Raw genomic sequence first — 288,358 nt, 5'->3', positions numbered from 1 at the left:
TGGTTTTTCTACGTGTATCTTTTATTGACTCGAAGGCAGTGGTTGGTGGCTGGATCTTTTATCCTGCTACTCTGCTGAATCTTTCTGTTAGTTCCAGCAGTTTTCTTGTGTAGGCATTTGGGTTCTTCATGTACAGTAATTTTACTTCTTCCTTACCAGATTTGGATGTCCTTTATTTCTTTTTCTTGCCTTATTGCTCTAGCTAAGACTTCCAGCACAATGTTAAATAAGATTGGTCTTCTTGTTTCCGGGGGGGATGTTTTCATCCTCTCTCTGTTAAGAATGATGTTGGCTGTTGGATTTGTATGAATGCCCTTTATTATGTCAAGAAATGTCCCTCTATTCCTGTTTTGCTTGGTTGGTATCTAGCGGAGGCTGTCTTAAATGCTAGATTCAGGTTGTTGTCCAATATTGTTTGTTTTCTAACTGAAGGACTCCGTTTAATAATTCTTGTAAGTTTGGTCTGGTTTTTCCATATTCCTTTCATTGCTGTTTATCTGGAAATATCCTAATTTTGCCATCATAGTTGAGTGAGAGTTTTGCAGGATATATTATTATTGGTTGGCAGGTTTTTGCATCACTTGATTTCCTGACTGCTGTTTTCATGGGTGTTGGTTGTGAATCCAACTAAAATGAAATCATCGGCAACTTCAACATTTTCTCCTTTTATCATGATATTGCTTGTTTGTCCAGTTTTAGGATTTTTGTTTTCTCTATGTTGAGGTTTAATCCACAAAAAAGTTTATATGCACTGAAAATGCACTGGCACTTAGTCTGGTAGGTCTGAACCAAAACCAAACTCACTGCCATCTAGTCAATTCCGACTCATAGCGACCCTCTAGGGCAGAGTAGAACTGCCCGATAGAGTTTCCAAGGAGCGCTTGGCAGATTCGAACTGCTGGCCCCTTCATTACCAGCCATAGTACTTAACCAAAAAAATTTAGTGTGATTAGATTATTGAGGTAAAAATTCTATGTGTGTCATACCTAAAATAACTTTTCAAATCACATCGATAGTTTAGAATCATGAACTATAGGTGATTCTGAGGCAGATGTTTCATATAGGATTTTCTTTTTTTAGTATAAGCATTTATGTGATCAGATATTTACTACATAAAGATTTCTCTGCCAAATGTCCTGAGGTTAGATTTTGAGATGTTTGTATTTAGAAAGACAAGTTGGAGGGCCAATGCTTTAAACTCAATGAGGTATTCCAAATGTTTAAAACACAATAGTGGCAGTGAATCGAAAGCTCAGGGAGTGAACTCAAGAGATGTTTAAGAGAACAAACTGGGGGAAAGTATTGAACATTTGCATATCTGGGATAAGCGAAAGAAAGTTATAAAATGTTTGTTCTTGGGCCTAACCTACTTTCTACATCTGCACGTAAACACTCAAGTATTTAATATCTTTTAAAAGAGAAAGCTTTATTAATACACTGTCAGATTTTTAAAAAATCACCTGCAAAACATATGAGGTTCCAAACTGGATATAATTTGGCATAACAGACACATGAGTGAAGAATTCACTAGACGTTTGATGGTGTAACTATTATATATATGGGCCTGAATAGATATCATTTAAGTTCAGATTTGTGTTGAAATTTGTTTTACAAACTTTCAAAGGAAGCATTGTGGGTCATCTACTTTTCCTTGGCAGAGAGAAGAGTGTGAGGTTATGTGATTATATTCAAGGCCCTGAGAACCTCCATCCACACTGAGTTTGTTTCCTCAATTAGTTCCTTAAAAAAAAAAAAAAACTAGACCCTTTAACTTCTTGCACAAAAATCTTTCCAATAAGCAGAGAAAAGAAAATCCTTGCTTTTAACATATAAAGAAGTAATTTGTGTGACAGTATTTTTACAAAGAATAAGTGGGACAGAGACTTATTAAATATTACTGAAAGTAAGGTATTGTTAATTTGAATTTGTTCTAAGATGCTAAGTATAATCTTCACAGACTTTTTAAGAAAATAATATAAAATATACATTGGAAAATATACAACAGGAAATTTTAAAATTACACTAGAAATTACTGATTTAACACAATAGGTGCCTGGAATCAAGAAATAGACGAACTAAAAATAACATAAGACATATAGAAAATAAATTGCAAGAAGGAAAACAGAAGCCATCTATTTAAATTAAATTTAAATAGTGAATAGAGAAACAACTCAATTGAAAGGCAGAAGTTGGAAAAATGCATGAAAAAGGAAACATGATACAAATATGCATCAGTCTACAACAGATACACCTAAGATGTGAAGACACAAATCGGGTGAAAATAAAGAACGGTGAAACATAAGCCATCTGCTGTGAATTGAAAGTGTCACTGCAAGTGATGAAGTCTTATCCCTTATGCCTGTCAGTGTAACCTTGTTTGGGGAAATAGGGTTATTCTTTCAAGATAGTATCAGAGTAAGGTAGGTTCTGATCCTAATAACTTCTGATAGAAGCATTATAAAAGGAGAGAACAGACAGGGAAATGTAGAGAGTCACACAGGCAACAGAGACACCATGTGAAGATAGAGGCCAATGAGCCTACATGTATCCAAGGACTGTCAAAAAAAGCCAGGGGCTACAAGAAGCCAGAAGAGAGAGGAGGATATTCCCCTAGAACAAAAAGAGAAAGATAATAGCCCTGCCAGTACCCTAAATTGGACCTCTAACCTCCAAAATTGTGAGAGAATATATTAATGTGTTATGGAAGCCCTAGGAAACTAAGACACCAAGCGAGCAGTATCAAAAGAAAGCTGAATTAGCTATACTAATATCTGACATTTGAGTAAAAAAAAATTACCAGACAAAAAGAACACTTAAAAATTATAAAAGTGTTAATCCATTGGGAAGATCAAGCAATTAGGAAAATATATATGGGAGTGGAAGCCAAGATGGAAGACTAGTCAGATGCGCATCAATCCTGGATCCCTGAACCTTAAATGAAGAGTTAAAGTATTAGATGGAAGTTACTGAGGAGAACAAGAAACATATAAAATGGAGCAGGAATAGAGAGAGATACAGAGTGGAGATTCCCTTGCCAAACGGCATGACTCAGCGTGGCCATCTTGGAATAAAACCAACAACCCCACATACAGAAAGGCATCTCCACAGGATTCCCAATAAGAGATAGAAGCACAACACAGGCATACCCAGGGCTAAGTAAGATCATATTTTCTGCCTGCAACTCAAGGAGGAGACCAAAATCTTTCCAGTGGAATCCTGCACCCTCCACCCCTCTGGTGAACAGCAGCTATAACTGCCCCATCCTGGCAACCCCAAATGCCAGGAACCACAGTACCAACCCACCATGTTGCCCTCCTCCATTTAGCATCCTCTGCCCCTGCCTTTGCCCCCCCCACCTCTTTCTTCCACCTTCTGGCCGTGGCCCCAGTGGGACCTGGCCCGGACCACTGGCCCTTTCCTGCAGGCTCCAGATGACTCCTGCCACCCACTGTGGCCCCAAGGGGACTTGACATGAACCTCAGGCCCTTCCCTGCCAGCTCCAGACACCTACTGCCACCAGCCTCACCCCAGAGGGTACACAAGCAGGATTCCAGACTCTCCCTCACTGGCTCTGGGCCCCTTGTGCTGTCCACCATGGCCCCAAGGAGACCCGGTTAGGAGCCCAGGCCTCTCCCTGCCTGCAACAGAAACACCAACACCACCCATCTGGTGAAAGAGATCAAGGAAAATTCACACAAAACTAACCAATATGTAGCCAAAGAAAACACAGACAAATTAATAGGAGAATTCAGAAAAAATAATACAGAATAAAATTTCAAAATAAATAATTAGAAGTCTTACAAAAACAGCAATTACAAATCAAAATGATAATCAACAAGATCTCAGAAATGATAGTGTCATAAAAGCTTTGAGGAGCAGGTTTGAAACAATGGAAAACAGGATCAGAGAAACTGAAAACAAATCTTTGGATACCAATTTGAGAAAAACTCAGAAAAGAATGAAGAAGAATGAAGAAACCATGAGAACGATGTGGGGATACAATCAAGAGCAAGATTTTGTGAGTAAATGGAATTCCAGAATAGGGGGAGAAAATGGAAAACACAGAGAAGATCATTCAAGATTTGCTGACTGAAAACTTTCTTAGTATGAAAGATGAAATCTAATTATCTGAGAAGTTCAAAAAACCCCATATAGGATTGTTGTTGTTTGGTGCTGTTGAGTCAGTTCTGACTCACCGTGAGCCTATGTACCACAGAACAAAACACTGCCTAGTCCTTACCATCCTTATAATCATTGTTATGCTTGAGGCCCTTGTTACAGCCACTGTGGCAATAGATCTCGTTGAGAGTCTTCCTCTTCCACTTACCCTGTACTTTACCAAGCATGATGTCCTTCTCCAGGGACTGATCCCTCCTGACAACAAGTCCAAAGTATGTAAAACGCAGTCTTGCCATCGTTGCTTCTAAGGAGCATTCTGGTTGTACTTCTTCCAAGACAAATTTGTTCATTCTTTTGACAGTCCATGGTATATTCAATATTCTTTGCCAACACAATTCAAAGGCTTCAATTCTGCTTCACTCTTTCTAATTCGCTGTCCAGCTTTCAAACACATAAGATGTGACCGAAAATACCAAGGCTTAGGTCAGGTGCACCTTAGTCTTCAAGGTGACATCTTTGCTTTTCAACACTTTAAAGAGGTCATTTGCAGCAAATCTGCCCAATGCAATGCAGCTTTTGATTCTTTGACTGCTCTCTCCATGGGTGTTGATTGTGTATGCAAGTAAAATGAAATCCTTGACAACTTCAATCTTTTCTCCATTTTTCAGAATGTGGTTTATTGGTCCAGTTGAGAGGATTTTTGTCTCCTTTATTTTGAGGTGTAATCCATCTTGAAGGTCTTTGATCTTCATCAGTAAGTTCTTCAATTCCTCTTCACTTTCAGCAAGCAAGGTTGTGTCATCTGCATAATGCAGGGTGTTAAGGAGTCATCCTCCAATCGTGATGCCCCGTTCTTCATATAGTCCAGCTTCTCAGCATACAGATTGAAAAGGTATGGTGAAAGGATGCAAACCTGACGCACACCCTTCCTGACTTTAAACCACTCAGTATCCCCTTGTTCTGTCCAAACAACCGTCTCTTGGTCTATGTACAGGTTCCTCATGAGCACATTTAAGTGTTCTGGAATTCCTATTCTTCATGATGTTATCCATAATTTGTTATGATCCACACAGTTGAATGCCTTCACATAGTCAATAAAACACAGGTAAACATCTTTCTGATATTCTTTGCTTTCAGCCAGGATCCATCTGACATCAGCAATGATATCCCTGGTTCCATGTCCTCTTCTGAATCTGGCCTGAATTTCTGGCAGTTCTGTGTCAATATATTGTTTCAGCCACTTTTGAATGATCTTCAGCAAAATTTTGCTTACATGTGATATTAATGGTATTGTTTGATAATTTCCTCATTAGGTTGGATCCCCTTTCTTGGGAATAGGCATAAATATGGATCTCTTCCAGTCAGTTGGCCAAGAAGCTGTCTTCCAAATTTCTTGGCATAGATGAGTGAGCACTTCCAGTGCTGCATCCATTTGTTGAAACATCTCAATTGATAGTCCATCAATTCCTGAAGCCTTGTTTTTCCTCAGTGACTTCAATACAGCTTGGATATCTTCCTTCAGTACCATTGGTTCCTGATCATTTGCTACCTCTTGAAATGGTTGACCACCGACTAATTCTTTTTGGTGTAATGACTCTGTGTATTCCCTCCATCTTCTTTTGATGCTTCCTGCATTGCTTAATATTTTCGCCAAAGAATCCTTCACTACTGCAACACGAAGCTTGACTCTTTTCTTCAGTTCTTTCAGCTGGAGTAATGCTGAGCATGTCCATCCCTTTTAGCTTTCTATTTCCAGCTCTTTCTACAAGCCGCCCTTTGAAGTCTTCTGTTCAGTTCTTTTACTTTGTCATTTCTTCCTTTTGCTTTAGCTGCTCGATGTTTGAAAGCAAGTTTCAGAGTCTCCTCTGACATCCATCTTGGTCTTTTCTTTCTTTCCTGTCTTTTCAATGACCTCTTGCTTTCTTCACATATGATGTCCTTCATGTGATTCCACAACTCATCTGTCCTTCGGTCATTAGTGTTCAATGCATCATATCTATTCTTCAGGTGGTCTGTAAATTCAGGTGGGATATACTCAAGGTCATATTTTGGCTCTTGTGGATTTGCTCTGATTTTCTTCAGTTTCAACTTGAACTTGCATATGAGCAATTGATGGTCTGTTCCAGACTCAGCCCCTGGCCTTGTTCTGACTGATAATATCAAGCTTTTCCATCATCTTTTTCCACAGATGTAGTTGATTTGATTCCTGTGTATTCCATCTGGCGAAGTCCATTTGTATATTCACTGTATTTGCAAAGAAGAAGTCATTGGTCTTGGAAAAACCTGTCATTCAATCTCCAGCATTGTTTCTATCACCAAGGCCATATTTTCCAAAGTCCAATCCTTCTTCTTAGTTTCCAACTTCTACGTTCCAATCACCAGTAATTACCAATGCATCCTGATTGCATGTTCGGTCAATTTCAGACTACAGAATTTGGTAAAAATCTTCAACTTCTTCATCTTTGGCCTTAGTGGTTGGTGTATAAATTTGAATAATAGTCATATTAATTGGTCGTCCTTGAAAGCATATGGATATTACCCTATCACTGATAGCATTGTACTTCAGGATTAATCTTAAAATGTTCTTTTCAATGATGAATGCAACACCATGCCTCTTTAAGTTGCCATTCCTGGCATGGTAGACTATATGATTGACCTATTTGATATTGCCAGTACCAGTCCATTTCAGCTCACTAACACCTAGAATGTTGATTTTCATTTTTGATGATTTCCAATTTTCCTATATTCACCTTTCTTACATTCCAGGTTCCCATAATTAATGGATTTTGCAGCTGTGTCTCCACATTTTGAGTAGTGCCATATCAGCAAATGAAGGTCCGGAAATCTTTACTCCATCCACCTCATTAAGGTCGACTCTACTTTGAGAAGGAAGCTCTTGCCCAGTCATCTTTTGAGAGCTTTCCATCTTCTGGGGCTCATCTTCTGGCACTATGTCAGACAGTGTTCCGCCACTATTAGTAAGGTTTTCACTGGCTAATTCTTTTCAGAAGTAGACCTCCAGTTCCTTCTTCCTAGTCTGTCTTAGTCTGGAAGCTCAGCTGAAACCTGTCCTCCATTGGTGATCCTGCTGATATCTGAATACCAGTGGCATATTTTCCAGCATCACGGCAACATGCAAGCCCCTACAGTATGACAAACTGACAGACACATGGGGGAATGAGATGAATTAGTGGCAGTTATACTGATGAGATCTACAAGATTAGATAGTGTCTTAAGCCAATCTCTTTTGAGATATAAAAGAAAGAAATGAGCGAAGAGACATGGGGACCTCATACCACCAAGAAAGCAGCACAAAGAGCAGAGCACGTCTTGTGTGCCTGAAGTTCTTGTGCTGAGAAACTCCTAGACCAAGGGAAGATTGATGACAAAGACCTGACAGAAAGAGAAGTCCTTCCACTGGAGCTGAAGCCCTGAATTTTTTCTTCCAGCCTAAAGACTATGAGAGAATAAATTTCTCTTTGTTAAAGTCATCCACTTGTGGTATTTCTGTTATAGCAGCACTAGATGTCTAAGACACTCCCCAAATAGAAGCTCTTACTCTATATAGATATAGAAATATATAGATATATCGATATATAGGTATATCAATATTATATTGATATATCGATATATATGGATATATATATAGTTGTAGTTAGGGGCCGTCGAGTCGGTTCTGAATCATAGCGACCCTATACACAACAGAACGAAACACTGCCTAGTCCTGAGCCATCCTTACAATCGTTGTTATGCTTGAGCTCATTGTTGCAGCCACTGTGGCAACCCACCTCATTGAGGGTCTTCCTCTTTTCCACTGACATATATATACACACACACACATATATCTCTTAATCTATTACACATATTTGTCTCTGTAGAAAATCTTTCATATTGTACTCTCACAAATTCAAGATGTTGGTTTTTTTCCAGTCATTTTTTACACATTTAAACTATAGTTTCTCGGTAAAGAATAAATACGAAGGGTTTAGTTTCCCGTATTTTGCGTAATAATGTACACAAGAAGAAATCATTTCCATGGTTTAGAGGACATATGCACAGATTTCTAGCTACTTTATTATCTAAAGGTATTTTATTTAATTTCAATTATATAATTAAGTGCTTTCCAAAACATCGGCTATGCCGTTTCCCCTGGTTACCATATCAGCCTATAATATTTCAACAAAATATTTCTTTTAATTTGAAATTTATTGGTATATAATAAATATTTCATTGTGAGGAGGGTAAAAAATAGTATATCGGGTCTCAGTAATATATATTATGAGCTGAGTGGTGAAGATTCAGAAGACTAAAGATCATAGACTATGTTGTCATTAGACAGAGGCCAACATCACTATCTTGATTCTCCTTTTCAAATGGAGAATGAGAGAGCTCTAGTTTTCTTCTCTTTGGACCAGTCTCAGCTCAGATACACTGAAAAACTTCAAGTTATAATGTTGTTTTTTTTAGTTGCCCTCCAGTCGGTTCCAAATCTTGGCAGCCCCATGTGGGCAGAATAGAACTGCTTCAAGTTATAATGTTGTTTTTTTTAGTTGCCCTCCAGTCGGTTCCAAATCTTGGCAGCCCCATGTGGGCAGAAATCACCAGGCTGTGATTTTCCGAAGTAAATCACCTGACGTATCTACCGAGGTGCCTCTGGATGGTTTCCAATCACCAACCTGTTGGTTAGTAGTCAAGTGCTTAACAGTTTGCACCACCCAGGGTATCCCTTTTAATTCCCACTGTGGGAATTAGACTCCACTTTAACTTTTTTTTTTAACATTAATGCTTCAGATTTCCCAACAGATCCCATAAAGATACTTAAAGATGTTATTTATTTATTTATTTTAAGTTCATGATAAGGATGGCCAATTAGCATCTTCTCCACAAGAATCTCCAGGGCCTTATGCCAGAGTAAATATCCTCTTTGTTTACTATCCTTTTTGTTAGGCAGAGATAAATCTACTGTGGTGTATTAAAGAGAGAATCAGAAAATCTATTGAAAAAATACTGTTATTGATTCTGTGTAAATAGCTTAATTACTAGGCTGTTAGGATGAACGCATTTGAAGAGACATCAGAAAAAATCTCTGTAAAAGCCCCCTGTGTGCTGATTAGAAAGAGACAGAGATCCAACAAGGCTTACATTTGTTATTAAATGTTCCTGGATTTTAATGTGAGCAATGTCTCAATGACTTGGAGAAAGCAAAGAAAAATTATGGGTTTGGAAGATACAAGTATTTTATTGCAAACTTCATTCCTATTACCTTTTAGGTTAATGATACAGAAGAAACAATTCACAATGTGTCTGTAAACAAAACTCTTGTGGAATTCATAGACAGTAATTATTTTTAGTATTCTGTTGTTTTGTGTACAAAGCAATTACTACAGAATCCATTACATTGTGAGGGCTAGACCATAGTATTAAACCAATTAAATTCAGAATTACAGCAAAAGAAAACTTTTGTGTGAGTCATGATAAAGTTTCAATGAACATATCTGAAAGGGCATTTTCATTCATCTAATAGAATAGCTCCGTGAACAAAAATTCACAATAATTTTCATTAAAAATTCCAATGGCACACATTTATGCATTTAATAAACGCTTGGGTACATTATTGGTGCCCTGATGGCACAGTGGTTAAGAGCTCAGCTGCTAACCAAAAGGTCAGTGGTTGAAATCCACCAACTGCTCCTAGGAAGCCCCATGGGGCAGTTCTACTGACACGATTCGGCTCGATTTAGTTTGATTTGGCTGTATTCGGCTCGATTTGGCCGTATTTGGTCCTATTTGGCACTATTCAGCTCTATTCAACTCTTTTCTACTCTATTCATTTCTGTTCGACTCCATTCCACACCATTCTATTCCTTTCTACACTATACTATTCTACAGAACCCTACCCCACCCTTCCCTATCCTAATCTAGTCCGTTCTTTTCTATTCTATTCTCCTTTTTTATTTTCTCTATTCCATCCTATGCTACTCCACCATACCCTACACTAAACTAACCTAACCTGACCTATGCTGTTCTATTCTATTATCTTCTATTTTCTCTGTTCCACGGTATGCTACCCTACCCTGTGCTACCCCACCATACCTTACCTACTACTACTTAGGGGTACTCAATAAGGGTACTAATTAAGGGTACTAGTTCAGGCAAGGGGACTACTTAAGGCAAGGGTACTAGTTCAGGATACTAGTTAAGGCCAGGGTACTAGTCACGGGTACTAGTTATGTAAGGGTATTAGTAAAGGGTACTAGTTAAGGCCAGGGTACTAGTTAAGGCTACTAGTTAAGGTCGTGCTACTAGATAAGGCCAGGGTACTAGTTAAGGCTACTAGTTAAGGCCAGGGTAGTAGTTAAGGGTACTAGTTAACGCTGGGGATCTAGTTCAGGCAAAGGTACAAGTTAAGACTACTAGTTAAGGCAAGGGTACTAGTTAACACTAGTAGTTAAGGCAAGGGTACTAGTTAAGATTACTGGTTAAAGCAAGGTACTAGTTAAGACTACTATTTAAGGCAAGGGTACTAGTTAAGACTACTAGTTAAGTCAAGGTTACTACTTCATTCTACTAGTTAAGGCAAGGGTAATAGTTCAGATTACTAATTTAGGGTACTTAAGGCAATGGTACTATTCAAGGCTAGTTGTCTAGGCTACTGATCTATGCCACTAGTCTAGCTGACTGGTCCAACTTACTAGTCAAGGCAACTACTCTAGCCTTGTCTACTCTACGGTAGCCTACTTTCGTCTACCCTATCATAAACTACCCTAACCTATTCTATTCCATTTGATTCAATTCAAAGCATTTTGATGCGATTGGACGCGATTATACTTAAATCGGCTCGATTTGGCAACATCAGCTCGATTTGGTTCGAATTGCTTCGAGTCAGCTCGTTTCAACTCGATTTGTCTCTGTTCAGCCTTATTCGGCCCTATTTGGCTCAATTCGACTCTTTTCTACTCTATTTGTCTCTTTTAAACTCCATTTGGCTCCATTCTACTGCATTCTACACTATTCTGTTCTACCCTACCCTACTCTAATCTAATCTATGCTAATCGATTCCATTGGACACGATTCGAAGCAATTCGACGCAATTCATCTCGTTTTGTTTCCATTTGGCTCAATTTGGCTAGAATTGGCTCTATTCAGCTATATCCTGCACTATTTGACTCTATTTGACTCAATTCTACTCTTCTCCGCTTTACTCTCTACTATACTACCCTACTGTACTATATTATATTCTTTCTATTCTGTACTGTTCTGTTCTATTCTACCCACCCGCCCCTCCCCTACCCTTCTCTAATCTATTTGATTCGATTCAACTCATTTCCACGCGATTCAATGCGATTAGGCTTGAATCAGCTCAATTCGGTTCAAATCGGCTCTATTTGGCTCGACTTGGCTCCATTTCACTCCGTTTGGCTCGATTTGGCTCGAATTGCATCGATTCTGCTCGATTAGGCCTTCTTTGGCCCTATTCAGCCCTATTCTGCTCTATTCGACTCTTTTCTACACTATTCATCTCTATCCGTCTCTATTGGACTCCATTCAACTCCATTCTATTGCATTCCACACCATTCTACACTATTTTCCACTATTCTATTCTACCCTTCCCTACCCTAATCTCTTCTAATCGATTCGATTTGATTTGACCCGATTCGACGCTGTTCGTCTAGTTTTGTCTCCATTCGGCTCAATTCGGCTATGATCTGCACTCCTTGACTCTATTCTATTCTGTTGAATTCTTTCTATTCTGTTCTCTTCTCTCCTATTCTGTTGTACTCTGTTCTATTCTACCCTACGCAACCCTACTGCACCCCACCCAAACCTACCCTACTTTAATCTATTTGATTCAATTTGATTCAGTTCAATGCCATTTGACAGGATTTGACTGGATTCGAAGAGATTTGATGAGCTTCCATATGATTCAATGTGATTCAGTAGGATCCTCTGAGTTTTGACGCAATTCGAAGTTATTCGACCTGATACGATGGGATTCGACACGATATGAAGCGAATTGACCTTGTTTGATTCAAAACAATGTGACTCGACTTGATTCGATTCCATTCGATTTGACACTATTCGGTGACAGTTGGTGAGATTCTGCTTCATTCAGCTCGATTAGGTGTGATTCGGCAGTATAAAGCTCTTTTCTGCTGTATTCAGCTCCATTCGTCTGTATTCGGCTTATTTGGCTCTATTCGACTGTATTCGACTCTACTCTTTTCCACTTTATTCTACTCGATTCTATTCCTTCTATTCTGTTCTAATCTCTTCTATTCCACTCTACTCTGTTCTATTCTACTCTCCCCTCCCCTCCCCTTCTCTAAGCTATACGTTTCGATTGGATTTGATGCATCGAACGCGATTCGAGGCAAAGAAGCTTGAATCGGCTCTATTCGGCTCGATTTGGCTCTATTCAGCTCAATTAGGCACCATTCAGCTTGTTTTGGCTTGAATCGCTTCGAATCTGCTCGATTTGGCCTTCTTCGGCCCTATTCTGCTCTATTCGACTCTTTTCTACTCTATTCGACTCTTTTCTACTCTATTCTTTTCTATATGGCTCCATTCTACTCCATTCTATTCATTCCACACTATTCACCTCTATTCTTCTCTACCGTACCCTACACCACTCTAATTTACTCTAATCGAATCGACACGATTCCTCTCATTTTGTCTGCATTCAGCTCTATTCAGCTCTATTCTACTCTATTATACTCTAGTCTACTCTTCTCTATTGTATTGTATTGTTTCTATTCTGTTCTGTACTGTTCTACTCTATTCTACCCTACCCTATGCTACCCAACTCTAATCTATTCTAATCCATTGGATTGGATTCAATTCAACCCATTTTGACGCGATTCACCTCGATTTGGCTCTGTTCAAATCTCTTCTACTCTACTCTATTCCCCTCTACTCTACTCTAGCCTACTCTTCTGTATTTGTTCTGTATTGCTCTATCCTGTTCTGTTCTCTTCTATTCTATTCTGTTTTATTCTATTCTACTCTACTCTATTCTACCCGCCCTACCCTACCATACTGAACCTCCCCTACTCTAATCTATTCAATTGGATTTGACGAATTTTGACGTGATTCAGGTCGAATCGATTCGATTCATATCCATTCGGCTCCATTTGGCTTGAATAGTGTCGATTCGGCTTGATTAGGCTCGGTTTGGCTCCATTAGGCTCGATTCAATGGATTCGGCTCGATTTGGATCAATTCAGCTTGATTTGGCTCAATTCACCTCGATTCGGCACTCTTCGGCACTATTCGGCTCTATTCAGCTCTTTTCTACCCTATTCGATTCCATTGCAGACCATTCTACTCCATTCTACTCTACCCTACTGTAATTGATTCGATGGGATTCGACGTGATTCAACGCGATTTGTCTCGTTTCGTCTCCATTCGGCTTGATTCGACTCTGTTTTACTTTACTCTATTCTACTCTACACTACTCTGCTCTGCTCTACCCTTTTCTACTCTATTCTATTGTATTCTTTCTATTCTCTTCTACTGTGTTCAATTCTACTCTATTCCATCCTACCCTAATCTAATCTATTCTACTGGATTCGATTCCATGCATTTCGATGCGATTCGGCTCAAATCAGCTCCTTTCCAATCCATTCATCCAGCTCAAATCGGTTCGATTCAGCTCTAATCGGCTTCATTCAGCTCTAGTCGGCTCTAATAGGCTCTATTAGACTCTACTCAACTCTATTGTCTCTTTTCGACTCCATTCGACTCCATTCAATTCCATTCTACACCATTCTACTCCATCCTACATTGTATTGTATTGTACTCTACCCTACTCTAGTCTATTCTCATCGATTGGATTTGATTTGATCAGATTCAATGAAATTAGGCAGGACTCGACGTGATACGGCACGATTCCGCGGGATTCGGCATGATTTGTCTTGATTTAGCTCTTTTTGGCTCCATTTGGCTGTATTCGGCTGTATTCGGCAATATTCGACTCTATTCTACTCTACTCTTCTATACTCTGCTCGTCTCAACCCTATTCTATTCTTTCAGTTCTGTTCTCTTCTCTTCTGTTCTGTTCTACTGCACTCTATTCTACCTTACCCTACCCTAACTTAGCCTACTGTAATCTGTTCTATGCTATTCGACACACTTGAATGGGATTCGACCTGATTCGGGTCCGATCGGCTCGACTCATCTCCTTTCTGCTCCATTAAACTCGATTCGGTTCTATTCAGCTCTTTTCCACTCTATTTGGCTCTTTTTGGCAGTATTCGACTCTATTTGACTCTACTCTATTCTTTCTGTTCTATTCTACTCTATTCTATTCTTCTGTACCCTACCCTAACCTTATCTTCCTTACACTAATCTATTTGATTCGATTCGACACATTTCGAACGACTTGACATGATTCACCTCGATTTACCTTGAATTTGGTCAATTCGGCTGTATTCAGCTCTGTTTGGCTCTTTTCGGCTCTCTTCAACTCGATTTGACTCTATTCTACTGGACCCGACTCTCGTTAATTCTATTCTGTTCTTTCTATTGTGTTCTAGTCTAGTCTCTCCTACCCTACCCTCCTATACTCTATTCGATTCAAGGCATTTCGACGCGATTCCATGTGATCAGGCTTGAATCGGCTCGATTTAGCTATATTTGGCTTGAATTGGGTCAATTTGTCTCGATTCTGCTCAATTCAGCATAATTAGGCTCGATTGAACCTTATTCAGCCCTGTTCAGCTGTACTCAACTCTTTTCCACTTTATTCGTCTCTATTTGGCTCCATTCAACTCCATTCCACACCATTCTACTCTGTTCTACTCCATTCTACACTATTCTACTCTATTCTATTCTCTTCTACCCTATCCTACCCTACTCTAATCTATTCTAATCGATTCGATTCATCGCGATTTGTCTCCTTTCCTCTCCATTTGACTCGATTCGGCTTGAATTGGATCTATTCATCTATATTCTGCACTACTAGACTCTGATTATTCCACTCTACTCAACTCTACTCCATTCTACTCTTTGTATTCTCATCTGTTCTGTTCTATTCTATTCTGTGCCCTTCCCTACTGAATCCCAGCCTAACCTACACTACTCTAATCTATTCAATTTAATTCGATTCCATTCAGTTTGACACCATTCGACTCGATTTGACACAATTAGACGGGATTCGGTGAGATTCTGCGAGATTTGATGCGTTTTGGTGGGATTTGATGGAATTCGACGAGATCCGATGCAATAGGATGCGATTAGGTGCAATTAGGCTTGATTTTGCTCGGTTCAGTTTGTCTCTATTTGGCTCATTTCAGCTCCACTCGGCTCCGTTCATCTCGAATCTGGTCGATTCGACTCGATTCGGCTCATTTCGGCCCTATTTGGTCCTATTCGGCGTTATTCGGCTCTATTCAACTCTTTTCTACTCTATTCATCTCTGTTCGACTCCATTTGACTCCATTCCACACCATTCTATTCCATTCTACACTATTGTATTCTACACAACCCTACCCCACCCTACCCTATCCTAATCTAGTCTGTTCTTTTCTATTCCATTCTCCTTTTCTATTTTCTCTATTCCATCCTATGCTACTCTACCATACCCTACACTAAGCTAACCTACCCTGATCTATGCTGTTCTATTCTATTTCCTTCTATTTTCTCTGTTCCACCGTATGCTACCCTACCCTATGCTACCCCACCGTACCATACCCTACTACTTAGGGGTACTCAATAAGGGTACTAATTAAGGGTAGTAGTTTGGGCAAGGGTACTACTTAAGGCAAGGGTACTAGTCCAGCCTACTAGTTAAGGCCAGGCTACTAGTTATGGAAGGATACTAGTTAAGGCCAGGGTACTAGTTAAGGCATGGGTACTTGTTGAGGGTACTGGTTAAGGCAAGGGTACTACTTCAGGCTACTAGTTAAGGCAAGGGTACTAGTTAATACTACTGGTTAAGGCAAGGGTACTTGTTAGGACTACTAGTTAAGGCAAGAGTACTAGTTTAGGCTAAGAGTTCAGGCGAGGGTACTACTTCAGATTACTGACTTAGGGTACTATTCAAGACTAGTCGTCTAGGCTACTGCTCTATGCCACTAGTCTAGCTGACTAGTCCAACTTACTAGTCTAGGCTTCTACTCTCACCTTCTCTTGTCTACTGTAATGTAGTCTACTTGCATCTACCCTAGTCTTCCTATCATAAACTACCCTACTCTAACCTATTCTAATCTATTCCATTTGATTCGATTCAAAGCATTTCGATGCGACTGGACACCATTATGCTTGAATCGGCTCGATTCGGCAACAGCTCGATTCAGCTCGATTTGGCTCGAATCGCTTCAATTCAGCTCGTTTCAACTCGATTCGACTCAGTTCAGCCTTATTCGGCCCTATTTGGCTCGATTCGACTCTTTTCTACTCTATTTGTCCCTATTCAACTCCATTTGACTCCATTCTACTCCATTCTACGCTATCCTACTCTATTCTGTTCTACCCTACCCTATGCTACTCTAATCTATTCGATTGGATGCGATTCGAAGCAATTCGATGTGATTCATCTCGTTTTGTTTCCATTTGACTCGATTCGGCTAGAATTGGCTCTATTCAGCTATATCCTGCACTATTTGACTCTATTTGACTCAATCCAACTCTACTCTTCTCTGCTTTACTCTCTCTACTCTACCCTACTGTACTATATTCTATTCTTTCTGTGCTGTACTGTTCCGTTCTATTCTACCCACCCGCCCCTCCCCTACCCTTCCCTAATCTATTTGATTCAATTCGATTTGACACATCTCCACGCGATTCGACTATATTAGGCTTGAATCAGCTCGATTCGGTACTAATCGGCTCTATTCGGCTTGACTTGGCTCCATTTCACGCCATTTGGCTCAATTTGGCTCGAATTGCATTGATTCTGCTGGATTCTGCTCAATTAGGCCTTATTTGGCCCTATTCAGCCCTATTCTGCTCTATTTGACTCTTTTCTACTCTATTCATATCTCTCCATCTCTGTTGGACTCCGTTCAACTCCATTCTATTCCATTCCACACCATTCTTCACTATTTTCCTCTATTCTATTCTACCCTTCCCTACCCTAATCTCTTCTAATCGATTTGATTTGATTTGACCCGATTCGAAGCAATTGGATACGATTCGTCTCATTTTGTCTCCACTCGGCTCAATTCGGCTATGTTCTCACTCTTTGACTCTATTCTATTCTGTTGTATTCTTTCTGTTCTGTTCTGTTCTCTCCTATGCTGTTGTACTCTATTCTATTCTACCCTAACCGACCCTACTGCACCCCACCCAAACCTACCCTACTTTAATCTATTTGATTCAATTCAATTCAGTTCAAAGCAATTTGATGTGATTTGACTGGATTCGGCAAGATCCGAAGGAATTTGATGAGATTCCATGCGATTCGACGTGATTCAGTAGGATTCTCTGAGGTTTGACGCCATTAGAAGTTATTGGACCTGATACGATGGGATTCGACACGATATGAAGCGATTTGACCTTGTTTGATTCAAAACGATGTGACTTGACTCGATTCGACCTGATTCGATTCGATTCGACGCTATTCGGTGACAGTCAGTGTGATTCTACTTGATTCATCTCGATTAGGTGTGATTCGGCAGTATACAGCTCTTTTCAGCTGTTTTCAGCTCCATTTGTCTCTATTGGCTTATTCGGCTCTATTCGACTGTATTCGACTCTACTCTTTTCCACTCTATTCTACTCAATTCTATTCCTTCTATTCTGTTCTAATCTCTTCTATTCCACTCTACTCTGCTGTATTCTACCCTCCCCTCCCCATACACTTCTCTAATCTATACATTTCAATTGGATTTGATGCATTGAACACGATTCGAGGCGATGAAGCTTGAATTGGCTCGATTCGGCTCGATTCGGCTCAGTTAGGCCCCATTCAGGTTGTTTTGGCTTGAATCGCTTCGATTCTGCTCGATTCTGCCTTATTCGGCCCTATTCTGCTCTATTCGACTGTTTTCTACTCTATTCGTTTCTATTTGACTCCATTCTACTCCATTCTATTCATTCCACACTCTTCTACACTATTCTACTCTATTCTGCTCTACCCTACCCAACACCACTCTAATTTATTCTAATTGATTCAACACGATTCCTCTCATTTCGTCTGCATTTGGCTCTATTCTACTCTATTGTACTCTAGTCTGCTCTTCTCTATTCTATCGTATTGTTTCTACTGTTCTGTACTATTCTACTCTATTCTACCCTACCCTATGCTACCCAACTCTAAGGTATTCTAATTCATTTGATTGGATTTGATTCGACCCATTTCGACGTGATTCAGCTCGATTTGGCTCTGTTTGAATCTATTCTACTCTACTCTATTCCCCTCTACTCTACTCTAGCCTACTCTTCTGTATTCGTTCTGTTCTGTTCTATTCTGTTCTGTTCTATTCTGTTTTATTCTATTCTACTCTATTCTACCCTACCCTACCCTACCCGAACCTCCCCTACTCTAATCTATCCAATTGGATTCGACAAATTTTGACCCGACTCGGGTCGAATCGGTGTGACTCACGTCCATTCGGCTCAAATAGTGTCGATTCGGCTTGATTAGGCTCGATTCATCTCCATTAGCCTGGATTCACTGGATTCGGCTCGATTTGGCTCAATTCAGCTTGATTTGGCCCTCTTTGGCCCTATTCGGCTTTATTCAGCTCTTTTCTACTCTGTTGGATTCCATTGCACACCATCGTATTCCATTCTACGCTATTCTACTCTACCCTACTGTAATTGATTAGATGGGATTCGACGCGATTTGTCTCGTTTCTTCTCCATTCGGCTTGATTCAACTCTGTTCTACTCTACACTATTCTGCTCTGCTCTACGCTTTTCTACTCTATTCTATTGTATTCTTTCCATTCTCTTCTACTGTGTTCAATTCTACTCTATTCCATCCTACCCTAATCTAATCTATTCTACTGGATTCGATTCCACGCATTTCGATGCGATTCGGCTCAAATCGGCTCCTTTCCACTCCATTCATCCCCAATTGGCTCAAATCGTTTCGATTCAGCTCTAATTGACTCCATTCGGCTCTAGTCAGCTCTAATAGGCTCTATTCAGCTCTATTAGACTCTACTCAACTCTATTATCTCTTTTCGACTCCATTCGACTCCACTCTACACCATTCTACTCCATCCTACTCTATTCTCTATTGTATTGTATTGTACTCTACCCTACTCTAGTCTATTCTAATCGATTGGATTTGATTTGAATTGATCAGATTCAATGCAATTCGACGGGATTCGACGCGATACGGCACGATTCCACGGGATTCAGCGTGATTCGTCTTGATTTCTATCGATTTAGCTCTTTTTGGCTCTATTTGGCTGTATTTGGCTCTATTCGGCAATATTCAACTCTGCTCTTCTACACTCTGCTTGTCTCGACCCTATTCTATTCTTCCAGTTCTGTTCTGTTCTATCCTGTTCTGTTCTACTGCACTCTATTCTACCCTACCCTACCCTAACTTACCCTACTCTAATCTGTTCTATTCTATTCAACAAACTTGAACGCGATTCATCCTGATTTGGTTTGTATTGGCTCGATTCAGCTCCTTTCCACTCCATTAGACTCGATTTGGTTCTACTCAGTTCTTTTCCGCTCTATTCGGCTCTTTTCGGCAGTATTTGACTCTCTTTGACTCTAGTCTACTCTATTCTTTCTGTTCTATTCTAGTCTACTCTATTCTATTTTACCCTACCCTAACCTAACCTTATCCACCCTACACTAATCTATTTGATTCGATTCGACACATTTCAACGCGATTCAACATGATTCGTCTCGATTCACCTCGAATTTGGGTGGTTCGGCTGTATTCAGCTCTGTTCAGCTCTTTTTGGCTCTATTCAACTCGAATTGACTCTATTCTACTGTACTACACCCTACTCAATTTATTCTATTCTTTCTATTGTGTTCTGTTTTGTTCTATTCTAACCTCTCCTACCCTACCCTCCTCTACTCTATTCAATTCGATTCAATGCATTTCAACACAATTCCATGTGATTAGGCTTGAATAGGCTTGATTTAGCTCTATTTGGCTTGAATTGGGGCAATTTGGCTCGATTCTGCTCATTTCAGCATAATTAGGCTCAATCCAAACTTATTCGGCCCTGTTCAGCTCTATTCAACTCTTTTCTACTTTATTCATCTCTATTTGGCTCCATTCGACTCCATTTCACACCATTCTACTCTGTTCGACTCCATTCTACACTATTTTACTCTATTCTATTCTGTTCTACCCTACCCTACTCTAATCTATTCTAATTGATTCGATTCATCGCGATTTGTCCCGTTTCCTCTCCATTCGACTCGATTCAGCTCGAAATGGATCTATTCATCTATATTCTGCACTACTCGACTCTGCCTATTCTACTCTACTCAACTCTACTCCATTCTACTCTTTGTATTCTCTTCTGTTCTACTCTATGCTACTGTATTCTATTCTTCTGTGCGTTACCCTACTGAATCCCAGCCTAACCTACACTACTCTAATCTGTTCAATTTAATTCGATTCCATTCAATTCGACCCGATTTGACACAATTCGACCGGATTTGGTGAGATTCCATGAGTTTCGACGGGTTTTGGTGGGTTTGATGGAATTTGATGAGATTCGATGCAATAGGATGGGATTAGGTGCGAGTTGGCTCGATTTAGCTCAGCTCATTTTGTCTCTGTTTGGCTCGTTTCAGCTCCATTCAGCTCGAATCTGGTCGAATTGACTCGATTCGGCTCGATTCAGCTCTATTCAGCCCTATTTGGTCCTATTCGGAACTATTCGGCTCTATTGAACTCTTTTCTACTGTATGCATCTCTGTTCGACTCCATTAGACTCCATTCCACACCATTCTACACTATTCTATTCTACAGAACCCTACCCCACCCTTCCCTATCATATTCTAGTCTGTTCTTTTCTATTCTATTCTCGTTTTCTATTTTCTCTATTCCATCCTATGCTACTCTACCATAAAAAAAAAAACGTTCTATTCTATTCTTTTTTGTCTGTTCCACCGTATGCTACCCTACCCTATGATACCTCACTGTATCTTACCCTACTATTTAGGGGTACTCAAAAAGGGTACTAATTAAGGGTACTAGTTTGGCCAAGGGTACAACTTAAGGCAAGGGTACTAGTTCAGGCTACTAGTTAAGGTCAGGGCACTAGTTAAGGCAAATTTTCTAGTTAAGACTACTAGTTAAGGCAAGGGTAGTAGTTAAGGGTACTAGTTAAGGCAAGAGTACTAGTCAAGACTACTAGTTAAGGCAAGGCTATTAGTTAAGATTCAGCTTGATTTGGCTTGAATTGCTTTGATTCAGCTCGTTTCGACTTGATTCGGTTCGGTTCAGCCTTATTCGGCGCTATTCGGCTCGATTGGACTCTTTTCTACTCTATATTTCTCTATTTGACTGCATTGGGCTCCATTCTACTCCTTTCTACTCTATTCTGTTCTACCCTACCCTACTCTAATCTATTCTAATGGATTCGATTCGATGTGATTCGAAACAATTCAACACAATTCATCTCGTTTTGTTTCTATTTGGCTCGATTCGGCTAGAATTGGCTCTATTCAGCTATATCCTGCACTATTTGACTCTATTTGACTCATTCTACTCTACTCTTCTCAACTTTACTCTGCTGTACCCTACTGTACTATATTCTATTCTTTCTATTCTGTACTGTTCTATTCTATTCTACCCTCCCTGCCCCTCCCCTACCCTTCTCTAATCTATTTGATTCAATTCGATGTGACGCATTTCCACGCAATTCGACGCGATTAGACTTGAATCAGCTCAATTCACTTCAAACTGGCTCGATTTGGCTCCATTCGGCTCTATTTGTCTTGAACTGCATCGATTCTGCTGGATTCTACTCGAATAGGACTTATTTGGCCCTATTCGGCCCTATTCTGCCTATTCGACTCTTTTCTACTCTATTCATCTCTATCCGTCTCTATTTGACTTCATTCTATTCCGTTCGACACTATTCTTCACTATTCTCCTCTATTCTATCCTACCCTTCCCTATCATAATCTATTCTAATTGATTCCATTTGATTTGACCTGATTCAAAGTGATTCAACGCGATTCTTCTAGTTTTGTCTCCATTCGGCTCAATTCGGCTATGTTCTGCACTATTTGACTCTATTCTACTCTATTCTATTCTGTTGTATTCTTTCTATTTTGTTCTGTTCTCTCCTATTCTGTTGTACTCTATTCTATTCTACCCTACCCAACCCTACTGCACCCCACCCAAACCTACCCTACTTTAATCTATTTGACTCAGTTCGATTCAGTTCAACGTGATTTGACAGGATTTGATGGGATTGGATGAGATCTGAAGGAATTCGACGGGATTCGAAGAGATTTGACTAGATTCTATGCAATTCAACGTGATTCAGCAGAATTCTATGAGATTTGACACAATTCGAAGTTATTCAAAGTGATACGACACGATTCGCCGTGATTCAATGACATTCGACGCGATATGAAGTGATTTGACCTGGTTTGACGCAAAATGATGTGATTCGATGCAATTCGACAGTATTCGGCGACAGTCGGTGCAATTCTGCTTGATTCAGCTCGATTAGTTGCGATTCAGCGCTATACGGCTCTTTTCAGCTGTATTCAGCTCCATTCAGCTCTATTTGTCTCTAAACGACTGCATTTGACTCTACTCTTTTCCACTCTATTCTATTCTATTCCTTCTATTCTGTTCTAATCTCTTCTAATATACTCTATTCTACCCTCCCCTCCTCTCCCCTTCTCTAATCTATACGTTTCTATTGGATTTGATGCACTTAACGCGATTCGACGCGATTAAGCTTGAATTGGCTTGATTCAGATTGGTTTGGCTCTAATCGGCTCAATTAGGTTCCATTCAGCTCGTTTCGGCTTGAATCGCTTCGATTCTACTTGATTCGGCCTTATTCGGGCCTATTCTGCTCTATTCGTCTCTTTTCTACTCTATTCATCTCTATTTGACTCCATTCTACTCCATTATATTCATTCCACACCATTGTACTCTATGCTACTCTATTCTGCTCTACCCTACCCTACACCACTCTAATTTACTCTAATTGCTTCGATGAGATTCCTCTCACTTAGTCTGTATTCGGCTCTACTCTATTACACTCTAGTCTACTCTATTGTACTGTAATCTACTCTTCTCTATTCTATTGCATGGTTTCTATTCTGTTCTATTTCTAGTCTTCCTTGCCGTGCTGTGCTGTGCCCTGCCATGCCGTGCCCTGCCTTCCCGTCCCCTTCCCTCCCCTCTCCTCCCCTGCTCTGCTCTGCCCTGCCCTGCTTTTCAGCGCAAATCGGCGTGAATCAATGCAATTTTACCCATTTTGACACCATTCGGCGTGATTCAACTTGATTCAACTAGATTCTATTCTATTCTATTTTTCTAATCTCTCTGTTCCACCCTTTACTACCCTACCCTGCCCAAATCTAGTCTGTTCTTTTCTGTTCTATTCTCTCTATTCCACTCTATGCTACCCCACCATATGCTACCCTAGCATGCACTACAACTATCCTACCCTATTCTTACCCTACCATACCCTACCCGATGAGTCAAGTCTTCTAGTCAGGGCTAATTTCACTCAGCATAATGCCTTCCAGATTCATCCATGTTATGAAATGTTTCACAGATTCATCACTGTTCATTATCAACGCATAATGCCCCATTGTGTGACTATACCATAATTTATGCATCCATTTATCTGTTGATGGGCATCTTAGTTGCTTCCATCTTTCTGCTATTGTAAACAGAGTTTCAAAGAACATGGGCGTGCATATATCTGTTCGTGTAAAGGCTCTTATTTCTCTAGGATATATTCCAACAAGTGGAATTGCTGAATCATATAGTATTTCTATTTCTAGCGTTTTAAGGAAGCGCCAAATCAATTTCCAAATTGGTTGTACCATTTTACTTTCCCACCAGTAATGTATGAGTGTTCCAATATCTCCACAGCCTCTCCAACATTTACTGTTTTGTGTCTTTTGGATTAAACCACCCTTGTTGGAGTAAGATGAAATCTCATTGTAGTTTTGATTTGCATTTCTCTAGTGACTAATGATCTTGAGCATTTCCTCACGTATCTGTTAGCTACCCTTCTTTAGTGAAGTTTCTGTTCATATCTTTTACCCATTTTTTAAATTGGGTTGTCTTTTTGTAGTTGAGTTTCTGCAGTAGCACGTAGATTTTAGATCAGGCACTGATCAGAAATTTCATAGCTAACAACTTTTCCCCAGTCTGTAGGTAATCTTTCTACTCTTTTGATGACATCTTTGAATGAGCATAGGTGTTTGATTTTTAGGAGCCCCCAGTTATCTAGTTTTTCATCTGCATTTTTAGTAATGTATTGTATACTGTTTATGCCATGTATTAGGGGTCTTAACGTTGTCCTTTTTTTTCTTCCAGTGGGATGCAGACCCCAAATTCTCATAAAAAGGCCAGACTTAACAGTCTGACTGAGACTAAAAGGACCCTGGTAGTCATGACCCCCAGACCTTCTGTTGGCCCAGGACAAGAACCATTCCCAAAGTCAACTCTCCAGACAGGGATTGGACTGGACAATGGGTTGGAGAGGGATGCTGGAGAGGAGTGAGCTTCTTGGATCTGGTGGACATCTGAGACTATGTTGGCATCTTCTGCCTGGAGGGGAGATGAGAGGGTAGAGAGGGTTAGAAGCTGGAGAAATGGACACAAAAAGAGAGTGGAAGGAGGGAACACGCTGTCTCATTAGGGGAAGACCAATTGGCAATATGCAGCAAGGTGTATATAAGATTTTGTATGAGAGACTGACTCGATTTGTAAACTTTCACTTAAACCACAATAAAAATAAAAAAAAAAAGATTGGAAGAAAAGCCTGCAAGTGGTCAACTAAGATACTCCATTCGTCTCACCCCTTCAGGAGCAAGGAATAATGAAGAAAACTAAAAATACAAGGGAAAGATTAGTCCAAAGAACTAATGGACCACATCTACCATGACCTCCACCAGACTTAGTGCAGTAAAACTACTTGGTGCCCGGCTACCACCACTGGCTGCTCTGATAGGGATCACAATAGAGAGTTTCAGACAATCCTGAAGAAAAATGTAGAAAAATATTCTAACTCACAAAAAATACCAGACTTACTGGCCTGACAGACTGCAGAAACCCCGAGTGTATGGCCCCCAGTCACCCATTTAGCTCAGTAAAGAAGTCACTCTTGAGGTTCACCCTTCAGCCAAAGATTAGACAGGCCCAAGAAACAAAATGATACTAACGGGGCACAACAGCCAAGGGGCAAGGGCCGGAAGGCAGGAGGCGGCAGGAAAGGCAGTAATAGGGATCCCAAGTTTGAGATGGGACAGTGTTGACATGTTGTGGTGTTGGTAACCAATGTCATAATATAAGTATTAGCTGTTTAATGAGAAGCTAGGTTGTTCTGTAAACCTTCATCTAAAGTACAATAAAAAACAAAGGTGGAAACAATCCAAGTATCTATCAAAAGATATTGAATATGCAATATGTGACATAAAGATACACGTGATATGTTGCAGCCATAAAGATCAACAATGTTCCATTATTTGTAATAAATTGATGGACCTTGAATACATTCTTCTGAGTGAAATAACTGAAATCCCAAGAACAATTACTGCATAATCCCACTTATACGAAAATCTACAGTAAGCAAAATACACTGTAGATTAAAGACTAGGATGGCTGGAGGCAAAAAAGCATGGGGAGTAATTGTTAAAAACAAAATAACAGCAATAAAATGAATATTCCTAACCTAATGAAAAGGAATCTACGAAATATTGTATTTAAACTAGGTGATATTTCCTATACAAAGGCAGGCCAACCACCATTCTGCCAACAAAAGAGCACATAAAAACTATAAAACGGAGTCGTCATGTTGGAAATAACATACACAGCAGGCTGGTTAGGCTACAAGTAATCCATTTGTACTACAGAGAAGCAGTTACTGGATCATTCCAGAAAGAGGTGGCAGTATACTTTTGGGCAGTAGAATCCACTAAAAGGAAGGAGACTCACCATAAGGTGCAGCAATCCTTGGGTGGGTACAAGAGAGGTAGGAGGCCTGTGTGGAGTCAACTGGGGTCCATAATGGTCACCTGATACCCTATGGTGTGTTTGTAGTTGCACATTACATGGGGGAAAATAAAGAAGGTCAGGTCCCCCATCAGAAAAACAGAACGCTGACATGAGCCTACTAATGCCAGCAGCATCCTAATGGCTTCAGAAAAGAAAGGAGTCAGGAAAGTAAGAGTCATTTCTATTCACAGGTGGGCTTCCCCATGCTCTCTAGATCCAAGCACCCTCTCTCAGGGCCAGTGCTTCCCCATGCCCTCCCTTGTCACTTATCTGACCCTAACCCTTGCCTTGCTTCCTCCACTCCCACTGAACTGGCACCAAGTCTACCATGGAGAGTGGAGATCAGAACCAAGAGATGAGACACACCACAGAAAGTGAATACATTCTCTCTTTGGAGTCCTAAGGCCTCCTGTGACAGAAGAGACAAGGGGTGTGACTGGGAAGCCCTACTACAAGAGGGATCTGTCATATTCTTCCAGATTGTTCAAGGAACACACACCCAGTTCCTTATCTCCCTTACCTGTCAGTTCCCCTGAGCCACCAGAGTGAGGCCCAGCCCCACATACCTGCTCAGGTTTCACTGAGACTTTCACCTGGATCTCAGGTCTCCCAGCACAGGAGCATATCAGAAGGTTCACACTGCCCACAGCCACGGTTGGAGAAATTCTGGCTGTGAAGGTCTGTATGTGGCTGTTTTTCAGCCAGCTGAGGGCCCCTCAACTCAGGGTCCTTGGGGCCTTCTCTTCCCAGGCCCAGGTAGTAATATTATATTTTCCTACCTCCTGGTTACTGGTGCTCTCTGACTCTAGAAAGGCTCCCCAGCTCTGAGGGGCAGCCTTTTGGTGGGACTTCCAAGTCAGGCTTGCCACAGGTGCACCTTTCTTACCAAAGTGACCTCTTTCATCTTTACAACTTTAAGGGGGTCTTTTGCAGCAGATCTTCCCAACACAAGACGTCCTTTGATGCCCTGATTGCTGCTTCCTTGGTTACTGAATGTTGATTAAAGGGTCATGAAATCCTTGACAACTTCAAATATGTCTCTATTTCCTTTGTTAGTCCAGCGTGACAATTTTCATTTTCTTTATGTACAGGTGTAATTCATATTGAAGCTGTGATCTTTGAACTTCGTCAGGTAGTTCTTAAAGTTTTCTTCATTTTCAGCATGCGAGGTTGTGTCGTCTTCATATCCCAGGTTGTAAACGACACTTCTGCAATCCTGATGTCCCATTCTTCTTCATATACTCTGGCTTGTCAGATTATTTGTTAAACACAGAGATTGAAAAATTAGGATGAAAGAATACAATATTGCTACACCTTTTTTCCAGGAACACATGGAAGGGTCTACATCCCCCAAATGCCCCACTCACAATCTCTGATAAAGTACCCCAATGATGTCTAAGTGTTCTTGCTTAGCACATTCTAATTGACACACAGGCACATACACAGATATACACACACACTGACAAGTGTTGTAAATATTTATCAATTCACTCTCCACTGGGAGCACTGCAAGCCTTGATTTGTAAAGGCTGATAATTTACCTGATACAAATAATCCCCCCACGGCCCATTTCAAGGTGCCATCCTGATGTCACTGATCCACAATTGGGCACATATATGCTCCATCTACTCTCCCAAGTTAACAGGAACTGATTCCAGCATAACTAATCCACTTTCCTATGAGTATGTATACACACTCCACCTGCACCATGAGAAGAACCCTTAACTCACATCCCTAATATGTAAACCAAATATCACTATATACCTCCAGAACACACAACTCACAACTCTTGAACAAACACATACAAATACTATCCATACCCTGAATATACATACATACCACCTTTTAACGCCTAGAGTTTTACTGAAAATCTATGGTCCGTGAATATTCACAGCCATTCGTACAACTATATATGTGCTTTCCACACTTGCCTGAACAGGCACATGTACAACCAATAGTACCCATACATACTCAGTGACCACTGTACACACAATCAAACCATCTATCACCACCAAGGTCAAAATATCACCTCATAAGCCACCCTAATACAGACCCACACAAAATTCCACATCTCTAAAACACATATAATACACAATTCCCAAAAAGCATGCACATTTTATATAAACCTCTCAGTTTCCAAATATACATACTTAACCTCCTACATCCTCCAGAATAAACACCCTAGAAAACCAATGAAACCAAATACAAACACAGCCACATACAATCTATATTATAAATATATATAAGTACACCACACAAACACAGAAAATGCACATACAAGCGATACCACCAAATTCTGCAAGAATTAGACCAGAATAGGCGCAAAGAGGAACTCTGACTGCTTTCATACAGACAAAACCCACATACACTCACCCTAAACTCAACCATGAGTATACACCCCACACATTCAGAGATGCAGATAAAACTCTAAAACACTCCAATCCTAGCACTCTAGCTAATATACACACACAACCTACACCCCTACATGCCCAGGTGTGCACAACTACCAGACGCCACACACATGCACACACACAGACACATATATCCCCAATTCCTCAAGGTATACATGACCCGAAACACTATAGCACGTCTCTAGAACATAGCCTCACTTTCCCAACATCCACATATGCCCAAACACACATAGACGTACCCTAACATTCTCCAAAGAAATACAGGTAGAATACTCCAAGAATAATTCACGCATCCATTCATGACTTACACACACCAGTATATACTCCCCACTCACAATGAAATAGCTCTTACACATCCTATAGAAATACACTGACACTCCATTCCAGGTCCCATATCCCACGTTTCTCAAAATCTCACACATAACCATATCAACATGCCTCTAGTATGTGTAAATACAATTCCCCACTCTCTGTGCAAATACAGAACCCCATCTTTTCATCATATACACCCATCCTCATTTCCCAGAAAATACCATACTCCCTACTGAAAAATATTACACATAGCCCTAGAAAATAGTCACCTAAACTGCCATGCCCCTTCATGAAACACACAAACTGATTACATATACAGCTGTCCTCATACCCCAATTATAGCCTAAATTATCCAGGATACTAAACCTATGCTAAAATACGACCTTGTATCTTCCAATACTAATGTAACCTCACAATTGCCTATACATAATCCAACAATTCAAAATACTCAAACAGAAATCAATCCCCAATTTTCCAGAATACAGAATCATAGAAACCCCAGAATAAACACAGAAGGATGCATGTGCAACTCCAGAAAAGCACCCAAAGCAACACAACCATACGACATGCCGTGAGTACACACCAGTGACTCTCCCTCATTCCCCAAATATAGAAAAAGAACTGGTCCTACACCCAAACTGATATACACAGGTACACTCCCTCAAATGCCCCAATGGAAAGCAGAGAAACTCATTCCAAACCTGCCATTATGTACACGCAAAGACCCAAAATTCATGGCAGAAGAGCCAGACCTAAAGTGTTCCCCTGAGCCACAATTTGTAAAGCAGCTCACCTCCAAGTCTTCGAGCGCACATGCCTATATCTCATGCCCTGCACTCTCCCACAAAAACACACTCATATTGAACCCCAAATATTCATGTAGACACCACCAATCCACACACTTAATACAAATACAAACTTCCTGAGAACCCATTCAAAACATACACAGCCTCCAAACTGTGAATTCATATAAACACATTTCTAACAGAGCCCCTATAGGGGAGTAAAGCATAGTAGCAAAATTACTAAGAATGAGTTTGAGTAGCCTTTACCTTTGTTTGTAAGAGAATTGACAGGAGAAAGTGGAAGAGCAGTACACTGTTGTCTGCAGGGTCTGAGGTCTCGCCCTTGACAGCCCAGCCCAGCCACTAGACCTACCCTTAGGGACCCTGCCATTCCCTGCTCATGCCTGCGTGTCTCCCTGAAGAGGACCTTCTGCAACTGATGCCTGAGGCCTTTAGAGTGCAGAAGTTCCTGTCCCAGGAGAGGGTGCGTATGTGTAACCTCCTAAAGCAAGGCGGGAATGGGATTACCTGTGCCCTGCTGGCGCATTAGCTAAGTGCTAGGGCTGCTAACCAAAAGGTCACCAGTTTGAATTCACCAGCCATTACTTGGAAACCCTATGGGGCCGTTCTACCCTGTCCTATAGGGTCGCTATGAGTTGCAATCGACTCTAAGGCAATGGGTTTATGGAGAGCAGTGCAGGAGCAGAATACAGAGCATCTGGGGTGCACTCTGAGGCTTCTTGGGAAGCAGGCTACATCTCCTCACCCGGAAGCTCCACGTTAGCCCTTCCGCCAAGGGAGCATGTCTGAAGCCACCACTCATGCTTTGTAAAAATTGTGGTCATTGCTGTTTTGTGCCATGGAGTCGATCCCCCCTCACAGAAACCCTATAGGGCAGAGTAAAACTGCCGATTAGGGTTTCCTAGGCTGTAATCTTTATGGGAACAGATTTCCTGCTCTTTCTTCTCTAAAGCCAGAGCCTCAGTTGCTGGGTATTTGGTTAGCAGCCCAGCACTTAACCTTGCACCATCAGGGCTCCTTACCTAAAGCATACCCTTTGCCACGTAGTCCATTCCGAGTTACAGCAATCCTATAGGACAGAGTAGAACTGACCCATACGGTTTCCAAGGAGTGGATAATGGATTTGAACTGTCAAATTTGGGTTAGTAGTCAGGCTCTTAATCACTTGGCACCACTTAAAATACAGTATTCTGGAACTGGGAATAGTGCTCTTATACATTTAGATACACTTTGGACCACATTCGTTTCTTCTTCTGAATGGACTTTCAAAAAATACTGTTTGTTTTTCCTATTCACTTTGAAAGTTCTTTTACACAATGGCACGGCCAAAGAATTTTAGACCTGGGAAACACTGTAAGATATGTTTTCTTCTGACTCCATTCTTAGGTTTTTCCTACTGTATTTACTGTCACACAGTATTTTTCATGCTGTATTTATTTAATACATAGACATTTCACAATAAATATTGATGCACCAAGGTTTTGTCTGAAATGTGCTTGTTACCTTGACTAAGACAGTTGAGGGGCAGATCCCAGAAAGTAGCCCCTGGCCTCGCTTAGGTCCTTGCTCCTCACAAGCTGAATGGCTTAAGATGCATCCTTAGCATATACAAGTCAGATAATAAAATTTATGGAATTTTTATTCCAAAATAAATATTTATGGAGTGAAAACAACTCCATTTACAATAGCATCTAAGGGAATAAAATATATAGGAATAAATGTACCCAGAGATGTAAAAGGCTTCTACAGTGAAATTATAAAATACAGCTGAAAGATACTAAAGAAGACCTAAATAGATGGAAAGACATTCTCTGCTCATGGATTGGAAGACTTAATATAATCAAGATGTCAATACTACACAAAATGATCTACAGATACAACAAAACCCTAATCAAAATTCCTACACCATTCTTTACAGAAATGGAAAAAAAAAATCCTCATTTTTCTATTGAAAGACAAGAGACCCTGGATGGCGAAAGCAATTTTGAAAAAGAATGAAGTAGCAGACCTCACATTTCGTGACTTCCAAGCATATTACAAAACTGCAGTAAATCAAAGCAACCTGGTACTGGTTAAATGACAGACACACAGACCAAGGCAACAGAATTGAAAACCCAGAAATAAATCCAAACCTCTATGGTCAACTGATTTTCAGCAACTGAACCAAATCCATTTAAAGGAAAAAGAGGAGTCTCTTCAACAAATGGTGCTGGCTAAACTGGATTTTCCCAAGCAGAAAAATAAAACAAGAACCATATCTCGCACCATACACAAAAACTAAATCAATATGGACCAAAGACCTCAATTTAAGCCTAAAACCATACAGTTCTTGGAAGAAAATACAGGAGTAAACCTTTTTGGACCAAACTGATTTTCAGTGATAGACTATCAAACACAATAATGAATGCACAAGCATCAGAAAATATGTAAGTGGGACCTCATGCAAAGTTAAATACTTATGCTCATCAAAAGACAATAAAAATAGGGAAGAGGCAGCCTACAGGCCGAGATAAATTATTTGGAAAGGTTATAAGTGACTGAAGTCTAATATCTAAAATATATAGCAAACTTCTACAACTTAATAACAAAAAGACAAATAACCATATAAAAACTGGCTGAAGAACATGAAAAGACATTTTACCAAAGGGAATATTCAAATGGCCAACAGACACATGAGAAGATGCTCAACTTCATTAGCCATCAGGGAAATGCAAATCAAAACCACAATGAGATACCATTTCACTCCCACTAGGATGACTAAGGTAAAAAAAAAAATGGAAAATAACAAGTGTTGGAGGTGTCATGGGGAAATCTGAACCCCTCATCCATTGCTGGTGAAAATGTGAAATGATACACCAATTTTTGCAAAGCAGCCTACTGGTTCCTCAAAAAACTGGTAGTAGAGCTGCTACATGACCCAGCAATTCCACTGCAGGTATATGCCCTAGGAATCTGGTAGAAGTGACACAAACAGACATAAGGACACCTGTTTTCATCGCAGCACTATTCACAATAGCAAAATGGTGGAACAACCTAAGTGCCCATCGATCAATGGATAAGTAAACTGTCATACATACGTACAAGGAAATACTACTCAGTAATCCAGGAGTTCCTGAAACACCTTGGAACATGAAGGAACCTGGAGGACATTACTTTGAGTGAAATAAGTCAGTCACAAAAAAACAAATATCGTATGTTATTACTTTTTTGAAATGATATGAACAAATAAAAATATAGAGAAAAAAATGTTCATTAGTGTTACCAGAGATGGGGTGCGGGGAAATGAAAATTCACTCACTAGATAGTAAACACTTGTTATTTCTGGTGATGGAAAAGGTCACACCAAATGAGAGTGAAATGTGTACTGCTTGATGAAGGCAAACCATGTCAGTAAAATGTACACAAGGAAAAAGAACTTGTTGGTGATAGCATGTAATACATAATTTTGAAAGATAAGCAAAAACAACCAAAAAATATATATGCGAGTATATATATATATATATATATATATATATATATATATATATATATATATATATATGCACACAGGCATATATGTGCATAAGTATATATAAGTATACATAAGTATGTATATAGGTGTAAACATACATGTAAATACATCTATTGGATTCTATGCACACATATTAATGTATATAATAAATCACATAGAGTAAATAGTAATAAATATTTCTTAGATATAATCAAACACCTCACGGAATTGTTTTTCTGGATTTGAAGTGTTAGCACCAGAGTCTCGCGGAACATCTTGGTCCACTGGCATGACATAGTTCATAAAGTTATATTTTACCTCTTAGTTTGCTGAATGTTGTCTGGGATTTCAAAAGCTAGACAGCGGCCTTCTAAGTTACAACTATTGGTCTCTACTACTTGTCTGCAGCAAAACAGAATGTAGGAAGCCAAAGACTCAAAGAAACTTGTTTACAAGACAAATAGTCTACAGAAACCATGGCCTCATCTGCCCTGAGACCAGAAAAACTAGCTAGTGCCCAGCTATCGCTACCATTCCTTATGATTAGGGCCAAAATAGATGGATTCTGACAGAATGGGAGAGAAATGTGGAACAAAATCTCGAATTCATTAAAAAAAAAAAAAGTTTACTGGACTGGTTCAGATTTGAGGGCTCCCCAAAATCATTGCCCTGAAATACTCTTCAAATTTTGAACTTAATCAAACCCCTGAGGTCACCTTGTACCTGAATAACAGACTGGCTCCCAAAATAATGAACATCACCTGTAAACACTGTGCTCCTTAAAAATCACCTATATGGGACCAAACGGTCAACAATTTAAACAAAGATGAGAATGTCAGAGTCAGGGAAACGAGATTATAGGAAACAGAAAAACCAGAACGTAAATGAGGATAATGTTCAAGAATTGCGAAGAACGTAACCAATGTCACTGAACAAATTGTGGAGAAATTGTTGAACGGGAACCTAAAACACAGTAAAATATTATTTTTAAAAAAGTAATTAGCTTAGAAATAGACAGCGTTGGTGCTTGCACAACATGATGAACACAGTGTCACTGAATTGTGCATGTGAAGAAGGTGGGAATCACAAGTGTGTTGTTACATATATATTGACAATAAAAAGAAAATTTAAAATATTTATGGAATCAAATAAAGCTCCAGGATTCGTTATACTTTCTGATATATAAGACCTAAACAAATACACTCCCATTTAAGAAATGCACACTTGGTTCAAATCGTTCAAATCCAAAGATTGCTGCTTAAGAGGCCGTTCCTAAAATGAGAAATAAACTCGATTGAAATGTGAACCCTCTCAAGCTTGCTCTCTGTAAAGCCGCTGATTCCAGATTTAACCTCCCAGCCTTCCTACCAGACAGGGCAGACAGCTGTGCTGCTTCTAAAAAAGAAGAAATCCATCACCCAAGGGTTAGTTTTGCCTCAGGCAGCCCTGCTGTTCATTCAAACATCCCAAGCTGCCTTCCAATAAGAAATGCTTGATTTTCACATCACCTACCTTTGGCACTTCCTACTAAGTTGTATTAGCATTTTTACATGCACTATGTCTTTTTTTATGTCATACTCTCAGTGTCCCCTGGCTCTACAAATCTTCTGGGAATGAATGTAAGAGATCTCCTAAGGAAAAGGTCCTCAATATATGTACTTCATTTTACTTTTTCTTCTGTGTTGTGATTAGGAATACATGACAGCCAGTGTTATTTCCTTAATGCCTACACACTAGGTAATGTGGGAACATTTGGTTGCCAAGACAAAGGTGCCAGGAGAGGAGTTGTCACTGAAGAAGCTATCTGGAACTGTCTGACTTTTGAAATAATTATGTATAATTATTGAATTACACTCATTATCAGAAATACAAACTTAAAACATGAGTATAACATAAAATACCCTGAGAAGCAACAGGAACCTACTTTTGGTCATGGAATTAGAGGCTGCTGACCTTCCTTTGAGGCAGTGGAGCTTATCCGGAAAGAGGATCATGAGTAAGGCTGGTCAGGCTGGAGCTCCCAGAGCTTTCAGTAGTGGACAGGAATTTTGGGACACAAGGACTGCTTCCTAAACAATGATGCATACTGTTGTAGGTGAAAACATCACAAAGTTTAGTAAGAGCAAAAAGAAAGTTTTTTTGGCATACATTCAAAGAAGCAAAAGTTGAAAAGCAGCCAAGCATGCTGGTAGAACCATGTCTGCCCAAGTCCAAGGAAATATTACAGAATAAGCAAGAATGGGAAAATGGACAAGCATGCTGCCACAGCCATGCCTATCTGAGTCCGAAGAACATTACGAAGTCATCTGTATATATTAACACTACCACATGGGCAAAACCACTGAAAGCTTCACCTGTTCACAGGTTGGCTAGAAATTGTGATCCTACATTGCGACCTGTCCCTCTCAACAATCATTGGTACAGGTTTCAGTATTGACAGTTAGGCAGGTCTTCAATGGTCCAACAAATTTCTATTCACTAAATGTTCATAGAAAAAGATAAGAGTGGAAAGTCTTTTCTGTTCCGGCTTTTCCAAAAGGCCCCCTAAAAGATATTTTCCAAGATTATCTTAGCTATTGTCTTCATGCCTCGGGGCACAGTTGATGTGTCCTTGTGAGTTCTTGCAAGCCCTTGTGAGCCCAGCTCCAGCTGGGTCACCTTTTCTGTACTCAAGGAGAGGGAATAATGACTCTAATATTATTTCCTAAATCAATACACACACTGTGTGCATACACACTCGGAACACAATGGAACTTCTGAGACAATCCTAATTTCAAACCCTGAGTTTTCTTGTTGCCATGTGTACCCCAGCCTTCATTAGACAACATTTCCCAAATTTTGTACATGAAGTATTGGTGCCCTTGTAATAATGCAAGAACCTACCACCTTGAGCTAAGGAGCAGGGTGAGTTTAGGGGCACAAAAGTAGATACGTTGATAAGAAGTCTAGAGTAGAGCCTTTGTGCTGTGGATAAGAGAAAGAACCCACAAATGGCCCTAAGAGGTTCATACCACTTGTGTTGGCAATGTAATTTGAAGGAAAAAGACGGTAGTGGGTTTTTTTTTTTTTTTTGTAGCATTTTGCCTGTCAGGTCCCCTTCAGGAATATCTCCTCATCCCCACCTGCCCTTCACCCTCCCCCACTATGGAATGTCTGGAGTCCTACATTCTACACATGTTTAGATTCAAACTTCTCCCTCCTTTCCTTGGATCTCTGAGCATCTATTGGAGCCAGATCACGCTCTGAGTCCAGGACATGGCGACTTCACATGCTGAAGTTTGCCAGACAGCTGTGTTCAGTGACCAAGCCTGTGGAGATGACTTCAGCAGGAGGCAAGATGGTGGGGAGGGGGTGTGTTATCAGACCCTGCCACACCCTCAATCTTTGGAAATTCAAATTTGACACTTCCCTTGGGGACAAGCTCTCTGAGCAGGAGTAAGGAGTAAACCTTTGATACCTCCAAGGACATCCCACCAGGGGAGAATGAAGAGGCAGATGGGAAAAATGAAACAGGATGTTGGCAAAAAAGGAACGGGGTTTTATACCGTGCATCATGAAAAGAAACGCTAGGTAGCAGATGGGAAAACCAATCTTTTGAAGGCTCACTCCTTCAAGAAAGTCTGGAGGATGTCTTTCACTTTAGAAGGTCGCTTCCCTGCTGTTGAGCTTGCTGGGGGCATTTCAGACAGAGTGGATGTCAATCCTGTTCCATGTGTTGGAAAGAGCATATGAGGATGGCAGGGTGTCTCTCAGGAATTCCTGAGACAGGCTCTGTGAGTCAGAGACACTTTGGGTTTCTTACTTCTGGGTACTCAGAGGCCTGGGGGTCTGGATGAACTGCTCACAAGTTCTCTACTTGGAAACTTCTCAACTGGAGGGAAGGAACATAAAATTCACTGCAGGGACTTTTCCAATATTTACCATTTCCTCGTTCCATACTGCCACTCATCACTTGAGATTCATTGCGCTGATTCCCAGTGACCAGGCAGGGAATTCGGATGACCGAACACCTTGTTGCCTTTCCTCCACCTCTATTTGCACTTTTCCTTTGTCACAACAGCAACTCCAGTGCTAGGACCGAATATGACCATGAATCCTGGTGCCTCCACGTCTCCTTTCACTGCACTGCCCTTTCCCCAGCCCACTCTCGCACCCCCACACCAAACACTCTGGGAGCAGGACCCACTAACCGTTATGACTTTATCATGCCCTCACGTGTGCTGCAAGTCACTGTTCAGTGTTCCTATTCCCTGTTGACTGTGCTTTTCTAAAGGCAGAAAGAGTGTCCTTGTCTTCACTTGGACTAGGACATTAACACAAAACAACAATAATATTTGTATCTGCTATCATTTGCTGAATATTTCATGCGAGATTATCCTCAGTGATTGTTAAAAATATAGTCAAATGTCAAAATTATCTCATGATTTAGAGACCTTTCCCGTTGTACATATGGGGAACAATTCATCCGAGGTCACGAGTCAGTAAGGGGAAGCCAGGTTGGTTCCAAAAGAAAAAAAAAGCCGGTGTTGTTGGGTTAATTCTGATTCATGGTGATCCCATGCATTTCACAACCGTGTTCCATGGGGTGTTTAGTGATTGAGTTTTTTAAGGAAATCACCAGGCATTTGGTTCAGGAAGCCTCTGTGTAGGCTCAAACTACCAACCTTTCTATCGCTAGCCAGCTCCTTATTCCTTTGTGCCGGTGACTTCGCATGGTTTCAAATTGTATACTTTTACTGTTACAAATCAGGCATTGACACAGTTAAAAAAAAAAAAAAAGAATTCTTTCTGTTACAATTCATTTCCTCTGAAGTGTAATTTGCATGCAATGGAATCTGCCCATTTCAATTTATAATTTAGTGAACTTCAGGAATTTTAAATACCACCGTGTAACCATCATCTCAACCAACATTTACAGCATGGATTCAGATTCTGCATCACCTCCCTGTTTTCTTTCAGGTACTTAGTGAAGAACAGCTTCAGACTCTGCTGATTTTGGCAGTCACCATTCGTAGGCCACAGGGTAGAGCTGGTGAGAAGCCCCTGAGGACTTCTTATATTTTTGAACAGGAAGGGGATTGACATCTGTCTCTGTGATGAGATCTCTTTACCCATGGTCTCATTAAATGGCTGTGTGGGGAGTTCTTATTATAAAAAGACACCTCCACACTATTGATGAGCACTGTGATATTGGGAAAGTAGCTTCATTCAGAGAACATGCTGGCCCTACCCATCTCCCAAAACTGTGATGCTATGGACTCTGCTACCTTGACCCTCCTTGTGTCCTTGATGGCAGCCAGGCCACAGCCAAGCATGCTTCACTTTTCTCCATCATAGGAGGACTTGATTCTTCAGGGTACATTCTCTCTCCAACCCATGACATAGACCTCACAAAAATGAGCCCCAAATCTCCCAGCTCTGTTCATCACCAGCCCTTCCGGCAATCTCCTTCATGCAATCTTGATGTGGAATTTTCAGTCCTGGGTCAAGATGCTGAGAATCTCCTATTCCTCTCTCCTAAATCCCAGAATTCTTGTCTTACCACTTACAAATTCAGTAAAACAGAGAAAAACAAGCACGCAAGAACTCAAGAACATCTACCAAGTCTGTATAACATAAATATTGCAAACACACAGGGCTCTAAATATACAAAACAATTTGGGAAAAGAAGAATAAAGTATAGGGCTCACACCTCAAGATTTAAAGTATCACTACAAACACACAGTAAACAAAACAGTTTTGTACTGACATTAGGATAGACATAGAGACTAAAGGAATAGGGTGCCCAGAAATGAATTCATACATCTTTGCCCAATTTGTTTCAACAATGATGCAAGCCCATTCCGTGGGCAAAGAATCGTCCCTTCAACAAATGATGCTGGGACAACTGGATCTCCACATGGAAAAGTATGAAGTTGGACACATACTGTACATCAAATACAAAAATTAACTCTAAAAGGATCGATGACCTGAATATGAGAGCTAAAACCATAAAACCCTTAGAAATATAATCCAGGGTTATATTTTAGGATTTTTTTCCCCACATCTTCGTAGATATGACACAGGAAACAATAGATAAATTTCTCTTGGTGAAAATTTAAATCTTTTGTGCATCAATGAGCATTATCAAGAAAGTGAAGACAACTACTGATTGTGAGAACGTACTCGGAATCTCTACTCTGCTTAAGGATTTCATATCCAGATATATAGACTGCCTAGAGCTAAATACAAAAACACCAACAACCCATCTTAAAAAATGGACAAAAGACGTTAAGGCATTATTCCAAAGAAAATATACAAATGGCCAGTAAGCACATGAAAAGATGTTCAACATTACCAGTCAGTGGGGAAATGCAAATCAAAATGACAGAGAGATATCATTCCTTACCACATTGATGGATGTTGCCAGAATAAAAACAAACAAACAAGGAAAAAAAAAAAAAAGATTTGGTGAGGATGTAGACAAACGGGGAGTGCATTGCTACTGGGGATATGATGTGCTGCAGCCACTGTAAAATACACTTTGGTGGCTCCTCAAATAATTTAACATAGAATTATCATATGACCTTATAATTCCACTCCTAGGCATGTACACAAATGAACTGAAAGTAAGAAAACAGGTACTTGGACACTCACGTTCCTTGTAGCATTATTCACTGAATGAAAAAGGTGGAAACAACCCAAGTGTCCATCAAAAGACGATTGGATAAGCAAAACATGACAAATAGATACACGCAATATTATGCAGCCACAAGAGCAGTGGAGTTCTGTTACTTGCAATAAATGGATGAACTTTGAAAACATTGTTCTGCGTGAAATAACTGAAATCCCAAGAACAATTATCGCATGATCCCACTTACATGAAAATCTACAACACGCAAAGATATAGAGCAGATTAATGGCTAGGAGAACTGAAGGCACAAAGCATAGGGAGTCATTGCTAAAAACAAAGCAACAAGAAAAAGAATATTCAAAACCAAAGGAAAAGAAACGTATAGAACCTAGCATGAATTATTAAATATTGTATTTAAAATATGTGGTATTTTACATTATAAAAAAAGGTCAACCACCATTCTGCCAAAAAAAAGAGTACATAATTACTACAAAGCACGGTCGTCATGTTGGGAATAATGCTACACTGAACATATAAAGCAGACTGGCCAGGCTACAAGGGATCCATTTGTAGTACAAGGAAGTTACTTGATTATTCCAGAAAGAGGTGTCAGTACACTTTACGCAGTAGAATCCACCAAAAGGAAAGAGAGTCTCCATAAGGTGCAGAAGTCCTTGAGTGGGTACAAGTGAGGTAGGAGGCCTATGTGGAGTCAACTGGGGCCCATCATGGTCACATGACACCCTCTGGTGTGTTTGATGTTGCACACGACATGTGGGAAAATAAAAAAGGTCAGATCACCCTATCAGAAGAAGAGGACGCTGAGATGAAACCCGCAGGATTGGCTTTCTGGATTTTAAGTTATTAGGACCAGAGTCTCATAGAACATCTTGGCATGATATAGTTCATAAAGTTATGTTTTATATCCTCATTTGTTGAGTAGTGTTTGTGGTTTTAAAAGCTTGTGAGTGGCCTTCTATGATACAACAATTGTTCTCTGCTCATCTGCAGCAAAAGACAATGTAGAAAACCAAAGACTCAAAGGAGAAACTTGCCTACAAGACAAAGTCTACACAAACCTCGAGCTAATCTACCCTGAGGCCAGAAGCACTAGATGGTGCCCTGATACCACTACCATGCCTAGTGATCAGGGCCACAATAGATGGATTCTGATAGCATGGGAGATAAATGTGGCACAGAATTTCAACTCATTTAAAAAAAATTGGGGGGGGACCAAGATGGCTGACTAGGTGGAAGCTTCAGCTGACCCCTCTTGCAACAAAGATTCAGAAAAACAAGTGAAGCAATTACATACATGGCACTCTAGGAATGCTGACCATCAAACAGAACTAGGGAATTGACCTGAGTGACAGGGAAGTGAGAATCCATGCGCTGAAGGAGGGAGCAGGCCCAGAGTCGGGCGAGCTGCTCCCCAGCCCTGAGCCCTCCAGGGAATGAGAAACCGCTCGCTGAAGAAGCGACCAGTTCCAGAGCTGGGCAAGCCACGTCCCAGACCTGAACCCTTGCAGAGTCTTGGAGGCAGAGCTATGTAGATGATCGTGGCTTCCTGAGACAAGGCAAGCAGGGATGAAGCGCTAACCCCCTGGGCAATCTCCGCAGGGACCTAGCCAGTGCACACAGGCTACACACTCCTCCGGAATCTCAGATAAAACAGTCCTCACCAAACAAATGAAGTGAGTTTATCTAATTTACTACCTTTTTATCTATCTGATCCCTCCCTTCCCTGCCCCAGCCAGCTTCATTAACATTGGAATTCCCTGGGCCAGAGATTGAAGTGCTTTGCAGGGTTTTTTTTCTTTTCTAACCCATTCTCCTGGCCTGGAAAAGCATCAAATAACAATCAGGTGAAAAATCCTTTCCTGATTTCTCTAAACTGGAATAGCATTACAGAACAAGTGCCATCCAGGCATAAGAGATCCACAGTGTTTGGCTTTCACCCCTACCTGGAACCAGGTGGCTATTTTAATGCAAAGACAATTCTTTGAGATATCAGCTGTAATTTTTGTAGCTGAGCAGTGGGAAGGCAAGTTTTGGACCACTCTACGTATTAAACGGAGATCTCACTGATCTGTAGCATGGAACTGAGGGCTGAGGTTCCAGCCACACCACCTAACCACCTGCTAACGGGGTCAGAGGATAGCAATGACTGCCAATTTTTAGAGGTACAAGCATTGGGTGCCTAAGGTACAGATGCAGAGCCACCCACCAGAACACTCTAAAGAACATAGATGCTCCTTCCTCACTGGCACTTGGGGGAAGATTGTCAGCACCCTACCCTCCTCAGACTGTGACCCCCTGCTGTTACTAGAAACTGGTACATACAACCATCACCACTACTCCTCTAAGTTAGTAGCAGAGAGCCTACAACACACACTAGCTGACCCACTATCAGAACACCTGAGCTGATTCTATTCAAGAATAGTGAATGGACACATAGGCTCATATACTGGGTAACAGCTCAAACCAGCTGGTAACAGGAATAAGCAATTCAAATGCTTCAACAATTAAGTTAGCTCACTCTAGTAGCCCATCTGGGTGTATTGAAACAAAACAAGAAGATAAGACTCAGTAAGCAAACATAAAATAAATCATTGCAATAACTTATAGATGGCTCGGACACAGCAGTCGATATCAAATCACATAAAGAAGCAGACCATGATTGCTTCTACAAATCCCCAAATCAAAGAATCAAAATCTTTCCCAAATGAAGATACATTCCTGGAGTTGCCAGATATAGAATATAAAAAACGAATACACAGAATACTTCAAAACATGAGGGATGACCTCAGAAATGAAATAAGGCAATCTACAGAAAAAGTCAAGGAACACACTGATAAAGCAGTTGAAGAAATCAAAAAGATTATTCAAGAACATAGTGAAAAATTAATAAGCTGCAAGAATCCATAGAGAGACAGCATTCAGAAATCCAAAAGGTTAACAATAAAATTACATAATTGGACAACTCAATAGGAAGTCAGAGGAGCGGAATCGAGGAATTAGAATGCAGAGTGGGGCAGTTGGAGGATAAGTCAATTGATACGAATATAATTGAAGAAAAATCAGATAAAAGAATTTAAAAAAATGAAGAACCCCTAAGAATCACGTGGGACTCTACCAAGAAGAATAACTTGCATGTGACTGGAGTTCCAGAAAAGGGAGGGATAACAGAAAATACAGAGAGAATAGTTGAAGATTTGTTCGCAGAAAACTTCCCTGGCATTGCGAAAGATGAAAGGATATATATCCAAATGTTCATCTACCCCCATACAAGACAGATCCTGAAAGAAAATCACCAAGATATATTATCATCAAATGTGCCAAAACCAAAGATAAACAGAAAATCTGAAAAGCAGCCAGGGATAAACGAAAAGTCATCTACAAAGGGGAATCAATAAGAATAAGTTCAGACTACTTCGGCAGAAACCATGTAGGCAAGAAGGCAATGGGATGACATATATAGAGCTCTGAAGGAGAAAAACTGCCAGCCAAGAATCATATATCGAGCAAAACTCTCTCTCAAATAAAAAGGTGAAATTAAGACATTTACAGATAAACACAAGCTTAGAGAAGTTGCAAAAACCAAACCAAAGCTGCAAGAATTACTAAAGAAAATTCTTTGGTCAGAAAATCAATGATATCAGATACCAACACAGCACAAGGTCACAAAACAGAACATCCTGATATCAACTCAGATAGGGAAATCACAAACACAAAATATGATTTATTTAAAAAAGAAAAAATGCTCAAAACAGGGAATCATTGATGTCATTATGTAAAAGATTACAATAATCAAAAAAAAAAGCATTAAATACAGGAGGCATAGATCTTCCATATAGAGAGGAAACCAAGGCGATATAGGATGATACAAGTTAGGTTTTTACTTAGAGACATAGGGGTAAATATTAAGATAACCACAAAGAGGTCTAACAATTCCATACTTCAAAATAAAAACCAAGATAAACATAACGACTCAGCAAAAATAAATTCAACTACTATGAAAATGAGGAACACACAATTTACAAAGAAAAACTTCTCAGCACAAAAAAAGGAAGCGGAAAAATGAAATTGTCAACAACACACAGAAAAAGGCATCAAAATGACAGCACTAAACTCACACTTATCTATAATTACGCTGAATGTAAATGGCTTAAGTGCACCGATAAAGAGACAGAGAGCCACAGACTGGATAAAAAAACATGATACGACTGTATGCTGCCTACAAGAGACATGCCTTAGACTTAGAGACACAAATAAACTAAAACTCAAAGGATGGAAAAAATATATCAAGCAAACAATAATCAAAAAAGAGCAGGAGTGGCAATATCAATTCCTGACCAAATAGACTTTAAAGTTAAATCCACCGCAAACGATAAAAAAGGACACTACATAATGATTAAAGGGACAATTGACCAGGGAGATATAACCATATTAAATATTTATGCACCCAATGACAAGGATGCAAGATACATAAAACAAACTCTAACAGAATTGACAAGTGAGATTAGACACCTCCACAATTATAGTAGGAGACTTCAAAACACCACTTTCAGTGAAGGACAGGACATCCAGTAAGAAGCTGAACAAAAACACGGAAGATCTAATTGCCACAATCAACTAACTTGATCTCACAGACTTATACAGAACACTCCACCCAACAGCTGCAAAGTATACTTTCTTTTCTAGTGCACGTGGAACATTCTCTAGAATAGACCACATATTAGGTCATAAAGCAAACCTATATAGAATCCAGAACATTGAAATATTACAAAGCATCTTCTCAGACCATAAGGCCATAAAAGTAGAAATCAATAACAGAAAAACCAGGGAAAACAAATCAAATACTTGGAAACTGAACAATACCATGCTCAGAAAAGACTGGGTTATACAATACATTAAGGAGGGACTAAAGAAATTCATAGGATGCAATGCAACTTAAAACACTTCCTATCAAAACCTTTGGGACACAGCTAAAGCAGTGCTCAGAGGTCAATTTATATCAACTAATGAACACATATAAAGAGAAGAAAGAGCCAAAATCAAAGAACTGTCCCTACAGCTTGAACAAATAGAAAGTGAGCAACCAAAGAAACCTTCAGGGACCAGAGGAAAACAAATAATAAAAATTAGAGCATAATTGAATGAATTAGAGAACAGAAAAACAATTGAAAGAGTTAACAAGCCCAAAAGCTGGTTCTTTGAAAAAATCAACAAAATTGATAAACCATTGGCCAGGCTGACTAAAGAAATACAGGAAAGGAAATAAATAACCCAAAAAAGAAATGAGATGGGCCATATCACAACAGACACAAATGAAATTAAAAGAATCTTATCAGATTACTATGAAAAATTGTACTCTAACAGATTTGAAAACCTAGAAGAAATGGATGAATTCCTAGAAACACACTAACTACCTAAGCTAACACAAACAGAAGTAGAACAACTAAATAGATACATAACAAAAAAGATATTGAAAAGGTAATCAAACCTCCCCCCCCCAAAAAAAAACCCTGGTCCTGATGGCTTCACTGCAGAGTTCTACCAAACTTTCAGAGAAGACTTAACACCACTACTACTAAAGGTATTTCAAAGCATAGAAAAGGATGGAATACTCCCTAACTTATTCTATGAAGCCAGCATATCTCTGATACCAAAACCAGCTAAAGACAAAATAAAAAAGAAAATTACAGACCTATATTCTTCATGAACATAGATGCAAAATCCTCAACAAAATTCTAGCCAATAGAATTCAACAACATATCTAAAAAATAATCCACCTCAACCAAGTGGGATTTATACCAGGTATGCAAGGATGGTTCAATATTAGAAAAACAATTAGTGTAATCCACCATATAAATAAAACAAAATACAAGAACCACTTGATTTTATGAATTGATGCAGAAAAGGCATTTGACAAAGTCCAGCACCCATTCATGATACAAACTTTCAACAAAATAGGAACAGAAGGAAAACTCCTCAGCATAATAAAAGGCATTTATACAAAACCAACAGCCAACATCATCCTTAATGGAGACCTTCTGAAAAGATCCCCCTTAAGAATGGGAACCAGACAGGGATGCGCCTTATCACCACTCTTATTCATCATTGTGCTGGAGGTCCTAGCCAGAGCAATTAGGCTGGATAAAGAAATGAAGGGCATCCAGATTGGTAAGGAAGAAGTAAAAATATCTCTGTTTGCAGATGACATGATCTTATACACAGAAAACCCTAAAGAATTCTCAAGAAAACTACTGAAATTAATAGTTCAGCAGAGTATCAGGTTACAAGATAAACATACAAAAATTATTTGGACTCCTCTACATCAATGAAAAGAAGATCAAAGAAGAAATCATCAAATCAATTCCATTCACAGTAGCCCCAAAGAAGATAAAATACTTAGGAATAAATCTAACCGGAAACATAAAAGACCTATACAAAGAAAACTACAAGGTACTACTACAAGAAACCAAAAGGAACATACGTAAGTGGAAAAACATACCTTGCTCATGGATAGGAAGACTTAACACTGTAAAAATGTCTATTCTACCAAAAGCCATCTATATATACAATGCAATTCTGATCCAAATTCCAATGACATTCTTTAATGAGATGGAGAAACAAATCACCAACTTCATATGGAAGGGAAAGAAGCCCTGGATAAGTAAAGCATTGCTGGAAAAGAAGAAGAAAGTGGGAGGCATCACTCTTCCTGATTTTACAACCTATTAAACCACCACAGTAGTTAAAAGAGCCTGGTACAACAACAGGCACATAGACCAATGGAACAGAATTGAGAATCCAGATATAAATCCATCCACATATGAGCAGCTGATATTTGACAAAGGCCCAGTGTCAGTTAATTGGGGAAAAGATAGTCTTTTTAACAAATGATGCTGGCATAACTGAATATCCATCTGCAAAAAAATGAAACAGGACCCATACCTCACATCATGCACAAAAACTAACTCTGAATGGATCAAAGACATAAACATAAAGTCTAAAATGATAAAGATCATGGAAGAAAAAATAGAGACAACGTTAGGAGCCCTAATACATGGCACAAACTGAATACAAAACATTATTAAAAATGCTGAAGAGAAACCAGATAACTGGGAGCTAATAATAATCAAACACCTATGCTCATGTAAAGACTTCACCAAAAGAGTAAAAAGACCACCTACAGATTGGGAAAAAATTTTCAGCTATGACATCTCCAACCAGCACCTGATCTCTAAAGTCTACATGATTCTGCTAAGACTCAACCACAAAAAGACAAACAACCCAATTAAAAATGGGAAAATGATATGAACAGAGACTTCACTAAAGAAGATATTCAGGCAGCTAACAGATACATGAGAAAATGCTCTCGATCATTAGCCATTAGAGAAATGCAAATCAAAACTACAATGAGATTCCATCTCACTCCAACAAGGCTGGCATTAATCCAAAAACACAAAATAATAAATGTTGGAAAGGCTTTGGAGAGATTGCAACACTTATACACTGCTGGTGGGAATGTGAAATGGTACAACCACTTTGGAAATCTATTCGGCGCTTCCTTAAAAAGCTAGAAATAGAACTATCATAGGACCCAGTGATCCCACTCCTCGGAATATATCCTAGAGAAATAAGAGCCTTTACACTAACAGGTATATGCACACCCATGTTTATTGCAGCACTATTTACAATAGCAAAAAGATGGAAGCAACCAAGGTACCCATCAAAGGATGAATGGATAAATAAATTATGGTATATTCACACAATGGAATACTACGCATCAATAAAGAACAGTGAGGAATCTGTGAAACATTTCACAACATGGAGGAACCTGGAAGGCATTACGCTGAGTGAAATTAGTAGCAAAAGGACAAATATTGTTTAAGACCACTATTATAAGATCTTGAGAATTAGTTTAAACTGAGAAGAATGCATTGTTTTGTGGTTATGAGAGGAGGGAGGGTGGGAGAGGGATATTTACTAATTAGGTAGTAGATAAGAACTACTTTAGGTGAAGGGAAGGACAAGAGTCAATACAGCGGAGGTCAGCGCAACTGGACTAAACCAAAAGCAAAGAAGTTTCCTGAATAAACTGAATGCTTCAAAGGTTAGCGAAGCAAGGGCAGGGGTTTGGGGACCATGGTTTCAGGGGACATCTAAGTCCATTGGCATAATAAAATCCATTAAGAAAACATTCTGCATCCCACTTTGAAGTGTGGCGTCTGGGATCTTAAATGTTAGCAAGCAGCCATCTAAGATGCATCAATGAGTCTCAACTCACCTGGATTAAAGGATAATGAAGAACATCAAGAAAACAAGGTAATCACAAGCCCAAAAGACAGAAAGGGCTACATGAACCAGAGACTACATTATCCTGAGACCAGAAGATCTAGATGGTGCCCAGCCACAACCGATGACTGCCCTGACAGGGAACACAGCGGAGGACCCCGAGGGAGCAGGGGAACAGTGGGATGCAGACCACAAATTCTCATAAAAAGACCAGACTTTATGGTCTGACTGAGACTAGAAGGACTCCAGTGGTCATGGTCCCCAGACCTTCTGTTGGCCCAAGACAGGAACCATTCCAGAAGCCAGCTCGTCAGACATGGATTGGACTGGACAATGTGTAGTAAAGGGATGTTGGTGAGGAGTGAGCTACTTGGATCAGGTGGACATTTGAGACTATGTTGGCACCTCCTGACTGGAGGGGAGATGGGAGGGTAGAGGGGCACAGAAGCTTGCAAAATGGACACAGAAAAAGAGAGTGGAAGGAGGGAGTAGGCTGTCTCATTAGGGGGAGACTAATTGGGGGTGTGTAGCAAGGTGTATAGAAAACCCTGGTGGAGTAGTGGTTAAATGCTACAGCTGCTAACCAAAAGGTCAGCGGGTCGAATCCACCTAGGTGCTCCTTGGAAACTCTACGGGGCAGTTCTACTTTGCCCTATAGGGTCCCTATGAGTCGGAATCGACTCAACGGCAGTGGGTTTGGTTTTGGTAGCAGGGTGTATATAAGTTTTTATGAGAGAGACTGACTTGATTTGTAAACTTTCACTTAAAGCAAAATAGAAAATATATATTTATCATCAAATACAGAAGAAGAGGGGGGCTTACTGGACTGGTTCACACTTGAGGACTCCCTGAAATCACTGCTTTAAGATACTCTTCAAACTTTGAACTGAAACTAATCCCAGTAGCTAAATAACAGATTGGCTCACAAAGTAATGAATACCTCTCATAAGTAATGTGCCCCTTGAAAAAAATCATCTATATGAGAGCAAATGGTAAACGATTACTTTAAAAGAAAGATAAGAATGTAAGAGTCAGGGGAATTAGATTATTGGAAGCTTGCAGTTGCCTATCCAGGATACAACTATTGGTCTCTACTCCTCCAGAACAAAAGAAAGAAAGAAACCAAAGGCTCAAAGAAGAAACTAGTCTACAGGACAAATAGTCTACATGAGCCATGACCTCATCTACCTTGAAACCAAAAAAAACCAGATGGTGCCCGGCTACCACCTCCGAGCATTTTTATCAGGGCCACAGTAGATGGACCCTGATAGTATGGGAGAAAAATGTGGAACAGAACCTCAAATTCATAAAAAACTAAACAAAAACCAGACTTACTCGACTGGTTGAAACTGGAGGACTACTGTCCTGAGATACTCTTTAAACCTTGAACTGAAACTAGACCCTGAGGTTATCTTTTAGCTAAATAATAGATAGGCTCCTAAAATAAAGAATACCACCCATGACTACTGTGATCCTCTAAAAAATCATCTTTATGAGACCAAATAGTCAACAATTACTTTAAAACCAAGGTAAGAATACAAGGAGGCAAGGCAACTAGATTAATGACAGTGGAACAACCACAACAGAAATATTGAGAAAGTTCACGAATCATGAAGAATGTACCCAATGTCACTGAACAATCTGTGCAGAAATTGTTGAATGAGAACCTAAACTGCTGTGTAAGCTTTCACTAGAAACATATTATTATACTAAAAAGAGTATTTTCTAATTTCCTTTGTGATTTCTTCTTTGAATCAAGAATTATTTAGAACTACACTGCTTAATTTTCTACTATTTGGAAATTTATAGATATTTTATTGTTATTGGTTTCTAATTTCATAGCATTGTGGTCAGATAACATACTCTACGATGCCTATCCTCCTAAATGTAGTGAAAGCTGTTTTAGGGCAGTGGCATAGTGGTTAAGGGATGTGGCTGCTAACCAAAAGGTCAGCAGTTTGAATTCACCAGTGGCTCCATGGAAACTTCATGGGGCAGTTCTACTCTGTCCAATGGAGTCACTATGAATCAGAATCAACTCAACAGTATAAGGTACTTAAGGTCCCCTGGTGGTACAATGGTTGAGCACTCGGCCGCTAACCGAAGGCTTAGAGGTTCGAATGCACCAGCCACTTTGTAGGAGAAAGATGTGGCAGTCTTCTTCCCTAAGACTACAGCCTTGGAAACCCTATGAGGCACTTATACCCAGTACTAGGGTGGCTATGAGTCAAAACTGACTCAATAACAGTGGGTATCTAAAGTCCTTAGGTGGCACAAGTGGTTTGCTTTTGTCTACTAACCTAAAGGTTGGTGGTTCAAAACTACCCAGTGGCACCACAGAAGAAAGGCCTGGCAATCTGCTTCCATAAAGATTAGAGCCAAGAAAATCCTATGAAACAGTTCTACTGTAATACATGGGGTCACCATGAGTTAGAATTTGCATTATACAGTCTAGTTTGATGAATGTTGCATGTATACTTGCAAAGAATTAGACTCTGCAATGGTTAAGTGTATTATTTCTGTAAATGGCAGTTAGGTTAATTTGGTTGATAATGCTATTCAAGTCTTTATATCCTTTTCACTGAGAAACATGCAGGCTGCTGTTGCCTGTGCACTCTCTTATTTGGAAGAGAGTCTGCAGTTACACACTTTGAACTGTGGAAAGGCACCGGGGTTTGTTAGGATTTCCCCAGGCGCATTGTTTTCCCTGGGCCAAAGCGAGCCTTCACAATAGCTTAACGCTAACACTGCATACTCGTTCCACTTCCAGAATACGGCTACCACAAGGCACTTCTCCAGAGGAAAACTGCCCTTAGCCAAGGACAGATTGGCTGAGCTCATTGAGGGAAAGCGAAACCAAATGACGATTTTCTCCTTCTAACTGCTTTCATCAGAGGCGTGGGTGAAGGCACAGTGTTCTTTCTCTCACTGAGATACACACAATCTGATGTTGCCTCTGAGCTCCGTTCTTGGCAAACAACTGAAACTGACATAGATTCATGTGGGGAAAGACATGGCTTTGCTAGGATTTCTCCAGGCAATGTGATTTCCCTGGGCCTCACTGTACCAACCGTTTCTCATCAGGGCAACACTGCATAGGATTTACTCTGCCAGGAGAGAGTTACTCTTTTGTAGCTTGTGCCGGGAAACCTTGCTTTGGCCAGTGCGAATTGACCGAATTCAGGCAGAAAAGAGAATAAGAAAGGGCCTTTTCTCCCTGGGTGCTTTCCGAATATGTTAAAGCTAAAACTTTGTAGTTGCTCCTCTGGAAAGATACATGCATCCCGATGTAGTTTTTCAGAAGAAGCCTTACGTTTGCAAGAGCAAATGAGGAATTCATTGCAGGAAAGAGGAAGGAAAGAAAGTTTCTCTCCTTCTGCCTGCTTTGCTCAGAGAACTGGGTGAAGTCAGGGAGTTCTCCCTTTCACTGAGAAACATGCAGGCTGCTGTTGCCTGCACACTCTCTTATTTGGAAAAGAGTCTGCAGTTACACACTATGAACCGTGGAAAGGCACCAGGGTCTGTTAAGATTTCCCCTGGCGCTTTGTTTTCCCTGGGCTAAAAGGAGCCTTCACAATAGCTTAACGCTAACAGTGCATACTGGTTCCACTTCCAGAACATGACTACTGCGAGGCAGTTCTATCCAACCCTAACGCTAAACCGAACCCTAAGCCTAACCCTAAACTTAACCCTTAATCTGACCCTAACATTAACCCAAACACCTATCCCGAATACTAACCCTAGCCCTCATCCTTAACCTAAACTTCACTCTAAACCTAAACCTAAGCCTAACCCTAAACGTAAATTAACCCTAAACTATCCCCTAACTCTAGCCCTAACACTAAACCTAACCCTAGCTCTAAGTCTAAGCCTAACCCTAACCGTAACACTCTAAAACATCAGCTTAACTGTAAACCTAACACTAACCCTCACACGAACTCCTAACCCTTTCTCTAGCCCTAACCCTATCCCTAATCCTAACCTAAACCTAACCTGTACCGTAAGCCTAAACTTAACCCTAATCTTAAATCTACCCTAACAGTAACCCTAAACCTAGCAATAACTCTAAACCTGACCCTAACCCTAAACCTAAACCCTAGCAGTAACTCTAACTCTAAACCTAACCCTCACCCTAACCTAGCCCTACCCTTTACCGTAAACCTAACCTTAACCTTACCTTACCCCTACCCTAACCCTAACACTAACCCTAACACTAACCTTAAACCTAACACTAACCTTAACCCTAAGCCTCAGTATTTTCCGAAACTTCTCCTTAATCCTAACCCTAACTCTAACCCTAACCATAACAATTTGCCTAAACCCAAAACTTAACTGTAAACTTAACCCTAACCCTCACCCTAAGCCTTAAACTTTTCCCAACCCTAAACCTAACGCTATCCCTAACCTTATCCTTAACCCTAACCCTAATACAAACAGTAACCCTAATCTAACCCTAACCCTAACATTAACCCTAAACTTAACCCTACCCTAACCATAAGGATACTCCTAGGCCTAACACACTAAACCTAATGTCTAACAATAACTAAAATACTAACCCTTATACTAACCCTTGTCTTAACCCTCACCCGTAACCTAAACTTCACACTAATGCTAAACCTAAACCTAACCCTAAACGTAACCACAACCCTAACCCGAAACCTAAACCTAACCTTAACACTAACATGAACACAAACCCGAACTCTAGCCCTAACAATAAAAATAACCCTGCCCCTGTCCTAAACTTCATCCAAACCCTAACCCTAACATTAACCCTAAACCTTAACCTAACCCAAACCTTATCCTTAAACATAACTCTAACCATAATGCTAGTCCATATGTAACCCTAAACCTAACCTTAAAATAGCACTGAACCTAACCCTAAACCTAATCGTAATCCTAAACCTAGACCTAAACCTAACCCTAACCCTAACTCTAACCTTGACCCTAAATAGAACACAAACTGGACCTAAACCTAAATATTGCCCTACACCTAACCCTAACTCTAACTCTAATGATGATACTTACTCTAAACCCTCACCTTAACTGTAAAATTAACCATAACCCTCACCCTAACCCCTAACCATATCCCCCAAACCTAACCCTAAGACTATCCCTAAACCTAACACTAACAGTAACGTGAAACCTTGAGCCCTAATGATAACCCTAACCCAAACCCTAACCCTTAACACCAAAGCCTAACCCAAACCTTAACCCTAACTCTCACCCTAACTGGAAAACTAACCTGAAACCTAATCATAAACCTAACCCTAACCCTAAACCAAACCTAACCATGGCGAGAACCACAATGCTTAACTGGAACCCTCACCCAAACCCTAACCCTAAACTACACTTCTAACCCCAATACCGTACCATGACCATAATCCTAACCCTACCCAACCCTAACCATAAACCTAACCCTCACCCCAACCACAATGCCTAACACAAACCATAACCCTGACTGTTAATTTAATGTAACCCTAACCTAAAATCTATCCCTAACCCTAAAACTAAACAGAACCCATAAACTTAACACTAACCCTAAACATAACCTTAACACTAACCTCAAAACGAACCGAAACCTTAGCCATAACCCTAACCCTCACCCTATCTTAAACTTCACTCTATCCCTAACCTAAAACTAACCCTAACTTTAACCTTAAAGAAAAAAAAAACCCTACCCCTAAACCTAACCCTAACCTTAACCTTGGCCCACTTGTGACCCTAAACATAACCCTTACAATATCTCTGACCCTAACCCTCGCCCTAAACCTAATCCTAACCCTGACCCTAACCCTAACCTAACTTTAACCTAACTTTAAGCCTACCATAAACTTACACCTAACACTAATCCCTAACTCTAACCATAAACCTAGCCCTAACAGTAACACCCAAAACACTCAACTTAACTGTAAATGTAACTCTAACTCTTACCCTAACCCTAAACTTAACCCGAAATATAACCCTACCCTAAACCTAACAGAAACACTAACCCCTAACCCTAACTCTAACCCTAATCCTTAGCCTAAACCTAAACTTAACCTTAAGCCTAAACCTAAACACTGACCCTAACTCTAAACCTAACCCTAAACCAACCCCTCACCCTTAACCAAAATTTCACCCTAACCATAACACTAAACCTACCCTAACTTCATTCAAACTCTAACCCAAACACTAACCCCAACCCGAAACCTAAACATAAGCCTAACCCTGACCCTAACCTGAATCCTAAGCCCTAACCCTAAACCTCATGCTTAACATAAACTTCATGCTAACCCTAACCCTAAAACTAAAAAAGGAAACCAAAACATAACACTAAATCTCCCCCTGACCCTGACCCTAACCCTAATCCTAAGCATAAACCTAACTCTAACCCTAACTCTATCCCTAACCCTAACCGTAACACCCTAAAACATCAGCTTATCTGTAAACCTAACATTAAGCCTCACACGAACCCCTAACCCTTTCACCAACCCTAACCCTATCCCTAATCCTAGCCTAACCCTGACCTAAACCTAACTCTTACCCTAACCCTAAAATTAACCCTAACCTTAACTCTACCGTAACCCTAACCCTAAACCTAACGATAACTCTAAACTTGACCCTAACCCTAAACCTAAACGCTAGCACTAACTCTAACTCTAAACCTAACCATAACCCTAACCTAGCAGTAGCCTTTACTGTAAACCTAGACTTAACAGTAACCTTAGCCCTGCCCTAACCCTAAACCTAATCCTAACACTAACCTTAACCCTAACTCTAATCTTAACACTAACACTCACTATTAACTGAAACTTCACCCTAACCCTAATTCTAACTCTAAACCTAACCATAACAATTAACCTAAACCCTCTCCTTAAGTGTAAACCTAACACTAACAGTCACCCTAAACCTTAACCGTATCCCCAACCCTAAACATAACGCTATCCCTAACCTTAAACCTAACCCTAACTCTAACACGAACAGTAACTCTATCTAACCCTAACCTTAACATTAACCCTAAACTTAAGCCTACCCTAACCATAAACCTAACCATAACACCCTAAACCTAACGCCTAACACTATCTATACTCCTAACCCTAATCCTAACCCTTATCCTAACCCTCACACTTAACCTGAACTTCACCCTAATCCTAGCCCTATACCTAAATCTAACCCTAAAAATAACCCCTAACCCCAATCCAAACCCTAAACCTAACCTTAACACTAACGTGAACACAAACCCAAACACTAGCCCTAACCATAAAAATAACCCTCGTCCTAGCCTAAACTTCATCCAAACACTAATCCTAACCTTAAACCTAAACCTAATCCAAACCCTTACCTTAAACTAAGCATAACGCTAGTCCATCTGTAACCCTAAACCTAACCCTTCCAATAGCCCTGAACCTAAACCTAAACATAATGCTAATCCTAACCCTAACTCTAACCTTGACCCTAAATAGGACACTAACTCTAATCCTAAACCTGGACGTAAACCTAAACCTTACCCTACACCTAACCCTAACCCTAAACCTAACCATAACTCTAACTGTAACCCTAATTGTAACACTTACTCTAAACCCTCACCTTAACTGTAAAACTAACTGTAACCCTCATTCTAACCCCTAACAGTATCCCCCAACCCTAACCCTAATGCTAACCCTAGCCCTAACCAGAACACTAACCTGAAACCTCTAAGCCCTAACGATAACCCTAACCCGAACCCAAACCCTAACCCCTAACACCAAAGCCGAACCCAAACATTAACCCTAACTCTCACTCTAACTTTAACTCTAACCCGCAACCTAATCATAAACCTAACCCTAACACTAAACCAAACCTAAGCATGACCAGAACCACAATGCCTAACAAGAACCCTCACCCAAAACCTAACCCTAAACTGCACCTCTAACCCCTAACACCTTACCATAACCGTAATCTTAACGCTACCGAACCCTAACCCTAAACCTAACCCTCACCCCAACCACAATGCCTAACACCAATCGTAACCCTAACTGTTACACTTAACTCTAACTTAAAATCTACCCCTAACCCTAAAACTAAACAGAACCCGTAAACTTAACCCTCACCCTAAACATAACCTTAACACTAACCTGAAAACAAACCCAAACTTTAGCCATAACACTAACCCTCACCCTATCTTAAACTTCGCCCTATCCCTAAACTAATGCTAACCCTAAAATTAACCCTAAACCTACCCCTAATCCTAACCCTAACCTTAACCTTGGCCCACTTGGGACCCTAAACCTAACCCTTACAATATCTCTGACCCTAACCCTCGCCCTAAACCTAATCCTAATCCTAACACTGACCCTAACACTCACCTAAACTTAACCTAACTTTGAGCCTCTCATAAACTTAAACCTAACCGTAACCCCTAGCACTAACTCTAAACCTAACCCTAGCCCTAACCCTAACCCTAACCGTAACACTTACTTAAAACCCTCACCTTAACTGTAATCATAACTCTAACTCTTACGATAACCCTAAACTTGACCCTAAGTATAACCCTATCCTAAACCTAACTGAAACACTAACCCCTAAACCCAATCCTTAGCCTAAACCTAAACTTAACCCTAAACCTAAACCTAAACATTCACCCTAACTCTAACCCTAACCCTAAACCGAACCCTCACCCTTAACCAAAATTTCACACTAACCATAATCTGAAACCTACCCTAACTTCATTCAAACCCTAACCCTAACCAAAACTAACACTAACACTAAACATAACCCTAAACCTAAACCTGAACCTAACCCAGACCTGAACCTGAACCCTAACTCCAAACCCTAAACCTCACGCTTAACATAAACTTCGCCCTAACACTAACCCTAAAACTAAACATAACACTAAATCTCACCCTAACCCTGAACGTAGCCCTAATCCTAACCATAAACCTAACCCTAACCCTAAACGTAACCTTAACCCTGACCCTAACTCTAACCCTAATCCTAACGCTAAAACTTACCCTACACATTCAGCTTAAATGGAAACCCAGCACTAACCCTCACCCTAACATCTAGACCTAACCCCAAACCTTACCCTAACCCTATCTCTAACCTTAACCTAGTGCTAAACCTAACCATGACTTAACCCTAACACTTACCCTAACCCTAACCCTAAACCTAACCTTAACCCTAAACTTAATCCTAACCTTAACCCTAACCACTAACATTAACAATAAGCTCAACCCTTACCCTTAACTTAAACTTCATCCTAACCCTAACCCTAAACCAAACCCTAACCCTAACCCTAAACCTAACCCTATACCTGACCCTAACATTAACTGAAACACCTAAACCTAACCCTGACACTAACCCTAACCCTATACCTCACCCTAACCTTAACCCAAACACCAAACCCTAACCCTTACCCTAACCCTCATCCTTAACCTAAACTTCACCCTAAACCTTAGCCTAACCATAACCCTAAAACTAAACCTAACCCTAAACTATCCCCTAAATATAGCCCTAACCCTAAACCTAACACCCTAACTCTAACCCTAACCGTAACACCCTAAAACAGCAGCTTAATTGTAAACCTAACACTAACCCTCACACGAACCCATAACCCTTTCCCTAACCCTAACGCTATCCCTCATCCTAGACCAAACCCTTACCTAAACCTAACCCTTACTCTAACCCTAAACTTAACCCTAACTGTAACTCTACCTTAACCCTAACCCTAAAAAAAAAACTAACAATAATTCTAAACCTAACCCTAACCCTAGCCCTAATCCCTAGCACTAACTCTAACTCTAAACTTAACCCTAACACTAACCTAATCCTACCCTTTACCGTAAACCTAGCCTTAACCCTAACCTGACCCCTACCCTAACCCTAACCCTATACCTATCCCTAACACTAACATTAAACCTACTCTAACCTTAACCCTAACCCTGACTATTAACTGAAACTTCACCCAAACCTAAGCCTAACACTAACTCTAACCCTAACCATAACAATTACCATAACCCTCACCTTAAGTGTAAACCTAACCCTAATCCTCACCCTAACCCTTAACCATATCCCCAATCCTAAACAAAACGCTATCCCCAACATTATCCCTAACCCTAACCCTAATACGAACAGTAACCCTAATCTAACCCTAACCCTAATATTAACCCTCATCTTAACACTACCCTAACCATAAACCTAACCCTAACACCCTAAACCTAACGTCTAAAACTATCTATACTCCTAACCCTATTTCTAACCCTCAACCTCAACTTAAACTTCACACTAACCCTAAACCAAAACCTACCGCTAACCCTAAACATAACCCCTAACCCTAACCGAACCCTAAACCAACCTTAACACTAACCTGAACACAAACCCAAACTCTAGCCCTAACCATAAAAATAACCCTCGTCCTAGCCTAAACTTCATCCAAACACTAAACCTAACCTTAACCAAAAACCTAAACCTAACCCAAACCCTAACCTTAAACCTAACTCAAACCAGAACGCTAGTCCATCTATAACCCTAAACCTAAGACTTACAATAGCCTGGAACGTAACCCTAAACCTAATCCTAATCCTAAACCTAGACCTAATCCTAACCCTAAACCTAACTCTAACCTTGATCCTAAATAGAACAATAATTCTAACCCTAAACCTGAACATAAACCTAAATTTACACTATACCTAATTCTAACCCTAAACCAAACCCTAACTCTAACTCTAACCCTAATCAAAACACTCACCCTAAACCCTCAACTTAACTGTAACACTAACCGTAATCCTCACTCTAACCCCTAACAGTATCCCCAAAACCTAACACTAATGCTATCCCTAACCCCTGAAACCTAACACTAATGCTATCCCTAACACTAACCTGAAACCCCTGAGCCCTAACGATAACACTAACTCTAAACCAAATCTTAACCCCAACACCAAAGCCTAACCCAAACCGTAGCCATAACCCTAACCCTCACCCTATATGAAAATTCACCCTATCCCTAACCTATAGCTAACCCTAACTTTAACCCTAAACCTACCACTAAACCTAACCCTAACCTTAACCTTGGCAAACCTGTAACCCTAAACCTAACCCTGACAATAACTCTGACCCTAACCCTCGCCCTAAACCTAATTCTAATCCTAACCCTGACCCTAACCCTAACCTCACCTTAACCCTAACTTTAAGCCTACCAGAAACTTAAACCTAACCCAAACTCTAACCCTACACCTAGCCCTAACCCTAAACGTAACACTTACCCAAAACCCTCACCTTAACTGTAAACGTAAATCTAACTCTTACCCTAACCCTAAACTTAACTGTACTTATAACCCTACCCTAAACCTAACTAAAACACTAACCCCTAACCCTAACTCTAAACCTAATCCTTAGCCTAAACCTAACCTTAACCCTAAACCGAACCCTAACCACTAACAGTAACTCTAACCCTAACCTGAAACCGAACCCTCACCCTTAACCAAAATTTCACCAGAACCATAACCCTAAACCTACCATAACTTCATTCAAACCCTAACCCTAAGCAAAATTAACACTGAACCTAACCCCACCATAAACCTAAACCTAACCTTAAAGCTGCCTCTAACCTGAACCCTAAAACCTAACCCTAAACCTGACCCTAATATTAAGCCAAACACGTAACCCTAACCCTCATCCTTAACCTAAACTTCACCCTAAACCTAAGCCTAACCCTAACCCACTATCCGCTAACTCTAGCCCTAACCCTAACTCTAACCCTAACCCTAAGCATAACACCCTAAAACATCCAACCTAAACCTAACCCTCACCATAAGCCCAACCCTCACCCTAACCCCTAACTGTATTCCCAACCCTAAAGCTAACGCTACCCCTAACCCTAACCCTAACACGAACAGAAACCCTAATCTAACACTAACCCTAACATTAACCCTAAACTTACCCCAACCCTAATTTTTTTTAACCGTAAACCTAACCCTAACGCCCTAAACCTAACCTCTAACACTAACTAGAATCCTAAACCTAATCCTAAACCTTATCCTATCCCTCACCCTTAACCTAAACTTCACAAAAACCATAAACCTAAAACTAACCCTAATGCTAAAAATAACCCCTAACCCTAAACTGGACCCTAAAACTAACCTTAACACTAACCTGAACACAAACCCAAACTCTAGCCCTAACCCTGAAAGTAACCCTCACCTTATGCTATACTTCATCCAAACCCTAACCCTAACCTTAACCCTAAACCTAAACCTAACCCAAACCCTAACCTTAAACCTGACTCTAACCATAAAGCTAGTCCATCTGTAACCCTAAACCTAAGCCTTACAATAGCCCTGAACCTAACCCTAAACCTACTCCTAATCCTAACACTAGACCTAACCCTAACCCTAACCCGAACTCTAACCTTGACCCTAAATAGAACATTAACTCTAACCCTAAAACTGGACTTAAACCTAATACTTACCCTACACCTAACCCTAACCCTAACTCTAACTCTAACCCAATCATAACCCTTACCCTAAAACCTCACCTTAACTGTAAAACTAGCCGTAACCCTCACTCTAACCCCTAACCGTATCCCCAAAACCTAACCCTAATGCTATCCCTAACCCCTGAAACCTAAACCTAATGCTATCCCTAACACTAACCTGAAACCCCTAAGCCCTAACGATAACCCTAACTCTAACCCAAACCCTAACCCCAACACCAAAGCCTAACCCAAACCTTAACCCGAACTCTAACTCTAACCCAAAATCCAATCATAAACCTAACCATAACCCTAAACCAAACCTAACCATGACTAGAACCACAATGCCTAACCGGAACCCTCACCCAGACCCTAACCCTAAACTACACCTCTAACCCCTAACATCTCACCATAACTGTAATCCTAACCCTAACCCAACCCTAACCCTAAACCTAACCCTCACCCCAACCACAATGCCTAACACAAACCGTAACCCTAACCCTAACCGTAATACTGAACTTAACCCTAATCTAAAATCTACCCCTAAACCGAAAAGTAAACAGAACCCATAAACTTAATCCTAACCCTAAACATCACCTTAACACTAACCTGAAAAACTCAACCAAACCTTGGCCATAACAATAACCCTCACCCTATCTTAACTTCACCCTATCCCTAATCCAAAGCTCACCCTAACTAGAACCCTAACCCTAACCCTACCCCTAAACCTTACCCTAACCTTAATCTTGGCCCACCTGTAGCCCTAAACCTAACCCTTTAAATAACACTGACCCTAACCCTCAACCTAAACCTAATCTAATCCTAACCCTGACCCTAAACCTAACCAAACCTTAACCTTAACTTCACTCTACCATAAACTTAAACCTAACCCTAACTCTAACCCTAACCCTAGCCCTTACCTAAACCTAACCCTAACCATAACAATTACCCAAACCCTCACCTTAACTCTAAACAGAACTCTAACTCTTAACCTAAACCTAAATAGAACCCTACCCTAAACCTAACCAAAACACTAACACCTAACTCTAAATCTAACCCTGAGCTTTAGCCTAAACCTAACCTTAACGCTAAACCTAACCCTAACCACTAACCCTAATTCTAGCCCTAACCCTAAGTCTGACCCTAAACCGAAACCTCACCCTTAACCAAAACTTCACCCTAACCATAACCCTAAACCTACCCTAAATTCATTCAAACCCTAACCCTAACCAAAACTAAAACAAACCGTAAACCTAACCCTAACACTGACCCTAACCTGAACCCTAACTCCTAACCCTAACCCTCACGCTTAACAGAAACTTCACCCTAACCCTAAATCTAAAATTAAGCATAATACGAAATCTCCCCCTGATCGTGACCCTAACCCTAATCCTAACCATAAACCTAACCCTAACCCTAAACTTAAACCTAACCCTGAAACTAACTCTAAGTCTAATCCTAATCTTAACCCTAAATCTTAACCTACCCACTCAGCTTAAATGCAAACCTAGCACTAACCCTCACCCTAACCCCAACCCTTAACCTAACCCATTCTCTAACCTTAACCTAGCCCTAAACCTAACCATGACTTAAACCTAACACTCACCCTAAATCTAACTTTAACCCTAAACCTAATCCTATACTTAACCCTAACCCTAACCGCTAACCCTAACCCTAAGCTCAAACCTCACCCTTAACTTAAACTACAATCTAACCCTAACCCTAAACCGAACCCTAACCCTAACCCTAAACCTGACCCTAACATTAACACAAACACCTAACCCAAACACTAACCCTCATCCTTAACCTAAACTTCACCATAAACAGAAGCTTAACATTAACCCTAAAACTAAACCTAAACCTAAAAAAAAAAACCTAAACTATCCCCTAAATCTAGCCCTAACCCTAAACCTATTCTTAAACCTAACTCTAACCCTGATCCTAATCGTAACACCGTAAAACATCAGCTTAGGTGTAAACCTAACACTAACCCTCACACGAACCCCTATCCCTTTCCCTAACCCTATCCCTAATCCTAACAGGAACTCTGACCTAAACCTAACACTTACCCTGACGCTAAACTTACCCTTAAGCTTAACTCTACCCTAAACCTAACAAAAACTCTATACCTGACCCTACCCCTTACTCGAAACGCTACCACTAGCTCTAACTCTAAACTTAACCCTAACCCTAACGTAGCCCTACCCTTTACCGTAAACCTAGCCTTAACCCTATCCTTACCCCACCCAAACCCTAACCCTAACACTAACTTTAACCCTAACTTTAATCTTAACCCTAACCCTTACCCTAACCCTCACTAGGAACTGAAACTTCACCCTAACCCTAACCCAAACTCTAACTCCAACCCTAACTATAACACTTACCCTAAACCCAAACCTTCACTGTAAACCTAACCCTAACCCTCACCCTAATCCCCACCCTGACCCTAACCCCTAACCGTATCCCCAACCCTAAACCTAAAGCTATCCCTAACCCTATCCCTAACCCAAACACGAACATTAACACTAATCTAACCCTACCTCTAACATTAACCCTCATCTTAACACTACCCGAACCATAAACCTAACCCTAACATCCTAAATCTAACCTCTAACACTAACTATAATCCTAACCCTAATCCAAACCCTTATCTTAAACCTAAACCTAACCCTAAACCTGACCCTAACATTAACCCCAAAACCTAACCCTAACCCTAACAGTAAGTCTATCCCTAAGCCTAACCCTAACCCTAACCTGACCCTAACCTTAACCCGAACACCTAAACCTAACACAAAACCTAACCCTGACCCTCATCCTTAACCTAAACTTCACCCTAAACCTAAGCCTAATCCTAACCCTAAAACTAAACCTAACCCTAAACTATCCCCTAAATCTGGCCCTAAACCTAAACCTAACCCTAACCCTAACTCTGACCCTACCCCTAACAGTAACACCCTAAAACATCACCGTAAGTGTAAACCTAAAACTAACCCTCACACATACCCGTAACCCTTTCCCTAACCCTAAACCTATCCCTAATTTTGACCCTAAACCTAACCCTTACCCTCACCCTAAACTCAACCCTAACCTAAACACTACACTAACTCTAACATTAACCCTAAAATCACCCTACCCTACCCATAAACCTAACCCTAACACCCTAAACCTAACCTCTAACACTAACTATAATCCTAACCCTAATCCTAAACCTTATCCTAACCCTCACCCTTAACCTAAACTTCACACTAACCCTAAACCTTAATATAACCCTAACCCTAAATATAAACACTAAACCTAACCCGAACCCTAAAACTAATCTTAACATTAACCTGAACACAAAACCAAACTCTAGCCCTAACCCTAAAAATAACCCTCACCCTATCCTAAACTTCATCCAAACCTTAACCCAGACCTTAACCATAAACCTAAACCTAATCCAAACCCTAACCTTAAACATAACTCTAACAATAACGCTAGTCCACCTGTAACCCTAAACCTAAGCCTTTCAATAGCCCTGAACCTAACCATAAAACTAATCCTAATCCTAACCCTAACCCTAACTCTAACATTGACCCTAAATAGAACACTAACTCTCACCTTGAACCTGAAACTAAACCTAAATCTTACCCTACACCTAACCTTAACCCTAAATCTAACCCTAACTCTAACTCTAACCCTAATCATAACACCCTAAACCCTCACCTTAACTGGAAAACTAACCGTAACCCTCACCCTAACCCCTAACCGTATCCCCAACCCTAACCCCCTAACCCTAATGCTATCCTTAACCCTAGCCCTAACACTAACCTGAACCCCTAAGCCCTAACGATAACCCTAACCCTAACCAAAACCAAACCCCTAACACTAAAGCCTAACTCAAACCTTAACCCTAACTCTCACTCTAACACTAACCAGAAACCTAATCATAAACGAAACCCTAACCCTAAACCAAACCTAACCATGACCAGAACAACAATGCCTAACTGGAACTCTCACCCAAACCCTAAGCCTAAACTACACCTCTAACCACTAACACCTTACCACAACCATAATCCTAACCCTACAAAACCCAAACTCTAAACCTAACCCTCACCCCAACCACAACGTCTAACACAAACCGTAAACCTAACACTAACCGTAACACTAAACTTAACACTCCTCTAAAATCTAACCCTAACCCAGAACTAAACATAACCCGTAAACTTAACCCTAAACGTAAACATAACCTTCACACTAACCTGCAAACGTATCCAAACCTTAGCCATAACCATAACCCTAACCCTATCTTAAACTTCACCCTATCCCTAACCTAAAACTAACCCTAACTTTAACCCTAACCCTACCCCAAAACCTAACCCTAACCTTAACCTTGGCCCACCAGTAACCCTGAACTTAACCCTTACAATAACTCTGACCCTAAACCTCACCCTAAACCTAATCCTAATCCTAACCCTATCCTAACCCTAACCTAACCTTAACCCTAACATTAACCCTACCATAAAATTAAACCTAACCCTAAACCCTAACCCTAACTCTAACCGAACTCTAAACGTAACACACACCCAAAACCCTCACCTTAAATGTAAACGTAACTCTAACTCTTACAGTAACCCTAAACTTCACCCTAAATATAACTCTACCCTAAACCTAACCAAAACACTTACCTCTAACCCTAACTCTAACCCTAATCCTTAGACTAAAACTAATCTTAACCCTAAACCTAACCCTAACCACTAGCCCTAACTCTAACCCTAACCCTAACCTTAAACCGAACCATCACCTTTAACCAAAATTTCACCCTAACCATAACCCTAAACCTACCCTAACTTTATTCAAACCCTAACCTTAACCAAAACTAAAACAAATGCTAAACCTAAACCTAACCCTTCCCCTGACACTAACCTGAACCCTAAATCCTAACCCTAACCCTAACCCTCATGCTTAACATAAACTTCACCTTAACCCTAACCCTAAAACTAAACATAACACTAAATCTCCCCCAACCCTGACCCTAACCCTAATCTTAACCATAAACCTAATCCTAACCCTGACCCTAACTCTAACCCTAATTCTAACCCTAAAACTTACCCTACACATTCAGCTCAAAAGGAAACCTAGCACTAAACCTCACCCTAACATCTAAACCTAAACCCAACCCTTCACCTAACCCTATCTCTAAACTTATCCTAGTCCTACACCTAACCATGACTTACCCTAACCATAACCCTAAAACTAACATTAACCCTAAACCTATTCCTAACATTAAACCTAACGCTAACCCCTAACGCTAAACCTAAACTCAACCCTCACCGTTAAGTTCAACTTCACCCTATGCCTAACCCGAACCCTAAAACGAATCCTAATCCTAACCCTAAACCTGACCCTAACATGAACACAAACACCTAGCCCTAACCCTAACAGTAAGCCTAACCCTGAACCTAACCCTAACCCTAGCCTGACCCTAACCTTAACCCAAACACCTAACCCTAAAACTAAACCTAACCCTAAACTATCCCCTAACTCTAGCCCTAACCCTAAACCTAACCCTAACCCTAACTCTGACCCTAACCCTAACCGAAACACCCTAAAACATCACCGTAACTGTAAATCTAAAACTAACCCTCACACCAACCCCTTACCCTAACTCTGTCCCTAATTTTAACCCTAAACATAACCTAAACCTAACCCTTACCCAAACCCTAAAATTAACCCTAACCTTAACTCTACACTAACTCTAACATTAACCCTAAACTTAACCCTACCCTAAGCATAAACCTAACCCTAACACCCTAAACCTAACCTCTAACACTAAACTATAATCCTAACCCTAATCCTAACCCTTATCCTAACCCTCACCCTTAACCTAAACTTCACACTAATCCTGAAACTAAACCTAACTCTAACCTTAAACATAACCCCTAACCCTAAACTGGACCCTAAACCTAACCTTAACACTAACCTGAACACATAATCAAACTCTAGCCCTAACTCTAAAAATAACCCTCACCCTATCCTAAACTTCATCGAAACCCTAACCCTAACCTTAACCCTAAACCTAACCCAAACCCTAAATTTAAACCTAACTCTAACCAGAACGCTAGTCCACCTGTGACCCTAAACCTAAGCCTTACAATAGCCCTAAACCTAACCCTAAACCTAACGCTAGACCTACTCCTAACCCTAACCCTAACTCTAACCTTGAAACTAAATAGAACACTAACTCTCACCCTGAATCTGAAACTAAACCTAAATCTTACCTTACACCTAATCCTAAAGCTAAACTTAACCCTAACACTAACTCTAACCCTAATCATACCACTTACCCTAAACCCTGACCTTAAGTGTAAAACTAAGCGTAACCTTCACTCTAACCCCTAACCGAATCCCCCAGCCCTAACCCTAATGCTATCCCTAATCCTAACCCTAACACTAACCTGAACCCCTAAGCCCTAACGATAACCCTAACACAAACCCAAACCCTAACCCCTAACAACAAAGCCTAACCCAAACCTTAACCCTAACTCTCACCCTAGCTCTAACACTAACCCTAAACCTAATCATAAACCTAACCCTAACCCTAAACCTAAACTAAGCATGACCAGAACCACGATGACTAACCGGAACCCTCACCCAAATCCTAACCCTAAACTAAAACTCTAACCCCTAACACCTTACCATAACCATAATCCTAACCCTACCCAAACCTAACCCTCACCCCAACCACAATGCGTAACACAACCCTAACCCTAACCCTAACCATAACACTAAACACTAACCTAAAATCTAACCCTAACACTAAAACTCAACACAACCCCTAAACTTAACCCTAACCCTAAACATAACCTTAACACTAACCTGAAAACAAACCCAAACCTTAGCCATAACCCTAACCCTCACCCTATGTTAAACTTCACCCTATCCCTAACCTAAAGTTAACCCTAACTTTAACCCTAACCCTACCCCTAAACCTAACCCTCACCTTAACCTGGGCCCACCTGTAACCCTAAACCTAACCCTTACAATAACTCTGACCCTAATCCTCGCCCTAAACCTAATTCTAATCCTAACCCTCACCTAAGCTTAACCCTATCTTTAAGCCTACCATAAACTTAAACCTAACCCTAACTCTAACCCTATCCGCAGCCCTAACCCTAACCCTAACCGTAACACTAAACTTAACCCTAACCTAAAATCTAATGTTATCCCTAAAACTAAACAGAACCCGTAAACTTAACCCTAACCCTAGACATAACCTTAACACTAACCTGAAAACTAACCCAAACCTTAGCCATACCCCAACCCTAACGCTCACCTTATCGTAAACTTCACCCTATCCCTAACCTAAAGCTCACCCTAACTTAAACCCTAACTCTACCCCTCAATCTAACCCTAATCTTAACCTTGGCCCACCTGTAATACCCTAAACCTAACTCTTACAATAACTCTGACAATAACCCTCACCCTTACCCTAACACTAACCGTTACCCTAACACTAACCCTAACCGTAACCCTAACTGTAACCTTCACCCTTAACGTAACTTCCACTAACCCTAAACCTAAACCTAAACGTAACCCTAACCCCAAACATAACCCCTAGCCCTAATCCAAATCCTAAACCTAACGTTAACACTAACCTGAACACAAACCCAAACTCTAGCCCTAATCCTAAAAATAACCCTCACCCTATCCTAAACTTCATCCAAACCCTAACCCTAACCTTAACCCTAAACCTAAACCTAACCCAAACCATAACCTTAAACCTAACTCAAACCATAACGCTAGTCCACATTTAACTCTTAACTTAGCCCTTACAATAGCCGTGAACCTAAACATAACCCTAACCCAAAACCCTAAACCGAAGCCTAACCCGAAGCCTAGCCTGAACCCTAACCCAAAAACCTAAACCCAAACACTATCACTAGCCCTAGGCACCACCCCAAGTCCTAGCCCTACCCCAAACCCTAACACTAACCCGAGCCCTAAAACCTAACCCTAAACATTAAACCTAACCCTAACCCTGAACACTACCCCTAACCCTATCCACTAACCCTAACCCCAAACCCTAAAACCTAACCCTAACCCTAAACCCTAACACTAACCCTAACACTAACCATAAACCCTAACCCTAAGCCTAACCCAAACCCTGACCCTAAACCTAAACTCTAGCCCTAAAACCCTAGCCCTAGACCTAGCCCTAACACCAAGACCTAGTCCTAGCCCTAACCCTAACCCCTAACTCCTAACCCTAACCCTAAACCTTAAATCCTAACCCTAAACCCAAACCCTAAACCGAACCCTAACCCTAGCCCCTAACCCTGACCCAGACCCGAATCCTGACCCTAAACCCTGACAATGACCCTAAACCCTGACCATGACCCTAACCCTGACCATGACCCTAAACCCGACCCTGACACTAAACACTGACCCTGAACCTGACCCTAAACTCTAACACTAAACACTAAACCCTAACCCCTAGCCCTAACCCGTAGTCATAACCTTACCCCAACCCTAACCCTAAACCCTAACCCAAAAACAAACCCTAAACCTAACCCTGACACTAATCCCTAACCCTGACCCTGACCATAAACCCTGACCATGACCCTAAACCATGACCATGACCCTAACCCTGACCATGACCCTAAACCTGACCCTGACCCTAAACCCTGACCCTAAACACTGACCTTGACACTATACACTGACCCTGACCATAAACTTTAACACTAATCCCTAAAATATAACCTTAACCCCTAAACCCGATCCCTAACCATAACCCTAACACTAAACTAAACCCTAAACCCTAACCCAAACCCTAAACTGTGTAGGGAGTGAGGAGGTGGGAGGGACTAGGCTGGGCCCTGTGAAGGGAGTCAGGAGGTGGGAGAGACCATGCAGGGCCCTGTATAGGGAGTGAGAGACCAGGCAGGGCACTGTACAGGGAGTAAGATGGTGGGACAAAACAGACAGAAACCTGTGTAGGGAGTGAAGGCTCAGAGACCTTTGTAGGGATTGAGGAGGTGGGTGAGACCAGGCAGGGCCCTGTGTAGGGAGTGAGGAGGTGGGAGATACCAGGCGGGGCCCTGAGTAGGGAGTGAGGAGATGGAGGAGACCAGGCAAGGACAGGTGTAGGAAGTGAGGAGGTGGGAGGGACCAGGAAGGGCCCTGTGTAGGGAGTGAGGATGTAGAAGAGAACAGGCAGAGAACTGTGCAGGGAGTAAGGAGGTGGGACAGACCAGGCAGAGACCTTTACAGGGATGGAGGAGGTGGGAGAGAACAGGCAGGGCCCTGAGTAGGGAGTGAGGAGGTGGGAGAGGCCAGGCAGGGCCCCGTTTAGGGAGTGAGGAGGTGGGAGAGGCCAGGCAGGGACCTGGGTAGGGAGTTAGGCATTAGGAGAGACCAGGCACGGCCCTGTGTAGGGAGTGAGGAGGTGGGAGAGACCAGGCAGAGACCTGCATAGGGAGTGAGGAGGTGAGAGAGACCAGGTAGGATGCTGTGTAAAGAGTGAGGATGTAGGAGAGATTAGGCAGGGCCCTGTGTAGGAGGTGAGGAGGTGGGAGAGACCAAGAAGGGACCTGTGTAAAGAGTGAGGATGTAGGAGAGGCCAGGCAGAGACCTGTGTAGGGAGTGAGGAGGTGGGAGAGAATAGGCAGTAACCTGTGTAGGGAGTGAGAAGATGGTAGACAGCAGGCAGGGCCCTGTGTAGGGAGTGAAAAGGTGGGAGAACCATTCAGAGACCTGCATAGGGAGTGAGGAGTTGGGAGATACCAGGCAGGGCCCTCTGGAGGGAGTGAGTTGGCCAGAGATCAGGAATGTCCCTGTGTGGAGTAAGGATATGGGAGAGACCAGGCAGGGCCCTGTACAGGGAGTTAGGAGGTGGGAGAGAACAGGCAGAGACATATGTAGGGAGTAAGCAGAAGGGAGACACCAGGCAGGGCCTTCTGTAGGGAGGGAGGAGGATGGACAGAGCAGGCAGGGCCCTGTGTAGGGAGCAAGGAGGTGGGAGAAAGCAGGCAGACACCTGTGTAGGGAGTGAGGAGCTGGGAGAGACCTGTGTATGGACTGAGGAGGTTGGAGGGAACAGGCAGGGCCCTTTGTAGGCAGTAAGGAGGTGAGAGAGGCCAGTCAGGGCCCTGTATAAGGATTGAAGAGGTGGCAGATGAGGCAGGGCCCTGTTTAGGGAGTGAGGAGGTGGGAGAGGAGGCAGGGCCATGTACAGGGATTGAGGATATGGGAGATAAAAGGCAGAGACCTGTGTAGGGAGTAAGGAGGTGGGAGAGACCAGGCAGGGTCCTGTGTAGGTCCTGAGGAGGTGGAGAGACCAGGCAAGGTCCTGTGTAGGGAGTGAGGATGCAGGAGAGAACAGGCAGAGACTTGTGTAGGGATTGAGGAGGCGGGAGAGACCTGGCAGGGCCCTATGTAGGGAGTGAGTATCTTGGAGAGAAGAGGCAGAGACCTGCGTAGGGATTGAGAAGGTGGAGAGACAAGGCAGGGCCCTGTGTAGGCAGTAAGGAGGTGAGAGAGGTCAGTCAGGGCCCTGTATAAGGATTGAAGAGGTGGCAAATGAGGCAGGGCCCTGTGTAGGGAGTGAGGAGGTGGGAGAAACAAGCCAGGGTCTTGTGTAGAGAGTGAGGAGATGGGAGACACCAGGCAGGGCCCTGTATAGGGAGTGAGGAGATGGGAGATAGCAAGCAGGGCTCTGTGTAGGGAGTGAGGAGAAGGGAGATAACAGCCAGGAACACAGTGCAGGGACTGAGGAGGTGGGAGAGATAAGGCAGGACCCTGTGTAGGGAGTGAGGATGTGAGAGAAAACAGGCAGGGCCCTATACAGAGTAAGGAGTTGGAGAGACCAGGCAGGGCCTTGTTTAGGGAGTGTTAAGGTGGGAGAGACCATGAGGGCCCTCTGTAGGGAGTGAGGGGGTGTGAGAAACCAGTCAGGGCCCTGTGTAGGGATTGAGCAGGTGGCAGAGACTTGACAGAATATTGTTTAGGGAGTGAGGACGTGGGAGAGAATATCAGGGCTCTGTGTAGGGAGCTAGGAGGTGAGAGAGAACAGGCAAGGCCCTGTATACAGAGTGAGGATTTGGCAGAGACCAACCAGATACCTGAGTAGGGAGTCAGGAGGTGGGAGAGATCAGGCAGAGCCCTGTGTAGGAAGTGAGGAGGTGGGAGAGACCATGCAGGGAGCTGTATAGGGAGGGAGCAGGTGGGAGAGACCAGGCAGGGTTCTGTGGAGGGAGTAAGGAGCTGGAGAGACCAGGCAGTGGCTTGTTTAGGGAGTGAGCAGGTGCTAGAGAACATCAGGGCCCTGGGCAGTGAGTGAGGAGGAGGGAGAACACAGGCTAACACCTTTGTATGTAGTAAGAAGGTGGGAAAGACCACCCAGAGACCTGTGTAGGAATTGAGGAATGGGAGAGAACACGCAGGGAACTGTGTAGGGAGTGAGGAGGTAGGAGAGACTAGGCAGGGCCCTGTGTAGGGAGCAAAGAGGTGGGAGAAACAGGCAGAGTCCTGCATAGGAAGTGAGAAGGTGGGAGAGGACAGGCAGAGCCCTGCGTAGGGAGTGAGGAGGTGGGATTAACTAGGCAGGACCCTGTGTAGGGTGTGAGGAGGCGGAAGATTCCAGGCAGGGCCCTTTGTAGGGAGTGAGGTGTTGGCAGAGACCAGGCAGAATCCTGTGTAGGGAGTGAGGATGTGGGAGAGACCAAGCAGGGCCCTGTGTAGGGCCTGAGGAGGTTAGAAATACCAGGCAGGGCCCTGAGTAGGGAGTGAGGAGGTGGGAGAGAACAGACAGAGACATATGTAGTGAGTAAGCAGAAGGGAGACACCAGGCAGGGCCCTCATTAGGGAGTGAGGAGGATGGACAGACCAGGCAAGGCCCTGTGTAGGGAGCGAGGAGGTGGGAGAGAACAGGCAGGGCCATGTGTAAGGAGCGAGGAGGTGGGAGAAAGCAGGCAGACACCTGTGTAGGGAATGAGGAGATCGGAGAGAACTGTGTATGGAGTGCGGAGGCTGGAGAGAACAGGCATGGCCCTGTGTAGGCAGTAAGAAGGTGAGAGAGGCCAGTCAGGGCCCTGTATAAGGATTGAAGAGGCGGCAGATAAGGCAGGGCCCTGTTTAGGGAGTGAGGCGGTGGGAGAGGAGTCAGAGCCCTGTATAGGGATTGAGGATATGGGAGATAAAAGGCAGAGGCCTGTGTAGGGAGTGAGGAGGTGGGAGAGACCAGGCAGGGACCTGTGTAGGTCCTGAGGAGGTGGGAGAGACCAGCAGGGTCCTGTAGAGGGAGTGAAAAGGTGGGAGAGACCAGGCAGGGCCCTATGTAGGAAGTGAGGATACAGGGGAGAACAGGCAGAGACTTGTGTAGGGATTGAGGAGGTGGGAGAGACCAGGCAAAGACCTGTGAAGAGATTGAGGAGGTGGGAGAGACCTGGCAGGGCCCTGTGTAGGGAGTGAGTATCTTGGAGAGAAGAGGCAGAGACCTGTGTAGGGATTGAGAAGGTGGAGAGACAAGGCAGGGCCCTGTGTAGGGAGTGAGGAGGTGGGAGAGGCCAGGCAGAGCCCTGTGTAGGGAGTTAGGCATTAGGAGAGACCAGGCAGGGCCTGTGTAGGAAGTGAGGAGGTGGGAGAGACCAGGCAGAGACCTGTGTAGGGAGTGAGGAGGTGGAGAGACCAGGCAGGGTCCTGTGTAGGGAGTGAGGAGGTGGGATAGAACAGGCAGGGCCCTTTGGAGGGAGTAAGGAGGTGGAGAGACCAGGCAGTGGCTTGTTTAGGGAGTCACCAGGTGCTAGAGAACATCAGGGCCCTTGTAGTAAATGAGGAGGAGGAAGAAAACAGGCTAACACCTGCGTATGTAGTCAGGAGGTGGGAAAGACTACCCAGAGACCTGTGTAGGGATTGAGGACTGGGAGAGAACAGGCAGAGAACTGTGTAGGGAGTGAGGAGGTAGGAGAGACCAGGCAGCGACCTGCATAGGGAGAGAGGAGGTGAGAGAGACCAGGTAGGATGCTATGTAAAGAGTGAGGATGTAGGAGAGACTAGGCAGGGTCCTGTGTAGGGAGTGAGGAGGTGGGAAAGACCAGGCAGAGCCCTGTGTATAGAGAAGATGGGAGACACCAGACAGGGCCCTGTGTAGGGAGTGAAGAAGAGGGAGAGCCAGGCAGAGTCCAGCTTAGGGAGTGAGGAGATGGGAGAGACCAGGTAGAGCCCTGTCTAGGGAGTGAGGAGGTGGAAGAGGCCAGGCAGGGACCTGTGTAGGGAGTTAGGCATTAGGAGAGACCAGGCACGGCCCTGTGTAGGGAGTGAGGAGGTGGGAGAGACCAGGCAGAGAACTGCATAGGGAGTGAGGAGGTGAGAGAGACCAGGTAGGATGCTGTGTAAAGAGTGAGGATGTAGGAGAGACTAGGCAGGGCCCTGTGTAGGGAGTAAGGAGATGGAGAGACCAGGCATGGCCCTGTGTATGAAGTGAGGAGGTGGGAGGGAGCGGTCAGAGACCTGTGTAGGGAGTGAGGAGATGGCAGAGACCAGGCAGGGCCCTGTCTAGGGAGTGAGGAGTTGGAAGAGACCAGGCAGAGACCTGTGTACTGAGTCAGGAGGTGGGAAAGAACAGGCAGGACTCTGTTTAGCATGTGAGGGGGTGAGAGAGAATAGGCAGAAACTTGTGTAGGGAGTGAGAAGATGGAAGGCAGCAGGCAGGGCCCTGTGTAGGGAGTGAAGAGGTGGGAGAACCATTCAGAGACCTGAATAGGGAGCGAGGAGTTGGGAGAAACCAGGCAGGGCTCTGTGTAGGGAGTGAGGAGGCCAGAGATCAGGCAAGTCCCTTTGTATGGAGTAAGGATGTGGGAGAGACCAGGCAGGGCCCTGTGCAGGGAGTGAGGAGGTAGGAGAGAACAGGCAGAGAACAGTGTAGGGAGTGAAGAGGTAGGAGAGACCAGGCAGGGCCTGGTGTAGGGAGTGAGGAGGTAGGAGAGACCAGGCAGGGCCTGGTGTAGGGAGTGAGGAGGTAGGAGAGACCAGGCAGGGCCTGGTGTAGGGAGTGAGGAGGTAGGAGAGACCAGGCAGGGCCTGGTGTAGGGAGTGAGGAAGTGGGAAAGAACAGGCAGAAACCTGTGTATGGAGTGAGAAGATGGGAGACACTAGACAGGGCCCTGTGTAGGGAGTGAAGAGGTGGGAGAGACAAGGCAGGGCTCTGTGTAAGGCGTATGAGGTGGGAGAGACTAGGCAGGACCCTGGTAGGGGGTACTGATATTGTAAGGGTTAGGTGTAGGGTTTGGGTAGGGGTAAGGTTAGGGTTAAGGCTAGGTTTACCGTAAAGGGTAGGGCCAGGTTAGGGTTAGGGTTAGGTTTAGAGTTAGAGTTAGTGCTAGGGTTTAGGGTTAGGTTCAGGTTTAGAGTTATTGTTAGGTTTAGGGTTAGGGTAGAGTTAAGGTTAGGGTTAAGTTTAGGGTTAGGGTAAGGGTTAAGTTTAGGTCAGGGTTAGGTTTAGGATGAGGGATAGGGATAGGTTTAGGGAAAGGGTTAGGGGTTCGTGTGAGGGTTAGTGTTACATTTACAGTTAAGCTGATGTTTTAGGGTGTTACTGTCAGGGTTAGGGTTAGAGTTAGGGTTAGGGTTAGGTTTAGGGTTAGGGCGAGAGTTAGGGCATAGTTTAGCATTAGGTTTAGTTTCTGGGTTAGGCTCTGGTTTAGGGTGAAGTTTAGGTTAACGATGAGGGTTAGGGTTAGGGTTTGTTGTTTGGATTAAGGTTAGGGTTAGGTTTAGGGTTAAGGTTAGGGTCAGTGTTCGGTTTAGGGTTCGGGTGAAGTTTAGTTAAGGGTGAGGGTTGAGCTTAGGGTTAGCATTAGGGGTTAGGGTTAGGGTTAAGGTTAGGATTAAGTTTAGGGTTAAGGTTAGGTTTAGAGTTAGGGTTAGTGTAAGTGTTAGGGTTAAGTCATGGTTAGTTTTAGGACTAGGTTAAGGTTAGACATAGGGTTAGGTTAAGGGTTGCTGTTAGGTTTAGATGTTAGGGTGAGGGTTAGTGCTAGGTTTCCATTTAAGCTGAGTGTTTAGGGTAAGTTTTAGGGTTAAGATTAGGATTAGAGTTAGAGTTAGGGTCAGGGTTAGGGTTAAGTTTAGGGTTAGGGTTAGGTTTATGGTTAGGATTAGGGTTAGGGTCAGGGTTGGGGAGATTTAGTGTTATGTTCAGTTTTAGGGTTAGGGTTAGGGTGAAGTTTATGTTAAGCGTGAGGTTAAGGGTTACGGGTTAGGGTACAAGTTAGGGTCAGGGTTAGGGTTAGGTTTATGGTTAGGATTAGGGATAGGGTCAGGGTTAGGGGGAGATTTAGTGTTATGTTTAGTTTTAGGGTTAGGGTTACGATGAGTTTTATGTTAAGTGAGAGGGTTAGGGTTAGGGGTTAGGGTTCAGGTTTGAGTCAGGGTTAGGGTTAGGTTTCAGGTTTAGAGTTAGGGTTAAGTTTATGGTTAGTGTTAGTTTTGCTTAGGGTTAGGGTTTGAATGAAGTTAGGATAGGCTTAGCGTTATGGTCAGGGTGAAATTTTGGTTCCGGGTGAGGGTTCGGCTTAGGGTTAGGGTTAGAGTTAGGGTCAGTGGTTAGGGTAAGTTTAGGCTTAAGGTTAGGTTTAGGCTAAGGATTAGGGTTAGAGTTATGGTTAAGGTTTAGTGTTTCAGTTAGCTTTAGGGTAGGGTTATAATTAGGGTTAAGTTTGGGGTTAGGGTAAGAGTTAGAGTTACATTTACAGTTAAGGTCAGGGTTTTGGGTAACTGTTGTGGTTAAGGTTAGGGTTAGGGCTAGGGTTAGGTTTAAAGTTCGTGTTAGGGGTTAGGGTTAGGTTTAAGTTTATGGTAGGCTTAAAGATAGGGTTAAGCTTAGGTTAGGGTTAGGGTCAGGGTTAGGATTAGAATTAGGTTTAGGGCGAGGATTAGGGTCAGAATTATTGTAAGGGTTAGGTTTAGGGTTACAGGTGGGCCAAGGTTAAGGTTAGGGTTAGGTTTAGGGGTAGGGTTAGGGTTAAAGTTAGGGTTAACTTTAGGTTAAGGATAGGGTGAAGTTTAACATAGGGAGATTAGGGTTATGGCTAAGGTTTGGGTTTGTTTTCAGGTTAGTGTTAAGGTTATGTTTAGGGTTAGGGTTGAGTTTAGGCGTTGTGTTTAGTTTTAGTGTTAGGGTTAGATTTTAGGTTAGTGTTTAGTGTTATGGTTAGGGTTAGGGTTATGGTTGTCTTAGGCGTTGTGGTTGGGGTGAGGGTTAGGTTTAGGGTTAGGGTTGGGTAGGTTTAGGATTATGGATATGGTAAGGTGTTAGGGGTTAGAGGTGTAGTTTAGGGTTAGGGATTGGGTTTGTGTGAGGGTTCCGGTTAGGCTTTGTGGTTCCGGTCATGGTTAGGGTTGGTTTAGGGTTGGGGTTAGGTTTATGATTAGGTTTCGGTTAGTGTTACAGTTAGGGTTAAGGTTTTTGTTAGGCTTTGGTGTTGGGGTTAGGGTTTGGGTTAGGGTTAGGTTTATCGTTAAGGTCAGGGGTTTCAGGTTAGTGTTAGGGTTAGGGTTTCGGATAGCATTAGGGTTAGGGTTGTGGGATACGGTTCGGGTTTAGGGTGAGGGTTACAGTTAGTTTTATAGTTAAGCTGAGGGTTTAGGGTAAGTGTTATGATTAGGGTTAGAGTCAGAGTTAGGTTTAGGTTTACGGTTAGGTTTAGGTGTAGGGTAAGATTTAGGTTCAGGTCCAAGCTGAGGGTTAGAGTTAGTGTTCTATTTAGGGTCAAGGTTAGAGTTAGGGTTAGGGTTAGGATAAGGGATAGATTTAGAGTTAGGGAAAGGGTTAGGGGTTCATGTGAGGGTTAGTGTTAGGTTTACATTATGCTGATGTTTTAGGTTGTTATGGTTAGGGTTAGAGTTAGGGTTAGGTTTAAGGTTAGGGCTAGAGTTAGGGGAGAGTTAAGGGTTAGATTTATTTTTAGGGTTAGGTTAGACTTAGGTTTAAGGTGAAGTTTAGGTTAAGGATGAGGGTTCGGGTTAGGATTAGGTGTTTGGGTTAAGGTTAGGGTTAGGTTTAGGGTTAGGCTTAGCGATAGGGTTAGGTGTTTGGGTTAATGTTAGGGTCAGGTTTAGGGTTAGGGCTAGGGCTAGGGCTAGGGTGAAGTTTATGGGTGAGGGTTGTGCTTAGGTTTAGCGTTAGGGTTTAGGGTTAATGTTAGGAGTAAGTGTAGGGTTGTGGTTAGTTTTAGAGTGAGGGTTAGGGTTGGTTTTTGGGTTAAGTCATGGTTAGGTTTAGGGCTAGGTTAAGGTTAGAGATAGGGTTAGGTTAAGGGTTGGGTTAGGTTTAGATGTTAGGGTGAGGGTGAGTGCCTGGTTTCCATTTAAGCTGAGTGTGTAGGGTAAGTTTTAGGGTTAGGATTAGAGTTAGAGTTAGGGTCATGGTTAGGGTTAAGTTTAGGGTTAGGGTTAGTTTTATGGTTAGGATTAGGGTTAGGGTTAGGGTCAGGGTTAGGGGGAGATTTAGTGTTATGTTTAGTTTTAGCGTTAGGGTTTGGGTGAAGTTTATGTTAAGCGCGAGGGTTAGGGTTAGGGGTTACGGTTCAGGTTAGGTTCAGGGATAGGGTTAGGTTTAGGTTTGGGGTTAGGGTTAGGTTTAGTGTTAGTGTTAGTTTTGCTTAGGGTTAGAGTTTGAATGAATTTAGGGTAGGTTTAGGGTTATGGTTAGGGTGAAATTTTGGTTAAGGGTGAGGGTTCCACTTAGGGTTAGGGTTAGAGTTAGGGTCAGTGGTTAGGGTGAAGTTTAGGTTTAGGGTTAGAGTTAGGTTTAGGGTTAATTTTAGTTTTGGTTAAGATTAGCCTTTGAATGAAGTTAGGGTAGGTTTAGGGTTATGGTTAGGGTGAAATTTTGTTTAAGGGTGAGGGTTCGGTTTAGGGTTAGGGTTAGGTTTAGAGTTAGGGTTAGTGTTTAGGGTTAGGTTTAGGGTTGAGGTTAAGTTTACGCTAAGGATTAGGGTTAGAGTTAGGGTTAGGTGTTAGTGTTTCAGTTAGGTTTAGCATAGGGTTATATTTAGGGTTAATTTTAGGTTTAGGGTAAGAGTTAGAGTTACATTTACAGTTAAGGTGAGGGTTTTGAGTATGTGTTATGGTTAGGGTTAGGGTTAGAGTTAGGGTTAGGGGTTAGGCTTAGGTTTAATTTCATGGTAGGGTAAATTTAGGGTGACGGTTAGTTTAGGATTAGGGTCAGGGTTAGGATTAGGATTAGGTTTAGGCTAGGGTTAGGGTCAGAGATATTGTAAGGGTTAGATTTCGGGTTTCAGGGTTGCCAAGGTTAAGGTTAGGGTTAGGTTTAGGGGTAGAGCTAGGGTGAAAGTTAGCGTTAGCTTTAGGTTAGGGATAGGGTGAAGTTTAAGATAGGGTGAGGGTTAGGGTTAGGGTTAGGGTTAGGGTTAGGGTTAGGGTTAGGGTTAGGGTTAGGGTTAGGGTTAGGATTAATTTTAGGGTTAAAGTTAGGTTCAGAGTTAGGGTTAGGGTAAGTGTTCGGGTTAAGTCATGTTTAGGTTTAGGGGTAGGTTCAGGTTAAAGACAGGGTTAGGTTAAGGGTTGGTGTTAGGTTTAGATGTTAGGGTGAGGGTTAGTGCTAGGTTTTCATTTAAGCTGAGTGTGTAGGGTCAGTTTTAGGGTTAGAGTTGGAGTTAGGGTCAGGGTTAGGGTTAAGTTTAGGGTTAGGGTTAGGTTTATGGTTAGGAATAGGGTTAGAGTCAGGGTTGGGGGAGATTTAGTGTTATGATTAGTTTTAGGGTTAGTGTTAGGGTGAAGTTTATGTTAAGCGTGGCGGTTAGCGTTAGTGGTTGGGGTTCAGGTTAGGGTCAGGATTAGGGTTAGGAGTAGTATTAGTGTTAGTTTTGCTTAGGTTTAGCGTTTGAAGGAAGTAGGGTAGGTTTAGGGTTACGGTTAGGGTTAGGGTTTGGATGAAGTTTAGGATATGGTAAGGGTTAGCGTTATGGTTAGGTTTAGGGTTCTGGTTAGTGTTAGGGGTTAGTTAAGGGTTAGGTTTCGGTTTAGTGTTAGTGTGATGTTTAGGTTAAGGGTGAAGGTTCGGATCAATTTTACGATTAGCGTTAGGATTATAGTTAGTGTTAGAGGCTAGGTTTAGGGTGTTAGGATTAGGTTTATGGTAGGGTAGGGTTAAGTTTAGGATTCAGGTTAGAGTTAGGGATAGCTTTAGGTTATAAAGAATTTTTTTTTTTAGGTTTAGGGTTTGGATACGGTTCGTTGTTAGGGTGAGGGTTGGGGTTAGGTTTACAGTTAAGGTGAGGGTTTAGGGTAATTGCTATGCTTAGTGTTAGAGTTAGGGTTAGGGTTAGGGGAAGTTTCAGTTAATAGTGAGGGTTACTGCTAAGTTTAGAGTTAGGGTAAGTTTAGTGTTAGGGTTAGGGTTAAGGTCTGTGTCAGGTTAGGGTTAAGGCTAGGTTTACGGTAAAGGGTAGGGCTAGGTTGGGGTTAGGGTTAGGTTTAGAGTTAGTGCTAGGGTTTACTGTTAGGGTTAGGGTCAGGTTTAGAGTTATTGTTAGGGTTAGGGTAGAGTTATGGTTAAGGTTAAGTTTAGGGTTAGAGTAAGGGTTAGGTTTAGGTCAGGGTTAGGGTTAGGATGAAGGATAGGGTTAAAGTTAGGGAAAGGGTTAGGGGTTCATGTGAGGGTTACTGTTAGGTTTACATTAAGCTGATGTTTTAGGGTGTTACTGTTAGTGTTAGTTTTAGAGTTAGGGTTACGGTTAGGGTTAGGTTTAGGGTTAAGGCTAGAGTTAGGGGATAGTTAAGCGTGAGGTTTAGTTTTAGGTTTATGGTTATTGTTAGACTTAGGTTTAGGATGAAGTTTAGGTTAGGGATGAGGGTTAGGGTTAGGTGTTTGGGTTAAGGTTAGGGTTAGGTTTAGGGTTAGACTTAGTGTTAGGTTTAGGGTAGGCTGTTTGGGTCAATGTTAGGGTCAGGTTTAGGGTTAGGGTTATGTTTAGGGTTAGGGCTATGGCTAGGGTGAAGTTTAAGTTAAGGGTGAGGGTTGAGCTTAGGGTTAGCGTTAGCGGTTAAGGTTAGTGTTAAGGTTAGGATGAAGTTGAGGGTTAAGGTTAGGTTTAGAGTTAGGATTAGGGTTAGTGTTAGGGTTAGTTATGGTTAGGTTTAGGGCTAGGTTAAGGTTAGAGATAGGGTTAGGTTAAGGGTTGGGGTTTGGTTTAGATGTTAGTGTGAGGGTTAGTGCTAGGTTTCCATTTAAGCTGAGTGTGTAGCGTAGGTTTTAGGATTAGGGTTATAGTTAGAATTAGGTTCAGGGTTAAGGCTAAGTTTAGGGTTAGGGTTAGGTTTATGGTTGGGGTCAGGGTTGGGGGAGATTTAGTGTTATCTTTTGTTTTTAGGGTTAGGGTTAGTGTGAAGTTTATTTAAGTGAGACATTAGGGTTAGGGGTTAGGTTTCAGGTTAGGGTCAGGGTCAAGTTTAGGGTTAGGTTTAGGTTTAGGGTTAGGATTAGGTTTAGTGTTAGTTTTGTTTAGGGTTAGGGTTTGAATGACGCTAGGGTAGGTTTAGGATTATGGTTAGGGTGAAATTTTGGTTAAGGGTGAGGGTTCGGCTTAGGGTTAGGGTTAGGGGTTAGTGTTTCAGTTAGGTTTAGGGTAGAGTTATAATTAGGGTTAAGTTTAGAATTAGGGTAAGAGTTAAAGTTATGTTTACAGTTAAGGTGAGGGTTTTGGGTTAGTGTTACGGTTAGGGTTAGGGTTAGGTTTAGGGTTAGGGTTAGTGTTAGGGTTAGGTTTAATTTTATTGTAGGCTTAAAGTTAGGGTTAAGGTTAGGTTGGGGTTAGGGTCAGGGTTAGGATTAGAATTAGGTTCAGGGCGAGGGTTAGGGTCAGAGTTATTTTAAGGGTTAGGTTTAGAGTTACAGGTGGGACAAGGTTAGGGTGAGGTTTAAGGTTAGGGTTAGGGTTAAAGTTAGGGTTAGCTTTAGGTTAGGGATAGGGTGAAGTTTAAGACAGGGTGATGGTTACAGTTAGGGTTATGGCTAAGGTTTGGGTTTGTTTTCAGGTTAGTGTTAAGGTTATGTTTAGGGTTAGGGTTAAGTTTAGGGGTTGTGTTTAGTTTTAGGGTTAGTGTTAGATTTTAGGTTAGGGTTAAGTTTAGTGTTACGGTTAGGGTGTGGGTTATGGTTGTGTTAGGCGTTGTGGTTGGGGTGAGGGTTAGGTTTAGGGTTAGGGTTGGGTAGGGTTAGGATTATGGTTATGGTAAGGTGTTAGGGGTTAGAGATGTAGTTTAGGGTTAGGGTTTGGGGGAGGGTTCCCGTTAGGCATTGTGGTTCTGGTCATGGTTAGGTTTGGTTCAGGGATAGGGTTAGGTTTATGATTAGGTTTCGGGTTCGTGTTAGAGTTAGGGTTAAGTTTTGGATTAGGCTTTGGTGTTGGGGTTAGGGTTATCATTAGGGCTCAGGGGTTTCAGGTTAGGGTTAGGGTTAGGGATAGCATTAGGTTTAGATTTTGTGGGATATGCTTAGCGGTTAGGGTGAGGGTTATGGTTAGTTTTACACTTAAGGTGAGTGTTTAGGGTAAGTGTTACGATTAGGGTTAGAGTTAGGGTTAGGTTTAGGGTTAGGGTTAGGTGTAGGGTAAGATTTAGGTTTAGGTCCAAGTTGAGGTTTAGAGTTAGTGTTCTATTTAGGGTCAAGGTTAGACTTAGGGTTAGGGTTAGGATTAGGTGTAGGGTTAGGATTAGGATTAAGTTTAGGGTTAGGTTCAGGACTATTGTAAGTGTTCGGTCTAGGCTTACAGATGGACTACCATTATTGATGGAATTAGGTTTAAGGTTAGAGTTTGGGTTAGGTTTAGGTTAAGGTTAGAGTTAGGGTTTGGATTTAGTTTAGGATAGGTTGCGGGTTATTTTTATGGTTAGGGCTAGAGTTTGGGTTTGTGTTCAGGTTAGTGTTAAGGTTACGTTTAGGGTTCGGATTAGGGTTAGGGGTAATGTTTAGGGTTAGCGTTAGGTTAGGTTTAGGGTGAGTGTGAAGTTTAGGTTAAGGGTGAGGGTTATGATAAGGTTTAGGATTATAGATGGTGTTAGATGTTAGGTTTATGGTGTTAGGGTTAGTTTTATGGTTAGGGTAGGGTTAAGTTTAGGGTTAACATTAGGGCTAGAGTTAGATTAGGGTTAATGTTTGTTTTAGGGTTAGGGATAAAGTTTGGCATAGCGTTAGGTTTAGGGTTGGGGATACGGTTAAGGGTTAGGGTGAGGGTTAGGCTTAGGTTTACAGTTAAGGTGAGGGTTTAGGTAATTGTTATGGTTAGGGCTAGAGTTAGAGTTAGGCTTAGGGTTAGGGTGAAGTTTCAGTTAATAGTCAGGGATAGGGTAAATATTAGAGTAGGGTTAAGGTTAGTGTTAGGGTTAGGTATAGGGTTAGGGTTCGGGTACAGGTAAGGCTAGGTTTAAGGCTAGGTTTATGGTAAAGGGTAGGGCTAGGTTAGGGTTAGGTTTAGAGTTGGAGTTAGTGCTAGGGTTTAGGGTTAAGGTTAGGGTCAGGTTTAGAGTTATTGTTAGGGTTAGGATTATGGTAGAGTTAAGGTTAGGGTTAAGTTTAGGGTTAGAGTAAAGGTTAGGTTTAGATCAGGGTTAGGGCTAGGATGAGGGATAGGCTTAGGGTTTGGGAAAGGGTTAGGGGTTCGTGTGAGGGTTAGTGTTAGGTTTACAGTTAAGCTGATGTTTTAGGGTGTTACGGTTAGGTTTAGGGTTAGAGTTAGGGTTAGGCTAGAGTTAGGGGATGTTTTAGGGTTAGGGTCAGGCTTAGGTTTAGGGTGAAGTTTACGTTAAGGTTGAGGGTTAGGGTTAGGGTTAGGTGTTTGGGTAAAGTTTAGGGTTAGACTTAGTGTCAGGTTTAGGGTTAGTTTTTTGTGTCAATGTTAGGGTCAGGTTTAGGGTTAGGTTTAGGATTAGGGTTCGGTTTAGGGTTAGGGCTAGGGCTAGGGCTAGGGTGAAGTTTAAGTTAAGGGTGAGGGTTGAGCTTAGGGTTAGCGTTAGCAGTTAGTGTTAAGGTTAGGATGAAGTTGAGGGTTAAGGTTAGGTTTAGAGTTAGGATCAGGCTTAGTGTTAGGGTTAAGTCATGGTTAGGTTTAGGGCTAGGTTAAGGTTAGAGATAGGGTTAGGTTAAGGGTTGCTGTTAGGTTTAGATGTTAGTGTGAGGGTTAGTGCTAGGTTTCCATTTAAGCTGAGTGTGTAGGGTAAGTTTTAGGGTTAGGATTAGGGTTAGAGTTAGAGTTAGGTTCAGGCTTAGGGTTAAGTTTAGGGTTAGGTTTATGGTTGGGGTCAGCGTTTGGGGAGATTTAGTGTTATGTTTAGCTTTAGGGTTAGGGTTAGGGTGAAGTTTATTTCAGGGAGACAGTTAGGGTTGGGGTTAGGTTTCAGGTTAGGGTCAGGGTTAAGTTTAGGGTTAGCTTTAGGTTTAGGGTTAGGGTTAGGGTTAGTGTTAGTTTTGCTTAGGGTTAGGATTTTAATGAAAGGGTACGTTTAGGGTTATGGTTAGGGTGAAATTTTGGTTAAGGGTGAGGGTTCAGCTTAGGGTTAGAGTTAGGGGTTAGTGTTTCAGTTAGGTTTAGGGTAGAGTTATAATTAGGGTTAAGTTTAGGGTTAGGGTAAGAGTTAGAGTTGTTTATAGTTAAGGTGAGGCTTTTGCATAAGTGTTACGGTTAGGGTTAGGTTTAGGTTAGGTCTAGGGTTAGGGTTAGATTTAGGGTTGGGGTAGAGTTAGGTTTAAGTTTATGGTAGACTTAAAGTTAGGGTTAAGGTTAGGTTAGGGTTAGAGTCAGGGTTAGGATTAGAATTAATTTAGGGCGAGGGTTAGGGTCAGAGTTATTGTAAGGGTTAGGTTTAGGGTTACAGGTGGGCCAAGGTTAAGGTTAGGGTTAGGTTTATGGGTAGGGTTAGGGTTAAAGTTAGGGTTAAGTTTAGGGTTGGGGATATGGTTAAGGGCTAGGGTGACGGTTAGGGTTAGGTTTACAGTTAAGGTGAGGGTTTAGGTTAATTGTTATGCTTAGGGTTAGAGTTAGAGTTAGGGTTAGGGTTCGGATGAAGTTTCAGTTATTAGTGAGGGTTAGGGTTAAGGTTAGTGTTAGGGTTAATGTCAGTGTTAGGGTTAGGTTAAGTTTAGGGTTAGGTTTGGGTTAAGGTTAGGGTTAAGGCTAGGTTTAAGGTAAAGGTTACGGTTAGGTTAGGGTTAGGGTTAGAGTTAGAGTTAATGCTAGGGTTTAGGGTTAGGGTTAGGGTCAGGTTTAGAGTTATTGCTAGGTTTAGGTTTAGGGTTAGGGTAGAGTTGCGGTTAGGGTTAAGTTTAGGATTAGGGTAAGGGTTACGTTTAGGTCAGTGTTAGGGTTAGGATTAGGGATAGGGTTACGGTTGTGGAAAGGGTTAGGGGTTCCTGTGAGGGTTAGTGTTAGGTTCACAGTTAGGCTGATATTTTAGAGTATTACGGTTAGGGTTAGATTTAGGGTTAGTTCTAGGTTTCGGTTTAGGGCTAGAGTCAGGGGATAGTTTATGGTTAATTAATTTTAGGATTAGGGTTCGGGTTAGGTTTAGGGTGTAGTTTAGGTTAAGGATGAGGGTTAAGGTTAGTGTTAGGGTTAGGTGTTTGGGTTAATGTTAGCGTCAGGATTAGGGTTAGGGTTAAGCATAGGGTTCAGTTCAGGGTTAGGGTTAGGGTGAAGTTTAAGTCAAGGGTGAGGGTTGAACTTAGGGTTGGTGTTAGGGGTTAGGGTTAGGGTTAAAGTTAGGATTAGGTTTAGGGTTAAGGTTAGGTTTAGGGTTAGTGTTAGGGTAAGTGTTAGGGTTAAGTCATGGTTAGGTTTAGGGGTATGTTAAGGTGAGAGATAGGGTTAGGCTAAGGGTTGGTGTTAGGTTTAGATGTTAGGGTGAAGGTTAGTAGTAGGTTTCCATTTAAGCTGAGTGTGTAGGTTTAGGTTTATGGTTGGGGATACTTTTAAGGGTTAGGGTGAGGGTTAGGCTTCGGTTTACAGTTAAGGTGAGGGTTTAGGGTGATTGTTATGGTTAGGGCCAGAGTTAGAGTTAGGCTTAGTGTTAGGGTGAAGTTTCAGTTAATAGTCAGGGATAGGGTAAATATTAGAGTAGAGTTAAGGTTAGTGTTAGCGTTAGGTATAGCGTTAAGGTTCGGGTAGGGGTAAGGCTAGATTTTAGGCTAGGTTTACGGTAAAGGGTAGGCCTAGGTTAGGGTTAGGTTTAGAGTTAGTGCTAGGGTTTAGGGTTAAGGTTAGAGTCAGGTTTAGAGTTATTGTTAGGGTTAGGATTATGGTAGAGTTAAGGTTAGGGTTAAGTTTAGGGTTAGAGTAAAGGTTAGGTTTTGGTCAGGGTTAGGGCTAGGATGAGGGATAGGCTTAGGATTAGGGAAAGGGTTAGGGGTTCGTGTGAGGGTTAGTGTTAGGTTTACAGTTAAGCTGATGTTTTTAGGGTGTTACGGTTAGGTTTAGGGTTAGAGTTAGGTTTAGGCTAGAGTTAGGGGATAGTTCAGGGTTAGGTTTAGTTTTAGGATTAGGGTCAGGCTTAGGTTTAGGGTGAAGTTTAGGTAAAGGATGAGGGTTAAGGTTAGGGTTAGGCTTAGTGTTAGAGTTAGGTGTTTGGGTGAATGGTAGGATCTGGATCAGGGTTAGGGTTAGGGTTCGGTTTAGGGTTAGGGTTAGGGTTAGGGTTAAGGTTAGGGTTAGGGTTAGGGTTAGGGTTAGGGTTAGGGTTAGGGTTAGGGTTAGGGTTAGGTTTAGGGTTAGGGTTAGGGTTAGGGTTAGGGTTAGGGTTAGGGTTAGGGTTAGGTTTCCAGTTAAGCTGATGTTTTAGGGTGTTACAGTTAGGTTTAGGGTTAGAGTTAAGATTAGGCTAGATTTGTGGGATAGTTTAGGGTTAGGTTTAGTTTTAGGGTTAGGGTCAGGCTTAGGTTTAGGGTGAAGTTTAGGTTAAGGATGAGGGTTAGGGTTAGGGTTAGGTGTTTGGGTTAAGGTTAGGGTTAGGGTTAGGCTTAGTGTTAGGATTAGGTGTTTGGGTGAATGGTCGGATCAGGTTTAGGGTTAGGGTTAGTGTTCGGTTTAGTGTTAGGGTTAGGTTGAAGTTTAACTTAAAGGTGATGGTTGAGCTTAGGGTTAGCGTTAGGGGTTCGGGTTAGGGTTAAGGTTAGGATTAATTTTAGGGTTAAAGTTAGGTTCAGAGTTAGGGTTAGGGTAAGTGTTCGGGTTAAGTCATGTTTAGGTTTAGGGGTAGGTTCAGGTTAAAGACAGGGTTAGGTTAAGGGTTGGTGTTAGGTTTAGATGTTAGGGTGAGGGTTGGTGCTAGGTTTCCATTTAAGCTGAGTGTGTAGGGTCAGTTTTAGGGTTAGAGTTGGAGTTAGGGTCAGGGTTAGGGTTAAGTTTAGGGTTAGGGTTAGGTTTATGGTTAGGAATAGGGTTAGGGTCAGGGTTGGGGGAGATTTAGTGTTATGTTTAGTTTTAGGGTTAGTGTTAGGGTGAAGTTTATGTTAAGCGTGACGGTTAGGGTTAGTGGTTAGGGTTCAGGTTAGGGTCAGGATTAGGGATAGGTTTAGGTTTAGGGTTAGGGTTAGGGTTAGGGTTAGTTTTGCTTAGGTTTATGGCTTCAATGAAGTAGGGTAGGTTTAGGGTTATGGTTAGGGTTAGGGTTTGGATGAAGTTTAGGATATGGTAAGGGTTAGTGTTACGGTTAGGTTTAGGGTTCAGGTTAGTGTTAGGGGTTAGTTTAGGGTTAGGGTTAGGGTTAGGTTTAGGTTTAGTGTTAGTGTGATGTTTAGGTTAAGGGTGAAGGTTCGGATAAAGTTTACGATTAGGGTTAGGATTATAGTTAGTGTTAGAGGCTAGGTTTAGGGTGTTAGGGTTAGGTTTATGGTAGGGGAGGGTTAAGTTTAGGGTTAGGGTTAGGGTTAGGGTTAGGGATAGCTTTAGGTTTAGGGTTGGGGATACGGTTCGGGCTTAGGGTGAGAGTTGGGTTTAGAGTTAGGGTTAGGTTTACAGTTAAGGTGAGGGTTTAGGGTAATTGTTATGCTTAGTGTTAGAGTTAGGGTTAGGGTTAGGGGAAGTTTCAGTTAATAGTGAGGGTTACTGCTAAGTTTAGAGTTAGGGTAAGGTTAGTGTTAGGCTTAGAGCTAGGGGCGGGGTCAGGTTAGGGTTAAGGCTAGGTTTACGGTAAAGGGTAGGGCTCGGTTGGGGTTAGGGTTAGGTTTAGAGTTATTGTTAGGGTTATGGTTAGGGTAGAGTTAATTTTAAAGTTAAGTTTAGGGTTAGGGTAAGGGTTAGGTTTAGGTCAGGGTTAGGGTTAGGATGAAGGATAGGGTTAAAGTTAGGGAAAGGGTCAGGGGTTCATGTGAGGGTTAGTGTTAGGTTTACATTAAGCTGATGTTTTAGGGTGTTACTGTTAGTGTTAGTTTTAGAGTTAGGGTTACGGTTAGGGTTAGGTTTAGGGTTAGGGCTAGAGTTAGGGGATAGTTAAGCGTGAGGTTTAGTTTTAGGGTTACGGTTATGGTTAGGCTTAGGTTTAGGGTGAAGTTTAGGTTAAGGATGAGGGTTAGGGTTAGGGTTAGTTGTTTGGGTTAAGGTTAGGGTTAGGTTTAGGGTTAGACTTAGTGTTAGGTTTAGGGTTAGTTGTTTGGGTCAATGTTAGGGTCAGGTTTAGGGTTAGGTTTAGGGTTAGGGTTTGGTTTAGGGTTAGGGCTAGGGCTAGGGTGAAGTTTAAGTTAAGCGTGAGGGTTGCACTTAGAGTTTGTGTTAGCGGTTAGGGTTAGGGTTAAGGTTCAGGGTGAAGTTGAGGGTTAAGGTTAGGTTTAGAGTTAGGATTATTGTTAGTGTTAGGGTTAAGTCCTGGTTAGGTTTAGGTCTAGGTTAAGGTTAGAGATAGGGTTAGGTTAAGGGTTGGGGTTAGGTTTAGATGTTTGTGTGAGGGTTAGTGCTAGGTTTCCATTAAAGCTGAGTGTGTCGTGTAAGTTTTAGGTTTGGAGTTAGAGTTAGGTTCAGGCTTAGGCTTAAGTTTAGGGTTAGGGTTAGGTTTATGGTTGGGGTCTGTGTTAGGGGAAGATTTAGTGTTATGTTTAATTTTAGGGTTAGGGTTAGGGTGAAGTTTATTTAAGCAAGACGGTTAGGGTTAGAGGTTAGGTTTCAGGTTAGGGTCAGGGTTTAGTGTTAGCTTTAGGTTTAGGTTTAGGGTTAGGGTTAGGGTTAGTGTTAGTTTTGGTTAGGGTTAGGGTTTGAATGAAAGGGTAGGTTTAGGGTTATGGTTAGGGTGAAATTTTGGTTAAGAGTGAGGGTTCGGCTTAGGGTTAGAGTTAGGGGTTAGTGTTTCAGTTAGGTTTAGGGTAGAGTTATAATTAGGGTTAAGTTTAGTTTGAGGGTAAGTGTTAGAGTTACGTTTACAGTTAAGGTGAGGGTTTTGGGTAAGTGTTACGGTCAGGCTTAGGGTTAGGGTTAGTGTTAGGGTTAGGTTTAATTTTATTGTAGGCTTAAAGTTAGGTTTAAGGTTAGGTTAGGTTTAGGGTCATGGTTAGGGGGACATTTAGTGTTATCTTTAGTTTAAAAAAATTCTTTTTTAGTTTTAGTGTAAGGGTTAGGGTGAAGTTTATGTTAAGCATGACGGATAGGGGTTAGGGTTAGGTTTAGGGCTAGAGTTATGTTAAGGGTTAGTGTTAGGTTTCGTTAGGATTAGGCTTTGAATGATGTTAGGGTAGGTTTAGGGTTATGGTTAGGGTGAAATTTTGGTTAAGCGTGAGGGTTTGGTTTAGGGTTAGGGTTAGCGTTAGACTTAGGGTTAGTCGTTAGGTTTAGGTTTAGGGTTAAGGTTAGTTTTAGGCTAGGGTTTAATTCTAGAGTTAGGGTTAGGGATTAGTGTTTCAGTTAGGTTTAGGGTAGGGTTATAATTAGGGTTAAGTCACGGTTAGGGTAAGAGTTAGAGGTGCGTTCACAGTTAAGGAGAGTTTTTCGGTAAGTGTTATGTTTAGGGTTATGGTTCGTTTTAGGACTAGGGTTCAGGTTAGAGTTAGGATTAGGGATTAGTGTTAGGTTTAAGTTTATGGTAAGGTTAAATTTAGGGTTAAGTTTAGGTTAGGGTTAGGGTCAGGGTTAGGATTAGGATTAGGTTAAGGGTGAGGTTTAGGGTCAGATTTATTGTACGGGTTAAGTTTAGGGTTACAGGTGGGCCAAGGTTAAGGTTAGGGTTAGGTTTAGGGGTAGGGTTTGGGTTAAAGTAAGGGATAGCTTTAGGTTAGGGATAGGGTGAAGTTTAAGATAGGCTGAGGGTTAGGGTTAGTGTTATGGCTAAGGTTTGGGTTAGTTTTCAGGTTATTGTTAAGGTTATGTTTAGGGTTAGGGTTAAGTTTATGGGTTCTGTTTAGTTTTAGGGTTAGGGTTAGATTTTAGGTTAGGGTTAAGTTTAGTGTTAGGTTAGGGTTAGGGTTACGGTTTGTGTTAGGTGTTGTGGTTGGGGTGAGGGTTAGGTTTAGGGTTAGGGCTGGGTAGGATTAGGATTATGGTTACGGTAAGGTGTTAGGGTTTAGAGTTGTAATTTAGGGTTAGGTTTTGGGTGAGGATTCCTTTTAGGCATTTTTATTCTGTTCATGTTTAGGTTTGGTTTAGGGTTAGTGTTGGGTTTTTGATTAGGTTTGAGTTAGGGTGAGAGTTAGGGTTATGTTTTGGGATAGGCTTTGGTGTTAGGGGTTAGGGTTTGGGTTAGGATAGGGTTATCGTTAGGGCTTAGGTGTTCTGGTTAGGGTTAGGTTTAGGGATAGCATTAGGGTTAGTGTTGGGGATACGGTTAGGGGTTAGGGTGAGGGTTAAGTTTAGGTTTAGAGTTAAAGTGAGGATTTAGGGCAACTGTTATGGTTAGGGCTAGAGTTCTAGTTAGGGTTAGGGTAGGGGTTAGGGTTAGGGTAGGGATATGTTTAGGGTTAAGGCTAGTTTTACAGTAAAAGGTAGGGCTAGGTTAGGGTTAGGGTTAGGTTTAGAGTTAGTGTTAGTACCAGAGTTTAGGATTAGGTTTAGAGTGAGGGTTAGAGATATAGTTAGGTTTAGGGTTAGGTTTAGGCCTAAGGTTAGGGTTAGAGTTATGGTAGGTTTTAGGGTTTTAAGTTCATGGTAGGGTTAAGGTTAGGTTATGGTTAGGGTCAGGGTTAAGATTAGGATTAGGTTTAGGCTGAGGGTTAAGGCCAGAGTTATTGTAAGGGTTAGGTTTAGGGTTAAAGGTGGGCCAATGTTAAGGTTAGAGTTAGGTTTAGAGGTAGGGTTAGGGTTAAAGTTAGGGTTACCTTTAGGTTAGTGATAGGGCTAAATTGAAGATAGGTTGAGGGTTACAGTTACGGTTAGGTTTAGAGTTAGAGTTAGTGCTAGGATTTAGGGTTAGGGTTAGGGTCATTTTTAAAGTTATTGTTAGGTTTAGGATTAGATTTCTGGTAGAGTTAAGGTTAGGGTTAAGAGTAAGGTTAGAGTAAGGGTTAGGTTAAGTCAGGATTCTGGTTAGGATTAGTTATAGGGTTAGGGTTAGGGAAAGGGTTATGGGTTCGGTTGAGGGTTAGTGTTAGGTTTTCAGTTAAACTGATGTTTTAGGGTATTATGGTTAGGGTCAGGGTTAGAGTTAGGGATAGGGTTAGGTTTAGGGTTAGGGTTAGAGTGAGGGGATAGTTTAGGGTTAGGTTTAGTTTTTTTAGTTTTAGGGTTAGGCTTAGGCTTAGGTTGAGGTTAAGGATGAGGGTTAGTGTTAGGGATAGTGTTTGCTTAGGTGTTTGGGTTAAGGTTAGGGTCAGGTTAGGGTTAGGTTTAGGTTTAGGCTTAGGGTTAGGGTTAGTGTTATGGTTAGGGTTAGTTGTTTGGCTTATTGTTAGGGTCAGATTTAGGGTTCGGTTTAGGGTTACTGTTAAGGTTCAGTTTAGGGTAAGGGTTAGGGTGAAGTTTAAGTTAAGGGTGTGGGTTGAGCTTAGGGTTAGGGTTAGTGGATAGGGTAAATTTTAGGATTAGGTTTCGGGTTAAGGTTAGGTTAGGGTTAGGGTAAGTGTTACGTTTAAGTCATGGTTAGGTTTAGGACTAGGTTAAGGTTAGAGATAGGGTTAGGTTAAGGGTTGGAGTTAGGTTTAGATGTTAGGGTGAGGGTTGTTGCTGGGTTTCCATTTAAGCTGAGTATGTAGGTTAACTTTTAGGGTTAGGATTAGGGTTAGAGTTAGAGGTACGGTCAGGGCTTTGTTAATTTTAGGGTTAGGGTTAGGTTGATGGTTAGGATTAGGGTTAGGGTCAGAGCTGGGGGAGATTTAGTATTATGTTTTGCTTTAGGGTTAGGGTCAGGGGAGACTTCGTGTTATGTTTAGTGTTAGGATTAGGGTTTGGGTGAAATTTATGTTAAGTGTGATTGTTAGGGTTAATGGTTAAGGTTCATATTAGGGTCAGGGTAAGGGTTAGGTTTAGGGTTATGGTTTGGTAGGGTTAGGATTATGGTTAATGGTAAGGCGTTAGGGGTTAGAGGTGTAGTTCACGGTTAGGGCTTGGGAGAGGATTCCGGTTAGATATTGTGGTGCTGGTCAGTGTTATGTTTGGTATAGGGTTAGGGTTAGGTGCTTTCACAATCTCTTAAAGCTAAGACTATGTACTTGTGCCTCTGGAAGGATAAATCCACTGGGATGAAGTTTTTCAGATGAAGCCTTGCATTTCCAAGAGCAAATGAGGCATACATTGCAGGAAAGAGGAAGGCCAAAACGATTCTATCCTTATGCCTGCTTTGCTGAGAGGACTGGAGGAAGTGAGGGAGTTCTCCCTTTCACTGAGAAACATGCAGGCTGCTGTTGCCTGTGCGCTCTCTTATTTGGAGAGCAGTCTGCAGTTACACACTTTGAACCAGGAAAGGCTCCGGGGTCTGTTAAGATTTCCCCCGGCACTTTGTTTTCTCTGAGCCAAAGCGAGCCTTCACAATAGCTTAACGCTCACACTGCATACTCGTTCCACTTCCAGAATACGGCTACCTCAAGGCAGTTCTCCGGAGGAAGAGTGCCCTTGGCGAAGGGCAGATTGGCCAAGCTCATTGCGGGAAAGCGAAACCAAATGACGGTTTTCTCCTTCTAACTGCTTTCATCAGAGGAATGGGTGAAGGCACAGTGTTCTTTCTCTCACTGAGATACACACAATCTGATGTTGCCTCTGAGCTCCGTTCTTGGCAAACAACTGAAACTGACATAGATTCATGTGGGGAAACACATGGCTTTGCTAGGATTTCTGTAGGCACTGTGTTTTCCCTGGGCCTCAGGTCAGGGGAACACTGCATAGGATTTACTCTGCCAGGAGAGAGTTACTTCTTTGTAGTTTGTGCTAGGAAACCTTGCTTTAGCAAGTGCGAATTGACTGTATTCAGGCAGAAAAGAGAATAAAAAAGCTCTTTTCTCCATGGTGCTTTCACAATCTCTTAAAGCTAAAACTATTTGGTTGCTCCTCTGGAGGCATAAATGCACTGCGATGTAGATTTTCAGATGAAGCCTCGAGTTTGCGAGAGCATATGAGGAATTCATTGCAGGAAAGAGCAAGGAAAGAAAGTTTCTTTCTTTCTGCCTACCTTCCTCAGTGGAGTGTATGAAGTCAGGGAGTTCTCCCTTTCACTGAGAAACATGCAGGCTGCTGTTGCCTGTGCGCTCTCTTATTTGAAAAGAGTCTGCAGTAACGCACTTTGAACTGTGGAAAGGCACCGGGGTCTGTTAAGATTTCCCCAGGCACTTTGTTTTCCCTGGGCTAAAAGGAGCCTTCCCCCAGCTTAACGCTAACACTGCATACTCGTTCCACTTCCAGAACATGACTACCGTGAGGCAGTTCTATCCAATCCTAATGCTAAACTAAACCCTAAGCCTAACCTTAAACTTAACCCTTAACCTGACAATAACATTAACCCAAACACCTATCCCGAATACTATCCCTAACCCTCATCCTTAACCTAAACTTCGCCTTAACCCTAAACGTAAATTAACCCTAAACTATCCCCTAACTCTAGCCCTAACACTAAACTTAGAGCTCTAACTCTAAGCCTAACCCTCCCCGTAAAACTCTAAAACATCAGCTTAACTGTAAACCTAACACTAACCCTCACACGAAATCTTAACCCTTTCTCTAGCCCTAACCCTATCCCTAATCCTAACCTAAACCTAACCTGTACCGCAAGCCTAAACTTAACCCTAATCTTAAATCTACCCTAACAGTAACCTTAAACCTAGCAATAACTCTAAACCTGACCCTAACCCTAAACCTAAACCGTAGAGGTAAATCTAAATCTAAACCTAACACTCACCCTAACCTAGCCCTACGCTTTACCATAATCCTAACCTTAACCATACCATACCCTACCCTAACCCTAACACTAACCTTAAACCTAACACTAACCTTAACCCTAAGCCTCACTACTTTCCGAAACTTCTCCCTAATCATAACCCTAACACTAACCATAACAATTAACCTAAACCCAAAACTTAACTGTAAACCTAACCCTAACCCTCAGCCTAATCTCCACCCTGACCCTAACCCCTAACCGTATTCCCAGCCCTAAACCTAATGCTATCCCTAACCCTATCCCTAAGGCAAACACGAACATTAACACTAATCTAACCCTAACTCTAACATTAACCCTAATCTTAACACTACCCTAACCATAAACCTAACCCTAACATCCTAAATCTAACCTCTAACACTAACTATAATCCTAACCCTAATCCAAACCCTTATCCTAACCCTCACCCTTAACCTAAACTTCACACTAACCCTAAAGCAAAACGTAACCCTAACCCTAAATATAACCCCTAACCCTAACCCGAACCTTAAACCTAACATTAACACTAACCTGAACACAAACCCAAACTCTAGCCCTAACCATAAAGATAACCATCAAACTATCCTAAACCTAATCCAAACCCTAACCTTAAACCTACCTCTAACCATAACGCTAGTCCATCTGTAACCCAAAACCTATCCCTTACAATAGCCCTGAACCTAACCCTAAACCTAATCCTAGCCCGAGACCTAAGCCTCACCCTAACCCTAACTCTAACCTTGATCTAAAGAGAACACTGACTCTAACCCTAACCCTGGACCTAAACCTAAATCTTCCCCTACACCTAACCCTAACCCTAAACCTAACTCTAACTCTAACCCTAATCATAACACTAATCCTAAGCCCTCACCTTAACTGTAAAACAAACGGTAACCCACACCCTAACCCTTAACCGTATCCCCCCAACCTAACCCTAATGCTATCCCTAAACTTAACCCTAAAACTAACCTGAAACCCCTGAGCCCTAACGATAACCCTAACTCTAACCCAAACCCTAACCCCTAACACCAAAGCCTAACCGAAAACATAACCCTAACTCTAACACTAACCCGAAACCTAATCATAAACCTAGCCCTAACCCTAAACGAAACCTAACCATGACCAGAACCACAATGCCTAACCAGAAACCTCACCCAAACCCTAACCCTAAACTACACCTCTAACCCCTAACACCTTACCATAACCATAATCCTATCCCTACCCAACCCTAACCCTAAACCTAAACCTCACCCCAACCACAACGCCTACCACAACCATAACCCTAACCCTAAACGTAAAACTAAACTTAACCCTAACTTAAAATCTAACCCTAACCCTAAAACTAAACAGAACCCGTAAACTTAACCCTGACCCTAAACATAACCTTAACACTAACGTGGAAACGAACCCAAACCTTAGCCATAACCCTAACCCTCACCCTATATGAAAATTCACCCTATCCCTAACCTATAGCTAACCCTAACTTTAACCCTAAACCTACCACTAAACCTAACCCTAACCTTAACCTTGGCCCACCTGTAACCCTAAACCTAACCCTGACAATAACTCTGACCCTAACCCTCGCCCTAAACCTAATTCTAATCCTAACCCTGACCCTAACCCTAACCTCACCTTAACCCTAACTTTAAGCCTACCAGAAACTTAAACCTAACCCTAACCCCTAACCCAAACTCTAACCCTACACCTAGCCCTAACCCTAAACGTAACACTTACCCAAAACCCTCACCTTAACTGTAAAGGTGAATCTAACTTTTACCCTAACCCTAAACTTAACCGTAATTATAACCCTACCCTAAACCTAACTGAAACACTAACCCCTAACTCTAACTCTAATCCTCATCCTTAGCCTAAACCTAACCTTAACCCTAAACCGAACCCTAACCACTAACCCTAACTCTAACCCTAACCCGAAACCGAACCCTCACCCTTAACCAAAATTTCACCCGAACCATAACCCTAAACCTACCATAGCTTCATTCAAACCCTAACCCTAAGCAAAATTAACACTAAACCTAACCCCACCATAAACCTAAACCTAACCTTAAAGCTGCCTCTAACCTGAACCCTAAACCCTAACCCTAAACCTCACCCTAACATTAACCCAAACACCTAACCCTAACCCTCATCCTTAACCTAAACTTCACCCTAAACCTAAGCCTAACCCACTATCCGCTAACTCTAGCCCTAACCCTAACTCTAACCCTAACCCTAAGCGTAACTCTTTAAAACATCAGCTTCATGTAAAAATAACACTAACCCTGACACGAACCCCCAACCTTTTCCCTAACCCTAACCCTATCCCTCATCCTAACCCTGACCCTGACCTAAACCTAACCCTTACCCTAACCCTAAACTTAACCCTAACCTTAACTCTACCCTAACCCTAACCCTAAATCTAACATTGACTCTAAACCTGACCCAAACCCTAACCCTAAACCCTAGCACTAACTCTAAACCTAACCCTAACCCTAACCTACCACCACCTTTTGCTGTAAACCTAGTCTTAACCCTAACCTGACCCCTACCCTAACCCTAACCCTAACACTAACTTTAACCCCAACTCTAACCTAAACCCTAGCCGCCACTATTAATTGAAACTTCACCCTGACACTAACTCTAACCCTAACCATAAAAACTACCCTAAACCCTCACATTAACTGTAAACCTAAACCTAACCCTCACCATAACCCCAACCCTCACCCTAACCCCTAACTGTATTCCCAATCCTAAAACTAATGCTATCCCTAACCCTAACCCTAACACGAACAGTAACCCTAATCTAACACTAACCCTAACATTAACCCTAATCTTAGCCCTACCCTAACCATAAACCTAACCCTAACACCCTAAACCTAACCTCTAACACTAACTATAATCCTAAGCCTAATCCTAAACCTTATCCTACCCCTCACCCTTAACCTAAACTTCACACTAACCATAAACCTAAAACTAACCCTAACGCTAAACATAACCCCTAACCCTAAACCGGACCCTAAACCTAACCTTAACACTAACCTGAACACAAACCCAAACTCTAGCCCTAACCCTAAAAGTAACCCTCACCTTATGCTATACTTCATCCAAACCCTAACCCTAACCTTAACCCTAAACCTAAACCTAACCCAAACCCTAACCTTAAACCTGACTCTAACCATAAAGCTAGCCCATCTGTAACCCTAAACCTAAGCCTTACAATAGCCCTGAACCTAACCCTAAACCTACTCCTAATCCGAACCCTAGACCTAATCCTAACCCTAACCCGAACTCTAACCTTGACCCTAAATAGAACACTAACTCTAACCCTGAACCTGGACTTAAACCTAAAACTTACCCTACACCTCCAATCAAAACCCTTACCCTAAAACCTCACCTTAACTGTAAAACTAGCCGTAACCCTCACTCTAACCCCTAACCGTATCCCCAAAACCTAACCCTAATGCTATCCCTAACCCCTGAAACCTAACCCTAATGCTATCCCTAACACTCACCTGAAACCCCTGAGCCCTAACGATAACCCTAACCCTAACCCAAACCCTAACCCCAACACCAAAGCCTAACCCAAACCTTAACCCGAAATCTAATCATAAACCTAACCCTAGCCCTAAACCAAACCTAACCATGACCAGAACCACAATGCCTAACCGGAACCCTCACCCAAACCCTAACCCTAAACTACACCTCTAACCCCTAACATCTCACCATAACCGTAATCCTAACCCTACCCAACCCTAACCCTAAACCTAACCCTCACCCCAACCACAATGCCTAACACAAACCATAACACGGAACTTAATCCTAACCTAAAATCTACCCCAACTCTCAAAGTAAACAGAACCCATAAACTTAATCCTAACCCTAAACATCACCTTAACACTAACCTGAAAAACTCAACCAAACCTTAGCCATAACAATAACCCTCACCCTATCTTAAACTTCACCCTATCCCTAATCCAAAGCTCACCCTAACTAGAACCCTAACCCTAACCCTACCCCTAAACCTAACCCTAACCTTAATCTTGGCCCACCTGTAACCCTAAACCTAACCCTTAAAATAACACTGACCCTAACCCTCACCCTAAACCTAATCTAATCCTAACCCTGACCCTAAACCTAACCAAACCTTAACCCTAACTTTACCCTACCATAAACTTAAACCTAACCCTAACCCGTAACCCTAACTCTAACCCTAACCCTAGCCCTTACCTAACCCTAACCCTAACCATAACAATTACCCGAACCCTCACCTTAACTCTAAACAGAACTCTAACTCTTAACCTAAACCTAAATAGAACCCTACCCTAAACCTAACCAAAACACTAACACCTAACTCTAAATCTAACCCTGAGCTTTAGCCTAAACCTAACCTTAACGCTAAACCTAACCCTAACCACTAACCCTAATTCTAGCCCTAACCCTAAGTCTGACCCTAAACCGAAACCTCACCCGTAACCAAAACTTCACCCTAACCATAACCCTAAACCTACCCTAACTTCATTCAAACCCTAACCCTAACCAAAACTAAAACAAACCGTAAACCTAACCCTAACCCTGACCCTAACCTCAACCCTAACCCCTAACCCTAACCCTCACGTTTAACAGAAACTTCACCCTAACCCTAACCCTAAAATTCAACATAACACAAAATCTCCCCTGATCCTGACCCTAACCCTAATCCAAACCATAAACCTTACCCTAACCCTAAACTTAAACCTAACCCTGAAACTAACTCTAAGTCTAATCCTAATCCTAACCCTAAATCTTAACCTACCCACTCAGCTTAAATGCAAACCTAGCACTAACACTCACCCTAACCCCAGCCCTTAACCTAACCCACTCTCTAACCTTAACCTAGCCCTAAACCTAACCATGACTTAAACCTAACACTCACCCTAAACCTAACTTTAATCCTAAACCTAATCCTAAGCTTACCCGAAACCTAACCGCTAACCCTAACCCTAACCCTAAGCTCAAACCTCACCCTTAACTTAAACTTTAACCTAACCCTAACCCTAAACCGAACCCTAACCCTAATCCTAAACCTGACCCTAACATTAACACAAACACCTAACCTTAACCCTAACACTAAGCTTAACCCTAAACCTAACCCTAACCTTAACCAAAACACCTAACCCTAACACTAACCCTAACCCTCTCCTTAACCTAAACTTCACCATAAAGAGAAGCCTAACATTAACCCTAAAACTAAACCTAAAAAAAAAAAAAAAAAACCTAAACTATCCCCTAAATCTAGCCCTAACCCTAAACCTATTCTTAACATTAACTCTATCCCTGGCCCTAACCGTAACACTGTAAAACATCAGCTTAGGTGTAAACCTAACACTAACCCTCACACGAACCCCTAACTCTTTCCCTATCCCTAACCCTATCCCTAATCCTAACAGTAACCCTGACCTAAACCTAACCCTTACCCTAACGCTAAACTTACCCTTAACCTTGACTCTACCCTAAACCTAACAAAAACTCTAAACCTGACCCTACCCCTTACCCTAAACCCTACCACTAGCTCTAACTCTAAACCTAACCCTAACCCTAACCTAGCCCTACCCTTTACTGTAAACCTAGCCTTAATCCTAACCTTACCCCTACCCTAACACTAACCTTAACCCTAACCCTAACTCTAATCTTAACCCTAACCCTTACCCTAACCCTCACTAGGAACTGAAACTTCACCCTAACTCTAACCCAAACTCTAACTCCAACCCTAACTATAACACTTACCCTAAACCCAAACGTTAACTGTAAACCTAACCCTAACCCTCACCCTAATCCCCACCCTGACCCTAACCCCTAACCGTATCCCCAACCCTAAACCTAATGCTATCCCTAACCCTATCCCTAACCCAAACACGAACATTGGCACTAACCTAACCCTAACTCTAACATTAACCCTAATCTTAACACTACCCTAACCATAAATCTAACCCTAACATCCTAAATCTGACCTCTAACACTAACTATAATCCTAACCCTAATCCAAACCCTTATCCTAACCCTCACCCTTAACCTAAACTTCACACTAACCCTAAACCAAAACGTAACCCTAACCCTAACTCTAACCCCTAACCCTAACCCGAACCCTAAACCGAACATTAACGCTAACCTGAACACAAACCCAAACTCTAGCCCTAACCATAAAAATAACCCTCACCCTATCCTAAGCTTCATCCAAACCCTAACCCTAACCTTAACCGTAAACCTAAGCCTAATCCAAACCCTAACCTTAAACCTACCTCTAACCATAACGCTAGTCCATCTGTAACCCAAAACCTATCCCTTACAATAGCCCTGAACCTAACCCTAAACCTAATCCTAGCCCGAGACCTAAGCCTCACCCTAACCCTAACTCTAACCTTGACCTAAAGAGAACACTGACTCTAACCCTAACCCTGGACCTAAACCTAAATCTTCCCCTACACCTAACCCTAACCCTAAACCTAACTCTAACTCTAACCCTAATCATAACACTAATCCTAAGCCCTCACCTTAACTGTAAGACGAACGGTAACCCACACCCTAACCCTTAACCGTATCCCCCCAACCTAACCCTAATGCTATCCCTAAACTTAACCCTAAAACTAACCTGAAACCCCTGAGCCCTAACGATAACCCTAACTCTAACCCAAACCCTAACCCCTAACACCAAAGCCTAACCGAAAACATAACCCTAACTCTAACACTAACCCGAAACCTAATCATAAACCTAGCCCTAACCCTAAACGAAACCTAACCATGACCAGAACCACAATGCCTAACCAGAAACCTCACCCAAACCCTAACCCTAAACTACACCTCTAACCCCTAACACCTTACCATAACCATAATCCTATCCCTACCCAACCCTAACCCTAAACCTAAACCTCACCCCAACCACAACGCCTACCACAACCATAACCCTAACCCTAAACGTAAAACTAAACTTAACCCTAACTTAAAATCTAACCCTAACCCTAAAACTAAACAGAACCCTTAAACTTAACCCTGACCCTAAACATAACCTTAACACTAACGTGGAAACGAACCCAAACCTTAGCCATAACCCTAACCCTCACCCTATATGAAAATTCACCCTATCCCTAACCTATAGCTAACCCTAACTTTAACCCTAAACCTACCACTAAACCTAACCCTAACCTTAACCTTGGCCCACCTGTAACCCTAAACCTAACCCTGACAATAACTCTGACCCTAACCCTCGCCCTAAACCTAATTCTAATCCTAACCCTGACCCTAACCCTAACCTCACCTTAACCCTAACTTTAAGCCTACCAGAAACTTAAACCTAACCCTAACCCCTAACCCAAACTCTAACCCTACACCGAGCCCTAACCCTAAACGTAACACTTACCCAAAACCCTCACCTTAACTGTAAAGGTGAATCTAACTCTTACCCTAACCCTAAACTTAACCGTAATTATAACCCTACCCTAAACCTAACTGAAACACTAACCCCTAACTCTAACTCTAATCCTCATCCTTAGCCTAAACCTAACCTTAACCCTAAACCGAACCCTAACCACTAACCCTAACTCTAACCCTAACCCGAAACCGAACCCTCACCCTTAACCAAAATTTCACCCGAACCATAACCCTAAACCTACCATAACTTCATTCAAACCCTAACCCTAAGCAAAATTAACACTAAACCTAACCCCACCATAAACCTAAACCTAACCTTAAAGCTGCCTCTAACCTGAACCCTAAACCCTAACCCTAAACCTCACCCTAACATTAACCCAAACACCTAACCCTAACCCTCATCCTTAACCTAAACTTCACCCTAAACCTAAGCCTAACCCACTATCCGCTAACTCTAGCCCTAACCCTAACTCTAACCCTAACCCTAAGCGTAACTCTTTAAAACATCAGCTTCATGTAAAAATAACACTAACCCTCACACGAACCCCTAACCTTTTCCCTAACCCTAACCCTATCCCTCATCCTAACCCTGACCCTGACCTAAACCTAACCCTTACCCTAACCCTAAACTTAACCCTAACCTTAACTCTACCCTAACCCTAACCCTAAATCTAACATTGACTCTAAACCTGACCCAAACCCTAACCCTAAACCCTAGCACTAACTCTAAACCTAACCCTAACCCTAACCTACCACCACCTTTTGCTGTAAACCTAGTCTTAACCCTAACCTGACCCCTACCCTAACCCTAACCCTAAACCTAACCCTAACACTAACTTTAACCCCAACTCTAACCTAAACCCTAGCCGCCACTATTAATTGAAACTTCACCCTGACACTAACTCTAACCCTAACCATAAAAACTACCCTAAACCCTCACATTAACTGTAAACCTAAACCTAACCCTCACCATAACCCCAACCCTCACCCTAACCCCTAACTGTATTCCCAATCCTAAAACTAATGCTATCCCTAACCCTAACCCTAACACGAACAGTAACCCTAATCTAACACTAACCCTAACATTAACCCTAATCTTAACCCTACCCTAACCATAAACCTAACCCTAACACCCTAAACCTAACCTCTAACACTAACTATAATCCTAAGCCTAATCCTAAACCTTATCTTACCCCTCACCCTTAACCTAAACTTCACACTAACCATAAACCTAAAACTAACCCTAACGCTAAACATAACCCCTAACCCTAAACCGGACCCTAAACCTAACCTTAACACTAACCTGAACACAAACCCAAACTCTAGCCCTAACCCTAAAAGTAACCCTCACCTTATGCTATACTTCATCCAAACCCTAACCCTAACCTTAACCCTAAACCTAAACCTAACCCAAACCCTAACCTTAAACCTGACTCTAACCATAAAGCTAGCCCATCTGTAACCCTAAACCTAAGCCATACAATAGCCCTGAACCTAACCCTAAACCTACTCCTAATCCGAACCCTAGACCTAATCCTAACCCTAACCCGAACTCTAACCTTGACCCTAAATAGAACACTAACTCTAACCCTGAACCTGGACTTAAACCTAAAACTTACCCTACACCTCCAATCAAAACCCTTACCCTAAAACCTCACCTTAACTGTAAAACTAGCCGTAACCCTCACTCTAACCCCTAACCGTATCCCCAAAACCTAACCCTAATGCTATCCCTAACCCCTGAAACCTAACCCTAATGCTATCCCTAACACTCACCTGAAACCCCTGAGCCCTAACGATAACCCTAACCCTAACCCAAACCCTAACCCCAACACCAAAGCCTAACCCAAACCTTAACCCGAAATCTAATCATAAACCTAACCCTAGCCCTAAACCAAACCTAACCATGACCAGAACCACAATGCCTAACCGGAACCCTCACCCAAACCCTAACCCTAAACTACACCTCTAACCCCTAACATCTCACCATAACCGTAATCCTAACCCTACCCAACCCTAACCCTAAACCTAACCCTCACCCCAACCACAATGCCTAACACAAACCATAACACGGAACTTAACCCTAACCTAAAATCTACCCCAACTCTCAAAGTAAACAGAACCCATAAACTTAATCCTAACCCTAAACATCACCTTAACACTAACCTGAAAAACTCAACCAAACCTTAGCCATAACAATAACCCTCACCCTATCTTAAACTTCACCCTATCCCTAATCCAAAGCTCACCCTAACTAGAACCCTAACCCTAACCCTACCCCTAAACCTAACCCTAACCTTAATCTTGGCCCACCTGTAACCCTAAACCTAACCCTTAAAATAACACTGACCCTAACCCTCACCCTAAACCTAATCTAATCCTAACCCTGACCCTAAACCTAACCAAACCTTAACCCTAACTTTACCCTACCATAAACTTAAACCTAACCCTAACCCGTAACCCTAACTCTAACCCTAACCCTAGCCCTTACCTAACCCTAACCCTAACCATAACAATTACCCGAACCCTCACCTTAACTCTAAACAGAACTCTAACTCTTAACCTAAACCTAAATAGAACCCTACCCTAAACCTAACCAAAACACTAACACCTAACTCTAAATCTAACCCTGAGCTTTAGCCTAAACCTAACCTTAACGCTAAACCTAACCCTAACCACTAACCCTAATTCTAGCCCTAACCCTAAGTCTGACCCTAAACCGAAACCTCACCCGTAACCAAAACTTCACCCTAACCATAACCCTAAACCTACCCTAACTTCATTCAAACCCTAACCCTAACCAAAACTAAAACAAACCGTAAACCTAACCCTAACCCTGACCCTAACCTCAACCCTAACCCCTAACCCTAACCCTCACGTTTAACAGAAACTTCACCCTAACCCTAACCCTAAAATTCAACATAACACAAAATCTCCCCTGATCCTGACCCTAACCCTAATCCAAACCATAAACCTTACCCTAACCCTAAACTTAAACCTAACCCTGAAACTAACTCTAAGTCTAATCCTAATCCTAACCCTAAATCTTAACCTACCCACTCAGCTTAAATGCAAACCTAGCACTAACACTCACCCTAACCCCAGCCCTTAACCTAACCCACTCTCTAACCTTAACCTAGCCCTAAACCTAACCATGACTTAAACCTAACACTCACCCTAAACCTAACTTTAATCCTAAACCTAATCCTAAGCTTACCCGAAACCTAACCGCTAACCCTAACCCTAACCCTAAGCTCAAACCTCACCCTTAACTTAAACTTTAACCTAACCCTAACCCTAAACCGAACCCTAACCCTAATCCTAAACCTGACCCTAACATTAACACAAACACCTAACCTTAACCCTAACACTAAGCTTAACCCTAAACCTAACCCTAACCTTAACCAAAACACCTAACCCTAACACTAACCCTAACCCTCTCCTTAACCTAAACTTCACCATAAAGAGAAGCCTAACATTAACCCTAAAACTAAACCTAAAAAAAAAAAAAAAAAACCTAAACTATCCCCTAAATCTAGCCCTAACCCTAAACCTATTCTTAACATTAACTCTATCCCTGGCCCTAACCGTAACACTGTAAAACATCAGCTTAGGTGTAAACCTAACACTAACCCTCACACGAACCCCTAACTCTTTCCCTATCCCTAACCCTATCCCTAATCCTAACAGTAACCCTGACCTAAACCTAACCCTTACCCTAACGCTAAACTTACCCTTAACCTTGACTCTACCCTAAACCTAACAAAAACTCTAAACCTGACCCTACCCCTTACCCTAAACCCTACCACTAGCTCTAACTCTAAACCTAACCCTAACCCTAACCTAGCCCTACCCTTTACTGTAAACCTAGCCTTAATCCTAACCTTACCCCTACCCTAACACTAACCTTAACCCTAACCCTAACTCTAATCTTAACCCTAACCCTTACCCTAACCCTCACTAGGAACTGAAACTTCACCCTAACTCTAACCCAAACTCTAACTCCAACCCTAACTATAACACTTACCCTAAACCCAAACGTTAACTGTAAACCTAACCCTAACCCTCACCCTAATCCCCACCCTGACCCTAACCCCTAACCGTATCCCCAACCCTAAACCTAATGCTATCCCTAACCCTATCCCTAACCCAAACACGAACATTGGCACTAACCTAACCCTAACTCTAACATTAACCCTAATCTTAACACTACCCTAACCATAAATCTAACCCTAACATCCTAAATCTGACCTCTAACACTAACTATAATCCTAACCCTAATCCAAACCCTTATCCTAACCCTCACCCTTAACCTAAACTTCACACTAACCCTAAACCAAAACGTAACCCTAACCCTAACTCTAACCCCTAACCCTAACCCGAACCCTAAACCGAACATTAACGCTAACCTGAACACAAACCCAAACTCTAGCCCTAACCATAAAAATAACCCTCACCCTATCCTAAGCTTCATCCAAACCCTAACCCTAACCTTAACCGTAAACCTAAGCCTAATCCAAACCCTAACCTTAAACCTACCTCTAACCATAACGCTAGTCCATCTGTAACCCAAAACCTATCCCTTACAATAGCCCTGAACCTAACCCTAAACCTAATCCTAGCCCGAGACCTAAGCCTCACCCTAACCCTAACTCTAACCTTGATCTAAAGAGAACACTGACTCTAACCCTAACCCTGGACCTAAACCTAAATCTTCCCCTACACCTAACCCTAACCCTAAACCTAACTCTAACTCTAACCCTAATCATAACACTAATCCTAAGCCCTCACCTTAACTGTAAAACAAACGGTAACCCACACCCTAACCCTTAACCGTATCCCCCCAACCTAACCCTAATGCTATCCCTAAACTTAACCCTAAAACTAACCTGAAACCCCTGAGCCCTAACGATAACCCTAACTCTAACCCAAACCCTAACCCCTAACACCAAAGCCTAACCGAAAACATAACCCTAACTCTAACACTAACCCGAAACCTAATCATAAACCTAGCCCTAACCCTAAACGAAACCTAACCATGACCAGAACCACAATGCCTAACCAGAAACCTCACCCAAACCCTAACCCTAAACTACACCTCTAACCCCTAACACCTTACCATAACCATAATCCTATCCCTACCCAACCCTAACCCTAAACCTAAACCTCACCCCAACCACAACGCCTACCACAACCATAACCCTAACCCTAAACGTAAAACTAAACTTAACCCTAACTTAAAATCTAACCCTAACCCTAAAACTAAACAGAACCCTTAAACTTAACCCTGACCCTAAACATAACCTTAACACTAACGTGGAAACGAACCCAAACCTTAGCCATAACCCTAACCCTCACCCTATATGAAAATTCACCCTATCCCTAACCTATAGCTAACCCTAACTTTAACCCTAAACCTACCACTAAACCTAACCCTAACCTTAACCTTGGCCCACCTGTAACCCTAAACCTAACCCTGACAATAACTCTGACCCTAACCCTCGCCCTAAACCTAATTCTAATCCTAACCCTGACCCTAACCCTAACCTCACCTTAACCCTAACTTTAAGCCTACCAGAAACTTAAACCTAACCCTAACCCCTAACCCAAACTCTAACCCTACACCTAGCCCTAACCCTAAACGTAACACTTACCCAAAACCCTCACCTTAACTGTAAAGGTGAATCTAACTTTTACCCTAACCCTAAACTTAACCGTAATTATAACCCTACCCTAAACCTAACTGAAACACTAACCCCTAACTCTAACTCTAATCCTCATCCTTAGCCTAAACCTAACCTTAACCCTAAACCGAACCCTAACCACTAACCCTAACTCTAACCCTAACCCGAAACCGAACCCTCACCCTTAACCAAAATTTCACCCGAACCATAACCCTAAACCTACCATAGCTTCATTCAAACCCTAACCCTAAGCAAAATTAACACTAAACCTAACCCCACCATAAACCTAAACCTAACCTTAAAGCTGCCTCTAACCTGAACCCTAAATCCTAACCCTAAACCTGACCCTAACATTAACCCAAACACCTAACCCTAACCCTCATCCTTAACCTAAACTTCACCCTAAACCTAAGCCTAACCCACTATCCGCTAACTCTAGCCCTAACCCTAACTCTAACCCTAACCCTAAGCGTAACTCTTTAAAACATCAGCTTCATGTAAAAATAACACTAACCCTGACACGAACCCCCAACCTTTTCCCTAACCCTAACCCTATCCCTCATCCTAACCCTGACCCTGACCTAAACCTAACCCTTACCCTAACCCTAAACTTAACCCTAACCTTAACTCTACCCTAACCCTAACCCTAAATCTAACATTGACTCTAAACCTGACCCAAACCCTAACCCTAAACCCTAGCACTAACTCTAAACCTAACCCTAACCCTAACCTACCACCACCTTTTGCTGTAAACCTAGTCTTAACCCTAACCTGACCCCTACCCTAACCCTAACCCTAACACTAACTTTAACCCCAACTCTAACCTAAACCCTAGCCGCCACTATTAATTGAAACTTCACCCTGACACTAACTCTAACCCTAACCATAAAAACTACCCTAAACCCTCACATTAACTGTAAACCTAAACCTAACCCTCACCATAACCCCAACCCTCACCCTAACCCCTAACTGTATTCCCAATCCTAAAACTAATGCTATCCCTAACCCTAACCCTAACACGAACAGTAACCCTAATCTAACACTAACCCTAACATTAACCCTAATCTTAGCCCTACCCTAACCATAAACCTAACCCTAACACCCTAAACCTAACCTCTAACACTAACTATAATCCTAAGCCTAATCCTAAACCTTATCCTACCCCTCACCCTTAACCTAAACTTCACACTAACCATAAACCTAAAACTAACCCTAACGCTAAACATAACCCCTAACCCTAAACCGGACCCTAAACCTAACCTTAACACTAACCTGAACACAAACCCAAACTCTAGCCCTAACCCTAAAAGTAACCCTCACCTTATGCTATACTTCATCCAAACCCTAACCCTAACCTTAACCCTAAACCTAAACCTAACCCAAACCCTAACCTTAAACCTGACTCTAACCATAAAGCTAGCCCATCTGTAACCCTAAACCTAAGCCTTACAATAGCCCTGAACCTAACCCTAAACCTACTCCTAATCCGAACCCTAGACCTAATCCTAACCCTAACCCGAACTCTAACCTTGACCCTAAATAGAACACTAACTCTAACCCTGAACCTGGACTTAAACCTAAAACTTACCCTACACCTCCAATCAAAACCCTTACCCTAAAACCTCACCTTAACTGTAAAACTAGCCGTAACCCTCACTCTAACCCCTAACCGTATCCCCAAAACCTAACCCTAATGCTATCCCTAACCCCTGAAACCTAACCCTAATGCTATCCCTAACACTCACCTGAAACCCCTGAGCCCTAACGATAACCCTAACCCTAACCCAAACCCTAACCCCAACACCAAAGCCTAACCCAAACCTTAACCCGAAATCTAATCATAAACCTAACCCTAGCCCTAAACCAAACCTAACCATGACCAGAACCACAATGCCTAACCGGAACCCTCACCCAAACCCTAACCCTAAACTACACCTCTAACCCCTAACATCTCACCATAACCGTAATCCTAACCCTACCCAACCCTAACCCTAAACCTAACCCTCACCCCAACCACAATGCCTAACACAAACCATAACACGGAACTTAATCCTAACCTAAAATCTACCCCAACTCTCAAAGTAAACAGAACCCATAAACTTAATCCTAACCCTAAACATCACCTTAACACTAACCTGAAAAACTCAACCAAACCTTAGCCATAACAATAACCCTCACCCTATCTTAAACTTCACCCTATCCCTAATCCAAAGCTCACCCTAACTAGAACCCTAACCCTAACCCTACCCCTAAACCTAACCCTAACCTTAATCTTGGCCCACCTGTAACCCTAAACCTAACCCTTAAAATAACACTGACCCTAACCCTCACCCTAAACCTAATCTAATCCTAACCCTGACCCTAAACCTAACCAAACCTTAACCCTAACTTTACCCTACCATAAACTTAAACCTAACCCTAACCCGTAACCCTAACTCTAACCCTAACCCTAGCCCTTACCTAACCCTAACCCTAACCATAACAATTACCCGAACCCTCACCTTAACTCTAAACAGAACTCTAACTCTTAACCTAAACCTAAATAGAACCCTACCCTAAACCTAACCAAAACACTAACACCTAACTCTAAATCTAACCCTGAGCTTTAGCCTAAACCTAACCTTAACGCTAAACCTAACCCTAACCACTAACCCTAATTCTAGCCCTAACCCTAAGTCTGACCCTAAACCGAAACCTCACCCGTAACCAAAACTTCACCCTAACCATAACCCTAAACCTACCCTAACTTCATTCAAACCCTAACCCTAACCAAAACTAAAACAAACCGTAAACCTAACCCTAACCCTGACCCTAACCTCAACCCTAACCCCTAACCCTAACCCTCACGTTTAACAGAAACTTCACCCTAACCCTAACCCTAAAATTCAACATAACACAAAATCTCCCCTGATCCTGACCCTAACCCTAATCCAAACCATAAACCTTACCCTAACCCTAAACTTAAACCTAACCCTGAAACTAACTCTAAGTCTAATCCTAATCCTAACCCTAAATCTTAACCTACCCACTCAGCTTAAATGCAAACCTAGCACTAACACTCACCCTAACCCCAGCCCTTAACCTAACCCACTCTCTAACCTTAACCTAGCCCTAAACCTAACCATGACTTAAACCTAACACTCACCCTAAACCTAACTTTAATCCTAAACCTAATCCTAAGCTTACCCGAAACCTAACTGCTAACCCTAACCCTAACCCTAAGCTCAAACCTCACCCTTAACTTAAACTTTAACCTAACCCTAACCCTAAACCGAACCCTAACCCTAATCCTAAACCTGACCCTAACATTAACACAAACACCTAACCTTAACCCTAACACTAAGCTTAACCCTAAACCTAACCCTAACCTTAACCAAAACACCTAACCCTAACACTAACCCTAACCCTCTCCTTAACCTAAACTTCACCATAAAGAGAAGCCTAACATTAACCCTAAAACTAAACCTAAAAAAAAAAAAAAAAACCTAAACTATCCCCTAAATCTAGCCCTAACCCTAAACCTATTCTTAACATTAACTCTATCCCTGGCCCTAACCGTAACACTGTAAAACATCAGCTTAGGTGTAAACCTAACACTAACCCTCACACGAACCCCTAACCCTTTCCCTATCCCTAACCCTATCCCTAATCCTAACAGTAACCCTGACCTAAACCTAACCCTTACCCTAACGCTAAACTTACCCTTAACCTTGACTCTACCCTAAACCTAACAAAAACTCTAAACCTGACCCTACCCCTTACCCTAAACCCTACCACTAGCTCTAACTCTAAACCTAACCCTAACCCTAACCTAGCCCTACCCTTTACTGTAAACCTAGCCTTAATCCTAACCTTACCCCTACCCTAACACTAACCTTAACCCTAACCCTAACTCTAATCTTAACCCTAACCCTTACCCTAACCCTCACTAGGAACTGAAACTTCACCCTAACTCTAACCCAAACTCTAACTCCAACCCTAACTATAACACTTACCCTAAACCCAAACGTTAACTGTAAACCTAACCCTAACCCTCACCCTAATCCCCACCCTGACCCTAACCCCTAACCGTATCCCCAACCCTAAACCTAATGCTATCCCTAACCCTATCCCTAACCCAAACACGAACATTGGCACTAACCTAACCCTAACTCTAACATTAACCCTAATCTTAACACTACCCTAACCATAAATCTAACCCTAACATCCTAAATCTGACCTCTAACACTAACTATAATCCTAACCCTAATCCAAACCCTTATCCTAACCCTCACCCTTAACCTAAACTTCACACTAACCCTAAACCAAAACGTAACCCTAACCCTAACTCTAACCCCTAACCCTAACCCGAACCCTAAACCGAACATTAACGCTAACCTGAACACAAACCCAAACTCTAGCCCTAACCATAAAAATAACCCTCACCCTATCCTAAGCTTCATCCAAACCCTAACCCTAACCTTAACCGTAAACCTAAGCCTAATCCAAACCCTAACCTTAAACCTACCTCTAACCATAACGCTAGTCCATCTGTAACCCAAAACCTATCCCTTACAATAGCCCTGAACCTAACCCTAAACCTAATCCTAGCCCGAGACCTAAGCCTCACCCTAACCCTAACTCTAACCTTGACCTAAAGAGAACACTGACTCTAACCCTAACCCTGGACCTAAACCTAAATCTTCCCCTACACCTAACCCTAACCCTAAACCTAACTCTAACTCTAACCCTAATCATAACACTAATCCTAAGCCCTCACCTTAACTGTAAGACGAACGGTAACCCACACCCTAACCCTTAACCGTATCCCCCCAACCTAACCCTAATGCTATCCCTAAACTTAACCCTAAAACTAACCTGAAACCCCTGAGCCCTAACGATAACCCTAACTCTAACCCAAACCCTAACCCCTAACACCAAAGCCTAACCGAAAACATAACCCTAACTCTAACACTAACCCGAAACCTAATCATAAACCTAGCCCTAACCCTAAACGAAACCTAACCATGACCAGAACCACAATGCCTAACCAGAAACCTCACCCAAACCCTAACCCTAAACTACACCTCTAACCCCTAACACCTTACCATAACCATAATCCTATCCCTACCCAACCCTAACCCTAAACCTAAACCTCACCCCAACCACAACGCCTACCACAACCATAACCCTAACCCTAAACGTAAAACTAAACTTAACCCTAACTTAAAATCTAACCCTAACCCTAAAACTAAACAGAACCCTTAAACTTAACCCTGACCCTAAACATAACCTTAACACTAACGTGGAAACGAACCCAAACCTTAGCCATAACCCTAACCCTCACCCTATATGAAAATTCACCCTATCCCTAACCTATAGCTAACCCTAACTTTAACCCTAAACCTACCACTAAACCTAACCCTAACCTTAACCTTGGCCCACCTGTAACCCTAAACCTAACCCTGACAATAACTCTGACCCTAACCCTCGCCCTAAACCTAATTCTAATCCTAACCCTGACCCTAACCCTAACCTCACCTTAACCCTAACTTTAAGCCTACCAGAAACTTAAACCTAACCCTAACCCCTAACCCAAACTCTAACCCTACACCTAGCCCTAACCCTAAACGTAACACTTACCCAAAACCCTCACCTTAACTGTAAAGGTGAATCTAACTCTTACCCTAACCCTAAACTTAACCGTAATTATAACCCTACCCTAAACCTAACTGAAACACTAACCCCTAACTCTAACTCTAATCCTCATCCTTAGCCTAAACCTAACCTTAACCCTAAACCGAACCCTAACCACTAACCCTAACTCTAACCCTAACCCGAAACCGAACCCTCACCCTTAACCAAAATTTCACCCGAACCATAACCCTAAACCTACCATAACTTCATTCAAACCCTAACCCTAAGCAAAATTAACACTAAACCTAACCCCACCATAAACCTAAACCTAACCTTAAAGCTGCCTCTAACCTGAACCCTAAACCCTAACCCTAAACCTCACCCTAACATTAACCCAAACACCTAACCCTAACCCTCATCCTTAACCTAAACTTCACCCTAAACCTAAGCCTAACCCACTATCCGCTAACTCTAGCCCTAACCCTAACTCTAACCCTAACCCTAAGCGTAACTCTTTAAAACATCAGCTTCATGTAAAAATAACACTAACCCTCACACGAACCCCTAACCTTTTCCCTAACCCTAACCCTATCCCTCATCCTAACCCTGACCCTGACCTAAACCTAACCCTTACCCTAACCCTAAACTTAACCCTAACCTTAACTCTACCCTAACCCTAACCCTAAATCTAACATTGACTCTAAACCTGACCCAAACCCTAACCCTAAACCCTAGCACTAACTCTAAACCTAACCCTAACCCTAACCTACCACCACCTTTTGCTGTAAACCTAGTCTTAACCCTAACCTGACCCCTACCCTAACCCTAACCCTAAACCTAACCCTAACACTAACTTTAACCCCAACTCTAACCTAAACCCTAGCCGCCACTATTAATTGAAACTTCACCCTGACACTAACTCTAACCCTAACCATAAAAACTACCCTAAACCCTCACATTAACTGTAAACCTAAACCTAACCCTCACCATAACCCCAACCCTCACCCTAACCCCTAACTGTATTCCCAATCCTAAAACTAATGCTATCCCTAACCCTAACCCTAACACGAACAGTAACCCTAATCTAACACTAACCCTAACATTAACCCTAATCTTAACCCTACCCTAACCATAAACCTAACCCTAACACCCTAAACCTAACCTCTAACACTAACTATAATCCTAAGCCTAATCCTAAACCTTATCTTACCCCTCACCCTTAACCTAAACTTCACACTAACCATAAACCTAAAACTAACCCTAACGCTAAACATAACCCCTAACCCTAAACCGGACCCTAAACCTAACCTTAACACTAACCTGAACACAAACCCAAACTCTAGCCCTAACCCTAAAAGTAACCCTCACCTTATGCTATACTTCATCCAAACCCTAACCCTAACCTTAACCCTAAACCTAAACCTAACCCAAACCCTAACCTTAAACCTGACTCTAACCATAAAGCTAGCCCATCTGTAACCCTAAACCTAAGCCATACAATAGCCCTGAACCTAACCCTAAACCTACTCCTAATCCGAACCCTAGACCTAATCCTAACCCTAACCCGAACTCTAACCTTGACCCTAAATAGAACACTAACTCTAACCCTGAACCTGGACTTAAACCTAAAACTTACCCTACACCTCCAATCAAAACCCTTACCCTAAAACCTCACCTTAACTGTAAAACTAGCCGTAACCCTCACTCTAACCCCTAACCGTATCCCCAAAACCTAACCCTAATGCTATCCCTAACCCCTGAAACCTAACCCTAATGCTATCCCTAACACTCACCTGAAACCCCTGAGCCCTAACGATAACCCTAACCCTAACCCAAACCCTAACCCCAACACCAAAGCCTAACCCAAACCTTAACCCGAAATCTAATCATAAACCTAACCCTAGCCCTAAACCAAACCTAACCATGACCAGAACCACAATGCCTAACCGGAACCCTCACCCAAACCCTAACCCTAAACTACACCTCTAACCCCTAACATCTCACCATAACCGTAATCCTAACCCTACCCAACCCTAACCCTAAACCTAACCCTCACCCCAACCACAATGCCTAACACAAACCATAACACGGAACTTAATCCTAACCTAAAATCTACCCCAACTCTCAAAGTAAACAGAACCCATAAACTTAATCCTAACCCTAAACATCACCTTAACACTAACCTGAAAAACTCAACCAAACCTTAGCCATAACAATAACCCTCACCCTATCTTAAACTTCACCCTATCCCTAATCCAAAGCTCACCCTAACTAGAACCCTAACCCTAACCCTACCCCTAAACCTAACCCTAACCTTAATCTTGGCCCACCTGTAACCCTAAACCTAACCCTTAAAATAACACTGACCCTAACCCTCACCCTAAACCTAATCTAATCCTAACCCTGACCCTAAACCTAACCAAACCTTAACCCTAACTTTACCCTACCATAAACTTAAACCTAACCCTAACCCGTAACCCTAACTCTAACCCTAACCCTAGCCCTTACCTAACCCTAACCCTAACCATAACAATTACCCGAACCCTCACCTTAACTCTAAACAGAACTCTAACTCTTAACCTAAACCTAAATAGAACCCTACCCTAAACCTAACCAAAACACTAACACCTAACTCTAAATCTAACCCTGAGCTTTAGCCTAAACCTAACCTTAACGCTAAACCTAACCCTAACCACTAACCCTAATTCTAGCCCTAACCCTAAGTCTGACCCTAAACCGAAACCTCACCCGTAACCAAAACTTCACCCTAACCATAACCCTAAACCTACCCTAACTTCATTCAAACCCTAACCCTAACCAAAACTAAAACAAACCGTAAACCTAACCCTAACCCTGACCCTAACCTCAACCCTAACCCCTAACCCTAACCCTCACGTTTAACAGAAACTTCACCCTAACCCTAACCCTAAAATTCAACATAACACAAAATCTCCCCTGATCCTGACCCTAACCCTAATCCAAACCATAAACCTTACCCTAACCCTAAACTTAAACCTAACCCTGAAACTAACTCTAAGTCTAATCCTAATCCTAACCCTAAATCTTAACCTACCCACTCAGCTTAAATGCAAACCTAGCACTAACACTCACCCTAACCCCAGCCCTTAACCTAACCCACTCTCTAACCTTAACCTAGCCCTAAACCTAACCATGACTTAAACCTAACACTCACCCTAAACCTAACTTTAATCCTAAACCTAATCCTAAGCTTACCCGAAACCTAACTGCTAACCCTAACCCTAACCCTAAGCTCAAACCTCACCCTTAACTTAAACTTTAACCTAACCCTAACCCTAAACCGAACCCTAACCCTAATCCTAAACCTGACCCTAACATTAACACAAACACCTAACCTTAACCCTAACACTAAGCTTAACCCTAAACCTAACCCTAACCTTAACCAAAACACCTAACCCTAACACTAACCCTAACCCTCTCCTTAACCTAAACTTCACCATAAAGAGAAGCCTAACATTAACCCTAAAACTAAACCTAAAAAAAAAAAAAAAAAACCTAAACTATCCCCTAAATCTAGCCCTAACCCTAAACCTATTCTTAACATTAACTCTATCCCTGGCCCTAACCGTAACACTGTAAAACATCAGCTTAGGTGTAAACCTAACACTAACCCTCACACGAACCCCTAACCCTTTCCCTATCCCTAACCCTATCCCTAATCCTAACAGTAACCCTGACCTAAACCTAACCCTTACCCTAACGCTAAACTTACCCTTAACCTTGACTCTACCCTAAACCTAACAAAAACTCTAAACCTGACCCTACCCCTTACCCTAAACCCTACCACTAGCTCTAACTCTAAACCTAACCCTAACCCTAACCTAGCCCTACCCTTTACTGTAAACCTAGCCTTAATCCTAACCTTACCCCTACCCTAACACTAACCTTAACCCTAACCCTAACTCTAATCTTAACCCTAACCCTTACCCTAACCCTCACTAGGAACTGAAACTTCACCCTAACTCTAACCCAAACTCTAACTCCAACCCTAACTATAACACTTACCCTAAACCCAAACGTTAACTGTAAACCTAACCCTAACCCTCACCCTAATCCCCACCCTGACCCTAACCCCTAACCGTATCCCCAACCCTAAACCTAATGCTATCCCTAACCCTATCCCTAACCCAAACACGAACATTGGCACTAACCTAACCCTAACTCTAACATTAACCCTAATCTTAACACTACCCTAACCATAAATCTAACCCTAACATCCTAAATCTGACCTCTAACACTAACTATAATCCTAACCCTAATCCAAACCCTTATCCTAACCCTCACCCTTAACCTAAACTTCACACTAACCCTAAACCAAAACGTAACCCTAACCCTAACTCTAACCCCTAACCCTAACCCGAACCCTAAACCGAACATTAACGCTAACCTGAACACAAACCCAAACTCTAGCCCTAACCATAAAAATAACCCTCACCCTATCCTAAGCTTCATCCAAACCCTAACCCTAACCTTAACCGTAAACCTAAGCCTAATCCAAACCCTAACCTTAAACCTACCTCTAACCATAACGCTAGTCCATCTGTAACCCAAAACCTATCCCTTACAATAGCCCTGAACCTAACCCTAAACCTAATCCTAGCCCGAGACCTAAGCCTCACCCTAACCCTAACTCTAACCTTGACCTAAAGAGAACACTGACTCTAACCCTAACCCTGGACCTAAACCTAAATCTTCCCCTACACCTAACCCTAACCCTAAACCTAACTCTAACTCTAACCCTAATCATAACACTAATCCTAAGCCCTCACCTTAACTGTAAGACGAACGGTAACCCACACCCTAACCCTTAACCGTATCCCCCCAACCTAACCCTAATGCTATCCCTAAACTTAACCCTAAAACTAACCTGAAACCCCTGAGCCCTAACGATAACCCTAACTCTAACCCAAACCCTAACCCCTAACACCAAAGCCTAACCGAAAACATAACCCTAACTCTAACACTAACCCGAAACCTAATCATAAACCTAGCCCTAACCCTAAACGAAACCTAACCATGACCAGAACCACAATGCCTAACCAGAAACCTCACCCAAACCCTAACCCTAAACTACACCTCTAACCCCTAACACCTTACCATAACCATAATCCTATCCCTACCCAACCCTAACCCTAAACCTAAACCTCACCCCAACCACAACGCCTACCACAACCATAACCCTAACCCTAAACGTAAAACTAAACTTAACCCTAACTTAAAATCTAACCCTAACCCTAAAACTAAACAGAACCCTTAAACTTAACCCTGACCCTAAACATAACCTTAACACTAACGTGGAAACGAACCCAAACCTTAGCCATAACCCTAACCCTCACCCTATATGAAAATTCACCCTATCCCTAACCTATAGCTAACCCTAACTTTAACCCTAAACCTACCACTAAACCTAACCCTAACCTTAACCTTGGCCCACCTGTAACCCTAAACCTAACCCTGACAATAACTCTGACCCTAACCCTCGCCCTAAACCTAATTCTAATCCTAACCCTGACCCTAACCCTAACCTCACCTTAACCCTAACTTTAAGCCTACCAGAAACTTAAACCTAACCCTAACCCCTAACCCAAACTCTAACCCTACACCTAGCCCTAACCCTAAACGTAACACTTACCCAAAACCCTCACCTTAACTGTAAAGGTGAATCTAACTCTTACCCTAACCCTAAACTTAACCGTAATTATAACCCTACCCTAAACCTAACTGAAACACTAACCCCTAACTCTAACTCTAATCCTCATCCTTAGCCTAAACCTAACCTTAACCCTAAACCGAACCCTAACCACTAACCCTAACTCTAACCCTAACCCGAAACCGAACCCTCACCCTTAACCAAAATTTCACCCGAACCATAACCCTAAACCTACCATAACTTCATTCAAACCCTAACCCTAAGCAAAATTAACACTAAACCTAACCCCACCATAAACCTAAACCTAACCTTAAAGCTGCCTCTAACCTGAACCCTAAACCCTAACCCTAAACCTCACCCTAACATTAACCCAAACACCTAACCCTAACCCTCATCCTTAACCTAAACTTCACCCTAAACCTAAGCCTAACCCACTATCCGCTAACTCTAGCCCTAACCCTAACTCTAACCCTAACCCTAAGCGTAACTCTTTAAAACATCAGCTTCATGTAAAAATAACACTAACCCTCACACGAACCCCTAACCTTTTCCCTAACCCTAACCCTATCCCTCATCCTAACCCTGACCCTGACCTAAACCTAACCCTTACCCTAACCCTAAACTTAACCCTAACCTTAACTCTACCCTAACCCTAACCCTAAATCTAACATTGACTCTAAACCTGACCCAAACCCTAACCCTAAACCCTAGCACTAACTCTAAACCTAACCCTAACCCTAACCTACCACCACCTTTTGCTGTAAACCTAGTCTTAACCCTAACCTGACCCCTACCCTAACCCTAACCCTAAACCTAACCCTAACACTAACTTTAACCCCAACTCTAACCTAAACCCTAGCCGCCACTATTAATTGAAACTTCACCCTGACACTAACTCTAACCCTAACCATAAAAACTACCCTAAACCCTCACATTAACTGTAAACCTAAACCTAACCCTCACCATAACCCCAACCCTCACCCTAACCCCTAACTGTATTCCCAATCCTAAAACTAATGCTATCCCTAACCCTAACCCTAACACGAACAGTAACCCTAATCTAACACTAACCCTAACATTAACCCTAATCTTAACCCTACCCTAACCATAAACCTAACCCTAACACCCTAAACCTAACCTCTAACACTAACTATAATCCTAAGCCTAATCCTAAACCTTATCTTACCCCTCACCCTTAACCTAAACTTCACACTAACCATAAACCTAAAACTAACCCTAACGCTAAACATAACCCCTAACCCTAAACCGGACCCTAAACCTAACCTTAACACTAACCTGAACACAAACCCAAACTCTAGCCCTAACCCTAAAAGTAACCCTCACCTTATGCTATACTTCATCCAAACCCTAACCCTAACCTTAACCCTAAACCTAAACCTAACCCAAACCCTAACCTTAAACCTGACTCTAACCATAAAGCTAGCCCATCTGTAACCCTAAACCTAAGCCATACAATAGCCCTGAACCTAACCCTAAACCTACTCCTAATCCGAACCCTAGACCTAATCCTAACCCTAACCCGAACTCTAACCTTGACCCTAAATAGAACACTAACTCTAACCCTGAACCTGGACTTAAACCTAAAACTTACCCTACACCTCCAATCAAAACCCTTACCCTAAAACCTCACCTTAACTGTAAAACTAGCCGTAACCCTCACTCTAACCCCTAACCGTATCCCCAAAACCTAACCCTAATGCTATCCCTAACCCCTGAAACCTAACCCTAATGCTATCCCTAACACTCACCTGAAACCCCTGAGCCCTAACGATAACCCTAACCCTAACCCAAACCCTAACCCCAACACCAAAGCCTAACCCAAACCTTAACCCGAAATCTAATCATAAACCTAACCCTAGCCCTAAACCAAACCTAACCATGACCAGAACCACAATGCCTAACCGGAACCCTCACCCAAACCCTAACCCTAAACTACACCTCTAACCCCTAACATCTCACCATAACCGTAATCCTAACCCTACCCAACCCTAACCCTAAACCTAACCCTCACCCCAACCACAATGCCTAACACAAACCATAACACGGAACTTAACCCTAACCTAAAATCTACCCCAACTCTCAAAGTAAACAGAACCCATAAACTTAATCCTAACCCTAAACATCACCTTAACACTAACCTGAAAAACTCAACCAAACCTTAGCCATAACAATAACCCTCACCCTATCTTAAACTTCACCCTATCCCTAATCCAAAGCTCACCCTAACTAGAACCCTAACCCTAACCCTACCCCTAAACCTAACCCTAACCTTAATCTTGGCCCACCTGTAACCCTAAACCTAACCCTTAAAATAACACTGACCCTAACCCTCACCCTAAACCTAATCTAATCCTAACCCTGACCCTAAACCTAACCAAACCTTAACCCTAACTTTACCCTACCATAAACTTAAACCTAACCCTAACCCGTAACCCTAACTCTAACCCTAACCCTAGCCCTTACCTAACCCTAACCCTAACCATAACAATTACCCGAACCCTCACCTTAACTCTAAACAGAACTCTAACTCTTAACCTAAACCTAAATAGAACCCTACCCTAAACCTAACCAAAACACTAACACCTAACTCTAAATCTAACCCTGAGCTTTAGCCTAAACCTAACCTTAACGCTAAACCTAACCCTAACCACTAACCCTAATTCTAGCCCTAACCCTAAGTCTGACCCTAAACCGAAACCTCACCCGTAACCAAAACTTCACCCTAACCATAACCCTAAACCTACCCTAACTTCATTCAAACCCTAACCCTAACCAAAACTAAAACAAACCGTAAACCTAACCCTAACCCTGACCCTAACCTCAACCCTAACCCCTAACCCTAACCCTCACGTTTAACAGAAACTTCACCCTAACCCTAACCCTAAAATTCAACATAACACAAAATCTCCCCTGATCCTGACCCTAACCCTAATCCAAACCATAAACCTTACCCTAACCCTAAACTTAAACCTAACCCTGAAACTAACTCTAAGTCTAATCCTAATCCTAACCCTAAATCTTAACCTACCCACTCAGCTTAAATGCAAACCTAGCACTAACACTCACCCTAACCCCAGCCCTTAACCTAACCCACTCTCTAACCTTAACCTAGCCCTAAACCTAACCATGACTTAAACCTAACACTCACCCTAAACCTAACTTTAATCCTAAACCTAATCCTAAGCTTACCCGAAACCTAACCGCTAACCCTAACCCTAACCCTAAGCTCAAACCTCACCCTTAACTTAAACTTTAACCTAACCCTAACCCTAAACCGAACCCTAACCCTAATCCTAAACCTGACCCTAACATTAACACAAACACCTAACCTTAACCCTAACACTAAGCTTAACCCTAAACCTAACCCTAACCTTAACCAAAACACCTAACCCTAACACTAACCCTAACCCTCTCCTTAACCTAAACTTCACCATAAAGAGAAGCCTAACATTAACCCTAAAACTAAACCTAAAAAAAAAAAAAAAAAAACCTAAACTATCCCCTAAATCTAGCCCTAACCCTAAACCTATTCTTAACATTAACTCTATCCCTGGCCCTAACCGTAACACTGTAAAACATCAGCTTAGGTGTAAACCTAACACTAACCCTCACACGAACCCCTAACCCTTTCCCTATCCCTAACCCTATCCCTAATCCTAACAGTAACCCTGACCTAAACCTAACCCTTACCCTAACGCTAAACTTACCCTTAACCTTGACTCTACCCTAAACCTAACAAAAACTCTAAACCTGACCCTACCCCTTGCCCTAAACCCTACCACTAGCTCTAACTCTAAACCTAACCCTAACCCTAACCTAGCCCTACCCTTTACTGTAAACCTAGCCTTAATCCTAACCTTACCCCTACCCTAACACTAACCTTAACCCTAACCCTAACTCTAATCTTAACCCTAACCCTTACCCTAACCTTCACTAGGAACTGAAACTTCACCCTAACTCTAACCCAAACTCTAACTCCAACCCTAACTATAACACTTACCCTAAACCCAAACGTTAACTGTAAACCTAACCCTAACCCTCACCCTAATCCCCACCCTGACCCTAACCCCTAACCGTATCCCCAACCCTAAACCTAATGCTATCCCTAACCCTATCCCTAACCCAAACACGAACATTGGCACTAACCTAACCCTAACTCTAACATTAACCCTAATCTTAACACTACCCTAACCATAAATCTAACCCTAACATCCTAAATCTGACCTCTAACACTAACTATAATCCTAACCCTAATCCAAACCCTTATCCTAACCCTCACCCTTAACCTAAACTTCACACTAACCCTAAACCAAAACGTAACCCTAACCCTAACTCTAACCCCTAACCCTAACCCGAACCCTAAACCGAACATTAACGCTAACCTGAACACAAACCCAAACTCTAGCCCTAACCATAAAAATAACCCTCACCCTATCCTAAGCTTCATCCAAACCCTAACCCTAACCTTAACCGTAAACCTAAGCCTAATCCAAACCCTAACCTTAAACCTACCTCTAACCATAACGCTAGTCCATCTGTAACCCAAAACCTATCCCTTACAATAGCCCTGAACCTAACCCTAAACCTAATCCTAGCCCGAGACCTAAGCCTCACCCTAACCCTAACTCTAACCTTGACCTAAAGAGAACACTGACTCTAACCCTAACCCTGGACCTAAACCTAAATCTTCCCCTACACCTAACCCTAACCCTAAACCTAACTCTAACTCTAACCCTAATCATAACACTAATCCTAAGCCCTCACCTTAACTGTAAGACGAACGGTAACCCACACCCTAACCCTTAACCGTATCCCCCCAACCTAACCCTAATGCTATCCCTAAACTTAACCCTAAAACTAACCTGAAACCCCTGAGCCCTAACGATAACCCTAACTCTAACCCAAACCCTAACCCCTAACACCAAAGCCTAACCGAAAACATAACCCTAACTCTAACACTAACCCGAAACCTAATCATAAACCTAGCCCTAACCCTAAACGAAACCTAACCATGACCAGAACCACAATGCCTAACCAGAAACCTCACCCAAACCCTAACCCTAAACTACACCTCTAACCCCTAACACCTTACCATAACCATAATCCTATCCCTACCCAACCCTAACCCTAAACCTAAACCTCACCCCAACCACAACGCCTACCACAACCATAACCCTAACCCTAAACGTAAAACTAAACTTAACCCTAACTTAAAATCTAACCCTAACCCTAAAACTAAACAGAACCCTTAAACTTAACCCTGACCCTAAACATAACCTTAACACTAACGTGGAAACGAACCCAAACCTTAGCCATAACCCTAACCCTCACCCTATATGAAAATTCACCCTATCCCTAACCTATAGCTAACCCTAACTTTAACCCTAAACCTACCACTAAACCTAACCCTAACCTTAACCTTGGCCCACCTGTAACCCTAAACCTAACCCTGACAATAACTCTGACCCTAACCCTCGCCCTAAACCTAATTCTAATCCTAACCCTGACCCTAACCCTAACCTCACCTTAACCCTAACTTTAAGCCTACCAGAAACTTAAACCTAACCCTAACCCCTAACCCAAACTCTAACCCTACACCTAGCCCTAACCCTAAACGTAACACTTACCCAAAACCCTCACCTTAACTGTAAAGGTGAATCTAACTCTTACCCTAACCCTAAACTTAACCGTAATTATAACCCTACCCTAAACCTAACTGAAACACTAACCCCTAACTCTAACTCTAATCCTCATCCTTAGCCTAAACCTAACCTTAACCCTAAACCGAACCCTAACCACTAACCCTAACTCTAACCCTAACCCGAAACCGAACCCTCACCCTTAACCAAAATTTCACCCGAACCATAACCCTAAACCTACCATAGCTTCATTCAAACCCTAACCCTAAGCAAAATTAACACTAAACCTAACCCCACCATAAACCTAAATCTAACCTTAAAGCTGCCTCTAACCTGAACCCTAAACCCTAACCCTAAACCTGACCCTAACATTAACCCAAACACCTAACCCTAACCCTCATCCTTAACCTAAACTTCACCCTAAACCTAAGCCTAACCCACTATCCGCTAACTCTAGCCCTAACCCTAACTCTAACCCTAACCCTAAGCGTAACTCTTTAAAACATCAGCTTCATGTAAAAATAACACTAACGCTCACACGAACCCCTAACCTTTTCCCTAACCCTAACCCTATCCCTCATCCTAACCCTGACCCTGACCTAAACCTAACCCTTACCCTAACCCTAAACTTAACCCTAACCTTAACTCTACCCTAACCCTAACCCTAAATCTAACATTGACTCTAAACCTGACCCAAACCCTAACCCCAAACCCTAGCACTAACTCTAAACCTAACCCTAACCCTAACCTACCACTACCTTTTGCTGTAAACCTAGTCTTAACCCTAACCCGACCCCTACCCTAACCCTAAACCTAACCCTAACACTAACTTTAACCCCAATTCTAACCTAAACCCTAGCCGCCACTATTAATTGAAACTTCACCCTGACACTAACTCTAACCCTAACCATAAAAACTACCCTAAACCCTCACATTAACTGTAAACCTAAACCTAACCCTCACCATAACCCCAACCCTCACCCTAACCCCTAACTGTATTCCCAATCCTAAAACTAATGCTATCCCTAACCCTAACCCTAACACGAACAGTAACCCTAATCTAACACTAACCCTAACATTAACCCTAATCTTAACCCTACCCTAACCATAAACCTAACCCTAACACCCTAAACCTAACCTCTAACACTAACTATAATCCTAAGCCTAATCCTAAACCTTATCCTACCCCTCACCCTTAACCTAAACTTCACACTAACCATAAACCTAAAACTAACCCTAACGCTAAACATAACCCCTAACCCTAAACCGGACCCTAAACCTAACCTTAACACTAACCTGAACACAAACCCAAACTCTAGCCCTAACCCTAAAAGTAACCCTCACCTTATGCTATACTTCATCCAAACCCTAACCCTAACCTTAACCCTAAACCTAAACCTAACCCAAACCCTAACCTTAAACCTGACTCTAACCATAAAGCTAGCCCATCTGTAACCCTAAACCTAAGCCTTACAATAGCCCTGAACCTAACACTAAACCTACTCCTAATCCGAACCCTAGACCTAATCCTAACCCTAACCCGAACTCTAACCTTGACCCTAAATAGAACACTAACTCTAACCCTGAACCTGGACTTAAACCTAAAACTTACCCTACACCTCCAATCAAAACCCTTACCCTAAAACCTCACCTTAACTGTAAAACTAGCCGTAACCCTCACTCTAACCCCTAACCGTATCCCCAAAACCTAACTCTAATGCTATCCCTAACCCCTGAAACCTAACCCTAATGCTATCCCTAACACTCACCTGAAACCCCTGAGCCCTAACGATAACCCTAACCCTAACCCTAACCCCAACACCAAAGCCTAACCCAAACCTTAACCCGAAATCTAATCATAAACCTAACCCTAGCCCTAAACCAAACCTAACCATGACCAGAACCACAATGCCTAACCGGAACCCTCACCCAAACCCTAACCCTAAACTACACCTCTAACCCCTAACATCTCACCATAACCGTAATCCTAACCCTACCCAACCCTAACCCTAAACCTAACCCTCACCCCAACCACAATGCCTAACACAAACCATAACACGGAACTTAATCCTAACCTAAAATCTACCCCAACTCTCAAAGTAAACAGAACCCATAAACTTAATCCTAACCCTAAACATCACCTTAACACTAACCTGAAAAACTCAACCAAACCTTAGCCATAACAATAACCCTCACCCTATCTTAAACTTCACCCTATCCCTAATCCAAAGCTCACCCTAACTAGAACCCTAACCCTAACCCTACCCCTAAACCTAACCCTAACCTTAATCTTGGCCCACCTGTAACCCTAAACCTAACCCTTAAAATAACACTGACCCTAACCCTCACCCTAAACCTAATCTAATCCTAACCCTGACCCTAAACCTAACCAAACCTTAACCCTAACTTTACCCTACCATAAACTTAAACCTAACCCTAACCCGTAACCCTAACTCTAACCCTAACCCTAGCCCTTACCTAACCCTAACCCTAACCATAACAATTACCCGAACCCTCACCTTAACTCTAAACAGAACTCTAACTCTTAACCTAAACCTAAATAGAACCCTACCCTAAACCTAACCAAAACACTAACACCTAACTCTAAATCTAACCCTGAGCTTTAGCCTAAACCTAACCTTAACGCTAAACCTAACCCTAACCACTAACCCTAATTCTAGCCCTAACCCTAAGTCTGACCCTAAACCGAAACCTCACCCGTAACCAAAACTTCACCCTAACCATAACCCTAAACCTACCCTAACTTCATTCAAACCCTAACCCTAACCAAAACTAAAACAAACCGTAAACCTAACCCTAACCCTGACCCTAACCTCAACCCTAACCCCTAACCCTAACCCTCACGTTTAACAGAAACTTCACCCTAACCCTAACCCTAAAATTCAACATAACACAAAATCTCCCCTGATCCTGACCCTAACCCTAATCCAAACCATAAACCTTACCCTAACCCTAAACTTAAACCTAACCCTGAAACTAACTCTAAGTCTAATCCTAATCCTAACCCTAAATCTTAACCTACCCACTCAGCTTAAATGCAAACCTAGCACTAACACTCACCCTAACCCCAGCCCTTAACCTAACCCATTCTCTAACCTTAACCTAGCCCTAAACCTAACCATGACTTAAACCTAACACTCACCCTAAACCTAACTTTAATCCTAAACCTAATCCTAAACTTACCCAAAACCTGACCGCTAACCCTAACCCTAAGCTCAAACCTCACCCTTAACTTAAACTTTAACCTAACCCTAACCCTAAACCGAACCCTAACCCTAATCCTAAACCTGACCCTAACATTAACACAAACACCTAACCTTATCCCTAACACTAAGCTTAACCCTAAACCTAACCCTAACCTTAACCAAAACACCTAACCCTAACACTAACCCTAACCCTCTCCTTAACCTAAACTTCACCATAAAGAGAAGCCTAACATTAACCCTAAAACTAAACCTAAACCTAAAAAAAAAAAAAAACCTAAACTCTCCCCTAAATGTAGCCCTAACCCTAAACCTATTCCTAACATTAACTCTATCCCTGGCCCTAACCGTAACACTGTAAAACATCAGCTTAGGTGTAAACCTAACACTAACCCTCACACGAACCCCTAACCCTTTCTCTATCCCTAACCCTATCCCTAATCCTAACAGTAACCCTGACCTAAACCCAACCCTTACTCTAACGCTAAACTTACCCTTAACCTTGACTCTACCCTAAACCTAACAAAAACTCTAAACCTGACCCTACCCCTTGCCCTAAACCCTACCACTAGCTCTAACTCTAAACCTAACCCTAACCCTAACCTAGCCCTACTCTTTACTGTAAACCTAGCCTTAATCCTAACCTTACCCCTACCCTAACACTAACCTTAACCCTAACTCTAACTCTAATCTTAACCCTAACCCTTACCCTAACCTTCACTAGGAACTGAAACTTCACCCTAACCCTAACCCAAACTCTAACTCCAACCCTAACTATAACACTTACCCTAAACCCAAACCTTAACTGTAAACCTAACCCTAACCCTCACCCTAATCCCCACCCTGACCCTAACCCCTAACCGTATCCCCAACCCTAAACCTAATGCTATCCCTAACCCTATCCCTAACCCAAACACGAACATTGACACTAATCTAACCCTAACTCTAACATTAACCCTAATCTTAACACTACCCTAACCATAAATCTAACCCTAACATCCTAAATCTGACCTCTAACACTAACTATAATCCTAACCCTAATCCAAACCCTTATCCTAACCCTCACCCTTAACCTAAACTTCACACTAACCCTAAACCAAAACGTAACCCTAACCCTAACTCTAACCCCTAACCCTAACCCGAACTCTAAACCGAACATTAACACTAACCTGAACACAAACCCAAACTCTAGCCCTAACCATAAAAATAACCCTCACCCTATCCTAAGCTTCATCCAAACCCTAACCCTAACCTTAACCGTAAACCTAAGCCTAATCCAAACCCTAACCTTAAACCTACCTCTAACCATAACGCTAGTCCATCTGTAACCCTAAACCTAACCCTTACAATAGCCCTGAACCTAACCCTAATCCTAATCCTAGCCCTAGACCTAATCCTAACCCTAACCCTAACTCTAACCTTGACCTAAAGATTACACTAACTCTCACCCTGAACCTGAAACTAAACCTAAATCTTACCCTTCACCTAACTCTAACCTTAAACCTAATCCGAACTCTAACTCTAACCCTATTCATAACACTTACCCTAAACCCTCACCTTAACTGTAAAACTAACCGTGACCTTCACCCTAACCCCAAACCGTATCACCCAAACTTAACCCTAATGCAATCCCTAACCCTACCCATAACACTAACCAGAACCCCTAAGCCCTAACGATAACCCTAACCCTAACCCAAAACCTAACCCCTAACACCAAAGCCTAACCCAAACCTTAATCGTAACTCTCACTCGAAGCCTAACACTAACCCAAAACCTAATCATAAACCTAGCCGTATCCCTAAACCAAACCTAACCATGACCAGAACCACAATGCCTAACTGCAACCCTCCCCAAACGCTAACCCTAAACTACACCTCTAACCCCTAACATCTTACCATAACCATAATCCTAACCCTACCCAACCCTAACCCTAAACCTAACCCTCACCCCAACCACAATGCCTAACACAAACCGTAACCCTAACCCTCACCCTAACCCTAAACGTAACACTAAACATAAACTTAACATAAAATCTAACCCTAACCCACAACTAAACATAACCTGTAAACTTAACCCTAATCCTAAATATAACCTTAACGCTAACTTGAAAACTAACCCAAACCTTAGCCATAATCCTAACCCTAACCCTCACCCTATCTGAAACTTCACCCTATCCCTAACCTAAAGCTAACGCTAACTTTAACCCTAACCCTACCTCTAAACCTAACCCTAACCTTAACCTTGGCCCAACAGTAACCCTAAACCTAACCCTTAGAATAACTCTGACCCTAAACCTCACCCTAAACCTGAACCTAATCCTAATCTAACCCTAACCTATCCTTAACCTTAACTTTAACCCTACCGTAAAATTAAACCTAACCCTAAACCCTAAACCTAACTCTAACCCTAATCTTAACCCTAACCGTAACACATACCCAAAACCCTCACCTTAACTGTAAACGTAATTCTACCTCCTACCCTAACGCTAAACTTAACCCTAAATATAACCCTACCCTAAACCTAAGCAAAACACTTACCCCTAACCCTAACTCTAACCCTAATCCTTAGCCAAACCTAATTTTAAACCTAAACCTAACCCTAACCACTAACCCTAACTCTAACCCTAACCCTAACCATAAACCGAACCCTCACCCTTAACCAAAATTTCACCCTAACCATAACCCTAAACATACCCTAACTTTATTCCAACTCTAACCTTAACCAAAACTGAAACAAACGCTAAACCTAACCCTAACTCTACCCTGACCCTAACCTGAACCCTAACCCCTAACCCTAACCCTAACTCTCACGCTTAACATAAAATTCACCCAAACCCTATCCTAAAACTAAACATAACACTAGATCTCCCCAAGCCTGACCCTAACCCAATCCTAACCGTAAACCAAACCCTAAACTTAAGCCTATCCCTGACCCTAACTCTAACCCAAATCCTAACCATAAAACTTACCCCACACACTCAGCTTAAATGGAAACCTAGCACTGACCAACACCCTAACATCTAAACCTAAACCCAACCCTTAACCTAACCCGATCTCTAAACTTACCCTAGCCCTACAGTTAACCACGATTTAAACCTAACATTTACCCTAAGCCTAACCCTAAACCTAATCATAACCTTAACCCTAACCCTAACCCCTAACCCTAACCCTAAGCTCAACCCTCACCTTTAACTTAAACTTCATCCTATCCCTAACACTAATCCTAAACAGAATCCTAATCCTAAACCTAAACCTAACCCTAACATTAACCCCAAAACCTAACCCTAACCCTAACAGTAAGTCTAACACTAAGCCTAACCCTAACCCTAACCTGACCCTAACCTTAACCCAAACACCTAACCCTAACATAAAACCTAACCCTGACCCTCATCCTTAACCTAAACTTCACCCTAAACCTAAGCCTAACCTTAACCCTAAAACTAAACCTAACCCTAAACTATCCCCTAAATCTAGCCCTAAACCTAAACCTAACCCTAACCCTAACTCTGACCCTACCCCTAACCGAAAAACCCTAAAACATCAATGTAAGTGTAAACCTAAAACTAACCCTCACACTTACCCCTAACCCTTTCCCTAACCCTAAACCTATACCTAATTTTGAACCTAAACGTAACCCTTACCTTCACCCTAAACTCAACCGTAACCTTAACTCTACACTAACTCTAACATTAACCCTAAACTTCACCCTACCCTAAGCATAAACCTAACCCTAACACCCTAAACCTAACCTCTAACACTAACTATAATCCTAACCCTAATCCTAAACCTTATCCTAACCCTCACCCTTAACCTAAACTTCACACTAACCATAAACCTAAAAAAAAAACTAAACGTAACCCTAACCCTAAACATAAACCCTAAACCTAACCCAAACCCTAAAACTAACCTTAACTCTAACCTGAATACAAAACCAAACTCTATCCCTAACCCTAAAAATAACCCTCACCCTATCCTAAACTTCATCCAAACCTTAACCCAGACCTTAACCATAAACATAAACCTAATCCAAATCCTAACCTTAAACATAACACTAACAATAACGCTAGTCCACCTGTAACCCTAAACCTAAGCCTTACAATAGCCCTGAACCTAACCATAAAACTAATCCTAATCCTAACCCTAGACCTAATCCTAACCCTAACCCTAACTCTAACATTGACCCTAAATAGAACACTAACTCTCACCTTGAACCTGAAACTAAACCTAAATCTTACCCTACACCTAACCCTAACCCTAAATCTAACCCTAACTCTAACTCTAACTCTAACCCTAATCATAACACCCTAAACCCTCACCTTAACTGGAAAACTAACCGTAACCCTCACCTTAACCCCTAACCGTATCCCCAACCCTAACCCTAATGCTACCCTTAACCCTAGCCCTAACACTAACCTGAAACCCTAAGCCCTAATGATAACCCTAACCCTAACCAAAACCAAACCCCAACACTAAAGCCTAACCCAGACCTTAACCCTAACTCTCAATCGAACTCTAACACTAACCAGAAACCTAATCATAAACATAACCCTAACCCTAAAACAAACCTAACCATGACCAGAACAACAATGCCTAACCGGAACCCTCACCCAAACCCTAAGCCTAAACTACACCTCTAACCCCTAAAACCTTACCATAACCATAATCCCTACAAAACCCTAACTCTAAACCTAACCCTCACCCTAACCACAACGCCTAACACAAACCGTAAACCTAACACTAACCATAACACTAAACTTAACACTCATCTAAAATCTAACCCTAACCCAGAACTAAACATAACCTGAAAACTTAACCCTAAACATAAACAGAACCTTCACACTAACCTGAAAACGTATCCAAACCTTAGCCATAACCCTAACCCTAGCCCTATCTTAAACTTCACCCTATCCCTAACCTAAAACTAACCCTAACTTTAACCCTAACCCTACCCCAAAACCTAACCCTAACCTTAACCTTGGCCCACCAGTAACCCTGAACTTAACCCTTACAATAACTCTGACCCTAAACCTCACCCTAAACCTAAACCTAATCCTAACCCTATCCTAACCCTAACCTAACCTTAACCCTAACGTTAACCCTACCATAAAATTAAACCTAACCCTAAACCCTAACCCTAACTCTAACCTAACCCTAAACTTAACACACACCCAAAACCCTCACCTTAATTGTAAACGTAACTCTAACTCTTACACTAACCCTAAACTTCACCCTAAATATAACTCTACCCTAAACCTAACCAAAACACTTACCTCTAACCCTAACTCTAACCCTAATCCTTAGACTAAACCTAATCTTAACCCTAAACCTAACCCTAACCACTAGCCCTAACTCTATCCCTAACTCTAACCTTAAACCGAACCATCACCTTTAACCAAAATTTCACCCTAACCATAACCCTAAACCTACCCTAACTTTATTCAAACCCTAAACTTAACCAAAACTAAAAGAAATGCTAAGCGTAAACCTAACCCTACACCGGACCCTAACCTTTAACGCTTAACATAAACTTCACCTTAACTCTAACCCTAAAACTAAATATAACACTAAATCTCCCCCAACCCTGACCCTAACCCTAATCTTAACCAAAAACCTAATCCTAACCTGAAACTTACCCTAACCCTGACCCTAACTCTAACCCTAATTCTAACCCTAAAACTTCCTCTACACACTAAGCTCAAATGGAAACCTAGCACTAAACCTCACCCTAACATCTAAACCTAAACCCAACGCTTCACCTAACCCTATCTCTAAACTTATCCTAGTCCTACACCTAACCATGACTTACCCTAACCATAACCCTAAAACTAACATTAACCCTAAACCTATTCCTAACATTAAACCTAACGCTAACCCCTAACGCTAAACCTAAGCTCAACCCTCACCGTTAAGTTCAACTTCACCCTATGCCTAACCCGAACCCTAAAACGAATCCTAATCCTAACCCTAAACCTGACCCTAACATGAACACAAACACCTAGCCCTAACCCTAACAGTAAGCCTAACTCTGAACCTAACCCTAACCCTAGCCTGACCCTAACCTTAACCCAAACACCTAACCCTAAAACTAAACCTAACCCTAAACTATCCCCTAACTCTAGCCCTAACCCTAAACCTAACCCTAACCCTAACTCTGACCCTAACCCTAACCGAAACACCCTAAAACATCACCGTAACTGTAAACCTAAAACTAACCCTCACACCAACCCCTTACCCTAACTCTGTCCCTAATTTTAACCCTAAACATAACCTAAACCTAACCCTTACCCAAACCCTAAACTTAACCCTAACCTTAACTCTACACTAACTCTAACATTAACCCTAAACTTAACCCTACCCTAAGCATAAACCTAACCCTAACACCCTAAACCTAACCTCTAACACTAAACTATAATCCTAACCCTAATCCTAACCCTTATCCTAACCCTCACCCTTAACCTAAACTTCATACTAATCCTGAAACTAAACCTAACTCTAACCTTAAACATAACCCCTAACCCTAAACTGGACCCTAAACCTAACCTTAACACTAACCTGAACACATAATCAAACTCTAGCCCTAACTCTAAAAATAACCCTCACCCTATCCTAAACTTCATCCAAACCCTAACCCTAACCTTAACCCTAAACCTAAACCTAACCCAAACCCTAAATTTAAACCTAACTCTAACCAGAACGCTAGTCCACCTGTAACCCTAAACCTAAGCCTTACAATAGCCCTAAACCTAACCCTAAACCTAACGCTAGACCTACTCCTAACCCTAACCCTAACTCTAACCTTGAAACTAAATAGAACACTAACTCTCACCCTGAACCTGAAACTAAACCTAAATCTTACCTTACACCTAATCCTAAAGCTAAACTTAACCCTAACACTAACTCTAACCCTAATCATACCACTTACCCTAAACCCTGACCTTAAGTGTAAAACTAAGCGTAACCTTCACTCTAACCCCTAACCGAATCCCCCAGCCCTAACCCTAATGCTATCCCTAATCCTAACCCTAACACTAACCTGAACCCCTAAGTCCTAACGATAACCCTAACCCTAACCCAAACCCTAACCCCTAACACCAAAGCCTAACCCAAACCTTAACCCTAACTCTAACAGTAACCTAAAACCTAATCATAAACCATACCCTAACCCTAACCCTAAACCAAACCTAAGCATGACCAGAACCACAATGCCTAACCGGACACCTCACCCAAACCCTAACCCTAAACTACACCTCTAAGCCCTAACACCTTACCATAACCATAATCCTAAGCCTACACAACCCTAACCCTAAACCTAACCCTAACTCCAACCACAACGCCTAACACAAACCCTAACCCTAACCCTAACCGTAACACTAAACTTAACCCTAACCTAAAATCTAACCTTATCCCTAAAACTAAACAGAACCTGTAAACTTAACCCTAACCCTAAACATAACCTTAACACTAACCTGAAAACGAACCCAAACTTAGCCATAACCCTAACCCTAACCGTCACCCTATCTTAAACTTCACCCTATCCCTAACCTAAAGCTAACCCTAACTTGAACCCTAACACTAAACCTAACCCTACCCTTAACCTTGGCCCACCTGTAACCCTAAACCTAAACTTTACAATAACTCTGACCCTAAACCTCACCCTAAACCTACTCCTAATCCTAACCCTGAACCTAACCCTAACCTAACCTTAACCCTAACTTTAACCCTACCATAAACTTAAACCTACCCTAAACCTAACCCTAAACTTAACCTTGGCCAACCTTTAACCCTAATCCAAACCCTTAAAATAACTCTGACCCTATCCCTCACCCTAAACCTATTCCTAATCCTAACCCTAACCTAACCTTAACCATACCATAAACTTAACCAAACCCTAACCCCTAACCCTAATTCTAATCCTAACCCTAACCATAACACTTACCCAAAACCCTCACCTTAACTGTAAACGTAACTGTAACTCTTACCCTAACCCTAAACTTAACCCTAAATATAACCCTACCATAAACCTAACTGAAACACTAATCCCTAACCGTAACTCTAACCCTAATCCTTAGCCTAAACCTAACCTTAACCCTAAACCTAACACTAACCACTAACCCTAAACCGAACCCTCCCTCTTAACCAAAATTTCACCCAAAACCATAACCCTAAACCTACCCTAAGTTCATTCAAACCCTTACCCTAACCAAAACTAAAACTAAACCTAACCCTAACCTGAAACGTAAACCCAACCCTAACCCGGACCCTACCCTGAACCCTAATCCCTAACCCTAACCCTCACGCTTAACATAAACTTCACCCTAACTCTAACCCTAAAAATAAACATAACACTAAATCTCCCCCAACCCTGGCCCTAATCCTAACCATAAACCTAACAGTAACCCTAAACTTAACCCAAACCTGACCCTAACTCTAACCCTAATCCTAACCGTAAAACTTACCCTACACACTCAGCTTAAATGGAAACCTAGAAGTAAGCCTCACCCTAACATCTAAACCTAACCCCAACCCTTAACCTAACCCTATCTCTAACCTTAACCTAGCCCTAAACCTAACGATGACTTAACCCTAACACGTACTCTAAACCTAACCATAAACCTAAACTTAACCCTAAACCTAATCCTAGCCTTAATCCTAACACTAACCCCTAATGCTAACCCTAAGCTCAACCCTCACTCTTAACTTTAACTGCACCCTAACCTTAACCCTAAACAGAACCCTAACCCTAAACCTAAACCTAACACTAAACCTGACCCTAACAGTAACCCAAACACGTAAACCAAACCCTAACACTAACCCTAACCTTAATCTAACCCTAACCTGACCCTACCCTTAACGCAAACACATAACCCTAACACTGACCCTAACCCTCATCCTTAACCTATACTTCACCCTAAACGTAAGCCTAAGCCTAACCCTGAAACTAAAGCTAACCCTAAACTATCCCCTCTCTCTAGCCCTAACCCTAAACCTATCCCTAACCCTAACTCTACCCCTAACAATAACGTCGTAAAACATCAGCTTAACTGTAAACCTAACACTAACCATCACACGAACTCCTAACCCTTTCCCTAACCTTAATCCTATCCCTAATCCTAACCTTAACCTTGACCTAATCCTAACCCTTAACCTAACGCTAAACTTAACACTAACCTTAACTCTACCTTAACCCTAACCCTAACAATAACTCTAAACCGGACCCTAACCCTAACCCTAAACCCTAGCACTAACTCTAACTCTAAACCTAACCCTAACCCTAACCTAGCCCACCCTTTACCATAAACCTAGCCTTAACCCTAACCTTACCCCTACCCTAACCCTAATCCTAACCCTAACACTAATCTTAATCCTAACTCTAACCTTAACCCTAACCCTTACCCTAACCCTTACTATTAACTGAAAATTCACCCTAACGCTAACTCTAACTCTAACCCTAACCATAATGCTTACCCTAATCCCTCACCTGAACTGTAAACCTAACCCTAACCCTCACCCTAACCCCTAACCGTATCCCTAACTCTAAACCTAATGCTATCCCTAAACTTATCCCTAACCCTAACCCAAACACGAACAGGAACACTAATCTAACACTAATCCTAACATTAACCCTAAACTTGAGCCTACCCTAACCATAAACCTAACCCTAACACCCTAAACCTAACCTCTAACACTAAGTATAATCCTCACCGTTATCCTAACCCTTATCTTAACCCTCACCCTGGACCTCAACGTCACTCTAACCCTGAACCTAAACCTAACACTAACCCTAAACGTAACTCCTAACCCTAACCCGTACCCTAAACCTAACCTTAACACTAACCTGAACACAAAATCAAACTCTGGCCCTAACCATAAGAATAACCCTCACCCCATCCTAAACTTCATCCAACCCTAACCTTAACCTTAATGCTAAACCTAAACCTAACCCAAACCCTACCCTTAAACCAAACTCTAACCATAACACTACTCCACCTGTAACCCTAAAACTAAGCCTTACATTAGCCCTGAACCTAACCCTAGACCTAATCTTAATCCTAACCGTAGACCTAATCCTAACCCTAACCTAACCCTAACTCTAACCTTGATCCTGAATAGAACACTAACTCTAATTCGAAACCTGAACCTAAATTGAAATCTTACGCTACACCTAACCCTAACCCTAAACCTAACCCTAACCCTAAATATAACACTTCCCCTAAACCCTCACCTTAACTGTAAAACTTACCATAACCCTCACCTTAACACATAACCGTATCCCCAACCCTAACCCTAATGCTATCCCTAACACTAACCCTAACACTAACCTGAACCACTAAGACCTAACGATAACCCTAACCCAAACCCTAACCCCTAACACCAAAGCCTAACCCAAACCTTAACCCTCTCACCCTAGCTCTAACACTAACCCTAAACCTAATCATAAACCTAACCCTAACCCTAAACCAAAACTAAGCATGACAAGAGCCACAATGACTAACCGGAACCCTCACCCAAATCCTAACCCTAAACTAAAACTCTAACCCCTAACACCTTACCATAACCATAATCCTAACCCTACCCAAACCTAACCCTAAACCTAACCCTCACCCCAACCACAACGCCTAACACAAACCGTGACCCTAACCCTAAATGTAACACTAAACTTAACCCTAACCTAAAATCTAATGTTATCCCTAAAACTAAACAGAACCCGTAAACTTAACCCTAACACTAGACATAACCTTAACACTAACCTGAAAACTAACCCAAACCTTAGCCATACCCCAACCCTAATGCTCACCCTATCTTAAACTTCACCCTATCCCTAACCTAAAGCTCACCCTAACTTTAACCCTAACCCTACTCCTAAATCTAACCCTAACCTTAACCTTGGCCCACCTGTAATACCCTAAACCTAACTCTTACAATAACTCTGACAATAACCCTCACGCTTACCCTAACCCTAACCCTAACCCTTACCCTAACCCTAACCCTAACACTAACTGTAACCTTCACTCTTAACGTAAACTTCCACTAACCCTAAACCTAAACGTAACCCTAACCCCAAACATAACCCCTAACCCTAATCTGAACCCTAAACCGAAAGTTAACACTAACCTGAACACAAACCCAAACTCTAGCCCTAATCCAAAAAATAACCCTCACCATATCCTAAACTTCATCCAAACCCTAATCCTAAACATAACCCTAAACCTAAATCTAACCCAAACCCTAACCTTAAACCTAACTCTAACCATAACGCTAGTCCACATTTAACCCTTAACTTAACCCTTACAATAGCCCTGAACCTAACCATAACCCTTACCCAAAACTCTAAACCGAAGCCTAATCCGAAGCCTAGCCGGAACCCTAACCCAAACCCTAAACCCAAACACTATCACTAGCCCTAGCCCTAGGCACCACCCCAAGTCCTAGCCCTACCCCTAACCCTAACACTAAACCGAACCCTAAAACCTAACCCTAAACATTAAACCTAACCCTGAACACTAACCCTAACCCTAACCACTAATCCTAACCCCAAACCCTAAACCCTAACCCTAAACCCTAACACTAACCCTAACACTAACCATAAACCCTAACCCTAAACCCTAAGCCTAACCCTAAACCTAAACTCTAACCCTAAAACCCTAGCCCTAGACCTGGCCCTAACACCAAGACCTAGCCCTAGCCCTAACCCTAACCCTAAACCCTAACCCTAACCCTAACCCTAACCCTAAACCCTAAATCCTAACCCTAAACCCAAACCCTAAACCTAACCCTGACCCTAGACCCTAACCCTGACCCAGACCCAGATCCTGACCCTAAACCCTGACCATGACCCTAAACCCTGACCATGACCCTAACCCTGACCATGACCCTAAACCCGACCCTGACACTAAACACTGACCCTGAACCTGACCCTAAACTCTAACACTAAACACTAAACCCTAACCCCTAGCCCTAACCCGTAGCCCTAACCTTACCCCAACCCTAACCCTAAACCCTAAACCCTAACCCAAAAACAAACCCTAAACCTAACCCTGACACTAATCCCTAACCCTGACCCTGATCATAAACCCTGACCATGACCCTAAACCTGACCCTGACCCTAAACCCTGACCCTAAACACGGACCTTGACACTATACACTGACCCTGACCGTAAACTCTAACACTAATCCCTAAAACATAACCTTAACCCCTAAACCCGATCCCTAACCATAACCCTAACACTAAACTAAACCCTAAACCCTAACCCAAACCCTAAACTGTGTAGGGAGTGAGGAGGTGGGAGGGACTAGGCTGGGCCCTGTGAAGGGAGTCAGGAGGTGGGAGAGACCATGCAGGGCCCTGTATAGGGAGTGAGAGACCAGGCAGGGCACTGTACAGGGAGTAAGATGGTGGGACAAAACAGACAGAAACCTGTGTAGGGAGTGAAGGCTCAGAGACCTTTGTAGGGATTGAGGAGGTGGGTGAGACCAGGCAGGGCCCTGTGTAGGGAGTGAGGAGATGGAGGAGACCAGGCAAGGACAGGTGTAGGAAGTGAGGAGGTGGGAGGGACCAGGAAGGGCCCTGTGTAGGGAGTGAGGATGTGGAAGAGAACAGACAGAGAACTGTGCAGGGAGTAAGGAGGTGGGACAGACCAGGCAGAGACCTTTACAGGGATGGAGGAGGTGGGAGAGAACAGGCAGGGCCCTGAGTAGGGAGTGAGGAGGTGGGAGAGGCCAGGCAGGGCCCTGTTTAGGGAGTGAGGAGGTGGGAGAGGCCAGGCAGGGACCTGGGTAGGGAGTTAGGCATTAGGAGAGACCAGGCACGGCCCTGTGTAGGGAGTGAGGAGGTGGGAGAGGCCAGTCAGAGACCTGCACAGGGAGTGAGGAGGTGAGAGAGACCAGGTAGGATGCTGTGTAAAGAGTGAGGATGAAGGAGAGATTAGGCAGGGCCCTGTGTAGGAGGTGAGGAGGTGGGAGAGACCAAGAAGGGACCTGTGTAAAGAGTGAGGATGTAGGAGAGGCCAGGCAGAGACCTGTGTAGGGAGTGAGGAGGTGGGAGAGAATAGGCAGTAATCTGTGTAGGGAGTGAGAAGATGGTAGACAGCAGGCAGGGCCCTGTGTAGGGAGTGAAAAGGTGGGAGAACCATTCAGAGACCTGCATAGGGAGTGAGGAGTTGGGAGATACCAGGCAGGGCCCTCTGGAGGGAGTGAGTTGGCCAGAGATCAGGAATGTCCCTGTGTGGAGTAAGGATATGGGAGAGACCAGGCAGGGCCCTGTACAGGGAGTTAGGAGGTGGGAGAGAACAGGCAGAGACATATGTAGGGAGTAAGCAGAAGGGAGACACCAGGCAGGGCCTTCTGTAGGGAGGGAGGAGGATGGACAGAGCAGGCAGGGCCCTGTGTAGGGAGCAAGGAGGTGGGAGAAAGCAGGCAGACACCTGTGTAGGGAGTGAGGAGCTGGGAGAGACCTGTGTATGGACTGAGGAGGTTGGAGGGAACAGGCAGGGCCCTTTGTAGGCAGTAAGGAGGTGAGAGAGGCCAGTCAGGGCCCTGTATAAGGATTGAAGAGGTGGCAGATGAGGCAGGGCCCTGTTTAGGGAGTGAGGAGGTGGGAGAGGAGGCAGGGCCATGTACAGGGATTGAGGATATGGGAGATAAAAGGCAGAGACCTGTGTAGGGAGTAAGGAGGTGGGAGAGACCAGGCAGGGTCCTGTGTAGGTCCTGAGGAGGTGGAGAGACCAGGCAAGGTCCTGTGTAGGGAGTGAGGATGCAGGAGAGAACAGGCAGAGACTTGTGTAGGGATTGAGGAGGTGGGAGAGACCTGGCAGGGCCCTGTGTAGGTCCTGAGGAGGTGGAGAGACCAGGCAAGGTCCTGTGTAGGGAGTGAGGATGCAGGAGAGAACAGGCAGAGACTTGTGTAGGGATTGAGGAGGTGGGAGAGACCGGGCAAAGATCTGTGAAGGGATTGAGGAGGTGGGAAAGACCTGGCAGGGCCCTGTGTAGGAAGTGAGTATCTTGGAGAGAAGAGGCAGAGACCTGTGTAGGGATTGAGAAGGTGGAGAGACAAGGCAGGGCCCTGTGTAGGCAGTAAGAAGGTGAGAGAGGTCAGTCAGGGCCCTGTATAAGGATTGAAGAGGTGGCAGATGAGGCAGGGCCCTGTGTAGGGAGTGAGGAGGTGGGAGAAACAAGCCAGGGTCTTGTGTAGGGAGTGAGGAGATGGGAGACACCAGGCAGGGCCCTGTATAGGGAGTGAGGAGATGGGAGATAGCAAGCAGGGCTCTGTGTAGGGAGTGAGGAGAAGGGAGATAACAGCCAGGAACACAGTGCAGGGACTGAGGAGGTAGGAGAGATAAGTCAGGACCCTGTGTAGGGAGTGAGGATATGGGAGAAAACAGGCAGGGCCCTATACAGAGTAAGGAGTTGGAGAGACCAGGCAGGCCCTTGTTGAGGGAGTGTTACGGTGGGAGAGACCATGAGGGCACTCTGTAGGGAGTGAGGGGGTGTGAGAAACCAGTCAGGGCCCTGTATAGGGATTGAGCAGGTGGCAGAGACTTGGCAGAACCTTGTTTAGGGAGTGAGGACGTGGGAGAGAATATCAGGGCCCTGTGTAGGGAGCTAGGAGGTGAGAGAGAACAGGCAAGGCCCTGTATACAGAGTGAGGATTTGGCAGAGACCAACCAGATACCTGAGTAGGGAGTCAGGAGGTGGGAGAGATCAGGCAGAGCCCTGTGTAGGAAGTGAGGAGGTGGGAGAGACCATGCAGGGAGCTGTATAGGGAGGGAGCAGGTGGGAGAGACAAGGCAGGGCCCTGTGTAGGGAGTGAGGAGGTGGGAGAGGAGTCAGAGCCCTGTATAGGGATTGAGGATATGGGAGATAAAAGGCAAAGACCTGTGTAGGTCCTGAGGAGGTGGGAGAGACCAGCAGGGTCCTGTAGAGGGAGTGAAAAGGTAGGAGAGACCAGGCAGGGCCCCATGTAGGAAGTGAGGATACAGGGGAGAACAGGCAGAGACTTGTGTAGGGATTGAGGAGGTGGGAGAGACCAGGCAAAGACCTGTGAAGAGATTGAGGAGGTGGGAGAGACCTGGCAGGGCCCTGTGCAGGGAGTGAGGAGGTGGGAGAGGCCAGGCAAGGCCCTGTGTAGGGAGTGAGGAGGTGAGTGAGACCAGGCACGGCTCTGTGTAGGGAGGGAGGAGGTTGGAAATACCAGGCAAGACCCTGTGTAGGGAGTGAGGTGGTGGGAGAGAACATGCAGAGACCCTTGTAGGGAATGGGGAGGTGGGAGAAACCATGCAGCAATCGATGTAGGGACAGAGGAGGTGGGACAGACTAGGCAGGGCCCTGTGTAGGTAGTCAGGTTGTGAGAGAGACCAGGCAGGTCCCTGTGTAGGGAGTGAGGGTATGGGAGAGACCAGGCAGGTTCCTGTGTAGGGAGTGAGAGACCAGGCAGGGCCCTGTGTAGGGAGTGAGGTGGTGGGAGAGAACAGACAGAGACCTATGCAGGGAGTGAAGAGGTGAGAGACCAGACAGAGACCTTTGTAGGGATTGAGGAGGCGGGAGAGACCAGGCAGCGCCTGTGTAGAGCGCGAGGAGGTAGGAGATACCAGGCAGGGCCCTGAGTAAGGAGTGAGAAGATGGGAGAGACCAGGCAGGGGCAGGTGTAGGGAGTGAGGAGGATGGAGAGACCGGGAAGGTCCCTGTGTAGGGAGTGAGGATGTGGGAGTTAAAAGGCAGAAACCTGTGTAGGGAGTAAGGAGATGGGACAGAACAGGCAGAGACCTTTACAGGGATTGAAGAGGTGGGAGAGACCAGGCAGGGCAGTGTGTAGGGGGTGAGGAGCTGGAAGATACCAGGCAGGGCCCTGTGTAGGGAGTGAGGAGGTGGGAGAGAACAGGCAGGGCCCTGTCTAGGGATTGCAGAGGTGGGAGAAAACAGGCAGAGACCCTTGTAGGGAATGAGTAGGTAGGAGAAACCATGCAGAGACCTGTGTAGGGATAGAGAAGGTAGGAAGGACCAGTTAGGTCCCTGTGTATGTAGTCAGGATGTGAGAGAGAGGAGGCAGGGCCCTGTGCTCATTGAGGATGTGGGAGAGGCCAGGCAGGGCTCTGTCTAGGGAGTGAGGAGGTGGGAGAGGCCAGGCAGGGACTTGTGTAGGGAGTTAGGAGATAGGAGAGAAAAGGCAGGGCCCTGTGTAGGGAGTAAGGAGGTGGACAGACCAGGCATGGTCCTTTTTAGGGAGTGAGGAGGTGGGAGAGATCATCAGGGCCCTGTAAAGGGAGTGAGGAGGTGGGAGAGACCACCCAGATACCTGTGTAGGGACTGAGGAGGTGGGAGAGAACAGACAGAGCCTTGTGCAGGGAGTGAGGAGGTGGAAGAGACCAGCCAGGGCCTAGTGAAGGGAGTGAGGAGGTGGGAGGTTAGAGGCAGAAAACAGTGTAGGGAGTGAGGAGGTGGGAGAGATAAGGCTGGACCCTGTGTAGGGAGTGAGGATGAGGGGGAACCCAGGCAGGGCCCTGAGTAGGTAGTAAAGAGTTGAAAAGACCAGGCAGGGCAATGTTTAGGCAGTGAGGAGGTGGCAGAGACCATCAGGGCCCTGTTTACGGAGTGAGGAGGTGGGAGAGACCATCAGGGCTCTGTGTAGGGAGTGAGGCGGTGGGAGATACCAGGCAGAGACCTGCATAGGGAGTGAGGAGGTGAGAAAGACAAGGTAGGATGCTGTGTAAACAGTGAGGATGTAGGAGAGACTAGGCAGGGCCCTGTGTAGGCAGTAAGGAGGTGGAGAGACCAGGCAGGGTCCTGTGTAGGGAATGAGGAGGTGGGAGAAACCATGCAGAAACCTGTGTAGGGATGGAGAAGGTGGGATGGACCAGATAGGGCCCTGTGTATGCAGTCAGGATGTGAGAGAGAGGAGGCAGGGCCCTTTGTGCATTGAGGATGTGGGACAGGCCAGGCAGGGCTCTGTCTAGGGAGTGAGGAGGTGGGAGAGGCCAGGCAGGGACCTGTGTAGGGAGTTAGGCATTAGGAGAAACCAGGCAGGGCCCTGTGTAGGGAGTGAGGAGATGGGAGAGAGCAGGCATAGACGTGCATAGGGAGTGAGGAGGTGAGAGAGACCAAGTAGGATGGTGTGTAAAGAGTGAGGATGTAGGAGAGACTAGGCAGGGCCCTGTGTAGGGAGTAAGGAGGTGGAGAGACCAGGCATGGCCCTGTGTATGAAGTGAGGAGGTGGGAGGGAGCAGTCAGAGACCTGTGTAGGGAGTGAGGAGATGGCAGAGACCAGGCAGATTCCTGTCTAGGGAGTGAGGAGTTGGAAGAGACCAGGCAGAGACCTGTGTACTGAGTCAGGAGGTGGGAAAGAACAGGCAGGACTCTGTTTAGCATGTGAGGGGGTGAGAGAGAATAGGCAGAAATTTGCGTAGGGAGTGAGAAGATGGAAGGCAGCAGGCAGGGCCCTGTGTAGGGAGTGAAAAGGTGGGAGAACCATTCAGAGACCTGAATAGGGAGCGAGGAGTTGGGAGAAACCAGGCAGGGCTCTGTGTAGGGAGTGAGGAGGCCAGAGATCAGGCAAGTCCCTTTGTATGGAGTAAGGATGTGGGAGAGACCAGGCAGGGCCCTGTGCAGGGAGTGAGGAGGTAGGAGAGAACAGGCAGAGAACAGTGTAGGGAGTGAAGAGGTAGGAGAGACCAGGCAGGGCCTGGTGTAGGGAGTGAGGAGGTAGGAGAGACCAGGCAGGGCCTGGTGTAGGGAGTGAGGAGGTAGGAGAGACCAGGCAGGGCCTGGTGTAGGGAGTGAGGAAGTGGGAAAGAACAGGCAGAAGCCTGTGTATGGAGTGAGAAGATGGGAGACACTAGACAGGGCCCTGTGTAGGGAGTGAAGAGGTGGGAGAGACAAGGCAGGGCTCTGTGCAAGGAGTATGAGGTGGGAGAGACTAGGCAGGACCCTGCTAGGGGGTACTGATATTGTATGGTTTAGGTTTAGGGTTTGGGTTAGGGGTAAGGTTAGGGTTAAGGCTAGGTTTACTGTAAAGGGTAGGGCCAGGTTAGGGTTAGGGTTAGGTTTAGAGTTAGTGCTAGGGTTTAGGGTTAGGTTCAGGTTTAGAGTTATTGTTAGGTTTAGGGTTAGGGTAGAGTTAAGGTTAGGGTTAAGTTTAGGGTTAGGGTAAGGGTTAAGTTTAGGTCAGGGTTAGGTTTAGGATGAGGGATAGGGTTAGGTTTAGGGAAAGGGTTAGGGGTTCGTGTGAGGGTTAGTGTTACATTTACAGTTAAGCTGATGTTTTAGGGTGTTACTGTCAGGGTTAGGGTTAGAGTTAGGGTTAGGGTTAGGTTTAGGGTTAGGGCATAGTTTACGGTTAGGTTTAGTTTTTGGGTTAGGCTCTGGTTTAGGGTGAAGTTTAGGTTAATGATGAGGGTTAGGGTTAGGGTTTGTTGTTTGGGTTAAGGTTAAGGTTAGGTTTAGGGTTAGGGTTAGTGTTCGGTTTAGGGTTAGGGTTCGGGTGAAGTTTAGTTAAGGGTGAGGGTTGAGCTTAGGGTTAGCATTAGGGGTTAGGGTTAGGGTTAAGGTTAGGATTAAGTTTAGGCTTAAGTTTAGGTTTAGAGTTAAGGTTAGTGTAAGTGTTAGGGTTAAGTCATGGTTAGTTTTAGGACTAGGTTAAGGTTAGAGATAGGGTTAGGTTAAGGGTTGCTGCTAGGTTTAGATGTTAGGGTGAGGGTTAGCGCTAGGTTTCCATTTAAGCTGAGTGTGTAGGGTAAGTTTTAGGGTTAAGATTAGGATTAGAGTTAGAGTTAGGGTCAGGGTTAGGGTTAAGTTTAGGGTTAGGGTTAGGTTTATGGTTAGGATTAGGGTTAGGGTCAGGGTTAGGGGAGATTTAGTGTTATGTTTAGTTTTAGGGTTAGGGTTAGGGTGAAGTTTATGTTAAGCGTGAGGTTAAGGGTTAGGGGTTAGGGTACAAGTTACGGTCAGGGTTAGGGTTAGGTTTATGGTTAGGATAGGGATAGGGTCACGTTAGGGGGAGATTTAGTGTCATGTTTAGTTTTAGGGTTAGGGTTACGATAAATTTTATGTTAAGCGAGAGGGTTAGGGTTAGGGGTTAGGGTTCAGGTTTGAGTCAGGGTTAGGTTTAGGTTTCAGGTTTAGGGTTAAGTTTATTGTTAGTGTTAGTTTTGCTTAGGGTTAGGGTTTGAATGAAGTTAGGGTAGGCTTAGCGTTATGGTTAGGGTGAAATTTTGGTTCAGGGTGAGGGTTCAGCTTAGGGTTAGGGTTAGAGTTAGGGCCAGTGGTTAGGGTTAGGTTTAGGGTTAAGGTTAGGTTTAGGCTAAGGATTAGGGTTAGAGTTAGGGTTAGGTTTTAGTGTTTCAGTTAGGTTTTAGTGTTTCAGTTAGGTTTAGGGTAGGGTTATAATTAGGCTTAAGTTTAGGGTTAGGGTAAGTTAGAGTTACATTTACAGTTAAGGTGAGGGTTTTGGGTAAGTGTTACAGTTAGGGTTAGGGTTAGGGCTACGGTTAGGGTTAGAGTTAGGGTTAGGGGTTAGGGTTAGGTTTAAGTTTATGGTAGGCTTAAAGATAGGGTTAAGCTTAGGTTAGGGTTAGGGTCAGGGTTAGGATTAGAATTAGGTTTAGGGCGAGGATTAGGGTCAGAGTTATTTTAAGGGTTAGGTTTAGGGTTACAGGTGGGCCAAGGTTTAGGTTAGGGTTAGGTTTAGGGGTAGGGTTAGGGTTAAAGTTAGGGTTAACTTTAGGTTAGGGATAGGGTGAAGTTTAACATAGGGTGAGGGTTAGGGTTATGGCTAAGGTTTGGGTTTGTTTTCAGGTTAGTGTTAAGGTTATGTTTAGGGTTAGGGTTAAGTTTAGGGGTTGTGTTGAGTTTTAGTGTTAGGGTTAGATTTTAGGTTAGTGTTTAGTGTTATGGTTAGGGTTAGGGTTAGGGTTGTGTTAGGCGTTGTGGTTGGGGTGAGGGTTAGGTTTAGGGTTAGGGTTGGGTAGGGTTAGGATTATGGATATGGTAAGGTGTTAGGGGTTAGAGGTGTAGTTTAGGGTTAGGGTTTGGGTTTGTGTGAGGGTTCCGGTTAGGCTTTGTGGTTCCGGTCATGGTTAGGGTTGGTTTAGGGTTGGGGTTAGGTTTATGATTAGGTTTCGGTTAGTGTTACAGTTAGGGTTAAGGTTTTTGTTAGGCTTTGGTGTTGGGCTTAGAGTTTGGGTTAGGGTTAGGTTTATCGTTAAGGTCAGGGGTTTCAGGTTAGTGTTAGGGTTAGGGTTTCGGATAGCATTAGGGTTAGGGTTGTGGGATTCGGTTAGGGTTTAGGGTGAGGGTTACCATTAGTTTTATGGTTAAGCTGAGGGTTTAGGGTAAGTGTTATGATTAGGGTTAGAGTTAGAGTTAGGGTTAGGTTTACGATTAGTGTTAGGTGTAGGGTAAGATTTAGTTTTAGGTCCAAGTTGAGGGTTAGAGTTAGTGTTCTATTTAGGGTCAAGGTTAGAGTTAGGGTTAGGGTTAGGGTAAGGGATAGACTTAGAGTTAGGTAAAGGGTTAGGGGTTCGTGTGAGGTTGGTGTTAGTTTTACATTAAGCTGATGTTTTAGGATGTTATGATTAGGGTTAGAGTTAGGTTTAGGTGTTAGTGTTTCGGTTAGGTTTAGCATAGGGTTATATTTAGGGTTAAGTTTAGGTTTAGGGTAAGAGTTAGAGTTACATTTACAGTTAAGGTGAGGGTTTTGGGTAAGTGTTACGGTTAGGGTTAGGGTTAGGGCTAAGGTTAGGGTTAGAGTTAGGGTTAGAGGTTAGGGTTAGGTTTAATTTCATGGTGGGGTAAATTTAGGGTGACGGTTAGTTTAGGGTTAGGGTCAGGGTTAGGATTAGGTTTAAGGCGAGGGGTAGGGTCAGAGTTATTGTAAGTGTTAGATTTCGGGTTTCAGGGTTGCCAAGGTTAAGGTTAGGGTTAGGTTTAGGGGTAGAGTTAGGGTGAAAGTTAGCATTAGCTTTAGGTTAGGGATAGGGTGAAGTTTAAGATAGGGTGAGGGTTAGGTTTAGGGTTAGGTTAGGGTTAGGTTTAGGGTTAGGGTCAGGGTCAGGGTCAGGGTCAGGGTCAGGGTCAGGGTCAGGGTCAGGGTCAGGGTCAGGGTTAGGGTTAGGGTTAGGGTTAGGGTTATGGCTAAGGTTTTCTTTAGTTTTCTGGTTACTTGAAGGTTATGTTTAGGGTTAGGGTTATGTTTACAGGTTCTGCGTAGTTTTAGGGTTTGGGTTAGATTTTAGGTTAAGGTTAAGTTTAGTGTTACTTTTAGGGTTAGGGTTACGGTTTGTATTAGGTATTGTGGTTGGCGTGAGGGTTAGGTTTATGGTTAGTTTTGTTTAGGGTTATGATTATGATTATGGTAGGGTGCTAGGAATTAGAGGTGTAGTTTAGCGTTAGGGTTTGGGTGAGGTTTCTGGTTAGGCATTGTGGTTCTGGTCATGGTTAGGTTTGGTTTAGGGTTAGGGTTAAGTTTATGATTAGGTTTCGGGTTCGTGTTAGAGTTAGGGTTAAGTTTTGGGTTAGGCTTGGTGTAAGGGGTTAGGGTGTGTGTTAGGGTTAGGGTTATCGTTAGTGCTCAGGGGTGTCAGGTTAGTGTTAGTGTTAGGGTGAGGGATTGCTTTAGGGTTATGGTTGGGGAAACAATTAGGGCTTAGGGTGAGGGTTACCATTAGTTTTACAGTTAAGGTGAGGGTTTAGGGTAAGTGTTCCGACTAGGGTTAGACATAGAGTTAGGGCTAGGTTTATGGTTAGGTTTAGGTGTAGGTTAAGGTTTAGGTTTAGGTTCAGGTTTAGGGTTAGAGTTAGTGTTCTATTTAGGGTCAAGGTTAGAGTTAGGGTTAGGATTAGGCCGAGGGTTAGGATTAGGTTAAGGGTATGATTCAGGTCTATTGGAAGGCTTAGGTTTAGGGTTATAGGTGGACTAGCGTTATGGTTATAGTTAGGTTTAAAGTTAGGGTTTGGGTTAGCTTTAGGTTTAGGGTTAAGGTTAGGGTTAGGGTTTGGATGAAGTTTAGGATAGGGTGAGGGTTATTTTTATGGTTAGGGCTAGACTTTGGGTTTGCGTTCAGGTTACTGTTAAGGTTTGGTTTAGGGTTCAGGTTAGTGTTAGGGGTTAGTTAAGGGCTAGGATTAGGTTTAGGTTTAGGGTTAGTGTGAAGTTTAGGTTAAGGGTCAGGGTTAGGACAAGGTTTACGATTAGGGTTAGGATTATAGTTAGTCTTAGAGGCTAGGTTTAGGGTGTTAGGGTTAGGTTTATGGTTAGGGTAGGGTTAAGTTTAGGGTTAGGGTTAGGGTAGGGATAGCTTTAGGTTTAGGGTTGGGGATATGGTTTGGGGTTAGGGTGAAGGTTGGGGTTATGGGGAGGGTTATGTTTATAGTTAAGTTGAGGGTTTAGGGTAATTGTTATGTTTAGGGTTAGAGTTAGGGTTAGGGTTAGGGTGAGGTTTCAGTTAATAGTGAGGGTTACCTCTAAGGTTAGAGTTAAGGTAATGTTAGTGTTAACGTTAGGGTTAGGTAGGGGTAAGGTTAGGGTTAAGGCTAGGCTTACGGTAAAGGATAGGGCTAGTTTAGGGTTAGGGTTAGGTTTAGAGTTAGAGTTAGTGCTAGGGTTTACTGTTAGGGTTAGGGTCAGGTTGAGAGTTATTGTTAGGTTTAGGATTAGGGTTAGGGTAGAGTTAAAGTTAGGGTTAAGTTTAGGGTTAGGATAAGGGTTAGGTTTAGGTCAGGGTTATGGTTAGGATGAGGGATAGGGTTAGAGTTAGGGAAAGGGTTAGGGGTTCGTGTGAGGGTTAGTGTTAGCTTTACATTCAGCTGATGTTTTAGGGTGTTACGGTTAGGGTTAGGGTTAGCGTTAGGGTTACGGTTAGGGTTAGGTTTAGGGTTAGGGCTAGAGTTAAGGGATAGTTTAGGGTTAGGTTTTGTTTTAGGGTTAGGGTTAGGCTTAGGTTTAAGGTGAAGTTTAGGTTAAGGATGATGGTTAGGGTTAGGGTTTGGTGTTTGTGTTAAGGTTAGGGTTAGGTTTAGGATTAGGCTTAATGTTAGGGTTAGAGTTAGCTGTTTGTGTTAATGTTAGGGTCAGGTTTAGGGTTAGGTTTAGGGTCAGGGTTAGTGTTCGGTTTAGGGTTAGGGTTACGGTGAAGTTTAATTTAAGGGTGAGGTTTGAGGTTAGGGTTAGCGTTAGGGGTTAGGGTTAGGGATAAGGTTAGGATTAAGTTTAGGGTTAAGGTTAGGTTTAGAGTTAGTGTCAGGGTTAGTGTTAGGGTTAAGTCATGTTTAGGCTTAGGGGTAGGTTAAGGTTAGAGATAGGGTTAGGTTAAGGGTTGGGGTTAGGTTGAGATGTTAGAGTGAAGGTTACTGCTAGGTTTCCATTTAAGCTGAGTGTGTAGGGTAAGTTTTAGGGTTAGGATTAGGCTAGAGTTAGAGTTAGGGTCAGGGTTAGAGTTAAGTTTAGGGTTAGTGTTAGGTTTTTGGTTAGGATTAGGGTTAGGGTCAGGATTAGGGTGAGATTTAGTGTTATGTTTAGTTTTAGGGTTAGGGTTAGGATGAAGTTTATGTTAAGGGAGAGGATTAGGTTAGGGGTTAGGGTTCAGGTTAGAGTCAGGGTTAGGGTTAAGGTTAGGTTTATGTTTAAGGTTAGGGTTAGGTGTAGGGTAAGATTTAGGTCCAAGTCGAGGGTTAGAGTTAGTGTTCTATTTAGGGTCAAGGTTAGAGTTAGGGTTAGGATTAGGTCTAGGGTTAGGATTAGGATTAGGTCTAGCGTTATGATTAGGATTAAGTTTAGTGTTAGGTTCAGGGCTATTGTAAGTGTTTGATCTAGGGTTACAGATGGACTAGCGTTATTGTTAGAGTTAGGTTTAAGGTTAGGGTTTGGGTTAGGTTTAGGTTTAGGGTTAAAGTTAGGGTTAGGGTTTGGATGAATTTTAGGATAGGGTGAGGGTTATTTTTATAGTTAGGACTAGAGTTTGGGTTTGTGTTCAGTTTAGTGTTAAGGTTAGGTTTAGGGTTCGGGTTCGGGTTAGGGGTTCTGTTTAGGGTTAGTGTTAGGTTTAGGTTTAGGGTTAGTGTGAAGTTTAGGTTAAGGGTGAGGGTTATGATAAGGGTTGGGATTATAGATGGTGTTAGACTTTAGGTTTAGGGTGTTAGGGTTAGTTTTGTGGTTAGGGTAGGGTTAAGTTTAGGGTTAATATTAGGGTTAGGGTTAGGTTAGGGTTATTGTTCGTATTAGGGTTAGGGTTAGGGATAACTTTGGGGATAGCGTTAGTTTTAGGGTTGGGGATACCGTTAAGGGTTAGGGTGAGGGTTAGGCTTAGGTTTACAGTTAAGGTGAGGGTTTAGGGTAATTGTTATGTTTAGGGTTAGAGTTAGGCTTAGAGTTAAGGTGACGTTCAGTTAATAGTCAGGGTTAGGGTTAAGGTTAGAGTAGGGTTAAGGTTAGTGTTAGGGTTAGGAATAGGATTAGGGTTCGGGTAGGGGTAAGGATAGGGTTAAGGCTAGGTTTACAGTAAAGGGTAGGGCTAGGTTAGGGTTAGGTTTAGTGTTAGAGTTAGTGCTAGGGTTCAGGGTTACGGTTAGGGCAGTTTTAGAGTTATTGTTAGAGTTAGGGTTAGAGTTAGGGTACAGTTATGGTTAGGGTTAAGTTTAGAATTAGAGTAAGGGTTAGGTTTAGGTCAGGGTTAGGGCTAGGATGAGGGATAGGCTTAGGGTTAGGGAAAGGGTTAGGGGTTTGTGTGAGGGTTAGTGTTAGGTTTACAGTTAAGCTGATGTTTTAGGGTGTTACAGTGAGAGTTAGGGCTAGAGTTAGGGTTAGGTTTAGGGTTAGGCTAGAGTTAGGGGATAGTTTAGGGTTAGGTTTAGTTTTAGGGTTAGGGTTAGGCTTAGGTTTAGGGTGAAGTTTAGGTTAACGATGAGGGTTAGGGTTAGTCGTTTGGGTTAAAGTTAGGTTTTGGTTTAGGGTTAGGCTTAGTGTTAGTTTTAGGGTTAGGTGTTTGGGTTAATGTAAGGGTTAGGGTTAGGCTTAGTGTTAGAGTTAGGTGTTTCGGTGAATGGTTAGGTCAGGTTCAGGGTTAGGGTTAGTGTTCAGTTTAGGGTTAGGGTTAGGGTGAAGTTTAAGTTAAGAGTGAGGGTTGAGCTTAGGGTTATCGTTAGGGGTTAGGGTTAGGGTTAAGGTTAGGTTTAGAGTTAGGGTTAGGGTAAGTGTTCGGGTTAAGTCATGTTTAGGTTTAGGGGTAGGTTCAGATTAAAGACAGGGTTAGGTTAAGGGTTGGTGTTAGGTTTAGATGTTAGGATGAGGGTTAGTGCTAGGTTTCCATTTAAGCTGAGTGTGTAGGGTCAGTTTTAGGGTTAGAGTTGGAGTTAGGGTCAGGGCTAGGGTTAAGTTTAGGGTTAGCTTTAGGTTTATGGTTAGGAATAGGGTTAGGGTCAGGGATGGGGGAGATTTAGTGTTATGTTTAGTTTTAGGGTTAGGGTGAAGTTTATGTTAAACGTGATGGTTACGGTTAGTGGTTAGGGTTCACTTTAGGGCCAGGATTAGAGTTAGGTTTAAGTTTAGGGTTAGGTTTAGTGTTAGTGTTAGTTTTGCTTAGGTTTAGGGTTTGAATGAAGTAGGGTAGGTTTAGGGTTATGGTTAGGGTGAAATTTTGGTTAACGGTGAGGGTTCGGTTTAGGGTTAGGGTTAGTGGTTAGGGTTAGGCTTAGGGTTAAGGTTAGTTTTAGGCTAAGGATTAGGGTTAGAGTTAGGGTTAGGGGTTAGTGTTCCAGTTAGGTTTAGGGTAGGGTTATAATTAGGGTTAAGTTTAGGGTTAGGGTAAGAGTTACAGTTACGTTTACAGTTAAGGTGAGAGTTTTGTGTAAGTGTTACGGTTAGGGTTAGGGCTGGGTTAGGGTTAGAGTTCGGTTTAGGGGTTAGGTTTAAATTTATGGTAGGCTTAAAGTTAGGGTTAAGGTTAGGTTAGGGTAAGGGTCAGGGTTATAATTAGGATTAGGTTTAGGGCGAGGGTTTGGGTCAGAGTTATTGTAAGGATTAGGTTTAGGGTTACAGGTTTGCTAAGGTTAAGGTTAGGGTTAGGTTTATGGGTAGGGTTAGGGTTAAAGTTAGGGTTAGGTTTAGGGTTGGGGATATGGTTAAGGGCTAGGGTGACAGTTAGCGTTAGGTTTACAGTTAAGGTGAGGGTTTAGGTTAATTGTTAAGGTTAGAGTTAGAGTTAGGGTTAGGGTTAGGATGAAGTTTCAGTTAATAGTGAGGGTTAGGGTTAAGGTTAGAGTTAGGGTTAAGGTCAGTGTTAGGGTTAGGTTAAGTTTAGGGTTAGGGTAGGGTTAAGGTTAGATTTAAGACTAGGTTTAAGGTAAAGATTAGGGTTAGGTTAGGGTAGGGTTAGAGTTAGAGTTAGTGCTAGGGTTTAGGGTTAGGGTTAGGGTCAGGTTTAGAGTTATTGCTAGGTTTAGGGTTAGGGTAGAGTTACGGTTAGGGTTAAGTTTAGGATTAGGGTAAGGGTTACGTTTAGGTCAGGGTTAAGGTTAGGATTAGGGATAGGGTTACGGTTGTGGAAAGGGTTAAGGGTTCCTGTGAGGGTTAGTGTTAGGTTCACAGTTAAGCTGATGTTTTAGAGTATTACGGTTAGGGTTAGGGTTAGGGTTAGATTTAGGGTTAGTTCTAGGTTTCGGTTTAGGGCTAGAGTCAGGGGATAGTTTATGGTTAATTAATTTTAGGATTAGGGTTAGGTTTAGGGTGAAGTTTGGGTTAAGGATGAGGTTTAAGGTTAGTGTTAGGGTTAGGTGTTTGGGTTAATGTTAGGGTCAGGATTAGGGTTAGGTTTAGGGTTCAGTTCAGGGTTAGGGTTGGGGTGAAGTTTAAGTCAAGGGTGAGGGTTGAACTTAGGGTTAGTGTTAGGGGTTGGGGTTAGGGTAAAGTTAGGATTAAGTTTGGGGTTAAGGTTAGGTTGAGGGTTAGGGTTATGGTAATTGTTAGGGTTAAGTCATGGTTAGGTTTAGGTCTATGTTAAGGTGACAGATAGGGCTAGGCTACGGGTTGGGGTTAGGTTTAGATGTTAGGGTGAAGGTTAGTAGTAGGTTTCCATTTAAGCTGAGTGTGTAGGTTTAGGTTTAGTTTTGGGGATACTTTTTAGGTTTAGGGTGAGGGTTAGGCTTCGGTTTACAGTTAAGGTAAGGTGAGGGTTTAGGGTGATTGTTATGGTTAGGGTTAGAGTTAGAGTTTGGCTTAGGGTTAGGGTGAAGTTTCAGTTAATAGTCAGGGATAGGGTAAATATTAGAGTAGGGTTAAGGTTAGTGTTAGGGTTAGGTATAGGGTTAGGGTTCGGGTAGGGGTAAGGGTAGGGTTAAGGCTAGATTTACGGTAAAGGGTAGGGCTAGGTTAGGGTTAGGTTTAGAGTTAGAGTTAGTGGTAGGGTTTAGGGTTAGGGTTAGGGTCAGGTTTGGAGTTATTGTTAGGGTTAGGATTATGGTAGAGTTAAGGTTAGGGTTAAGTTTAGGGTTAGAGTAAAGGTTAGGTTTAGGTCAGGGTTAGGGCTAGGATGAGGGATAGGGTTAGGATTAGGGAAAGGGTTCGGGGTTCTTGTGAGGGTTAGTGTTAGGTCTACAGTTAAGCTGATGTTTTAGGGTGTTACGGTTAGGGTTAGGTTTAGAGTTAGAGTTAGTTTTAGGCTTAGGCTAGAGTTAGGGTATAGTTTAGGGTTAGGTTTAGTTTTAGGGTTAGGGTTAGGGTCAGGCTTAGGTTTAGGGTGAAGTTTAGGTTAAGGATTAGGGTTAGGGTTAGGTTTTTGGGTAAAGGTTAGGGTTAGTTTAGGGTTAGACTTAGTGTTAGGTTTAGGGTTAGTTGTTTGGGTCAATGTTAGGGTTAGGTTTAGGGTTAGGGTTCAGTTTAGGGTTAGGGCTAGGGCTAGGGTGAAGTTTAAGTTAAGGGTGAGGGTTAGCGTTAGCGGTTAGGGTTAGGGATAAGGTTAGGATGAAGTTGAGGGTTAAGGTTAGGTTTAGAGTTAGCATTAGGGTTAGTGTTAGGGTTAAGTCATGGTTAGGTTTAGGGCTAGGTTAAGGTTAGAGATAGGGTTAGGTTAAGGGTTGGGGTTAGGTTAGATGTTAGTGTGAGGGTTAGTGCTAGGTTTTCATTTAAGCTGAGTGTGTAAGGTAGGTTTTAGGGTTAGGATTAGAGTTAGAGTTAGGTTAAGGGTTAGGGTTAAGTTTAAGGTTAGGTTTATGGTTGGGTCAGCGTTGGGGGAGATTTAGTGTTAAGTTTAGTTTTAGGGTTAGGGTTAGGGTGAAGTTTATTTCAGCGAGACGGTTAGGGGTAGCGGTTGGGTTTCAGGTTAGGGTCAGGGTTAAGTTTAGGGTTAGCTTTAGGATTAGGGTTAGGGTTAGGTTTAGTGTTAGTTTTGCTTAGGGTTAGGGTTTGAATGAAGTTAGGGTAGGTTTAGGGTTATGGTTAGGGTGAAATTTTGGTTAAGGGTGAGGGTTCGGCTTAGGGTTAGAGTTAGGGGTTATTGTTTCAGTTAGGTTTAGGGTACAGTTATAATTAGGGTTAAGTTTAGGGTTAGGGTAAGAGTTAGAGTTGTTTACAGTTAAGGTGACGCTTTTGCATAAGTGTTACGGTTAGGGTTAGGTTTAGGTTAGGGCTAGGGTTAGGGTTAGAGTTAGGTTTAGGGGTTAGGGTTAGGTTTAAGTTTATGGTAGGCTTAAAGTTAGGGTTAAGGTTAGGTTAGGGTAAGGGTCAGGGTTATAATTAGGATTAGGTTTAGGGCGAGGGTTTGGGTCAGAGTTATTGCAAGGGTTAGGTTTAGGGTTACAGGTTTGCTAAGGTTAAGGTTAGGGTTAGGTTTATGGGTAGGGTTAGGGTTAAAGTTAGGCTTAGGTTTAGGGTTGGGGATATGGTTAAGGGCTAGGGTGACAAGTTTAGGTTTACAGTTAAGGTGAGGGTTTAGGTTCATTGTTATGGTTAAGGTTAGAGTTAGAGTTAGGATTAGGGTTAGGATGAAGTTTCAGTTAATAGTGAGGGTTAGGGTTAAGGTTAGAGTTAGGGTTAAGGTCAGTGTTAGGGTTAGGTTAAGTTTAGGGTTAGGGTAGGGTTATGGTTAGGGTTAAGGCTAGGTTCAAGGTAAAGTTTAGGGTTAGGTTAGGGTAGGGTTAGGGTTAGAGTTAGAGTTAGAGTTAGTGCTAGGGTTTAGGGTTAGGGTTAGTGTTAGGGTCAGGTTTAGACTTATTGCTAAGTTTAGGTTTAGGGTTAGGGTAGAGTTACGGTTAAGGTTAAGTTTAGGATTAGGGTAAGGGTTAGGTTTAGGTCAGGTTTAGGGTTAGGATTAGGGATAGGGTTATGGTTGTGGAAAGGGTTAGGGGTTCCTGTGAGGGTTAGTGTTAGGTTCACAGTTAAGCTGATGTTTTAGAGTATTACAGTTAGGGTTAGGGTTAGATTTAGGGTTAGTTCTAGGTTTCGGTTTAGGGCTAGAGTCAGGGGATAGTTTATGGTTAATTAATTTAGGATTAGGGTTAGGTTTATGTTTAGGGTGAAGTTTAGGTTAAGGATTAAGATTAGTGTTAGGGTTAGGTGTTTGGGTTAATGTTAGGGTCAGGATTAGGTTTAGGGTTAGGCTTAGGGTTCAGTTCAGGGTTAGGCTTCGGTTTACAGTTAAGGTGAGGGTTTAGGGTGATTGTTATGGTTAGGGTTAGAGTTAGAGTTAGGGTTAGGGTGAAGTTTCAGTTAATAGTCAGGGATAGGGTAAATATTAGAGTAGGGTTAAGGTTAGTGTTAGGGTTAGGTATAGGGTTAGGGTTCGGGTAGGGGTAAGTGTAGGTTTAAGGCTAGATTTACGGTAAAGGGTAGGGGTAGGTTAGGGTTACGTTTAGAGTTAGAGTTAGTGCTAGGGTTTAGGGTTAGGGTTAGGGTCAGGTTTGGAGTTATTGTTAGGGTTAGGATTATGGTAGAGTTAAAGTTAGGGTTAAGTTTAGGGTTAGAGTAAAGGTTAGGTTTAGGTCAGGGTTGGGGCTAAGATGAGGGATAGTGTTAGGATCAGGGAAAGGGTTCAGGATTCTTGTGAGGGTTAGTGTTAGGTTTACAGTTAAGCTGATGTTTTAGGGTGTTACGGTTAGGTTTAGGGTTAGAGTTAGGGTTAGGCTAGAGTTAGGGGATAGTTTAGGGTTAGGTTTAGTTTTAGGGTTAGGGTGAGGGTTGGGTTTAGGGTGAGGGTTAGGTTTACAGTTAAGGTGAGGGTTTAGGGTAATTGTTATGCTTAGTGTTAGAGTTAGGGTTAGGGTTAAGGCAAGTTTCTGTTAATAGTGAGGGTTACTGCTAAGTTTAGAGTTAGGGTAAGGTTAGTGTTAGGCTTAGGGTTAGGGGCGGGGTCAGGTTAGGGTTAAGGCTAGGTTAACGGTAAAGTGTAGGGCTAGGTTGGGGTTAGGGTTAGGTTTAGAGTTCGAATTAGTGCTAGGGTTTACTGTTAGGGTTAGGGTCAGGTTTAGAGTTATTGCTAGGGTTAGCGTTAGGGTAGAGTTAATTTTAAAGTTAAGTTTAGTGTTAGGATAATGGTTAGGTTTAGGTCGGGGTTAGTGTTAGGATGAAGGATAGGGTTAAAGTTAGGGAAAGTGTTAGGGGTTCATGTGAGGGTTAGTGTTAGGTTTACAGTTAAGCTGATGTTTTAGGGTGTTACTGTTAGTTTTGGAGTTAGGGTTACGGTTAGGGTTAGGGCTAGATTTAGGGGATAGTTAAGCGTGAGGTTTTTTTTTTTTTTTTTTTTAGTTTTAGGGTTACGGTTATGGTTAGGCTTAGGTTTAGGGTGAAGTTTGGGTTAAGGATGAGGGTTAGGGTTAGTTGTTTGGGTTAAGGTTAGGGTTAGGTTTAGGGTTGGACTTAGTGTTAGGTTTAGGGTTAGTTGTTAGGGTCAATGTTAGGGTGAGATTTAGAGTTAGGTTTAGGGTTAGGGTTCGGTTTAGTGTTAGTGCTAGGGCTAGGGTGAAGTTTAAGTTAAGAGTGAGGGTTGCACTTAGGGTTCGTGTTAGCAGTTAGGGTTAGGGTTAAGGTTAGGATTAAGTTGAGGGTTATGGTTAGGTTTAGAATTAGGATTAGGGTTAGTGTTAGGGTTAAGTCCTGGTTAGGTTTAGGGCTAGGTTAAGGTTAGAGATAGGGTTAGGTTAAGGGTTGGGGTTAGGTTTAGATGTTAGTGTGAGGGTTAGTGCTAGGTTTCCATTTAAGCTGAGTGTGTAGGGTAAGTTTTAGGGTTAGGATTAGGTTTAGAGTTAGAGTTAGGTTCAGGCTTAGGGTTAAGTTTAGGGTTAGGGTTAGGTTTATGGTTGGGGTCAGCGTTAGGGGAAGATTTAATGTTATGTTTAGTTTTAGGGTTAGGGTTAGGGTGAAGTTTATTTAAGCGAGACGGTTAGGGTTAGGGTTTAGGTTTCATGTTAGGGTCAGGGTTAAGTTTAGGGTTAGCTTTAGGTTTAGGGTTAGGGTTAGGTTTAGTATTAGTTTTGCTTAGGGTTAGGGTTTGAATGAAATGGTAGGTTTAGGGTTATGGTTAGGGTGAAATTTTGGTTAAGGGTAGGGTTCGGCTTAGGGTTAGGGATTAGTGTTTCAGTTAGGTTTAGGGTAGAGTGATAATTAGGGTTAAGTTTAGGGTTAGGGTAAGAGAGTTACGTTTACATTTAAGGTGAGGGTTTTGGGTAAGTGTTACTGTTAGGATTAGGGTTAGGGTTAGTGTTAGGGTTAGGTTTAATTTTATTGTAGGCTTAAAGTTAGTTTTAAGGTTAGGTTAAGTTTAGGGTCATGGTTAGGGGGACATTTAGTGTTATCTTTAGTTCAAAAAAAATTTTTTTTTTTAGTTTTAGTGTTAGGGTTAGGGTGAAGTTTATGTTAAGCATGACGGTTAGGGGTTAGGGTTAGGGTTAGGTTTAGGGCTAGGGTTATGTTAAGGGTTAGTGTTAGGTTTCGTTAGGATTAGGCTTTGAATGACGTTAGGGTAGGTTTAGGGTTATGGTTAGGGTGAAATTTTGGTTAAGGGTGAGGGTTTGGTTTAGGGTTAGGGTTAGCGTTAGACTTAGGGTTAGTCGTTAGGTTTAGGTTTAGGGTTAAGGTTAGTTTTAGGCTAGGGTTTAATTATAGAGTTAGGGTTAAGGGTTAGTGTTTCGGTTAGGTTTAGGGTAGGGTTATAATTAGGGTTAAGTCAGGGTTAGGGTAAGAGTTAGAGGTGCGTTTACAGTTAAGGCGAGTTTTTCGGTAAGTGTTATGTTTAGGGTTATGGTTCGTTTTAGGGCTAGGGTTCAGGTTAGAGTTAGGGTTAGGGGTTAGTGTTAGGTTTAAGTTTATGGTAAGGTTAAATTTAGGGTTAAGTTTAGGTTAGGGTTAGGGTCATGGTTAGGATTAGGATTAGGTTAAGGGTGAGGTTTAGGGTCAGAATTTATTGTATGGGTTAGGTTTAGGGTTACAGGTGGGCCAAGGTTAAGGTTAGGGTTAGGTTTAGGGGTAGGGTTTGGGTTAAAGTAAGGGATAGCTTTAGGTTAGGGATAGGGTGAAGTTTAAGATAGGCTGAGGGTTAGGATTAGTGTTATGGCTAAGGTTTGGGTTAGTTTTCAGGTTATTGTTAAGCTTATGTTTAGGGTTAGGGTTAAGTTTAGGGGTTGTGTTTAGTTTTAGGGTTAGGGTTAGATTTTAGGTTAGAGTTAAGTTTAGTGTTAGGTTAGGGTTAGGGTTACGGTTTGTGTTAGGTGTTGTGGTTGCGGTGAGGGTTAGGTTTAGGTTAGGGTTGGGTAGGATTAGGATTATGGTTATGGTAAGGTGTTAGGGTTTAGAGTTGTAATTTAGGGTTAGGTTTTGGGTGAGGATCCCGATTAGGCATTTTTATTCTGTTCATGGTTAGGTTTGGTTTAGGGTTAGTGTTGGGTTTTTGATTAGGTTAGAGTTAGGGTGAGAGTTAGGGTTATGTTTTGGGATAGGTTTTGGTGTTAGGGGTTAGGGTTTGGGTTAGGGTAGGGTTATCGTTAGGGCTTAGGTGTTCTGGTTAGGGTTAGGTTTAGGGATAGCATTAGGGTTAGCTTTGGGGGATACGGTTAGGGGTTAGGGTGAGGGTTAAGTTTAGGTTTAGAGTTAAAGTGAGGATTTAGAGCAACTGTTATGGTTAGGGCTAGAGTTCTAGTTAGGGTTAGGGTTAGGGTAGGGGTTAGGGTTAGGGTTACGGTAGGGGTATGTTTAGGGTTAAGGCTAGGTTTACAGTAAAGGGTAGGGCTTGGTTAGTGTTAGGGCTAGGTTTAGAGTTAGTGTTAGTGCTAGAGTTTAGGATTAGGTTTGGGATGAGGGTTAGAGATATAGTTAGGTTTAGGGTTAGGTTTAGGCCTAGGGTTAGGGTTAGAGTTATGGTAGATTTTAGGGTTTTGTTTAAGTTCGTGATAGGGTTAAGGTTAGGTTATGGTTAGGGTCAGGGTTAAGGTTAGGATTAAGTTTAGGCTGATGGTTAAGGCCAGAGTTATTGTAAGGGTAAGGTTTAGGGTTAAAGGTGGGCCAATGTTAAGGTTAGAGTTAGGTTTAGAGGTAGGGTTAGGGCTAAAGTTAGGGTTACCTTTAGGTTAGTGATAGGGCTAATTTGAAAATAGGTTGAGGGTTACAGTTATGGTTAGGTTTAGAGTTAGAGTTAGTCTAGGATTTAGGGTTAGGGTTAGGGTCAGTTTTAGAGTTATTGTTAGGTTTAGGATTAGGGTTCGGGTAGAGTTATGGTTAAGGTTAAGAGTAAGGTTACGGTAAGGGTTAGGTTAGGTCGGGATTCTAGTTAGGATTAGTTATAGGGTTAGGGTTAGGGAAAGGGTTAGGAGTTCGGTTGAGGGTTAGTGTTAGGTTTTCTGTTAAACTGATGTTTTAGGGTATTATGGTTAGGGTCAGGGTTAGAGTTAGGGATAGGGTTAAGTTTAGGGTTAGAGTTAGAGTGAGGGGATAGTTTAGGTTTACTTTTAAGGTTAGGCTTAGGCTTAGGTTTAGGTTAAGGATGAGGGTTAGTGTTAGGGATAGTGTTTGCTTAGGTGTTTGGGTTAAGATTAGGGTCAGGTTAGGGTTAGGTTTAGGTTTAGGCTTAGGGTTAGGGTTAGTGTTATGGTTAGGGTTAGTTCTTTGGCTTAATGTTAGGGTCAGATTTCGGGTTTGGTTTAGGGTTACGGTTAAGGTTAAGTTTAGCGTAAGGGTTAGGGTGAAGTTTAAGTTAAGGGTTTGGGTTGAGCTTAGGGTTAGGGTTAGTGGATAGGGTTAATTTTAAGATTAGGTTTCGGGTTAAGGTTAGTTTTAGGGTTAGGGTTAGGGTAAGTGTTACGTTTAAGTCATGGTTAGGTTTAGGACTAGGTTAAGGTTAGAGATAGGGTTAGGTTAAGGGTTGGAGTTAGGTTTAGATGTTAGGGTGAGGGTTGTTGCTGGGTTTCCATTTAAGCTGAGCAACTAGGCTAACTTTTAGGGTTAGGATTAGGGTTAGAGTTAAAGGTACGGTCAGGGCTACATTAATATTAGGGTTAGGGTTAGGGTCAGAGTTGGGGAGATTTAGTATTATGTTTTGTTTAGGGTTAGGGTTAGGGGGAGACTTCGTGTTATGTTTAGTGTTAGGATTAGGGTTTGGGTGAAATTTATGTTAAGTGTGATTGTTAGGGTTAATGGTTAAGGATCGTATTAAGGTCAGGGTAAGGGTTAGGTTTAGAGTTATGGTTTGGAAGGGTTAGAATTATGGTTAATGGTAAGGTGTTAGGGGTTACAGGTGTAGGTCACGGTTAGGGTTTGGATGAGGATTCCGGTTAGATATTGTGGTGCTGGTCAGTGTTATGTTTGGTATCGGTTTAGGATTAGGTGCTTTCACAATCTCTTAAAGCTACGTATTTGTGCCTCCGGAAGCATAAATAAACTGGGATGAAGTTTTTCAGATGAAGCCTTGCGTTTGCAAGAGCATATGAGGAATTCATCGCAGGAAAGAGGAAGGAGAGAAAGTTTCTCTCCTTCTGCCTGCTTTGCTCGGGGAACTGGGTGAAGTCAGGGAGTTCTCCCTTTCACTGAGAAACATGCAGGCTGCTGTTGCCTGTGCGCTCTCTTATTTGGAGAGCAGTCTGCAGTTACACACTTTGAACCGTGGAAAGGCTCCGGGGTCTCTTCAGATTTCCCCCGGCGCATTGTTTTCCCTGAGCCAAAGCGAGCCTTCACAATAGCCTAACGCTCACACGGCAGACTGGTTCCACTGCCGGAATACGGCTACCGCAAGGCCGTTCTCCGGCGGAGAAGTGCCCTTGGCGAAGGGCAGATTGGCCGAGCTCATTGCGGGAAAGCGAAAGCAAATGACGGTTTTCTCCTTCTAACTGCTTTCGTCAGAGGCGTGGGTGAAGGCACAGTGTTCTTTCTCTCACTGAGATACACACAATCTGATGTTGCCTCTGAGCTCCGTTCTTGGCAAACAACTGAAACTGACATAGGTTCCTGTGGGGAAAGACATGGCTTTGCTAGGATTTCTCCAGGCAATGTGATTTCCCTGGGCCTCACTGTACCAACCGTTTCTCATCAGGGCAACACTGCGTAGGGTTTACTCTGCCCGGGGAGAGTTCCCTTTCTGTAGCTTGTGCCGGGAAACCTTGCTTAAACATGTGGGAATTGACCGTATTCAGGCAGAAAAGTGAATAAAAATGCTCTTTTCTCCTTGGTGCTTTCACAATCTCTTAAAGCTAAAACTGTTTGGTTGCTCCTCTGGAAGCATAAATGCACCGTGATGTAGTTTTTCAGATGAAGCCTCGAGTTTGCAAGAGCATATTAGGAATTCATTTAAGGAAAGAAAGTTTCTCTCCTTATACCTGCCTTGCTCAGTGGAGTGTATGAAGTCAGGGAGTTCTCCCTTTCAATGAGAAACATGCAGGCTGCTGTTGACTGTGAGCTCTCTTATTTGGAAAAGAGTCTGCAATTGCACACTTTGAACCATGGAAAGTCACCGGGGTCTGTTAAGATTTCCCTAGGTGCTTTGTTTTCCCTAGGCTAAAAGGAACCATCCCCATTGCTTAATGCTAACATTGCATATTCATTCCACTTCCAGAACATGACTATAGCCAGACAGTTCTATCCAACCCTAACGCTAAACCGAACCCTAAGCCTAACCCTAAACTTAACCCTTAACCTGACCCTAACATTAACCCAAACACCTATCCCGAATACTATCCCTAACCCTCATCCTTAACCTAATGTTCACCCTAAACCTAAAAATAACCCTCACCCTAAACCTACATTAACCCTAAACTATCCCCTAACTCTAACCCTAATACTAAACCTAACCCTAGCTCTAACTCTAAACCTTACCCTAACTGCAACACTCTAAAATATCAGCTTAACTGTAAACCTAACACTAACCCTCACAAGAACTCCTAACCCTTTCTCTATCCCTATTCCTATCCCTAATCCTAACCTAAACCTGACATAAACCTAACCAGTACCATAAGCTTAAACTTAACCCTAATCTTAATCTACCCTAAGGTAACCCTAAATCTAGCAATAACTCTAAACCTGACCCTAACCCTAAACCTAAACCCTAGCAGGAACTCTAACTCTAAACCTAACGCTCACCCTAACCTAGCCCTACTCTTTACCTTAAACCTAACCTTAACCCTACCATACCCTACCCTAACCCTAACACTAACCTTAAACCTAACACTAACCTTAACCCTAAGCCTCACTATTTTCCAAAACTTCACCCTAATCCTAACCCTAACTCTAACCCTAACCATAACAATTTACCTAAACCCAAAACTTAACTGTAAACCTAACCCTAACCCTCACCCTAAGCCTTAACCGTTTCCCCAACCCTAAACCTAACGCTATCCCTAACCTTATCCTTAGCCCTAACCCTAATACGAACAGTAACTCTAATCTAACCCTAACCCTAACATTAACCCTAAACTTAAGCCTACCCTAACAATAAGGATACTCCTAGGCCTAAGACACTAAACCTAATGTCTAACACTAACTAAAATCCTAACCCTTATACTAACCCTTGTCTTAACCCTCACCCGTAACCTAAACTTCATACTAACCCTAAACATAAACCTAACCCTAAACATAACCACAACCCTAACCCGAACCCTAAACCTAACCTTAACACTAACCTGAACACAAACCCAAACTCTAGCCCTAACAGTAAAAATAACCCTGCCCCTATCCTAAACTTCATCCAAACCCTAACCCTAACATTAACCCTAAACCTTAACCTAACCCAAACCTTATCCTTAAACATAACTCTGACCATAATGCTAGTCCATACGTAACCCTAAACCTAACCTTACAATAGCCCTGAACCTAACCCTAAACCTAATCTTAATCCTAAACCTAGACCTAAACCTAACCCTAACCCTAACTTTAACCTTGACCCTAAATAGAACACAAACTCTAATCCTATACCTGGACCTAAATCTAAATATTGCCCTACGCCTAACCATAACCCTAAACCTAACCCTAATTCTAACTCTAACCCTAATGATGACTCTTACCTTAAACCCTCACCTTAACTGTAAAATTAACCGTAATCCTCACCCTAACCCCTAACCGTATCCTGAAACCTAACCCTAACACTATCCCTAAACCTAACGCTAACACTAACGTGAAACCCTGAGCCCTAACGATAACCCTAACCCTAACCCAAACCCTAACCCCTAACAACAAAGCCTAACTCAAACCTTAACCCTAACTCTCACCCGAACTCGAAAACTAACCTGAAACCTAATCATAAACCTAACCCTAACCCTAAACCAAACCTAACCATGGCGAGAACCACAATGCTTTACCGGAACCCTCACCCAAACCCTAACCCTAAACTACACTTCTAACCCCAACACCTTACCACGACCATAACCCTAACCCTACCCAACCCTAACCATAAACCTAACCCTTACCCCAACCACAACGCCTAACACAAACCGTAACCCTGACTGTTAATTTAATGTAACCCCTAACCTAAAATCTATCCCTAACCCTAAAACTAAACAGAACCCATAAACTTAATCCTAACCCTAAACTTAACCTTAACACTAACCTCAAAACGAACCGAAACCTTAGCCATAACCCTAACTCTCACCCTATCTTAAACTTCACTCTATCCCTAACCTAAAACTAACCCTAACTTTAACCTTAAAGAAAAAAAAACCCTACCGTTAAACCTAACCCTAACCTTAACCTTGGCCCACTTGTGACCCTAAACATAACTCTTACAATATCTCTGACCCTAGCCCTCGCCCTAAACCTAATCCTAACCCTGACCCTAACCCTAACCTAACCTTAACCTAACTTTAAGCCTACCATAAACTTACACCTAACACTAATCCCTAACCCTAACTCTAACCATAACCCTAGCCCTAACAGTAACACCCAAAACACTCAACTTAACTGTAAATGTAACTCTAACTCTTACCCTACCCTAAACTTAACCGTAATTATAACCCTAACCTAAACCTAACAGAAACACTAACCCCTAACCCTCACTCTAACCCTAATTCTTAGCCTAAACCTAAACTTAACCCTAAACCTAAACACTCACCCTAACTCTAACCCTAACCCTAAACCAAACCCTCACCCTTAACCAAAATTTCACCCTAACCATAACATTAAACCTGCCCTAACTTCATTCAAACCCTAACCCTAAACAAAACTAAAACTAACCCTAACCCTAACCCCAACCCGAAACCTAAACATAAGCCTAACCCTGGCCCTAACCTGAATCCTAAGCCCTAACCCTAAACATCACGCTTAACATAAACTTCATGCTAACCCTAACCCTAAAACTAAAAAAAGAAACCTAAACATAATACTAAATCTCCCCCTGACCATGACCCTAACCCTAATCCTAAGCATAAACCTAACCCTAACCCTAACTCTACCCCTTACCCTAACCGTAACACCCTAAAACATCAGCTTATCTGTAAACCTAACACTAACCGTCACACGAACCCCAACCCTTTCACCAACCCTAACCCTATCCCTAATCCTAGCCTAACCCTGACCTAAACCTAACCCTTACCCTAACCCTAAAATTAACCCTAAACTTAACTCTACTGTAACCCTAACCCTAAACCTAACGATAACTCTAAACTTGACCCTAACCCTAAACGCTAGCACTAACTCTAACTCTAAACCTAACCATAACCCTAACCTAGCAGTAGCCTTTACTGTAAACCTAGACTTAACAGTAACCTTAGCCCTACCCTAACCCTAACCCTAACCCTAAACCTAATCCTAACACTAACCTTAACCCTAACTCTAACCTTAACACTAACTGAAACTTCACCCTAACCCTAACTCTAACTCTAAACCTAACCATAACAATTAACCTAAACCCTCTCCTTAAGTGTAAACCTAACACTAACAGTCACCCTAAACCTTAACCGTATCCCCAACCCTAAACATAACGCTATCCCTAACCTAAAACCTAACCTTAACTCTAACACGAACAGTAACCCTATCTAACCCTAACCCTAACATTACCCCTAAACTTAAGCCTACCCTAACCATAAACCTAACCATAACACCCTAAACCTAACGCCTAACACTATGTATAATCCTAACCCTAATCCTAACCCTTATCCTAACCCTCACACTTAACCTGAACTTCACCCTAATCCTAACCCTATACCTAAATCTAGCCCTAAAAATAACCCCTAACCCTAATCCAAACCCTAAAACTAACCTTAACACTAACGTGAACACAAACCCAAACACTATCCCTAACCATAAAAATAACCCTCACCCTAGCCTAAACTTCATCCAAACACTAACCCTAACCTTAAACCTAAACCTAATCCAAACCCTTACCTTAAACCTAACTCTAAGCATAACGCTAGTCCATCTGTAACCCTAAACCTAACCCTTACAATAGCCCTGAACCTAATCCTAAACATAATCCTAACTCTAACCTTGACCCTAAATAGGACACTAACTCTAATTCTAAACGTGGATGTAAACCTAAACCTTACCCTACACCTAACCCTAACCCTAAACCTAACCATAACTCTAACTGTAACCCTAATTATAACACTTACCCTAAACCCTCACCTTAACTGTAAAACTAACTGTAACCCTCATTCTAACCCCTAACAGTATCCCCCAACCCTAACCCTAATGCTAACCCTAGCCCTAACCAGAACACTAACCTGAAACCTCTAAGCCCTAACGATAACCCTAACCCGAACCCAAACCCTAACCACTAACACCAAAGCCTAACCCGAACATTAACCCTAACTCTCACCCTAACTTTAACTCTAACCCGCAACCTAATCATAAACCTAACCCTAACACTAAACCAAACCTAACCATGACCAGAACCACAATGCCTAACAAGAACCCTCACCCAAAACCTAACCGTAACCTGCACCTCTGACCCCTAACACCTTACCATAACCGTAATCTTAATGCTACCGAACCCTAACCCTAAACCTAACCCTCACCCCAACCACAATGCCTAACACCAATTGTAACCCTAACTGTTACACTTAACTCTAACTTAAAATCTACCCCAACCCTAAAACTAAACAGAACCCGTAAACTTAACCCCCACCCTAAACATAACCTTAACACTAACCTGAAAATGAACCCAAACTTTAGCCATAACACTAACCCTCACCCTATCTTAAACTTCGCCCTATCCCTAAACTAATGCTAACCCTAAATTTAACCCTAAACCTACAGTTAACCTTAACCTTGGCCCACTTGGGACCCTAAATCTAACCCTTACAATATCTCTGACCCTAACCCTCGCCCTAAACCTAATCCTAATCCTAACACTGACCCTAACACTCACCTAACCTTAACCTAACTTTAAGCCTCTCATAAACTTAAACCTAACCGTAACCCCTAGCCCTAACTCTAACCCTAACCGTAGCCCTAACCCTAACCCTAACCGTAACACTTACTTAAAACCCTCACCTTAACTGTAATCATAACTCTAACTCTTACCGTAACCCTAAACTTGACCCTAAGTATAACCCTATCCTAAACCTAACTGAAACACTAACCCCTAACCCCAATCCTTAGCCTAAACCTAAACTTAACCCTAAACCTAAACACTCACCCTAACTCTAACCCTAACCCTAAGCCGAACCCTCACCCTTAACCAAAATTTCACACTAACCATAATCTGAAACCTACCCTAACTTCATTCTAACCCTAACCCTAACCAAAAGTAACACTAACACTAAACATAACCCTAAACCTAAACCTGACCCTAACCCTGACCTGAACCTGAACCCTAACTCCAAACCCTAAACCTCACACTTAACATAAACTTCACCCTAACACTAACCCTAAAACTAAACATAACACTAAATCTCACCCTAACCCTGACCTCAGCCCTAATCCTAACCATAAACCTAACCCTAATCCTAAACGTAAACTTAACCCTGACCCTAACTCTAACCCTAATCCTAATGCTAAAACACCCTACACACTCAGCTTAAATGGAAACCCAGCACTAACCCTCACACTAACATCTAGACCTAACCCCAAACCTTACCCTAACCATATCTCTGACCTTAACCTAGTCCTAAACCTAACCATGACTTAACCCTAACACTTACCCTAACCCTAACTCTAAACCTAACCTTAACCCTAAACTTAATCCTAACCTTAACCCTAACCCTAACCACTAACACTAACAATAAGCTCAACCCTCACCCTTAACTTAAACTTCATCCTAACCCTAACCCTAAACCAAACCCTAACCCTAACTCTAAACCTAACCCTAACCCTAACTCTAAACCTAACCCTATACCTGACCCTAACATTAACCGAAACACCTAAACCTAACCCTAACACTAACCCTAACCCTAACCTTAACCCAAACACCAAACACTAACACTTACCCTAACCCTCATCCTTAACCTAAACTTCACTCTAAACCTTAGCCTATCCATAACCCTAAAACTAAACCTAACCCTAAACTATCCCCTAACTCTAGCCCTAACCCTAAACCTAACACTAACCCTAACTCTAACCCTAACCATAACACCCTAAAACATCAGCTTAATTGTAAACCTAACAATAACCCTCACACGAACCCATAACCCTTTCCCTAACCCTAACGCTATCCCTCATCCTAGACCAAACCCTTACCTAAACCTAACCCTTACTCTAACCCTAAACTTAACCCTAACCATAACTCTACCTTAACCCTAACCCTAAACCTAACAATAATTCTAAACCTAACCCTAACCCTAGCCCTAATCCCTAGCACTAACTCTAACTCTAAACCTAACCATAACCCTAACCTATTCCTACCCTTTACTGTAAACCTAGCCTTAGCCCTCACCTGACCCCTATCCTAACCCTAACCCTATACCTATCCGTAACACTAACATTAAACCTACTCTAAACCCTAACCCTGACTATTAACTGAAACTTCACCCAAACCTAAGCCTAACACTAACTCTAACCCTAACCATAACAATTACCATAACCCTCACCTTAAGTGTAAACCTAACCCTAACCCTCACCCTAACCCTAACCGTATCCCCAACCCTAAACAAAACGCTATCCCCAACATTATCCCTAACCCTAACCCTAAAATGAACAGTAACCCTAATCTAACCCTAACCCTAATATTAACTCAACACTACCCTAACCATAAACCTACTCTAACACCCTAAACCTAACGTCTAATACTATCTATACTCCTAACCGTATTTCTAACCCTCAACCTCAACCTAAACTTCACACTAGCCCTAAACGAAAACCTACCGCTAACCCTAAACATAACCCCGAACCCTAAACCAACCTTAACACTAACATGAACACAAACCCAAACTCTAGCCCTAAACATAAAAATAACCCTCACCCTATCCTAAACTTCACCCAAACACTAAACCTAACCTTAACCGTAAACCTAAACCTAACCCAAACCCTGACCTTAAACCTAACTCAAACCAGAACGCTAGTCCATCTGTAACCCTAAACCTAAGACTTGCAATAGCCTTGAACCTAACACTAAACCTAATCCTAATCCTAAACCTAGACCTAATCCTAACCCTAACCCTAACTCTAATCTTGATCCTAAATAGAACACTAATTCTAACCCTAAACCCGAACATAAACCTAAATCTTACCCTATACCTAACTCTAACCCTAAACCTAACCCTAACTCTAACCCTAATCAAAACACTTACCCTAAACCCTCACCTTAACAGTAAAACTAACCGTAACCCTCACTCTAACCCCTAACCGTATCCCCAAAACCTAACCCTAATGCTATCCCTAACCCCTGAAACCTAAAACTAATGCTATCCCTAACACTAACCTGAAACCCCTGAGCCCTAACAATAACCCTAACCCAAACCCAAACCCTAACCCCAACACCAAAGCCTAACCCAAACCTTAACCTTAACTCGCACTCGAACTCTAACCCGAAATCTAATCATAAACCTAACCCTAACCCTAAACCAAACCTAACCATGACCAGAACCACAATGCCTAACCAGAACCCTCACCCAAACCCTAACCCTAAACTACACCTCTAACCCCTAACATCTTACCATAACCATAATCCTAAATCCACCCAACCCTAACCCTAAACCTAACCCTCACCCCAACCACAATGCCTAATACAAACCGTAACCCTAACCCTAACCGTAACACAGAACTTAACCCTAACCTAAAATCTACCCCAACCCTAAAAGTAAACAGAACCCATAAACTTAATCCTAACTCTAAACATAACCTTAACACTAACCTGAAAAACTCAGCCAAACCTTAGCCATAACAATAACCCTCACCCTATCTTAAACTTCACCCTATCCCTAATCCAAAGCTCACCCTAACTATAACCCTAACCCTAACCAAACCCCTAAACCTAACCCTAACCTTAATCTTGGCCCACCTGTAACCCTAAACCTAACCCTTTAAATAACACTGACCCTAACCCTCACCCTAAACCTAATCTAATCCTAACCCTGACCCTAAACCTAACCAAACCTTAACCCTAACTTTACCCTACCCTAAACTTAAACCTAACCCTAACTCTAACCCTAACCCTAGCCCTTACCTAACCCTAATCCTAACCATAACAATTACCCAAACCCTCATCTTAACTCTAAGCATAACTCTAACTCTTAACCTAAACCTAAATAGAACCCTACCCTAAACCTAACCAAAACACTAACACCTAACTCTAAATCTAACCCTGAGCTTTAGCCTAAACCTAACCTTAACGCTAAACCTAACCCTAACCACTAACCCTAATTCTAGCCCTAACCCTAAGTCTGACCCTAAACCGAAACCTCACCCGTAACCAAAACTTCACCCTAACCATAACCCTAAACCTACCCTAACTTCATTCAAACCCTAACCCTAACCAAAACTAAAACAAACCGTAAACCTAACCCTAACCCTGACCCTAACCTCAACCCTAACACCTAACCCTAACCCTCACGCTTAACAGAAACTTCACCCTAACCCTAACCCTAAAATTCAACATAACACGAAATCTCCCCCTGATCCTGACCCTAACCCTAATGCTAATCCTAACCATAAACCTAACCCTAACCCTAAACTTAAACCTAACCCTGAAACTAACCCTAAGTCTAATCCTAATCCTAACCCTAAATCTTAACCTACTCACTCAGTTTAAATGCAGACCTAGCACTAACCCTCACCCTAACCCCAAACCTTAACCTAACCCATTCTCTAACCTTAACCTACCCCTAAACCTAACCATGACTTAAACCTAACACTCACCCTAAACCTAGCTTTAAACCTAAACCTAATCCTATACTTAACCCTAACCCTAACCGCTAACCCTAACCCTAAGCTCAAATCTCACCCTTAACTTAAACTACACCCTAACCCTAACCCGAAACCGAACCATCACCCTTAACCAAAATTTCACCCGAATCATAACCGTAAACCTACCATAACTTCATTCAAACCCTAACCCTAAGCAAAATTAACACTAAACCTAACCCTACCATAAACCTGAACCTAACCTTAAAGCTGACTCTAACCTGAACCCTAAACAATAACCCTAAACCTGACCCTAACATTAACCGGAACAACTAACCCTAACCCTCATCCTTAACCTAAACTTCACCCTAAAACTAACCTTAACCCACTATCCGCTAACTCTAGCCCTAACCCTAACTCTAACCCTAACCCTAAGCGTAACACCCTAAAACATCAGCTTAATGTAAAAATGACACTAACCCTCACACGAACCCCTAACACTTTCCCTAACCCTAACCCTATCCCTCATCCTAACCCTGACCTAAACCTAACCCTTACCCTAACCCTAAACTTACCCTAGCCATAACTCTACCCTAACCCTAACCCTAAACCTAACTCTAACTCTAACCCTAATCATAACACTAATCCTAAACCCTCACCTTAACTATAAAACTAACGGTAACCCACACCCTAACCTTTAACCCTATCCCCCAACCTAACCCTAATGCTATTCCTAAACTTAACCCTAAAACTAACCTGAAACCCCTGAGCCCTAACGATAACCCTAACTCTAACCCAAACCCTAACCCCTAACACCAAAGCCTAACCGAAAACATAACCCTAACACTAACCCGAAACCTAATCATAAACCTAGCCCTAACCCTAAACGAAACCTAACCATGACCAGAACCACAATGCCTAACCAGAAACCTCACCCAAACCCTAACCTTAAACTACACCTCTAACCCCTAACACCTTACCATAACCATAATCCTATCCCTACCCAACCCTAACTAACCCTAAACCTAACCCTCACCCCAACCACAACGCCTACCACAACCATAACCCTAACCCTAAACGTAAAACTAAACTTAACCCTAACTTAAAATCTAACCCTAACCCTAAAACTAAACAGAACCCTTAAACTTAACCCTAACCCTAACCTTAACACTAACGTGGAAACGAACCCAAACCTTAGCCATAACCCTAACCCTCACCCTATATGAAAATTCACCCTATCCCTAACCTATAGCTAACCCTAACTTTAACCCTAAACCTACCCCTAAACCTAACCCTAACCTTAACCTTGGCCCACCTGTAACCCTAAACCTAACCCTGACAATAACTCTGACCCTAACCCTCGCCCTAAACCTAATTCTAATCCTAACCCTGACCCTAACCCTAACCTCACCTTAACCCTAACTTTAAGCCTACCAGAAACCTAACCCAAACTCTAACCCTACACCTAGCCCTAACCCTAAACGTAACACCCAAAACCCTCACCTTAACTGTAAACCTAAACCTAACCCTCACCATAACCCCAACCCTCACCCTCACCCCTAACTGTATTCCCATCCCTAAAGCTAACGCTATCCCGAACCCGAACACGAACAGTAACCCTAATCTAACACTAACCCTAACATTAACCCTAAACTTAACCCTACCCTAACCATAAACCTAACCCTAACACCCTAAACCTAACCTCTAACACTAACTATAATCCTAAACCTAATCCTAAACCTCATCCTATCCCTCATCCTTAACCTAAACTTCACACTAACCATAAACCTAAAACTAACCCTAACGCTAAACATAACCCCTAACCCTAAACCAGACCCTAAACCTAACCTTAACACTAACCTGAACACAAACTCAAACTCTAGCCCTAACCCTAAAAGTAACCCTCACCTTATGCTATACTTCATCCAAACCCTAACCCTAACCTTAAACCTAAACCCAACCCAAACCCTAACCTTAAACCTGACTCTAACCATAAAGCTAGTCCATCTGTAACCCACAACCTAAGCCTTACAATAGACCTGAACCTCACCCTAAACCTACTCCTAATCCTAACTCGAGACCTAATCCTAACCCTAACCCGAACTCTAACTCTAACCCAATCAAAACCCTTACTTTAAAACCTCACCTTAACTGTAAAACTAGCCATAACCCTCACTCTAACCCCTAACCGTATCCCCAAAACCTAACCCTAATGCTATCCCTAACCCCTGAAACCTAAAACTAATGCTACCCCTAACACTAACCTGAAACCCCTGAGCCCTAACGATAACCCTAACCCTAACCCAAACCCTAACCCCAACACCAAAGCCTAACCCAAACCTTAACCCTAACTCGCACTCGAACTCTAACCCGAAATCTAATCATAAACCTAACCCTAACCCTAAACCAAACCTAACCATGACCAGAACCACAATGCCCAACCAGAACCCTCACCCAAACCCTAACCCTAAACTACACCTCTAACCCCTAACACCTTACCATAACCATAATCCTATCCCTACCCAACCCTAACTAACCCTAAACCTAAACCTCACCCCAACCACAACGCCTACCACAACCATAACCCTAACCCTAAACGTAAAACTAAACTTAACCCTAACTTAAAATTTAACCCTAACCCTAAAACTAAACAGAACCCTTAAACTTAACCCTAACCCTAAACATAACCTTAACACTAACGTGGAAACGAACCCAAACCTTAGCCATAACCCTAACCCTCACCCTATATGAAAATTCATCCTATCCCTAACCTATAGCTAACCCTAACTTTAACCCTAAACCTACCCCTAAACCTAACCCTAACCTTAACCTTGGCCCACCTGTAACCCTAAACCTAACCCTGACAATAACTCTGACCCTAACCCTCGCCCTAAACCTAATTCTAATCCTAACCCTGACCCTAACCCTAACCTCACCTTAACCCTAACTTTAAGCCTACCAGAAACTTAAACCTAACCCAAACTCTAACCCTACACCTAGCCCTAACCCTAAACGTAACACCCAAAACCCTCACCTTAACTGTAAACCTAAACCTAACCCTCACCATAACCCCAACCCTCACCCTCACCCCTAACTGTATTCCCATCCCTAAAGCTAACGCTATCCCGAACCCGAACACGAACAGTAACCCTAATCTAACACTAACCCTAACATTAACCCTAAACTTAACCCTACCCTAACCATAAACCTAACCCTAACACCCTAAACCTAACCTCTAACACTAACTATAATCCTAAACCTAATCCTAAACCTCATCCTATCCCTCATCCTTAACCTAAACTTCACACTAACCATAAACCTAAAACTAACCCTAACGCTAAACATAACCCCTAACCCTAAACCAGACCCTAAACCTAACCTTAACACTAACCTGAACACAAACTCAAACTCTAGCCCTAACCCTAAAAGTAACCCTCACCTTATGCTATACTTCATCCAAACCCTAACCCTAACCTTAAACCTAAACCCAACCCAAACCCTAACCTTAAACCTGACTCTAACCATAAAGCTAGTCCATCTGTAACCCACAACCTAAGCCTTACAATAGACCTGAACCTCACCCTAAACCTACTCCTAATCCTAACTCGAGACCTAATCCTAACCCTAACCCGAACTCTAACTCTAACCCAATCAAAACCCTTACTTTAAAACCTCACCTTAACTGTAAAACTAGCCATAACCCTCACTCTAACCCCTAACCGTATCCCCAAAACCTAACCCTAATGCTATCCCTAACCCCTGAAACCTAAAACTAATGCTACCCCTAACACTAACCTGAAACCCCTGAGCCCTAACGATAACCCTAACCCTAACCCAAACCCTAACCCCAACACCAAAGCCTAACCCAAACCTTAACCCTAACTCGCACTCGAACTCTAACCCGAAATCTAATCATAAACCTAACCCTAACCCTAAACCAAACCTAACCATGACCAGAACCACAATGCCCAACCAGAACCCTCACCCAAACCCTAACCCTAAACTACACCTCTAACCCCTAACACCTTACCATAACCATAATCCTATCCCTACCCAACCCTAACTAACCCTAAACCTAAACCTCACCCCAACCACAACGCCTACCACAACCATAACCCTAACCCTAAACGTAAAACTAAACTTAACCCTAACTTAAAATCTAACCCTAACCCTAAAACTAAACAGAACCCTTAAACTTAACCCTAACCCTAAACATAACCTTAACACTAACGTGGAAACGAACCCAAACCTTAGCCATAACCCTAACCCTCACCCTATATGAAAATTCATCCTATCCCTAACCTATAGCTAACCCTAACTTTAACCCTAAACCTACCCCTAAACCTAACCCTAACCTTAACCTTGGCCCACCTGTAACCCTAAACCTAACCCTGACAATAACTCTGACCCTAACCCTCGCCCTAAACCTAATTCTAATCCTAACCCTGACCCTAACCCTAACCTCACCTTAACCCTAACTTTAAGCCTACCAGAAACTTAAACCTAACCCAAACTCTAACCCTACACCTAGCCCTAACCCTAAACGTAACACCCAAAACCCTCACCTTAACTGTAAACCTAAACCTAACCCTCACCATAACCCCAACCCTCACCCTCACCCCTAACTGTATTCCCATCCCTAAAGCTAACGCTATCCCGAACCCGAACACGAACAGTAACCCTAATCTAACACTAACCCTAACATTAACCCTAAACTTAACCCTACCCTAACCATAAACCTAACCCTAACACCCTAAACCTAACCTCTAACACTAACTATAATCCTAAACCTAATCCTAAACCTCATCCTATCCCTCATCCTTAACCTAAACTTCACACTAACCATAAACCTAAAACTAACCCTAACGCTAAACATAACCCCTAACCCTAAACCAGACCCTAAACCTAACCTTAACACTAACCTGAACACAAACTCAAACTCTAGCCCTAACCCTAAAAGTAACCCTCACCTTATGCTATACTTCATCCAAACCCTAACCCTAACCTTAAACCTAAACCCAACCCAAACCCTAACCTTAAACCTGACTCTAACCATAAAGCTAGTCCATCTGTAACCCACAACCTAAGCCTTACAATAGACCTGAACCTCACCCTAAACCTACTCCTAATCCTAACTCGAGACCTAATCCTAACCCTAACCCGAACTCTAACTCTAACCCAATCAAAACCCTTACTTTAAAACCTCACCTTAACTGTAAAACTAGCCATAACCCTCACTCTAACCCCTAACCGTATCCCCAAAACCTAACCCTAATGCTATCCCTAACCCCTGAAACCTAAAACTAATGCTACCCCTAACACTAACCTGAAACCCCTGAGCCCTAACGATAACCCTAACCCTAACCCAAACCCTAACCCCAACACCAAAGCCTAACCCAAACCTTAACCCTAACTCGCACTCGAACTCTAACCCGAAATCTAATCATAAACCTAACCCTAACCCTAAACCAAACCTAACCATGACCAGAACCACAATGCCCAACCAGAACCCTCACCCAAACCCTAACCCTAAACTACACCTCTAACCTCTAACACCTTACCATGACCATAATCCTAACCCTACCCAACCCTAACCCTAAACCTAACCCTCACCCCAACCACAATGCCTAACACAAACCGTAACCCTAACCCTAACCCTAACCGTAACACTGAACTTAACCCTAACCTAAAATCTACACCAACTCTCAAAGTAAACAGAAACCATAAACTTAATCCTAACTCTAAACATCACCTTAACACTAACCTGAAAAACTCAACCAAACCTTAGCCATAACAATAACCCTCACCCTATCTTAAACTTCACCCTATCCCTAATCCAAAGCTCACCCTAACTAGAACCCTAACCCTAACCCTACCCCTAAACCTAACCCTAACTTTAATGAAGGCCCACCTGTAACCCTAAACCTAACCCTTAAAATAACACTGACCCTAACCCTCATCCTAACCCTAATCTAATCCTAACCCTGACCCTAAACCTAACCAAACCTTAACCCTAACTTCACCCTACCATAAACTTAAACCTAACCCTAACCCGTAACGCTAACACTAACCCTAACCCTTGCCCTTACCTAACCCTAACCCTAACCATAACAATTACCCAAACCCTCACCTTAACTCTAAACATAACTCTAACTCTTAACCTAAACCTAAATAGAACCCTACCCTAAACCTAACCAAAACACTAACACCTAACTCTAAATCTAACCCTGAGCTTTAGCCTAAACCTAACCTTAACGCTAAACCTTACCCTAACCACTAACCCTAATTCTAACCCTAACCCTAAGTCTGACCCTAAACCGAAACCTCACCCGTAACCAAAACTTCACCCTAACCATAACCCTAAACCTACCCTAACTTCATTCAAACCCTAACCCTAACCAAAACTAAAACAAACCGTAAACCTAACCCTAACCCTGACCCTAACCTCAACCCTAACCCCTAACCCTAACCCTCACGTTTAACAGAAACTTCACCCTAACCCTAACCCTAAAATTCAACATAACACGAAATCTCCCCCTGATCCTGACCCTAACCCTAATGCTAATCCTAACCATAAACCTAACCCTAACCCTAAACTTAAACCTAACCCTGAAACTAACCCTAAGTCTAATCCTAATCCTAACCCTAATTCTTAACCTACCCACTCAGCTTAAATGCGAACCTAGCACTAACCCTCACCCTAACCCCAACCGTTAACCTAACCCATTCTCTAACCTTCACCTAGCCCTAAACCTAACCATGACTTAAACCTAACACTCACCCTAAACCTGACCCTAAACCTAACTGTAACCCTAAACCTAATCCTATACTTAATGCTAACCCTAACCACTAACCCTAACCCTAAGCTCAAACCTCACCCTTAACTTAAACTACACTCTAACCCTAAACCTAAACCAAACCCTAACCCTAACCCTAAACCTGACCCTAACATTAACACAAACACCTAATCCTAATCCTGACACTAAGCTTAAATCTAAACCTAACTCTAACCTTAAGCAAAACCCAGCCCTAATCCAAAATGAAACCTAACCATGACCAGAACCACAATTCGTAACCAGAAACCTCACCCAAACCCTAACCCTAAACTACACATCTAACCGCTAACACCTTACCATAACCCTAATCCTAGCCCTTATCCTAACCCTCACCCTCAACCTAAACTTCAGACTAACCCTAAACCAAAGTATAACCCTAACCCTAACCCGAGCCCTAAACTTAACCTTAACACTAACCTGAACACAAACCCAAACTCTAGCCCTAACCATAAAAATAACCCTCACATTATCCTAAACTTCATCCAAACCCTAACCCTAACCTCAACCGTAAACCTAAACCTAAGCCAAACCCTAACCTTAAACCTAACTCTAACGATAGTCCACCTGTAACCCTAAACCTAAGCCTTACAATAGCCCTAAACCTAACAATAAAACAAATCCTAAACCTAACTCTAGACCTAATCCTAACCCTAATTCTAACCTTGACCCGAAATAGAACACTAACTCTCACCCTGAACCTGAAACTAAACCTAAATCTTACCCTTCACCTAACTCTAACCCTAAACCTAACCCGAACTCTAACTCTAACCCTATTCATAACACTTACCCTAAACCCTCACCTTAACGGTAAAACTAACCGTGACCTTCACCCTAACCCCAAACCGTATCACCCAAACCTAACCCTAATGCAATCCCTAACCCTACCGCTAACACTAACCAGAACCCCTAAGCCCTAACGATAACCCTAACCCTAACCCAAAACCTAACCCCTAACACAAAAGCCTAACCCAAACCTTAATCGTAACTCTCACTCGAAGCCTAACACTAACCCAAAACCTAATCATATACCTGGCCGTATCCCTAAACCAAACCTAACCATGACCAGAACCACAATGCCTAACTGCAACCCTCCCCCAAACCCTAACCCTAAACTACACCTCTAACCCCTAACATCTTACCATAACCATAATCCTAACCCTACCCAACCCTAACCCTAAACCTAACCCTCACCCACCCTAATTCTTAACCTACCCACTCAGCTTAAATGCGAACCTAGCACTAACCCTCACCCTAACCCCAACCGTTAACCTAACCCATTCTCTAACCTTCACCTAGCCCTAAACCTAACACAATACCTAACACAAACCGTAACCCTAACCCTAACCCTAACCGTAACACTACACATAACCTTAACATAAAATCTAACCCTAACCCAGAACTAAACATAACCCGTAAACTTAACCCTAACCCTAAATATAACCTTAACACTAACTTGAAAACTAACCCAAACGTTAGCCATAACCCTAACCCTAACCCTCACCCTATCTGAAACTTCACCCTATCCCTAACCTAAAGCTAACGCTAACTTTAACCCTAACCCTACCTCTAAACCTAACACTAACCTTAACCTTGGCCCACCAGTAACCCTAAACCTAACCCTTACAATAACTCTGACCCTAAACCTAAACCTAATCCTAATCGTACCCTAACCCTAACCTAACCTTAACCTTAACTTTAACCCTACCATAAAATTAAACCTAACCCTAAACCCTAAACCTAACTCTAACCCTAACCTTAATCCCAACCGTAACACATACCAAAAACCCTCACCTTAACTGTAAACGTAATTCTACATCTTACTCTAACGCTAAACTTAACCCTAAATATAACCCTACCCTAAACCTAACCAAAATACTTACCCCTAACCCTAACTCTAACCCTAATCCTTAGCCAAACCTAATTTTAAACCTAAACCTAACCCTAACCACTAACCCTAACTCTAACCCTAACCCTAACCATAAACCGAACCCTCACTCTTAACCAAAATTTCACCCTAACCATAACCCTAAACATACCCTAACTTTATTCCAACCCTAACCTTAACCAAAACTGAAACAAACGCTAAACCTAACCCTAACTCTACCCCGACCCTAACCTGAACCCTAACTCCTAACCCTAACCCTCACGCTTAACATAAAATTCACCCAAACCCTATCCTAAAACTAAACATAACACTAAATCTCCCCGAGCCTGACCCTAACCCAATCCTAAACGTAAACCAAACCCTAAACTTAAGCCTATCCCTGACCCTAACTTTAACCCAAATCCTAACCGTAAAACATACCCCACACACTCAGCTTAAATGGAAACCTAGCACTGACCAACACCCTAACATCTAAACTAAAACCCAGCCCTTAACCTAACCCTATCTCTAAACTTACCCTAAGCCCTACAGTAAACCACGACTTAAACCTAACACTTACCCTAAACCTAACCCTAAACCTAACCTTAACCCTAAACCTAATCCTAACCTTAACCCTAACCCTAACCCCTAACCCTAACCCTAAGCTCAACCCTCACCTTTAACTTAAACTTCACCCTATCCCTAACACTAACCCTAAACCGAATCCTAATCCTAAACCTAAACCTAACATTAACCCCAAAACCTAATCCTAACCCTAACAGTAAGTCTAACCCTAAGCCTAACCCTAACCCTAACCTGACCCTAACCTTAACCCAAACACCTAACCCTAACACAAAACCTAACCCTGACCCTCATCCTTAACCTAAACTTCACCCTAAACCTAAGCCTAACCCTAACCCTAAAACTAAACCTAACCCTAAACTATCCCCTAAATCTAGCCCTAAACCTAAACCTAATCCTAACCCTAACTCTGACCCTACCCCTAACCGTAACACCCTAAAACATCAATGTAAGTGTAAACCTAAAACTAACCCTCACACATACCCGTAACCCTTTCCCTAACCCTAAACCTATCCCTAATTTTGACCCTAAACCTAACCCTTACCCTCACCCTAAACTCAACCCTAACCTTAACTCTACACTAACCCTAACATTAACCCTAAACTTCACCCTACCCTAAGCATAAACCTAACCCTAACACCCTAAACCTAACCTATAACACTAACTATAATCCTAACCCTAATCCTAAACCTTATCCTAACCCTCACCCTTAACCTAAACTTCACACTAACCCTAAACCTAAAAAAAATACCTAAACTTAACCCTAACCCTAAACATAAACCCTAAACCTAACCCGAACCCTAAAACTAACCTTAACACTAACCTGAACACAAAACCAAACTCTAGCCCTAACCCTAAAAATAACCCTCACCCTATCCTAAACTTCATCCAAACCCTAACCCAGACCTTAACCATAAACCTAAACCTAATCCAAACTCTAACCTTAAACAGAACTCTAACAATAACGCTAGTCCACCTGTAACCCTAAACCTAAGCCTTACAATAGCCCTGAACCTAACCATAAAACTAATCCTAATCCTCACCCTAGACCTAATCCTAACTCTAACCCTAACTCTAACATTGACCCTAAATAGAACACTAACTCTCACCTTGAACCTGAAACTAAACCTAAATCTTACCCTACACCTAACCCTAACCCTAACCCTAAATCTAACCCTAACTCTAACTCTAACCCTAATCATAACACCCTAAACCCTCACCTTAACTGGAAAACTAACCGTAACCCTCACCCTAACCCCTAACCGTATCCCCAACCCTAACCCTAATGCTATCCTTAACCCTAGCCCTAACACTAACCTGAACCCCTAAGCCCTAACGATAACCCTAACCCTAACCAAAATCAAACCTCTAACACTAAAGCCTAACCCAAACCTTAACCCTAACTCTCAATCGAACTCTAACACTAACCAGAGACCTAATCATAAACATAACCCTAACCCTAAAACAAACCTAAACATGACCAGAACAACAATGCCTAACCGGAACCCACATCCAAACCGTAAGCCTAAACTACACCTCTAACCCCTAACACCTTACCATAACCGTAATCCCTACAAAACCCTAACTCTAAACCTAACCCTCACCCCAACCACAACGCCTAACACAAACCGTAAACCTAACACTAACCGTAACACTAAACTTAACACTCATCTAAAATCTAACCCTAACCCAGAACTAAACATAACCCGTAAACTTAACCCTAAACATAAACAGAACCTTCACACTAACCTGAAAACGTATCCAAACCTTAGCCATAACCCTAACCCTAACCCTATCTTAAACCTCACCCTATCCCTAACCGAAAACTAACCCTAACTTTAACCGTAACTCTACCCCAAAACCTAACCCTAACCTTAACCTTGGCCCACCAGTAACCCTGAACTTAACCCTTACAATAACTCTGACCCTAAACCTCACCCTAAACCTAAACCTAATCCTAACCCTATCCTAACTGTAACCTAACCTTAACCCGAACGTTAACCCTACCATAAAATTAAACCTAACCCTAAACCCTAACCCTAACTCTAACCTAACCCTAAACGTAACACACACCCAAAACCCTCACCTTAACTGTAAACGTAACTCTAACTCTTACACTAACCCTAAACTTCACCCTAAATATAACTCTACCCTAAACCTAACCAAAACACTTACCTCTAACCCTAACTCTAACCCTAATCCTTAGACTAAACCTAATCTTAACCCTAAACCTAACCCTAACCACTAGCCCTAACTCTAATCCTAACCCTAACCTTAAACCGAACCCTCACCTTTAACCAAAATTTCACCCTAACCATAACCCTAAACCTACCCTAACTTTATTCAAACCCTAACCTTAACCAAAACTAAAACAAACGCTAAACCTAAACCTAACCCTACCCCTGACCCTAACCTGAACCCTAACCCTAACCTTCACGCTTAACATAAACTTCACCTTAACCCTAACCCTAAAACTAAACATAACACTAAATCTCCCCCAACCCTTATCCTAACCCTAATCTTAACCATAAACCTAATCCTAACCCTAAACTTAACCCTAACCATGACCCTAACTCTAACTCTAATCCTAACCCTAAAACTTACCCTACACACTCAGCTCAAATGGAAACCTAGCACTAAACCTCACCCTAACATCTAAACCTAAACCCAACCCTTCACCTAACCCTATCTCTAAACTTATCCTCGTCCAGCACCTAACCATGACTTACCCTAACCCTAACCTTAAACCTAACCTTAACCCTAAACCTAATCCTAACATTAAACCTAACGCTAACCCCTAACGCTAAACCTAAGCTCAACCTGCACTGTTAAGTTCAACTTCACCCTATGCCTAACCCGAACCCTAAAACGAATCCTAATCCTAACCCTAAACCTAACCCTAAACCTGACCCTAACATGAACCCAAACACCTAACCCTAACCCTAACAGTAAGCCTAACCCTGAACCTAACCCTAACCTGACCCTAACCTTAACCCAAACACCTAACCCTAAAAAAAAACTCTAGCCCTAATCCTAAACCTAACCCTAACCCTAACTCTGACCCTAACGCTAACCAAAACACCCTAAAACATCACTGTAAGTGTAAACCTAAAACTAACCCTCACACCAACCCCTAACCCTAACTCTGTCCCTAATTTTAACCCTAAACATAACCTAAACATAACCCTTACCCTAACCCTAAACTTAACCCTAACCTTAACTCTACACTAACTCTAACATTAACCCTAAACTTAACCCTACCCTAAGCATAAACCTAACCCTAACACCCTAAAACCTAACCTCTAACACTAACTATAATCCTAACCCTAATCCTGGCCCTTATCCTAACCCTCACCCTTAACCTAAACTTCACACTAATCCTAAACCTAAACCTAACTCTAACCTTAAACATAACCCCTAACCCTAACCTGGACCCTAAACCTAACCTTAACACTAACCTGAACACATAATCAAACTCTAGCCCTAACTCTAAAAATAACCCTCACCCTATCCTAAACTTCATCCAAACCCTAACCCTAACCTTAACCCTAAACCTAAACCTAACCCAAACCCTAAATTTAAACCTAACTCTAACCAGAACGCTAGTCCACCTGTAACCCTAAACCTAAGCCTTACAATAGCCCTGAACCTAACCCTAAACCTAATCCTAAACCTAAAGCTAGACCTACTCCTAACCCTAACCCTAACTCTAACCTTGAAACTAAATAGAACACTAACTCTCACCCTGAACCTGAAACTAAACCTAAATCTTACCTTACACCAAATCCTAAAGCTAAACTTAACCCTAACACTAACTCTAACCCTAATCATACCACTTACCCTAAACCCTGACCTTAAGTGTAAAACTAAGCGTAACCTTCACTCTAACCCCTAACCGAATCCCCCAGCCCTAACCCTAATGCTATCCCTAATCCTAACCCTAACACTAACCTGAACCCCTAAGTCCTAACGATAACCCTAACTCTAACTCAAACCCTAACCTCTAACACCAAAGCCTAACCCAAACCTTAACCTTAACTCTAACAGGAACCTAAAACCTAATCATAAACCTAACCCTAACCCTAACCCTAAACCAAAACTAAGCATGACCAGAACCACAATGCCTAACCGGAAACCTCACCCAAACCCTAACCCTAAACTACACCTCTAACCCCTAACACCTTACCATAACCATAATCCTAAGCCTACACAACCCTAACCCTAAACCTAACCCCAACTCCAACCACAACGCCTAACACAAACCCTAACCCTAACCCTAACCATAACACTAAACTTAACCCTAACCTAAAATCTAACCTTATCCCTAAAACTAAACAGAACCTGTAAACTTAACCCTAAACCTAAACATAACCTTAACACTAACCTGAAAGTGAACCCAAACTTAGCCATAACCCTAACCCTAACCGTCACCCTATCTTAAACTTCATCCTATCCCTAACGTAAAGCTAACCCTAACTTGAACCCTAACACTAAACCTAACCCTACCCTTAGCCTTGGCCCTCCTGTAACCCTAAACCTAAACTTTACAATAACTCTGACCCTAAACCTACTCCTAATCCTAACCCTGAACCTAACCCTAACCTAACCTTAACCCTAACTTTAACCCTACCATAAACTTAAACCTACCCTAAACGTAACCCTAAACTTAACCTTGGCCAACCTTTAACCCTAATCCAAACCCTTACAATAACTCTGACACTATCCCTCACCGTAAACCTAATCCTAATCCTAACCCAAAGCTAAGCTTAACCATACCATAAACTTAAACCAAACTCTAACCCCTAACCCTAATTCTAACCCTAACCCTAGCCCTAACCTAACCATAACACTTACCCAAAACCCTCACCTTAACTGTAAATGTAACTCTAACTCTTACACTAACCCTAAACTTAACCCTAAATATAACCCTACCGTAAACCTAACTGAAACACTAATCCCTAACCCTAACTCTAACCCTAATCCTTAGCCTAAACCTAATCTTAACCCTAAACCTAACACTAACCACTAACCCGAAACCGAACCCTCCCTCTTAACCAAAATTTCACCCAAAACCATAACCCTAAACCTACCCTAAGTTCATTCAAACCCTTACCCTAACCAAAACTGAAACTAAACCTAACACTAACCCTAACCCTAACCCGAAACGTAAACCCAACCCTAACCTGGACCCTAACCTGAACCCTAATCCCTAACCCTAACCCTCACGCTTAACATAAACTTCACCCTAACTCTAACCCTAAAAATAAACATAACACTAAATCTCCCCCAACCCTGGCCCTAACCCTAATCCTAACCATAAACCTAACAGTAACCCTAAACTTATCCCAAACCTGACCCTAACTCTAACTCTAACCCTAATCCTAACCCTAAAACTTACCCTACACACTCAGCTTAAATGGAAACCTAGAAGTAAGCCTCACCCTAACATCTAAACCTAACCCCAACCCTTAACCTAACCCTATCTCTAACCTTAACCTAGCCCTAAACCTAACAATGACTTAACCCTAACAAGTACTCTAAACCTAACCATAAACCTAAACTTAACCCTAAACCTAATCCTAACCTTAACCCTAACACTAACCCCTAATGCTAACCCTAAGCTCAACCCTCACTCTTAACTTTAACTGCACCCTAACCTTAACCCTAAATAGAACCCTAACCCTAACCCTAAACCTAACCCTAAACCTGACACTAACAGTAACCCAAACACGTAAACCGAACCCTAACATTAACCCTAACCTTAATCTAACGCTAACCTGACCCTACCCTTAACGCAAACACATAACCCTAACACTGACCCTAACCCTCATCCTTAACCTATACTTCACCCTGAACGTAAGCCTAAGCCTAACCCTGAAACTAAAGCTAACCCTAAACTATCCCCTCACTCTAGCCCTAACCCTAAACCTATCCCTAACCCTAACTCTAACCCTACCCCTAACCGTAAAGTCCTAAAACATCAGCTTAACTGTAAACCTAACACTAACCATCACACGAACCCCTAACCCTTTCCCTAACCTTAATCCTATCCCTAATCCTAACCTTAACCTTGACCTAATCCTAACCCTTACCCTAACCCTAAACTTAACACTAACCTTAACTCTACCTTAACCCTAACAATAACTCTAAACCGGACCCTAAACCTAACCCTAAACCCTAGCACTAACTCTAACTCTAACCCTAACCCTAACCCTAACCTAGCCCACCCTTTACCATAAACCTAGCCTTAACCCTAACCTTACCCCTACCCTAACCCTAATCCTAACTCTAACACTAATCTTAATCCTAACTCTAACCTTAACCCTAACTCTTACCCTAACCCTCACTATTAACTGAAAATTCACCCTAACGCTAACTCTAACTCTAACCCTAACCATAACACTTACCCTAATCCCTCACCTGAACTGTAAACCTAAACCTAACCCTCACCCTAACCCCTAACCGTATCCCCAACCCTAAACCTAATGCTATCCCTAAACTTATCCCTAACCCTAACCCAAACACGAACAGGAACGCTAATCTAACACTAATCGTAACATTAACTCTAAACTTGAGCCTACCCTAACCATAAACCTAACCCTAACACCCTAAACCTAACCTCTAACACTAAGTATAATCCTCACCGTTATCCTAACCCTTATCTTAACCCTCACCCTGGACCTAAACGTCACTCTAACCCTGAACCTAAACCTAACACTAACCCTAAACGTAACTCCTAACCCTAACCCGAACCCTAAACCTAACCTTAACACTAACCTGAACACAAAATCAAACTCTAGTCCTAACCATAAGAATAACCCTCACCCCATCCTAAACTTCATCCAACCCTAACCCTAACCTTAACCCTAAACCTAACCCAAACCCTACCCTTAAATCAAACTCTAACCATAATGCTACTCCACCTGTAACCCTAAAACTAAGCCTTACATTAGCCCTGAACCTAACCCTAGACCTAATCTTAATCCTAACCGTAGACCTAATCCTAACCCTAACCATAACCTTAACTCTAACCTTGATCCTAAATAGAACACTAACTCTAATTTGAAACCTGAACCTAAATTGAAATCTTACGCTACACACACCTAACCCTAACCCTAAACCTAACCCTAACCCTAAACCTAACCCTAACCCTAAATATAACACTTCCCCTAAACCCTCACCTTAACTGTAAAACTAACCATAACCCTCACCCTAACCCATAACCGTATCTCCCAACCCTAACCCTAATGCTATCCCTAACCCTAACCCTAACACCAACCTGAATCACTAAGCCCTAACGATAACCCTAACCCAAACCCTAACCCCTATCACCAAAGCCTAACCCAAACCTTAACCCTAACTCTCACCCTAGCTCTAACACTAACCCTAAACCTAATCATAAACCTAACCTTAACCCTAAACCAAAACTAAGCATGACCAGAACCACAATGACTAACCAGAACCCTCATCCAAATCCTAACCCTAAACTAAAACTCTAACCCCAACACCTTACCATAACCATAATCCTAACCCTACCCAACCCTAACCCTAAACCTAACCCTCACCCCAACCACAACGCCTAACACAAACCGTGACCCTAACCCTAACCATAACACTAAACTTAACCCTAACCTAAAATCTAATGTTATCCCTAAAACTAAACAGAACCCGTAAACTTAACCCTAACCCTAGACATAACCTTAACACTAACCTGAAAACTAACCCAAACCTTAGCCATACCCCAACCCTAATCCTCACCCTATCTTGAACTTCACCCTATCCCTAACCTAAAGCTCACCCTAACTTTAACCCTAACCCTACCCCTAAATCTAACCCTAACCTTGGCCCACCTGTAATACCCTAAACCTAACTTTTACAATAACTCTGACAATAACCCTCACCCTTACCCTAACCCTAACCCTAACCCTTACTCTAACGCTAACCCTAACCCTAACACTAACTGTAACCTTCACTCTTAACGTAAACTTCCACTAACCCTAAACCTAAACATAACCCTAACCCCAAACATAACCCCTAACCCTAATCCCAACCCTAAACTGAAAGTTAACACTAACCTGAACACAAACCCAAACTCTAGCCCTAATCCAAAAAATAACCCTCAACATATCCTAAACTTCATCCAAACCCTAATCCTAACCATAACCCTAAATCTAACCCAAACCCTAACCTTAAACCTAACTCTAACCATAACGCTAGTCCACATTTAACCCTTAACTTAACCCTTACAATAGCCCTGAACCTAACCATAACCCTTACCCAAAACTCTAAACCGAAGCCTAATCCGAAGCCTAGCCTGAACCCTAACCCAAACCCTAAACCCAAACACTATCACTAGCCCTAGCCCTAGGCACCACCCCAAGTCCTAGCCCTACCCCTAACCCTAACACTAACCCGAACCCTAAAACCTAACCCTAAACATTAAACCTAACCCTAACCCTGAACACTAACCCTAACCACTAACCCTAACCCTAACCACTAACCCTAACCCCAAACCCTAAACCCGAACCCTAACCCTAAACCCTAACACTAACCCTAACACTAACCATAAAACCTAACCCTAAACCCTAAGCCTAACCCAAAACCCTAAGCCTAACCCAAACCCTAACCCAAAACCTAAACTCTAGCCCTAAAACCCTAACCCTAGACCTAGCCCTAACACCAAAACCTAGCCCTAACCCTAACCCTAAACCCTAAATCCTAACCCTAAACCCAAACCCTAAACCTAACCCTGACCCTAGCCCCTAACCCTGACCCAGACCCAGATCCTGACCCTAAACCCTGACAATGACCCTAAACCCTGACGATGACCCTAACCCTGACCATGACCCTAAACCTGACCCTGACACTAAACACTGACCCTGAACCTGACCCTAAACTCTAACACTAAACACTAAACCCTAACTCCTAGCCCTAACCCGTAGCCCTAACCTTACCCAAACCCTAACCCTAAACCCTAAACTCTAACCCAAAAACAAACCCTAAACCTAACCCTGACACTAATCCCTAACCCTGACCCTGACCATAAACCCTGACCATGACCCTAAACCATGACCATGACCCTAACCCTGACCATGACCCTAAACCTGACCCTGACCCTAAACACTGACCTTGACACTATACACTGACCCTGACCATAAACTCTAACACTAATCCCTAAAACATAACCTTAACCCCTAAACCCGATCCCTAACCTTAACCTTAACACTAAACTAAATCCTAAACCCTAACCCAAACCCTAAACTGTGTAGGGAGTGAGGAGGTGGGAGGGACTAGGCTGGGCCCTGTGAAGGGAGTCAGGAGGTGGGAGAGACCATGCAGGGCCCTGTATAGGGAGTGAGAGACCAGGCAGGGCACTGTACAGGGAGCAAGATGGTGGGACAAAACAGACAGAAACCTGTGTAGGGAGTGAAGGCTGAGAGACCAGAGACCTTTGTAGGGATTGAGGAGGTGGGTGAGACCAGGCAGGGCCCTGTGTAGGGAGTGAGGAGGTGGGAGATACCAGGCGGGGCCCTGAGTAGGGAGTGAGGAGATGGAGGAGACCAGACAAGGACAGGTGTAGGAAGTGAGGAGGTGGGAGGGACCAGAAAGCCCTGTGTAGGGAGTGAGGATGTGGAAGAGAACAGGCAGAGAACTGTGCAGGGAGTAAGGAGGTGGGCCAGACCAGGCAGAGACATTTACAGGAATGGAGGAGGTGGGAGAGACCAGGCAGGGCCCTGTGTAGGGAGTGAGGAGGTGGGAGAGACCAGGCAGAGACCTGCATAGGAAGTGAGGAGGTGAGAGAGACCAGGTAGGATGCTGTGTAAAGAGTGAGGATGTAGGAGAGATTAGGCAGGGCCCTGTGCAGGAGGTGAGGAGGTGGGAGAGACCAAGAAGGGACCTGTGTAAAGAGTGAGGATGTAGGAGAGGCCAGGCAGAGACCTGTGTAGGGAGTGAGGAGGTGGGAGAGAATAGGCAGTAACCTGTGTAGAGAGTGAGAAGATGCTAGACAGCAGGCAGGGCCCTGTGTAGGGAATGAAAAGGTGGGAGAACCATTCAGAGACCTGCATAGGGAGTGAGGAGTTGGGAGATACCAGGCAGGGCCCTCTGGAGGGAGTGAGTTGGCCAGAGATCAGGAATGTCCCTGTGTGGAGTAAGGATATGGGAGAGACCAGGGAGGGCCCTGTACAGGGAGTTAGGAGGTGGGAGAGAACAGGCAGAGACATATGTAGGGAGTAAGCAGAAGGGAGACACCAGGCAGGGCCTTCTGTAGGGAGGGAGGAGGATTGACAGAGCAGGCAGGGCCCTGTGTAGGGAGCAAGGAGGTGGGAGAAAGCAGGCAGACACCTGTGTAGGGAGTGAGGAGCTGGGAGAGACCTGTGTATGGAGTGAGGAGGTCGGAGGGAACAGACAGGGCCCTTTGTAGGCAGTAAGGAGGTGAGAGAGGCCAGTCAGGGCCCTGTATAAGGATTGAAGAGGTGGCAGATGAGGGAGGGCCCTGTTTAGGGAGTGAGGAGGTGGGAGAGGAGGCAGGGCCATGTACAGGGATTGAGGATATGGGAGATAAAAGGCAGAGACCTGTGTAGGGAGTGAGCAGGTGGGAGAGACCTGGCAGGGCCCTGTGTATAGAGAAGATGGGAGACACCAGACAGGGCCCTGTGTAGGGAGTGAAGAAGAGGGAGAACCAGGCAGAGTCCTGCTTAGGGAGTGAGGAGATGGGTGAGACCAGGCAGAGCCCTGTCTAAGGAGTGAGGATGTGGGAGAGACCAGGCAGGGCCCCGTGTAAGGAGTGATGAGGTGGGAGAGACCAAGCAGGACTCTGTGCAGGGTGTGAGGGAGAGGGAGCATCCAGGCAGGGCCCTGTGTAGGGAGTGAGGTGTTGGGAGAGACCACGGAGGTCCTGTGTAGAGAGTGAGAATGTGCCAGAGACCAGGCAAGGCCCTGTGTAGGGAGTGAGGAGGTGAGTGAGACCAGGCACGGCTCTGTGTAGGGAGGGAGGAGGTTGGAAATACCAGGCAAGACCCTGTGTAGGGAGTGAGGTGGTGGGAGAGAACATGCAGAGACCCTTGTAGGGAATGGGGAGGTGGGAGAAACCATGCAGCAACCGATGTAGGGATGGAGGAGGTGGGACAGACTAGACAGGGCCCTGTGTAGGTAGGTTGTGAGAAAGACCAGGCAGGTCCCTGTGTAGGGAGTGAGGATATGGGAGAGACCAGGCAGGTTCCTGTGTAGGGAGTGAGAGACCAGGCAGGGCCCTGTGTAGGGAGAGAGGTGGTGGGAGAGAACAGACAGAGACCTATGCAGGGAGTGAAGAGGTGAGAGACCAGACAGAGATCTTTGTAGGGACTGAGGAGGCGGGAGAGACCAGGCAGCGCCTGTGTAGAGCGTGAGGAGGTAGGAGATACCAGGCAGGGCCCTGAGTAAGGAGTGAGAAGATGGGAGAGACCAGGCAGGGGCAGGTGTAGGGAGTGAGGAGGATGGAGAGACCAGGAAGGTCCCTGTGTAGGGAGTGAGGATGTGGGAGTTAAAAGGCAGAAACCTGTGTAGGGAGTAAGGAGGTGGGACAGAACAGGCAGAGACCTTTACAGGGATTGAAGAGGTGGGAGAGACCGGGCAGGGCAGTGTGTAGGGGGTGAGGAGCTGGAAGATACCAGGCAGGGCCCTGTGTAGGGAGTGAGGAGGTGGGAGAGAACAGACAGAGACATATGTAGGGAGTAATCAGAAGGGAGACACCAGGCAGGGCCCTCTGTAGGGAGACAGGAGGAGGGACAGACCGAGCAGGGCCCTGTGTAGGGAGGGAGGAGGTGGGAGAGAAGAGGCAGGGCCCTGTGTAGGAAGCGAGGAGGTAGGAGAGACCATGCAGGGAGCTGTATAGGGAGGGAGCAGGTGGGAGAGATAAGGCAGGGCCCTGTGTAGAGAGTCAGGAGGCGATAGAGACCAGGCAGGGCCTTGTGTAGGGAGTGAGGAGTTGGGAGAGGCCAGGCAGAGCCCTGTGGAGGGAGTGAGGATGTGGGAGAGACGAGGCAGGGCCCTGTCGAGGGAGTAAGGAGGTGGAGAGACCAGGCAGTGGCATGTTTAGGGAGTGACCAGGTGCAAGAGAACATCAGGGCACTGTGTAGTGAGTGAGGAGGAGGGAGAAAACAGGCTAACACCTTTGTATGTAGTAAGGAGGCTGGAAAGACCACCCAGAGACCTGTGTAGGGATTGAGGAATGGGAGAGAACAGGCAGAGAACTGTGTAGGGAGTGAGGAGGTAGGAGAGACTAGGCAGGGCCCTGTTTAGGAAGCGAAGAGGTGGGAGAACCAGGCAGAGTACTGCATAGGAAGTGAGAAGGTGGGAGAGGACAGGCAGAGCCCTGCGTAGACATTGAGGAGGTGGGATTGACTGGGCAGCACTCTGTGTAGGGTGTGAGGAGGCAGGAGATTCCAGGCAGGGCCCTTTGTAAGGAGTGAGGTGTTGGGAGAGACCAGGCAGAGTCCTGTGTAGGGAGTGAGGACGTGGGAGAGACCAAGCAGGGCCCTGTGTAGGGCCTGAGGAGGTTAGAAATACCAGGCAGGGCCCTGAGTAGGGAGTGAGAAGGTGGGAGAGAACAGGCAGGGCCCTGTCTAGGGATTGCAGAGATGGGAGAAAACAGGCAGAGACCCTTGTAGGGAATGAGTAGGTAGGAGAAACCATGCAGAGACCTGTGTAGGGATAGAGAAGTTAGGAAGGACCAGTTAGGGCCCTGTGTATGTAGTCAGGATGTGAGAGAGAGGAGGCAGGGCCCTGTGCGCATTGAGGAGAGGCCAGGCGGGGCTCTGTCTAGGGAGCGAGGAGGTGGGAGAGGCCAGGCAGGGACTTGTGTAGGGAGTTAGGAGATAGGAGAGAAAAGGCAGGGCCCTGTGTAGGGAGTAAGGAGGTGGACAGACCAGGCATGATCCTGTTTAGGGAGTGAGGAGGTGGGAGAGACCACCCAGATACCTGTGTAGGGACTGAGTAGGTGGGAGAGAACAGACAGAGCCTTGTGCAGGGAGTGAGGAGGTGGAAGAGACCAGCCAGGGCCTAGTGAAGGGAGTGAGGAGGTAGGAGGTTAGAGGCAGAAAACAGGGTAGGGAGTGAGGAGGTGGGAGAGATAAGGCTGGACCCTGTGTAGGGAGTGAGGATGAGGGGGAACCCAGGCAGGGCCCTGAGTAGGTAGTAAAGAGTTGAAAAGACCAGGCAGGCAATGTTTAGGCAGTGAGGAGGTGGGAGAGACCATCAGGGCCCTGTTTACAGAGTGAGGAGGTGGGAGAGACCAGACAGAGACCTGCATAGGGAGTGAGGAGGTGAGAGAGACAAGGTAGGATGCTGTGTAAACAGTGAGGATGTAGCAGAGACTAGGCAGGGCCCTGTGTAGGGAGTAAGGAGGTGGAGAGACCAGGCAGGGCCCTGTGTAGGGATTGAGGAAGTGGGAGAGACCATCAGGGTCCTGCCTAGGGAGTGAGTAGGTGGGAGAGACCATCAGGGATCTGTTTAAGGAGTGAGGAGGTGGGAGAGACCACCAGGGCCCTGTTTAGGGAGTGAGGAGGTGGGAGAGACCACCAGGGCCCTGTTTAGGGAGTGAGGAGGTGGGACAGACCCTCAGGGCCCTGTGTAGTTAGTGAGGAGGTGGGATAGAACAGGCAGGGCTCTGCGCAAGGTGTGATGAGTTGGGAGAGACCAGGCAGGGCCCTGTGTATGGAGTGAGGAGGTGGGAGAGACCTAGCAGGGACCTGTGTAGGGAGTGAGGAAGTGGGAGAGGCCAGGCAGAGACCAGGGTAAGGAGTCAGGGGGTAGGAGAGATTAGGCAGAAACCTGTGTAGGGAGTGAAGAGGTAGGAGAACCATTCAGAGACCTGCATAGAGAGTGAGGAGATGGGAGAGTCCAGGCAGGGCCCTCTGTAGGGTGTGAGTTGGCCAGAGATCAGGCATGTTCCTGTATGGAGTAAGGACATGGGAGAGACCAGGCAGGGCCCTGTGCAGGGAGTTAGGAGATGGGAGAGAACATGCAGAGAAGAGTGTAGGGAGTGAGGAGGTGGGACAGACCAGGCAGGGTCCTGTGTAGGGAGTGAAGTGGTGAGAGAGAACAGACAGAGACCTATGCAGGGAGTGAAGAGGTGAGAGACCAGACAGAGACTTTGTAGGGATTGAGGAGGTGGGAGATACCAGGCAGGGCCCTGAGTAGGGAGTGATAAGATGGGAGAGACCAGGCAGGGAAGGTGTAGGGAGTGAGGAGGGTGGAGAGACCAGGAAGGTCCCTGTGTAGGGAGTGAGGATGTGGGAGATAAAAGGCAGAAACCTGTGTAGGGAGTGAGGATGTGGGAGATAAAAGGCAGAAACCTGTGTAGGGAGTAAGGAGGTGGGACAGAATAGGCAGAGACCTTTATAGGGATTGAAGAGGTGGGAGAGAGCAGGCAGAGCAGTGTGTAGGGGGTGAGGAGCTGGAAGATACCAGGCAGGGCCCTGTGTAGGGAGTGAGGAGGTGGGAGAGAATATGCAGAGAGCTGTACAGGGAGGGAGCAGGTGGGAGAGACAAGGCAGGGCCCTGTGTAGGGAGTGAGGATGTGGGAGAGACGAGGCAGGGCCCTGTGGAGGGAGTAAGGAGGTGGAGAGGCCATGCAGTGGCTTGTTTAGGGAGTGAGCAGGTTGGAGAGAACATCAGGACTCTGTGTAGTGAGTGAGGAGGAGGGAGAAAACAGGCTAACACCTGTGTATTTAGTAAGGAGGTGGGAAAGACCACCCAGAGACCTGTGTAGGGATTGAGGAATGGGAGAGAACAGGCAGAGAACTGTGTAGGGAGTGAGGAAGTAGGAGAGACCAGGCAGGGCCCTGTGTAGGGAGCAAAGAGGTGGGAGAACCAGGCAGAGTCCTGAATAGGGAGTGAGAAGGTGGGAGAGGAGAGGCAGAGCCCTGCATAGTCAGTGAGAAGGTGGGATTGACTAGGCAGGACCCTGTATAGGGTGTGAGGAGGCAGGAGATTCCAGGCAGGTCCCTTTGTAGGGAGTGAGGTGTTAGGAGAAACCAGGCAGAGTCCTGTGTAGGGAGTGAGGACGTGGGAGAGACCAAGCAGGGCCCTGTGTAGGGCCTGAGGAGGTTAGAAATACCAGGCAGGGCCCTGAGTAGGGAGTGAGAAGGTGGGAGAGAACAGGCAGGGCCCTGTCTAGGGATTGAAGAGGTGGGAGAAAACAGATAGAGACCCTGGTAGGGAATGAGGAGGTGCGAGAAACCATGCAGAGACCTGTGTAGGGATGGAGAAGGTGGGAGGGACCAGATAGGGCCCTGTGTATGTAGTCAGGATGTGAGAGAGAGGAGGCAGGGCCCTTTGTGCATTGAGGATGTGGGACAGGCCAGGCAGGGCTCTGTCTAGGGAGTGAGGAGGTGGGAGAGGCCAGGCAGGGACCTGTGTAGGGAGTTAGGCATTAGGAGAGACCAGGCAGGGCCCTGTGTAGGGAGTGAGGAGATGGGAGAGAGCAGGCATAGACGTGCATAGGGAGTGAGGAGGTGAGAGAGACCAAGTAGGATGGTGTGTAAAGAGTGAGGATGTAGGAGAGACTAGGCAGGGCCCTGTGTAGGGAGTAAGGAGGTGGAGAGACCAGGCATGGCCCTGTGTATGAAGTGAGGAGGTGGGAGGGAGCGGTCAGAGACCTGTGTAGGGAGTGAAGAGATGGCAGAGACCAGGCAGGGCCCTGTCTAGGGAGTGAGGAGTTGGAAGAGACCAGGCAGAGACCTGTGTACTGAGTCAGGAGGTGGGAAAGAACAGGCAGGACTCTGTTTAGCATGTGAGGGGGTGAGAGAGAATAGGCAGAAACTTGTGTAGGGAGTGAGAAGATGGAAGGCAGCAGGCAGGGCCCTGTGTAGGGAGTGAAGAGGTGGGAGAACCATTCAGAGACCTGAATAGGGAGCAAGGAGTTGGGAGAAACCAGGCAGGGCTCTGTGTAGGGAGTGAGGAGGCCAGAGATCAGGCAAGTCCCTTTGTATGGAGTAAGGATGTGGGAGAGACCAGGCAGGGCCCTGTGCAGGGAGTGAGGAGGTAGGAGAGAACAGGCAGAGAACTGTGTAGGGAGTGAGGAGGTAGGAGAGACCAGGCAGGGCCTGGTGTAGGGAGTGAGGAGGTAGGAGAGACCAGGCAGGGCCTGGTGTAGGGAGTGAGGAGGTAGGAGAGACCAGGCAGGGCCTGGTGTAGGGAGTGAGGAGTTAGGAGAGACCAGGCAGGGCCTGGTGTAGGGAGTGAGGAAGTGGGAAAGAACAGGCAGAAACCTGTGTATGGAGTGAGAAGATGGGAGACACTAGACAGGGCCCTGTGTAGGGAGTGAAGAGGTGGGAGAGACAAGGCAGGGCTCTGTGTAAGGAGTATGACGTGGGAGAGACTAGGCAGGACCCTGCTAGGGGGTACTGATATTGTAAGGGTTAGGTTTAGGGTTTGGGTTAGGGGTAAGGTTAGGGTTAAGGCTAGGTTTACTGTAAAGGGTAGGGCAAGGTTAGGGTTAGGGTTAGGTTTAGAGTTAGAGTTAGTGCTAGGGTTTAGGGTTAGGTTCAGGTTTAGTTATTGTTAGGTTTAGGGTTAGGGTAGAGTTAAGGTTAGGGTTAAGTTTAGGGTTAGGGTAAGGGTTAAGTTTAGGTCAGGGTTAGGTTTAGGATGAGGGATAGGGTTAGGTTTAGGGAAAGGGTTAGGGGTTCGTGTGAGGGTTAGTGTTACATTTACAGTTAAGCTGATGTTTTAGGGTGTTACTGTTAGGGTTAGGGTTAGAGTTAGGGTTAGGGTTAGGGTTAGGGCGAGAGTTAGGGCATAGTTTACGGTTAGGTTTAGTTTTAGGGTTAGGCTCTGGTTTAGGGTGAAGTTTAGGTTAAGGATGAGGGTTAGGGTTAGGGTTTGTTGTTTGGGTTAAGTTTAGAGTTAGGTTTAGGGTTAGGGTTAGTGTTCGGTTTAGGGTTAGGGTTTGGGTGAAGTTTAGTTCAGGGTGAGGGTTGATCTTAGGGTTAGCATAAGGGGTTAGAGTTAGGGTTAAGGTTAGGATTAAGTTTAGGCTTAAGTTTAGGTTTAGAGTTAGGGTTAGTGTAAGAGTTAGGGTTAAGTGTCATGGTTAGTTTTAGGACTAGGTTAAGGTTAGACATAGGGTTAGGTTAAGGGTTGGTGTTAGGTTTAGATGTTAGTGTGAGGGATAGTGTTAGATTTCCATTTAAGCTGAGTGTGTAGGGTAAGTTTTAGGGTTAAGATTAGGATTAGAGTTAAGGTTAAGGTCAGGGTTAGGGTTAAGTTTCGGGTTAGGGTTAGGTTTATGGTTAGGATTAGGGTTAGGGTGAAGGTTAGGGGAGATTTAGTGTTATGTTTACTTTTAGGGTTAGGGTTAGTGTGAAGTTTATGTTAAGTGTGAGGTTAAGGGTTAGGGGTTAGGGTACAAGCTAGGGTCAGGGTTAGGGTTAGGTTTATGGTTACGATTAGGGATAGGGTCAGGTTAGGGGGAGATTTAGTGTTATGTTTAGTTTTAGGGTTAGGGTTACGATGAATTTTATGTTAAGCAAGAGGCTAAGGTTAGGGGTTACGGTTCAGGGTTGAGTCAGGGTTGGGGTTAGGTTTCAGGATTAGGGTTAAGTTTATTGTTAGTGTTAGTTTTGCTTAGGGTTAGGGTTTGAATGAAGTTAGGGTAGGCTTAGCATTATGGTTAGGGTGAAATTTTGGTTCAGGGTGAGGGTTCGGCTTAGGGTTAGGGTTAGAGTTAGGGTCAGTGGTTAGGTTTAGGGTTAAGGTTAGGTTTAGGCAAAGGACTAGGGTTAGAGTTAGGGTTAGGTGTTAGTGTTTCAGTTAGGTTTAGGGTAGGGTTATAATTAGGGTTAGGGTAAGAGTCAGAGTTACATTTACCATTAAGGTGAGGGTTTTGGGTAAGTGTTACGGTTAGGTTTAGGGATAGGGCTACGGTTAGGGTTAGAGTTAGGGTTAGGGGTTAGGGTTAGGTTTAAGATTATGGTAGGCTTAAAGATAGGGTTAAGCTTAGGTGAAGGTTAGGATTAGAATTAGGCTTAGGGCGAGGATTAGGGTCAGAGTTATTGTAAGGGTGAGGTTTAGGGTTACAGGTGGGCCCAGGTTAAGGTGAGGGTTAGGTTTAGCGGTAGGGTTAGGGTTAAAGTTAGGGTTAGGTTTAAGTTTATGGTAGGCTTAAAGATAGGGTTAAGCTTAGGTGAGGGTTAGGATTAGAATTAGGTTTAGGGCGAGGATTAGGGTCAGAGTTATTGTAAGGGTTAGGTTTAGGGTTCCAGGTGGGCCCAGGTTAAGGTGAGGGTTAGGTTTAGGGCTAGGGTTAGGGTTAAAGTTAGGGTTAACTTTAGGTTAGGGATAGGGTGAAGTTTAACATAGGGTGAGGGTTAGGGTTATGGCTAAGGTTTGGGTTTGTTTTCAGGTTAGTGTTAAGGTTATGTTTAGGGTTAGGGTTAAGTTTAGGGGTTGTGTTGAGTTTTAGTGTTAGGGTTAGATTTTAGGTTAGTGTTTAGTGTTATGGTTAGGGTTAGGGTTAGGGTTGTGTTAGGCGTTGTGGTTGGGGTGAGGGTTAGGTTTAGGGTTAGGGTTGGGTAGGGTTAGGATTATGGATATGGTAAGGTGTTAGGGGTTAGAGGTGTAGTTTAGGGTTAGGGTTTGGGTTTGTGTGAGGGTTCTGGTTAGGCTTTGTGATTCCGGTCATGGTTAGGGTTGGTTTAGGGTTGGGGTTAGGTTTATGATTAGGTTTCGGTTAGTGTTAGAGTTAGGGTTAAGGTTTTTGTTAGGCTTTGGTGTTGGGGTTAGTGTTTGGGTTAGGGTTAGGTTTATCGTTAGGGTCAGGGGTTTCAGGTTAGTGTTAGGGTTAGGGTTTCAGATAGCATTAGGGTTAGGGTTTCGGATTGCATTAGGGTTAGGGTTGTGGGATTCGGTTAGGGTTTAGGGTGAAGGTTACCGTTAGTTTTATGGTTAAGCTGAGGGTTTAGAGTAAGTGTTATGATTAGGGTTAGAGTCAGCGTTAGGGTTAGGATTGCGGTTAGGGTTAGGTGTAGGGTAAGATTTAGGTTTAGGTCCAAGGTGAGGGTTAGAGTTAGTGTTCTATTTAGGGTCAAGGTTAGAGTTAGGGTTAGGGTAAGGGATAGGCTTAGAGTTAGGGAAAGTGTTAGGGGTTCGTGTGAGGGTTAGTGTTAGGTTTACATCAAGCTGATGTTTTAGGGTGTTGTGGTTAGGGTTAGGGTTAGGTTAAGGGTTAGGGCTAGAGTTAGGGAAGAGTTAAGGGTTAGGTTTAGTTTTAGGGTTAGGGTTAGACTTAGGTTTAAGGTGAAGTTTAGGTTAAGGATGAGGGTTCGGGTTAGGATTAGGCGTTTGGGTTAAGGTTAGGGTTAGGTTTAGGGTTAGGGCTTAGCAGCGATAGGGTTAGGTGTTTGGGTTAATGTTAGGGTCAGGTTTAGGTTAGGGCTAGGGCTAGGGCTAGGGTGAAGTTTATTGTTGAGGGTTGTGCTTAGGTTTAGCGTTAGGGGTTAGGGTTAGGGTTAATGTTAGGAGTAAGTGTAGGGTTAAGGTTAGTTTTAGAGTGAGGGTTAGGGTTGGCTTTTGGGTTAAGTCATGGTTAGGTTTAGGGCTAGGTTAAGGTTAGAGATAGGGTTAGGTTAAGGGTTGGGTTAGGTTCAGATGTTAGGGTGAGGTTGAGTGCTAGGTTTCCATTTAAGCTGAGTGTGTAGGGTAAGTTTTAGGGTTAGGATTAGAGTTAGGGTCATGGTTAGGGTTAAGTTTAGGGTTAGGGATAGGTTTATGGTTAGGATTAGGGTTAGGGTCAGGGCTGGGGGAGATTTAGCGTTATGTTTAGTTTTAGCGTTAGGGTTTGGGTGAAGTTTATGTAAAGCTCGAAGGTTAGGGTTAGGGGTTAGGGTTCAGGTTAGGTTCAGGGTTAGGGTTAGGGTTAGGTTTAGGTTTGGGGTTAGGGTTAGGTTTAGTGTTAGTGTTAGTTTTGCTTAGGGTTAGGGTTTGAATGAATTTAGGGTAGGTTTAGGGTTATGGTTAGGGTAAAATTTTGGTTAAGAGTCAGGGTTCCGCTTAGGGTTAGGGTTAGGGTTAGGGTCAGTGGTTAGGGTTAAGTTTAGGTTTAGGGTTAAAGTTAGGTTTAGGGTTAGTTTTAGTTTTGGTTAGCATTAGGCTATGAATGAAGTTCGGGTAGATTTAGGGTTATGGTTAGGGTGAAATATTGTTTAAGGATGAGGTTTCGGTTTAGGGTTAGGGTTAGGTTTAGAGTTAGGGTTGTGGTTAGGGTTAGGTTTAGGGTCAAGGTCAAGTTTAGGCTAAGGATTAGGGTTAGAGTTAGGGTTAGGTGTTAGTGTTTCGGTTAGGTTTAGCATAGGGGTGTATTTAGGGTTAAGTTTTTTTTTTTAGGTTTAGGGTAAGACTGAGAGTTACATTTACCGTTAAGGTGAGGGTTTTGGGTAAGTGTTACGGTTAGGGTTAGGGTTACGGCTGTGGATAGGGTTAGAGTTAGGGTTAGGTTTAAGTTTATGGTAGGCATAAAGATAGGGTTAAGCTTAGGTGAGGGTTAGGATTAGAATTAGGTTTAGGGCGAGGATTAGGGTCAGAGTTATTGGAAGGGTTAGGTTTAGGGTTACAGGTGGGCAAAGGTTAAGGTGAGGGTTAGGTTTAGGGCTAGGGTTAGGGTTAAAGTTAGGGTTAACTTTAGGTTAGGGATAGGGTGAAGTTTAACATACGGTGAGGGTTAGGGTTATGGCTAAGTTTTGGGTTTGTTTTCAGGTTAGTGTTAAGGTTATGTTTAGGGTTACGGTTAAGTTTAGGGGTTGTGTTGAGTTTTAGTGTTAGGGTTAGATTTTAGGTTAGCGTTTAGTATTCTGGTTAGGGTTAGGGTTGTATTAGGCATTGTGGTTGGGGTGAGGGTTAGGGTTGGGGTTAGGTTTGGGTAGGGTTAGGATTATGGATATGGTAAGGTGTTAGGGGTTAGAGGTGTAGTTTAGGGTTAGGGTTTGGGTTTGTGTGATGGTTCTGGTTAGGCTTTGTGGTTCCGGTCATGGTTAGAGTTGGTTTAGGGTTTGGGTTAGGCTTCTAATTAGGTTTCGGTGAGTGTTACAGTTAGGGTTAAGGTTTTTGTTAGGCTTTGGTGTTGGGGTTAGTGTTTGGGTTAGGGTTAGGTTTATCGTTAGGGTCAGGAGTTTCAGGTTAGTGTTAGGGTTAGGGTTTCGGATAGAATTAGGGTTAGGGTTGTGGGATTCGGTTAGGGTTTAGGGTGAGGGTTACCGTTAGTTTTATGGTTAAGCTGAGGATTTAGGGTAAGTGTTACGATTAGGGTTTGAGTCAGAGTTAGGGTTAGGATTGCGGTTAGGGTTAGGTGTAGGGTAATATTTAGGTTTAGGGGGAGTCAGAGTTAGGGTTAGGATTGCGGTTAGGGTTAGGTGTAGGGTAATATTTAGGTTTAGGTCCAAGGTGAGGGTTAGAGTTAGTGTTCTATTTAGGGTCAAGGTTAGAGTTAGGGTTAGGGAAAGGGATAGGCTTAGAGTTAGGGAAAGTGTTAAGGGTTCGTGCGAGGGTTAGTGTTAGGTTTACATGAAGCTGATGTTTTAGGGTGTTGTGGTTAGGGTTCGAGTTAGGGTTCGGGTTAGGGTTAGGGATAGGGCTAGAGTTAGGGAAGAGTTAAGGGTTAGGTTTAGTTTTAGGGTTAGGGTTAGACTTAGGTTTAAGGTGAAGTTTAGGTTAAAGATGAGGGTTCGGGTTAGGATTAGGCGTTTGGGTTAAGGTTAGGTTTAGGTTTAGGATTAGGCTTAGCAGCGATAGGGTTAGGTGTTTGGGTTAATGTTAGGGTCAGGTTTAGGGTTAGGGCTAGGGCTATTGCTAGGGTGAAGTTCACGGGTGAGGGTTGTGCTTAGGTTTAGCGTTAGGGGTTAGGGTTAGGGTTAATGTTAGGAGTAAGTGTAGGGTTAAGGTTAGTTTTAGAGTGAGGGTTAGGGTTGGTTTTTGGGTTAAGTCATGGTTAGGTTTAGGGCTAGGTTAAGGTTAGAGATAGGGTTAGGTTAAGGGTTGGGTTAGGTTTAGATGTTAGGGTGAGGGTGAGTGCTAGGTTTCCATTTAAGCTGAGTGTGTAGGGTATGTTTTAGGGTTAGGATTAGAGTTAGAGTTAGGGTCATGGCTAGGGTTAAGTTTAGGGTTAGGGTTAGGTTTATGATTAGGATTAGGGTTAGGGTCAGGGTTAGGGGGAGATTTAGTGTTATGTTTAGTTTTAGCGTTAGGGTTTGGGTGAACTTTATGTTAAGCACGAGGGTTAGGGTTAGGGGTTAGGGTTCAGGTTAGGTTCAGGGTTAGGGTTAGGGTTAGGTTTAGGTTTGGGGTTAGGGTTAGGTTTAGTGTTAGTGTTAGTTTTGCTTAGGGTTAGGGTTTGAATGAATTTAGGGTAGGTTTAGGGTTATGGTTAGGGTGAAATTTTGGTTAAGGGTCAGGGTTCCGCTTAGGGTTAGGGTTAGAGTTAGGGTCAGTGGTTAGGGTTAAGTTTAGGTTTAGGGTTAGAGTTAGGTTTAGGGTTAGTTTTAGTTTTGGTTAGCATTAGGCTATGAATGAAGTTCGGGTAGATTTAGGGTTATGGTTAGGGTGAAATATTGTTTAAGGATGAGGTTTCAGTTTAGGGTTAGGGTTAGGTTTAGAGTTAGGGTAGTGGCTAGAGTTAGGTTTAGGGTTAAGGTTAAGTTTAGGCTAAGGATTAGGGTTAGAGTTAGGGTTAGGTGTTAGTGTTTCGGTTAGGTTTAGCATAGGGGTGTATTTAGGGTTAAGTTTTTTTTTTTTAGGTTTAGGGTAAGACTGAGAGTTACATTTACCGTTAAGGTGAGGGTTTTGGGTAAGTGTTACGGTTAGGGTTAGGGTTACGGCTGTGGATAGGGTTAGAGTTAGGGTTAGGTTTAAGTTTATGGTAGGCTTAAAGATAGGGTTAAGCTTAGGTGAGGGTTAGGATTAGAATTAGGTTTAGGGCGAGGATTAGGGTCAGAGTTATTGTAAGGGTTAGGTTTAGGGTTACAGGTGGGCCAAGGTTAAGGTGAGGGTTAGGTTTAGGGCTAGGGTTAGGGTTAAAGTTAGGGCTCACTTTAGGTTAGGGATAGGGTGAAGTTTAACATAGGGTGAGGGTTAGGGTTATGGCTAAGTTTTGGGTTTGTTTTCAGGTTAGTGTTAAGGTTATGTTTAGGGTTACGGTTAAGTTTAGGGGTTGTGTTGAGTTTTAGTGTTAGGGTTAGATTTTAGGTTAGCGTTTAGTATTCTGGTTAGGGTTAGGGTTGTATTAGGCATTGTGGTTGGGGTGAGGGTTAGGTTTGGGGTTAGGTTTGGGTAGGGTTAGGATTATGGATATGGTAAGGTGTTAGGGGTTAGAGATGTAGTTTAGGGTTAGGGTTTGGGTTTGTGTGATGGTTCCGGTTAGGCTTTGTGGTTCCGGTCACGGTTAGAGTTGGTTTAGGGTTTGGGTTAGGCTTCTGATTAGGTTTCGGTGAGTGTTACAGTTAGGGTTAAGGTTTTTGTTAGGCTTTGGTGTTGGGGTTACTGTTTGGGTTAGGGTTAGGTTTATCGTTAGGGTCAGGGGTTTCAGGTTAGTGTTAGGGTTAGGGTTTCGGATAGAATTAGGGTTAGGGTTGTGGGATTCGGTTAGGGTTTAGGGTGAGGGTTACCGTTAGTTTTATGGTTAAGCTGAGGGTTTAGGGTAAGTGTTATGATTAGGGTTTGAGTCAAAGTTAGGGTTAGGATTGCGGTTAGGGTTAGGTGTAGGGTAATATTTAGGTTTAGGTCCAAGGTGAGGGTTAGAGTTAGTGTTCTATTTAGGGTCAAGGTTAGAGTTAGGGTTAGGGAAAGGGATAGGCTTAGAGTTAGGGAAAGTGTTAAGGGTTCGTGCGAGGGTTAGTGTTCGGTTTACATTAAGCTGATGTTTTAGGGTGTTGTGGTTAGGGTTAGAGTTAGGGTTCGGGTTAGGGTTAGGGATAGGGCTAGAGTTAGGGAAGAGTTAAGGGTTAGGTTTAGTTTTAGGGTTAGGGTTAGACTTAGGTTTAAGGTGAAGTTTAGGTTAAGGATGAGGGTTCGGGTTAGGATTAGGCGTTTGGGTTAAGGTTAGGGTTAGGTTTAGGGTTAGGCTTAGCAGCGATAGGGTTAGGTGTTTGGGTTAATGTTAGGGTCAGGTTTAGGGTTAGGGCTAGGGCTAGGGACAGGGTGAAGTTCACGGGTGAGGGTTGTGCTTAGGTTTAGCGTTAGGGGTTAGGGTTAGGGTTAATGTTAGGAGTAAGTGTAGGGTTAAGGATAGTTTTAGAGTGAGGGTTAGGGTTGGTTTTTGGGTTAAGTCATGGTTAGGTTTAGGGCTAGGTTAAGGTTAGAGATAGGGTTAGGTTAAGGGTTGGGTTAGGTTTAGATGTTAGGGTGAGGGTGAGTGCTAGGTTTCCATTTAAGCTGAGTGTGTAGGGTATGTTTTAGGGTTAGGATTAGAGTTAGAGTTAGGGTCATGGCTAGGGTTAAGTTTAGGGTTAGGGTTAGGTTTATGGTTAGGATTAGGGTTAGGGTCAGGGATGGGGGAGATTTAGTGTTATGTTTAGTTTTAGCGTTAGGGTTTGGGTGGACTTTATCTTAAGCACGAGGGTTAGGGTTAGGGGTTAGGGTTCAGGTTAGGTTCAGGGTTAGGGTTAGGGTTAGGTTTAGGTTTGGGGTTAGGGTTAGGTTTAGTGTTAGTGTTAGTTTTGCTTAGGGTTAGGGTTTGAATGAATTTAGGGTAGGTTTAGGGTTATGGTTAGGGTGAAATTTTGCTTAAGGGTCAGGGTTCCGCTTAGGGTTAGGGTTAGAGTTAGGGTCAGTGGTTAGGGTTAAGTTTAGGTTTAGGGTTAGAGTTAGGTTTAGGGTTAGTTTTAGTTTGGGTTAGGATTAGGCTATGAATGAAGTTAGGGTAGGTTTAGGGTTATGGTTAGGGTGAAATTTTGTTAAAGGGTGAGGGTTCGGTTTAGGGTTAGGGTTAGGTTTAGAGTTAGGGTTGTGGTTAGGGTTAGGTTTAGGGTTAAGGTTAAGTTTAGGCTAAGGATTAGGGTTAGAGTTAGGGTTAGGTGTTAGTGTTTCGGTTAGGTTTAGCATAGGGGTGTATTTAGGGTTAAGATTTTTTTTTAGGTTTAGGGTAAGAGTCAGAGTTACATTTACCATTAAGGTGAGGGTTTTGGGTAAGTGTTACGGTTAGGGTTAGGGTTAGGTTTAGGGCTGCGGATAGGGTTAGAGTTAGGGTTAGGTTTAAGTTTATGGTAGGCTTAAAGATAGGGTTAAGCTTAGGTGAGGGTTAGGATTAGAATTAGGTTTAGGGCGAGGATTAGGGTCAGAGTTACTGTAAGGGTTAGGATTAGGGTTATAGGTGGGCCCAGGTTAAGGTGAGGGTTAGGTTTAGGGGTAGGGTTAGGGTTAAAGTTAGGGTTAACTTTAGGTTAGGGATAGGGTGAAGTTTAACATAGGGTGAGGGTTAGGGTTATTGCTAAGGTTTGGGTTTGTTTTCAGGTTAGTGTTAAGGTTATGTTTAGGGTTAGGGTTAAGTTTAGGGGTTGTGTTGAGTTTTAGTGTTAGGGTTAGATTTTAGGTTAGTGTTTAGTGTTACGGTTAGGGTTAAGGTTAGGGTTGTGTTAGGCGTTGTGGTTGGGGTGAGGGTTAGGTTTAGGGTTAGGGTTGGGTAGGGTTAGGATTATGGATATGGTAAGGTGTTAGGGGTTAGAGGTGTAGTTTAGGGTTAGGGTTTGGGTTTGTGTGAGGGTTCTGGTTAGGCTTTGTGATTCCGGTCATGGTTAGGGTTGGTTTAGGGTTGGGGTTAGGTTTATGATTAGGTTTCGGTTAGTGTTAGAGTTAGGGTTAAGGTTTTTGTTAGGCTTTGGTGTTGGGGTTAGTGTTTGGGTTAGGGTTAGGTTTATCGTTAGGGTCAGGGGTTTCAGGTTAGTGTTAGGGTTAGGGTTTCAGATAGCATTAGGGTTAGGGTTTCGGATAGCATTAGGGTTAGGGTTGTGGGATTCGGTTAGGGTTTAGGGTGAGGGTTACCGTTAGTTTTATGGTTAAGCTGAGGGTTTAGGGTAAGTGTTACGATTAGGGTTAGAGTCAGAGTTAGGGTTAGGATTGCGGTTAGGGTTAGGTGTAGGGTAAGATTTAGGTTTAGGTCCAAGGTGAGGGTTAGAGTTAGTGTTCTATTTAGGGTCAAGGTTAGAGTTAGGGTTAGGGTAAGGAATAGGCTTAGAGTTAGGGAAAGTGTTAGGGGTTCGTGTGAGGGTTAGTGTTAGGTTTACATTAAGCTGATGTTTTAGGGTGTTGTGGTTAGGGTTAGAGTTAGGGTTCGGGTTAGGATTACGGATAGGGCTAGAGTTAGGGAAGAGTTAAGGGTTAGGTTTAGTTTTAGGGTTAGGGTTAGACTTAGGTTTAAGGTGAAGTTTAGGTTAAGGATGAGGGTTCGGGTTAGGATTAGGCGTTTGGGTTAAGGTTAGGGTTAGGTTTAGGGTTAGGCTTAGCAGCGATAGGGTTAGGTGTTTGGGTTAATGTTAGGGTCAGGTTTAGGGTTAGGGCTAGGGCTATTGCTAGGGTGAAGTTCACGGGTGAGGGTTGCGCTTAGGTTTAGCGTTAGGGGTTAGGGTTAGGGTTAATGTTAGGAGTAAGTGTAGGGTTAAGGTTAGTTTTAGAGTGAGGGTTAGGGTTGGTTTTTGGGTTAAGTCATGGTTAGGTTTAGGGCTAGGTTAAGGTTAGAGATAGGGTTAGGTTAAGGGTTGGGTTAGGTTTAGATGTTAGGGTGAGGGTGAGTGCTAGGTTTCCATTTAAGCTGAGTGTGTAGGGTATGTTTTAGGGTTAGGATTAGAGTTAGAGTTAGGGTCATGGCTAGGGTTAAGTTTAGGGTTAGGGTTAGGTTTATGGTTAGGATTAGGGTTAGGGTCAGGGTTAGGGGGAGATTTAGTGTTATGTTTAGTTTTAGCGTTAGGGTTTGGGTGAACTTTATGTTAAGCACGAGGGTTAGGGTTAGGGGTTAGGGTTCAGGTTAGGTTCAGGGTTAGGGTTAGGGTTAGGTTTAGGTTTGGGGTTAGGGTTAGGTTTAGTGTTAGTGTTAGTTTTGCTTAGGGTTAGGGTTTGAATGAATTTAGGGTAGGTTTAGGGTTATGGTTAGGGTGAAATTTTGCTTAAGGGTCAGGGTTCCGCTTAGGGTTAGGGTTAGAGTTAGGGTCAGTGGTTAGGGTTAAGTTTAGGTTTAGGGTTAGAGTTAGGTTTAGGGTTAGTTTTAGTTTGGGTTAGGATTAGGCTATGAATGAAGTTAGGGTAGGTTTAGGGTTATGGTTAGGGTGAAATTTTGTTAAAGGGTGAGGGTTCGGTTTAGGGTTAGGGTTAGGTTTAGAGTTAGGGTTGTGGCTAGGGTTAGGTTTAGGGTTAAGGTTAAGTTTAGGCTAAGGATTAGGGTTAGAGTTAGGGTTAGGTGTTAGTGTTTCGGTTAGGTTTAGCATAGGGGTGTATTTAGGGTTAAGTTTTTTTTTTTTAGGTTTAGGGTAAGAGTCAGAGTTCCATTTACCGTTAAGGTGAGGGTTTTGGGTAAGTGTTACCGTTGGGGTTAGGGTTAGGGTTAGGGCTGCGGATAGGGTTAGAGTTAGGGTTAGGTTTAAGTTTATGGTAGGCTTAAAGATAGGGTTAAGCTTAGGTGAGGGTTAGGATTAGAATTAGGTTTAGGGCGAGGATTAGGGTCAGAGTTATTGTAAGGGTTAGGTTTAGGGTTCCAGGTGGGCCCAGGTTAAGGTGAGGGTTAGGTTTAGGGCTAGGGTTAGGGTTAAAGTTAGGGTTAACTTTAGGTTAGGGATAGGGTGAAGTTTAACATAGGGTGAGGGTTAGGGTTATGGCTAAGGTTTGGGTTTGTTTTCAGGTTAGTGTTAAGGTTATGTTTAGGGTTAGGGTTAAGTTTAGGGGTTGTGTTGAGTTTTAGTGTTAGGGTTAGATTTTAGGTTAGTGTTTAGTGTTATGGTTAGGGTTAGGGTTAGGGTTGTGTTAGGCGTTGTGGTTGGGGTGAGGGTTAGGTTTAGGGTTAGGGTTGGGTAGGGTTAGGATTATGGATATGGTAAGGTGTTAGGGGTTAGAGGTGTAGTTTAGGGTTAGGGTTTGGGTTTGTGTGAGGGTTCTGGTTAGGCTTTGTGATTCCGGTCATGGTTAGGGTTGGTTTAGGGTTGGGGTTAGGTTTATGATTAGGTTTCGGTTAGTGTTACAGTTAGGGTTAAGGTTTTTGTTAGGCTTTGGTGTTGGGGTTAGTGTTTGGGTTAGGGTTAGGTTTATCGTTAGGGTCAGGGGTTTCAGGTTAGTGTTAGGGTTAGGGTTTCAGATAGCATTAGGGTTAGGGTTTCGGATTGCATTAGGGTTAGGGTTGTGGGATTCGGTTAGGGTTTAGGGTGAAGGTTACCGTTAGTTTTATGGTTAAGCTGAGGGTTTAGAGTAAGTGTTATGATTAGGGTTAGAGTCAGCGTTAGGGTTAGGATTGCAGTTAGGGTTAGGTGTAGGGTAAGATTTAGGTTTAGGTCCAAGGTGAGGGTTAGAGTTAGTGTTCTATTTAGGGTCAAGGTTAGAGTTAGGGTTAGGGTAAGGGATAGGCTTAGAGTTAGGGAAAGTGTTAGGGGTTCGTGTGAGGGTTAGTGTTAGGTTTACATCAAGCTGATGTTTTAGGGTGTTGTGGTTAGGGTTAGGGTTAGGTTAAGGGTTAGGGCTAGAGTTAGGGAAGAGTTAAGGGTTAGGTTTAGTTTTAGGGTTAGGGTTAGACTTAGGTTTAAGGTGAAGTTTAGGTTAAGGATGAGGGTTCGGGTTAGGATTAGGCGTTTGGGTTAAGGTTAGGGTTAGGTTTAGGGTTAGGGCTTAGCAGCGATAGGGTTAGGTATTTGGGTTAATGTTAGGGTCAGGTTTAGGGTTAGGGCTAGGGCTATTGCTAGGGTGAAGTTTACGGGTGAGGGTTGTGCTTAGGTTTAGCATTAGGGGTTAGGGTTAGGGTTAATGTTAGGAGTAAGTGTAGGGTTAAGGTTAGTTTTAGTGTGAGGGTTAGGGTTGGTTTTTGGGTTAAGTCATGGTTAGGTTTAGGGCTAGGTTAAGGTTAGAGATAGGGTTAGGTTAAGGGTTGGGTTAGGTTTAGATGTTAGGATGAGGGATAGTGCTAGGTTTCCATTTAAGCTGAGTGTGTAGGGTATGTTTTAGGGTTAGGATTAGAGTTAGAGTTAGGGTCATGGTTAGGGTTAAGTTTAGGGTTAGGGTTAGGTTTATGGTTAGGATTCGGGTTAGGGTCAGGGTTAGGGGGAGATTTAGTGTTATGTTTAGTTTTAGCGTTAGGGTTTGGGTGAACTTTATGTTAAGCACGAGGGTTAGGGTTAGGGGTTAGGGTTCAGGTTAGGTTCAGGGTTAGGGTTAGGGTTAGGTTTAGGTTTGGGGTTAGGGTTAGGTTTAGTGTTAGTGTTAGTTTTGCTTAGGGTTAGGGTTTGAATGAATTTAGGGTAGGTTTAGGGTTATGGTTAGGGTGAAATTTTGCTTAAGGGTCAGGGTTCCGCTTAGGGTTAGGGTTAGAGTTAGGGTCAGTGGTTAGGGTTAAGTTTAGGTTTAGGGTTAGAGTTAGGTTTAGGGTTAGTTTTAGTTTGGGTTAGGATTAGGCTATGAATGAAGTTAGGGTAGGTTTAGGGTTATGGTTAGGGTGAAATTTTGTTAAAGGGTGAGGGTTCGGTTTAGGGTTAGGGTTAGGTTTAGAGTTAGGGTTGTGGTTAGGGTTAGGTTTAGGGTTAAGGTTAAGTTTAGGCTAAGGATTAGGGTTAGAGTTAGGGTTAGGTGTTAGTGTTTCGGTTAGGTTTAGCATAGGGGTGTATTTAGGGTTAAGTTTTTTTTTTTTAGGTTTAGGGTAAGAGTCAGAGTTCCATTTACCGTTAAGGTGAGGGTTTTGGGTAAGTGTTACGGTTGGGGTTAGGGTTAGGGTTAGGGCTGCGGATAGGGTTAGAGTTAGGGTTAGGTTTAAGTTTATGGTAGGCTTAAAGATAGGGTTAAGCTTAGGTGAGGGTTAGGATTAGAATTAGGTTTAGGGCGAGGATTAGGGTCAGAGTTATTGTAAGGGTTAGGTTTAGGGTTCCAGGTGGGCCCAGGTTAAGGTGAGGGTTAGGTTTAGGGCTAGGGTTAGGGTTAAAGTTAGGGTTAACTTTAGGTTAGGGATAGGGTGAAGTTTAACATAGGGTGAGGGTTAGGGTTATGGCTAAGGTTTGGGTTTGTTTTCAGGTTAGTGTTAAGGTTATGTTTAGGGTTAGGGTTAAGTTTAGGGGTTGTGTTGAGTTTTAGTGTTAGGGTTAGATTTTAGGTTAGTGTTTAGTGTTATGGTTAGGGTTAGGGTTAGGGTTGTGTTAGGCGTTGTGGTTGGGGTGAGGGTTAGGTTTAGGGTTAGGGTTGGGTAGGGTTAGGATTATGGATATGGTAAGGTGTTAGGGGTTAGAGGTGTAGTTTAGGGTTAGGGTTTGGGTTTGTGTGAGGGTTCTGGTTAGGCTTTGTGATTCCGGTCATGGTTAGGGTTGGTTTAGGGTTGGGGTTAGGTTTATGATTAGGTTTCGGTTAGTGTTACAGTTAGGGTTAAGGTTTTTGTTAGGCTTTGGTGTTGGGGTTAGTGTTTGGGTTAGGGTTAGGTTTATCGTTAGGGTCAGGGGTTTCAGGTTAGTGTTAGGGTTAGGGTTTCAGATAGCATTAGGGTTAGGGTTTCGGATTGCATTAGGGTTAGGGTTGTGGGATTCGGTTAGGGTTTAGGGTGAGGGTTACCGTTAGTTTTATGGTTAAGCTGAGGGTTTAGAGTAAGTGTTATGATTAGGGTTAGAGTCAGCGTTAGGGTTAGGATTGCGGTTAGGGTTAGGTGTAGGGTAAGATTTAGGTTTAGGTCCAAGGTGAGGGTTAGAGTTAGTGTTCTATTTAGGGTCAAGGTTAGAGTTAGGGTTAGGGTAAGGGATAGGCTTAGAGTTAGGGAAAGTGTTAGGGGTTCGTGTGAGGGTTAGTGTTAGGTTTACATCAAGCTGATGTTTTAGGGTGTTGTGGTTAGGGTTAGGGTTAGGTTAAGGGTTAGGGCTAGAGTTAGGGAAGAGTTAAGGGTTAGGTTTAGTTTTAGGGTTAGGGTTAGACTTAGGTTTAAGGTGAAGTTTAGGTTAAGGATGAGGGTTCGGGTTAGGATTAGGCGTTTGGGTTAAGGTTAGGGTTAGGTTTAGGGTTAGGGCTTAGCAGCGATAGGGTTAGGTATTTGGGTTAATGTTAGGGTCAGGTTTAGGGTTAGGGCTAGGGCTATTGCTAGGGTGAAGTTTACGGGTGAGGGTTGTGCTTAGGTTTAGCATTAGGGGTTAGGGTTAGGGTTAATGTTAGGAGTAAGTGTAGGGTTAAGGTTAGTTTTAGTGTGAGGGTTAGGGTTGGTTTTTGGGTTAAGTCATGGTTAGGTTTAGGGCTAGGTTAAGGTTAGAGATAGGGTTAGGTTAAGGGTTGGGTTAGGTTTAGATGTTAGGGTGAGGGTGAGTGCTAGGTTTCCATTTAAGGTGAGTGTGTAGGGTATGTTTTAGGGTTAGGATTAGAGTTAGAGTTAGGGTCATGGCTAGGGTTAAGTTTAGGGTTAGGGTTAGGTTTATGGTTAGGATTCGGGTTAGGGTCAGGGTTAGGGGGAGATTTAGTGTTATGTTTAGTTTTAGCGTTAGGGTTTGGGTGAACTTTATGTTAAGCACGAGGGTTAGGGTTAGGGGTTAGGGTTCAGGTTAGGTTCAGGGTTAGGGTTAGGGTTAGGTTTAGGTTTGGGGTTAGGGTTAGGTTTAGTGTTAGTGTTAGTTTTGCTTAGGGTTAGGGTTTGAATGAATTTAGGGTAGGTTTAGGGTTATGGTTAGGGTGAAATTTTGCTTAAGGGTCAGGGTTCCGCTTAGGGTTAGGGTTAGAGTTAGGGTCAGTGGTTAGGGTTAAGTTTAGGTTTAGGGTTAGAGTTAGGTTTAGGGTTAGTTTTAGTTTGGGTTAGGATTAGGCTATGAATGAAGTTAGGGTAGGTTTAGGGTTATGGTTAGGGTGAAATTTTGTTAAAGGGTGAGGGTTCGGTTTAGGGTTAGGGTTAGGTTTAGAGTTAGGGTTGTGGCTAGGGTTAGGTTTAGGGTTAAGGTTAAGTTTAGGCTAAGGATTAGGGTTAGAGTTAGGGTTAGGTGTTAGTGTTTCGGTTAGGTTTAGCATAGGGGTGTATTTAGGGTTAAGTTTTTTTTTTTTAGGTTTAGGGTAAGAGTCAGAGTTCCATTTACCGTTAAGGTGAGGGTTTTGGGTAAGTGTTACCGTTGGGGTTAGGGTTAGGGTTAGGGCTGCGGATAGGGTTAGAGTTAGGGTTAGGTTTAAGTTTATGGTAGGCTTAAAGATAGGGTTAAGCTTAGGTGAGGGTTAGGATTAGAATTAGGTTTAGGGCGAGGATTAGGGTCAGAGTTATTGTAAGGGTTAGGTTTAGGGTTCCAGGTGGGCCCAGGTTAAGGTGAGGGTTAGGTTTAGGGCTAGGGTTAGGGTTAAAGTTAGGGTTAACTTTAGGTTAGGGATAGGGTGAAGTTTAACATAGGGTGAGGGTTAGGGTTATGGCTAAGGTTTGGGTTTGTTTTCAGGTTAGTGTTAAGGTTATGTTTAGGGTTAGGGTTAAGTTTAGGGGTTGTGTTGAGTTTTAGTGTTAGGGTTAGATTTTAGGTTAGTGTTTAGTGTTATGGTTAGGGTTAGGGTTAGGGTTGTGTTAGGCGTTGTGGTTGGGGTGAGGGTTAGGTTTAGGGTTAGGGTTGGGTAGGGTTAGGATTATGGATATGGTAAGGTGTTAGGGGTTAGAGGTGTAGTTTAGGGTTAGGGTTTGGGTTTGTGTGAGGGTTCTGGTTAGGCTTTGTGATTCCGGTCATGGTTAGGGTTGGTTTAGGGTTGGGGTTAGGTTTATGATTAGGTTTCGGTTAGTGTTACAGTTAGGGTTAAGGTTTTTGTTAGGCTTTGGTGTTGGGGTTAGTGTTTGGGTTAGGGTTAGGTTTATCGTTAGGGTCAGGGGTTTCAGGTTAGTGTTAGGGTTAGGGTTTCAGATAGCATTAGGGTTAGGGTTTCGGATTGCATTAGGGTTAGGGTTGTGGGATTCGGTTAGGGTTTAGGGTGAAGGTTACCGTTAGTTTTATGGTTAAGCTGAGGGTTTAGAGTAAGTGTTATGATTAGGGTTAGAGTCAGCGTTAGGGTTAGGATTGCAGTTAGAGTTAGGTGTAGGGTAAGATTTAGGTTTAGGTCCAAGGTGAGGGTTAGAGTTAGTGTTCTATTTAGGGTCAAGGTTAGAGTTAGGGTTAGGGTAAGGGATAGGCTTAGAGTTAGGGAAAGTGTTAGGGGTTCGTGTGAGGGTTAGTGTTAGGTTTACATCAAGCTGATGTTTTAGGGTGTTGTGGTTAGGGTTAGGGTTAGGTTAAGGGTTAGGGCTAGAGTTAGGGAAGAGTTAAGGGTTAGGTTTAGTTTTAGGGTTAGGGTTAGACTTAGGTTTAAGGTGAAGTTTAGGTTAAGGATGAGGGTTCGGGTTAGGATTAGGCGTTTGGGTTAAGGTTAGGGTTAGGTTTAGGGTTAGGGCTTAGCAGCGATAGGGTTAGGTATTTGGGTTAATGTTAGGGTCAGGTTTAGGGTTAGGGCTAGGGCTATTGCTAGGGTGAAGTTTACGGGTGAGGGTTGTGCTTAGGTTTAGCATTAGGGGTTAGGGTTAGGGTTAATGTTAGGAGTAAGTGTAGGGTTAAGGTTAGTTTTAGTGTGAGGGTTAGGGTTGGTTTTTGGGTTAAGTCATGGTTAGGTTTAGGGCTAGGTTAAGGTTAGAGATAGGGTTAGGTTAAGGGTTGGGTTAGGTTTAGATGTTAGGATGAGGGATAGTGCTAGGTTTCCATTTAAGCTGAGTGTGTAGGGTATGTTTTAGGGTTAGGATTAGAGTTAGAGTTAGGGTCATGGTTAGGGTTAAGTTTAGGGTTAGGGTTAGGTTTATGGTTAGGATTAGGGTTAGGGTCAGGGTTAGGGGGAGATTTAGTGTTATGTTTAGTTTTAGCGTTAGGGTTTGGGTGAACTTTATGTTAAGCACGAGGGTTAGGGTTAGGGGTTAGGGTTCAGGTTAGGTTCAGGGTTAGGGTTAGGGTTAGGTTTAGGTTTGGGGTTAGGGTTAGGTTTAGTGTTAGTGTTAGTTTTGCTTATGGTTAGGGTTTGAATGAATTTAGGGTAGGTTTAGGGTTATGGTTAGGGTGAAATTTTGCTTAAGGGTCAGGGTTCCGCTTAGGGTTAGGGTTAGAGTTAGGGTCAGTGGTTAGGGTTAAGTTTAGGTTTAGGGTTAGAGTTAGGTTTAGGGTTAGTTTTAGTTTGGGTTAGGATTAGGCTATGAATGAAGTTAGGGTAGGTTTAGGGTTATGGTTAGGGTGAAATTTTGTTAAAGGGTGAGGGTTCGGTTTAGGGTTAGGGGTAGGTTTAGAGTTAGGGTTGTGGCTAGGGTTAGGTTTAGGGTTAAGGTTAAGTTTAGGCTAAGGATTAGGGTTAGAGTTAGGGTTAGGTGTTAGTGTTTCGGTTAGGTTTAGCATAGGGGTGTATTTAGGGTTAAGTTTTTTTTTTTAGGTTTAGGGTAAGAGTCAGAGTTACATTTACCGTTAGGGTGAGGGTTTTGGGTAAGTGTCACGGTTAGGGTTAGGGTTAGGATTAGGGCTGCAGATAGGGTTAGAGTTAGGGTTAGGTTTAAGTTTATGGTAGGCTTAAAGATAGGGTTAAGCTTAGGTGAGGGTTAGGATTAGAATTAGGTTTAGGGCGAGGTTTACGGTCAGAGTTATTGTAAGGGTTAGGTTTAGGGTTCCAGGTGGGCCCAGGTTAAGGTGAGGGTTAGGTTTAGGGCTAGGGTTAGGGTTAAAGTTAGGGTTAACTTTAGGTTAGGGATAGGGTGAAGTTTAACATAGGGTGAGGGTTAGGGTTATGGCTAAGGTTTGGGTTTGTTTTCAGGTTAGTGTTAAGGTTATGTTTAGGGTTAGGGTTAAGTTTAGGGGTTGTGTTGAGTTTTAGTGTTAGGGTTAGATTTTAGGTTAGTGTTTAGTGTTATGGTTAGGGTTAGGGTTGTGTTAGGCGTTGTGGTTGGGGTGAGGGTTAGGTTTGGGTTAGGGTTGGGTAGGGTTAGGATTATGGCTATGGTAAGGTGTTAGGGGTTAGAGGTGTAGTTTAGGGTTAGGGTTTGGGTTTGTGTGAGGGTTCTGGTTAGGCTTTGTGATTCCGGTCATGGTTAGGGTTGGTTTAGGGTTGGGGTTAGGTTTATGATTAGGTTTCGGTTAGTGTTACAGTTAGGGTTAAGGTTTTTGTTAGGCTTTGGTGTTGGGGTTAGTGTTTGGGTTAGGGTTAGGTTTATCGTTAGGGTCAGGGGTTTCAGGTTAGTGTTAGGGTTACGGTTTCAGATAGCATTAGGGTTAGGGTTTCGGATTGCATTAGGGTTAGGGTTGTGGGATTCGGTTAGGGTTTAGGGTGAGGGTTACCGTTAGTTTTATGGTTAAGCTGAGGGTTTAGAGTAAGTGTTATGATTAGGGTTAGAGTCAGCGTTAGGGTTAGGATTGCGGTTAGGGTTAGGTGTAGGGTAAGATTTAGGTTTAGGTCCAAGGTGAGGGTTAGAGTTAGTGTTCTATTTAGGGTCAAGGTTAGAGTTAGGGTTAGGGTAAGGGATAGGCTTAGAGTTAGGGAAAGTGTTAGGGGTTCGTGTGAGGGTTAGTGTTAGGTTTACATCAAGCTGATGTTTTAGGGTGTTGTGGTTAGGGTTAGGGTTAGGTTAAGGGTTAGGGCTAGAGTTAGGGAAGAGTTAAGGGTTAGGTTTAGTTTTAGGGTTAGGGTTAGACTTAGGTTTAAGGTGAAGTTTAGGTTAAGGATGAGGGTTCGGGTTAGGATTAGGCGTTTGGGTTAAGGTTAGGGTTAGGTTTAGGGTTAGGGCTTAGCAGCGATAGGGTTAGGTATTTGGGTTAATGTTAGGGTCAGGTTTAGGGTTAGGGCTAGGGCTATTGCTAGGGTGAAGTTTACGGGTGAGGGTTGTGCTTAGGTTTAGCATTAGGGGTTAGGGTTAGGGTTAATGTTAGGAGTAAGTGTAGGGTTAAGGTTAGTTTTAGTGTGAGGGTTAGGGTTGGTTTTTGGGTTAAGTCATGGTTAGGTTTAGGGCTAGGTTAAGGTTAGAGATAGGGTTAGGTTAAGGGTTGGGTTAGGTTTAGATGTTAGGGTGAGGGTGAGTGCTAGGTTTCCATTTAAGCTGAGTGTGTAGGGTATGTTTTAGGGTTAGGATTAGAGTTAGAGTTAGGGTCATGGCTAGGGTTAAGTTTAGGGTTAGGGTTAGGTTTATGGTTAGGATTCGGGTTAGGGTCAGGGTTAGGGGGAGATTTAGTGTTATGTTTAGTTTTAGCGTTAGGGTTTGGGTGAACTTTATGTTAAGCACGAGGGTTAGGGTTAGGGGTTAGGGTTCAGGTTAGGTTCAGGGTTAGGGTTAGGGTTAGGTTTAGGTTTGGGGTTAGGGTTAGGTTTAGTGTTAGTGTTAGTTTTGCTTAGGGTTAGGGTTTGAATGAATTTAGGGTAGGTTTAGGGTTATGGTTTTTTTTTAGGGTTATGGTTAGGGTGAAATTTTGCTTAAGGGTCAGGGTTCCGCTTAGGGTTAGGGTTAGAGTTAGGGTCAGTGGTTAGGGTTAAGTTTAGGTTTAGGGTTAGAGTTAGGTTTAGGGTTAGTTTTAGTTTGGGTTAGGATTAGGCTATGAATGAAGTTAGGGTAGGTTTAGGGTTATGGTTAGGGTGAAATTTTGTTAAAGGGTGAGGGTTCGGTTTAGGGTTAGGGTTAGGTTTAGAGTTAGGGTTGTGGCTAGGGTTAGGTTTAGGGTTAAGGTTAAGTTTAGGCTAAGGATTAGGGTTAGAGTTAGGGTTAGGTGTTAGTGTTTCGGTTAGGTTTAGCATAGGGGTGTATTTAGGGTTAAGTTTTTTTTTTTTAGGTTTAGGGTAAGAGTCAGAGTTCCATTTACCGTTAAGGTGAGGGTTTTGGGTAAGTGTTACCGTTGGGGTTAGGGTTAGGGTTAGGGCTGCGGATAGGGTTAGAGTTAGGGTTAGGTTTAAGTTTATGGTAGGCTTAAAGATAGGGTTAAGCTTAGGTGAGGGTTAGGATTAGAATTAGGTTTAGGGCGAGGATTAGGGTCAGAGTTATTGTAAGGGTTAGGTTTAGGGTTCCAGGTGGGCCCAGGTTAAGGTGAGGGTTAGGTTTAGGGCTAGGGTTAGGGTTAAAGTTAGGGTTAACTTTAGGTTAGGGATAGGGTGAAGTTTAACATAGGGTGAGGGTTAGGGTTATGGCTAAGGTTTGGGTTTGTTTTCAGGTTAGTGTTAAGGTTATGTTTAGGGTTAGGGTTAAGTTTAGGGGTTGTGTTGAGTTTTAGTGTTAGGGTTAGATTTTAGGTTAGTGTTTAGTGTTATGGTTAGGGTTAGGGTTAGGGTTGTGTTAGGCGTTGTGGTTGGGGTGAGGGTTAGGTTTAGGGTTAGGGTTGGGTAGGGTTAGGATTATGGATATGGTAAGGTGTTAGGGGTTAGAGGTGTAGTTTAGGGTTAGGGTTTGGGTTTGTGTGAGGGTTCTGGTTAGGCTTTGTGATTCCGGTCATGGTTAGGGTTGGTTTAGGGTTGGGGTTAGGTTTATGATTAGGTTTCGGTTAGTGTTACAGTTAGGGTTAAGGTTTTTGTTAGGCTTTGGTGTTGGGGTTAGTGTTTGGGTTAGGGTTAGGTTTATCGTTAGGGTCAGGGGTTTCAGGTTAGTGTTAGGGTTAGGGTTTCAGATAGCATTAGGGTTAGGGTTTCGGATTGCATTAGGGTTAGGGTTGTGGGATTCGGTTAGGGTTTAGGGTGAAGGTTACCGTTAGTTTTATGGTTAAGCTGAGGGTTTAGAGTAAGTGTTATGATTAGGGTTAGAGTCAGCGTTAGGGTTAGGATTGCAGTTAGAGTTAGGTGTAGGGTAAGATTTAGGTTTAGGTCCAAGGTGAGGGTTAGAGTTAGTGTTCTATTTAGGGTCAAGGTTAGAGTTAGGGTTAGGGTAAGGGATAGGCTTAGAGTTAGGGAAAGTGTTAGGGGTTCGTGTGAGGGTTAGTGTTAGGTTTACATCAAGCTGATGTTTTAGGGTGTTGTGGTTAGGGTTAGGGTTAGGTTAAGGGTTAGGGCTAGAGTTAGGGAAGAGTTAAGGGTTAGGTTTAGTTTTAGGGTTAGGGTTAGACTTAGGTTTAAGGTGAAGTTTAGGTTAAGGATGAGGGTTCGGGTTAGGATTAGGCGTTTGGGTTAAGGTTAGGGTTAGGTTTAGGGTTAGGGCTTAGCAGCGATAGGGTTAGGTATTTGGGTTAATGTTAGGGTCAGGTTTAGGGTTAGGGCTAGGGCTATTGCTAGGGTGAAGTTTACGGGTGAGGGTTGTGCTTAGGTTTAGCATTAGGGGTTAGGGTTAGGGTTAATGTTAGGAGTAAGTGTAGGGTTAAGGTTAGTTTTAGTGTGAGGGTTAGGGTTGGTTTTTGGGTTAAGTCATGGTTAGGTTTAGGGCTAGGTTAAGGTTAGAGATAGGGTTAGGTTAAGGGTTGGGTTAGGTTTAGATGTTAGGATGAGGGATAGTGCTAGGTTTCCATTTAAGCTGAGTGTGTAGGGTATGTTTTAGGGTTAGGATTAGAGTTAGAGTTAGGGTCATGGTTAGGGTTAAGTTTAGGGTTAGGGTTAGGTTTATGGTTAGGATTAGGGTTAGGGTCAGGGTTAGGGGGAGATTTAGTGTTATGTTTAGTTTTAGCGTTAGGGTTTGGGTGAACTTTATGTTAAGCACGAGGGTTAGGGTTAGGGGTTAGGGTTCAGGTTAGGTTCAGGGTTAGGGTTAGGGTTAGGTTTAGGTTTGGGGTTAGGGTTAGGTTTAGTGTTAGTGTTAGTTTTGCTTATGGTTAGGGTTTGAATGAATTTAGGGTAGGTTTAGGGTTATGGTTAGGGTGAAATTTTGCTTAAGGGTCAGGGTTCCGCTTAGGGTTAGGGTTAGAGTTAGGGTCAGTGGTTAGGGTTAAGTTTAGGTTTAGGGTTAGAGTTAGGTTTAGGGTTAGTTTTAGTTTGGGTTAGGATTAGGCTATGAATGAAGTTAGGGTAGGTTTAGGGTTATGGTTAGGGTGAAATTTTGTTAAAGGGTGAGGGTTCGGTTTAGGGTTAGGGGTAGGTTTAGAGTTAGGGTTGTGGCTAGGGTTAGGTTTAGGGTTAAGGTTAAGTTTAGGCTAAGGATTAGGGTTAGAGTTAGGGTTAGGTGTTAGTGTTTCGGTTAGGTTTAGCATAGGGGTGTATTTAGGGTTAAGTTTTTTTTTTTAGGTTTAGGGTAAGAGTCAGAGTTACATTTACCGTTAGGGTGAGGGTTTTGGGTAAGTGTCACGGTTAGGGTTAGGGTTAGGATTAGGGCTGCAGATAGGGTTAGAGTTAGGGTTAGGTTTAAGTTTATGGTAGGCTTAAAGATAGGGTTAAGCTTAGGTGAGGGTTAGGATTAGAATTAGGTTTAGGGCGAGGTTTACGGTCAGAGTTATTGTAAGGGTTAGGTTTAGGGTTCCAGGTGGGCCCAGGTTAAGGTGAGGGTTAGGTTTAGGGCTAGGGTTAGGGTTAAAGTTAGGGTTAACTTTAGGTTAGGGATAGGGTGAAGTTTAACATAGGGTGAGGGTTAGGGTTATGGCTAAGGTTTGGGTTTGTTTTCAGGTTAGTGTTAAGGTTATGTTTAGGGTTAGGGTTAAGTTTAGGGGTTGTGTTGAGTTTTAGTGTTAGGGTTAGATTTTAGGTTAGTGTTTAGTGTTATGGTTAGGGTTAGGGTTGTGTTAGGCGTTGTGGTTGGGGTGAGGGTTAGGTTTGGGTTAGGGTTGGGTAGGGTTAGGATTATGGCTATGGTAAGGTGTTAGGGGTTAGAGGTGTAGTTTAGGGTTAGGGTTTGGGTTTGTGTGAGGGTTCTGGTTAGGCTTTGTGATTCCGGTCATGGTTAGGGTTGGTTTAGGGTTGGGGTTAGGTTTATGATTAGGTTTCGGTTAGTGTTACAGTTAGGGTTAAGGTTTTTGTTAGGCTTTGGTGTTGGGGTTAGTGTTTGGGTTAGGGTTAGGTTTATCGTTAGGGTCAGGGGTTTCAGGTTAGTGTTAGGGTTACGGTTTCAGATAGCATTAGGGTTAGGGTTTCGGATTGCATTAGGGTTAGGGTTGTGGGATTCGGTTAGGGTTTAGGGTGAGGGTTACCGTTAGTTTTATGGTTAAGCTGAGGGTTTAGAGTAAGTGTTATGATTAGGGTTAGAGTCAGCGTTAGGGTTAGGATTGCGGTTAGGGTTAGGTGTAGGGTAAGATTTAGGTTTAGGTCCAAGGTGAGGGTTAGAGTTAGTGTTCTATTTAGGGTCAAGGTTAGAGTTAGGGTTAGGGTAAGGGATAGGCTTAGAGTTAGGGAAAGTGTTAGGGGTTCGTGTGAGGGTTAGTGTTAGGTTTACATCAAGCTGATGTTTTAGGGTGTTGTGGTTAGGGTTAGGGTTAGGTTAAGGGTTAGGGCTAGAGTTAGGGAAGAGTTAAGGGTTAGGTTTAGTTTTAGGGTTAGGGTTAGACTTAGGTTTAAGGTGAAGTTTAGGTTAAGGATGAGGGTTCGGGTTAGGATTAGGCGTTTGGGTTAAGGTTAGGGTTAGGTTTAGGGTTAGGGCTTAGCAGCGATAGGGTTAGGTATTTGGGTTAATGTTAGGGTCAGGTTTAGGGTTAGGGCTAGGGCTATTGCTAGGGTGAAGTTTACGGGTGAGGGTTGTGCTTAGGTTTAGCATTAGGGGTTAGGGTTAGGGTTAATGTTAGGAGTAAGTGTAGGGTTAAGGTTAGTTTTAGTGTGAGGGTTAGGGTTGGTTTTTGGGTTAAGTCATGGTTAGGTTTAGGGCTAGGTTAAGGTTAGAGATAGGGTTAGGTTAAGGGTTGGGTTAGGTTTAGATGTTAGGGTGAGGGTGAGTGCTAGGTTTCCATTTAAGCTGAGTGTGTAGGGTATGTTTTAGGGTTAGGATTAGAGTTAGAGTTAGGGTCATGGCTAGGGTTAAGTTTAGGGTTAGGGTTAGGTTTATGGTTAGGATTCGGGTTAGGGTCAGGGTTAGGGGGAGATTTAGTGTTATGTTTAGTTTTAGCGTTAGGGTTTGGGTGAACTTTATGTTAAGCACGAGGGTTAGGGTTAGGGGTTAGGGTTCAGGTTAGGTTCAGGGTTAGGGTTAGGGTTAGGTTTAGGTTTGGGGTTAGGGTTAGGTTTAGTGTTAGTGTTAGTTTTGCTTAGGGTTAGGGTTTGAATGAATTTAGGGTAGGTTTAGGGTTATGGTTTTTTTTTAGGGTTATGGTTAGGGTGAAATTTTGCTTAAGGGTCAGGGTTCCGCTTAGGGTTAGGGTTAGAGTTAGGGTCAGTGGTTAGGGTTAAGTTTAGGTTTAGGGTTAGAGTTAGGTTTAGGGTTAGTTTTAGTTTGGGTTAGGATTAGGCTATGAATGAAGTTAGGGTAGGTTTAGGGTTATGGTTAGGGTGAAATTTTGTTAAAGGGTGAGGGTTCGGTTTAGGGTTAGGGTTAGGTTTAGAGTTAGGGTTGTGGCTAGGGTTAGGTTTAGGGTTAAGGTTAAGTTTAGGCTAAGGATTAGGGTTAGAGTTAGGGTTAGGTGTTAGTGTTTCGGTTAGGTTTAGCATAGGGGTGTATTTAGGGTTAAGTTTTTTTTTTTTAGGTTTAGGGTAAGAGTCAGAGTTCCATTTACCGTTAAGGTGAGGGTTTTGGGTAAGTGTTACCGTTGGGGTTAGGGTTAGGGTTAGGGCTGCGGATAGGGTTAGAGTTAGGGTTAGGTTTAAGTTTATGGTAGGCTTAAAGATAGGGTTAAGCTTAGGTGAGGGTTAGGATTAGAATTAGGTTTAGGGCGAGGATTAGGGTCAGAGTTATTGTAAGGGTTAGGTTTAGGGTTCCAGGTGGGCCCAGGTTAAGGTGAGGGTTAGGTTTAGGGCTAGGGTTAGGGTTAAAGTTAGGGTTAACTTTAGGTTAGGGATAGGGTGAAGTTTAACATAGGGTGAGGGTTAGGGTTATGGCTAAGGTTTGGGTTTGTTTTCAGGTTAGTGTTAAGGTTATGTTTAGGGTTAGGGTTAAGTTTAGGGGTTGTGTTGAGTTTTAGTGTTAGGGTTAGATTTTAGGTTAGTGTTTAGTGTTATGGTTAGGGTTAGGGTTAGGGTTGTGTTAGGCGTTGTGGTTGGGGTGAGGGTTAGGTTTAGGGTTAGGGTTGGGTAGGGTTAGGATTATGGATATGGTAAGGTGTTAGGGGTTAGAGGTGTAGTTTAGGGTTAGGGTTTGGGTTTGTGTGAGGGTTCTGGTTAGGCTTTGTGATTCCGGTCATGGTTAGGGTTGGTTTAGGGTTGGGGTTAGGTTTATGATTAGGTTTCGGTTAGTGTTACAGTTAGGGTTAAGGTTTTTGTTAGGCTTTGGTGTTGGGGTTAGTGTTTGGGTTAGGGTTAGGTTTATCGTTAGGGTCAGGGGTTTCAGGTTAGTGTTAGGGTTAGGGTTTCAGATAGCATTAGGGTTAGGGTTTCGGATTGCATTAGGGTTAGGGTTGTGGGATTCGGTTAGGGTTTAGGGTGAGGGTTACCGTTAGTTTTATGGTTAAGCTGAGGGTTTAGAGTAAGTGTTATGATTAGGGTTAGAGTCAGCGTTAGGGTTAGGATTGCAGTTAGAGTTAGGTGTAGGGTAAGATTTAGGTTTAGGTCCAAGGTGAGGGTTAGAGTTAGTGTTCTATTTAGGGTCAAGGTTAGAGTTAGGGTTAGGGTAAGGGATAGGCTTAGAGTTAGGGAAAGTGTTAGGGGTTCGTGTGAGGGTTAGTGTTAGGTTTACATCAAGCTGATGTTTTAGGGTGTTGTGGTTAGGGTTAGGGTTAGGTTAAGGGTTAGGGCTAGAGTTAGGGAAGAGTTAAGGGTTAGGTTTAGTTTTAGGGTTAGGGTTAGACTTAGGTTTAAGGTGAAGTTTAGGTTAAGGATGAGGGTTCGGGTTAGGATTAGGCGTTTGGGTTAAGGTTAGGGTTAGGTTTAGGGTTAGGGCTTAGCAGCGATAGGGTTAGGTATTTGGGTTAATGTTAGGGTCAGGTTTAGGGTTAGGGCTAGGGCTATTGCTAGGGTGAAGTTTACGGGTGAGGGTTGTGCTTAGGTTTAGCATTAGGGGTTAGGGTTAGGGTTAATGTTAGGAGTAAGTGTAGGGTTAAGGTTAGTTTTAGTGTGAGGGTTAGGGTTGGTTTTTGGGTTAAGTCATGGTTAGGTTTAGGGCTAGGTTAAGGTTAGAGATAGGGTTAGGTTAAGGGTTGGGTTAGGTTTAGATGTTAGGATGAGGGATAGTGCTAGGTTTCCATTTAAGCTGAGTGTGTAGGGTATGTTTTAGGGTTAGGATTAGAGTTAGAGTTAGGGTCATGGTTAGGGTTAAGTTTAGGGTTAGGGTTAGGTTTATGGTTAGGATTAGGGTTAGGGTCAGGGTTAGGGGGAGATTTAGTGTTATGTTTAGTTTTAGCGTTAGGGTTTGGGTGAACTTTATGTTAAGCACGAGGGTTAGGGTTAGGGGTTAGGGTTCAGGTTAGGTTCAGGGTTAGGGTTAGGGTTAGGTTTAGGTTTGGGGTTAGGGTTAGGTTTAGTGTTAGTGTTAGTTTTGCTTAGGGTTAGGGTTTGAATGAATTTAGGGTAGGTTTAGGGTTATGGTTAGGGTGAAATTTTGCTTAAGGGTCAGGGTTCCGCTTAGGGTTAGGGTTAGAGTTAGGGTCAGTGGTTAGGGTTAAGTTTAGGTTTAGGGTTAGAGTTAGGTTTAGGGTTAGTTTTAGTTTGGGTTAGGATTAGGCTATGAATGAAGTTAGGGTAGGTTTAGGGTTATGGTTAGGGTGAAATTTTGTTAAAGGGTGAGGGTTCGGTTTAGGGTTAGGGGTAGGTTTAGAGTTAGGGTTGTGGCTAGGGTTAGGTTTAGGGTTAAGGTTAAGTTTAGGCTAAGGATTAGGGTTAGAGTTAGGGTTAGGTGTTAGTGTTTCGGTTAGGTTTAGCATAGGGGTGTATTTAGGGTTAAGTTTTTTTTTTTAGGTTTAGGGTAAGAGTCAGAGTTACATTTACCGTTAGGGTGAGGGTTTTGGGTAAGTGTCACGGTTAGGGTTAGGGTTAGGATTAGGGCTGCAGATAGGGTTAGAGTTAGGGTTAGGTTTAAGTTTATGGTAGGCTTAAAGATAGGGTTAAGCTTAGGTGAGGGTTAGGATTAGAATTAGGTTTAGGGCGAGGATTACGGTCAGAGTTATTGTAAGGGTTAGGTTTAGGGTTCCAGGTGGGCCCAGGTTAAGGTGAGGGTTAGGTTTAGGGCTAGGGTTAGGGTTAAAGTTAGGGTTAACTTTAGGTTAGGGATAGGGTGAAGTTTAACATAGGGTGAGGGTTAGGGTTATGGCTAAGGTTTGGGTTTGTTTTCAGGTTAGTGTTAAGGTTATGTTTAGGGTTAGGGTTAAGTTTAGGGGTTGTGTTGAGTTTTAGTGTTAGGGTTAGATTTTAGGTTAGTGTTTAGTGTTATGGTTAGGGTTAGGGTTGTGTTAGGCGTTGTGGTTGGGGTGAGGGTTAGGTTTGGGTTAGGGTTGGGTAGGGTTAGGATTATGGCTATGGTAAGGTGTTAGGGGTTAGAGGTGTAGTTTAGGGTTAGGGTTTGGGTTTGTGTGAGGGTTCTGGTTAGGCTTTGTGATTCCGGTCATGGTTAGGGTTGGTTTAGGGTTGGGGTTAGGTTTATGATTAGGTTTCGGTTAGTGTTACAGTTAGGGTTAAGGTTTTTGTTAGGCTTTGGTGTTGGGGTTAGTGTTTGGGTTAGGGTTAGGTTTATCGTTAGGGTCAGGGGTTTCAGGTTAGTGTTAGGGTTAGGGTTTCAGATAGCATTAGGGTTAGGGTTTCGGATTGCATTAGGGTTAGGGTTGTGGGATTCGGTTAGGGTTTAGGGTGAGGGTTACCGTTAGTTTTATGGTTAAGCTGAGGGTTTAGAGTAAGTGTTATGATTAGGGTTAGAGTCAGCGTTAGGGTTAGGATTGCGGTTAGGGTTAGGTGTAGGGTAAGATTTAGGTTTAGGTCCAAGGTGAGGGTTAGAGTTAGTGTTCTATTTAGGGTCAAGGTTAGAGTTAGGGTTAGGGTAAGGGATAGGCTTAGAGTTAGGGAAAGTGTTAGGGGTTCGTGTGAGGGTTAGTGTTAGGTTTACATCAAGCTGATGTTTTAGGGTGTTGTGGTTAGGGTTAGGGTTAGGTTAAGGGTTAGGGCTAGAGTTAGGGAAGAGTTAAGGGTTAGGTTTAGTTTTAGGGTTAGGGTTAGACTTAGGTTTAAGGTGAAGTTTAGGTTAAGGATGAGGGTTCGGGTTAGGATTAGGCGTTTGGGTTAAGGTTAGGGTTAGGTTTAGGGTTAGGGCTTAGCAGCGATAGGGTTAGGTATTTGGGTTAATGTTAGGGTCAGGTTTAGGGTTAGGGCTAGGGCTATTGCTAGGGTGAAGTTTACGGGTGAGGGTTGTGCTTAGGTTTAGCATTAGGGGTTAGGGTTAGGGTTAATGTTAGGAGTAAGTGTAGGGTTAAGGTTAGTTTTAGTGTGAGGGTTAGGGTTGGTTTTTGGGTTAAGTCATGGTTAGGTTTAGGGCTAGGTTAAGGTTAGAGATAGGGTTAGGTTAAGGGTTGGGTTAGGTTTAGATGTTAGGGTGAGGGTGAGTGCTAGGTTTCCATTTAAGCTGAGTGTGTAGGGTATGTTTTAGGGTTAGGATTAGAGTTAGAGTTAGGGTCATGGCTAGGGTTAAGTTTAGGGTTAGGGTTAGGTTTATGGTTAGGATTAGGGTTAGGGTCAGGGTTAGGGGGAGATTTAGTGTTATGTTTAGTTTTAGCGTTAGGGTTTGGGTGAACTTTATGTTAAGCACGAGGGTTAGGGTTAGGGGTTAGGGTTCAGGTTAGGTTCAGGGTTAGGGTTAGGGTTAGGTTTAGGTTTGGGGTTAGGGTTAGGTTTAGTGTTAGTGTTAGTTTTGCTTAGGGTTAGGCTTTGAATGAATTTAGGGTAGGTTTAGGGTTATGGTTAGGGTGAAATTTTGCTTAAGGGTCAGGGTTCCGCTTAGGGTTAGGGTTAGAGTTAGGGTCAGTGGTTAGGGTTAAGTTTAGGTTTAGGGTTAGAGTTAGGTTTAGGGTTAGTTTTAGTTTGGGTTAGGATTAGGCTATGAATGAAGTTAGGGTAGGTTTAGGGTTATGGTTAGGGTGAAATTTTGTTAAAGGGTGAGGGTTCGGTTTAGGGTTAGGGTTAGGTTTAGAGTTAGGGTTGTGGCTAGGGTTAGGTTTAGGGTTAAGGTTAAGTTTAGGCTAAGGATTAGGGTTAGAGTTAGGGTTAGGTGTTAGTGTTTCGGTTAGGTTTAGCATAGGGGTGTATTTAGGGTTAAGTTTTTTTTTTTTAGGTTTAGGGTAAGAGTCAGAGTTCCATTTACCGTTAAGGTGAGGGTTTTGGGTAAGTGTTACGGTTGGGGTTAGGGTTAGGGTTAGGGCTGCGGATAGGGTTAGAGTTAGGGTTAGGTTTAAGTTTATGGTAGGCTTAAAGATAGGGTTAAGCTTAGGTGAGGGTTAGGATTAGAATTAGGTTTAGGGCGAGGATTAGGGTCAGAGTTATTGTAAGGGTTAGGTTTAGGGTTCCAGGTGGGCCCAGGTTAAGGTGAGGGTTAGGTTTAGGGCTAAGGTTAGGGTTAAAGTTAGGGTTAACTTTAGGTTAGGGATAGGGTGAAGTTTAACATAGGGTGAGGGTTAGGGTTATGGCTAAGGTTTGGGTTTGTTTTCAGGTTAGTGTTAAGGTTATGTTTAGGGTTAGGGTTAAGTTTAGGGGTTGTGTTGAGTTTTAGTGTTAGGGTTAGATTTTAGGTTAGTGTTTAGTGTTATGGTTAGGGTTAGGGTTAGGGTTGTGTTAGGCGTTGTGGTTGGGGTGAGGGTTAGGTTTAGGGTTAGGGTTGGGTAGGGTTAGGATTATGGATATGGTAAGGTGTTAGGGGTTAGAGGTGTAGTTTAGGGTTAGGGTTTGGGTTTGTGTGAGGGTTCTGGTTAGGCTTTGTGATTCCGGTCATGGTTAGGGTTGGTTTAGGGTTGGGGTTAGGTTTATGATTAGGTTTCGGTTAGTGTTAGAGTTAGGGTTAAGGTTTTTGTTAGGCTTTGGTGTTGGGGTTAGTGTTTGGGTTAGGGTTAGGTTTATCGTTAGGGTCAGGGGTTTCAGGTTAGTGTTAGGGTTAGGGTTTCAGATAGCATTAGGGTTAGGGTTTCGGATTGCATTAGGGTTAGGGTTGTGGGATTCGGTTAGGGTTTAGGGTGAGGGTTACCGTTAGTTTTATGGTTAAGCTGAGGGTTTAGAGTAAGTGTTATGATTAGGGTTAGAGTCAGCGTTAGGGTTAGGATTGCGGTTAGGGTTAGGTGTAGGGTAAGATTTAGGTTTAGGTCCAAGGTGAGGGTTAGAGTTAGTGTTCTATTTAGGGTCAAGGTTAGAGTTAGGGTTAGGGTAAGGGATAGGCTTAGAGTTAGGGAAAGTGTTAGGGGTTCGTGTGAGGGTTAGTGTTAGGTTTACATCAAGCTGATGTTTTAGGGTGTTGTGGTTAGGGTTAGGGTTAGGTTAAGGGTTAGGGCTAGAGTTAGGGAAGAGTTAAGGGTTAGGTTTAGTTTTAGGGTTAGGGTTAGACTTAGGTTTAAGGTGAAGTTTAGGTTAAGGATGAGGGTTCGGGTTAGGATTAGGCGTTTGGGTTAAGGTTAGGGTTAGGTTTAGGGTTAGGGCTTAGCAGCGATAGGGTTAGGTATTTGGGTTAATGTTAGGGTCAGGTTTAGGGTTAGGGCTAGGGCTATTGCTAGGGTGAAGTTTACGGGTGAGGGTTGTGCTTAGGTTTAGCATTAGGGGTTAGGGTTAGGGTTAATGTTAGGAGTAAGTGTAGGGTTAAGGTTAGTTTTAGTGTGAGGGTTAGGGTTGGTTTTTGGGTTAAGTCATGGTTAGGTTTAGGGCTAGGTTAAGGTTAGAGATAGGGTTAGGTTAAGGGTTGGGTTAGGTTTAGATGTTAGGGTGAGGGTGAGTGCTAGGTTTCCATTTAAGCTGAGTGTGTAGGGTATGTTTTAGGGTTAGGATTAGAGTTAGAGTTAGGGTCATGGCTAGGGTTAAGTTTAGGGTTAGGGTTAGGTTTATGGTTAGGATTAGGGTTAGGGTCAGGGTTAGGGGGAGATTTAGTGTTATGTTTAGTTTTAGCGTTAGGGTTTGGGTGAACTTTATGTTAAGCACGAGGGTTAGGGTTAGGGGTTAGGGTTCAGGTTAGGTTCAGGGTTAGGGTTAGGGTTAGGTTTAGGTTTGGGGTTAGGGTTAGGTTTAGTGTTAGTGTTAGTTTTGCTTAGGGTTAGGGTTTGAATGAATTTAGGGTAGGTTTAGGGTTATGGTTAGGGTGAAATTTTGCTTAAGGGTCAGGGTTCCGCTTAGGGCTAGGGTTAGAGTTAGGGTCAGTGGTTAGGGTTAAGTTTAGGTTTAGGGTTAGAGTTAGGTTTAGGCTTAGTTTTAGTTTTGGTTAGCATTAGGCTATGAATGAAGTTAGGGTAGGTTTAGGGTTATGGTTAGGGTGAAATTTTGTTAAAGGGTGAGGGTTCGGTTTAGGGTTAGGGTTAGGTTTAGAGTTAGGGTTGTGGCTAGGGTTAGGTTTAGGGTTAAGGTTAAGTTTAGGCTAAGGATTAGGGTTAGAGTTAGGGTTAGGTGTTAGTGTTTCGGTTAGGTTTAGCATAGGGGTGTATTTAGGGTTAAGTTTTTTTTTTTAGGTTTAGGGTAAGAGTCAGAGTTACATTTACCGTTAAGGTGAGGGTTTTGGGTAAGTGTCACGGTTAGGGTTAGGGTTAGGATTAGGGCTGCAGATAGGGTTAGAGTTAGGGTTAGGTTCAAGTTTATGGTAGGCTTAAAGATAGGGTTAAGCTTAGGTGAGGGTTAGGATTAGAATTAGGTTTAGGGCGAGGATTAGGGTCAGAGTTATTGTAAGGGTTAGGTTTAGGGTTCCAGGTGGGCCCAGGTTAAGGTGAGGGTTAGGTTTAGGGCTAGGGTTAGGGTTAAAGTTAGGGTTAACTTTAGGTTAGGGATAGGGTGAAGTTTAACATAGGGTGAGGGTTAGGGTTATGGCTAAGGTTTGGGTTTGTTTTCAGGTTAGTGTTAAGGTTATGTTTAGGGTTAGGGTTAAGTTTAGGGGTTGTGTTGAGTTTTAGTGTTAGGGTTAGATTTTAGGTTAGTGTTTAGTGTTATGGTTAGGGTTAGGGTTAGGGTTGTGTTAGGCGTTGTGGTTGGGGTGAGGGTTAGGTTTGGGTTAGGGTTGGGTAGGGTTAGGATTATGGATATGGTAAGGTGTTAGGGGTTAGAGGTGTAGTTTAGGGTTAGGGTTTGGGTTTGTGTGAGGGTTCTGGTTAGGCTTTGTGATTCCGGTCATGGTTAGGGTTGGTTTAGGGTTGGGGTTAGGTTTATGATTAGGTTTCGGTTAGTGTTACAGTTAGGGTTAAGGTTTTTGTTAGGCTTTGGTGTTGGGGTTAGTGTTTGGGTTAGGGTTAGGTTTATCGTTAGGGTCAGGGGTTTCAGGTTAGTGTTAGGGTTAGGGTTTCAGATAGCATTAGGGTTAGGGTTTCGGATTGCATTAGGGTTAGGGTTGTGGGATTCGGTTAGGGTTTAGGGTGAGGGTTACCGTTAGTTTTATGGTTAAGCTGAGGGTTTAGAGTAAGTGTTATGATTAGGGTTAGAGTCAGCGTTAGGGTTAGGATTGCGGTTAGGGTTAGGTGTAGGGTAAGATTTAGGTTTAGGTCCAAGGTGAGGGTTAGAGTTAGTGTTCTATTTAGGGTCAAGGTTAGAGTTAGGGTTAGGGTAAGGGATAGGCTTAGAGTTAGGGAAAGTGTTAGGGGTTCGTGTGAGGGTTAGTGTTAGGTTTACATCAAGCTGATGTTTTAGGGTGTTGTGGTTAGGGTTAGGGTTAGGTTAAGGGTTAGGGCTAGAGTTAGGGAAGAGTTAAGGGTTAGGTTTAGTTTTAGGGTTAGGGTTAGACTTAGGTTTAAGGTGAAGTTTAGGTTAAGGATGAGGGTTCGGGTTAGGATTAGGCGTTTGGGTTAAGGTTAGGGTTAGGTTTAGGGTTAGGGCTTAGCAGCGATAGGGTTAGGTATTTGGGTTAATGTTAGGGTCAGGTTTAGGGTTAGGGCTAGGGCTATTGCTAGGGTGAAGTTTACGGGTGAGGGTTGTGCTTAGGTTTAGCATTAGGGGTTAGGGTTAGGGTTAATGTTAGGAGTAAGTGTAGGGTTAAGGTTAGTTTTAGTGTGAGGGTTAGGGTTGGTTTTTGGGTTAAGTCATGGTTAGGTTTAGGGCTAGGTTAAGGTTAGAGATAGGGTTAGGTTAAGGGTTGGGTTAGGTTTAGATGTTAGGGTGAGGGTGAGTGCTAGGTTTCCATTTAAGCTGAGTGTGTAGGGTATGTTTTAGGGTTAGGATTAGAGTTAGAGTTAGGGTCATGGCTAGGGTTAAGTTTAGGGTTAGGGTTAGGTTTATGGTTAGGATTCGGGTTAGGGTCAGGGTTAGGGGGAGATTTAGTGTTATGTTTAGTTTTAGCGTTAGGGTTTGGGTGAACTTTATGTTAAGCACGAGGGTTAGGGTTAGGGGTTAGGGTTCAGGTTAGGTTCAGGGTTAGGGTTAGGGTTAGGTTTAGGTTTGGGGTTAGGGTTAGGTTTAGTGTTAGTGTTAGTTTTGCTTAGGGTTAGGCTTTGAATGAATTTAGGGTAGGTTTAGGGTTATGGTTAGGGTGAAATTTTGCTTAAGGGTCAGGGTTCCGCTTAGGGTTAGGGTTAGAGTTAGGGTCAGTGGTTAGGGTTAAGTTTAGGTTTAGGGTTAGAGTTAGGTTTAGGCTTAGTTTTAGTTTTGGTTAGCATTAGGCTATGAATGAAGTTAGGGTAGGTTTAGGGTTATGGTTAGGGTGAAATTTTGTTAAAGGGTGAGGGTTCGGTTTAGGGTTAGGGTTAGGTTTAGAGTTAGGGTTGTGGCTAGGGTTAGGTTTAGGGTTAAGGTTAAGTTTAGGCTAAGGATTAGGGTTAGAGTTAGGGTTAGGTGTTAGTGTTTCGGTTAGGTTTAGCATAGGGGTGTATTTAGGGTTAAGTTTTTTTTTTTAGGTTTAGGGTAAGAGTCAGAGTTACATTTACCGTTAGGGTGAGGGTTTTGGGTAAGTGTCACGGTTAGGGTTAGGGTTAGGATTAGGGCTGCAGATAGGGTTAGAGTTAGGGTTAGGTTTAAGTTTATGGTAGGCTTAAAGATAGGGTTAAGCTTAGGTGAGGGTTAGGATTAGAATTAGGTTTAGGGCGAGGATTAGGGTCAGAGTTATTGTAAGGGTTAGGTTTAGGGTTCCAGGTGGGCCCAGGTTAAGGTGAGGGTTAGGTTTAGGGCTAGGGTTAGGGTTAAAGTTAGGGTTAACTTTAGGTTAGGGATAGGGTGAAGTTTAACATAGGGTGAGGGTTAGGGTTATGGCTAAGGTTTGGGTTTGTTTTCAGGTTAGTGTTAAGGTTATGTTTAGGGTTAGGGTTAAGTTTAGGGGTTGTGTTGAGTTTTAGTGTTAGGGTTAGATTTTAGGTTAGTGTTTAGTGTTATGGTTAGGGTTAGGGTTAGGGTTGTGTTAGGCGTTGTGGTTGGGGTGAGGGTTAGGTTTGGGTTAGGGTTGGGTAGGGTTAGGATTATGGATATGGTAAGGTGTTAGGGGTTAGAGGTGTAGTTTAGGGTTAGGGTTTGGGTTTGTGTGAGGGTTCTGGTTAGGCTTTGTGATTCCGGTCATGGTTAGGGTTGGTTTAGGGTTGGGGTTAGGTTTATGATTAGGTTTCGGTTAGTGTTACAGTTAGGGTTAAGGTTTTTGTTAGGCTTTGGTGTTGGGGTTAGTGTTTGGGTTAGGGTTAGGTTTATCGTTAGGGTCAGGGGTTTCAGGTTAGTGTTAGGGTTAGGGTTTCAGATAGCATTAGGGTTAGGGTTTCGGATTGCATTAGGGTTAGGGTTGTGGGATTCGGTTAGGGTTTAGGGTGAGGGTTACCGTTAGTTTTATGGTTAAGCTGAGGGTTTAGAGTAAGTGTTATGATTAGGGTTAGAGTCAGCGTTAGGGTTAGGATTGCGGTTAGGGTTAGGTGTAGGGTAAGATTTAGGTTTAGGTCCAAGGTGAGGGTTAGAGTTAGTGTTCTATTTAGGGTCAAGGTTAGAGTTAGGGTTAGGGTAAGGGATAGGCTTAGAGTTAGGGAAAGTGTTAGGGGTTCGTGTGAGGGTTAGTGTTAGGTTTACATCAAGCTGATGTTTTAGGGTGTTGTGGTTAGGGTTAGGGTTAGGTTAAGGGTTAGGGCTAGAGTTAGGGAAGAGTTAAGGGTTAGGTTTAGTTTTAGGGTTAGGGTTAGACTTAGGTTTAAGGTGAAGTTTAGGTTAAGGATGAGGGTTCGGGTTAGGATTAGGCGTTTGGGTTAAGGTTAGGGTTAGGTTTAGGGTTAGGGCTTAGCAGCGATAGGGTTAGGTATTTGGGTTAATGTTAGGGTCAGGTTTAGGGTTAGGGCTAGGGCTATTGCTAGGGTGAAGTTTACGGGTGAGGGTTGTGCTTAGGTTTAGCATTAGGGGTTAGGGTTAGGGTTAATGTTAGGAGTAAGTGTAGGGTTAAGGTTAGTTTTAGTGTGAGGGTTAGGGTTGGTTTTTGGGTTAAGTCATGGTTAGGTTTAGGGCTAGGTTAAGGTTAGAGATAGGGTTAGGTTAAGGGTTGGGTTAGGTTTAGATGTTAGGGTGAGGGTGAGTGCTAGGTTTCCATTTAAGCTGAGTGTGTAGGGTATGTTTTAGGGTTAGGATTAGAGTTAGAGTTAGGGTCATGGCTAGGGTTAAGTTTAGGGTTAGGGTTAGGTTTATGGTTAGGATTAGGGTTAGGGTCAGGGTTAGGGGGAGATTTAGTGTTATGTTTAGTTTTAGCGTTAGGGTTTGGGTGAACTTTATGTTAAGCACGAGGGTTAGGGTTAGGGGTTAGGGTTCAGGTTAGGTTCAGGGTTAGGGTTAGGGTTAGGTTTAGGTTTGGGGTTAGGGTTAGGTTTAGTGTTAGTGTTAGTTTTGCTTAGGGTTAGGGTTTGAATGAATTTAGGGTAGGTTTAGGGTTATGGTTAGGGTGAAATTTTGCTTAAGGGTCAGGGTTCCGCTTAGGGTTAGGGTTAGAGTTAGGGTCAGTGGTTAGGGTTAAGTTTAGGTTTAGGGTTAGAGTTAGGTTTAGGGTTAGTTTTAGTTTGGGTTAGGATTAGGCTATGAATGAAGTTAGGGTAGGTTTAGGGTTATGGTTAGGGTGAAATTTTGTTAAAGGGTGAGGGTTCGGTTTAGGGTTAGGGTTAGGTTTAGAGTTAGGGTTGTGGCTAGGGTTAGGTTTAGGGTTAAGGTTAAGTTTAGGCTAAGGATTAGGGTTAGAGTTAGGGTTAGGTGTTAGTGTTTCGGTTAGGTTTAGCATAGGGGTGTATTTAGGGTTAAGTTTTTTTTTTTTTAGGTTTAGGGTAAGAGTCAGAGTTCCATTTACCGTTAAGGTGAGGGTTTTGGGTAAGTGTTACGGTTGGGGTTAGGGTTAGGGTTAGGGCTGCGGATAGGGTTAGAGTTAGGGTTAGGTTTAAGTTTATGGTAGGCTTAAAGATAGGGTTAAGCTTAGGTGAGGGTTAGGATTAGAATTAGGTTTAGGGCGAGGATTAGGGTCAGAGTTATTGTAAGGGTTAGGTTTAGGGTTCCAGGTGGGCCCAGGTTAAGGTGAGGGTTAGGTTTAGGGCTAGGGTTAGGGTTAAAGTTAGGGTTAACTTTAGGTTAGGGATAGGGTGAAGTTTAACATAGGGTGAGGGTTAGGGTTATGGCTAAGGTTTGGGTTTGTTTTCAGGTTAGTGTTAAGGTTATGTTTAGGGTTAGGGTTAAGTTTAGGGGTTGTGTTGAGTTTTAGTGTTAGGGTTAGATTTTAGGTTAGTGTTTAGTGTTATGGTTAGGGTTAGGGTTAGGGTTGTGTTAGGCGTTGTGGTTGGGGTGAGGGTTAGGTTTAGGGTTAGGGTTGGGTAGGGTTAGGATTATGGATATGGTAAGGTGTTAGGGGTTAGAGGTGTAGTTTAGGGTTAGGGTTTGGGTTTGTGTGAGGGTTCTGGTTAGGCTTTGTGATTCCGGTCATGGTTAGGGTTGGTTTAGGGTTGGGGTTAGGTTTATGATTAGGTTTCGGTTAGTGTTACAGTTAGGGTTAAGGTTTTTGTTAGGCTTTGGTGTTGGGGTTAGTGTTTGGGTTAGGGTTAGGTTTATCGTTAGGGTCAGGGGTTTCAGATTAGTGTTAGGGTTAGGGTTTCAGATAGCATTAGGGTTAGGGTTTCGGATTGCATTAGGGTTAGGGTTGTGGGATTCGGTTAGGGTTTAGGGTGAGGGTTACCGTTAGTTTTATGGTTAAGCTGAGGGTTTAGAGTAAGTGTTATGATTAGGGTTAGAGTCAGCGTTAGGGTTAGGATTGCGGTTAGGGTTAGGTGTAGGGTGAGATTTAGGTTTAGGTCCAAGGTGAGGGTTAGAGTTAGTGTTCTATTTAGGGTCAAGGTTAGAGTTAGGGTTAGGGTAAGGGATAGGCTTAGAGTTAGGGAAAGTGTTAGGGGTTCGTGTGAGGGTTAGTGTTAGGTTTACATCAAGCTGATGTTTTAGGGTGTTGTGGTTAGGGTTAGGGTTAGGTTAAGGGTTAGGGCTAGAGTTAGGGAAGAGTTAAGGGTTAGGTTTAGTTTTAGGGTTAGGGTTAGACTTAGGTTTAAGGTGAAGTTTAGGTTAAGGATGAGGGTTCGGGTTAGGATTAGGCGTTTGGGTTAAGGTTAGGGTTAGGTTTAGGGTTAGGGCTTAGCAGCGATAGGGTTAGGTATTTGGGTTAATGTTAGGGTCAGGTTTAGGGTTAGGGCTAGGGCTATTGCTAGGGTGAAGTTTACGGGTGAGGGTTGTGCTTAGGTTTAGCATTAGGGGTTAGGGTTAGGGTTAATGTTAGGAGTAAGTGTAGGGTTAAGGTTAGTTTTAGTGTGAGGGTTAGGGTTGGTTTTTGGGTTAAGTCATGGTTAGGTTTAGGGCTAGGTTAAGGTTAGAGATAGGGTTAGGTTAAGGGTTGGGTTAGGTTTAGATGTTAGGGTGAGGGTGAGTGCTAGGTTTCCATTTAAGCTGAGTGTGTAGGGTATGTTTTAGGGTTAGGATTAGAGTTAGAGTTAGGGTCATGGCTAGGGTTAAGTTTAGGGTTAGGGTTAGGTTTATGGTTAGGATTAGGGTTAGGGTCAGGGTTAGGGGGAGATTTAGTGTTATGTTTAGTTTTAGCGTTAGGGTTTGGGTGAACTTTATGTTAAGCACGAGGGTTAGGGTTAGGGGTTAGGGTTCAGGTTAGGTTCAGGGTTAGGGTTAGGGTTAGGTTTAGGTTTGGGGTTAGGGTTAGGTTTAGTGTTAGTGTTAGTTTTGCTTAGGGTTAGGGTTTGAATGAATTTAGGGTAGGTTTAGGGTTATGGTTAGGGTGAAATTTTGCTTAAGGGTCAGGGTTCCGCTTAGGGTTAGGGTTAGAGTTAGGGTCAGTGGTTAGGGTTAAGTTTAGGTTTAGGGTTAGAGTTAGGTTTAGGGTTAGTTTTAGTTTGGGTTAGGATTAGGCTATGAATGAAGTTAGGGTAGGTTTAGGGTTATGGTTAGGGTGAAATTTTGTTAAAGGGTGAGGGTTCGGTTTAGGGTTAGGGTTAGGTTTAGAGTTAGGGTTGTGGCTAGGGTTAGGTTTAGGGTTAAGGTTAAGTTTAGGCTAAGGATTAGGGTTAGAGTTAGGGTTAGGTGTTAGTGTTTCGGTTAGGTTTAGCATAGGGGTGTATTTAGGGTTAAGTTTTTTTTTTTTTAGGTTTAGGGTAAGAGTCAGAGTTCCATTTACCGTTAAGGTGAGGGTTTTGGGTAAGTGTTACGGTTGGGGTTAGGGTTAGGGTTAGGGCTGCGGATAGGGTTAGAGTTAGGGTTAGGTTTAAGTTTATGGTAGGCTTAAAGATAGGGTTAAGCTTAGGTGAGGGTTAGGATTAGAATTAGGTTTAGGGCGAGGATTAGGGTCAGAGTTATTGTAAAGGTTAGGTTTAGGGTTCCAGGTGGGCCCAGGTTAAGGTGAGGGTTAGGCTTAGGGCTAGGGTTAGGGTTAAAGTTAGGGTTAACTTTAGGTTAGGGATAGGGTGAAGTTTAACATAGGGTGAGGGTTAGGGTTATGGCTAAGGTTTGGGTTTGTTTTCAGGTTAGTGTTAAGGTTATGTTTAGGGTTAGGGTTAAGTTTAGGGGTTGTGTTGAGTTTTAGTGTTAGGGTTAGATTTTAGGTTAGTGTTTAGTGTTATGGTTAGGGTTAGGGTTAGGGTTGTGTTAGGCGTTGTGGTTGGGGTGAGGGTTAGGTTTAGGGTTAGGGTTGGGTAGGGTTAGGATTATGGATATGGTAAGGTGTTAGGGGTTAGAGGTGTAGTTTAGGGTTAGGGTTTGGGTTTGTGTGAGGGTTCTGGTTAGGCTTTGTGATTCCGGTCATGGTTAGGGTTGGTTTAGGGTTGGGGTTAGGTTTATGATTAGGTTTCGGTTAGTGTTACAGTTAGGGTTAAGGTTTTTGTTAGGCTTTGGTGTTGGGGTTAGTGTTTGGGTTAGGGTTAGGTTTATCGTTAGGGTCAGGGGTTTCAGATTAGTGTTAGGGTTAGGGTTTCAGATAGCATTAGGGTTAGGGTTTCGGATTGCATTAGGGTTAGGGTTGTGGGATTCGGTTAGGGTTTAGGGTGAGGGTTACCGTTAGTTTTATGGTTAAGCTGAGGGTTTAGAGTAAGTGTTATGATTAGGGTTAGAGTCAGCGTTAGGGTTAGGATTGCGGTTAGGGTTAGGTGTAGGGTGAGATTTAGGTTTAGGTCCAAGGTGAGGGTTAGAGTTAGTGTTCTATTTAGGGTCAAGGTTAGAGTTAGGGTTAGGGTAAGGGATAGGCTTAGAGTTAGGGAAAGTGTTAGGGGTTCGTGTGAGGGTTAGTGTTAGGTTTACATCAAGCTGATGTTTTAGGGTGTTGTGGTTAGGGTTAGGGTTAGGTTAAGGGTTAGGGCTAGAGTTAGGGAAGAGTTAAGGGTTAGGTTTAGTTTTAGGGTTAGGGTTAGACTTAGGTTTAAGGTGAAGTTTAGGTTAAGGATGAGGGTTCGGGTTAGGATTAGGCGTTTGGGTTAAGGTTAGGGTTAGGTTTAGGGTTAGGGCTTAGCAGCGATAGGGTTAGGTATTTGGGTTAATGTTAGGGTCAGGTTTAGGGTTAGGGCTAGGGCTATTGCTAGGGTGAAGTTTACGGGTGAGGGTTGTGCTTAGGTTTAGCATTAGGGGTTAGGGTTAGGGTTAATGTTAGGAGTAAGTGTAGGGTTAAGGTTAGTTTTAGTGTGAGGGTTAGGGTTGGTTTTTGGGTTAAGTCATGGTTAGGTTTAGGGCTAGGTTAAGGTTAGAGATAGGGTTAGGTTAAGGGTTGGGTTAGGTTTAGATGTTAGGGTGAGGGTGAGTGCTAGGTTTCCATTTAAGCTGAGTGTGTAGGGTATGTTTTAGGGTTAGGATTAGAGTTAGAGTTAGGGTCATGGCTAGGGTTAAGTTTAGGGTTAGGGTTAGGTTTATGGTTAGGATTAGGGTTAGGGTCAGGGTTAGGGGGAGATTTAGTGTTATGTTTAGTTTTAGCGTTAGGGTTTGGGTGAACTTTATGTTAAGCACGAGGGTTAGGGTTAGGGGTTAGGGTTCAGGTTAGGTTCAGGATTAGGGTTAGGGTTAGGTTTAGGTTTGGGGTTAGGGTTAGGTTTAGTGTTAGTGTTAGTTTTGCTTAGGGTTAGGGTTTGAATGAATTTAGGGTAGGTTTAGGGTTATGGTTAGGGTGAAATTTTGCTTAAGGGTCAGGGTTCCGCTTAGGGTTAGGGTTAGAGATAGGGTCAGTGGTTAGGGTTAAGTTTAGGTTTAGGGTTAGAGTTAGGTTTAGGGTTAGTTTTAGTTTGGGTTAGGATTAGGCTATGAATGAAGTTAGAGTAGGTTTAGGGTTATGGTTAGGGTGAAATTTTGTTAAAGGGTGAGGGTTCGGTTTAGGGTTAGGGTTAGGTTTAGAGTTAGGGTTGTGGCTAGGGTTAGGTTTAGGGTTAAGGTTAAGTTTAGGCTAAGGATTAGGGTTAGAGTTAGGGTTAGGGGTTAGTGTTTCGGTTAGGTTTAGCATAGGGGTGTATTTAGGGTTAAGTTTATTTTTTTTTTTAGGTTTAGGGTAAGAGTCAGAGTTCCATTTACCGTTAAGGTGAGGGTTTTGGGTAAGTGTTACGGTTGGGGTTAGGGTTAGGGTTAGGGCTGCGGATAGAGTTAGAGTTAGGGTTAGGTTTAAGTTTATGGTAGGCTTAAAGATAGGGTTAAGCTTAGGTGAGGGTTAGGATTAGAATTAGGTTTAGGGCGAGGATTAGGGTCAGAGTTATTGTAAGGGTTAGGTTTAGGGTTCCAGGTGGGCCCAGGTTAAGGTGAGGGTTAGGTTTAGGGCTAGGGTTAGGGTTAAAGTTAGGGTTAACTTTAGGTTAGGGATAGGGTGAAGTTTAACATAGGGTGAGGGTTAGGGTTATGGCTAAGGTTTGGGTTTGTTTTCAGGTTAGTGTTAAGGTTATGTTTAGGGTTAGGGTTAAGTTTAGGGGTTGTGTTGAGTTTTAGTGTTAGGGTTAGATTTTAGGTTAGTGTTTAGTGTTATGGTTAGGGTTAGGGTTAGGGTTGTGTTAGGCGTTGTGGTTGGGGTGAGGGTTAGGTTTAGGGTTAGGGTTGGGTAGGGTTAGGATTATGGATATGGTAAGGTGTTAGGGGTTAGAGGTGTAGTTTAGGGTTAGGGTTTGGGTTTGTGTGAGGGTTCTGGTTAGGCTTTGTGATTCCGGTCATGGTTAGGGTTGGTTTAGGGTTGGGGTTAGGTTTATGATTAGGTTTCGGTTAGTGTTACAGTTAGGGTTAAGGTTTTTGTTAGGCTTTGGTGTTGGGGTTAGTGTTTGGGTTAGGGTTAGGTTTATCGTTAGGGTCAGGGGTTTCAGATTAGTGTTAGGGTTAGGGTTTCAGATAGCATTAGGGTTAGGGTTTCGGATTGCATTAGGGTTAGGGTTGTGGGATTCGGTTAGGGTTTAGGGTGAGGGTTACTGTTAGTTTTATGGTTAATCTGAGGGTTTAGGGTAAGTGTTATGATTAGGGTTAGAGTCAGCGTTAGGGTTAGGATTGTGGTTAGGGTTAGGTGTAGGGTGAGATTTAGGTTTAGGTCCAAGGTGAGGGTTAGAGTTAGTGTTCTATTTAGGGTCAAGGTTAGAGTTAGGGTTAGGGTAAGGGATAGGCTTAGAGTTAGGGAAAGTGTTAGGGGTTCGTGTGAGGGTTAGTGTTAGGTTTACATCAAGCTGATGTTTTAGGGTGTTGTGGTTAGGGTTAGGGTTAGGTTAAGGGTTAGGGCTAGAGTTAGGGAAGAGTTAAGGGTTAGGTTTAGTTTTAGGGTTAGGGTTAGACTTAGGTTTAAGGTGAAGTTTAGGTTAAGGATGAGGGTTCGGGTTAGGATTAGGCGTTTGGGTTAAGGTTAGGGTTAGGTTTAGGGTTAGGGCTTAGCAGCGATAGGGTTAGGTATTTGGGTTAATGTTAGGGTCAGGTTTAGGGTTAGGGCTAGGGCTATTGCTAGGGTGAAGTTTACGGGTGAGGGTTGTGCTTAGGTTTAGCATTAGGGGTTAGGGTTAGGGTTAATGTTAGGAGTAAGTGTAGGGTTAAGGTTAGTTTTAGTGTGAGGGTTAGGGTTGTTTTTTGGGTTAAGTCATGGTTAGGTTTAGGGCTAGGTTAAGGTTAGAGATAGGGTTAGGTTAAGGGTTGGGTTAGGTTTAGATGTTAGGGTGAGGGTGAGTGCTAGGTTTCCATTTAAGCTGAGTGTGTAGGGTATGTTTTAGGGTTAGGATTAGAGTTAGAGTTAGGGTCATGGCTAGGGTTAAGTTTAGGGTTAGGGTTAGGTTTATGGTTAGGATTAGGGTTAGGGTCAGGGTTAGGGGGAGATTTAGTGTTATGTTTAGTTTTAGCGTTAGGGTTTGGGTGAACTTTATGTTAAGCACGAGGGTTAGGGTTAGGGGTTAGGGTTCAGGTTAGGTTCAGGGTTAGGGTTAGGGTTAGGTTTAGGTTTGGGGTTAGGGTTAGGTTTAGTGTTAGTGTTAGTTTTGCTTAGGGTTAGGGTTTGAATGAATTTAGGGTAGGTTTAGGGTTATGGTTAGGGTGAAATTTTGCTTAAGGGTCAGGGTTCCGCTTAGGGTTAGGGTTAGAGATAGGGTCAGTGGTTAGGGTTAAGTTTAGGTTTAGGGTTAGAGTTAGGTTTAGGGTTAGTTTTAGTTTGGGTTAGGATTAGGCTATGAATGAAGTTAGGGTAGGTTTAGGGTTATGGTTAGGGTGAAATTTTGTTAAAGGGTGAGGGTTCGGTTTAGGGTTAGGGTTAGGTTTAGAGTTAGGGTTGTGGCTAGGGTTAGGTTTAGGGTTAAGGTTAAGTTTAGGCTAAGGATTAGGGTTAGAGTTAGGGTTAGGGGTTAGTGTTTCGGTTAGGTTTAGCATAGGGGTGTATTTAGGGTTAAGTTTATTTTTTTTTTTAGGTTTAGGGTAAGAGTCAGAGTTCCATTTACCGTTAAGGTGAGGGTTTTGGGTAAGTGTTACGGTTGGGGTTAGGGTTAGGGTTAGGGCTGCGGATAGGGTTAGAGTTAGGGTTAGGTTTAAGTTTATGGTAGGCTTAAAGATAGGGTTAAGCTTAGGTGAGGGTTAGGATTAGAATTAGGTTTAGGGCGAGGATTAGGGTCAGAGTTATTGTAAGGGTTAGGTTTAGGGTTCCAGGTGGGCCCAGGTTAAGGTGAGGGTTAGGTTTAGGGCTAGGGTTAGGGTTAAAGTTAGGGTTAACTTTAGGTTAGGGATAGGGTGAAGTTTAACATAGGGTGAGGGTTAGGGTTATGGCTAAGGTTTGGGTTTGTTTTCAGGTTAGTGTTAAGGTTATGTTTAGGGTTAGGGTTAAGTTTAGGGGTTGTGTTGAGTTTTAGTGTTAGGGTTAGATTTTAGGTTAGTGTTTAGTGTTATGGTTAGGGTTAGGGTTAGGGTTGTGTTAGGCGTTGTGGTTGGGGTGAGGGTTAGGTTTAGGGTTAGGGTTGGGTAGGGTTAGGATTATGGATATGGTAAGGTGTTAGGGGTTAGAGGTGTAGTTTAGGGTTAGGGTTTGGGTTTGTGTGAGGGTTCTGGTTAGGCTTTGTGATTCCGGTCATGGTTAGGGTTGGTTTAGGGTTGGGGTTAGGTTTATGATTAGGTTTCGGTTAGTGTTACAGTTAGGGTTAAGGTTTTTGTTAGGCTTTGGTGTTGGGGTTAGTGTTTGGGTTAGGGTTAGGTTTATCGTTAGGGTCAGGGGTTTCAGATTAGTGTTAGGGTTAGGGTTTCAGATAGCATTAGGGTTAGGGTTTCGGATTGCATTAGGGTTAGGGTTGTGGGATTCGGTTAGGGTTTAGGGTGAGGGTTACCGTTAGTTTTATGGTTAATCTGAGGGTTTAGGGTAAGTGTTATGATTAGGGTTAGAGTCAGCGTTAGGGTTAGGATTGCGGTTAGGGTTAGGTGTAGGGTGAGATTTAGGTTTAGGTCCAAGGTGAGGGTTAGAGTTAGTGTTCTATTTAGGGTCAAGGTTAGAGTTAGGGTTAGGGTAAGGGATAGGCTTAGAGTTAGGGAAAGTGTTAGGGGTTCGTGTGAGGGTTAGTGTTAGGTTTACATCAAGCTGATGTTTTAGGGTGTTGTGGTTAGGGTTAGGGTTAGGTTAAGGGTTAGGGCTAGAGTTAGGGAAGAGTTAAGGGTTAGGTTTAGTTTTAGGGTTAGGGTTAGACTTAGGTTTAAGGTGAAGTTTAGGTTAAGGATGAGGGTTCGGGTTAGGATTAGGCGTTTGGGTTAAGGTTAGGGTTAGGTTTAGGGTTAGGGCTTAGCAGCGATAGGGTTAGGTATTTGGGTTAATGTTAGGGTCAGGTTTAGGGTTAGGGCTAGGGCTATTGCTAGGGTGAAGTTTACGGGTGAGGGTTGTGCTTAGGTTTAGCATTAGGGGTTAGGGTTAGGGTTAATGTTAGGAGTAAGTGTAGGGTTAAGGTTAGTTTTAGTGTGAGGGTTAGGGTTGTTTTTTGGGTTAAGTCATGGTTAGGTTTAGGGCTAGGTTAAGGTTAGAGATAGGGTTAGGTTAAGGGTTGGGTTAGGTTTAGATGTTAGGGTGAGGGTGAGTGCTAGGTTTCCATTTAAGCTGAGTGTGTAGGGTATGTTTTAGGGTTAGGATTAGAGTTAGAGTTAGGGTCATGGCTAGGGTTAAGTTTAGGGTTAGGGTTAGGTTTATGGTTAGGATTAGGGTTAGGGTCAGGGTTAGGGGGAGATTTAGTGTTATGTTTAGTTTTAGCGTTAGGGTTTGGGTGAACTTTATGTTAAGCACGAGGGTTAGGGTTAGGGGTTAGGGTTCAGGTTAGGTTCAGGGTTAGGGTTAGGGTTAGGTTTAGGTTTGGGGTTAGGGTTAGGTTTAGTGTTAGTGTTAGTTTTGCTTAGGGTTAGGGTTTGAATGAATTTAGGGTAGGTTTAGGGTTATGGTTAGGGTGAAATTTTGCTTAAGGGTCAGGGTTCCGCTTAGGGTTAGGGTTAGAGATAGGGTCAGTGGTTAGGGTTAAGTTTAGGTTTAGGGTTAGAGTTAGGTTTAGGGTTAGTTTTAGTTTGGGTTAGGATTAGGCTATGAATGAAGTTAGGGTAGGTTTAGGGTTATGGTTAGGGTGAAATTTTGTTAAAGGGTGAGGGTTCGGTTTAGGGTTAGGGTTAGGTTTAGAGTTAGGGTTGTGGCTAGGGTTAGGTTTAGGGTTAAGGTTAAGTTTAGGCTAAGGATTAGGGTTAGAGTTAGGGTTAGGGGTTAGTGTTTCGGTTAGGTTTAGCATAGGGGTGTATTTAGGGTTAAGTTTATTTTTTTTTTTAGGTTTAGGGTAAGAGTCAGAGTTCCATTTACCGTTAAGGTGAGGGTTTTGGGTAAGTGTTACGGTTGGGGTTAGGGTTAGGGTTAGGGCTGCGGATAGGGTTAGAGTTAGGGTTAGGTTTAAGTTTATGGTAGGCTTAAAGATAGGGTTAAGCTTAGGTGAGGGTTAGGATTAGAATTAGGTTTAGGGCGAGGATTAGGGTCAGAGTTATTGTAAGGGTTAGGTTTAGGGTTCCAGGTGGGCCCAGGTTAAGGTGAGGGTTAGGTTTAGGGCTAGGGTTAGGGTTAAAGTTAGGGTTAACTTTAGGTTAGGGATAGGGTGAAGTTTAACATAGGGTGAGGGTTAGGGTTATGGCTAAGGTTTGGGTTTGTTTTCAGGTTAGTGTTAAGGTTATGTTTAGGGTTAGGGTTAAGTTTAGGGGTTGTGTTGAGTTTTAGTGTTAGGGTTAGATTTTAGGTTAGTGTTTAGTGTTATGGTTAGGGTTAGGGTTAGGGTTGTGTTAGGCGTTGTGGTTGGGGTGAGGGTTAGGTTTAGGGTTAGGGTTGGGTAGGGTTAGGATTATGGATATGGTAAGGTGTTAGGGGTTAGAGGTGTAGTTTAGGGTTAGGGTTTGGGTTTGTGTGAGGGTTCTGGTTAGGCTTTGTGATTCCGGTCATGGTTAGGGTTGGTTTAGGGTTGGGGTTAGGTTTATGATTAGGTTTCGGTTAGTGTTACAGTTAGGGTTAAGGTTTTTGTTAGGCTTTGGTGTTGGGGTTAGTGTTTGGGTTAGGGTTAGGTTTATCGTTAGGGTCAGGGGTTTCAGATTAGTGTTAGGGTTAGGGTTTCAGATAGCATTAGGGTTAGGGTTTCGGATTGCATTAGGGTTAGGGTTGTGGGATTCGGTTAGGGTTTAGGCTGAGGGTTACTGTTAGTTTTATGGTTAATCTGAGGGTTTAGGGTAAGTGTTATGATTAGGGTTAGAGTCAGCGTTAGGGTTAGGATTGCGGTTAGGGTTAGGTGTAGGGTGAGATTTAGGTTTAGGTCCAAGGTGAGGGTTAGAGTTAGTGTTCTATTTAGGGTCAAGGTTAGAGTTAGGGTTAGGGTAAGGGATAGGCTTAGAGTTAGGGAAAGTGTTAGGGGTTCGTGTGAGGGTTAGTGTTAGGTTTACATCAAGCTGATGTTTTAGGGTGTTGTGGTTAGGGTTAGGGTTAGGTTAAGGGTTAGGGCTAGAGTTAGGGAAGAGTTAAGGGTTAGGTTTAGTTTTAGGGTTAGGGTTAGACTTAGGTTTAAGGTGAAGTTTAGGTTAAGGATGAGGGTTCGGGTTAGGATTAGGCGTTTGGGTTAAGGTTAGGGTTAGGTTTAGGGTTAGGGCTTAGCAGCGATAGGGTTAGGTATTTGGGTTAATGTTAGGGTCAGGTTTAGGGTTAGGGCTAGGGCTATTGCTAGGGTGAAGTTTACGGGTGAGGGTTGTGCTTAGGTTTAGCATTAGGGGTTAGGGTTAGGGTTAATGTTAGGAGTAAGTGTAGGGTTAAGGTTAGTTTTAGTGTGAGGGTTAGGGTTGGTTTTTGGGTTAAGTCATGGTTAGGTTTAGGGCTAGGTTAAGGTTAGAGATAGGGTTAGGTTAAGGGTTGGGTTAGGTTTAGATGTTAGGGTGAGGGTGAGTGCTAGGTTTCCATTTAAGCTGAGTGTGTAGGGTATGTTTTAGGGTTAGGATTAGAGTTAGAGTTAGGGTCATGGCTAGGGTTAAGTTTAGGGTTAGGGTTAGGTTTATGGTTAGGATTAGGGTTAGGGTCAGGGTTAGGGGGAGATTTAGTGTTATGTTTAGTTTTAGCGTTAGGGTTTGGGTGAACTTTATGTTAAGCACGAGGGTTAGGGTTAGGGGTTAGGGTTCAGGTTAGGTTCAGGGTTAGGGTTAGGGTTAGGTTTAGGTTTGGGGTTAGGGTTAGGTTTAGTGTTAGTGTTAGTTTTGCTTAGGGTTAGGGTTTGAATGAATTTAGGGTAGGTTTAGGGTTATGGTTAGGGTGAAATTTTGCTTAAGGGTCAGGGTTCCGCTTAGGGTTAGGGTTAGAGTTAGGGTCAGTGGTTAGGGTTAAGTTTAGGTTTAGGGTTAGAGTTAGGTTTAGGGTTAGTTTTAGTTTGGGTTAGGATTAGGCTATGAATGAAGTTAGGGTAGGTTTAGGGTTATGGTTAGGGTGAAATTTTGTTAAAGGGTGAGGGTTCGGTTTAGGGTTAGGGTTAGGTTTAGAGTTAGGGTTGTGGCTAGGGTTAGGTTTAGGGTTAAGGTTAAGTTTAGGCTAAGGATTAGGGTTAGAGTTAGGGTTAGGTGTTAGTGTTTCGGTTAGGTTTAGCATAGGGGTGTATTTAGGGTTAAGTTTTTTTTTTTTTAGGTTTAGGGTAAGAGTCAGAGTTACATTTACCGTTAAGGTGAGGGTTTTGGGTAAGTGTTACGGTTGGGGTTAGGGTTAGGGTTAGGGCTGCGGATAGGGTTAGAGTTAGGGTTAGGTTTAAGTTTATGGTAGGCTTAAAGATAGGGTTAAGCTTAGGTGAGGGTTAGGATTAGAATTAGGTTTAGGGCGAGGATTAGGGTCAGAGTTATTGTAAGGGTTAGGTTTAGGGTTCCAGGTGGGCCCAGGTTAAGGTGAGGGTTAGGTTTAGGGCTAGGGTTAGGGTTAAAGTTAGGGTTAACTTTAGGTTAGGGATAGGGTGAAGTTTAACATAGGGTGAGGGTTAGGGTTATGGCTAAGGTTTGGGTTTGTTTTCAGGTTAGTGTTAAGGTTATGTTTAGGGTTAGGGTTAAGTTTAGGGGTTGTGTTGAGTTTTAGTGTTAGGGTTAGATTTTAGGTTAGTGTTTAGTGTTATGGTTAGGGTTAGGGTTAGGGTTGTGTTAGGCGTTGTGGTTGGGGTGAGGGTTAGGTTTAGGGTTAGGGTTGGGTAGGGTTAGGATTATGGATATGGTAAGGTGTTAGGGGTTAGAGGTGTAGTTTAGGGTTAGGGTTTGGGTTTGTGTGAGGGTTCTGGTTAGGCTTTGTGATTCCGGTCATGGTTAGGGTTGGTTTAGGGTTGGGGTTAGGTTTATGATTAGGTTTCGGTTAGTGTTAGAGTTAGGGTTAAGGTTTTTGTTAGGCTTTGGTGTTGGGGTTACTGTTTGGGTTAGGGTTAGGTTTATCGTTAGGGTCAGGGGTTTCAGGTTAGTGTTAGGGTTAGGGTTTCAGATAGCATTAGGGTTAGGGTTTCGGATTGCATTAGGGTTAGGGTTGTGGGATTCGGTTAGGGTTTAGGGTGAAGGTTACCGTTAGTTTTATGGTTAAGCTGAGGGTTTAGAGTAAGTGTTATGATTAGGGTTAGAGTCAGCGTTAGGGTTAGGATTGCGGTTAGGGTTAGGTGTAGGGTAAGATTTAGGTTTAGGTCCAAGGTGAGGGTTAGAGTTAGTGTTCTATTTAGGGTCAAGGTTAGAGTTAGGGTTAGGGTAAGGGATAGGCTTAGAGTTAGGGAAAGTGTTAGGGGTTCGTGTGAGGGTTAGTGTTAGGTTTACATCAAGCTGATGTTTTAGGGTGTTGTGGTTAGGGTTAGGGTTAGGTTAAGGGTTAGGGCTAGAGTTAGGGAAGAGTTAAGGGTTAGGTTTAGTTTTAGGGTTAGGGTTAGACTTAGGTTTAAGGTGAAGTTTAGGTTAAGGATGAGGGTTCGGGTTAGGATTAGGCGTTTGGGTTAAGGTTAGGGTTAGGTTTAGGGTTAGGGCTTAGCAGCGATAGGGTTAGGTATTTGGGTTAATGTTAGGGTCAGGTTTAGGGTTAGGGCTAGGGCTATTGCTAGGGTGAAGTTTACGGGTGAGGGTTGTGCTTAGGTTTAGCATTAGGGGTTAGGGTTAGGGTTAATGTTAGGAGTAAGTGTAGGGTTAAGGTTAGTTTTAGTGTGAGGGTTAGGGTTGGTTTTTGGGTTAAGTCATGGTTAGGTTTAGGGCTAGGTTAAGGTTAGAGATAGGGTTAGGTTAAGGGTTGGGTTAGGTTTAGATGTTAGGGTGAGGGTGAGTGCTAGGTTTCCATTTAAGCTGAGTGTGTAGGGTATGTTTTAGGGTTAGGATTAGAGTTAGAGTTAGGGTCATGGCTAGGGTTAAGTTTAGGGTTAGGGTTAGGTTTATGGTTAGGATTAGGGTTAGGGTCAGGGTTAGGGGGAGATTTAGTGTTATGTTTAGTTTTAGCGTTAGGGTTTGGGTGAACTTTATGTTAAGCACGAGGGTTAGGGTTAGGGGTTAGGGTTCAGGTTAGGTTCAGGGTTAGGGTTAGGGTTAGGTTTAGGTTTGGGGTTAGGGTTAGGTTTAGTGTTAGTGTTAGTTTTGCTTAGGGTTAGGGTTTGAATGAATTTAGGGTAGGTTTAGGGTTATGGTTAGGGTGAAATTTTGCTTAAGGGTCAGGGTTCCGCTTAGGGTTAGGGTTAGAGATAGGGTCAGTGGTTAGGGTTAAGTTTAGGTTTAGGGTTAGAGTTAGGTTTAGGGTTAGTTTTAGTTTGGGTTAGGATTAGGCTATGAATGAAGTTAGGGTAGGTTTAGGGTTATGGTTAGGGTGAAATTTTGTTAAAGGGTGAGGGTTCGGTTTAGGGTTAGGGTTAGGTTTAGAGTTAGGGTTGTGGCTAGGGTTAGGTTTAGGGTTAAGGTTAAGTTTAGGCTAAGGATTAGGGTTAGAGTTAGGGTTAGGGGTTAGTGTTTCGGTTAGGTTTAGCATAGGGGTGTATTTAGGGTTAAGTTTTTTTTTTTTTAGGTTTAGGGTAAGAGTCAGAGTTACATTTACCGTTAAGGTGAGGGTTTTGGGTAAGTGTTACGGTTGGGGTTAGGGTTAGGGTTAGGGCTGCGGATAGGGTTAGAGTTAGGGTTAGGTTTAAGTTTATGGTAGGCTTAAAGATAGGGTTAAGCTTAGGTGAGGGTTAGGATTAGAATTAGGTTTAGGGCGAGGATTAGGGTCAGAGTTATTGTAAGGGTTAGGTTTAGGGTTCCAGGTGGGCCCAGGTTAAGGTGAGGGTTAGGTTTAGGGCTAGGGTTAGGGTTAAAGTTAGGGTTAACTTTAGGTTAGGGATAGGGTGAAGTTTAACATAGGGTGAGGGTTAGGGTTATGGCTAAGGTTTGGGTTTGTTTTCAGGTTAGTGTTAAGGTTATGTTTAGGGTTAGGGTTAAGTTTAGGGGTTGTGTTGAGTTTTAGTGTTAGGGTTAGATTTTAGGTTAGTGTTTAGTGTTATGGTTAGGGTTAGGGTTAGGGTTGTGTTAGGCGTTGTGGTTGGGGTGAGGGTTAGGTTTAGGGTTAGGGTTGGGTAGGGTTAGGATTATGGATATGGTAAGGTGTTAGGGGTTAGAGGTGTAGTTTAGGGTTAGGGTTTGGGTTTGTGTGAGGGTTCTGGTTAGGCTTTGTGATTCCGGTCATGGTTAGGGTTGGTTTAGGGTTGGGGTTAGGTTTATGATTAGGTTTCGGTTAGTGTTACAGTTAGGGTTAAGGTTTTTGTTAGGCTTTGGTGTTGGGGTTAGTGTTTGGGTTAGGGTTAGGTTTATCGTTAGGGTCAGGGGTTTCAGATTAGTGTTAGGGTTAGGGTTTCAGATAGCATTAGGGTTAGGGTTTCGGATTGCATTAGGGTTAGGGTTGTGGGATTCGGTTAGGGTTTAGGGTGAGGGTTACCGTTAGTTTTATGGTTAAGCTGAGGGTTTAGGGTAAGTGTTATGATTAGGGTTAGAGTCAGCGTTAGGGTTAGGATTGCGGTTAGGGTTAGGTGTAGGGTGAGATTTAGGTTTAGGTCCAAGGTGAGGGTTAGAGTTAGTGTTCTATTTAGGGTCAAGGTTAGAGTTAGGGTTAGGGTAAGGGATAGGCTTAGAGTTAGGGAAAGTGTTAGGGGTTCGTGTGAGGGTTAGTGTTAGGTTTACATCAAGCTGATGTTTTAGGGTGTTGTGGTTAGGGTTAGGGTTAGGTTAAGGGTTAGGGCTAGAGTTAGGGAAGAGTTAAGGGTTAGGTTTAGTTTTAGGGTTAGGGTTAGACTTAGGTTTAAGGTGAAGTTTAGGTTAAGGATGAGGGTTCGGGTTAGGATTAGGCGTTTGGGTTAAGGTTAGGGTTAGGTTTAGGGTTAGGGCTTAGCAGCGATAGGGTTAGGTATTTGGGTTAATGTTAGGGTCAGGTTTAGGGTTAGGGCTAGGGCTATTGCTAGGGTGAAGTTTACGGGTGAGGGTTGTGCTTAGGTTTAGCATTAGGGGTTAGGGTTAGGGTTAATGTTAGGAGTAAGTGTAGGGTTAAGGTTAGTTTTAGTGTGAGGGTTAGGGTTGGTTTTTGGGTTAAGTCATGGTTAGGTTTAGGGCTAGGTTAAGGTTAGAGATAGGGTTAGGTTAAGGGTTGGGTTAGGTTTAGATGTTAGGGTGAGGGTGAGTGCTAGGTTTCCATTTAAGCTGAGTGTGTAGGGTATGTTTTAGGGTTAGGATTAGAGTTAGAGTTAGGGTCATGGCTAGGGTTAAGTTTAGGGTTAGGGTTAGGTTTATGGTTAGGATTAGGGTTAGGGTCAGGGTTAGGGGGAGATTTAGTGTTATGTTTAGTTTTAGCGTTAGGGTTTGGGTGAACTTTATGTTAAGCACGAGGGTTAGGGTTAGGGGTTAGGGTTCAGGTTAGGTTCAGGGTTAGGGTTAGGGTTAGGTTTAGGTTTGGGGTTAGGGTTAGGTTTAGTGTTAGTGTTAGTTTTGCTTAGGGTTAGGGTTTGAATGAATTTAGGGTAGGTTTAGGGTTATGGTTAGGGTGAAATTTTGCTTAAGGGTCAGGGTTCCGCTTAGGGTTAGGGTTAGAGTTAGGGTCAGTGGTTAGGGTTAAGTTTAGGTTTAGGGTTAGAGTTAGGTTTAGGGTTAGTTTTAGTTTGGGTTAGGATTAGGCTATGAATGAAGTTAGGGTAGGTTTAGGGTTATGGTTAGGGTGAAATTTTGTTAAAGGGTGAGGGTTCGGTTTAGGGTTAGGGTTAGGTTTAGAGTTAGGGTTGTGGCTAGGGTTAGGTTTAGGGTTAAGGTTAAGTTTAGGCTAAGGATTAGGGTTAGAGTTAGGGTTAGGTGTTAGTGTTTCGGTTAGGTTTAGCATAGGGGTGTATTTAGGGTTAAGTTTTTTTTTTTTTAGGTTTAGGGTAAGAGTCAGAGTTACATTTACCGTTAAGGTGAGGGTTTTGGGTAAGTGTTACGGTTGGGGTTAGGGTTAGGGTTAGGGCTGCGGATAGGGTTAGAGTTAGGGTTAGGTTTAAGTTTATGGTAGGCTTAAAGATAGGGTTAAGCTTAGGTGAGGGTTAGGATTAGAATTAGGTTTAGGGCGAGGATTAGGGTCAGAGTTATTGTAAGGGTTAGGTTTAGGGTTCCAGGTGGGCCCAGGTTAAGGTGAGGGTTAGGTTTAGGGCTAGGGTTAGGGTTAAAGTTAGGGTTAACTTTAGGTTAGGGATAGGGTGAAGTTTAACATAGGGTGAGGGTTAGGGTTATGGCTAAGGTTTGGGTTTGTTTTCAGGTTAGTGTTAAGGTTATGTTTAGGGTTAGGGTTAAGTTTAGGGGTTGTGTTGAGTTTTAGTGTTAGGGTTAGATTTTAGGTTAGTGTTTAGTGTTATGGTTAGAGTTAGGGTTAGGGTTGTGTTAGGCGTTGTGGTTGGGGTGAGGGTTAGGTTTAGGGTTAGGGTTGGGTAGGGTTAGGATTATGGATATGGTAAGGTGTTAGGGGTTAGAGGTGTAGTTTAGGGTTAGGGTTTGGGTTTGTGTGAGGGTTCTGGTTAGGCTTTGTGATTCCGGTCATGGTTAGGGTTGGTTTAGGGTTGGGGTTAGGTTTATGATTAGGTTTCGGTTAGTGTTACAGTTAGGGTTAAGGTTTTTGTTAGGCTTTGGTGTTGGGGTTACTGTTTGGGTTAGGGTTAGGTTTATCGTTAGGGTCAGGGGTTTCAGGTTAGTGTTAGGGTTAGGGTTTCAGATAGCATTAGGGTTAGGGTTTCGGATTGCATTAGGGTTAGGGTTGTGGGATTCGGTTAGGGTTTAGGGTGAAGGTTACCGTTAGTTTTATGGTTAAGCTGAGGGTTTAGAGTAAGTGTTATGATTAGGGTTAGAGTCAGCGTTAGGGTTAGGATTGCGGTTAGGGTTAGGTGTAGGGTAAGATTTAGGTTTAGGTCCAAGGTGAGGGTTAGAGTTAGTGTTCTATTTAGGGTCAAGGTTAGAGTTAGGGTTAGGGTAAGGGATAGGCTTAGAGTTAGGGAAAGTGTTAGGGGTTCGTGTGAGGGTTAGTGTTAGGTTTACATCAAGCTGATGTTTTAGGGTGTTGTGGTTAGGGTTAGGGTTAGGTTAAGGGTTAGGGCTAGAGTTAGGGAAGAGTTAAGGGTTAGGTTTAGTTTTAGGGTTAGGGTTAGACTTAGGTTTAAGGTGAAGTTTAGGTTAAGGATGAGGGTTCGGGTTAGGATTAGGCGTTTGGGTTAAGGTTAGGGTTAGGTTTAGGGTTAGGGCTTAGCAGCGATAGGGTTAGGTATTTGGGTTAATGTTAGGGTCAGGTTTAGGGTTAGGGCTAGGGCTATTGCTAGGGTGAAGTTTACGGGTGAGGGTTGTGCTTAGGTTTAGCATTAGGGGTTAGGGTTAGGGTTAATGTTAGGAGTAAGTGTAGGGTTAAGGTTAGTTTTAGTGTGAGGGTTAGGGTTGGTTTTTGGGTTAAGTCATGGTTAGGTTTAGGGCTAGGTTAAGGTTAGAGATAGGGTTAGGTTAAGGGTTGGGTTAGGTTTAGATGTTAGGGTGAGGGTGAGTGCTAGGTTTCCATTTAAGCTGAGTGTGTAGGGTATGTTTTAGGGTTAGGATTAGAGTTAGAGTTAGGGTCATGGCTAGGGTTAAGTTTAGGGTTAGGGTTAGGTTTATGGTTAGGATTAGGGTTAGGGTCAGGGTTAGGGGGAGATTTAGTGTTATGTTTAGTTTTAGCGTTAGGGTTTGGGTGAACTTTATGTTAAGCACGAGGGTTAGGGTTAGGGGTTAGGGTTCAGGTTAGGTTCAGGGTTAGGGTTAGGGTTAGGTTTAGGTTTGGGGTTAGGGTTAGGTTTAGTGTTAGTGTTAGTTTTGCTTAGGGTTAGGGTTTGAATGAATTTAGGGTAGGTTTAGGGTTATGGTTAGGGTGAAATTTTGCTTAAGGGTCAGGGTTCCGCTTAGGGTTAGGGTTAGAGTTAGGGTCAGTGGTTAGGGTTAAGTTTAGGTTTAGGGTTAGAGTTAGGTTTAGGGTTAGTTTTAGTTTGGGTTAGGATTAGGCTATGAATGAAGTTAGGGTAGGTTTAGGGTTATGGTTAGGGTGAAATTTTGTTAAAGGGTGAGGGTTCGGTTTAGGGTTAGGGTTAGGTTTAGAGTTAGGGTTGTGGCTAGGGTTAGGTTTAGGGTTAAGGTTAAGTTTAGGCTAAGGATTAGGGTTAGAGTTAGGGTTAGGTGTTAGTGTTTCGGTTAGGTTTAGCATAGGGGTGTATTTAGGGTTAAGTTTTTTTTTTTTAGGTTTAGGGTAAGAGTCAGAGTTCCATTTACCGTTAAGGTGAGGGTTTTGGGTAAGTGTTACGGTTGGGGTTAGGGTTAGGGTTAGGGCTGCGGATAGGGTTAGAGTTAGGGTTAGGTTTAAGTTTATGGTAGGCTTAAAGATAGGGTTAAGCTTAGGTGAGGGTTAGGATTAGAATTAGGTTTAGGGCGAGGATTAGGGTCAGAGTTATTGTAAGGGTTAGGTTTAGGGTTCCAGGTGGGCCCAGGTTAAGGTGAGGGTTAGGTTTAGGGCTAGGGTTAGGGTTAAAGTTAGGGTTAACTTTAGGTTAGGGATAGGGTGAAGTTTAACATAGGGTGAGGGTTAGGGTTATGGCTAAGGTTTGGGTTTGTTTTCAGGTTAGTGTTAAGGTTATGTTTAGGGTTAGGGTTAAGTTTAGGGGTTGTGTTGAGTTTTAGTGTTAGGGTTAGATTTTAGGTTAGTGTTTAGTGTTATGGTTAGGGTTAGGGTTAGGGTTGTGTTAGGCGTTGTGGTTGGGGTGAGGGTTAGGTTTAGGGTTAGGGTTGGGTAGGGTTAGGATTATGGATATGGTAAGGTGTTAGGGGTTAGAGGTGTAGTTTAGGGTTAGGGTTTGGGTTTGTGTGAGGGTTCTGGTTAGGCTTTGTGATTCCGGTCATGGTTAGGGTTGGTTTAGGGTTGGGGTTAGGTTTATGATTAGGTTTCGGTTAGTGTTACAGTTAGGGTTAAGGTTTTTGTTAGGCTTTGGTGTTGGGGTTAGTGTTTGGGTTAGGGTTAGGTTTATCGTTAGGGTCAGGGGTTTCAGGTTAGTGTTAGGGTTAGGGTTTCAGATAGCATTAGGGTTAGGGTTTCGGATTGCATTAGGGTTAGGGTTGTGGGATTCGGTTAGGGTTTAGGGTGAAGGTTACCGTTAGTTTTATGGTTAAGCTGAGGGTTTAGAGTAAGTGTTATGATTAGGGTTAGAGTCAGCGTTAGGGTTAGGATTGCGGTTAGGGTTAGGTGTAGGGTAAGATTTAGGTTTAGGTCCAAGGTGAGGGTTAGAGTTAGTGTTCTATTTAGGGTCAAGGTTAGAGTTAGGGTTAGGGTAAGGGATAGGCTTAGAGTTAGGGAAAGTGTTAGGGGTTCGTGTGAGGGTTAGTGTTAGGTTTACATCAAGCTGATGTTTTAGGGTGTTGTGGTTAGGGTTAGGGTTAGGTTAAGGGTTAGGGCTAGAGTTAGGGAAGAGTTAAGGGTTAGGTTTAGTTTTAGGGTTAGGGTTAGACTTAGGTTTAAGGTGAAGTTTAGGTTAAGGATGAGGGTTCGGGTTAGGATTAGGCGTTTGGGTTAAGGTTAGGGTTAGGTTTAGGGTTAGGGCTTAGCAGCGATAGGGTTAGGTATTTGGGTTAATGTTAGGGTCAGGTTTAGGGTTAGGGCTAGGGCTATTGCTAGGGTGAAGTTTACGGGTGAGGGTTGTGCTTAGGTTTAGCATTAGGGGTTAGGGTTAGGGTTAATGTTAGGAGTAAGTGTAGGGTTAAGGTTAGTTTTAGTGTGAGGGTTAGGGTTGGTTTTTGGGTTAAGTCATGGTTAGGTTTAGGGCTAGGTTAAGGTTAGAGATAGGGTTAGGTTAAGGGTTGGGTTAGGTTTAGATGTTAGGGTGAGGGTGAGTGCTAGGTTTCCATTTAAGCTGAGTGTGTAGGGTATGTTTTAGGGTTAGGATTAGAGTTAGAGTTAGGGTCATGGTTAGGGTTAAGTTTAGGGTTAGGGTTAGGTTTATGGTTAGGATTAGGGTTAGGGTCAGGGTTAGGGGGAGATTTAGTGTTATGTTTAGTTTTAGCGTTAGGGTTTGGGTGAACTTTATGTTAAACACGAGGGTTAGGGTTAGGGGTTAGGGTTCAGGTTAGGTTCAGGGTTAGGGTTAGGGTTAGGTTTAGGTTTGGGGTTAGGGTTAGGTTTAGTGTTAGTGTTAGTTTTGCTTAGGGTTAGGGTTTGAATGAATTTAGAGTAGGTTTAGGGTTATGGTTAGGGTGAAATTTTGCTTAAGGGTCAGGGTTCCGATTAGGGTTAGGGTTAGAGTTAGAGTCAGTGGTTAGGGTTAAGTTTAGGTTTAGGGTTAGAGTTAGGTTTAGGGTTAGTTTTAGTTTGGGTTAGGATTAGGCTATGAATGAAGTTAGGGTAGGTTTAGGGTTATGGTTAGGGTGAAATTTTGTTAAAGGGTGAGGGTTCGGTTTAGGGTTAGGGTTAGGTTTAGAGTTAGGGTTGTGGCTAGGGTTAGGTTTAGGGTTAAGGTTAAGTTTAGGCTAAGGATTAGGGTTAGAGTTAGGGTTAGGTGTTAGTGTTTCGGTTAGGTTTAGCATAGGGGTGTATTTAGGGTTAAGTTTTTTTTTTTTTAGGTTTAGGGTAAGAGTCAGAGTTACATTTACCGTTAAGGTGAGGGTTTTGGGTAAGTGTCACGGTTGGGGTTAGGGTTAGGGTTAGGGCTGCGGATAGGGTTAGAGTTAGGGTTAGGTTTAAGTTTATGGTAGGCTTAAAGATAGGGTTAAGCTTAGGTGAGGGTTAGGATTAGAATTAGGTTTAGGGCGAGGATTAGGGTCAGAGTTATTGTAAGGGTTAGGTTTAGGGTTCCAGGTGGGCCCAGGTTAAGGTGAGGGTTAGGTTTAGGGCTAGGGTTAGGGTTAAAGTTAGGGTTAACTTTAGGTTAGGGATAGGGTGAAGTTTAACATAGGGTGAGGGTTAGGGTTATGGCTAAGGTTTGGGTTTGTTTTCAGGTTAGTGTTAAGGTTATGTTTAGGGTTAGGGTTAAGTTTAGGGGTTGTGTTGAGTTTTAGTGTTAGGGTTAGATTTTAGGTTAGTGTTTAGTGTTATGGTTAGGGTTAGGGTTAGGGTTGTGTTAGGCGTTGTGGTTGGGGTGAGGGTTAGGTTTAGGGTTAGGGTTGGGTAGGGTTAGGATTATGGATATGGTAAGGTGTTAGGGGTTAGAGGTGTAGTTTAGGGTTAGGGTTTGGGTTTGTGTGAGGGTTCTGGTTAGGCTTTGTGATTCCGGTCATGGTTAGGGTTGGTTTAGGGTTGGGGTTAGGTTTATGATTAGGTTTCGGTTAGTGTTACAGTTAGGGTTAAGGTTTTTGTTAGGCTTTGGTGTTGGGGTTAGTGTTTGGGTTAGGGTTAGGTTTATCGTTAGGGTCAGGGGTTTCAGGTTAGTGTTAGGGTTAGGGTTTCAGATAGCATTAGGGTTAGGGTTTCGGATTGCATTAGGGTTAGGGTTGTGGGATTCGGTTAGGGTTTAGGGTGAAGGTTACCGTTAGTTTTATGGTTAAGCTGAGGGTTTAGAGTAAGTGTTATGATTAGGGTTAGAGTCAGCGTTAGGGTTAGGATTGCGGTTAGGGTTAGGTGTAGGGTAAGATTTAGGTTTAGGTCCAAGGTGAGGGTTAGAGTTAGTGTTCTATTTAGGGTCAAGGTTAGAGTTAGGGTTAGGGTAAGGGATAGGCTTAGAGTTAGGGAAAGTGTTAGGGGTTCGTGTGAGGGTTAGTGTTAGGTTTACATCAAGCTGATGTTTTAGGGTGTTGTGGTTAGGGTTAGGGTTAGGTTAAGGGTTAGGGCTAGAGTTAGGGAAGAGTTAAGGGTTAGGTTTAGTTTTAGGGTTAGGGTTAGACTTAGGTTTAAGGTGAAGTTTAGGTTAAGGATGAGGGTTCGGGTTAGGATTAGGCGTTTGGGTTAAGGTTAGGGTTAGGTTTAGGGTTAGGGCTTAGCAGCGATAGGGTTAGGTATTTGGGTTAATGTTAGGGTCAGGTTTAGGGTTAGGGCTAGGGCTATTGCTAGGGTGAAGTTTACGGGTGAGGGTTGTGCTTAGGTTTAGCATTAGGGGTTAGGGTTAGGGTTAATGTTAGGAGTAAGTGTAGGGTTAAGGTTAGTTTTAGTGTGAGGGTTAGGGTTGGTTTTTGGGTTAAGTCATGGTTAGGTTTAGGGCTAGGTTAAGGTTAGAGATAGGGTTAGGTTAAGGGTTGGGTTAGGTTTAGATGTTAGGGTGAGGGTGAGTGCTAGGTTTCCATTTAAGCTGAGTGTGTAGGGTATGTTTTAGGGTTAGGATTAGAGTTAGAGTTAGGGTCATGGCTAGGGTTAAGTTTAGGGTTAGGGTTAGGTTTATGGTTAGGATTAGGGTTAGGGTCAGGGTTAGGGGGAGATTTAGTGTTATGTTTAGTTTTAGCGTTAGGGTTTGGGTGAACTTTATGTTAAGCACGAGGGTTAGGGTTAGGGGTTAGGGTTCAGGTTAGGTTCAGGGTTAGGGTTAGGGTTAGGTTTAGGTTTGGGGTTAGGGTTAGGTTTAGTGTTAGTGTTAGTTTTGCTTAGGGTTAGGGTTTGAATGAATTTAGGGTAGGTTTAGGGTTATGGTTAGGGTGAAATTTTGCTTAAGGGTCAGGGTTCCGCTTAGGGTTAGGGTTAGAGATAGGGTCAGTGGTTAGGGTTAAGTTTAGGTTTAGGGTTAGAGTTAGGTTTAGGGTTAGTTTTAGTTTGGGTTAGGATTAGGCTATGAATGAAGTTAGGGTAGGTTTAGGGTTATGGTTAGGGTGAAATTTTGTTAAAGGGTGAGGGTTCGGTTTAGGGTTAGGGTTAGGTTTAGAGTTAGGGTTGTGGCTAGGGTTAGGTTTAGGGTTAAGGTTAAGTTTAGGCTAAGGATTAGGGTTAGAGTTAGGGTTAGGGGTTAGTGTTTCGGTTAGGTTTAGCATAGGGGTGTATTTAGGGTTAAGTTTTTTTTTTTTTAGGTTTAGGGTAAGAGTCAGAGTTACATTTACCGTTAAGGTGAGGGTTTTGGGTAAGTGTTACGGTTGGGGTTAGGGTTAGGGTTAGGGCTGCGGATAGGGTTAGAGTTAGGGTTAGGTTTAAGTTTATGGTAGGCTTAAAGATAGGGTTAAGCTTAGGTGAGGGTTAGGATTAGAATTAGGTTTAGGGCGAGGATTAGGGTCAGAGTTATTGTAAGGGTTAGGTTTAGGGTTCCAGGTGGGCCCAGGTTAAGGTGAGGGTTAGGTTTAGGGCTAGGGTTAGGGTTAAAGTTAGGGTTAACTTTAGGTTAGGGATAGGGTGAAGTTTAACATAGGGTGAGGGTTAGGGTTATGGCTAAGGTTTGGGTTTGTTTTCAGGTTAGTGTTAAGGTTATGTTTAGGGTTAGGGTTAAGTTTAGGGGTTGTGTTGAGTTTTAGTGTTAGGGTTAGATTTTAGGTTAGTGTTTAGTGTTATGGTTAGGGTTAGGGTTAGGGTTGTGTTAGGCGTTGTGGTTGGGGTGAGGGTTAGGTTTAGGGTTAGGGTTGGGTAGGGTTAGGATTATGGATATGGTAAGGTGTTAGGGGTTAGAGGTGTAGTTTAGGGTTAGGGTTTGGGTTTGTGTGAGGGTTCTGGTTAGGCTTTGTGATTCCGGTCATGGTTAGGGTTGGTTTAGGGTTGGGGTTAGGTTTATGATTAGGTTTCGGTTAGTGTTACAGTTAGGGTTAAGGTTTTTGTTAGGCTTTGGTGTTGGGGTTAGTGTTTGGGTTAGGGTTAGGTTTATCGTTAGGGTCAGGGGTTTCAGATTAGTGTTAGGGTTAGGGTTTCAGATAGCATTAGGGTTAGGGTTTCGGATTGCATTAGGGTTAGGGTTGTGGGATTCGGTTAGGGTTTAGGGTGAGGGTTACCGTTAGTTTTATGGTTAAGCTGAGGGTTTAGGGTAAGTGTTATGATTAGGGTTAGAGTCAGCGTTAGGGTTAGGATTGCGGTTAGGGTTAGGTGTAGGGTGAGATTTAGGTTTAGGTCCAAGGTGAGGGTTAGAGTTAGTGTTCTATTTAGGGTCAAGGTTAGAGTTAGGGTTAGGGTAAGGGATAGGCTTAGAGTTAGGGAAAGTGTTAGGGGTTCGTGTGAGGGTTAGTGTTAGGTTTACATCAAGCTGATGTTTTAGGGTGTTGTGGCTAGGGTTAGGGTTAGGTTAAGGGTTAGGGCTAGAGTTAGGGAAGAGTTAAGGGTTAGGTTTAGTTTTAGGGTTAGGGTTAGACTTAGGTTTAAGGTGAAGTTTAGGTTAAGGATGAGGGTTCGGGTTAGGATTAGGCGTTTGGGTTAAGGTTAGGGTTAGGTTTAGGGTTAGGGCTTAGCAGCGATAGGGTTAGGTATTTGGGTTAATGTTAGGGTCAGGTTTAGGGTTAGGGCTAGGGCTATTGCTAGGGTGAAGTTTACGGGTGAGGGTTGTGCTTAGGTTTAGCATTAGGGGTTAGGGTTAGGGTTAATGTTAGGAGTAAGTGTAGGGTTAAGGTTAGTTTTAGTGTGAGGGTTAGGGTTGGTTTTTGGGTTAAGTCATGGTTAGGTTTAGGGCTAGGTTAAGGTTAGAGATAGGGTTAGGTTAAGGGTTGGGTTAGGTTTAGATGTTAGGGTGAGGGTGAGTGCTAGGTTTCCATTTAAGCTGAGTGTGTAGGGTATGTTTTAGGGTTAGGATTAGAGTTAGAGTTAGGGTCATGGCTAGGGTTAAGTTTAGGGTTAGGGTTAGGTTTATGGTTAGGATTAGGGTTAGGGTCAGGGTTAGGGGGAGATTTAGTGTTATGTTTAGTTTTAGCGTTAGGGTTTGGGTGAACTTTATGTTAAGCACGAGGGTTAGGGTTAGGGGTTAGGGTTCAGGTTAGGTTCAGGGTTAGGGTTAGGGTTAGGTTTAGGTTTGGGGTTAGGGTTAGGTTTAGTGTTAGTGTTAGTTTTGCTTAGGGTTAGGGTTTGAATGAATTTAGGGTAGGTTTAGGGTTATGGTTAGGGTGAAATTTTGCTTAAGGGTCAGGGTTCCGCTTAGGGTTAGGGTTAGAGTTAGGGTCAGTGGTTAGGGTTAAGTTTAGGTTTAGGGTTAGAGTTAGGTTTAGGGTTAGTTTTAGTTTGGGTTAGGATTAGGCTATGAATGAAGTTAGGGTAGGTTTAGGGTTATGGTTAGGGTGAAATTTTGTTAAAGGGTGAGGGTTCGGTTTAGGGTTAGGGTTAGGTTTAGAGTTAGGGTTGTGGCTAGGGTTAGGTTTAGGGTTAAGGTTAAGTTTAGGCTAAGGATTAGGGTTAGAGTTAGGGTTAGGTGTTAGTGTTTCGGTTAGGTTTAGCATAGGGGTGTATTTAGGGTTAAGTTTTTTTTTTTTTAGGTTTAGGGTAAGAGTCAGAGTTACATTTACCGTTAAGGTGAGGGTTTTGGGTAAGTGTCACGGTTGGGGTTAGGGTTAGGGTTAGGGCTGCGGATAGGGTTAGAGTTAGGGTTAGGTTTAAGTTTATGGTAGGCTTAAAGATAGGGTTAAGCTTAGGTGAGGGTTAGGATTAGAATTAGGTTTAGGGCGAGGATTAGGGTCAGAGTTATTGTAAGGGTTAGGTTTAGGGTTCCAGGTGGGCCCAGGTTAAGGTGAGGGTTAGGTTTAGGGCTAGGGTTAGGGTTAAAGTTAGGGTTAACTTTAGGTTAGGGATAGGGTGAAGTTTAACATAGGGTGAGGGTTAGGGTTATGGCTAAGGTTTGGGTTTGTTTTCAGGTTAGTGTTAAGGTTATGTTTAGGGTTAGGGTTAAGTTTAGGGGTTGTGTTGAGTTTTAGTGTTAGGGTTAGATTTTAGGTTAGTGTTTAGTGTTATGGTTAGGGTTAGGGTTAGGGTTGTGTTAGGCGTTGTGGTTGGGGTGAGGGTTAGGTTTAGGGTTAGGGTTGGGTAGGGTTAGGATTATGGATATGGTAAGGTGTTAGGGGTTAGAGGTGTAGTTTAGGGTTAGGGTTTGGGTTTGTGTGAGGGTTCTGGTTAGGCTTTGTGATTCCGGTCATGGTTAGGGTTGGTTTAGGGTTGGGGTTAGGTTTATGATTAGGTTTCGGTTAGTGTTAGAGTTAGGGTTAAGGTTTTTGTTAGGCTTTGGTGTTGGGGTTAGTGTTTGGGTTAGGGTTAGGTTTATCGTTAGGGTCAGGGGTTTCAGGTTAGTGTTAGGGTTAGGGTTTCAGATAGCATTAGGGTTAGGGTTTCGGATTGCATTAGGGTTAGGGTTGTGGGATTCGGTTAGGGTTTAGGGTGAAGGTTACCGTTAGTTTTATGGTTAAGCTGAGGGTTTAGAGTAAGTGTTATGATTAGGGTTAGAGTCAGCGTTAGGGTTAGGATTGCGGTTAGGGTTAGGTGTAGGGTAAGATTTAGGTTTAGGTCCAAGGTGAGGGTTAGAGTTAGTGTTCTATTTAGGGTCAAGGTTAGAGTTAGGGTTAGGGTAAGGGATAGGCTTAGAGTTAGGGAAAGTGTTAGGGGTTCGTGTGAGGGTTAGTGTTAGGTTTACATCAAGCTGATGTTTTAGGGTGTTGTGGTTAGGGTTAGGGTTAGGTTAAGGGTTAGGGCTAGAGTTAGGGAAGAGTTAAGGGTTAGGTTTAGTTTTAGGGTTAGGGTTAGACTTAGGTTTAAGGTGAAGTTTAGGTTAAGGATGAGGGTTCGGGTTAGGATTAGGCGTTTGGGTTAAGGTTAGGGTTAGGTTTAGGGTTAGGGCTTAGCAGCGATAGGGTTAGGTATTTGGGTTAATGTTAGGGTCAGGTTTAGGGTTAGGGCTAGGGCTATTGCTAGGGTGAAGTTTACGGGTGAGGGTTGTGCTTAGGTTTAGCATTAGGGGTTAGGGTTAGGGTTAATGTTAGGAGTAAGTGTAGGGTTAAGGTTAGTTTTAGTGTGAGGGTTAGGGTTGGTTTTTGGGTTAAGTCATGGTTAGGTTTAGGGCTAGGTTAAGGTTAGAGATAGGGTTAGGTTAAGGGTTGGGTTAGGTTTAGATGTTAGGGTGAGGGTGAGTGCTAGGTTTCCATTTAAGCTGAGTGTGTAGGGTATGTTTTAGGGTTAGGATTAGAGTTAGAGTTAGGGTCATGGCTAGGGTTAAGTTTAGGGTTAGGGTTAGGTTTATGGTTAGGATTAGGGTTAGGGTCAGGGTTAGGGGGAGATTTAGTGTTATGTTTAGTTTTAGCGTTAGGGTTTGGGTGAACTTTATGTTAAGCACGAGGGTTAGGGTTAGGGGTTAGGGTTCAGGTTAGGTTCAGGGTTAGGGTTAGGGTTAGGTTTAGGTTTGGGGTTAGGGTTAGGTTTAGTGTTAGTGTTAGTTTTGCTTAGGGTTAGGGTTTGAATGAATTTAGGGTAGGTTTAGGGTTATGGTTAGGGTGAAATTTTGCTTAAGGGTCAGGGTTCCGCTTAGGGTTAGGGTTAGAGATAGGGTCAGTGGTTAGGGTTAAGTTTAGGTTTAGGGTTAGAGTTAGGTTTAGGGTTAGTTTTAGTTTGGGTTAGGATTAGGCTATGAATGAAGTTAGGGTAGGTTTAGGGTTATGGTTAGGGTGAAATTTTGTTAAAGGGTGAGGGTTCGGTTTAGGGTTAGGGTTAGGTTTAGAGTTAGGGTTGTGGCTAGGGTTAGGTTTAGGGTTAAGGTTAAGTTTAGGCTAAGGATTAGGGTTAGAGTTAGGGTTAGGGGTTAGTGTTTCGGTTAGGTTTAGCATAGGGGTGTATTTAGGGTTAAGTTTTTTTTTTTTTAGGTTTAGGGTAAGAGTCAGAGTTACATTTACCGTTAAGGTGAGGGTTTTGGGTAAGTGTTACGGTTGGGGTTAGGGTTAGGGTTAGGGCTGCGGATAGGGTTAGAGTTAGGGTTAGGTTTAAGTTTATGGTAGGCTTAAAGATAGGGTTAAGCTTAGGTGAGGGTTAGGATTAGAATTAGGTTTAGGGCGAGGATTAGGGTCAGAGTTATTGTAAGGGTTAGGTTTAGGGTTCCAGGTGGGCCCAGGTTAAGGTGAGGGTTAGGTTTAGGGCTAGGGTTAGGGTTAAAGTTAGGGTTAACTTTAGGTTAGGGATAGGGTGAAGTTTAACATAGGGTGAGGGTTAGGGTTATGGCTAAGGTTTGGGTTTGTTTTCAGGTTAGTGTTAAGGTTATGTTTAGGGTTAGGGTTAAGTTTAGGGGTTGTGTTGAGTTTTAGTGTTAGGGTTAGATTTTAGGTTAGTGTTTAGTGTTATGGTTAGGGTTAGGGTTAGGGTTGTGTTAGGCGTTGTGGTTGGGGTGAGGGTTAGGTTTAGGGTTAGGGTTGGGTAGGGTTAGGATTATGGATATGGTAAGGTGTTAGGGGTTAGAGGTGTAGTTTAGGGTTAGGGTTTGGGTTTGTGTGAGGGTTCTGGTTAGGCTTTGTGATTCCGGTCATGGTTAGGGTTGGTTTAGGGTTGGGGTTAGGTTTATGATTAGGTTTCGGTTAGTGTTACAGTTAGGGTTAAGGTTTTTGTTAGGCTTTGGTGTTGGGGTTAGTGTTTGGGTTAGGGTTAGGTTTATCGTTAGGGTCAGGGGTTTCAGATTAGTGTTAGGGTTAGGGTTTCAGATAGCATTAGGGTTAGGGTTTCGGATTGCATTAGGGTTAGGGTTGTGGGATTCGGTTAGGGTTTAGGGTGAGGGTTACCGTTAGTTTTATGGTTAAGCTGAGGGTTTAGGGTAAGTGTTATGATTAGGGTTAGAGTCAGCGTTAGGGTTAGGATTGCGGTTAGGGTTAGGTGTAGGGTGAGATTTAGGTTTAGGTCCAAGGTGAGGGTTAGAGTTAGTGTTCTATTTAGGGTCAAGGTTAGAGTTAGGGTTAGGGTAAGGGATAGGCTTAGAGTTAGGGAAAGTGTTAGGGGTTCGTGTGAGGGTTAGTGTTAGGTTTACATCAAGCTGATGTTTTAGGGTGTTGTGGCTAGGGTTAGGGTTAGGTTAAGGGTTAGGGCTAGAGTTAGGGAAGAGTTAAGGGTTAGGTTTAGTTTTAGGGTTAGGGTTAGACTTAGGTTTAAGGTGAAGTTTAGGTTAAGGATGAGGGTTCGGGTTAGGATTAGGCGTTTGGGTTAAGGTTAGGGTTAGGTTTAGGGTTAGGGCTTAGCAGCGATAGGGTTAGGTATTTGGGTTAATGTTAGGGTCAGGTTTAGGGTTAGGGCTAGGGCTATTGCTAGGGTGAAGTTTACGGGTGAGGGTTGTGCTTAGGTTTAGCATTAGGGGTTAGGGTTAGGGTTAATGTTAGGAGTAAGTGTAGGGTTAAGGTTAGTTTTAGTGTGAGGGTTAGGGTTGGTTTTTGGGTTAAGTCATGGTTAGGTTTAGGGCTAGGTTAAGGTTAGAGATAGGGTTAGGTTAAGGGTTGGGTTAGGTTTAGATGTTAGGGTGAGGGTGAGTGCTAGGTTTCCATTTAAGCTGAGTGTGTAGGGTATGTTTTAGGGTTAGGATTAGAGTTAGAGTTAGGGTCATGGCTAGGGTTAAGTTTAGGGTTAGGGTTAGGTTTATGGTTAGGATTAGGGTTAGGGTCAGGGTTAGGGGGAGATTTAGTGTTATGTTTAGTTTTAGCGTTAGGGTTTGGGTGAACTTTATGTTAAGCACGAGGGTTAGGGTTAGGGGTTAGGGTTCAGGTTAGGTTCAGGGTTAGGGTTAGGGTTAGGTTTAGGTTTGGGGTTAGGGTTAGGTTTAGTGTTAGTGTTAGTTTTGCTTAGGGTTAGGGTTTGAATGAATTTAGGGTAGGTTTAGGGTTATGGTTAGGGTGAAATTTTGCTTAAGGGTCAGGGTTCCGCTTAGGGTTAGGGTTAGAGTTAGGGTCAGTGGTTAGGGTTAAGTTTAGGTTTAGGGTTAGAGTTAGGTTTAGGGTTAGTTTTAGTTTGGGTTAGGATTAGGCTATGAATGAAGTTAGGGTAGGTTTAGGGTTATGGTTAGGGTGAAATTTTGTTAAAGGGTGAGGGTTCGGTTTAGGGTTAGGGTTAGGTTTAGAGTTAGGGTTGTGGCTAGGGTTAGGTTTAGGGTTAAGGTTAAGTTTAGGCTAAGGATTAGGGTTAGAGTTAGGGTTAGGTGTTAGTGTTTCGGTTAGGTTTAGCATAGGGGTGTATTTAGGGTTAAGTTTTTTTTTTTTTAGGTTTAGGGTAAGAGTCAGAGTTACATTTACCGTTAAGGTGAGGGTTTTGGGTAAGTGTTACGGTTGGGGTTAGGGTTAGGGTTAGGGCTGCGGATAGGGTTAGAGTTAGGGTTAGGTTTAAGTTTATGGTAGGCTTAAAGATAGGGTTAAGCTTAGGTGAGGGTTAGGATTAGAATTAGGTTTAGGGCGAGGATTAGGGTCAGAGTTATTGTAAGGGTTAGGTTTAGGGTTCCAGGTGGGCCCAGGTTAAGGTGAGGGTTAGGTTTAGGGCTAGGGTTAGGGTTAAAGTTAGGGTTAACTTTAGGTTAGGGATAGGGTGAAGTTTAACATAGGGTGAGGGTTAGGGTTATGGCTAAGGTTTGGGTTTGTTTTCAGGTTAGTGTTAAGGTTATGTTTAGGGTTAGGGTTAAGTTTAGGGGTTGTGTTGAGTTTTAGTGTTAGGGTTAGATTTTAGGTTAGTGTTTAGTGTTATGGTTAGGGTTAGGGTTAGGGTTGTGTTAGGCGTTGTGGTTGGGGTGAGGGTTAGGTTTAGGGTTAGGGTTGGGTAGGGTTAGGATTATGGATATGGTAAGGTGTTAGGGGTTAGAGGTGTAGTTTAGGGTTAGGGTTTGGGTTTGTGTGAGGGTTCTGGTTAGGCTTTGTGATTCCGGTCATGGTTAGGGTTGGTTTAGGGTTGGGGTTAGGTTTATGATTAGGTTTCGGTTAGTGTTAGAGTTAGGGTTAAGGTTTTTGTTAGGCTTTGGTGTTGGGGTTAGTGTTTGGGTTAGGGTTAGGTTTATCGTTAGGGTCAGGGGTTTCAGGTTAGTGTTAGGGTTAGGGTTTCAGATAGCATTAGGGTTAGGGTTTCGGATTGCATTAGGGTTAGGGTTGTGGGATTCGGTTAGGGTTTAGGGTGAAGGTTACCGTTAGTTTTATGGTTAAGCTGAGGGTTTAGAGTAAGTGTTATGATTAGGGTTAGAGTCAGCGTTAGGGTTAGGATTGCGGTTAGGGTTAGGTGTAGGGTAAGATTTAGGTTTAGGTCCAAGGTGAGGGTTAGAGTTAGTGTTCTATTTAGGGTCAAGGTTAGAGTTAGGGTTAGGGTAAGGGATAGGCTTAGAGTTAGGGAAAGTGTTAGGGGTTCGTGTGAGGGTTAGTGTTAGGTTTACATCAAGCTGATGTTTTAGGGTGTTGTGGTTAGGGTTAGGGTTAGGTTAAGGGTTAGGGCTAGAGTTAGGGAAGAGTTAAGGGTTAGGTTTAGTTTTAGGGTTAGGGTTAGACTTAGGTTTAAGGTGAAGTTTAGGTTAAGGATGAGGGTTCGGGTTAGGATTAGGCGTTTGGGTTAAGGTTAGGGTTAGGTTTAGGGTTAGGGCTTAGCAGCGATAGGGTTAGGTATTTGGGTTAATGTTAGGGTCAGGTTTAGGGTTAGGGCTAGGGCTATTGCTAGGGTGAAGTTTACGGGTGAGGGTTGTGCTTAGGTTTAGCATTAGGGGTTAGGGTTAATGTTAGGAGTAAGTGTAGGGTTAAGGTTAGTTTTAGTGTGAGGGTTAGGGTTGGTTTTTGGGTTAAGTCATGGTTAGGTTTAGGGCTAGGTTAAGGTTAGAGATAGGGTTAGGTTAAGGGTTGGGTTAGGTTTAGATGTTAGGGTGAGGGTGAGTGCTAGGTTTCCATTTAAGCTGAGTGTGTAGGGTATGTTTTAGGGTTAGGATTAGAGTTAGAGTTAGGGTCATGGCTAGGGTTAAGTTTAGGGTTAGGGTTAGGTTTATGGTTAGGATTAGGGTTAGGGTCAGGGTTAGGGGGAGATTTAGTGATATGTTTAGTTTTAGCGTTAGGGTTTGGGTGAACTTTATGTTAAGCACGAGGGTTAGGGTTAGGGGTTAGGGTTCAGGTTAGGTTCAGGGTTAGGGTTAGGGTTAGGTTTAGGTTTGGGGTTAGGGTTAGGTTTAGTGTTAGTGTTAGTTTTGCATAGGGTTAGGGTTTGAATGAATTTAGGGTAGGTTTAGGGTTATGGTTAGGGTGAAATTTTGCTTAAGGGTCAGGGTTCCGCTTAGGGTTAGGGTTAGAGATAGGGTCAGTGGTTAGGGTTAAGTTTAGGTTTAGGGTTAGAGTTAGGTTTAGGGTTAGTTTTAGTTTGGGTTAGGATTAGGCTATGAATGAAGTTAGGGTAGGTTTAGGGTTATGGTTAGGGTGAAATTTTGCTTAAGGGTCAGGGTTCCGCTTAGGGTTAGGGTTAGAGATAGGGTCAGTGGTTAGGGTTAAGTTTAGGTTTAGGGTTAGAGTTAGGTTTAGGGTTAGTTTTAGTTTGGGTTAGGATTAGGCTATGAATGAAGTTAGGGTAGGTTTAGGGTTATGGTTAGGGTGAAATTTTGTTAAAGGGTGAGGGTTCGGTTTAGGGTTAGGGTTAGGTTTAGAGTTAGGGTTGTGGCTAGGGTTAGGTTTAGGGTTAAGGTTAAGTTTAGGCTAAGGATTAGGGTTAGAGTTAGGGTTAGGGGTTAGTGTTTCGGTTAGGTTTAGCATAGGGGTGTATTTAGGGTTAAGTTTTTTTTTTTTTAGGTTTAGGGTAAGAGTCAGAGTTACATTTACCGTTAAGGTGAGGGTTTTGGGTAAGTGTTACGGTTGGGGTTAGGGTTAGGGTTAGGGCTGCGGATAGGGTTAGAGTTAGGGTTAGGTTTAAGTTTATGGTAGGCTTAAAGATAGGGTTAAGCTTAGGTGAGGGTTAGGATTAAAATTAGGTTTAGGGCGAGGATTAGGGTCAGAGTTATTGTAAGGGTTCGGTTTAGGGTTCCAGGTGGGCCCAGGTTAAGGTGAGGGTTAGGTTTAGGGCTAGGGTTAGGGTTAAAGTTAGGGTTAACTTTAGGTTAGGGATAGGGTGAAGTTTAACATAGGGTGAGGGTTAGGGTTATGGCTAAGGTTTGGGTTTGTTTTCAGGTTAGTGTTAAGGTTATGTTTAGGGTTAGGGTTAAGTTTAGGGGTTGTGTTGAGTTTTAGTGTTAGGGTTAGATTTTAGGTTAGTGTTTAGTGTTATGGTTAGGGTTAGGGTTAGGGTTGTGTTAGGCGTTGTGGTTGGGGTGAGGGTTAGGTTTAGGGTTAGGGTTGGGTAGGGTTAGGATTATGGATATGGTAAGGTGTTAGGGGTTAGAGGTGTAGTTTAGGGTTAGGGTTTGGGTTTGTGTGAGGGTTCTGGTTAGGCTTTGTGATTCCGGTCATGGTTAGGGTTGGTTTAGGGTTGGGGTTAGGTTTATGATTAGGTTTCGGTTAGTGTTACAGTTAGGGTTAAGGTTTTTGTTAGGCTTTGGTGTTGGGGTTAGTGTTTGGGTTAGGGTTAGGTTTATCGTTAGGGTCAGGGGTTTCAGATTAGTGTTAGGGTTAGGGTTTCAGATAGCATTAGGGTTAGGGTTTCGGATTGCATTAGGGTTAGGGTTGTGGGATTCGGTTAGGGTTTAGGGTGAGGGTTACCGTTAGTTTTATGGTTAAGCTGAGGGTTTAGGGTAAGTGTTATGATTAGGGTTAGAGTCAGCGTTAGGGTTAGGATTGCGGTTAGGGTTAGGTGTAGGGTGAGATTTAGGTTTAGGTCCAAGGTGAGGGTTAGAGTTAGTGTTCTATTTAGGGTCAAGGTTAGAGTTAGGGTTAGGGTAAGGGATAGGCTTAGAGTTAGGGAAAGTGTTAGGGGTTCGTGTGAGGGTTAGTGTTAGGTTTACATCAAGCTGATGTTTTAGGGTGTTGTGGTTAGGGTTAGGGTTAGGTTAAGGGTTAGGGCTAGAGTTAGGGAAGAGTTAAGGGTTAGGTTTAGTTTTAGGGTTAGGGTTAGACTTAGGTTTAAGGTGAAGTTTAGGTTAAGGATGAGGGTTCGGGTTAGGATTAGGCGTTTGGGTTAAGGTTAGGGTTAGGTTTAGGGTTAGGGCTTAGCAGCGATAGGGTTAGGTATTTGGGTTAATGTTAGGGTCAGGTTTAGGGTTAGGGCTAGGGCTATTGCTAGGGTGAAGTTTACGGGTGAGGGTTGTGCTTAGGTTTAGCATTAGGGGTTAGGGTTAGGGTTAATGTTAGGAGTAAGTGTAGGGTTAAGGTTAGTTTTAGTGTGAGGGTTAGGGTTGGTTTTTGGGTTAAGTCATGGTTAGGTTTAGGGCTAGGTTAAGGTTAGAGATAGGGTTAGGTTAAGGGTTGGGTTAGGTTTAGATGTTAGGGTGAGGGTGAGTGCTAGGTTTCCATTTAAGCTGAGTGTGTAGGGTATGTTTTAGGGTTAGGATTAGAGTTAGAGTTAGGGTCATGGCTAGGGTTAAGTTTAGGGTTAGGGTTAGGTTTATGGTTAGGATTAGGGTTAGGGTCAGGGTTAGGGGGAGATTTAGTGTTATGTTTAGTTTTAGCGTTAGGGTTTGGGTGAACTTTATGTTAAGCACGAGGGTTAGGGTTAGGGGTTAGGGTTCAGGTTAGGTTCAGGGTTAGGGTTAGGGTTAGGTTTAGGTTTGGGGTTAGGGTTAGGTTTAGTGTTAGTGTTAGTTTTGCTTAGGGTTAGGGTTTGAATGAATTTAGGGTAGGTTTAGGGTTATGGTTAGGGTGAAATTTTGCTTAAGGGTCAGGGTTCCGCTTAGGGTTAGGGTTAGAGTTAGGGTCAGTGGTTAGGGTTAAGTTTAGGTTTAGGGTTAGAGTTAGGTTTAGGGTTAGTTTTAGTTTGGGTTAGGATTAGGCTATGAATGAAGTTAGGGTAGGTTTAGGGTTATGGTTAGGGTGAAATTTTGTTAAAGGGTGAGGGTTCGGTTTAGGGTTAGGGTTAGGTTTAGAGTTAGGGTTGTGGCTAGGGTTAGGTTTAGGGTTAAGGTTAAGTTTAGGCTAAGGATTAGGGTTAGAGTTAGGGTTAGGTGTTAGTGTTTCGGTTAGGTTTAGCATAGGGGTGTATTTAGGGTTAAGTTTTTTTTTTTTTAGGTTTAGGGTAAGAGTCAGAGTTCCATTTACCGTTAAGGTGAGGGTTTTGGGTAAGTGTTACGGTTGGGGTTAGGGTTAGGGTTAGGGCTGCGGATAGGGTTAGAGTTAGGGTTAGGTTTAAGTTTATGGTAGGCTTAAAGATAGGGTTAAGCTTAGGTGAGGGTTAGGATTAGAATTAGGTTTAGGGCGAGGATTAGGGTCAGAGTTATTGTAAGGGTTAGGTTTAGGGTTCCAGGTGGGCCCAGGTTAAGGTGAGGGTTAGGTTTAGGGCTAGGGTTAGGGTTAAAGTTAGGGTTAACTTTAGGTTAGGGATAGGGTGAAGTTTAACATAGGGTGAGGGTTAGGGTTATGGCTAAGGTTTGGGTTTGTTTTCAGGTTAGTGTTAAGGTTATGTTTAGGGTTAGGGTTAAGTTTAGGGGTTGTGTTGAGTTTTAGTGTTAGGGTTAGATTTTAGGTTAGTGTTTAGTGTTATGGTTAGGGTTAGGGTTAGGGTTGTGTTAGGCGTTGTGGTTGGGGTGAGGGTTAGGTTTAGGGTTAGGGTTGGGTAGGGTTAGGATTATGGATATGGTAAGGTGTTAGGGGTTAGAGGTGTAGTTTAGGGTTAGGGTTTGGGTTTGTGTGAGGGTTCTGGTTAGGCTTTGTGATTCCGGTCATGGTTAGGGTTGGTTTAGGGTTGGGGTTAGGTTTATGATTAGGTTTCGGTTAGTGTTACAGTTAGGGTTAAGGTTTTTGTTAGGCTTTGGTGTTGGGGTTACTGTTTGGGTTAGGGTTAGGTTTATCGTTAGGGTCAGGGGTTTCAGGTTAGTGTTAGGGTTAGGGTTTCAGATAGCATTAGGGTTAGGGTTTCGGATTGCATTAGGGTTAGGGTTGTGGGATTCGGTTAGGGTTTAGGGTGAAGGTTACCGTTAGTTTTATGGTTAAGCTGAGGGTTTAGAGTAAGTGTTATGATTAGGGTTAGAGTCAGCGTTAGGGTTAGGATTGCGGTTAGGGTTAGGTGTAGGGTAAGATTTAGGTTTAGGTCCAAGGTGAGGGTTAGAGTTAGTGTTCTATTTAGGGTCAAGGTTAGAGTTAGGGTTAGGGTAAGGGATAGGCTTAGAGTTAGGGAAAGTGTTAGGGGTTCGTGTGAGGGTTAGTGTTAGGTTTACATCAAGCTGATGTTTTAGGGTGTTGTGGTTAGGGTTAGGGTTAGGTTAAGGGTTAGGGCTAGAGTTAGGGAAGAGTTAAGGGTTAGGTTTAGTTTTAGGGTTAGGGTTAGACTTAGGTTTAAGGTGAAGTTTAGGTTAAGGATGAGGGTTCGGGTTAGGATTAGGCGTTTGGGTTAAGGTTAGGGTTAGGTTTAGGGTTAGGGCTTAGCAGCGATAGGGTTAGGTATTTGGGTTAATGTTAGGGTCAGGTTTAGGGTTAGGGCTAGGGCTATTGCTAGGGTGAAGTTTACGGGTGAGGGTTGTGCTTAGGTTTAGCATTAGGGGTTAGGGTTAGGGTTAATGTTAGGAGTAAGTGTAGGGTTAAGGTTAGTTTTAGTGTGAGGGTTAGGGTTGGTTTTTGGGTTAAGTCATGGTTAGGTTTAGGGCTAGGTTAAGGTTAGAGATAGGGTTAGGTTAAGGGTTGGGTTAGGTTTAGATGTTAGGGTGAGGGTGAGTGCTAGGTTTCCATTTAAGCTGAGTGTGTAGGGTATGTTTTAGGGTTAGGATTAGAGTTAGAGTTAGGGTCATGGCTAGGGTTAAGTTTAGGGTTAGGGTTAGGTTTATGGTTAGGATTAGGGTTAGGGTCAGGGTTAGGGGGAGATTTAGTGTTATGTTTAGTTTTAGCGTTAGGGTTTGGGTGAACTTTATGTTAAGCACGAGGGTTAGGGTTAGGGGTTAGGGTTCAGGTTAGGTTCAGGGTTAGGGTTAGGGTTAGGTTTAGGTTTGGGGTTAGGGTTAGGTTTAGTGTTAGTGTTAGTTTTGCTTAGGGTTAGGGTTTGAATGAATTTAGGGTAGGTTTAGGGTTATGGTTAGGGTGAAATTTTGCTTAAGGGTCAGGGTTCCGCTTAGGGTTAGGGTTAGAGTTAGGGTCAGTGGTTAGGGTTAAGTTTAGGTTTAGGGTTAGAGTTAGGTTTAGGGTTAGTTTTAGTTTGGGTTAGGATTAGGCTATGAATGAAGTTAGGGTAGGTTTAGGGTTATGGTTAGGGTGAAATTTTGTTAAAGGGTGAGGGTTCGGTTTAGGGTTAGGGTTAGGTTTAGAGTTAGGGTTGTGGCTAGGGTTAGGTTTAGGGTTAAGGTTAAGTTTAGGCTAAGGATTAGGGTTAGAGTTAGGGTTAGGTGTTAGTGTTTCGGTTAGGTTTAGCATAGGGGTGTATTTAGGGTTAAGTTTTTTTTTTTTAGGTTTAGGGTAAGAGTCAGAGTTCCATTTACCGTTAAGGTGAGGGTTTTGGGTAAGTGTTACGGTTGGGGTTAGGGTTAGGGTTAGGGCTGCGGATAGGGTTAGAGTTAGGGTTAGGTTTAAGTTTATGGTAGGCTTAAAGATAGGGTTAAGCTTAGGTGAGGGTTAGGATTAGAATTAGGTTTAGGGCGAGGATTAGGGTCAGAGTTATTGTAAGGGTTAGGTTTAGGGTTCCAGGTGGGCCCAGGTTAAGGTGAGGGTTAGGTTTAGGGCTAGGGTTAGGGTTAAAGTTAGGGTTAACTTTAGGTTAGGGATAGGGTGAAGTTTAACATAGGGTGAGGGTTAGGGTTATGGCTAAGGTTTGGGTTTGTTTTCAGGTTAGTGTTAAGGTTATGTTTAGGGTTAGGGTTAAGTTTAGGGGTTGTGTTGAGTTTTAGTGTTAGGGTTAGATTTTAGGTTAGTGTTTAGTGTTATGGTTAGGGTTAGGGTTAGGGTTGTGTTAGGCGTTGTGGTTGGGGTGAGGGTTAGGTTTAGGGTTAGGGTTGGGTAGGGTTAGGATTATGGATATGGTAAGGTGTTAGGGGTTAGAGGTGTAGTTTAGGGTTAGGGTTTGGGTTTGTGTGAGGGTTCTGGTTAGGCTTTGTGATTCCGGTCATGGTTAAGGTTGGTTTAGGGTTGGGGTTAGGTTTATGATTAGGTTTCGGTTAGTGTTACAGTTAGGGTTAAGGTTTTTGTTAGGCTTTGGTGTTGGGGTTAGTGTTTGGGTTAGGGTTAGGTTTATCGTTAGGGTCAGGGGTTTCAGGTTAGTGTTAGGGTTAGGGTTTCAGATAGCATTAGGGTTAGGGTTTCGGATTGCATTAGGGTTAGGGTTGTGGGATTCGGTTAGGGTTTAGGGTGAAGGTTACCGTTAGTTTTATGGTTAAGCTGAGGGTTTAGAGTAAGTGTTATGATTAGGGTTAGAGTCAGCGTTAGGGTTAGGATTGCGGTTAGGGTTAGGTGTAGGGTAAGATTTAGGTTTAGGTCCAAGGTGAGGGTTAGAGTTAGTGTTCTATTTAGGGTCAAGGTTAGAGTTAGGGTTAGGGTAAGGGATAGGCTTAGAGTTAGGGAAAGTGTTAGGGGTTCGTGTGAGGGTTAGTGTTAGGTTTACATCAAGCTGATGTTTTAGGGTGTTGTGGTTAGGGTTAGGGTTAGGTTAAGGGTTAGGGCTAGAGTTAGGGAAGAGTTAAGGGTTAGGTTTAGTTTTAGGGTTAGGGTTAGACTTAGGTTTAAGGTGAAGTTTAGGTTAAGGATGAGGGTTCGGGTTAGGATTAGGCGTTTGGGTTAAGGTTAGGGTTAGGTTTAGGGTTAGGGCTTAGCAGCGATAGGGTTAGGTATTTGGGTTAATGTTAGGGTCAGGTTTAGGGTTAGGGCTAGGGCTATTGCTAGGGTGAAGTTTACGGGTGAGGGTTGTGCTTAGGTTTAGCATTAGGGGTTAGGGTTAGGGTTAATGTTAGGAGTAAGTGTAGGGTTAAGGTTAGTTTTAGTGTGAGGGTTAGGGTTGGTTTTTGGGTTAAGTCATGGTTAGGTTTAGGGCTAGGTTAAGGTTAGAGATAGGGTTAGGTTAAGGGTTGGGTTAGGTTTAGATGTTAGGGTGAGGGTGAGTGCTAGGTTTCCATTTAAGCTGAGTGTGTAGGGTATGTTTTAGGGTTAGGATTAGAGTTAGAGTTAGGGTCATGGTTAGGGTTAAGTTTAGGGTTAGGGTTAGGTTTATGGTTAGGATTAGGGTTAGGGTCAGGGTTAGGGGGAGATTTAGTGTTATGTTTAGTTTTAGCGTTAGGGTTTGGGTGAACTTTATGTTAAACACGAGGGTTAGGGTTAGGGGTTAGGGTTCAGGTTAGGTTCAGGGTTAGGGTTAGGGTTAGGTTTAGGTTTGGGGTTAGGGTTAGGTTTAGTGTTAGTGTTAGTTTTGCTTAGGGTTAGGGTTTGAATGAATTTAGAGTAGGTTTAGGGTTATGGTTAGGGTGAAATTTTGCTTAAGGGTCAGGGTTCCGATTAGGGTTAGGGTTAGAGTTAGAGTCAGTGGTTAGGGTTAAGTTTAGGTTTAGGGTTAGAGTTAGGTTTAGGGTTAGTTTTAGTTTGGGTTAGGATTAGGCTATGAATGAAGTTAGGGTAGGTTTAGGGTTATGGTTAGGGTGAAATTTTGTTAAAGGGTGAGGGTTCGGTTTAGGGTTAGGGTTAGGTTTAGAGTTAGGGTTGTGGCTAGGGTTAGGTTTAGGGTTAAGGTTAAGTTTAGGCTAAGGATTAGGGTTAGAGTTAGGGTTAGGTGTTAGTGTTTCGGTTAGGTTTAGCATAGGGGTGCATTTAGGGTTAAATTTTTTTTTTTTAGGTTTAGGGTAAGAGTCAGAGTTCCATTTACCGTTAAGGTGAGGGTTTTGGGTAAGTGTCACGGTTGGGGTTAGGGTTAGGGTTAGGGCTGCGGATAGGGTTAGAGTTAGGGTTAGGTTTAAGTTTATGGTAGGCTTAAAGATAGGGTTAAGCTTAGGTGAGGGTTAGGATTAGAATTAGGTTTAGGGCGAGGATTAGGGTCAGAGTTATTGTAAGGGTTAGGTTTAGGGTTCCAGGTGGGCCCAGGTTAAGGTGAGGGTTAGGTTTAGGGCTAGGGTTAGGGTTAAAGTTAGGGTTAACTTTAGGTTAGGGATAGGGTGAAGTTTAACATAGGGTGAGGGTTAGGGTTATGGCTAAGGTTTGGGTTTGTTTTCAGGTTAGTGTTAAGGTTATGTTTAGGGTTAGGGTTAAGTTTAGGGGTTGTGTTGAGTTTTAGTGTTAGGGTTAGATTTTAGGTTAGTGTTTAGTGTTATGGTTAGGGTTAGGGTTAGGGTTGTGTTAGGCGTTGTGGTTGGGGTGAGGGTTAGGTTTAGGGTTAGGGTTGGGTAGGGTTAGGATTATGGATATGGTAAGGTGTTAGGGGTTAGAGGTGTAGTTTAGGGTTAGGGTTTGGGTTTGTGTGAGGGTTCTGGTTAGGCTTTGTGATTCCGGTCATGGTTAGGGTTGGTTTAGGGTTGGGGTTAGGTTTATGATTACGTTTCGGTTAGTGTTACAGTTAGGGTTAAGGTTTTTGTTAGGCTTTGGTGTTGGGGTTAGTGTTTGGGTTAGGGTTAGGTTTATCGTTAGGGTCAGGGGTTTCAGGTTAGTGTTAGGGTTAGGGTTTCAGATAGCATTAGGGTTAGGGTTTCGGATTGCATTAGGGTTAGGGTTGTGGGATTCGGTTAGGGTTTAGGGTGAAGGTTACCGTTAGTTTTATGGTTAAGCTGAGGGTTTAGAGTAAGTGTTATGATTAGGGTTAGAGTCAGCGTTAGGGTTAGGATTGCGGTTAGGGTTAGGTGTAGGGTAAGATTTAGGTTTAGGTCCAAGGTGAGGGTTAGAGTTAGTGTTCTATTTAGGGTCAAGGTTAGAGTTAGGGTTAGGGTAAGGGATAGGCTTAGAGTTAGGGAAAGTGTTAGGGGTTCGTGTGAGGGTTAGTGTTAGGTTTACATCAAGCTGATGTTTTAGGGTGTTGTGGTTAGGGTTAGGGTTAGGTTAAGGGTTAGGGCTAGAGTTAGGGAAGAGTTAAGGGTTAGGTTTAGTTTTAGGGTTAGGGTTAGACTTAGGTTTAAGGTGAAGTTTAGGTTAAGGATGAGGGTTCGGGTTAGGATTAGGCGTTTGGGTTAAGGTTAGGGTTAGGTTTAGGGTTAGGGCTTAGCAGCGATAGGGTTAGGTATTTGGGTTAATGTTAGGGTCAGGTTTAGGGTTAGGGCTAGGGCTATTGCTAGGGTGAAGTTTACGGGTGAGGGTTGTGCTTAGGTTTAGCATTAGGGGTTAGGGTTAGGGTTAATGTTAGGAGTAAGTGTAGGGTTAAGGTTAGTTTTAGTGTGAGGGTTAGGGTTGGTTTTTGGGTTAAGTCATGGTTAGGTTTAGGGCTAGGTTAAGGTTAGAGATAGGGTTAGGTTAAGGGTTGGGTTAGGTTTAGATGTTAGGGTGAGGGTGAGTGCTAGGTTTCCATTTAAGCTGAGTGTGTAGGGTATGTTTTAGGGTTAGGATTAGAGTTAGAGTTAGGGTCATGGCTAGGGTTAAGTTTAGGGTTAGGGTTAGGTTTATGGTTAGGATTAGGGTTAGGGTCAGGGTTAGGGGGAGATTTAGTGTTATGTTTAGTTTTAGCGTTAGGGTTTGGGTGAACTTTATGTTAAGCACGAGGGTTAGGGTTAGGGGTTAGGGTTCAGGTTAGGTTCAGGGTTAGGGTTAGGGTTAGGTTTAGGTTTGGGGTTAGGGTTAGGTTTAGTGTTAGTGTTAGTTTTGCTTAGGGTTAGGGTTTGAATGAATTTAGGGTAGGTTTAGGGTTATGGTTAGGGTGAAATTTTGCTTAAGGGTCAGGGTTCCGCTTAGGGTTAGGGTTAGAGTTAGGGTCAGTGGTTAGGGTTAAGTTTAGGTTTAGGGTTAGAGTTAGGTTTAGGGTTAGTTTTAGTTTGGGTTAGGATTAGGCTATGAATGAAGTTAGGGTAGGTTTAGGGTTATGGTTAGGGTGAAATTTTGTTAAAGGGTGAGGGTTCGGTTTAGGGTTAGGGTTAGGTTTAGAGTTAGGGTTGTGGCTAGGGTTAGGTTTAGGGTTAAGGTTAAGTTTAGGCTAAGGATTAGGGTTAGAGTTAGGGTTAGGGGTTAGTGTTTCGGTTAGGTTTAGCATAGGGGTGTATTTAGGGTTAAGTTTTTTTTTTTTTAGGTTTAGGGTAAGAGTCAGAGTTCCATTTACCGTTAAGGTGAGGGTTTTGGGTAAGTGTTACGGTTGGGGTTAGGGTTAGGGTTAGGGCTGCGGATAGGATTAGAGTTAGGGTTAGGTTTAAGTTTATGGTAGGCTTAAAGATAGGGTTAAGCTTAGGTGAGGGTTAGGATTAGAATTAGGTTTAGGGCGAGGATTAGGGTCAGAGTTATTGTAAGGGTTAGGTTTAGGGTTCCAGGTGGGCCCAGGTTAAGGTGAGGGTTAGGTTTAGGGCTAGGGTTAGGGTTAAAGTTAGGGTTAACTTTAGGTTAGGGATAGGGTGAAGTTTAACATAGGGTGAGGGTTAGGGTTATGGCTAAGGTTTGGGTTTGTTTTCAGGTTAGTGTTAAGGTTATGTTTAGGGTTAGGGTTAAGTTTAGGGGTTGTGTTGAGTTTTAGTGTTAGGGTTAGATTTTAGGTTAGTGTTTAGTGTTATGGTTAGGGTTAGGGTTAGGGTTGTGTTAGGCGTTGTGGTTGGGGTGAGGGTTAGGTTTAGGGTTAGGGTTGGGTAGGGTTAGGATTATGGATATGGTAAGGTGTTAGCGGTTAGAGGTGTAGTTTAGGGTTAGGGTTTGGGTTTGTGTGAGGGTTCTGGTTAGGCTTTGTGATTCCGGTCATGGTTAGGGTTGGTTTAGGGTTGGGGTTAGGTTTATGATTAGGTTTCGGTTAGTGTTACAGTTAGGGTTAAGGTTTTTGTTAGGCTTTGGTGTTGGGGTTAGTGTTTGGGTTAGGGTTAGGTTTATCGTTAGGGTCAGGGGTTTCAGATTAGTGTTAGGGTTAGGGTTTCAGATAGCATTAGGGTTAGGGTTTCGGATTGCATTAGGGTTAGGGTTGTGGGATTCGGTTAGGGTTTAGGGTGAGGGTTACCGTTAGTTTTATGGTTAAGCTGAGGGTTTAGGGTAAGTGTTATGATTAGGGTTAGAGTCAGCGTTAGGGTTAGGATTGCGGTTAGGGTTAGGTGTAGGGTGAGATTTAGGTTTAGGTCCAAGGTGAGGGTTAGAGTTAGTGTTCTATTTAGGGTCAAGGTTAGAGTTAGGGTTAGGGTAAGGGATAGGCTTAGAGTTAGGGAAAGTGTTAGGGGTTCGTGTGAGGGTTAGTGTTAGGTTTACATCAAGCTGATGTTTTAGGGTGTTGTGGTTAGGGTTAGGGTTAGGTTAAGGGTTAGGGCTAGAGTTAGGGAAGAGTTAAGGGTTAGGTTTAGTTTTAGGGTTAGGGTTAGACTTAGGTTTAAGGTGAAGTTTAGGTTAAGGATGAGGGTTCGGGTTAGGATTAGGCGTTTGGGTTAAGGTTAGGGTTAGGTTTAGGGTTAGGGCTTAGCAGCGATAGGGTTAGGTATTTGGGTTAATGTTAGGGTCAGGTTTAGGGTTAGGGCTAGGGCTATTGCTAGGGTGAAGTTTACGGGTGAGGGTTGTGCTTAGGTTTAGCATTAGGGGTTAGGGTTAGGGTTAATGTTAGGAGTAAGTGTAGGGTTAAGGTTAGTTTTAGTGTGAGGGTTAGGGTTGGTTTTTGGGTTAAGTCATGGTTAGGTTTAGGGCTAGGTTAAGGTTAGAGATAGGGTTAGGTTAAGGGTTGGGTTAGGTTTAGATGTTAGGGTGAGGGTGAGTGCTAGGTTTCCATTTAAGCTGAGTGTGTAGGGTATGTTTTAGGGTTAGGATTAGAGTTAGAGTTAGGGTCATGGCTAGGGTTAAGTTTAGGGTTAGGGTTAGGTTTATGGTTAGGATTAGGGTTAGGGTCAGGGTTAGGGGGAGATTTAGTGTTATGTTTAGTTTTAGCGTTAGGGTTTGGGTGAACTTTATGTTAAGCACGAGGGTTAGGGTTAGGGGTTAGGGTTCAGGTTAGGTTCAGGGTTAGGGTTAGGGTTAGGTTTAGGTTTGGGGTTAGGGTTAGGTTTAGTGTTAGTGTTAGTTTTGCTTAGGGTTAGGGTTTGAATGAATTTAGGGTAGGTTTAGGGTTATGGTTAGGGTGAAATTTTGCTTAAGGGTCAGGGTTCCGCTTAGGGTTAGGGTTAGAGTTAGGGTCAGTGGTTAGGGTTAAGTTTAGGTTTAGGGTTAGAGTTAGGTTTAGGGTTAGTTTTAGTTTGGGTTAGGATTAGGCTATGAATGAAGTTAGGGTAGGTTTAGGGTTATGGTTAGGGTGAAATTTTGTTAAAGGGTGAGGGTTCGGTTTAGGGTTAGGGTTAGGTTTAGAGTTAGGGTTGTGGCTAGGGTTAGGTTTAGGGTTAAGGTTAAGTTTAGGCTAAGGATTAGGGTTAGAGTTAGGGTTAGGGGTTAGTGTTTCGGTTAGGTTTAGCATAGGGGTGTATTTAGGGTTAAGTTTTTTTTTTTTTAGGTTTAGGGTAAGAGTCAGAGTTCCATTTACCGTTAAGGTGAGGGTTTTGGGTAAGTGTTACGGTTGGGGTTAGGGTTAGGGTTAGGGTTAGGGCTGCGGATAGGGTTAGAGTTAGGGTTAGGTTTAAGTTTATGGTAGGCTTAAAGATAGGGTTAAGCTTAGGTGAGGGTTAGGATTAGAATTAGGTTTAGGGCGAGGATTAGGGTCAGAGTTATTGTAAGGGTTAGGTTTAGGGTTCCAGGTGGGCCCAGGTTAAGGTGAGGGTTAGGTTTAGGGCTAGGGTTAGGGTTAAAGTTAGGGTTAACTTTAGGTTAGGGATAGGGTGAAGTTTAACATAGGGTGAGGGTTAGGGTTATGGCTAAGGTTTGGGTTTGTTTTCAGGTTAGTGTTAAGGTTATGTTTAGGGTTAGGGTTAAGTTTAGGGGTTGTGTTGAGTTTTAGTGTTAGGGTTAGATTTTAGGTTAGTGTTTAGTGTTATGGTTAGGGTTAGGGTTAGGGTTGTGTTAGGCGTTGTGGTTGGGGTGAGGGTTAGGTTTAGGGTTAGGGTTGGGTAGGGTTAGGATTATGGATATGGTAAGGTGTTAGGGGTTAGAGGTGTAGTTTAGGGTTAGGGTTTGGGTTTGTGTGAGGGTTCTGGTTAGGCTTTGTGATTCCGGTCATGGTTAGGGTTGGTTTAGGGTTGGGGTTAGGTTTATGATTAGGTTTCGGTTAGTGTTACAGTTAGGGTTAAGGTTTTTGTTAGGCTTTGGTGTTGGGGTTAGTGTTTGGGTTAGGGTTAGGTTTATCGTTAGGGTCAGGGGTTTCAGATTAGTGTTAGGGTTAGGGTTTCAGATAGCATTAGGGTTAGGGTTTCGGATTGCATTAGGGTTAGGGTTGTGGGATTCGGTTAGGGTTTAGGGTGAGGGTTACCGTTAGTTTTATGGTTAAGCTGAGGGTTTAGAGTAAGTGTTATGATTAGGGTTAGAGTCAGCGTTAGGGTTAGGATTGCGGTTAGGGTTAGGTGTAGGGTGAGATTTAGGTTTAGGTCCAAGGTGAGGGTTAGAGTTAGTGTTCTATTTAGGGTCAAGGTTAGAGTTAGGGTTAGGGTAAGGGATAGGCTTAGAGTTAGGGAAAGTGTTAGGGGTTCGTGTGAGGGTTAGTGTTAGGTTTACATCAAGCTGATGTTTTAGGGTGTTGTGGTTAGGGTTAGGGTTAGGTTAAGGGTTAGGGCTAGAGTTAGGGAAGAGTTAAGGGTTAGGTTTAGTTTTAGGGTTAGGGTTAGACTTAGGTTTAAGGTGAAGTTTAGGTTAAGGATGAGGGTTCGGGTTAGGATTAGGCGTTTGGGTTAAGGTTAGGGTTAGGTTTAGGGTTAGGGCTTAGCAGCGATAGGGTTAGGTATTTGGGTTAATGTTAGGGTCAGGTTTAGGGTTAGGGCTAGGGCTATTGCTAGGGTGAAGTTTACGGGTGAGGGTTGTGCTTAGGTTTAGCATTAGGGGTTAGGGTTAGGGTTAATGTTAGGAGTAAGTGTAGGGTTAAGGTTAGTTTTAGTGTGAGGGTTAGGGTTGGTTTTTGGGTTAAGTCATGGTTAGGTTTAGGGCTAGGTTAAGGTTAGAGATAGGGTTAGGTTAAGGGTTGGGTTAGGTTTAGATGTTAGGGTGAGGGTGAGTGCTAGGTTTCCATTTAAGCTGAGTGTGTAGGGTATGTTTTAGGGTTAGGATTAGAGTTAGAGTTAGGGTCATGGTTAGGGTTAAGTTTAGGGTTAGGGTTAGGTTTATGGTTAGGATTAGGGTTAGGGTCAGGGTTAGGGGGAGATTTAGTGTTATGTTTAGTTTTAGCGTTAGGGTTTGGGTGAACTTTATGTTAAACACGAGGGTTAGGGTTAGGGGTTAGGGTTCAGGTTAGGTTCAGGGTTAGGGTTAGGGTTAGGTTTAGGTTTGGGGTTAGGGTTAGGTTTAGTGTTAGTGTTAGTTTTGCTTAGGGTTAGGGTTTGAATGAATTTAGAGTAGGTTTAGGGTTATGGTTAGGGTGAAATTTTGCTTAAGGGTCAGGGTTCCGATTAGGGTTAGGGTTAGAGTTAGAGTCAGTGGTTAGGGTTAAGTTTAGGTTTAGGGTTAGAGTTAGGTTTAGGGTTAGTTTTAGTTTGGGTTAGGATTAGGCTATGAATGAAGTTAGGGTAGGTTTAGGGTTATGGTTAGGGTGAAATTTTGTTAAAGGGTGAGGGTTCGGTTTAGGGTTAGGGTTAGGTTTAGAGTTAGGGTTGTGGCTAGGGTTAGGTTTAGGGTTAAGGTTAAGTTTAGGCTAAGGATTAGGGTTAGAGTTAGGGTTAGGTGTTAGTGTTTCGGTTAGGTTTAGCATAGGGGTGTATTTAGGGTTAAATTTTTTTTTTTTAGGTTTAGGGTAAGAGTCAGAGTTCCATTTACCGTTAAGGTGAGGGTTTTGGGTAAGTGTCACGGTTGGGGTTAGGGTTAGGGTTAGGGCTGCGGATAGGGTTAGAGTTAGGGTTAGGTTTAAGTTTATGGTAGGCTTAAAGATAGGGTTAAGCTTAGGTGAGGGTTAGGATTAGAATTAGGTTTAGGGCGAGGATTAGGGTCAGAGTTATTGTAAGGGTTAGGTTTAGGGTTCCAGGTGGGCCCAGGTTAAGGTGAGGGTTAGGTTTAGGGCTAGGGTTAGGGTTAAAGTTAGGGTTAACTTTAGGTTAGGGATAGGGTGAAGTTTAACATAGGGTGAGGGTTAGGGTTATGGCTAAGGTTTGGGTTTGTTTTCAGGTTAGTGTTAAGGTTATGTTTAGGGTTAGGGTTAAGTTTAGGGGTTGTGTTGAGTTTTAGTGTTAGGGTTAGATTTTAGGTTAGTGTTTAGTGTTATGGTTAGGGTTAGGGTTAGGGTTGTGTTAGGCGTTGTGGTTGGGGTGAGGGTTAGGTTTAGGGTTAGGGTTGGGTAGGGTTAGGATTATGGATATGGTAAGGTGTTAGGGGTTAGAGGTGTAGTTTAGGGTTAGGGTTTGGGTTTGTGTGAGGGTTCTGGTTAGGCTTTGTGATTCCGGTCATGGTTAGGGTTGGTTTAGGGTTGGGGTTAGGTTTATGATTAGGTTTCGGTTAGTGTTAGAGTTAGGGTTAAGGTTTTTGTTAGGCTTTGGTGTTGGGGTTAGTGTTTGGGTTAGGGTTAGGTTTATCGTTAGGGTCAGGGGTTTCAGGTTAGTGTTAGGGTTAGGGTTTCAGATAGCATTAGGGTTAGGGTTTCGGATTGCATTAGGGTTAGGGTTGTGGGATTCGGTTAGGGTTTAGGGTGAAGGTTACCGTTAGTTTTATGGTTAAGCTGAGGGTTTAGAGTAAGTGTTATGATTAGGGTTAGAGTCAGCGTTAGGGTTAGGATTGCGGTTAGGGTTAGGTGTAGGGTAAGATTTAGGTTTAGGTCCAAGGTGAGGGTTAGAGTTAGTGTTCTATTTAGGGTCAAGGTTAGAGTTAGGGTTAGGGTAAGGGATAGGCTTAGAGTTAGGGAAAGTGTTAGGGGTTCGTGTGAGGGTTAGTGTTAGGTTTACATCAAGCTGATGTTTTAGGGTGTTGTGGTTAGGGTTAGGGTTAGGTTAAGGGTTAGGGCTAGAGTTAGGGAAGAGTTAAGGGTTAGGTTTAGTTTTAGGGTTAGGGTTAGACTTAGGTTTAAGGTGAAGTTTAGGTTAAGGATGAGGGTTCGGGTTAGGATTAGGCGTTTGGGTTAAGGTTAGGGTTAGGTTTAGGGTTAGGGCTTAGCAGCGATAGGGTTAGGTATTTGGGTTAATGTTAGGGTCAGGTTTAGGGTTAGGGCTAGGGCTATTGCTAGGGTGAAGTTTACGGGTGAGGGTTGTGCTTAGGTTTAGCATTAGGGGTTAGGGTTAGGGTTAATGTTAGGAGTAAGTGTAGGGTTAAGGTTAGTTTTAGTGTGAGGGTTAGGGTTGGTTTTTGGGTTAAGTCATGGTTAGGTTTAGGGCTAGGTTAAGGTTAGAGATAGGGTTAGGTTAAGGGTTGGGTTAGGTTTAGATGTTAGGGTGAGGGTGAGTGCTAGGTTTCCATTTAAGCTGAGTGTGTAGGGTATGTTTTAGGGTTAGGATTAGAGTTAGAGTTAGGGTCATGGCTAGGGTTAAGTTTAGGGTTAGGGTTAGGTTTATGGTTAGGATTAGGGTTAGGGTCAGGGTTAGGGGGAGATTTAGTGTTATGTTTAGTTTTAGCGTTAGGGTTTGGGTGAACTTTATGTTAAGCACGAGGGTTAGGGTTAGGGGTTAGGGTTCAGGTTAGGTTCAGGGTTAGGGTTAGGGTTAGGTTTAGGTTTGGGGTTAGGGTTAGGTTTAGTGTTAGTGTTAGTTTTGCTTAGGGTTAGGGTTTGAATGAATTTAGAGTAGGTTTAGGGTTATGGTTAGGGTGAAATTTTGCTTAAGGGTCAGGGTTCCGCTTAGGGTTAGGGTTAGAGATAGGGTCAGTGGTTAGGGTTAAGTTTAGGTTTAGGGTTAGAGTTAGGTTTAGGGTTAGTTTTAGTTTGGGTTAGGATTAGGCTATGAATGAAGTTAGGGTAGGTTTAGGGTTATGGTTAGGGTGAAATTTTGTTAAAGGGTGAGGGTTCGGTTTAGGGTTAGGGTTAGGTTTAGAGTTAGGGTTGTGGCTAGGGTTAGGTTTAGGGTTAAGGTTAAGTTTAGGCTAAGGATTAGGGTTAGAGTTAGGGTTAGGGGTTAATGTTTCGGTTAGGTTTAGCATAGGGGTGTATTTAGGGTTAAGTTTTTTTTTTTTTAGGTTTAGGGTAAGAGTCAGAGTTACATTTACCGTTAAGGTGAGGGTTTTGGGTAAGTGTTACGGTTGGGGTTAGGGTTAGGGTTAGGGCTGCGGATAGGGTTAGAGTTAGGGTTAGGTTTAAGTTTATGGTAGGCTTAAAGATAGGGTTAAGCTTAGGTGAGGGTTAGGATTAGAATTAGGTTTAGGGCGAGGATTAGGGTCAGAGTTATTGTAAGGGTTAGGTTTAGGGTTCCAGGTGGGCCCAGGTTAAGGTGAGGGTTAGGTTTAGGGCTAGGGTTAGGGTTAAAGTTAGGGTTAACTTTAGGTTAGGGATAGGGTGAAGTTTAACATAGGGTGAGGGTTAGGGTTATGGCTAAGGTTTGGGTTTGTTTTCAGGTTAGTGTTAAGGTTATGTTTAGGGTTAGGGTTAAGTTTAGGGGTTGTGTTGAGTTTTAGTGTTAGGGTTAGATTTTAGGTTAGTGTTTAGTGTTATGGTTAGGGTTAGGGTTAGGGTTGTGTTAGGCGTTGTGGTTGGGGTGAGGGTTAGGTTTAGGGTTAGGGTTGGGTAGGGTTAGGATTATGGATATGGTAAGGTGTTAGGGGTTAGAGGTGTAGTTTAGGGTTAGGGTTTGGGTTTGTGTGAGGGTTCTGGTTAGGCTTTGTGATTCCGGTCATGGTTAGGGTTGGTTTAGGGTTGGGGTTAGGTTTATGATTAGGTTTCGGTTAGTGTTACAGTTAGGGTTAAGGTTTTTGTTAGGCTTTGGTGTTGGGGTTAGTGTTTGGGTTAGGGTTAGGTTTATCGTTAGGGTCAGGGGTTTCAGATTAGTGTTAGGGTTAGGGTTTCAGATAGCATTAGGGTTAGGGTTTCGGATTGCATTAGGGTTAGGGTTGTGGGATTCGGTTAGGGTTTAGGGTGAGGGTTACCGTTAGTTTTATGGTTAAGCTGAGGGTTTAGGGTAAGTGTTATGATTAGGGTTAGAGTCAGCGTTAGGGTTAGGATTGCGGTTAGGGTTAGGTGTAGGGTGAGATTTAGGTTTAGGTCCAAGGTGAGGGTTAGAGTTAGTGTTCTATTTAGGGTCAAGGTTAGAGTTAGGGTTAGGGTAAGGGATAGGCTTAGAGTTAGGGAAAGTGTTAGGGGTTCGTGTGAGGGTTAGTGTTAGGTTTACATCAAGCTGATGTTTTAGGGTGTTGTGGCTAGGGTTAGGGTTAGGTTAAGGGTTAGGGCTAGAGTTAGGGAAGAGTTAAGGGTTAGGTTTAGTTTTAGGGTTAGGGTTAGACTTAGGTTTAAGGTGAAGTTTAGGTTAAGGATGAGGGTTCGGGTTAGGATTAGGCGTTTGGGTTAAGGTTAGGGTTAGGTTTAGGGTTAGGGCTTAGCAGCGATAGGGTTAGGTATTTGGGTTAATGTTAGGGTCAGGTTTAGGGTTAGGGCTAGGGCTATTGCTAGGGTGAAGTTTACGGGTGAGGGTTGTGCTTAGGTTTAGCATTAGGGGTTAGGGTTAGGGTTAATGTTAGGAGTAAGTGTAGGGTTAAGGTTAGTTTTAGTGTGAGGGTTAGGGTTGGTTTTTGGGTTAAGTCATGGTTAGGTTTAGGGCTAGGTTAAGGTTAGAGATAGGGTTAGGTTAAGGGTTGGGTTAGGTTTAGATGTTAGGGTGAGGGTGAGTGCTAGGTTTCCATTTAAGCTGAGTGTGTAGGGTATGTTTTAGGGTTAGGATTAGAGTTAGAGTTAGGGTCATGGCTAGGGTTAAGTTTAGGGTTAGGGTTAGGTTTATGGTTAGGATTAGGGTTAGGGTCAGGGTTAGGGGGAGATTTAGTGTTATGTTTAGTTTTAGCGTTAGGGTTTGGGTGAACTTTATGTTAAGCACGAGGGTTAGGGTTAGGGGTTAGGGTTCAGGTTAGGTTCAGGGTTAGGGTTAGGGTTAGGTTTAGGTTTGGGGTTAGGGTTAGGTTTAGTGTTAGTGTTAGTTTTGCTTAGGGTTAGGGTTTGAATGAATTTAGGGTAGGTTTAGGGTTATGGTTAGGGTGAAATTTTGCTTAAGGGTCAGGGTTCCGCTTAGGGTTAGGGTTAGAGATAGGGTCAGTGGTTAGGGTTAAGTTTAGGTTTAGGGTTAGAGTTAGGTTTAGGGTTAGTTTTAGTTTGGGTTAGGATTAGGCTATGAATGAAGTTAGGGTAGGTTTAGGGTTATGGTTAGGGTGAAATTTTGTTAAAGGGTGAGGGTTCGGTTTAGGGTTAGGGTTAGGTTTAGAGTTAGGGTTGTGGCTAGGGTTAGGTTTAGGGTTAAGGTTAAGTTTAGGCTAAGGATTAGGGTTAGAGTTAGGGTTAGGGGTTAGTGTTTCGGTTAGGTTTAGCATAGGGGTGTATTTAGGGTTAAGTTTTTTTTTTTTTAGGTTTAGGGTAAGAGTCAGAGTTACATTTACCGTTAAGGTGAGGGTTTTGGGTAAGTGTTACGGTTGGGGTTAGGGTTAGGGTTAGGGCTGCGGATAGGGTTAGAGTTAGGGTTAGGTTTAAGTTTATGGTAGGCTTAAAGATAGGGTTAAGCTTAGGTGAGGGTTAGGATTAGAATTAGGTTTAGGGCGAGGATTAGGGTCAGAGTTATTGTAAGGGTTAGGTTTAGGGTTCCAGGTGGGCCCAGGTTAAGGTGAGGGTTAGGTTTAGGGCTAGGGTTAGGGTTAAAGTTAGGGTTAACTTTAGGTTAGGGATAGGGTGAAGTTTAACATAGGGTGAGGGTTAGGGTTATGGCTAAGGTTTGGGTTTGTTTTCAGGTTAGTGTTAAGGTTATGTTTAGGGTTAGGGTTAAGTTTAGGGGTTGTGTTGAGTTTTAGTGTTAGGGTTAGATTTTAGGTTAGTGTTTAGTGTTATGGTTAGGGTTAGGGTTAGGGTTGTGTTAGGCGTTGTGGTTGGGGTGAGGGTTAGGTTTAGGGTTAGGGTTGGGTAGGGTTAGGATTATGGATATGGTAAGGTGTTAGGGGTTAGAGGTGTAGTTTAGGGTTAGGGTTTGGGTTTGTGTGAGGGTTCTGGTTAGGCTTTGTGATTCCGGTCATGGTTAGGGTTGGTTTAGGGTTGGGGTTAGGTTTATGATTAGGTTTCGGTTAGTGTTACAGTTAGGGTTAAGGTTTTTGTTAGGCTTTGGTGTTGGGGTTAGTGTTTGGGTTAGGGTTAGGTTTATCGTTAGGGTCAGGGGTTTCAGATTAGTGTTAGGGTTAGGGTTTCAGATAGCATTAGGGTTAGGGTTTCGGATTGCATTAGGGTTAGGGTTGTGGGATTCGGTTAGGGTTTAGGGTGAGGGTTACCGTTAGTTTTATGGTTAAGCTGAGGGTTTAGGGTAAGTGTTATGATTAGGGTTAGAGTCAGCGTTAGGGTTAGGATTGCGGTTAGGGTTAGGTGTAGGGTGAGATTTAGGTTTAGGTCCAAGGTGAGGGTTAGAGTTAGTGTTCTATTTAGGGTCAAGGTTAGAGTTAGGGTTAGGGTAAGGGATAGGCTTAGAGTTAGGGAAAGTGTTAGGGGTTCGTGTGAGGGTTAGTGTTAGGTTTACATCAAGCTGATGTTTTAGGGTGTTGTGGCTAGGGTTAGGGTTAGGTTAAGGGTTAGGGCTAGAGTTAGGGAAGAGTTAAGGGTTAGGTTTAGTTTTAGGGTTAGGGTTAGACTTAGGTTTAAGGTGAAGTTTAGGTTAAGGATGAGGGTTCGGGTTAGGATTAGGCGTTTGGGTTAAGGTTAGGGTTAGGTTTAGGGTTAGGGCTTAGCAGCGATAGGGTTAGGTATTTGGGTTAATGTTAGGGTCAGGTTTAGGGTTAGGGCTAGGGCTATTGCTAGGGTGAAGTTTACGGGTGAGGGTTGTGCTTAGGTTTAGCATTAGGGGTTAGGGTTAGGGTTAATGTTAGGAGTAAGTGTAGGGTTAAGGTTAGTTTTAGTGTGAGGGTTAGGGTTGGTTTTTGGGTTAAGTCATGGTTAGGTTTAGGG

The sequence above is a fragment of the Loxodonta africana genome, chromosome 26 (genome assembly GCF_030014295.1).
Source record: "Loxodonta africana isolate mLoxAfr1 chromosome 26, mLoxAfr1.hap2, whole genome shotgun sequence".
NCBI lineage: Eukaryota > Metazoa > Chordata > Mammalia > Proboscidea > Elephantidae > Loxodonta > Loxodonta africana.
This window is presented reverse-complemented; position numbering follows the sequence as displayed.